The sequence below is a fragment of the Mus musculus genome, chromosome 11 (genome assembly GCF_000001635.26).
Source record: "Mus musculus strain C57BL/6J chromosome 11, GRCm38.p6 C57BL/6J".
Classification (NCBI taxonomy): domain Eukaryota; kingdom Metazoa; phylum Chordata; class Mammalia; order Rodentia; family Muridae; genus Mus; species Mus musculus.
Genome location: NC_000077.6, coordinates 51,937,442 through 52,193,885, shown reverse-complemented (window position 1 = coordinate 52,193,885; position 256,444 = coordinate 51,937,442). Strand labels below are relative to the sequence as shown.

Sequence of the window (256,444 nt, the reverse complement as noted above, 5' to 3'; positions counted from 1 at the left end):
GTCACAGTTCAGTGGCTTCGACAATGATCTTAACAGTAGATGTGGGAAGGAGTAGATATGTGTTGTGACAACAGAGGGGGGGGGGGCGGGGATATTTATTGTGTGTTTTGGTTGGTTGGTTGGGTTGGTCTTTCAAGACAGTTTCTCTGTGTAGCCCTGGCTATCCTGGGACTCGCTCATTAGATCAGATTAGCCTGGAACTGATCTGCCAGCCTCTACCTCTCTGCTGGAACTAAAGGCACATGCCACCATCACCTGTTTGTTTTCATTTGCTTTGGTTTTTGTTTTCCCCTTTAACTGGAACAGGAAGTGATAATACATGCCTTCAATCTCAGCACTCTGGAGGCTAAACAGGCAGCTATCTGTGAGATCAAGACCAGCCTTGTCAGGCCTGGTGTAGCACACCTTTAGTCCCAGCAACTGTGTATATCAACCACTCCAGGACAGGCCTCATGTTCACGAGTAGTCAACCAACACATGATGGTCTCAACAGTTTTGAGTGTGTGCTTTCATTTGTTAAACTTTGGTGTTTGCTGTTTGTTTTTTCTTTTGGGGCATGGTTTTATTGTTTTCTTGGTTTTGGGGGTGTTGTTTTTTTGTTTTTTGAGAAAGAACTTAATTTGGGGGGCTAGGGAAGGGGAAGGGCATCTAGGACAACTTATTGCTAAAATTGTTTTAGCAATAAGAACTATAATAAAAGGCCAGCCTGATCTACATAGCAAGTTCCAGGCCAGCCAGAGCTGCAACAGTGAGACTCCTCCAACTGTGTGGCAAGCTCTCCCATCCAGGTGTTCACCATTGCTACAGTTTGGCTGAGTGTGTCCTCCAAGTCTACATTTGTTAGAAGTTAGTTGCATGGTGTGCTAATAGTGAGGTGGTAAGGCCTTATGTAGTAGGAGACTGTTAGATCACAGGCGTGTGCTTCTGGGGGAATGAGGTTCTTTCTTTCAAGGGTAGCTATAAAAGAGCCAGGGTGGCCTCCTCCTATCTTCTTCAATCACAGCCAGATCTTACGGGATCATTTTCTCAACTGAGGCTCTCTCCTTTAGCATGACTCTAGTTTGTTCAAGTCGAGAGACTAGCCAGCACATAGTTTATTTCATTGAGTGAAGGCAAAGTTACCAATGAGTAGTGCTTCATTGCCTGAATGTCTACAAATCAAGGTTCAGAAGAGCTATGCTTTCGCTGAGGGTGTCTTCTCCAGCTTCTAGAGACCTCGTTAGTTGACTCCTGGCTCTCTGCAACTTCACAGCCATTATGTATTGCTTCCATCACTACAACTCTCTAACTCTGACCTTGACATTGCTGCTTCTCTTTTTCATTAAGTAGGATCCTTGTCACTTCATTGGCCCCATCTAGACAACCTGAAACTATGTACTAACAATATCAGTTATTTCCCCATCTCCCCAGTTTTGTAGCATATTACCAATATTAGCCATGATTTTGCTTATGTGGGTGACCTATATGAATGTTGTCTGGATCAAATGGAGTTGTCCTATACTCAAAGAAATACATTTAAGTTATCAAGAAAGGGATCTCATGTATATGTGCCTAATAAAAAAGGCCAATATAAAAGCTTGCCAGACCATAACCTTGTGTGGAGCCAAGTAACCTTACACAGAAAATATTCTACAACTATATATGGTTCTCACCAAACCTTGTCTGTCTAGTTTAACCTTGGGCCATTTGGGGCCACTGTTATTGATACCTGTAGCCAAAAGGTAGTGTTTTAAAATAAATTACAGGCCAGGCATGGTGGTGCACACCTTTAATCTCAGCACTCAGGAGACAGAGACAGGCTGATCTCTGGGTTCAAGGCCAGCCTGGTCTACAGACTGAGTTCCAGAACAGCCAGGACCACACAGAGGAACCCTGTCTCAAACAAACAAACAAACAAACAATCCTCTTTGTCTTCACCTCCTTGAATATATGCAAAGATTACCATGATACACACGTTCCTTCTGCAATGTCCATTCCTGGGTAAATTTACTAATCTTTGGGAACTCTGTTATTTAAGTTGATATCTGGGGGTTGAGAAGAATTCTAAACTGAGACATAAAATCTCTATTTATCAACCATATATTTCACATTTAAAAATCACAGAATGCCTGGGGGTACATGCCTTTTATCCTAGCACTCTGAGACAGAAGTAGGTGGATCTCTGAGTTCGAAGCCAGAATGGTCTATAGAGTGAGTTCCAGGATTGCCAGGGCTACACAGAGAAATCCTGTTTCAAACGAACAAAAACAAACAAATCAAAGAAGTGTAAAAAGCAAAAGATGTTTAAAAAAAACAATATGGAAAAATGCACTAGGGGATAATGAATTTGTAATTCATCTGGATTGCCGACCTGAATACCTAGGAATCAGAGATGAGAGACCATGATGCCACTCAAAGGAGAGTCATCTTGCTCTGGACAGAGAGATTGTTGCTTTGGTGGCTAGAGACGGAGTGTACAGTGCTTAGTTTTAATTGTCAACTTAACAGAGCCCAGTATCATCTGGGAAGAGGCTCTCAGTTTGTCTGGACCTGGTTGACTTTAGGCATGTCTGTGGGGGATTATCTTAATTGCTTTAAGATGGGAGGACTTGTCCACTACAGGTGGCGCCACTCACTCCCTGGGTTTGGGTCTTGTGTTTTCTAAGGGTAGGCACGGAGCTGAACACAAGCAAGCACGTAGGCACTTATTCTCTCTGCTCTAAACTGGAAAAGTGACCATCTGCTTCAAGTTCCTACTTTGATTTTCCTGCAGTGGTGGACTATAACCTGGACTTGTATCCCACATAAACCCTGACTTCCTTAACTTGCTTTTTGTCAGAGTATTTTATCATAGCAGGAGAAGTAGAAATGAGACAGGTTGGTTCCAAGAAGAGAGGGTAACTTTCACCAAGGCTCTAAATAGAAATGGGTACCACTGCAGTGTCCCGAGGACTAAAGGGTCAAAGAATATCCTGAGTCAGAACCCTCAGCAACAAATGACCATCCTCAGGATAGACATGGGATGTTGGGAAGACTTCTTAGGCTTCCGGGGAAGTGGGGGAGTCACAGCTGTGACCAACAAAAGGGACATAATATTAAGAGATTACATGTATCTCACACCATTATAAATCAGAAACTGCAACAAGCATACTGGATAACAATTTTATTTAAGTGTCAAAATGACTCTAACATAGAATGTGATATTATACTAAATTTATAGAGTACAAAAACTGGATGCTCAGAATTGAAGATCAGCATTAAGTGCTTAGTGACATGTGGCTATGCACAGGTCATTTAATGACCCCAGGCCTTGGCACCTGTAAAAGACACAAATAAGAGTATGTGAAGAGAAATAAAGGGAGGTTAATAACTACAGAGTATTTGATATCATAGAGGCCATATGAAGATTAATCTAGACTAGCAGTCCTCAATCTGTGGGTCACGAACCCTTTGGGAACCAAATGACCCTTTCACAGGTGTCACCTAAGACCATTGAAAGTATCAGATATTTATATTACAATTCATAACAGTAGCAAAACTATAGTTACAAAGTAGCATTGAAAGAACACAAGGTGAAGAACTGTGCTAAAGAGTGGTGGCATTAGGAAGGTTGAGAACTGCTGATCTAGACCATCTTGGTTTGTGTATGTGTGTTTCGTGAGGACAGATAACTCATTTTTTTTTACATCAAGCAGTTGTGTGTGTATGTGTTTGTGTGTCTGTGTGTCTGTGTATATGTGTGTGTGTGAGTGTGTCTGTGTGTGTGCATTTATTTTGCTCAAATAAGCACCAGATGAGGCAGAAGTAGCATCTCCATCAGCAGTAGCCACCCTGATTGACACCTAGAGGAAAATCAACCTGAAGCTCCCCTTTATGTTCCAGGATCCACGGGGTTAGACCAACATACACCAATCACTCAACTTTGCCTTACTGTAGCATGAAGTGGGTGAGATTAGAATACTGTCTCTCTGGGTAGAGTTATCAAGCTTAGTGGATCTACCACATTTTCCATAGACCAGATGAGTTTCTTGGGCTGACCGAAGAGCAAAGCTAGAGTAAATTACTTGCAAAGACCAAGCAGGCAGGTACTTGGGGGACATAAATCTGTTTCTTTATATTCGGACAAAGCAAAGTGGGATTTAGGGGGAACCAAGAAAAATGGCCCCCAGAGGCAGCCATTGGAGCATATTATGAGAACCAGGCTTAGGGATCTTAATCTTCCTACTTCTCTCTTCCCTCTGAATGAGTGATGGGACCGAAGGGAAAGGTGCTGAAGAAGGTTCCTGCAGCAGACACAGCAGAAAACAGGAAAGCTGTGTGGTATTGCTGTCTACACAGCCTTCCACTTACCCTTCAAGGTGCAGTTTCCTTCTTTGGGCCACAGTTGTGTACAGTGATATGAAACCATTGTTTTGGGGGTTGGGGCAGAACACCTCGACTATGGGGTGGTAGCAACACAGGGATCTTACGTCTCACAGGCCTTGGAATATCAGGTTTGGGGAAGCCATTCCATGGGTATCCTTGCTGAACTTGAGGAGCATTTGTGACACTGTATGACACCCATTTGTGCTCTGCTTCACTGGGTCTCTTTTTCTTTCTTTCCGGACTACCTGAAGATCTAAGTTTATAGCTTTTTTCCTTGCGTTTCTTGGGAAGCACCTGCAACTGGGATAAAGCCCAACCTGGTTGTGGCACGGCATATGCAGGAGCACCTTTGGCAGCATCTCGAATAACACATTCACCAACACCTTTCAGAGCACCTTCCGTAGCAGGTGCAGCAGCACCCCTGGAAGCACCTTGGGTAGCAGGTGCTGCAGCACCACTTAAAACCTTTCGGATGGCACGTGCAGCAGCACCTCTTGAAGCACCTCGGGTAGCATGTGCAATAGTGGCTCTCAGAGGATCTTGGGTGGCATGTGCAGCCGTTTCTTTCAAAGCACCTCCGATAGCACATGCAGCAGCAGTTCTCAAAGAACCTCGGGTAACATGTGCTGCAGTGCCTCTTAAAACAGCTCGAGGAGCATGTGCATCGGTACCTGCAGCAGGTCCTGAAGCATCACCTGGGTCAGCCCACGCAGCAGCCCCTGAGGTAACAGCACCTGGAGCAGCACTTGTAGCAGCACCTAATGTAACAGCTGCAGCAGCGCCTGGGGCAGCACCTGGGGGGACAAGTGCAGCAACACCAAAAGCGGCACCTTGAGTAATGCCTGCAGCAACGCCTGAAGTAGCATCATCGGGAACAGCACCTCGGGTATCACGTACAGCAGCACCTGGAGCAACACCTGCAGCATTACTAGAAGCAGCTCCTGGGTCATCACCCCCTGTGGCAGCCCCTGAAGCGTCACCTGTGGCAGCACGTGCAGCAGCACCAGAAGCAGCGGCTGGAGCAACACCTGCAGCAGTGCCTGGAGCAGCTCCTGGGACAGCACCTCTGGTATCAGGTGCAGCAGCACCTGGGGCAACACCTGCAGCAATACTAGAAGCAGCTCCTGGGGCAGCACCTGTGGTAGCACACCCCACACCCCCCATGGCAGCCCCTGAAGCATCACCTGGGGCAGCACGTGCAGCATCACCTGTGGCAGCACCTGGAGCAGCACCTGAGACAGCACCTGGTGTAGCACCTGCAGCAGAGTCTTTGAAAACACCTTGGGCTCCTGAAGGAGCACCAGGTGCAGCCCTTCCGGTTGCATCCACACAAATTCTCTCTGGTGGCCACTGTGCTAGAGAGGAATTGTAAGAGCTAGAGATGGCATTTCGTTTGTACGAGCTCTTGAAGGCAATCTGGTTTTCCTTAATCCAGCTCTTTGCTGAGTTCTTGAAAAGGATAAGTTTACCCAGAGGACCTGGCTTGGGTATAAACGAAGAGAGCACACCATTGATAAACAAACGTGTAAAAGCCGACGAGGCACTCACACTGAGATCAGAGTCCTTTCCCTGATCATAAGGTGTCTCTGTGGCCGGGGAGTCTTCCTCCTGATTGGCAAATCCTTCTCCACCTTCTCCCACGGTGGTGACATCTTTCTTTTCCTTGATTTGAACTTGACTGCTCTCCTGGAGAGCACTAATCTGTGTCTCCTTCCTAGATTGACTCACGAATTGGCCAGTAAGAAAAGACCATATAATTGGGACCAGCTGTCCCAGAACAAAACGGAGTGTGTCTCTGGCCATACTAGAGAACGCATTCAGGATCACCGAGCTTCGGGACATCCTGGATCTAGACAGCACTGACTTGTGCTGGCTACCTAAAAATGTAGAGGAAAACTCCTCCACAGGATATTGCTGCGTGTGAACGACCACAAAGCGCTCAGGGTGCTGAGGATGGGCTAAAGCTGCATCATCTTCAAAAGGCCGACTATCAGCCGAGTTCAGACACCCATTTGTTGAATTAACCCAGAGAGACCGGGAAACACGGTGGACCGGTGGTGAGGGCCTCTTCTGCAGGTTCCTAGTGGACACAGTCGGGGGCGGAGGGCGAGGCGGAGGAGGGCAAGGCCGAGGAGGGCGAGGCGTAGGGCAAGCCAGAGGACGAGACGGAGGGCGAGGCAGAGGGTGAGGAGGAGGGCGAGGCAGAGGGCGAGCCCGGCTCAGGTATCCACCCATCCGGACAGCTCTGAACAACTGGAGACTTCAAATAGTCAATGGCTCAGAAGCGCTTCCCTAGCCTTGAAGAAACCCACACAGTAAGGCACGCACTGTGAGGTGTATCGCCTATGACGGGGCAGTGGAACGTATGAACGAAGAATGGGCACGAGAGCAACAACCACGCGGGGGAAGGGCACACACCAGGACCTTCTAGGACGAACCGCTCTCCTGTCTAAAAGCCAGGAGACACCCCTGCCCCCACTGTTGGAGCCATTCAACACTGAGGTCCCCTAGCTAAAGAACTATGGGGCTAAGGGACTCCGACCTCAGCAACATGCCCTGGAGACCGCAGCATACTTTCTCCGAAATAGTGGAACGCCTGCTCAGAAGCAGAGCTCACCTGTGCCATCCAGACCTGGAGTGAGATAGCAAGGCTGGAGCGAGCTCTAGGTATATAGTAGAAGTGGGCGGATACAGGAGTCTAAGTGGACACTGCCACACTCTCCCTTTAATCAACAGCCAGAAGATTGTACTTCATGAAATGTTCAAAAAGAGTTCTATCATTTTAAAAGTTCAAGGTTAAACAACTTCTACATCAAAATCTGGTTGTTTCAAAGAACATACATGATCTAGACCTAGGCCTCTCCCCACCCCCCACCCCACCCCCCACCCCCGCCCATGTTTAGCAGATATGCAGCTTGGTCTTCATGTGGGTCCCAAAGAACTGGAGCGGGGACTATCCCAAAAGCTGTTGCCTGTTTGTAGGATATGTTCTTCTAGCTCGGCTGCCTTGTCTGGCCTTAGAGGGAGTCACAGAAAATTGATGTGCCAGGGGATGGGGGAGAATTGTGGGAGGGGATGACTGGAAGGGGGCAGTGATCAGGATGTAAAATGAATAAGTAAATAAAATAAAATTTTTTTTAATTTTAAAAAAATATTTGGTTATTGACAAATACCCTAGCTTAGATGAATCTTTAAAAAAAAAAAAAAGTGCATTTTGCTAAGTCAATGAACCACATCCACAAAGGTATGTGCTTACCTCATGACTCCATATATATGGCATTTTTGGAAAGATGAGTTCTCAGGGATGGAGAATAAATCAGTGGTTCCCAGGAGTTAGAGCTTGAGGGAGGATTGAAATTTGACATAGAGGAATGGGGGGGGGGGACAGAGATCATCGTATATGCTGATCACAGCAGCTGGTACAGCCACCTACACATTTAACAATAATTACGACACATCACATAGACCTTTACTATAGATAACTTTAAAAGTTAGCATCTTAACTTTTATTTACTTGATAACAATCACTTAGAACCAGTATTTTTCCTTCTCTTATGTAGCTCTGTCTGTCCTGAAACGCACTATATATATATATACATACATACATACATATATACATATATATATATATATATATATATACATATATATATATATATATACACACATATATATAACCAGTCTGGCCTCCCACTCCCAGGGATTCACCTGTCTCTGCCTCCTCAGTGCTGAGATTAAAGGTGTGCACCACCATATATGACTAAACAAAAATACCTTTTGTTTGTTTCTCAAGACGGGGTTTCTCTGTGTAGCCCTGGCTGTCCTGGAACTTACTCTGTAGACCAGGCTGGCCTCAAACTCAGAGATCTGCCTGCCTCTACCTTCCAAGTGCTAAGATCACAGGCACTCGGCACCACTGCCTGGCTAAAAGTCCTTTTTAAAGGCATTATTCTTCATTTGGACCTAGAAGGTAACCAAGGCAGGATGAATGAAGGCAAGATGAATGAAGGATGGCCTGACATCTACCTGTAGTTTGCATACCCCATTTACTTTGGCTCAGTCACCCACTAACTCTACACATAAGCTTGTTCATATCTCCAGGAATGTCTGTCTGAAGGGCCAAGGTCGAAAATGGCTGACCAACCTCATCTCTCTTCGTGGCTGGAGGCATAAAAAGGATAAGAACCAAATTATCTTCCTACCCAAAAAAGATAGGGACTAAGTCATCTTCCTACCTGCTTTTACAACGTCCTGCTCCAGACACCCAAAAGTCACTGTCCTAAACCTTCAGACCCCTTGGATTCCAAGAATGGTGCACACACACACACACACACACACACACCCTGAGTCACCCTATTTTGTACACTTGATGCTTAAAGATGCTATTTAATCTATATGGCCCATACAGATAATACTGAAAAGTAAGACACACTATGATATAACAGATGGCAGACAATCATGAGAACCTCATCAGGCAGAAGCAGTCATCTCATAACAAGCTAGTTCTTTTGGATTCTTCAGAATGCCTTGCAGAAAGAGACCTGAGACCATGAAAAGCCAGACAGCGAGCACTCTGACCAGGGCATACCTCACTCACTGCTTCAACTCTTCCTCTGTTTAAACCTGAAGCTCCTGTCACTGCCCAGAGTCTATTTTTCCTAGTGTGCCACATGGATTAAATCTTTCTCTGCTTTTCATTGTCTCTTGCCTCTCTAACACATTTAAATGGACTGCCCAGGGCTGGAGAGATGGCTCAGAGATGGGATCAGATGCCCTCTTCAGGTATGTCTGAAGAGAGCAACAGTGTACTCACATGCACACAAAATAAACAAACAAACAAACAAACAAACTGGCCAGCCTAATCCCTGGAGACTCCCTGAGTCAGGATATTAGCTCTAAAACCCACTAACAGCTTTATCATTTCTCCATCATAATGAGCAAAACTGATATAATTCAGGCTGTGTTCTAGTCCAGTTAGTCCAACAATGGCTGTCTCCCCCACGGAGTTGTTTAGTCCACGAAGCTGGATGTCTTCAGTATATGTCGGAATCTCAGAGAAGTTGTCTCTAATGCCCATGAGGGAAGGCTCAGCAGCAAGATCTGTGAACTTGTGTGTGGGAATGAGGCCAGGAGGACAAAAGTGAAAGCCTTTTTCTTCCACTAGCTTTATATAGGCTGCCATGATAAGGTGTGACCCAGATGTAAGGTCTATCTTCCTACCTCAAATGATCCAGTTGATACCTAGATTAGATTGGTGTTGTGTCCCATTGACCTTAATCACAGAACTTTATAACACCAATACACTCCCTAAAGGACTCCTACTGTATTCGACATCATCATCTTTACCACCATTATGGAAAGGCAACCCACTTTTCCTTTGGTAATTCAGATCAATTGCTCCTCCTAACACTGTTATTCCTTTCTTAGCTGGTAGCCAGCGAGAAGTAATATTTACTGAATCCCCAGGAAAGTGTGCTCCCCTACCCAGAACTACAATTTTAAGAGGAATATAAGATCACAGGAACAGGAAGCAAAAATTTTCCTATTGGAACTATATATATACACACATATATATATACACACATATATATACATACATATATATACATATATGTATAAATATATAAAATATATATAATATTTTAATTTAAATATATTTTATCATATTCTTCCCCTCCCCCAAATTTATCCAGATCTTCTCCTCTTCCTTACCCACCCAATTTTAAGTGTTGTCTCAAAAAAAACCCCCAAAATCTAATACAATAACAAAATACCCAAAACTTAGAAAAATACATCACCCAAAAAGAAAGAAAAAAACTAACCAAAATGAGCACATGCACACACACACAAAAAGTTGCATAGTCCATTGCATGTTAGTCAGCTATTCCTGAACATGAGCCCTGTCCTGGAGTGGTTGATATACCCAGTGTCACTCCACTGGAGAAAACTGATTTTCCCCTCTCCCGGAAGATATAAATGACAGTTCCATTGTTAATCTTTACCCTAGTGGCTAGGTTTACATTCACTCATCCATTCAGTTTTAAGAACATAGCAAATTAAAACAAAAACTATCACATCAAAGACAGGCCAATGGAAGAAAAAGAGCCCAAGAAAGGGCCCAAGGGTCAGAGACCCACTTGCTCACATGCTCAAGGATCACATAAAAACACTAAACTAGAAGCCGTCATGTAAGCTCAGAGGACCTGGTGCAAAGCCACGGAGGCCCTGTGCAGGCCGCTTCAGACTCTGTGAATTCATAAATGCTGTGTTCATGTTGATTTAGAGGTCCTTGTTTTCTTGTGCTCTCTATACCTTCTGGCTCTCACGTTCTTTCTGTCTCCTCTTCTGTGGAGTTCCCTGAGCCCTGAGGAAGGGCTTTTATAGACATCCATTTAGGGCTGAGTGTTTCACTCTATGTGTAAGGCCAGCCTGTGGGTCTCTATATTTCCTCTCCTCTGCAGCAGGGGGAAGCTTCTCTGATGATGGCTGAGCAAGGCACTGATCTATGAGCATAGCAGAATATCATTAGGAGTTATTTGATCACTACATTTTCTTTTCTTTTTAAGACCAGTATTATTTGCCCTAGGTCCACAGGTTACCAGGTCTCACACTTAGTTATCCAAGTGGTGTCAGAAATGGGTTCCATCTTTAGAAATGGGCCTTAAGTCAGGTCGGGTATTGGTTGGTACGAGCCAACAGGTACGAGCTCTGTGCCACCATTGCTCTAGCATATCTTTCAGGTGGTACACCATGATAGAGAAAGGAAAACCACTCCCTTTTAATGTGGTGGTTTGAGTGAGAATTGCCCCCAACAGGCTTGTATGTTTGAATGCTTAGTCATCAGTTAATGGAACTGTTTGGATGGAATTAGGAGGTGTACCCTTGCTGGTGTATGTGTGGCCTTGTTGGAGGAGGTGTGTCACTAGGAGTGGGCTTTGAGGTTTGTAAAAGCCCATGCCAGGTGTTCTCTCTCTCTCTCTCTCTCTCTCTCTCTCTCTCTCTCTCTGCCTGAAACTTATAAACTCTCAGTTACTTCTCCAGCACTCCTCCCCCTACTGCCACACTCCTTGGCATGATGACAATAAAACTGACCCACTGAAACCAAAGGTGTTTTTCTATAAGTTTCTTTGCTCCTCACAGCAAGAGAACAGTAACTAATTTGCTATTTAAGGTCTAGCTAACCCTACATAGACCGGCTCTCCAGGGGCTAGCCCAAGCCTAGAGAGAGTAAACAATTCACTCAAGAGAAAATGCATGGACTCTACCTTTAGCACCAGGGGAGGAAATAAAAGCATAAATATAAACCAACTGATCCTACAGCCACCTCCCTCACCTATCAGGACCTCTTCCCTAGACCACTATTCCCCTGATTTCAGCACTCTAACACCAGCTATCAGACAAATGGGGATAGCCTAGTCCCCAAGAATCTACCTACAATCATTCAAACTGGCCAATCCCAAGACTGTTTACTGTGTCTCATCTTTCCCTCCCCATGGAGACAAGGATCATAATAACTAACTGCTTTTTTAATACAAATGCTTTATTTAACTTGTGCAGGACATCCAATGGGCTAAGTGGTGGATATCCAGGACCCAGCAGCAAGGTGAGCACTACCTCTGAGCTTCTCTTTCTGACTCCAATAGGGTGAGCACATCACCCTCTCAAACGGGGCCTTAGATGTTGAGATGATAGAGCATCTGATGTCATCCATAAATTCCACATGCACCTGTGTGCACTGACCCTGTGAACCAGTCCTGCCCAGCTTAGCCAGCTTGATGGGCTGCATGTGACTCGTATCTATGACAGTGGCAATCTGGCAGAGGGCTAACAGTTTTTACACACAGTATCCTTCTTCTGACTAGCCCTGGAGATTTTCCTTGCATTTCTGCTGTCCACCACCACCACCAAGTTACATGTTCCCTCCTTGAATCCGTGAGTGACCGTCTTTGACTTCCAATGACAGCCACCATGAATAATAAAACATATATTTAAACCAACACATAATTTATGTGGAGTCACTAAGACACTTCAAGAGAGAATAAAGAGCTACAGCTTGCTGGAGCAAATGGAAGATTTGTTCCAGACCCATAAGCTTTTAAGGTGGCTCTGTATTGGCACAGAGACAGGTGACTAAACCTTAGACTAGGCCAAAGAACTCAGAGACAGATTTAGCTCATAGACAACTTTAAAACACAACTTGCAATGTTATTCATATGTGATTCTTCTGGTTATATGATCCATTCCTTCAAGAGATGTTTTCAGCTGGGAACCACTGGAGGCATAAACACCTCCAAACCATGAGCCCTGGAGTCCTCCTGGAGTCCTGCTCTAAGGGCAACTGTGCTGGCCTCTGCACACTTCACTTTCTCGATACTCAGATCTTTTTTTTTTTTAAAGATTTATTTTATTAATATATGTAAGTACACTGTAGCTGTCTTCAGACACTCCAGAAGAGGGAGTCAGATCTTGTTGCGGATGGTTGTGAGCCACCATGTGGTTGCTGGGATTTGAACTTTGGACCTTCGGAAGAGCAGTCGGGTGCTCTTACCCACTGAGCCATCTCACCAGCCCCGATACTCAGATCTTAATCTGAGATAGACATTATGAGTACATGGTAGTGGTTTCATGTATTATTTTGTCCCTGTGATAAAACACCATGACCAAATGCAACTTAGGGAAGAGAGACTTTATTTTGGCTCACAGCTCCATAGTGACGTGGTAAGCATAGCAGAAAACAACAGGGACAGGAAGTTGAGAGATCTCATCTTCACCACAAACAAGAAACTGGGTGAATCAGAAATAGGGAGATGCTATGAGCTCTCAGAACCCACCTCCAGGGACATACTTCCTCTAGGAAGGCTCTACCTCCTAAAATGTCCTCCAAGCAGTGTCCCCAACTGGACCCAAGTGTTAAATCCATGAGCCTGTGAGGGACATATCACACATGGACAGTTGATTCAACAAAACCGAGAACCTCCTGCTTGCTCATATCTATATCCTGAGTGTCTGCCACATAACAGGATGAATGTGATTGACAGCTGAGAAGCAAGCACATGTGCTGTAGATACTTAGCCCAGAGGCTGGGAGCATCTGACTAGTGTGACTACCTACTGGCATCCAAGCACAGATGAAAGAAAGGAAGAAAGGAAGGGAGGGAGGGCTGGAGGAAAGGAGGGAAGAATTGGTCTTTGAATCTCACAGGTGTCTGAATAGCTTGACTGCTGATTAGTCAGCTCAGTTGTCCCAGGGCACCGTAGTCTCGACAGGACAAATGATGAATGCTAAATACTATTGCTAAAGCCTCACGAAATGCAGTGTGGAAATATAACATGAATCACTCCAATTTCTTGGAAAAATAAATTGGAGGAGTAATTTTAAAGATGACCCATCTAAGGTGCATGGTGCCCCATGACAAAATATGGCCACATGGTGGCACCATGTAAGTTGGCAACAGATTGCTGCCATCATTGATAAGTGTCCTACAAGCCAGACTGTTACATACCAGTGTCTCAGCCTTGAATGTGAATATTCTCAGCCAGTGAATGCCCTGTTTTAAAGTTCTCATCCCTGAGATAGTTCTTTACTAGGGTCCAGAGCTGAGAGATACAGGAAAGTTGATATGTGAGAGTCTATGAGGTAGAAGACACAAGTCGTGGATATGCAAGGTCAACAGCCATAAATATATGGGCACCAAGAACAGACACAGACAGGCACAACAGCACGTGCTTGTGATCCCAGCTCTTGGAAGGCTGAGTATTTCTGTGAGTTTGGGACCAAATTAGACTATATAGGGGGTTTCATGCCAGCCTAGATTACAGAGCAAGACTCTGTCTCAGAAAGGAAAAAAAAAAGAGTACACACACACACACATATATAAGACTTTCTTCCTATTTTATCTGCCTACAGTACAGGTACACATACAAACCAGAAGGGGGGAGGGAGGGAGAGAGGGGGAGAAGGAGAGAGAGTCAGAGAGAGTCAGAGAGAGTCAGAGAGAGACAGAGAGAGACAGAGAGAGAGGGGGAGAGAGAGAGACAGAAAGAGATAGAGACAGAGAGGGAGAGGGAGAGAGAGACAGACAGAGAGAAAGAGAAAAAGTGACAGACAGGAGAGGGAGAGGGAGGAGGAGGAAGAGGAGGAAAAGGAGGAAAAGGAAAAGGAGAGGGAGAAGAAGAAGACAGACAGACAGACAGACAGACAGACAGGAGAAGGAGGGAGAGGAGAGGCTAGTCTTGATGTCTGTTCTGATATATATGTACTCTTTAGAAATATATTACTTCAAATAAAATAGAGCCTCTTTAAATGTTTGAGACATCATTCTTAGACCTGCCTCTCAGAGCCTGGTGAAGGAATCAAGTTCCATTTCCCAACATCCTTTTAGATATTTAGAGATGGAGTACTGTCTTCATGTGGGACAATTTCAATGCCAGCCCTATTACAGGTGAAGGGACTCTAGCCAGGCCAAGCACAGTAAACATGGCCCTGGCAGGCCTTTACCTTCTCCCTCTCTGCCTTGCTAAAAACTGTTAGATGACATTCCTAAAGCTAATCATCAAGTTCTAGTCCCTTATTTGGCCAGTTCCTCCTGAGGCTGACTACCAAGATTTGGCTCTCAGAGTATTGAAGTCCAACAATGAAAAGTCCCCTTTGGTTCACCTAATTAACATGCCCAATTAAAATCAAGCACCACGTTCTAACCCACGGTTTCCCCCTTTACCTTCACAAACCACCATTTTCCTATGTGCCACATTGGTCTTCTCTCTATCCAGAAGCAGTCCTTTGTCCCCACCAGGACAAATAAATGCCCATCCCCTCTCCTTGGCCCCTTGGCCCGCATCCCATATCTTCTGTCTCTTATTTCCTGCTTTCTGTCCCTCTGGAGCAAAAGCATCTCATTGTGCTGAGAACTTGGTCTTGGGAGTCCTGAGTCAATTCTGAGGTTCCCTACAACAAATATGCCTCCACACTGTGCATAATGAATGAACAAGAGCAGGCAAGTGACCTGGTCAGGGGATCAGGAGGCTGGGTGGCAGAGTTCCACGGGAGAAGGTCTTCTCCCTTCTTTGTGGAGAAAAGCTCCCGCCTGCCTATCTATCCCCCTTCCTTCTTTCCTTCTATTTGTAATTTGAATTTATCCTTCAAATATTCACATATTGAGGGGCTGGGGATGCATATCAGTTGGTAGAGCAGGCATGAAACTCTAGATACCATCCCTAGCACTATGTAAATCAGGTATGGTGTCTCATACCTGAAATCTCAGCACTCAAGAGGTAAAGTCAAGAGAATCATAAATTCAAGGTCATCCTTGGCTAACTAATGAGTTCAAGTCCATCCTGGACTACATGAGACCCAGTCTCATATGTGTGTGTATGTATATGTGTATGTATGTATATATGTGTGTGTGTGCGCACATGTATATATGTGTATTGAATATATGTATTTACATATGTGTGTATATATTATATACACAATTTAATCCTTAAATCAATGTGATAGTGTTAAGTGTGGGAGGATTAGACAACATCTTCAAGGCAGGGCCTCTGCCCAGGTCTGGTTTCTCTAGAAAAAGACAAGATGCACAAATCAGCACACTTATTCTTTTGTATCACAGGATGGTGCCCTGTTCCATGAGATGAAACAGGAAAAAAATTAAAAAAAAAAAAAAACAACTTACCAAGCCCCTGGACTTGCTAGGAAAATAAGCTTCTCTTCTTTATAAATTACCCAGCCTTGTGGTGGGGATTAGTAATAGAAAATACACTAAAAGTTGCCTCCTTTTTCTTCACCTAAAATAAATTACACTGAACATTTCCACTTACCTTTTTTCATGGATATCTCATGTCATTGGTACATAAAAGTCTAATCCTATTACCTGGCTCTCTGGTTCTCCACTCTGGATGGCTGTTTTAACTCCCTTTCTATTGCTGTAATAAAATTCCCCAATAGAAAGCAACATAGAAAAGAAAGTCTTTAATCACCTTACCATTCTAGGTTAAAGTTCACCATGACAGGAAGTCAAGGCAACTGGAACCTAAAACAGCTAATCACATCCACAGACAAAAGCTGAGAGAGATGAATGTGTGCATGCTTGTTACTCAGCTAGATTTCTCTGCTCCTACACAGTTCAGGGGCCCCAAACCAGGAAATGGAACTGCCCACGTTCAGGCTGGGTCTTCCCACACCAGTTAAGACGATCAAGACAATCCCTCACAGACATACTCACTGGCCAACCTAATCCAGACAATCCTCAGTTGTCAAACTGACAATTAGGACTAACCATTACAGGGGATTTATTAGGTTATCCAAATAAATCCTGTTTTAGGGATTCCCTCACATGCAAATGTAGAAGTTTTGATATCCACACACTACAACTCACAGACACAGAATTACATTTTTTTATTCATAACTGAATGAAATTACAGCCAAGAACCATTCTCCCGTTTATGAAGACTGGTGTTTTAGGCATTTATAGATTAAATCTGGACCTCCCTGGCTGACCCTGGCTACCTTTGGTAAGTGCTGGGTCTTCCAAATGCCACCCCCACATCCATCCATCGCATGTGGGTGTTGTAAAGGCTACACAAAGTCCCTCCTCCAACCTCAACAGTACCCCCACAGCCTGGGCTCTCCTCTACTTTTGACCACTGGTATGTGCCTGACTGATTGGAGCTACCCTCTGCTGAGGCCTCCCATGATGACTGTAGCTCCTCCAAGCCATATCTGCTGGGAATACTGTGGGAACTGGTCCAGGGACTTCTCCTCAGCCTTCCTAACTTGTATTGAGCAGAGCCCTCTCTGCAGAGCTGTTCTGAGCCTGTCACTCGGATTATCTCTGTGAACCCATTCCACAGGCTAGCTGGCCCTGTGATCTTTTCTACACAGCCCACAGTATTTCTGGCAGCTCCCTCAGAAATAAGGTGTTGCCTCCATACCTTGGGGTATCCTCCCATGACCACTCCTGGTCTGTCTCTTCATGAGCCAGGGTCTAAGCACTGGGGATTCCCAGTCTCTTTGAGATATAAACCTCATCTGACTCCTACTCTTGCCTCATTCCCTTCCTACTTGCCTGTGACATGCACAGCTCTCAGCGGGGGAGACAGGGAAGGCAGCTCTTAGGTAGTTGCTGCTTCCTTCCCTACCTACTTTCGTGGCTTCATTTTATAAACTCTGTGGTCTAGTCCTTTCAAGCTTGGCTTTTCCCAAAGTTCAAACCCAAACCATATAGCACCCCCTAGCAAGCTCTAATCAAAATGGTCTGTGTTCTAAAACATTTGATCTGAAGTTCTTGGCTGGATGATTTCTTCTTAAAGATCAACATCTCCCTTCCAAACTTCCACCATGCTGCCGTAGGTGTATGTCTCTCATGTTGGCTGCTGAGTTGCAAGAGTGACAGGGGAAAGTGTTCTTGATGCCACTTGTAATGAATTGGCTCAGCTAAAACAAGGCAGCAGTCCACTTCATCCTAAAAGGAAAGGGAAATCACCTTCCACACTTGACAGGAGATACTGTAAAAATCCTATCATATCAGTGAGTAACCATGGGAGAAGTAAGGAGTGGTGGTAGAGGTCATCTTTGAAATCTACCTAATGAACAGAAGAGAAAAAATATAGTAAATCCCCTATTAGTATATATATATATATATATATATATATATATATATATATATATACATACATATATATATGTGTGTGTTATATTTCATTTAATTCAAATATGCATTTAAAAATATATTTACTTAATTAATATACTTAATTAATATATTCATTTTAATCAGGTCTGTTCTTTTAGAGAAAGTGAATTAACCCATTTTCAATTAATATTTGTAGATTATGTGAGATAAAGGTCCAACTTAACTGCACATGATTATCCATTGGCACCAATCCCATTCATTGAAGAGGTTATTTCTTCCCCCCAGTTAAGGACCTTGGAAGTCTTGTCAAAAAGTTAACCGATTCAGGACAAGGTTTTAGGAAGATGAATTATAGAGAACCATCAGAAATCTGTCCCCCTGCCTAGGTGATTTCACTGGCGGAGCTCAGCTAATGTCACTATTTTGGAACTTGAGAGTCTATTGATGGCAACATCTGACAGAAGACCTGAAAGGCAAACGGCAGGCAATTCAGCTCCTAGCTCAACCATGAGGTAGGCAGCTATGCACACATTCCTGAAGCAGCAGTTCTTAGATCCAAGGCGGGCACAGATATATAAGAAGAGTGTCTGAGGAGACTGCTGAAAATCCCATTCAGTCAGGGAAACAGACAGAGCATTGGTGATCATCTCTTTCATCCATGGCTGCAAACCCCAGCCCTTGCTCGACTTCTAGGGTGTTTAAAGACAGATGGTATGTTCCCTCTTTCATTTTCCTGAAGTGGAAACTTAAGATTTCTTTGGAAAGTCAGTTGTGTTGGATGGTGTTTTGCTGGGGCAAAACCATGAAGGAACAGTTTGCTGAAGTGGTGAAAGGCTAAGGCAGACTAATAAATAAATAAATAGATAAATAAATGAATAAATAAACATTTTGCTGAAGCAGACACAGGTGAAAGGCTGTTCTGCTAAAGCAAGCAAGTAAAAGGACACATGATGAAGGGTTCCTCCCTATCAGTGTGTATGTATTGGTCTGCCTTAAATGACATAGTTGAGCTCCTTTTGTCAGGACTCCATAGAGAGAAACACACCAAAAAGACTTGTGATGGTACGCTGTGGTTTCTTGCTACTTCCGTGGACTCAGGCCAATGGGCGAGTGATATCAGCTGAGACAGAAGTATGTGCTGAGGCAAGGCACATGGTGAGGCACGACCCGTGGAGAACAGTGATGTTTGGAGGGAGGGAGTATAAACAGAACTCAACAGACAGTGCCAAAGGCTGAGCTTGGTGGTAGCGCTAGCTGTGCAAGGTTTGTTGGTTTAAAGTCTGTGCTGATCTTTGCTTTGCTGAGAGAGCCACAGCCGGGAGTCACTCCTGGTCCCTCCTGCTGACTGTTCCTGCTGGGTCATGCCACCACTGCGGCTATCCCTACACTACCGAACTGGACTGCCGGTAGATCCATGAAGTATTTGTGAGTGGATCAGGCTGCCACTGCTGACCAGTAAACTTAACTGCTGATTTCCTGACAACACAGATGGTACTTACTACAAAGAACAACTTCTGAACAGGTCCACTTCCCCTGCATCCTTTCTTTTCCACTACCTCTGGTAGGTGGTGGGCTAGAGGGAGGTTAAATTGTTTAAAAACCATCATTTAAAATAGGCTTTAAAAAATAAAGCTACACTTTCCTATTTCCATCTTTTTAAAGCCAATTGTTAAAGACTAGAACATCCAAAAGCAATTGTTTATATGGACACCCCTCCATGGCCTCTGCATAACCGCTGAGTTTCTACCCTGCTTGAATTGTCCTGACTTCTTTTGATGAAGAACTGTGATATGGAAGCATAAGCCAAATAAATTATAAATCCCCCACCCCCAGTCTGCTTTAGTTATAGTGTTTCATCATAGCAATAGAAACCCTAAAATCTGTAAAAAGCATTACTATGAAACCGAGTTAAACCAGCAGCCACATAATTTCCTATTTCTTGCATGAGTTTCTTTTATTGTTTTGGTATTGTGACCAAGGGAGAAATACTGTGTTCTGTATATCATAAATCCTAGATGTGTAGGTCTGTGCACATCTACGCTATGATATCTGAACAACAAGTCACCTGACACCATGCTGCTCAGAGCACCCTTCGTCATTAAGTAGTGTATCACTGTGTGAGGATTCACAGCAGAGCCACAAAAGTAGAGAATGGTCACAAGAATTGAGAAGGCATCTCAACAGGCAGATTTCTGAGTTTGAGGCTAGCCTGGTCTATAGAGTGAGTTCCAGGACAGCCAGGGCTACACAGAGAAACCCTGTCTCGAAAAACAAAAACAAAAGAAGAAGAAAGAAGAAAGAAGGAGAAGGAGAAGGAGAAGGAGAAGGAAGGAGAAGGAGAAGGAGAAGGAGAAGGAGAAGGAGAAGGAGAAGGAGAAGGAGAAGGAGAAGGAGAAGGAGAAGGAGAAGGAGAAGGAGAAGGAGAAGGAAGGAGGAGGAGGAGGAGGAGGAGGAGGAGGAGGAGGAGGAGGAGGAGGAGAAGGAGAAGGAGAAGGAGAAGGAGAAGGAGAAGGAGAAGGAGAAGGAGAAGGAGAAGGAGAAGGAGAAGGAGAAGAAGAAGAAGAAGAAGAAGAAGAAGAAGTCACCTCAAAGCAGAGCACACCAATAACTACCACATCGCCAATACAAATTAAAGCTGATGCTCACCTTAACCAGAATACATTTTCCTTTCTGCCATGAACAACTAAAAAGCAAGCCCTTCTACATGCTGTGTAGCAAGTCAGGTAAGGCCGATAGATGTTTCAGCTTTCTGAATAAGGGGACTCTCTCTGGATCAAGAAGATGAACCCTGTGTGAAGTTAAGTTCCAGAACATAACAAATCAATGAGCTGAACTTCATCAAAGCCAAAAACAAACAAACAAACAAAACCAAAACCAAACAAAAACAGAAAGCTTTCTGCTATGCAAAACGCATTCTTTTTTAATTCTTATTTGTATTTGAGAGAGATTGCTCAGTGGTAAGAGCACTAGGTGTTCTTCTGGAAGACCCCAATTCCATTCCCAGCACTCACGTGGCAGCTCACAACTGTCTAACTCTAGTCCCAGGGTGTCTAACACCTGGCCTCCCCTGCACCTCATGCAGATGGTACACAGACGTACATGAAAGGAAACGTTCATTTACATAAAATAAAAACAAAGATTTAAAAAGTTTGACATTTACTTATTTTCATCTTATATGTATGAGGTTTTGGTTAGGTGTGTATGCATATATGTGCATAACAGCATACAGTGCCAAGGAGGCCAGAAGATGGTGTCAGGCCTCCTGGGACTGGCGTTAGAGGTGGTTGTGAGCTAATGTGTATACTGAGCATTGAACCCTGGTCCTCTGCAAGAGCAGCAAGTGCTTTTAACCACTGAGCCATGGCTCTGGCTCCCCAGAAAGATACTCTTAAGAGACTGGCAGGACAAAGTGCAGATAACATTTACAAATCATATTTCTGATAAACTATATTTCTGGTCTAACTATTCAAAGAGCTCTAAAATATCCTTAGCAAGAACAACCACTTTGAAAAACATGTGTGTGTGCCTGTGTATGTATATGTGTGTGTGTGTGTGTGTGTATATATATATATATATATATATATATGTATATATATATATATATATATATATATATTTGGGAAATGAAATGTCCATATATGGTTATCTTTGCAACTGTACTAGAATATTAACTATCTGGGGCCAAGTACAACTGTTTAAAAGCTTGACACAGAAAACTATGAAAAGTTACTGGGAGAACTTTAAATCTTAAAATGGAGCAATACTCAATGTTTGTGGGTTGAAAGGAAATAGCTTTCCCAAAGTAGTAATAAACTAATTACTCAAGTCAGAGTGATATCAAGAGTATCTAGAAACTGATAGAAATGAGTCTGAACGGAGACGTAACTAGTAGAGAACAGCAGTCACTTTTGAAGAGTAAGTTAGAAGGATTATATACTTTCAGATAGGAATCAAAGGTTCAACATGGGAGATCAGCACAAAACTGGGTAATGAGACAAAGCCCAAAAAGCAGTCTGTTCCAACCAGATGCTTTATTTACGGCCACAGACAGAAAAACCGCGCAGAAAGAATGATCTCTTCACAGGTTATTATGGAGAAAGAGAAGGTAAGCTGGACTCCTCTCCTTCACCATTACAGGTGCCTGGGGTCTAAATGTAAAAGAGAAACTGAGAATTTGTCAATGACAAAGGTAGCAGATGTCTTTGTGATATCAAGCAGAAAAATATTTCTTTGATGAATATAAATGACACTAGCCAGAAGGAAAGTGGCTCACTCTTCTAAACCAATACATCTTTCCCTCCCCAGTGCAAAGATACTATTAGAGTGGGGCTGGAGGCATAGGGTGCACCTGCGGTCCCAGCTACTCTATTCAGGAGGCTGAGATAGGAGGACTGTTTGAGCCCAAGAGTTCGAGGGGAGCCTAGGCAACAGAGCAAGATTCTGTAGAAAAAAAAAGAGAGAGAGAGAATGATTGGGAGGGGGAATTTGGTAGCTCAGTGGCCATATGTATTTCCCAAAGATGGCATCTACAATACCCCTTACCCTACACATTTTTGCTTTGCCCTACCAAGAAGTAGGGGGATCTTCCTGTGCATGGGCTCTGTTTCTTCGAGACCATGCAATTCATTTAGGAGCAACCATTGTATTAGATTGTCACGGGGAAAGGTTCTGGGTGGATGTACCAACTAACAGCCTCAGCTGAGCTCCCAGGTGATCATCAGCTATCCCTGTAGCCTTCCCACCAGTGGTACCTTCAGACTACTGACAGCAACCCTGAAAATGTCCAATCAAACGTGACACAGAGATGCTTCTCGAAGCCTCCTGACTTACCAAACAAGAATAAAGTTAAGAGTTGCCATTTCACAGCTGGGTGTTAGCATGTGCCTTTAATCCCAGAATTCCGGAGGCAGAGTTAAGCTGATCTCTAATCTTGAGGCTAACTTGGTCTAGAAGGCTAGTTCCAGGACAAGCAGGGCTACACAAAGACACCCTGTCTCAAAAAACCAAGGAAAAAAAAGAAGAGTTGTCACTTCATGCCTCAAATTTTGGAGTAAATTATTACACAGCCACAGAAAACAACTGACCAAGGACTTACATACAGAATTTATTTTAAAAAAGAAAAGAAGGAAGAACCTCCTTGCAGATGGGGGGGGGAACACACAAGCACTAGAGCAAAAGACTTGAAATCCAAATGCCCAGTTATGTGCTCAGTTCAGCCATCAGAAGGGCCAAGATCAAAGACGCAAGTGATGGCACAAGCTGGCAAGGATGTGGAGCAAGGAAACCCTCCTCCATTGCTGGTGGGAGAGCAAACTTGTACATCCACTTTTGAAATCAATTTAGCAGTTTCTCAGAAAACTGGGAATAGTTCTACCTCAAGACATTCCTGGGCATAGACCCAAAAGATGCCCCACTATACCACAGAGACACTTGCTCAATTATATTCATAGTAGCTTTATTCGTAATAACCAGAAACCAGGAACAATCTAGATGTCCTTCAACTAAAGATAGATAAAATGTGGTACATCTACACAATGGAATACTATTCAGCTATTAAAAATCAAGGACATCATTAATTTTGCAGGCAAATATATGGAACTAGAGAATATCATCCTGAGTGAGGTAACCCAGAGACAGAAAGACATGTATGGTATGTACACACGTATAAGTGGACATTAGCCATAAAGTATAGGACAACCATGCTACAATCCACAGACCCAAAGAAACTGGGTAATAAGGAGGTCCCACAGGGGAATACACGAATCTCACCCAAAAGAGGAGACTAGTTATCAGAGGTGGGTGGAGAGAGGGAACTGGGTAGGACAGGAGGTGAGGAGGGGAACAGCAGTGTTAGTCAGGTGTGAGGGAGGGGTGGTCTGAGAGGGCTGGGAGTGGGATGGAAATCGGCAGAGGGAGGGGTATCTCTGGTGACCAGCTGGAGGCCAGGGATGGGAGAGGAGTCAGGGAGTCTATGGAGGTAACTCTAGCTGAAATCTCTACCAGAGGGGGCTATAGAGATTGAGGTGGCTACCTCCTATAGCCAGACAGGACTTCTAGAGGAGGGAGACAGACATCAATTCACCCACAAAATCTTCAATCCCAAATTTGTCTTGTCTACAAGATGTACAGAAATAAAAATGGAATAGAGACTGGGGGAGCAGCCAACCAATGACTACCCTAACTTGAGACCCATCCCATGTGAGAGAGCCAACCACTGACACTATTAATGATATTGTTACTCTTGCAAACAGGAACCTAGCATAACTGTCTCCTGAGAGGCTTCATCAAGCATCGGGCGGAGTCAGGTGCAGACACCCACAACCAAACATCAGGTGTAGCCTGGGGAGTCTTATGGAAGAGTCTGAAGATAGAAATGAGCAAGTCAGGGGGGTCAAGGACACCACAAGAAGACCCATAGAGTCAAGGGACATGGAAGCGCATAGAGCCTGGGCCACCAACTAGGGAGCATGTAGGAGCTCCCCCTACATATCTGTAGCAAATGTTCGGCTTGGTCTTCATGTGGGTCCCCTAACAAGTAGAACAGGGTCTGTCTCAAGTCTCTGTTTCCTGCCATTGGATCCCCTTCACCCTACCTGGACTTCCTGGTTGGGCCTCAGTGGAAGAGAATGTGCCTAGTCCTGCTGGAACTCGATGTCCCAGGGTGGGTGGTACCCAAGATGGGGGGGGGGGGAATCCCCCTTCTCTGAGAAGAAGGGGAGAAGACAATGGGAGGAGGGATTTGGAAGATGGGACTAGGAAGAGGGGAGGGGAGTGTTATAGGGATGCAAAGTGAATTAAAGATAAATATAAATAAATAGATAAATAAATAAGTAAAATATTCTTAGCCTCAGTGGCAGTTAGGGAAAAGCCAATTAACAACACCATAATGTGATTTCAGTACAAGCTAAAATGAAAAACTAGTTAGCGCTGTCTACAGATGTTAAAGACACGCATACCTAGGAGTTTCATTCCTGTTCTGTGGTTGAGAGGGTTGGCGACTATTTAAAAGGTCATCATCAACAACAGTCTGGCCTTGACTTTTGACAAGGATGAGTCCGGGCTGGTAGGTGGGGATCGTGGGAACAGTGGAAACGCAGTACATAAAAGCAGAAAAAGGTTGAAATCGTCACTGTCATTTGGGATATATTTTGAAATAGGAAAATTCTAGCAAAGGAACCACAAAGAGAAAGGAAGTCTGTGCGAGAGTGTTTACAAAAGTGTCACCTGATAAAAAAGACTTATGAATGAGCTCAGAGCAAAAGTATTTGGTGGGGAAGCTAAAGCGAAAGCCTTTCATGGTCGGAGGATGGTGAGAGGACATTGTTAATCCAAGTGCCGGCTCCATTCACACTATAGAGAGATCTGGCTTCTGCAGGGCGCTTGCTAAGATTTAATGTACTGCCGTTTTAATATTCGTTGCCGCTTTGCTTATGGATGGAAGGGAAATGCAGAAAACGATACTATGCGGTTTTGTTCATTCTCTGGCGCCACAACGCGCACGGGGGACAGTGCAGTCACCTGCACTCCTCGCCCACCCGCAGTGGCCCTGGAGTTTGTGCTTGTTGATGGCTGCTTTGGAACTGGAAGCCTTTAACGTACGCAAAGTGGGCGCTCTCCCTACCCAGGCTGGATTCTCCTGGGACAAGCTGGAAGGGACAGAGAGGGGCGAGGGGCGGGCTGAGGCTACGGTGACCCTCCTCCCCCGGAGCTCCGCCCCGGGCCGCCTCGGCTCCGCCCCCGGGCCGCTGACCGGTCCGCGCCCCGCCGGCGCCTCTGCGCGCGCTCTCACTCCCAGCCGGGAGCTGTGGCCGCGCAGGTCCCACCCGCGCCCAGGGGCCGGAGATGCAGCCGGGCGCTGCGCTGAACCTGCGCCTGTGGCTCTGCCTTGGACTCCTCCACAGCCCAACCTCCGCTCCCGGTTAACCACCCGGGGCCCGCTGCGCACCAGGGGCCTGTGGTGAGACCGCACCGACGGGGCGGGCGGAGGGACGGGGCAGTTTGGGAACCTAGGTGTGAGGACGCCCGCTGGAACCAGGGAAGTCATGGGAGCCGGGGGCTAGGGGCCCGGACCGCGGGGAGCAGGAAAGAATGGGTGAGGACTGCAGCCGGGTCACGAACAGTGTGGCGGAGCTATGACCAGGTTCCAGTCTTTTTGTTTTGTTTTGTTTTGTTTTGTTTTGTTTTGTTTTGTTTTGTTTTTCGAGACAGGGTTTCTCTGTGTAGCCCTGGCTGTCCTGGAACTCACTTTGTAGACCAGGCTGGCCTCGAACTCAGAAATCCGCCTGCCTCTGCTTCCCGAGTGCTGGGATTAAAGGCGTGCGCCACCACGCCCGGCTCAGGTCCCAGTCTTAAGTCTACGGTCCGGTCCGTAGTGAAATGCATCCTTAGCCTGGATTCTTCAGGTCCTTACTCAGTCCCCAGGAAGTCCAGGGCTCACTGCGTCTGGGTCCCGATCCTCCAACGTGAATCATTTCCCCATTGATCCACACCCGACCCCGCACTTGGGTGCGCACTTCCCGACGCCTTGTGTCTACACTGGAGATCGGTAACCTGAGGTCCCCCAGAGGGCGCTCCGGACGGGCGTCTACCTTCTCCTGGGCTAGGACTGAGGACTTGGGACACCCCACCCCGCACCCCACTGCAGGAACCTTACAAATGATCCTAGATTCAGGTTGAAACCTAAGCCGAATCTTGAGTCCCTAGTTTCAGACCGATCCACGTCGAGGTGAAGGGCCAGGGCGTCCCGGGATGAGGGGATCTCCGGATTAGAAAGGATAGAAGATTTGAATCATAAAGCAGAGGCTGCAAGGAGAGCCTTGGGAACAGGGAACGGAAGGTTCAAGTTTGTGTTGAGAGCTTGGCTCTGCGGTGCTAAAGAGTCTCTGGAAGCAGAGGAGCTGTGTGGAGGGGCCGGGAAGGAAGCACTGGGGATTAGGCGGGGGATGAGCCCGGCATCCGCTCAGGAGCCGCTGTCCCTGGAAACCCAAGGTGACTGGGTCATCACAGAGCCCCTGATGCTTGACGGAGACGTGCAGAAAGACCTCGGAGAGAGAAACCTGTATGTCTGTATGCCGTAGAAATTGACTTTGAATGTTTCATCTTTTATTCCCACAAGAGTATGAACTCTTTTTTATATAAGGGAGGACCTTTGGGACGTGTAACGGAGCCGGCAGGGAGGGAACTAATTAATGCAAGTTTTGATATTGGAGCCTCGCTCTCAGCTCGCACCCTGTAGCACCCTGTACGGTCAGACAGCGAAGCTGAGCGAGATGTGATTGAATCTGTGTAGACACTGAAGGATGACTGGCCCTTTGGCTGTTTCTTGCTCCACTGCCCCAACCCTGGATAACGCTTCTCGCCAGTGTTCAGGATATTTTTGTTAAGGGAGTGAATGTGTGGAAGAAGTAAACAGGGCTCTAGCTGGGCAAGATGGATGAGGAATGAGACTTCCTTGGGCCCAGGAGACCTCCCACATTCAGCCAAGAAAGGTATCTGAGGCTCCGGGAGGTTGCATTGGCTGGAATGTAAGCTGTGCAAATTCTTTCCCCTCCCCATTGCTAGAATCCTGGGGTGAGCGGTCTGAAAGGAAGACAGGTACATTGCAGAGATGCAAGGAGCAGCAGGCAGAGGTCCGTAGAAATGAAGGAAGGTGGGAGTGCTTCCTGAAGTAGGCACCCATGACCACATGGGCTGTGAAGAGGAGAGGAGATAGTTTGAAAGGGTGGCCTAGCATGGGTGGGGAATGTAGGGAGTGGGGCTGCCAATGTAAATAGACCAAGCCTCCCTGAGCCGTGTGCCTGGTCCCACTCACTCCTGGTGAAAACCGATCCAGGAGCTCCCAGCCTGGTGGGGGATGCTGTGGCAGGAACAAATCTCTAAGTGCAGAAGATGGGGTGAATAGCTCCGTGGTAGGGTATAGAAAGAAAAAAATCCCTAAGAGAAGGCAAACGGGAGTAGGAGACCTGTGTGAAGCCTGGGGACCCTAAATGAAGCCCTCAAGGGCAACAGACTCACACTTTAGTCTTAGCTGTGCCCCAAAGTCCTTAAGGTATGTCCTGAGATCTCCTTTCCCCACTGAGCACCAGTGTCCTGCGTGTGTTCAGGGGCAGGCAGGGAGGGAGGGGCTCCTTGGACTTGGGCTTGGCTTGGTGTCCTGATCTAGTTCTACAACCCAGCAGGATCCCTGTAGAAAAGGGCAGATGGCAGCTTTAATAAACTCTGTCTCAGGACTTTAGTCTGGAGGGAAGCTAGCAGGTGACACAGAGGGACTGCTGGCTTCATCTAATGATGGTCTGCCTTGCCATGGTCTACATCAAACGTGGCTGCCTATCTCTCTGATATTCCTGCTCTTAGGTATAATCCAGGTCCAAGACAGTGGGATCTACCTGTTTCTGTGGCCTTCTAGTCCTAGCTCAGAGCTCTGGGGACTGAAATGTAAATGTCTCTCAGAAGCAGTGTAGCAAAAGGGACCCTGATCCCTCATCAAAGCCAGGCCTGGAACAGTGTAGTGAAAAGTCTGGCAAACTTCCCAGCATGTCAGAGAAAGAGACTGTGACTCTGTGCAGCTACAGCCACACACACACATCACCTGCTCAGGATGGCAGGAAGGGCAGGGGCACAACCCCATCCTGCAGGGGTTTTCCAAGTGCCAGACTGAAGTGGCATTGGATTTCTGAAGCATGAGGATGAACGTGCTCAGAGACACCCAGCTACTGCCTGTAGGCTTCATAGGAAGCCAGTTGTCACCACCACGACCCTTTACTGCAGTTTCTCATGTTGTGGTGACCCCCCCACACACACCCCAACCATAAAATTATTTTAGTTGCTATTTCATAGCTGTAATTTGTTACTGTTGTGAATTGTAATGTAAATATCTGATATGCAGATGGTCTTAGGAGCCCCCCCCCCCAAGGGGTCACAACCCACAGGTTGAGAACCACTGGTATAGCGACTTCTGGAAGGAGACTGCAGAATGTCAGTGAAGGGTATTCTGAGCAGGGTGAGGAGCACTTCACATGATACCCAGAGACAGGAATGCCAGACAGAGACAGGTGAATGGTCAGATGAGGCTAGCTAGATCTTGGGGGTGGTTGGCTAGGGAGTGACGGAAGAGCTGGCAGGAATGACATAGATGACTGTCCAGGCGAAGCAGGGACCTACAAGTGAATTGGACATTGGGAAGTAGGAAGAGGGAGGCTGTGCCCCAGGACTCTGGCTGAAGCAAACGGGTGGGTGATAAGATCATCCGCCTGGGGAGGACCCCAGGAAGAGGAGCTAGTGTGGAGAAGCAAGGTCTCCAGGTGTTACTATCAAGTGGACTTTCTTGAAGATTCCAGTTCATGCAACCAGATCAGATAAGGAAGGAATGAAATGGGGAAACTGGAGGGCAACCACAGAGGAGGGAAGGAAGAAAGTTCTCTGCGTCTAGTTTAAGGTTTGGTGTTTTCCTCTGCCGCTCTGTTGTCTCTCCGCCGGGGCTTGGCTTTCACCCCACAGCTTTTGGGAAGTTCCTGGGAGTGAAAGGCAGTGGGGAGATGTCCCCAAAGATCCTCTTGCACTCTGTCCGGACATCTCTGATAGAGAATCAGCCAGCATGTCCCAGCCGGAGCCAGGGATTGCTGAGTTTCGGTCCCTTTCAGACACTGGCTTCCTCTGGGATCTCAGTTTTCTGGTCACACTAAGGGGACACGTCTGGGAACAGGAAGGTGCCTGTTTGGCATTCATTGCTGGAGGAGGTTCAGAGGCTCAGGCTTAGAGCTCATGCCCTGCCCCACTGGGCGGTGCCAATAGCAGTCACGCCCCCTGCCCTTGCGCCTCAGCCTGCCACCCTGTCCCTGGGCAAGCACAGGTCCTGGTGGCAAGTTGGGAAGCCCTCTGCCACGTGGACGGCAAGGTCAGCAGGGGTTCATGGGAAAGGACTTGTCGGCCACAAAAGAGACATCCTGCCTGCATTTCCCTCTTCCTGAGGCAGGAGCTGGTGGCCCCGATTTAGCAACACTGGGGGGCCACCTCTGAGCCAGCTGGACTGTGTGAGAAAGTGTCAGCTGATGAGCAGAGCCCTAGCCCCAGGGGTGTCCAGGGCAACTGACTGGGACAGCTGGTGAAACCACAGCCATCCCAGTGCTGGGAACTCAGCACGTGCCAAGGTCCCCTCCATCCTCTCCAGCACCCCCAAAAAGTACAGAAGCAGCCTGTACTCCCGACCCCATCCCTGACTCCTAATGTCCAGCACCTTCCAGATGTTTGTTCTGATACTTCCTCGAAGAACTTCTCTGAAACACAGATCTGAATCTCCCAGAAACCCTGAAACATAAGCTAGTGGAGCAGACTTGCCTTCTGGAATCCGAGGGCATCCGAGCCTAAGAGATACCCAGCCTGCACCCACCTAGCCCCACAAGTCCCAGTTTGCATCCACTCAGAATCACAGGCACCCAACCTACACCCATTGTATTCCTAACCCAGTACTGAGCCTTTCCTGCATCAGATAGGCCCCTGGAGGACTACTGGGGTCCACCAGGGTGTGTGGGGGGTCTTATTCCCATCCTCTGTGTGCCCAGGAGTATGAGTCCAGGCTTCCAGGAGGGCTTAGGAAGAGCCTGGCGTACCAAGTTCAAAGCTTTCCTATGTGAGGTTCATATATTTTAAGTCACATCCCCAAAAGCACACATAAGTGTGTGCACACATGCACGCACACATGCACTTGCGTGCGCGTGCGCACGCACACACACACATGCACACACACTTGATGTGTCTAGAAGTGAGCTATACAACTCAGTATAAAATTATTCATCAAATTGCTTCACATCAAAGCATATGGAGAGCTTACTCTTGTGATGTAGGCATCATTGTTCGCATTTTGGAGATTTGGAAATTAAGGCCAAAAGGGTGAATGGCTCACTAGATGTTAGATGCCAGGGTGATTTGGCTATAACAAGAAAATAACAGGTGTCTATTCCAAGGCAACATAGAGACCAAAGAGATAAAGGGCAAGTGGGGTGTGGGAAGCCACATGTGCAGTTGCAGAGTGGCACTGACTACTGCTGGCCACCACGCATAAGTTTGGACAAACAACCAATGTGTACATATGCAGTAAAGTTTTTTGCAAAGACACTGCCTGGCCCGGGCATGATAATGAGGCTTTGAGAATATAACCAATCAGATGTGAGACATGCAAATGAGGTATGATAATAAGGCTCTGTGAGGTACAGAGAGAGAGAGAGAGTAGCCAATCAGATGAGGAACATGCAAATGAGGCGTAGTGCATAACCAATCTGGGTGTGAGACACGCCTCTCCTAGGCCTATAAAAGCAGCACCAGTTCTGGGCTCGGGGTCTCTTTGCCTCTGCAATCAAGCTCTCCCAATAAATGTGTGCAGAAGGATCCTGTTGCAGCGTCTTTACTGCTGGCCAGTCCGGCGCGCGCAAGAAGTGGTGCCGAAAACCCGGGACAAGAAACATCTTCAGGCACAAGCGAAGACCCCCTGCTACAGGGAGGATTCAGAACTGCATCACGGGGAAGGAGCGATTAATAAAGGTTCCCGCAAAACAGACTGCTGAGAAGGATCCGGCGTGGATTCAGAACTCTTCAGCTGGGGAACGGTGATAATGAAGTGTTCCTGCAAAACAGACTGCTGAGAAGGATCCGACTGCGTGAATTCAGAACTCTTCAGCTGAGGAACGGTGGTACCGGTAAGTCTCCCAAATTGATCCCCAGGTTAAAGGGGGATATGTTTTTTAAGAAAAAAAAAAAAAAGGAGGAAAAATAAAAGGAATCAGTGATAAAGAAAAGGAAATAGTAAAGGGAAGGAAACGGGAAAGAAAAGGGAAAAAAAAGGAAAGAGAAAAGGAAAAGAGAGAAGAGAAGGAAAGAAAGGATTGAGACGATAAGGTTCCCGGCTTTGGGACAAGTTAAGGTTCATGAGTTATGCTTTTTTCTCCCATTGACCCTTTGTGGGTAGGTCTGATAGTTTTGGTCTTGTTTGTTCTGATATATGGACTCTGTTACTGTTTGAAACTGTGTGTAGAGGCAGTCAAGACAGGTCAGAAAATCCTTACAGAGCAACAAGAAAGTATGTCAGAAGAGGAGAAGGGCTTAAAAAGAAAAAGGAAAAAGAAAGGAGACACAGTGTTATCAGGTAGACCAGAAGAAGAAAGTATACAGCAAGCTTATGGCTTGCTTAATGAAACTTTAAAAAATAATGGTTTGAGTATTGCACCAGAAAAGGTACAGCAGTCTAATGTTAGTCATTTTCTAGGAGCCACTATTACTTTACGAGGTGTTACCCCACAAAAGATTAGTATAAGAAAAGATCATCTAAAGACACTAAATGATTTTCAAAAATTATTAGGAGATATAAATTGGATTAGACCTTATTTAAGGATCCCTACTTCGGAATTAAAACCTTTATTTCAAATTTTAGAAGGAGAATCACATATTACCTCATTGAGACAATTAACACCTGAGGCTTCTGATGTTCTTAGGAAGGTGGAAAGAGCTATCCAAAAAGCACAGTTAAATCGTATAAATGAGCAAGAACCTTTGTACCTATGCATATTAAGAACCATAAATTTGCCAACTGCTGTGTTATGGCAAGATGGTCCTTTAGTATGGATACATCCACATATATCCCCTAATAAGACTATAGAGCATTATCCCACCATGGTAGCAAATATGGCCCACAAAGGGATAAAAACTTCAATTACTCACTTTGGAAAAATGCCTGATAGCATAATTGTCCCTTATACTGTCGCACAAATGCAAATATTGTGTGCTACTATAGATGAATGGGCCATTCTTAGATGCAGTTATTCTGGCTTAATTGATAATCATTATCCTAAACATCCGTTATTACATTTTATGTTATTACATCCAGTAATATTTCCAAAGGTAACGGCTAATACCCCTATAAAGGGAGCCATTGATATTTATACAGATGGATCCAAAACAGGACTTGGAAGTTATGTAATCAATGAAAAGGCTGTAAGGTTGCAATTTACACCAGGAGCCCCTCAATTGGTAGAATGTTTGGTGGTTTTAGAAGTTTTTAAAAGATTTCCTATGCCCATAAATATTATCTCTGATTCTGTTTATGTAGTTAATGCGGTTCTAGCATTAGAGACTGCCGGAAATTTTAAGCAGTCTAGTCCAGTATCTGAAATTTTGATGAAAATACAAAATTGTATTTTGATGCGTGAACATCCCTTTTATATTCGACATATTAGAGCACATACATCATTACCTGGACCTATGGTTAAGGGAAATGCAATTGCTGATTCAGCCACCAGAGACATGGTTTTCCTATCACAAAGTTCTATAGAAAGTGCTAAGAATTTTCATCAGCTTTATCATGTCCCTGCTTCTACATTACGACAAAAGTTTAAGCTCACACGAACAGAAGCCCGAAATATTGTCCTACAGTGTGGTGAATGTGTAGAATTTATTAATGCACCTTCTGTGGGTGTTAATCCTCACGGATTGCGACCCCTAGATGTTTGTCAAATGGACGTCACGCATATCCCATCTTTTGGGAAATTACAATATGTACATGTATCCATCGATACCAGTTCTGGTGTCCTACATGCCTCTCCCTTGACAGGGGAAAAAGCAGTTCATGTCATATCTCACTGCTTAGAGGCTTGGGCTGCATGGGGCAAGCCCCTAGTGTTAAAGACAGATAATGGTCCTGCATATACTTCTTCTAAATTTAGCCAATTTTGCAAACAAATGCAAGTGAAATATATTACTGGATTGCCCTATAATCCACAGGGCCAAGGCATAATTGAGAGAGCCCATCGCACTCTGAAACAATATTTGCAAAAACAGAAAGGGGGAATAGAGGCTATGACGCCAAAGATGGCTCTATCCCTTACAATATTTACTCTTAATTTTTTAAAATTGGATGATGCTGGAAGATCACCAGCTGAAAGGCATGGACAATGGCCTCAATCGCCCAATGAAATGGTCAAATGGAAAAATGTCCTTGATAATAAATGGTATGGCCCAGATCCTATCTTAATCAGATCCCAGGGAGCTATGTGTGTTTTTCCACAGGGTGAAGAAAATCCACTTTGGGTCCCGACGCGACTGACAAGGACCGTGAAAGAGCAAGATGAACCCCAAGATGATTCTCCTGCTCCTGATGATTGAGACCAGGATAAGTATACCTTTGTGGGCCATAGTAAGATCATGGCCAGTACCTTTACTGGTACATTCCAATTCTTCTACCTTGCCTTTAATTTTTGCAACGGAATGTTATTTGGATGCGCCTTGTGCACAACAAACTCCTCAAGAGCCACAGGTGTATAATAGTACTAGTTTTCATTTGAATTATACACTATGCTTTGTGCATAATGTGGATAAACCTTTTACACCCTGTATATTTTTAAAGAAAAAGATTATCTTTAATTGGGCAGATCCCATTAGCCAAAATAAGGTGAGCTCTGGAGTGTTGTTTAATGCTTTAACGCAAGTTGCTCAAGGAGTGCAATCAGGCTCAGGTGATGTTGAAAATAATATAACTTCACCTATAAACATCACCACTATTATGATAAAGGGAAAGGTGACCATTCCCAAAAGATCGCGATGGCCTGTTGGCAATGCTACTGCTATACGCAGCATGCCTTGGTGTCATCCGGACCTCGCATTTCCTATAGTTTTTTCACCTTGTCAATCAAAAATTTTTCCTCGGAAAGAAATAGCAAAGGGTTTTGTTTTGTCACCCCCACTAGATTTTGCTGTAATGAACGATAAAGGAGATGCTACAGGGAAAGAAAATATTTGGCCATATTACCAATGGATTTTAAGCAATGAGGCAGGTGCTAGTACCAGTCTGTCAGCCTTTGCATTGCTGACTGGAACCTTTCATGAGATATTGAATGTTTCTGCCACTCTTTCCAATACCTCTACTCATTTAGATAATGTGACAACTAATAGAATTATCAGAAATATGACTACTTCTCCAGTAGAAGTTTGTATCAATCCTCCATTTTTCTTTATATTGGCTGAATTTCAAAATAATACAGAATGGTTAGATTGTACAAATGTCACTTGTTTTTTGACGCAATGCTGGAATGGAACCAAATTCTTAGCCTTAGTGGTTCATCTACCAATCTTTGTCCCTGTGCCTGTTGAGGCAGATCCAGAGAAGTTCCCAATAATGAGTCTTATTCGGCAAAAGAGAGGTTGTGGAATCACAGCTGCCATTGTTACAGCCATTGTGGTGTCCGCGGCATCAGCAGTTACCGCAGGAACTGCTATGGCCCATCAAATTAATACTGCTGACACCATAAGTCAGATAGCAGAAAAATTGTCTGAAGCATTGCTTACCCTGCAAAGGGTGGATTCTCATATCGCCTCAGGGTTAATGTTAGTGAATCAGAGAGTGGATATTTTACAACATGATATGGAACAGATGATGGATGTCATACAAATGAGTTGTGTGGCATCCACATCGCATGTATGCATTACTCCCAATAGGTATATTAATAATTCTTTTATTAAAAGTACAGACCTATCGAATTACCTGAAGGGGAACTGGTCGCAGGAGCTGGAGAGGTTGCAGACAAGGCTGCATATACAGATCCTGAACCTTAATGGGACCAGAGTGGAACCAGTGACCCTCGGAGACTTTACCTCTTGGCTTACCTCTGCTTTTTCTTACTTTAAGGAATGGGTGGGAGTGATGTTGTTTGGTGCTGCCATATGCTGTGGACTGGTGTTCATGCTCTGGTTGGTATACAAATTCAGAACCCAACAAAAACGTGACAAGGTGATTATAACTCAGGCACTTTTAGCTATTGAAAATGGCTCCTCCCCTGAAATTTGGTTATCCATGCTCAAGAATTAGTTGGCATCTGAGTTCTCTACTCTTGCACTCCACGGCACTGAGATGAGAGAGACTCAACGATCATTGATCAGCCCTTGCACATCACTGAGGTTTCCTCATTGCAAGCGATAGAGTGATCATGATTTCACCACTAATTCATTTTTTGGCTGGTCTCTTTTGCAGAGTTCGCCCTAGGTCATTTAGCAGTTATTGTCACACAGCACTGCGGTATCCAGAGATGGGCAACTTTCCTCGTGCTCAGTCCAACCTAAGACATGGGGCCCGGTGGCGATAGGGTTACCCTATGACGGGTAAGGCTGTGACATTAGAGGAACGACCTAAAACAGGAGCCACGGCGGATGGACATAATTGCACAGGCCATAATTGCACAGGCCTAGTCCAGCCTCATTTTATTAAAACAAAAAGGGGGAGATGTGGGAAGCCACATGTGCCGTTGCAGAGTAGCACTGACTACTGCTGGCCACCACGCATAAGTTTGGACAAACAACCAATGTGTACATATGCAGTAAAGTTTTTTGCAAAGACACTGCCTGGCCTGGGCATGATAATGAGGCTTTGAGAGTATAACCAATCAGATGTGAGACATGCAAATGAGGTATGATAATGAGGCTCTGTGAGGTACAGAGAGAGAGAGAGAGTAGCCAATCAGATGAGAAACATGCAAATGAGGCGTAGTGCATAACCAATCTGGGTGTGAGACACGCCTCTCCTAGGCCTATATAAGCAGCACCAGTTCTGAGCTCGGGGTCTCTTCGCCTCTGCAATCAAGTGCGCGCAAGAGTCAACCAACTTGTACAAAATCCAGTGTGCCAGATAGGAGTGTAGGTCCCAGTTTGATCTGAAGGAAGGAAGGAAGGAAGGAAGGAAGGAAGGAAGGAAGGAAGGAAAGAAGGAAGGAAGAAGGGATGGAGGAAAAGAGAGGGAGGAAGGAAGGTGGGTAGGCAGTGGAACATGGCAGGCAGGGCCAGATGACAACGAAGAGCCAATACTCCAGCTGCAGTACAGGAAGGAGAGAGCCATGCAAATTGTCATCTATAGAAAGAGCATCCCAACTAGGGTGACAGTAAGACAGTAAGCCCTGTGAGAAGGGTCCAGGTCTGGAGAATTCACTGGAGCTTCCCGAGGCAGGTGTCCGAGAAGCAAGCAATTAGCACTCCATGGGCTCAGCTGTTGCTATTCCTTCCCTCATCAGTATACACTGAGAAAGAAGACAGGGGCCCACCGAAGGTGGTGAAGTCAGTCTCTGATGCAAAAGCTCAGCCAGCAGGTGTGGAAGAACTTCATGGATGAACTGGGAAGCTGCCTTCCTAGTCCCTAGGCCAAGTTCATAGAAAAGAGTGGAGCTGCCCTAAGCAGAAACTGGTAGGGAGGGGAGTGTCAAAGGATTTAGGGGTAAGTCTGGAAGTGCCACTGAAGATCTCATGATGGGCCTGGAAAGCCAGTGACGTTGCTGAGCTGGCCACATAAGTCAGCCCAGTCCAGAGCTTTTGTCTGCATGACTGATGAGCTGCAGTCCTTTGTAGATAAGTTGGTGATAATCTCTCCTCCCTGTAGGTCCTGCTGTTCCTGGAATCCAAGCCGACTGCAGAGTTTTTAAAACAAGGACTCCTCATGCTTTCAAACTGTGACACCTAGCAGATTCAACATGAGATAGACCACAATTAAGGCAAATATGCCAGCGCTTCATAAAGCTTTGGGTTACTTTGTGGGCTCAAATGACTTCAAAGTGCATGCTCTGATTGGAAGCATTGAGCTGTCTTCTGTTTTGTGAGAGTGACAATCTATGAGCAGCTTCAACACCGCCTTAGAAGGTGGCTTCATTTTGATGGGCTTCTCAGACTGGCCTCATCTGGAACATATCTTTTTTGTCTTCATTTCAATGTTCTATTTCCTAACCATCTTTGGAAACTTCACCATCATCACAATTTCACGAATGGATCGTCGACTACAAACACCAATGTACTTCTTCCTTAACAACCTCTCTTTCCTGGACCTCTGCTACAACACCAGCATTGTACCTCAGCTTCTTGTCAATATTTCTGGAATTGACAAGACCATGAGCTATGCTGGGTGCATGACCCAGTTCTTCATAGTGCTCTTACTGGGTGGAACTGAGTGTATGCTCCTTGTGGTGATGGCTTTCGACCGCTATGTCGCTGTGTGTCATCCACTACACTACACCAGCATTATGCACCCCCTTCTCTGCCATGCATTGGCCATCTCCTCCTGGGTGGGAGGCCTTGTGAACTCTCTGACTCAGACAAGCCTCATCATGACCATACCTCTCTGTGGCCATCACCTGAACCACTTCTTCTGTGAGATGCTTGTTCTCCTGAAGCTGGCTTGTGAGGACACAGTGGGAACAGAGGCCAACTTGTTTGTGGCTGGAGCGATTATTTTGGTCTGTCCTGTAGCACTAATTCTAGGCACCTATGCACACATTGCTCATGCAGTGTTGAAGATCAAGTCAAGATCTGGGCGCAGAAAGGCTCTGGGGACTTGTGGGTCCCACCTTACTGTGGTTTTTCTTTTTTATGGCTCAGCCATGTACATGTATCTCCAACCTGTCCACGTGTATTCCGGGAGTGAAGGAAAGTTTGCTGCCCTCTTTTATACTATCATTACTCCAATGATGAACCCTGATTTATACCCTAAGAAACAAGAATGTGAAGGGGGCTTTGTGCAAGGTACTAGGGAGAGATACAAGCACAACATAGGAAGGGAACAGAACTTTATACAAATATTGTCTAATATTTCTCGTATGACAAAACTCATCTTTCCTATAGAGACCTATTATTCTCCAGAAGATATTCCTCAGTAGGCATCATAATTGTACTTCTTACTTATCTAAAAATTAAAACTGGTGGTCTAAAACACTTCTAGATCCTCACGAAATAGGTATTAAGGGTTGCTTTGTGTCATAACTTCTCCAAGGAATGAGTCTGGGAGAGAGGTATAGCGATTCTCCATAGGAGAATGGACATGGACTCTAAGTATAATTGAGAGTGAGAGAATGTAGGTGGTTGGTCTGGTGCTGCTTGTATTCAAATGTCAAATTCTGTATCGCAACACATGATTGCTCCAAGATGAGCAGATCTTCATGTATACCAGCTTTTGTTGTAAACCTTGCCCCCCAAGTTATCCATGATTGGTTAATAAAGATGCCTACAACCTGGAGTCGGCAGAAGAGAGAGGGCAGAGCAAACGTTCCTGGGCTTGGAATCTCAGGCAGAGATCATAAGAAGGAGAGAAGAGGAAGAAGAAGTTGCTTTGTGTAGGTAGATCATGAGTGTGTGGCCATTAGGGCCAGGCTATTGGAGTAGGAGCAGCACAGGTGGAACATGGCAAGTGATATCTCAAGGTTATTAACAGGGAAGTAGACAAAATAGCATAGAGGGTAGACATCTCCCCAGCTCTAGTGCTTTAAGGCTTATTATAAATATAAAGGTTTTGTGTCTTTTATTTGGGGAATTATGTGGTTATAGAGGCATTTTAAAAACCCAAATAATATTTACTACAAAAAGAGAAGGCTAAACTCAGAATAAAAACACCATACACAAGTCAATATTCACAATGTGGTGCCAGGTAGAAGGCATTGTTTCAAAGGCAAAAGCCAAGAGTTCATACATTTCTCCTAAGTAGTTCTGACCCTGGCCATGTATTCTCACATCTCTAAGCCCATTTCTGATACAGTGGTTGCATTTCTATGATGTGGGTGGCAATTAAGGCAACAGGAACAGAAATATTTCATGGAGCACATCAAATTTCAGATATGATCTATTTTTACAATGTGGAAATGAAGAGGAAATCATGAGGGCTTCCCTGGTTAAAGGATGATATTTACATGCAGCAAGATTTACGCTTGGGTCACTTTATAGGAGACTTCTTTTCTGATAACAGGAATTGTTGATGCCAGGCATTGTTCTAGGGACTGGAACTGTAAACTTGTGCAAGAGAAGGCAATTGGTTGATCTGGTTTTACACACAGAAGCTTGAGAATTGTCCTTTTTGACAAGAATGAATGCTGTGTGAAAGGTTAAAAAAATGATAATAAATCTGGCGTGGAGGTACGGATAGGATGTAAAATAAATAAATAAGTAATTAATGAGGGAAAGGTCCCCAGAAAGGTAGATATTGTGATCCTAAAGATGGAAGGAAAAAGCAAAGCTACACAGAACATATTTATCATCTATCTATCTATCTATCTATCTATCTATCTATCTATCTATCTATTTTACTTATCCACTTTACATCCTGCTCACTGCCCCACTCTTGGTCACCCCCTCCCACAATGCTTCCCCTATCCCTCAACCCCTTCTTTTCTGAGTGGGTGGGGGCCCTCTATGTGTCATCCCACCCTGGCATTTCAAGTCTCTGTGAGGCTAAGCGCTTCCTTTCCCACTGAGGCCAGACAATGCAGCCCAGCTAGAAGAACGTATCCCACAAACAAGGAGCAACTTTTGGGATGGCCCCCATTACATAGAACATCTTTAAACTCTCTATCTAGGTATGAGGAAATGAAACAGAATCAGATGTGAACCCCTGAGTATAGGCACTTGAAAAAAATATTTAAAGTGAGGTTGGCGGTAAACTTTTTATAATTAAAAGGTACTAGCTAAGACTTTATTAAATTGATTTTATGATACAGTCATCAACACAACTACAGTATAAACTATGACAATTTAACTGTACATATAATCTAATAAACATTCAATATCATTTTTGAAAATAAAAAAGTTGGAAGGAAGACAGAAAGAACATAGGTGAGAAAATGAGACAGAGACTTTCCTGAACGGTGTTTGACTCTATGCAGGAGAATCACTAGATGACAAAATTCCTAGAAGGAATGGTTTTCTTGTTTCATCTAACAATGTCCCCTGCTACAAGTTTCTCCTATGTTAATCTTGAATTTCCCTAAAATCAGCACAAGAAGACACTGCTGATCTGTGCTGAGGTCTGGGCAGTCTACATCAAAAACATTGGTAATAAACTTAAATAAGCAAGTAAAATACCTCTGTTCTGACAACCACAAAATATAATTTTCTTTAGACTTTAGCCCAGGAAACAGTCACCAAAGATAAGCAGCTCTGTGTAACCCATGGTTCTTTAGTATATTAAAAGATGTTTGTAATTTATCTTTTTATTTGTCGAGGAAAACAATGGATACAACTTAAAATCATCCTGTAAAGCACAACAAGCCAGATTCAGAAAGACACATTTAATATTTTACCTCATCTATAGAATCCAGATTTAAAATTACATGCATGTATGTGCAGTTCATAAAACTATAAGAAAGGGGGAAATATATTAATGGTAAAGGTTAGTTTTCCTATCCATTTGACACAAACTAGAGTCATCTACAAAGAGAAGATCCCATTTGAGAAAATACCTCTATTAGATTGTCTAGACAAGCCTAAGTTAATGATTGACATAGGTGATCAAGTCCACTGTAGGTGGTGCCACCCCTAGGTGGGTCTATATTGTATAAGAAAGCAAACTGAGCAAGCTAAGAGGAGCAAGCCAATAAGAAGCATTTCTCCATGGCCTCTGCTTCAGGTCCTGCCTCGAGTTCCTGCCCTGAATTCTCTGAATGATAGGCTATAAGCTATAAAATCAAATAAACTCTTTCCTGCCAAGTTAATTTTTGTCATGGCCATTATCACCGAAATAGAAAGCAAACTAGGATATTAATGGAGAAGGTAAAGGGATACATGCAGTCAGGAAATGGAAGGAAGGGCTAGAGGAAGAAAGTGAACTAGCTAGGGATGATTGAGGATTGAAAATAGCAATGGGAAGGGATAAAAATAAGAGCAAAGTATAAAGTACATATGTATGAAGATCTAATGATGAAACCTATTACTTTGTATTCTAATTTTAAAGTTAATAAATGTGGATAAAATCCAAAGGCAACAAGGGAAGAAAGGGAGGCAGAAAGGGAGGGAGGGAGGGAAATTAATGCATTCTAACTCATATAAAGGAAACTAAGATCAGTTGGATCAATGGAATAACTTCTGGGCATCATATGAAGACTCCATGTAAAGGAAGGCAGCTGTAGTTTGCTGAACAAGTCAGGCTTCATGTGCAACATGGAATTTGGTCTGTCTGGCAAAGGGTGAGTAGGGGTCAACGTAGAGAAGCAGATGGAATCTTGGACTGCAGAATCACATGAGCAAGTAAGCCGTTATCCTAAGAATACACACTGGGTCACACAGGCTTAACAGAGGCCAGGGGAATAGATAGTACTGAGGACTGAAAGTCATATCTTGGAGCCAGTCAAGTTCATTGTAATTGCCACAGTGGCCCTAGGTCTCCAAGGTCATGCCTTGTAAGCCACTGATTCTCCACAGTTTCTATGGGGTTGGGGCTATAACTCAGTGGTAGAGTGCCTACTTTAATATGTAGGCCATCGTGGGCTCAAAGCCCAAGAAGACTTGTGAGTTCCCTCAGGATACATATTGTGTCTGCAGCTTTAGTTTTGGGTGGGGAGTTGATAACATACCAGCTACTTCTTGGATTCAAAGGGTCAAGGTAAAAGGGGACAGTCTCACCTCCTAGGCTGGGAGACGCAATACTGTCCACTATATATGCTATCATGACTTCTAAGAGACAGGAGCACTGACCTGAGCCCTTCTCACTATAGAACCAAAGAGGGAAGTATCTTTCAGACATCACAAGTTGCCACCAGTCTCTAGTGAACCTCTCCTCTCCTTTGAAGCCAGTAAAACAGAGAGAGAGAAAGGCAGGAGATTTGTCCTTGAACTTCAGGTAAGTGGGGCTTGGGTGAGATACTCACATTCAAACTTAAAGGGGAAATATTCCACTAAGAACTAGCACTAGACTTTACTGTGTTGGACCATTATTCTGGTAGCAAAGAACATTAAATTAATGTAAAAATATTTTATCTCTCATGAACTCTTACATTCTCTGTCATCTAACCACACTGCTCTGTTACACAGCTGGTCTAAAAACTCTAGTCTGAATCTATATCTCTGCAATTTCATAAAATTAATTAACTACAATTTAAAACATAAACAGTAAGGCTCTTATATACATAGTAAGTTGCAAGCATCACTGAGGACCAAAGGATAGAAGCGCAGTCAGAGTTGTGGAAACAAACCAAGAATTTCTCGGAGATTAGGAGAAGGGGTTCAAAGCATAGCATATTGTTGACATTAGAAAAGTAAAGACCATGGCAGGGTGAGATGTCATACCCCCTACTAACACAAACCTTCACCTAATCAGAATTTTTTTTTTACAAATTCTGAAGGGCACTCCCAATGAGTGTGAAAATCTGAGTGTCGAGAACATGGCTCTCTTCCCAAGCAGTCTACTTTTAGAACCCTTTGTTTCTTTTCAGGTTTTCTTCTTTACCAGTCACAATCTTTCTTCCTGTAAATCTGACCCCTGGTCTGAATGTTGGCTTTAGCAAGATCCTCATCTCTAACCTAGGCCCTGTCTTTGGAAACAAACACAAGCCAGCATCTCTCTCTATTCTCTTTTCTGATCTAAAGCCTCATTAGGATGTTTACAGATGACTGACCAGTTCTGTTGTCTTCTGAATGTGTGCATACATTCAATGGTGTGATCCAAATCTATAGCCAGGAACATGTTATTAGTCTGTATTTCTTCTGACCAATGCAGATGCTCAAGGTCTCTCTATTTTGACAGTTTTCTAAATTTCAGTGCATGGTGGAGGGAGGAAACATAATTCATGTCATTAGGATCCAGGATGCCTGTCTCATCTCATTTTGTGCTTTCACTGAGATAACAAGTTTCACTAACAGGGCCAGGCTTGGTGGCACACCTTTAATACCAGCATTAGAAAGCCAGAGGCAGGCAGATCTCTTGAGTTGGAGGCCAGCTTGGTCCACATGGCAGTTTCCAGGACACCCAAGGCTACACAGCAAGACAATTTCATCAACAGGAAAGGAAGTCGATGTGGTTAAGCAGTTGAGTCTGGAGAAGCATGAATGTGGGTAAATGTCCACACCATAAACACTTTCCTTAGTGTCTGGAAGCTGATCGTTTGGAAGGGGTTGATCTACATGAACCTCCACAAACACCTTTAACCCACATGCCCTGGGCTCCCATGAGGACTCCATGCTGATCAGTTCCAGGAGTATGATGGGGGTCTACCTGGATTCTGAAACAAAGGAATAGAAATAATGCATGGGCCAAACCAGAGGTTTAGGCATGATCCATGAAAAGGGGGAGATACAAATGTTCTTAAACAACGGAACCAATTCCCAGGGATATTTTCTTCCTGTGATCAGCACATATGGTGGACACAAATCAGACCTTAGTACTGACCACAAGGAAAAGTGAAGAAAATAATCTACAAGGCATTAATTAGCAAGGAGTGCAAACCAGAGGAACTAGGTATCCTAAGTAATGGATCCATAGGCTGTGTAAGAGTTGCAAGGTGAGCAGTGTCAGACACAGGGGATCTCTGGTCTCAGTGTTCCCGGTGGGCATTGATGCTGTACTTCTGCAGACCAACCCAATCCTCACAGAGCCTTGGCAACTGGAAAACACAGTACATCTTCTCAAGCCACAAACCCAGAAATCAAAGTCTCATTAAGACAGGAAAAGGAGTCATTTGATGGGGCAGAGAAAGAAAACACCTTGACCTTGAGGTTGTGTAGCTTCAGGTTGTGTCTTTGCATATAGCATTCCAGAATAAGACACTAGATACCCAGGAAGCAGGACAATGCCTTTGTCCCACAAAGCAAGACGGAACCGGCTTCAAGGATTCATGCCTCTCTAAGAATCTGTCCAACAGTTGCTGCAGGATGATGCTGCAGGCTCAGTGACTTTATCCCTCTGTGATCTTCTGTGCCAGCTGTTGTTCTAGACAGAGAATGAAACTAATTCCGTGAAAGACGGGGCTACCACCATACCCATCTGATTAGTCAGGGAGTTGCATTTTGTGAGAAATGGGTTCAAGCAACATGCTGGAGCAAAGAAATAGGAAGAGCCCCATAAAAGAAGGACAAAGGGGCTAGAGATACAGAGGAAAGTCTTATGGGTGAGGAAACAAGGCAAATGACTCATTGAGCAAACTTTTGCAGGCAATGGTCTTCAGGATTCATTGTAAACTGGAAAGGCCAGATTCTCACAGGAGCACTGCCCTACCTAACTTTGAACTTAGCTATAGTCACTGCTATTCATTGAAAACACTGCTGACTCTTGTTAACTCTTCAGTTTTTACATCTTTACATCTTGTCTTATAATTCCTTATAGATGGTTGTCAGGGTTACAGGTTTCTCCCCCCTCCCCACTCTACATTTACCCAACTGGGGTTTTGAATCAAAGCTCAATTTTCCTTCATTCTGTTTTATCTATTACCTATTGATGACTATTGCAATCTAGTTTTCTCAAGGCCAAATTATTTGGATTATGATTCTAATATAAGCATGTCACATAATTAGAAGCCCAATTTACTTTTGTAAATGTAATATTTCTACATGTGGTTTTGAAAATTATGACTAAAACTATAATTCATGAATGTCTAAATTATTGTGTCACTAGCTGAGATATACTGTAATTTGTTAATTTCCCCTGAGAATATTCCTATATTCCTGAGATATTTATATGTACTATGTATTTTAGTATATTATTAAAACATGAAATACATACATTCATTTAACAACATTGGTGGGTTTTATTCGGAATTATTTTCTTGTTGCTATTGTTATTTTTACACATAGGGCAACAGAGTCTCACTGTGCAGCCCAGGGTGACATGATCTTCTTGTTTCAACCTTCGGAATTAGAGGATTTCATGCTGTGTCAACAACCTTTAATGCCAACCAAAAGCTTGTCAAATCCTGGGTATGATGATGGGCACCTTTAGTCCCAGCACTTGAGAGACAGAGGCAGATGGATTTCTGTAAGTTTAAAGCCAGCCTGATCTATATAGAAAGTTCTAGGCTAGCCAGGGCTACATAATGAAACTGTCTTGAAAAAGAAACATATCAAATGATTATTTCTTTGTTTTTCTCCTAAAAACATAAACCAGAAGCAAACTTTCAGAACAGGTGACAGATGAACAGCATAACTGCACTGATCTGGGAGGATTTATCTATAATGGGACAAGATCTGACTTGGATAAAACTTGCTATGATATGTACATAATTTATCTTATATAAGTATGTATATAACATAAGTCTCACAGTTGGCAATTTTACTCTTTTCCATGAGGAGAAATCAAACATCTTGTTGAAATAATTGATTCAGTTCTTGGGTGTCTGTCATTACATTCCAGTTCAGTAAACTCATCACAAAGCCACATACCAGTCATGGATCAGTGTGCCAAAAATTATTCACACTAAGCATAGATAGAAATCTCTTCATCCATACTCTACTTGTTTTCTTGGTTGTATGGGTGGTTGATTTAGGCATGCTTTTTTTTTTTTTTTTTTTTTAACCATGTTTTGAGACAAGGTCTCTGTCCTATTTAGATTCAGATGTCAAATTGGCACAGCCCAGCTTCATTTGAGGTAGTCTCAACTGGAGAATTGCCCAGGCCAGATTGGCATGTAACTATGTCTTTAAGAGATTAATTAATGTTTGATGTGGGAAGACACAGCCCACTATAGGCGGCACCATCCCTAGGCAGATGGGCCTTAGCAATATAAGAAAGGTAACTGAGCAAGCTAGAAAGAGCAAGATGATAAGCAGTGTCCCTCTGTAGTTTTACTTCAAGCTCTTGCCTTGAATTCCTGCCCTAGCTTCCCTTAATAATGAAGAGAAACCACAAAATTAACTAAGCCCTGTCCTCCCAAACTTGTATTTGGTCAGTGCTTTATCACACCAACAGAAAGCAAACTAATTGTCTTATGTAGCTCTGGATGGCCTTGAATTCACCTTACAGCTGGAAAGAGTTTTGAATTCCTGATCCCCCAGCCACTACCTCCCAAGCACTCATGGAGTAAGAAGAATAACTTTGTATACACATGTCTCATTTTCATTTTTTATCAATGACTACTTACAGCTCTCAGTGTTCTCTTCTGAACTTTTTAATTTTTTTTTTAGTTTTTAAAATACCACCTCAAGACATTGCCTTAGAGTTGACAAAATACATTTAAAATTAACACTCTACTTTAGCATAGCCATTTTCTCCTGCAAGGGCAATCTAAGCATCTCATACTGACAATCCCCCTTGTATGGTTACTGTTTATCAAGCTATAAACATAGAATATGTATTTGTTATAATAATTTTTCAGAATAGTGTCTGATGTGGCAAGGAAGAAGCGAACAGTCAGACTGATGAACTTAATCTGGTTCATCCTCGGTCTCAAACGACAGCGACAGCCCAGCTCAGAGACTGAGAAAAATAATAATAAAAACATACCAAACATCTGCATCGTCCACATTAGAATCTGAAAACAGGTTCCACATTACTGCTTTTACTTCCTATTATTAATGCCACGAGGATGGCACTGCATCCTTTCTATGTTCAGACAAGGAACCATCATTTCCAGAGAGTTGATTGGCCTGTCTAAAGTCACAGAACAAACGGGCTACAGGAATGGATTCAAGGCAGGGCCACACCTCTACACTCCAATGATCTATGTGCTAGTGAAGAGATGAATTGAGAAGATGTGGTAGCCTGCACAGGGTGTGGCCAGGATCAAGAAAGGCAACATGGCGCATGAAGGGTTCACAAGCCCCTACCCCTAGCTTAGGAAGGAGCAATTAAAAACTTATGACTGCTAATGGAGGGAGACTCAGTTTTCATTAACAGGATAGCCTCTAGTAGGTCAACCACGCTCCAGTAGTTAGCCCATACCCATGTACATATTGGTATCACAAATTGGACTTGGTGGGTTACTTTCTGTGAAAGAGAGAGAGGACATAAAGTTAGGAGAGGATGGGGAAAGGATGCATCTAGGGGGGAGTGGAAACAAACATACTCAAAATATGTTTCAGTTGTGTATGAAATTCCCTAAAACTAATAAACATATTTATAAAAGAAGATCAAACACAAGTGAAAAAGAATCAGCCACCAAACCCAGACACTATTGCATATGCCAGCAAGATTTCACTGAAAGGACCCTGATATAGCTGTCTCTTGTGAGGCTATGCCAGTGCCTGGCAAATACAGACGTGGATGCTCACAGTCATCTATAGGATGGAACACAGGGCCCCCAGTGGAGGAGCTAGAGAAAGTACCCAAGGAGCTGAAGGGGTCTGCAACCCTATAGGTGGAACAACAATATGAACTAACCAGAGCTCGTGTCTCTAGCTGCATATGTAGCAGAAGATGGCCTAGTCAGCCATCATTGAGAAGAGAGGCCCCTTGGTCTTGCAAACTTTATATGCCCCAGTACAGGGGAACACCAGGGCCAAGAAGTGGGAGTGGGTGGGTAGGGGAGCAGGGCGGGGGGAGGGTATAGGGAACTTTCAGGATAGCATTTGAAATGTAAATAAAGAAAAATCTAATAAAAAGGTGTAATTTATGAAGTATCTAAAAAATAGTTCATGTTTTTCATAGGAAGCATTCAGTTGACTTCTGTTTGTGCAGGTGGGAAAATATGGACTATTTGAACACCAGTTCAGAGGAGGGCTTCATTTTGGTGGGCTTCTCAGACTGGCCTCACCTAGAACCAACCCTTTTTGCTTTCATTTCTATTTTCTACTCTCTGACTCTCTTTGGCAACACCGTGATCATCATTCTGTCTCGACTGGACCTCCGCCTGCACACACTCATGTACTACTTCCTCTGCCACCTCTCCTTCCTGGACCTCTGCTACACCGCCAGCACTGTGCCCCAGCTTCTGGTCAACCTCTCTGGACTTGACAGGACCATCAGCTTTGGAAGGTGTGTGGCCCAGCTCTGCATAGTGCTCTCACTGGGGGGAACTGAGTGTGTGCTTTTGGTGACAATGGCTATAGATCGCTATGCTGCTGTGTGTCGCCCACTCCACTACACAACCATTATGCACCCTGTTCTCTGCAGAGCATTGGTTGTATTCTCCTGGGTGGGGGGCCTTGTGAACTCTCTGATCCAGACAAGCCTTGTGATGGCCATGCCTCTGTGTGGACACCAACTGAATCACTTCTTCTGTGAGCTACCTGTTCTCCTGAAGATGGCCTGTGAGGACACAGGAGGCACAGAGGTCAATTTGTTTGTGGCCCGGGTCATAATCTTAGTGTGTCCTTTACTGCTAATTCTAGGCTCCTATGCTCACATTGCCAGGGCAGTGCTGAACATCAGGTCAGTGGCTGGTCGCAGAAAGGCTTTTGGGACATGTGCATCTCATCTCATTGTGGTTGCCATGTTCTATGGCTCAGCCATCTCCACATACCTCCAACCTGTCCACAGGTATTCTGAGAAGGAGGGAAAATTTCTTGCCCTTTTTTATACTGTAATCACCCCCATGCTCAACCCTCTGATCTATACGCTGAGGAACAAGGATGTGAAAGGAGCGCTGTGGAAGGTGCTAGGGAGAGGCACAGACTCCAGGTAGGAGAGCAAACAAGAGCAGAAAATTATTTAGTATTAGGTTACTGTAAATTAATTGATGTTTACTATTGGAATACATTATTCATAAATGTGATTATAGAATCCATCCTTTTATTTTGGAATTTCCCACTTTTTGCTAATTCCATTACTAGTTTATTTTATACTATGGAAATAACATGGAACAAATTCAAGAAATTTTCTTATTTGTACATCCCAGGTAGGGTCAGACTAGGTGGCAAAAGCATTGATTCATCACAGTACCCAACTCCTCAGAGTCCGAGGTTTCAGTTTCTAGAGCAGAATCGTGCTGTAATCACAAGCCTTTACCTTGGAACTCAGGACAGCAGCTCACGCCAGTGTGTGCACTGGACTTATCTCGACCTCCAATGGTCTCAAGGGACCAGATTCAGTGTACGCTGTGCTTCAGTTGTGGTGTTTGTGGCCATCGGTGTCGCATATGACCAGAGCCTTGTCTTGCTATGGTTAGTCTACCTAGAGCCAGAGGAATTACTTGCTTCTCATCACAGACCCACTGGTTACAAATGAGGCACTTACTGGGATACGGAGAGGATTGTAGCATGAAAGCAACCTTCTTGGGACTCTACTCACACTTGCTGAACAACACAGCAGCTGAAGTTTGTAGATCTCTCTGGCCTTGTGTCACCCTCTGCCTCTGAAACACTGACACACACCAGTACTGTGCATGTGGCTAACCTGGGCTTAGCCTGCCATCTAGTGCTGAATAGGCAAAGGTGGCTCCGGACTCAGAGAATGCAAAGAATCCTGCTTTAAATGTCTGCAAGAACAATCACAAAGTGAGAGCTGAAAGGCTGGAATAAACACCTAGATCTTCAGTTCATAAATGATGTTGCCCAGCAATGCACACAAAGAGCGTTCATGGAAACTCGACTTCTCCTCCCCATGAAGGAATCGATGGAGCAAACACTTGGATGGAGAATTTTAAATGAATGTTTAAAAGAAATGAGTCAACAAATACAGACAGTACAGATATAATGCAGAAACCTAACCACCACCACCAACAACAACTTAGAGAGCCAGAAATAATTCAAAAGTCAAACGGAAGGGCTGGGTTGCAGTTCAGGGGCAGAGGATTTGCGGACTATGCGCAAAGCAAGCTCTGGATTTGCGCCCTAAATCCATAATAAAACAGAAAATCAAGCAGAAATCTTTGAGCAGAAAAGGAAACTAAAGAAGACTGACTCTCCGTCCTCAGCAGCTGTCAGTGATCACTGCCTTTCTGCTAGGGGTGGGAGCACACAAGGCTCTCCCTCTCGGGGCTGGACTGTTGTCTGGTTTAATCATGTGCAGTTCTTGTACTGACAACGTTTTTAATAGGCAGGAAAACCTATCATTTCATCTTATAAAGGAACTCAGATATCTGGAAACACTGATCCCCAAATGCTTCAGATGAAATTATCCCGGAGCTGAGCAGAGGCAACCCCCTAGAAAACACACATAATTCTTTCACTCACCCAACCCCCTTATTGTGTGTCATCCTCCCAGACTGGAGGCAGGGGCTTGTAGAATCTTGGAAGACAAAGGAGAAATATAAATCTCCCCTGGTCGGGACCTAACAACAAGCTTAGCTCCTATAGATTCTACTCATTTTGACTCATCAAAATTTCTGGCAAAATAATTGGAATAGCAGGTTACACAAACACCTTCCATGGTGGGCACTAGTGTGAAGAATTTGAATAGCAGATTTCTTTTCTTTTGTCATTTTCAGATTCTATGTATGTCCGTATCATTTATACAAAATGCCTGTGTATCCAGGTTTTTCAGGTATGTACTAAACATTATTGGCTTCATTAACATATCTTACCTACTTTTCCTTGAAATTACAGAAGTCAATATTCACATACCCAAGCTATCAATGGTTCAAGGCATCCTTACTCATAGCTGGCAAACTGTGGGGATAAGCCAAATGACCATCAGTAACTGCATGGATGCAGATTTGATCTATTCATGAAAGAGAACCTTGTCAATCATGTAAAAGAGCGGCAAGCTGAAGTATGCCACCAAGGACAAACCCTAGAAGAACTGAGCAAAGAAAAAGTAGCTCGCATGCAAAGGGTTGTGCCTGCTGTGGAGTGCCTTACTGTGAAGTGTCCAAAGAGACAAAATTACATCAATGGGTGTCTGAAAATGACAGTCAGGACGGTAACTGCAAATGGGCATGAAATGAAATGAGGTGAAAAAAAATGTTCTAAAGTGATAAATATACAAAATTGTGAATATACTGAAACATTACAGTGTAAATATTAAGCAAAACATTATGTATGGGAAATACATCTCAAAAAACCTGTTAAAATCAATGTTAGATGATTATACTGAAAACAAAGCCTATTAATCCAAAAATATTCCCATGCCCTTTCTATATGCAAAACCTTTAAACAGTATAATAATTGCATCTTTTGTACTTTTATTAATGAAATTTGACCTTAGCTGATATCATGTATGCAGTGTATTGTGATTACTCTCAAGCCCACACTCTCTCTTATCTTCTTCCCACTACCATATCCCCTCTCCTTACAGCCCCTTTTCCCATGTCGATGAGTGTGGGGATCTCTGAGGCCACTGGGGCCAGCAGAATTGATCTGCATGAGGCAAGAAGAAAATCCAGTTCAAAGTGACATAGTTAGCCAGTGTTGGTTCCAACTTCTAGAGTCTGACACCAAGCAGTTTATTTTAGCTGTACTTAAGCAGGGCACAATTTGGTGGGAAAAAATTTCTGATAATAGTTAACTCAATCATACATGTAAAAAAAGTTTAAGAACAATTTATATTGTAACTCTCTATAAAGAATACATGGTCTCTTCCATAAAGATGGGTTCTGTTGATTCAAAAACAATGTTCAAGATAGGGATCTAGAGAGGATGACTGAGGTAAAGGTAATAGCCTGTTGGAGTGAGGATTGGCCTGGCCCTACAGATAACACAGAAGTTACCTATACATATGCTGTTGAAAATTACAAGTGACATCTCTCATAAGGATGGATTTTATTGACTGAGAAGCAATATTCAAGGTCGATAGAGGAAGAGTCTGGAATAAACAGTTGCTTGGAGGAACGAATGAAACCTGGCCCTTGCAAAAGATCACCAGGTTATAAACTACATCTATTCCCAGCTTTCTGGATGGAAAACAGGCAAACATCTTCTTTCTGAAGAGATATGTCTGCATGTTTAGCCTTGTTGATTTCCCTGGTGACTATCTCTGAGTACTAGGACCTCAAACTCTCTACACGTTACTGATACCTAATATTTATTTTCAACTTGACACATCTGAGAATAGGGAACCTCAGCTGATGGACTTATCTATATCATGTCTGTGGGGCATTTTTCTTATTGCTCATTGATGTTGGGGTATCACCCCTGTAGGCAGTATCACCCCTGGGCACATGAGCCTGGGTATATAAGAAAGATGGCTAAAAGTGAGCCTGGAAGAAATCCAGTAAACAGCATTCTGCCATCGTGTCTGCTTTAAGCTCCAGCCTTGAGTTCCTACTTTGGTTTCCCTCCAGGATGGACTGTGACTATAAGGTGAAATTAACCAATTAACCTTTTATTTCCCAAGCAGGTTTTGTTCCGTGTTTTATCACATCAACAGACAGCAAATTAAAACAAGGTTGTTCTCCTCCTCCTCCTCCTCCTCCTCCTCCTCCTCCTCCTCCTCCTCTTTCTCCTTCTTTTGTAGCCTACTAAGTTGATCCAGAGTCCTCTGTGTGCATACGTGTTAGGAATTATTCAGTAGAGACTGGTGGGCTCACCAGTAAATATTGAGTTCATCAGCAGAGAGGTATAGCCCTGTGGGCCTCCTCACAAATGACTAGAGTTGACAAGGGTCCAGTCTTGCCAGTTCAGGCAATCACAGCTGCTATGAAGTCATGATCACAATAAATGTGGCATGTTCAAAGATAATTTCACAGACTTTCTCTCTATCTTCTGCCTCATATTTCTTCCTGCCCCCTTCTTCCTTGATATTCCTTGAGCCTTAATGGGAGTAGTAGAAATGTTCTGTTTAGGATTGAGTGCTCAACTATTCTGTTTTCTCAGCATCTTGAGCACTCAAAACTTTCTGTGTTCACCATCATTTTTTGTAAAGAGACATGTACTAATTAAGGTTAGCATTTGTATGTGGTTATAAGCATACATGTTTAGAAGGAAGTTTGATGCCATGTCAATTTAAATATACAAATACAAATTCCCCATCTATAGCCTACAATCTCCTCGCCCATTTTTAAAATCAGGTTTATAAAACTAGACCTAAAATCCCTCCAAAAGAACACACCTTGAAACCAATCAGAGTATACTTGGTTACCCCAATAACACTTGTGCCATATTGCAACATTGAGTGCATATTCCTAGCAGGCTGGCATTGTAGTTGGTAGATTCACAGTTATGTAAGATTATTAATGTCTTTTCTCCTCCAGCAGCCTCACTTTTCAGAATTATGAGTGCTGGTGGCAGGGAGGAAACTATTGCTTAATTCCAGCTTGCTTTCTCTATATCTTGCACCCTTCTTCTTCTTTTAACATTTTTGATTGTCAATTTGATTGGACTGAGAAGTACTCGGACAATTAGTAAAGCAACCTTCTGGCTATGTCTTTTCACATGTTTCCAGAAGTTAATTAGATAGGGGATTATTCACTCTGAATATAGGTAGCACCTGCCCTAAATTGGGTCCCAGTGGAATTCAGGGGAAGAGAATCATGAAGCCAACAGGCATAAGTATTTCCTCTCTGTTTCTGGTTGCCATGATTTGAATGGCTCTGGTCCACTATACTGTCTTAGTCACTGTCCTATTGAGGTGAAGAGATACCATGACCAAGGCAACTCTTATAATAGAAAGGACTTCATTGATGAATTGCTTACATTTTCAGAGGTTTACTCTGTTATCATCATTTTAGGAAGCATAGTAGTATGGCACAATTTTAGCAGAACTATTGGCTGTATTTGTCATGGATTCCATAGTGGCATCACTTAGGCTTTGAAGAAGCCTTTAGTAAATACTCAGTGATTTTTATCTAAGGTTTATAGGGTTGCTCTTCCAAAAAAAATTCACAGAGTCTTTGCATAACTTACTCCTGACACATACCTGGCAAACCAGGAAGTCTTCTGTGGCTGAGAACTGCTTACGCAATGGTTCCTTCAGATCACTCCTAGATCAGATAGGAGGTTTTAGAGTGCAGAAATTGATTTGCTAAAAGTGCCTTTTGTGTGACAACATGGGGGCTCTGCAAAACATGTTCAAAGTTCAGTCTTTGAGAGGCTGATCCACTTACTGCTGAGAAGCCTAAATTCATCCTGCAGTGTCTATATTTCTTCAGTCAATCCTTCCATACAGATCAGAACATTGACACCACAGCACACAGGCAGACATGGTGCTGGAGAAGTAGCTATGAGTTATTCATGGAGATCCACAGGCAGCAGGAAGAAAGACAAGCTGGACCTGGCTTAGACTTTTGAAACCTCAATGCCCATGACCAGTGACACACTTCCTTCAACAAGGCCGTGCCTCCTAATTCTTCTTAAGTAGTGTCATTTTCTGATGGCAACGCAGTCAATCATGTAAGCCTATGAGGACCATCCTCATTCACACCCCACATATTCCAACCATGAAGGTCTGGAAGAGTGAGCCAATATAACTCCTTCCACATTTAAGCTGTTCTGAAGGTGTTTCATCACTGTGATGAAAAGTCTATCTCAACTGTGTAATACATACCCATTCATATACTTCCTCTCTCTAGTTTAATCCAGAACTCTAGCAAAGTATTCCTGGGAACTTCATTTGTTCATTCACACCTAGCATCTTAGTTAGGGTTTCTAGCACTGTGATCAAACAACATGACCAAAAGCACCTTGGAGAGGAAAGGGTTTATTTGGCTTACACATCCTGAGCCACAGTACATTGAAGGAAGCAGGAACTCAAACTGTGTGGGAACAAGGAGGCAGACACTGATGCAGAAGCCAAGGAGGAGCGCTGCTCACTGGGTTGTTCCACATGGCTTTCTCAGCCTGATTTCTTATACAACCAAGGACAATCAGCCCAGGGATGGTCCCACCGACAGTGAGATGGGCCATCCCCCATCAATTACTGACTAATAAAATGCTCTACAGACTTGCCTATAACCCAGTGATAAGGAGGCATTTTCTCAAGCAAGGTGCCCTCCTCTCAGATGACTCTACCTTGTATCAAGTTGACATAAAACTAGCCAGCAGGCCAGCTTTAGAGAGAAAAATGGCACTGAGTAGCTATGTAAGTGACACTGAATAAAATGTGTGTCAGCACTGTCTTCTGTGAAACCAGCATGATATCGGGAATGAATACTCAACGTTATTGTGTACATTGCCTGGGGTGATATGTGCAGAGTTCCTGGGAGAATGTCTTCTACAACATAAGTACTGTGTGCCTTTGGCTGTTATTATCCATTAATTGGTCAAGTCATCCAAATTAACACTCTTCCACTTGCATATAATAAACTGTGCCATTTTCATTAATTGTGTATGAAGCTAATAGTGTTTGCAGTGTTTGTAATGTTTCTCTTGATTGTGTTACACTTCTTGTATGAAAAAGAAAAGACTTGCACTCCCAATATTGTTTAAAGTTATTACAAGTACAGTGTGTTTTTAAGACACTATTAATCCAAGAAAATGTGTGTGTACTGGATAAATTTTAGTATTATGTTGACAGAACACTCAATGAATATTTACCATACACCAGGCATCTGACCCATAGTGTGTTGTTAATCCACTAACAAAGGTTAGAGAGTTAGCTCATGATAAAATCTAATTGACAGGGAAATTGAGGCTCAGTCCTGTAAAGTCTCAAACATATTAAGGTATTAGCAAAGATTTTTCCTGAACTCACATTATAATTCCTTAAGTGGATATAGGTAACTTTGGATATTAATGATTTTCCCCATACCATAGGAAAAAGTGTTTGTGCTTGCATTGCTTTGAATAAATATGTGAATTTATAAGTATGTTGAAAATGAAAATGGAGTGCTGATCCATTAAATATTATAACAAAAATGAAAACTTCATACAACAAGCTTCAGTTGCATCAATGGAACAATTATTGGGAAATACATGACTGTCATGTGATGACTCCAAAAAAGAGAAACAGCTGTGGCATGAGAAACATGGTAGACTTCAAATGAGATGTGGAATTTAGACTGTCTAACAAGAGGCTGGTGGGACTGGAGTCAAAGTATGAAAGCAGAAGAAATCCTGGGCTACAGAGTCACTTGAACAAATGACAAGTTGTCCTGAGAATGCACAATAAGTCACAGAGGTTTCACAGACCTGGGAGAATAGAGAGTACTGAGGGCTTCAAGGCCGATCTTGGAGCCAGCCAAGTTCATTGTAATTGCCACAGTGCGGTCCCAGGTCTCGAAGGTCATGCTTTTTAAGCTGCTCATTCTCCACTGCTTTTGAAGAACGCTTCTATGTGACTGGGGACATTATTCAGTGGTAAAATACTTGCCTGGAATGGGCAAGACCTTGACATCAGTGCTATACAGGAACAGGACTCAAAAAAAATGCTTCTAAATGTCCTCAGGGCATAGCTGGTGTGCAGCCGTAAGACCAGAAGGAGGCTTGAAAATCTGCCAGCTGCGTCCTGACGTCAGTTGGTTGGTACAGCATGCACTTGGATACTGAGGTACTTCTACATCCAGAGTCACGCACGCCCTTCAATGTCTACAGGTAGACATGCTATGTTGACCTCTCATGGACAGGAGCTCTGACCTGAGTCTTTCCCACCACAAGTCAAATTAGGACTAAGAAGCAAAATGTCTTTCAGACATCACAAGTTTTCTCAGGTCTCCAGTGAGTCTCATCGCCCTTCAAGCCCAATACATTAGCAGAAAGTAAAAGTGGGAGATTTCTGACCTTGAACTCCAGGTATGTGCTGAATGCTTGAGATGTTTACATTCATGGTAAAAGAAATGCGTTAAAAAATATTGTGGTGGACAATCAGCAATGGGTTCCATTGTGTTCTGTCTCCAGTTTCAGGGCAAGGAAATGTTAAACTCATGGAAAAACCATTTACTCCATTAGAGTCTTTCATTTTCTATTTTGTATACACCTTGTACCTACTCCATATGCAGCATGTAGAAAATAATTCAAAAAATTTACTTGCTTCTTTTTCTCTCCAATTACTAAAATAAGGGAAATCATTTTTAAATATACATGGTGAAGGTAGACTTAAAACTAAGGTTCTTATATACACACTAGATAGTTGCAAGTTGATAGGAAATGAGCAGTCAGGGCTGTTGTAATAAATTAAGAAGAATTTCTTGGAGGGATACACACACAGGAAACTCATCACAAATGGAGACTGTGTTCTGTATGCAGAGTCACAGTGAAAGCAAGACTTTTATGAACTCACGTTTTGAATGCCAGCTTACTCTGGCACATCCCAGTTTGGAGCACTTGTACTGAAATTTTGGGGTGTGCTCTTACTGAATTGCTTGATAGAAAAGACTTTCAGATTATCTTAAAAACTTAAAGACTAAAGTGCAATGTGGTGTGGCTTGCAGTGTGAAAGACACTGGAGCCAGATCAAAGTATGGATCTGTATAAGAGCAAATGGGCCAGAGCACTGATGGGAAGGTGCTTTGGTGCCTAGGTAGTTTCAATAGTATCCTTAGTGACACAGCCCTCCTAGAGGAGCCATGTGCAGCAGCATCCTGATCTGTAGCCTCCTCTCCCCATCCTGAAACCTGTTTGCTCAGGTTTCAGTATTAGAGAGCATCAGGGCAGAGCTTGGCGCCCCATCGTCCTGCCACTCCCACTTCCTGCCTCCTAGCTGTTCCTGAGCCATCACGCGTTCACCTGCAACCTTACTCCAAGATGATTTGGCCGGAATCGGGTCCCTTCCCCTGCTTCATAACTGAGTGACATAATAGTAAAATTTGAACCTTGATCAGAATGACTGCCTTGGTTACATCTTTCTCTCGCGCCACCTAGCCTCCCCTCCCCCTTCTCTTCCAGGTTTCCAAGATGCCTTTCCAGACTAGAACCCAGATATGTGAGCCGCTGGCCAGACACAACATCTGGCGCCCACGTGGGACTGAGAAACGGCAGAGGACATTTGGAAGAAACACTGCTGGTTTGGAGCTCCATAGAAGAAGAAAATAATTAAAGGAAATTCATACCGGAGAAGGTCGGTATGAGCTAAGTTGAAACAGCGTTTAACCTGAGTGCTAATTCACTTAGGTTCAGCAGTAAGGCACATCAGGAGCTAGGAACGCAACAGACGGTTAGCCGTAGCTCCCAGAAGCTACATTTTTAGACGTGAGAAAAGAAAGGGTTTATTAAAAGGAAATTAATAATCAGGCAGATGGCCGCAGTAAAAAAACTGCATCATGCGGAAGGAAAATGTCCCAAAAAGCAGAGAGAAATTTCAGGAGTGCCATGCTTTGTTCTCTCTGGGCTTTACAGCAGAAGTACTTTGCCCCTTTTGTGTCTTGTCTAATGTTTGGTGCACCAATCTGTTCTCGTGTTCAATTCATGTATGTTCGTGTCCAGTCTGTATGAATGAATGTTCTATGTTTTATGTTGGGTAATAAAGATGGCCAAAAACAAAACAAAACAAAACAAAAAAACAAAAAAACAACTTTATCTGCAAAGCCGAGAGCTGCCACGTGCTTCAACCAGGAAACAGACACATGGCAGGAGGGCCCCTGCTGGAAAAACTAGGACAGCCAGGGCTATACAGAGAAACCCTGTCTCAAAAAAACAAAAAAACAAAAAAACAAAAACAAAAAAAAAAACAAAAAAAAGAAAGAAAGAAAAACTGTTCGTTACAGGAAAAAAGGGAGAGTCTACAGCCTCTTAGTTTCAGGGTAAAAAAAGCTGATGAATGGTTTTTTTCCTGGAGGGTTCTCTACAATCATGATTAATATGTTTGGCAAATGATAAAGTGCTTTTTATTCCATGATTGTAGCTAGAAAAATTAATATTCTCTGATTGGTCTAAATGTAACTGCTTCATTTGGTTCTTTTTTTATTGGTAATGTGCTCTGCGTGGTTTCACTATCAGCTCATAAGTTATGGATTAAGATTAATAATTGTTACATTGCTACGGATGGTTAGTCTTAAAATTGATAACTCAAGTTTAATGTCTTTCCAACACGTGGCATAAGGCAGGCCAAGAGGCTGGGTCTCTAAAGATATTTCTAGTTAAGCCAGATTCAAGGGAATTTCACCTGGCCAAACAAAGATGATTAGGAAGGAGTCCATCAACCCTCCTCTGCTGTTCCTAGAGGAAGTTTGGCTGTGTGGCTTGAATGTGACTCTGTTTGACCTGCCGGCTCATCAGAATAAGGCTCTCAACTTATTTATGAAGATATTCATAGACATAGAGACCCACAGCCAGATGAATAGATGAGAGCTGATTTTTGTAATAAACAGAACCAAGTATGGAAATCTCAAAGTTCTGTGCACCAGGGAAGGTAGAAGGAGGGATTCATTTTTTAATAGATTAGCATTAGGAAAGTCAAGATCAGGACAGGATGAGATGTCATAAGCCAGCTAACACTGCCTTCATCTACTACAGATATCCTTCTACAGAGTCTGAAGTTCACCTCCGAATCCGAGTAAAGATCTGAGTGTCAAAAATATGGCTTTATTTAAAAAGAAGAATAAGAATAAGAAGAATATGGCTTTATTTTTATACAGTCTTGTTTTAGAACCCTTCCTTTCTTTTTCAGATTTTCTTCTGAGACAGTCCCAACCTCCCCTCTTCTAAGACCTCCATCCAGTCTGAGTGTTGGATTTAAGGGAGTAAAAAAAAAAGTCTTTAACCTTTAACCTAAGGCAGGACTTGGAACACAGATTCAAACCAGGGTTTCTTTGTGTAATCTCTTTTCCAATATAAAACCTCATTATGGTGTTTAAAGATGTCTGATCCACAATTCTACGGATCTCCGAATCTGTATATTTAGCCAGTGTTGGGAACTGCAACATATTCAGTATTCTGTGACCAGTGAGGACTATGGAGTCCTTTGCTGCTCTTAGCATTCTAAATTTGCCAACATCCAGTAATGCCTGAAAAGAAAATGTGGGCCTTTGGGAAGCAAGTGTATGACCCAAATGTAATCCCATGCCTTTGATTGCTTCGTCATGAAGAGAGCAAATGGGCCCTTCACACTCAGGAAATTCTCATGCTGGACTTATTTTCCTCAGTGTCCAGGGGACAGTCAGTTGGAAGGAAGTCTGTGCTCACCTGTGTGCTCCCTAACGGGGCCTCCGGGCCTCTTACCCAACCTGCACTCCCATAGAAAGGCTTGAGGCTAACCAAACCCTGAGCCAGTGTGACCATAGACAAAGCCACACTGGAACACGCTATGGGATTAGAAGTAATGTGTGCTGCACAAGTGTTTGTTTGGGAAATGAGCTTAATTGCTCTTCTAGAATGAAAATATTGGGGCTGAGGAGATGAGTCAGCAGGGAAAGTCCATGCTTTGATAGCATAAAGAACTGAGTGTGGATCCCACAACCCATGTAAAAGCTGGGTCAGGTAGAGCACCCATCTATAATCCCAGCACTGCTACAGTGAGATAGAAGTGGATTGAGAACCCTTGGAAGTTCACAGCCAGTGAGACTGACAGGTACAGGCATGAACAACATGAGACTCAGTCTCTCAATCAAGGTAGAAAGTGAAAACTGACACCCAGAGGCTGCCCTCTGACCTCCACAAGCCATCTCTCTCCATCTCTCTCTCACACACACACACACACACACACACACACACTCACACACACATACATACACACAGAGAGACACTCACACACACTCACACACACACATACTCACACACAGACACAGACACACACACACATACATACACACACACACATACATACACACATACACACACAGAGACACTCACACACACACATACATACACACACAGAGACACACACAGAGACACTCATACACACACACCACTTGAATATGTTTCTCAAGGGTATCTTCCTTCCATGATTACCAAATATGGGAATGAGTGTTGCCACAGGAAGAGTGGAGGAAAATATCAATGAGGGATGAGCAGGTATCACAGCTGAAGCACCTGACCTTGGAATGACAGACACAGGTGCAGTGCAGGAAGAGTGGGGAGAGCTATGCTAAACACAGGGAGTCCCTGGCCTCAACATTGGGTGAGCATTAATGCGTCCTTTCAGGTGTTTGTGGTTGTTGTGATTCTGTAGATGAGTCAATTGCAGTAGGGCACTGGGGCTTAGAAAGCAACACTCATCCACCAAACAAGGGACTCACAAGCAGGCACCCAGGGGTCAAAGGCCTGCTTAGGCAGAAGAGTCAGCCTATCACTATGATGGGACAGAGAAGTAAAACACCTTGGCCTTGAGGTTGTATAGTTTGGGAGTGTGCCTTTGTACACCGTATTCTTGGATTTAAGAGTGTCTTTATTAATTCATTCAGCAACCCTTGTTGAATATTTCTGGAATTTTCTGAAGCACCTTTGTGATTTTTATTCTTGTATTTTTGCTATTTTGTTGTATTTTTCATTTTGGGAAAGAAACACTATGTAGTTTAGGCTGACTTCAACGCCATTCATTGCCTCAGCCTTCAGATGGCTAGGATTATAGTGTGCTATGCACAGGAGTAGGTTGAGAGCTTTTAATGTCAATCAAATCCTGTCAATCAAATCCTGTCCAACTGTCTTTTGGGTTTTACGGCTAAGTAAACTAAAACCCACACAGGGGAACTTTCAAAATCTGTAATAAAATCCATGATTGAACTCGTCTGCATGGATCTATCCATGAACTGACTATAGAGATCACACAAATCAAAACAGCTTTGTTACACTAATTAAATGACATAGATAGACTTTGTGTTTATAATTCATACTTTATCAAGTTTTTCAAAGTGTCAAGATATTATTTTGAAATTATTAAATCTGCATTGACAGATTGTTCATTGATGATCATCTCTCTCAGTAAACTTGACAAGACAAGGCAGAAATCAGTCCAGCAAAAACTATTCGTAGTAAACACAACAAAAAGCTCTCTCAAGAAAAGGGTTATTTCTGTTATTTCACATACTTTCCTGTAATCTTAATCTTAATTGTAGATTAATATGATTGATATGATGAGCTGATATGACCTCATAAGCCCAGCACCTGGGAGGCTAAGGTAGGAAAGAGGACCTGGAGTTGTAGACTGGCCTGGTGTAGAGCAAAACCCTGTCTTAGGAAGAAAGGAAGGAAGGAAGGAAGGAAGGAAGGAAGGAAGGAAGGAAGGAAGAAGGTACTGGCTGTTATTCCAGAGGACCTGACACCTACTCACAATTATCTTCAACTCCAGTTCCAGGGAATCTGATGCCATCTTCTGGCCTCTATGGGCAATTTAAGTGTATGTGTACACACCCACACGTACAAATCTGTATCACAGATAAACACAAACATAGATTTAAAAATAAAAATAAATCAAAAAGAACAAACAGAAGACAAGGTGGTCTGAGATTTGTTTTCCACGGAACTGGGGATGAAACCAAGGCCTTGCACACAGTGGGCAGGCGCCCTGCCACCAAGCCCCAGCTCCAGCCCCCAAGATGCTCTTTCAAGTTTTGCTTATGGGAGCACAGGAAGGGGCAGGCGCTTAAGGCGTTTGTTTCCAGGAGCATAGAGAGCTGTGTTTGCATGCTGGTAGGATAGTCCAGTGCAGGCCAAGGTTAGAGGTGCCGCTGCTGCAGGCTGGTAGCTGTGAATGCAGGATACAGAGAGGCGTTGGTCTGGCTGTGCTTTGCAATATTAATCAATGACCAGCTCCAAAATTAAGAGTACACGCTGCTCTTGTAGAGGACCCAAGGTCAGTCCCCACCATTCATATGGGACTACTCACAATCAGTAGCTCTAGTTCCAGGGGATACGACACCCTCTTGTGGATTCCTCAGGCACCTGCACTCCCATGTGCACATATGTGCATGTACTGTGTGGGTGCATGTGTGCACAAACACACACAAAGTCAATTGAGATAGGGGCTGGAGAGATGGCTCAGTGATTAAGAGCATTTGCTGCCCTTGTAGGGGACCTGAAATCAGTTTCCAGCACTCATACTAGGTGCCTCTGGAAAAATCAATAATGTCTTCTGGCCATTCTGGGCACCACAAGCACATGGTGTAGAGACAAGCAGGAGAAACTCACAGCCTGATGACCACCTGAACTTCCCTCACACTCATATGGTAGAAGGAATTACTACAGGTTGTCTCTGACCTCCATGCATGTGCACCACAAGTAGTATAAATAAAACCTAGTTCAAATAGGTGCCATTGAGACAGGGAGTTCTGGGCACAAACTCTGGAGCACAGGATCTGTGACTTGTGCCAATAGTCACAAGAGCCAGCCCGCAAAGCTTCCTTCATGTCTCCCTAAGGTCCAGTCACAAAACACAGGTCACTTTCTCTAAACTTGAAAGCTATGTGCCTGCCCTTCAAAGCCCACTAAATAATTCCAGCAAAGGTAGGGGCGCTTGAAAGCCAAGGTCTCCCTGAGAATGCTCTTGTAGCAGGCCCTTCACTGCTCTGAATCAAGCTGATTCGCAACTAAAGTATGCCACACAAAGTGTCTGGCACAGTGAAAGCTCGGGGCTATGCAACTCCTCTCTCAGCAGCAGCTTCGGTATCACTGCTCTTGACTCCTCTGCATTCACTTACCGTCTTCAGGGATTCTTCCTTCTGCATGGAGTACTGATGTAAGCTAGTTCATTATGCCAGCTGTGCCCCGGGATCCCAGCACCAAACTGAGCAATTGGTGGAAACGGCAAATCACTTTATGCTGTGCTTCTGACGCAGGGCCATCTGCCACTCAGGCCGAAGACAGAAATGTTCTAGTGTTTCTAGGTAGCTTAAGCAAATAATCTCATTTCAAAAGCCTCACATACCCACAGTCCTATTTTTAAAGTGCTGGTTTCTGATTTCTAGTGTTCTGCATACCTCCTCCTACCCTGAGATAAACTTGGAAACTCAAGTCCTACAAAGACAATCCTTAAGATTCTGTTTTAAGGAAACCTCTGAGACAGGCTGGAAGGATGGTGGCTCAGCAGCTAAGAGTGCTGACTGCTCTTACAGGGTCCTTCCCCGGTTCATTTCTCAGAAGCTCAGAGCTTGGAGGCTCACAACTACCTGTAACCCTAGCTCCAAGAGGATCCAACGCCCTCTTCTGGCCTCTATCGATACTGGCTTTCAGGAATGCATTGTACCTTTCCCTCATGCAACCCTCCAACCCCCAAAAGCCTGGGTGTATGGTGGTGAATGCCTTAATTACAGCTATTTGAATCTCTGTGCATTCAAGGCCAGCCTGTACTACATAACAATTTCCAGGGCTACACAGTGAATCTCTGTTGGTATACCACACACACACACACACACACACACACACACACACACACACACACACCACAAACACCTATCTGTACATCAATGTATGTAAGAGAGGTCAGTTGTAGTGGTGTGCATCATAATGCCAGCTGGTTGGAGGTGGAGGCAGGAATGGGAATTCAAAGCTTACCTCTGCCACATAGTGAGTCTCAGCACAGCTGGTATGACCATCCAAAAAGAACAACAGATGGGGATTCAAAGCAACCTTCCAGCTTCCAGCAGCTCAGACTGGAGACTGAGAACTACTACTTAATGAGGTTGGGGATGGGGAAACACACATTCATGACTGTGCATGAGAAGAGACACCCAGAGACTGACTGTCTTATGAAGACGGGTGAGAAAAGTACATCAGCCATGGGCCTACAGAGCCCACAGAGTCAGCGAAAGAGACACTGGAGACGAAACAAGCAGAGGATGCAGCAGCCAGGAGCAGCAGCAGCCGTCCATCTGGCTACACTGGGAGCTGTAGACTGTTGTTTCTTGGTGTAAAAGCAGAGTGCAGCAATGAGGATCACAAGGTCAATTCACTCTTGCTGCACACTGAGACGACAGAGACCCTGAATTCCATGCACAATCACAGAATACAGTGGGAGGGGCTGCAGAGATGGCTGAGCAGTTAAGAGTAACTGCTGCTCTTGTAGAGGAGCTGAATTTGGCTCATCACCCACATAGCAGCTCAACCCACTTAAAAAAAATTATCTCATGTATGACTACAATGTAGCTGTCTTCAGACATACAGAAGAGGATATCAGGTCCCATTATAGATGGTTGTGAGCCACCATGTGGCTGTGATTCCTGGGAACTGAACTCAGGACCTCTGGAAGAGGAAACAGTCCTCTTAACCAGAGCCATCTCTCCAGCCTGACTCTAGGAGATAAAACACCTATTTCTGAGCCAGGCAGTGGTGGCGCGCACCTTTATTCCCAGCACTTGGGAGGCAGAGGCAGGGGGATTTCTGAGTTCAAGGACAGCCAGGAACTGAGAAACCCTGTCTTGAACCCCCTCTGCCCCCCCCCCATTTCTGACCTCTGTGGCCACTACACTCCTGTGCACAAACAAACCCACCGACACACTGATAATTTGAAAAACCACCTACAGATGTGGGTAATGGAAGCACAAGGCCCTACTATGATACCCTTGGTCCTTTATCTCCCTTCCCAACATGCACTTCTCTAAGGGCACCTGTCACAAGGAACTTCAGTACTCTGAGAACAGGGACAGCCCTGGTTACACCACTTGTACTGATCAAATAAATGGCTACAACAGCAGGGTGAACGTTACCTAGCTTTTACTCTTGCCAGCAGCCCAAAGGATAAGGAGGGATCGTTAAGACTGGCAAGAGTTAACTCACCCGTGTTAGACCACCACAGAAGGGACTGTGCGACACATCAGGAGGTGGTATATTTGTTTACAGTTTATTGAGTACAGTATAGGAATGTAGCACGCTGGTCAGTAACTGGAGTACTGCCTGCAGCACATTGTTCTAAGAATTTCATACCGGAGTACAACCCACTAGGATATGCCCCCCACCCCCTTTCCGACTGGCTGTCTTAAATTCATTTCTCTTTTCACTCTGAATATTCTATTTATTTTTGCTTTCCATCTCTCATCTTCACTTGTAGCTCTCTGGCCATCTTCCTTCTGCTCCCACCATTCCTGTTGTCTCTGGTGGTCTCATGGTGGATGCTTTTCACTTCCTCTGCTTGTTTTTGAGGTTATCTTGGTGGTTTCCATCTTCCTGTGACACCTTTTGGTATGCTAGGAGCAGCTCTGCCACTTAGCCATGTTCCCAGTCCTCGCCTTATGGTACTTACCACCACCCATATGGACGTTATCCCCACGTCCATGGCTCAATAGGTGGTCCTAACTGGTGTTTTGAGAGGCAGTGAGACATGGCAGCTGGCAGTTGAATCACAGGGTCAGGCCTTTGATGCTTATATCTTCTTTGCTTCCTATCTCTCTCTGCTCCTCCTTCCTCCCAAGCCATTACTTGGTAATTAACTCCTCCTGCTGCCAAAACAGCCCTCACCTCTGTTCCTTTCTCACTCTGGCAGACCATAACCCTGAAACTGGGCCAAAATGAACCTCTCCTCCCCTAAGATGCTCCTGTCAGGCATCTATTGACAGTTACATAAAACATATACACTACTACACCACAATGACAAGCATTTTTAAAGACTAAAAGACATAAACATCCCAACCCAATGACTGGGATCCAAGTGGGAATGGCTAGAAAGTAGAAAGGGGCATGGGGCTCAAGACCCACTGCTTGGCATCCATCCTATAGCCACAACAGAAACTCCAGGACAGGGAGACCTACCGAAAAACACCAATGCATGCACCGTGGGGCAGTGGACTATCAAAGGTAGCCTTAGCTCAAAGGGGACCACCAGGCTACCTTTCACGGCCCACTGCCCCACAGTACACAATATATCAAGGTACACTCATCATTGAAGCAGCAAAGAGGGATCTAGGTACAAGATCCCTCAACGTAACCCAACACTTCATGACAACTTCGAGGTACGTCCTAAAAAGGTTGCACCTTGAACAGTCTCCAACATGTGACTGACCTATATACCCCAAAGGCGTGTAAAGCTCAACCAGAAGACAGAAATAAGAAAGAAAGCAAAACGAACCCTTTAAAAGTTCTACTCTGTCAAGTAAGATTGCTGGACGGTGGTGGCCCACACCTTTAATCCCAGCACTTGGACAGAGGCAAGTTTTCTCTTTCTCAAGTTTTGTTTTCTCTCATTATGTAGCTTGGCTGATTTGAACAGAGATCAGCCAAGCTACAAAAGATGATCCTGTCTCAAAACAAAAGCAATCCATACAATCAAGGTACAGAATGGAAATGAGAAAAATGGTGATGCATCACAGTATACCACACACACGTATGAAAATGTCACAATGACACGGTATCTTTACAGTTCTACCATATAGAGACTGGCAAGGGGCATGGTCAAACACATTTACAACCTTGCAGAGGTTATTTTTAACATAGACACAATTGTGGAAAAATTAACCCAAAAGATTTAAGTCTATAAAATGTAAAAGCAGTCAAAGAATTATGAGATTATAGGGAAAAAAAAAAAGGTTTAGGTCAGGAGAATAAAATCCACTTCAAAATTAAGCCTATAAATTATTGGCTGTTACGCTGGGTGTGGTGGTGCACGCCTTCAATCCCAGCACTCGGGAGGCAGAGACAGGCGGATTTCTGAGTTTGAGGCCAGCCTGGTCTACAAAGTGAGCTCCAGGACAGCCAGGGCTATACAGAGAAACCCTGTCTCAAAAAACAAACAAACAAAAAATTGGCTGTTTCCAGGAACACAGTAAAAGCCAGTTACCCCAGAAGATACCACCAGTACCACAAAATCCAGCTGTAGTTACAATGGTTATTTACTTTTAAGACAGGATTATGCTGGGCACGGTAATATATACCTTTAATTCCAGCAACTGGGAGGCAGAAGGAAGTTCAAGGCCAGCCTGGTCTATATTGTTTCAGGACAGCCAGAGCTACATTGTGAGACTCCGTCTCAAAAAGATAAAAGACTGCTTCACCATGTATCCTGGATTGGCCTGGAACTCAGAGATCCATTTACCTGCCTCTGCCTCCCAAGTGCTGATATCATAGATGTGAGTCACCATGCCCCACCCAGCAGTGTTCTTAACCCTAGACATACTATGCTCCTAATAATTCAAAGTAAAATATGTGGGCATCAAGATTGAATACCACAGAATTAACTGCGGCTCTTCCAGAGGTTGGATTTGGTCTTTAAGCACTCACACCAGCAGCTCACAACTCTGAAGCTCCAGAGGACCTAGAGGCCTCTGTTAGCACCACACACATAAACAAAACAGTAAGTCAAGAAAGGGAGACACTGTGCATTTGTAATGAAGAAAGGCAAACCGTCTCCCAATGGTCACTGAACATTTCAAGAGGCTCAGATGTGCCATTACACAGGCAGGTGGCAACCACACCACCACACTTTTGTTTCATTTCAAATAGCTACAAGGACCATTATGATAAATGCTTGAGGCATACATAGCCCGACTTGACACAATGTACAAATCTCAAAACATCACCTGGAAACCTTAGATAGTACATTGTTTTTGTTTTACTAAAACCATTATACATATCTTCTTCAAGTACTCAAACCCAACAGTAAGCTTTATAAATTGTTTCAAAGCAACCTTTTAATAAAAAAATAATAATTTATGTGCACATGAATACTGATGTCCAAGGAGACCAGAGGTGGATGTGGGTCCTCTTGAAGAGCAGTGTGTGTTCTTAACTCTGGCTCCACTCGCCAGCCCCTAAATTATCTTTTTTGAAACATCTGTGTGTGTGCATACATCACCATTTGTGCATGGAGGCCAGAGGACAACTTGCAGGAGTTGGTTTTCTCCTTCCACCACGTAGATCCCATGGACTGAGCTTGAGTCTTCAGGGTGGCTGCTAAGTGACTATGCCTTTACCAGCTGAGTCACCTTACCATATCCAAAGTACACTTCCCTGTTGAATACTCACTCTTAGGCACCGAGATCCACTATCTGCCTCCACAATGCTGGGTGACACATGTGTCATTATATACAACTTTTAGAGATGGAACCCAGGGCACAGTACATGTGCTAGGCAAGTGCTCTACCAATGAACTACATTTGTAGCCATTAACACGTCTTTTAAAAAGACTGATCTTTATTTTTTGTTTGAGTGGTTTGCCTGCAGGCATGTACACCACATGTGTGTCTGATGCCGTGGAGACCAGAAGAGAGTATCAGGGCCTCTGGAGTCGAAGTTATAGGCAGCTGGGGGCTACAAGATTGACTGCTAAGCACCTGTCCAGACTTCTTGACAACACCCATTTTTGATAATTCTTTGCTCTTAATCAAAAGACTTAAAAAATTATGGCAATCTCATTATAGTGCCCATTAAAATTCTCTCATTTGAGTGATTCCCTTCCAACTATCATTTGATTTTTTTGAAGAAATTATTAAACTCACACATTTTCACTAATTTTACATCAGGTTAAAGTATTAACATTTTCAAATTTCAAGAGAAGCCTAGTAATTGCCTCTGAATGCTTTTAAGACCACTCACTCTTTGACACAAGCCCCATTCTGAGAATCTGTATGTACATGACATGTGTCAACTATAGGAAAGACTCCATTAGAGCCCTCTTTATCGTCAGGATCCCCAGTGCAGCTGCTTGGTGTCTACCTCCCTCAAGTGTTGGATCAGAAGTGCTGTACATTAAGTCAGGCATGGTGGCATATATAGGCAGTATCATCCATGAGTTCTAGGACAGCTTGGCCTATATAGCAAGATCCCAGCCACTCAGGGCAACAGAAAGACTCTGTTGCCCTGCCCTTACCACAACCCACCCTAACAAAACAAAACAGTGCTGTATATAGATGTTACTTGTTTGGCCAGGAAGAAAAGACGAAGTAGCACAAATAACAGGCTGGAGAATGTGTTTCTTCGAACTCAGAATAAAAAGAAGACACCTAGAAAAACTAAGGTTTTTTGAGACAGGGTTTCTCTGTGTAGCCCTGGCTGTCCTGGAACTCACTCTGTAGACCAGGCTGGCCTCAAACTCAGAAATGCGCCTGCCTCTGCCTCCCAAGTGCTGGGATTAAAGGTGTGCGCCACCAGTACCTGGCCTAGGGTTTTTTTTGATTTAGAAAATTAACTCACAAACTGGCTTGTTTTTTTTTTTTTTTTTTTTTTTTTTATACAGGGCAATACTGTAACTTCACTGTTGGTTCCAAATTCAACACAGTACAAAGCAAGGAAACATTTATTTACTACACTCACACAGTAATGATCAAGCATCCTCATGTTTGCCCAGATAGCTTAAAATAGCAAATATTCAGTCCCCACAAGAAGAACTGTCTTCGGTTTTAAGCCAAGTCAAAGAATAGAAGGGAAACCCATTACTCGCTGAGCTTGGCACTCAGGCACCATTCTCGGACCTGGCGCAAACATCAGCCCACATCAGCATTGCTTCTACTCGGCTTCACTGCTTTACCAGGTAAGGAACACAAGCTAAGGTTCTAACACCTTATCCAGACAAGTTTAACTAACTCTAAGATCACATGACTTGACAAGAAATATACAAATGTTGGTTAAGAACTTACCGTTCTGTCAATCATTTTAAAGAGTCCATGAAATATACATAGCAATATATTTGTAACCAGAAACTACACTAATTAGACACATCATTTAGTTTGTTAAGTTCTACCTGAAAACATGCCATTTTAAGTAAAATCCTAAAAACATAACTCTCAAGTTCTATGGTTTAACAACCAAGTCCCACTAAAACAGCACAGATTTCCTTTCACAAGCGCAGGCCAGCAACAAGACAAACTGCGGTATGTCAGACAAACAGGTCCCCAAGTTCTTCTGAAGAACACCAAGGAGTTGCCAGAGAGGTTACACAGTGGCCTTGATCTTTATTTTTCTTTACCTGGGATTCTACAAATTCTGAAATTGATCAATAGATTTATCTTGTTAATAAACAGCACCAGTCGTGCCCACTGATACAATTCAAACCTGACTTTCTCAGTTCTCAAGTTTATTATGAAAACACTGCGGTGACTTGTGCAGTAACATCATCTTACAGGAGGGAAACAGTTCTGTTCAAAACAACTCACCAGGTTTTCTGACAGTAACAAAGAACAACGCGGGGCTGAGATTTGAGAAGGGGAGAAACTGAGTGCAGACAAATCATACAATTAAATTAATGGTATCCCTGAAAGAAACACAACAAGAGGGGAGGCCTTGGTACTTATTTAAAAATGTTCATTAAGCTCCAATGATTGTTTGCTATCCTCATCTACAGTCATGCTGAGTAAGCTACAGCTAAGTGAAGTCAACTGGACTCACGGGTGTTAATGTTTAATCCTATATCTGCAGTCTCTCAAGAAAGCAAAAGTAACTACAAATAGCGCTATGCCAGAAACTGGATTCTTGACCAACAATGTCGCGTCAGCATGCAATGAACTGGTTCATTCTAAAGTGGTCACGGCTGTTGATGACAAGAGGCTTTGTATTTTATATGGCACATCTTTTGGTCCGTGTGAAAACAAGTTTTTGAATGTTAACTATTTTCTGACACTTTGGAGTTACTGTTGCTCTTCCCATTTCCATTAGGTCAATATACGGTTCATGGCAATACTGTACAAGTTTACATTTTCATTACAGGAAGTAGTCTGGGGTACGACGAGTGACATGTGGCTCGCCTCTACGAGGTGCTGGGTCAAACTGCAAGCTGAAAAACAAGGAAGACTCAGTGTTACTACTCCAGAAGATACCATGTAGTTAACAAAACTAACATCTTCCAAATTTTCAAATTTTCTTCCCCATCCAACTTCAGTACATTTTAAAAGAATAGAACCCAACTTTAATAGACCTAGGTATATTGGGGCACAGCTCTAACATTACCACTTGGGAAACTGAGGCAAGAAAATCACAGTTCTAGACCAGCTTGGGCTACAAACACATGGTTAGTTTTAGCTGTTAACCAGACACAAGAGAACCATTACCTGGGAACAGTTCTAACTGAGGACTAGACTTATATAAATCAGGTTGACCTGTGAGCATGTCTGTGGAAGACCATCTTAATTGATGTAAGAACACCACGCCCACCGTGGCTGTTACCATTCCCTAGGCAGAGAGCCTTCATCTGTTTAAGAATGAAGAAAGCTAATTGAGCATAAGCAACAAGCAAGGGCCCACACACTTCTCTCTGCTTTGTTTTGTTTGAGTCATGGCTTCTTGATATAGCCCCTGAAACTCTGTATATAGACCAAGCTGGCCTCACTCACAGAGTTCCTCCTGCCTCTGGTGGAAGGTAACATTACATCTAGGCTGTAGATGTTATTTGAGGAGCTGCTTCTAGTTCCTGCCTCAGCTTCCCCTCAATGGTGGACTATAAATTAGGACTATAGGTTGAAGACCTAGTAACTCATACAAGTTATTCATACCAAATAAGAGACACTAGTGCTAGTTTCTATTATGTGTAGGTTCATTCCCACAAAAATTTAGTCAAAAGTCAACAACCTATGCTTTGGTTTAAGCAGGGCTGGACAACACAAAGCTAGCTCAGAGTAGATACTTACAAAGAATACTTAAGAGTGTCGTCAAGTTCCATGATTGCAGCTTGGTTACCACAACGATAGCAATAGTTTGGAGCACTGAAAATTGTTACTACGTTCCGGTCATGGCACCAGTTATATCCCTGTAAAAAAGAGGCAGGAAAAAAAAAAAAAACCAAACAAACCTTACTAACCTACATAAATATGAACCCATTAAAACAGAAAAATACATTAAGATAGAAAAACTCCAAAGGGGTTAATTTTCTGTATTTCTCATAACCTATAAAATGTACATTTAACAATGTGTTGCTAAAACAAACAAACAAAATACTTTTGTTTGTTTGTTTTTGGGGGTTTTTTGAGACAGGGTTTCTCTGTGTTGCCAAAAAAATACTTTTTTAGAAAAAGATTTATTTACTTGTTTTATGTAAGTACACTGTTGCAATCTTCAGACACACCAGCAGAGGGCATCAGATCCCATTACAGATGGTTGTGAGCCACCATGTGGTTGCTGGGAATTGAACTCAGGACCTCTGGAAGAGCAGTCAGTGATCTTAACTGCTGAGCCATCTCTCCAGCCCTGTTTTTGTTTTGTCTTAAGCATTGAAAAACAAGCCAGGCATGGTGGTACACATTTTCAATCCCAGGAGGCAGAGGCAGGTGAATCTACATGGAGCCTAATCTGCATGGAGAACAGCCTAATCTACATGGCGAACATATCCCGCAAAAACCAACAAACCAACCAACCAAATCAACTTAAATATTACCCATCACCAAATGTAGATACTGTCTTTCATTGACATGACCTTGTGATGGTTTGTGTATGCTTGGGCCAGGAAGTGGCACTATTATGTGTGGCCCTCTTGGAGTAGGTGTGAACTATAAGATCTCATCCTAGCTTCCTGGAAGCCAGTATTCTGCTAGCAGCCTTCAGATGAAGATGTAGAACTCTGAGCTCCTCCTGCCCCATGCCTGCCTGGATGTTGCCATGTTCCTGCCTTGATGATAACAGACTGAACCTCTGAATCTGTAATCCAGCCTCAATTAAATGTTGTCCTTATAAGAGTTGCCTTGGTCATGATGTCTGTTCATAGCAATAAAGCCCTAAGACAAACCTTAAACTTGATTTTAAAATGAACTATTTTTTGGGTCTCACTGTACAGTCTAGGCTAGTCTGGATTACAAGGCAGTTTAGCTGCCACCTAAATAACTAACCAACCAGCAAACTAGCTAACTAATGAACTAATGAGGCATGCACCACTATACTTGGCTGACCATCAGTACTGACAACAAACTCTTATAGAATAAGAGATTGCCCACTGCCATAGTTTGAATGCTCCATGTTCTCATCTCATTCTCAAAGTATGGCAGTCAATGTTTTAAGGTAAGACCCCTACCAGAGGAAAGGCTTCTTTCAAATCATCTACAAGCCAGTTATCTAAAGGGCATCAACATTTTGATGTTTCTTTCTTTTCCTATAAAGAAACAAACTAGATAATGTGAAATAAACCACTGCGATATATTATACCCTTCCTCATTCGCTCTGCATCTTCATCCTTTCATCATTAATCCCAAGTCCCTCCGAGTCATTAAGTGGATGCCCACTATCAGCCATGGATCTGACTTTCCTCTGACTGTCCATCTACTGAAGAGGGTTTAGCTCCCATGGCAGACTCTAGGAATAAAGGACATCTTGCTGACAGCATCAGTGTCAAACTCCTTTCCTTCAGTTACTACAGTTAATTTGACAGGTTTCAAGAAAAGAACATACCTCCATCACCAGCTGGTGAGCTCTGGACACCAACGTGAGGCCATTGGCATGATTAAATGTCTCAGAAATATCTTGGCCAAAGGTATAACCAGCTCCCCGAGGAGATATCCCCCAGCCACCACGGTCATCTGGATCTGACCACAGCAAGTCACACATTGGACCCTAAAAAGCAGGTATAAGTTATTAAACTGACTTCCAAATGTGGAATTCTTCATTTGATAATTCACCAGAAGCAACACTCTACAAAAATCACATTCTTAGTATGTGTGCTGAACTTTTGCAGTAAAGGTATCTCTGAAATGAAAATCAATTCCCACAAGGCACACTGCACTCAGTAACTTGCCCCATCTGCCCGTGTATCTGAGTTTTATTATTAGACAGATGGGCTAGTGGTGACGACCAGGAAGGCTTCTAAACGTCTAATGAGCAATGGTAAGGAGCTCATGTCATTTCATTTTGAAACCCGAGTGAACATATGATAAATTATGCTACAGCTAAACGATTTTTGTTTTTCCTAAGGAGTGTCTGAGAATTTGTCAGCCATACCTCATGAGGAACTTCCTGTAGGCGATCGAGTGCTCGGATGTGATCCAGTGTGTCTATGGATGGTGACAGACCACCGTGTAGACAGAAGATCTAAAAAGATTGATTACAAGTGCTAATTACACCTAAGAGAAACTGAACTCTTTGGACTACACATTAGACAGGAGCTGACACCATTTAGCTACATCAGTTCTAGGCTCTGTTTCGATGAGGATGGACCCTGAATAACTGGCTATTGTTCGACCTAATACCAACTACAGAGTACAGTATCTATTCCTGTTCCTGACCAACCACCATCCCTGAGGTTCCTTCTAAAGAGTGTTTTTCTAGCTTACCCACAGTCCCTCCAGAGCCTGACAGTCCCCCTCACACTGGTAAACAATGCCTTCCATCTCCCAGACCCCTCTACAAAGAGCCCCCAAAGCTGAATAGGTTACATTTTCCACCCCATGATCTTATCCTGACAGTTCAGCACCTAGAAAAGAACTTATCAGTATTTAGTAATGTATCCCCAAATGGAAAATCACTGCCTGCTAAACACCAAGAAAACAATTATTGGAAACAGGAAGAAACCCAGAAGTGAGTTTTATGGTACACACACCTGCCCATCCACCAAGGCAGTGAGAGGAAGATAGTCAAAAAGGTCTGTGAAGTATTTCCAAACATTTGCATTTCCGTATTTCCTTAAACACTCGTCGTAGAACCCATAAACCTGTGTGATCTGTCTGCTCTCGTGATTCCCTCGGAGTATGGTGATGCGCTCTCGGTAACGAACCTAAAGAAAACGACAACAGATGCCAGCTCTTTCCAAAAAAAACAAAAAGCAAGACACTTCATACAACTTTCTATAGGTAAATCCAGAGTTCCAACTGAGAGGAGGAGGGGCTGAGAGTGCACATCTCTAAACTTCAATGAACTGAAATTAGATGATAAACTTTTTAAAACTGCTGTTGCTGTTTCTCAAGGGTGGGTTTCTCTGTGTAGCCCTGGCTGTTCTTCAGCTCAAGGAGATCCACCTGCCTCTGCCTCTTGAGCTCTGAGATTAAAGGCATGGGCTACCACAGCCTGATGATTATAAGCATTTTTAATTAAAGGTTTATAAAATGCTTACCAATATCTCAATTAAGACCAAACCCCCTGCACCATCTTGTGTGAAATAAAAATCATACTTTTTTCTGACCTTTACTAAATTTAGTTATGCAACAATTACCATAACTCAGTTTTAGAGTCTTGCCAAGATTCCTTCCCGATCTGCAATGGCCCCACTCTTCCAGCCGGACAACCACTCATTTATTTCTGTCTTGAGAATGACTTTTCTAGAAATTTTAGTGTTTCTTGTGCTGCATATCCCACGGAGCGCGAGCTATCCTGAGTCACCATGCTACAGCACAGATGAGGGTGTGCTCCTTTCACAGCTGCACACTAGCATCGGGGGAGGGCAGGCCACAACCCATGGTTCCTGTATCTGCTCCAGTTTTCCTGTTTCTTAGTTACTGAGCTCATCTGCTCACATGCTTTCTTTTCTCTTGAACATATTCCTAGAGTGTAGCTATTGGGCTACATGATCGATTTATATGTAACTTCACCAATTCTTTAAAGTGGCAAACTCATTTCACATTCCTTTTTTTTTTAATGGTTTTAGAGCTTTATTGTAGAAAGGCAGAGAGAAAGAGAGAAGGTAGAAAGAAAGAGGCCGGCCGGCCATGGCCACGTGGAGAGAGGGGAGAAGGAAGAGAGAGAAGGAGGGCTAGAGATGAGAGTAAGGTGAGAGCTTAAAGCTCGTTTCACATTCCTGACAGGACACTTGGTATGGACTGCAGCCACTGTCTTAGTAACCGACGTGAAGTTGGCACTTGGGACTTTAACGTAAGATTTTTCTAATAACTAATGATGTTAACTAGCCATGTCCTTACTAATCATGTATCCTCTAGTATGAAGTAGCCATCATGTACCCTCTAGTATGAAGTAGCCCTTCAGTACTTTGCCCATTTAAAATCAGATTATCGGTAGGCAACAGGGCGGCTTCCCGCTTGCCTCCTGCGGCCCTGACGCTGAAGCAGTTCATGAGAAGGCAGCAAGTTCTCCTCCTCTACAGAAAGATTTTGCGAGCGATTAGGCAAGTTCCAAGTGATTCTGACTAAAAATACCTTTAGGACTGGGCCAGGAAAGAATTTAAAAGAAACAAAAGTGCCATAGAAGAGGATACAATGATGATTACCCAAGGCAATATGCAGCTAAAGGAACTAGAAAGGACGCTTGCTTTAGCCAACTTGTAACTGAAAGATTTTCAGACCTCCATGTGCTTTGCACAGGCTCCAAGCCACTGTCACAGAACACCCAAAAAGGTGATAATCACTCTAATCAAGAATGTAAATGAAGCCGGGCGTGGTGGCACAAGCCTTTAGTCCCAGCACTCGGGAGGCAGAGGCAGGTGGTTTTCTGAGTTCGAGGCCAGCCTGGTCTACAGAATGAGTTCCAGGACAGCCAGGGCTACACAGAGAAACCCTGTCTCGAAAAACCAAAAAGAATGTAAATGAAGGTGTGTTAATAGTCCACTACAGTCAGTGGCTGTAATAATTAAATGTGAACTAATGTCAAGAAATAAACAAACAAATAAAATTAGATTATCTAAGGTTAGGCATGCTGGTCCATGTCTATAATCCTAGTATTTGGGAGAAGCAGAAGGATCAGGGTTTGAGGTTTCTTACAGCCTGATCCTGTCTCAAGCCCCCTCCCCCAAAGACTGCAACCAACTTGAGGACTTGAGGGTAGCCTTGGCTTAGAGACTGTACAACGCAAACAACACTCCCCAGAACCACCACACAACAACAATAAAAATAAGACCTATCTTATGAGATGACTGACAGTAAAGGTGCCTGTCACCAAGTCTGATTTTAAAATTACATTTCATTTATTGTGAGTGCACGTATGTGTCCTCTCATTTCATCCATGTGGGTTCCAGTGCTCAAATTCGGGTCATCGGGTTTAGTGGTAACTGTCTTTTACTCACTATGTCATCTCACTGGCCCAAGATAGCCCAAGTCATAAGACACAATATGGCTACATTTTATCTGTTAGCTGCCAGTTTGATTTCTAGGACCCATATGGTGGAAGGAGATAACTAACTACAAGACATATTTAGTGGTATGTTTGTACCCACACAGTGTTACACAAAATTAACAAGCAACTGCAAAAATGTTTAAAATCTGAAGTAAGGCTATAGCTCAGTGATGAATCTGTGCTAGCATGCAAGAGGCTGAGTTCAATATGAAGCACCAAGAATACAACAATTTGAACAATTGTTTTTATAAACTTTGCTACATTTTTTAAAGAATAGAAAATCTTAGTTTTAATACATTAAATTTTCTTGGTTTTTATGAATTTTTGAGGCAAGGTTTTATACATCCAATGCTAACCTAGAACTGTCCCTCCATCTCCTGAATGTTAGAATTACAAGCCTGTATAATTCATCACGTACTTACACTGTGCTGGGATCAAATCCAGGGTGGTTTCTTGCATGCTAACCAAACACTCTATAGACACTAGGCTGCATTCCCTGGATCATCGTTCCCTGAACACAGCTAAGAAGTCTGAGCCTAACCAAGAGCATAGATATTCTTTTCTCCTAGATTTTTAACCTCTGCTATTCAGTGAAGCCATGAATCTATTTTGATACACTTGTTCAGACACCACTTGAGAAAGGACGACCTTTCCCACAGTATTCATTGGTAAGGTGCCATTAGTCTCGAGGTGGGCCCATACACTACAAGGGTGCTTGTCCTCCGTGGTGCCTGTCAGAAGAGCTGGGGTTTTCTTCATTTATAGACAGCTGTTTTCTCCATGTAGTCTCCCATCTTCTTCCCTATGTTCATGTATACCTGAAGGCCAGAGGACAAACTTGGGTGTCATCCTCAGAAATGGCCACCTACCTTCTTAAAGACAGTGTCTCATTGGCTAAGCTAGCTGAGCAGTGAGCATCAGGAATTCTTGTTTCTACCTCATTGGGGATGGAGTTATAGAGATGTACAATCACTCTGGTGGACAGGGAATTAGGATTTGGGCTTATGACATTTAGGAAAACACAGTGCAATCTTAGTCCTTGGTAATGAATTCTGTTGTTTTTTTGAGGCAGGGTCGCCATGGAGTCTTGGCTGGTGAGTGCTTTCTATCTTGGATTAGGCTATTGTTGAATTAAGAGATTAGCTAGCCTCTGCTTTGAAGTGCCCAGTAGTATTATAACCTCTTAAAAGCAGCCTGCTCCTTCCATGTGATGCCGAGCTACTAGCTTCTTTCAGGGTATCTGGAGTCACCACACAAACTGCCCACCATCTACTCTAAACTCTCCACTTGATAATTCTATGCAATGCAGATGCTAATTAAAGACAGCTCTGGCTGAAACTGCTTCTCTAATATTAGAAAATCACTAACAGCAAGTTTCTTGCTCAGAATATTTTGTGATAAAAATGAAAATGTTGTCTAGAAAAGGGGCAAAGCTTCCCCCTCCTGAGGTACAGTCAAGCAACATTTAAGGACGGATGCCTTAAAAAAAAAAAAAAAATCAATGCCATGGTGTGTCAGGGTGTACTCTTAACCTCTATATTTCAGACCTACAAATGACACCAAGGAATTCTAAAATTTGCTTCTTTTATTTGTTATGTTTAAAGAAAAGATTTTTACTGCATAAGCCAGGCTGGCCCCAACTCTCAAGCCTTTTTATCTCGGCCTTACCAGCATTGGGACTGCATCCTTCAGTTCTCATTTTAATCCTTACTAGGTGATGTGCGATGCCTGCAAGTTACTCCACGAGAATAAACTACTGTTTAGGTATTTGCTCACTCTTGGACATTTAGATCCAAGTCCTTTTCTAATATTTAAGAAAACATATTTTCTTCACAGAATCTGATCCTTTCCTCTTAATTCTTCTCCCTCAGTGAAATTCTCATAGAACTATCAAATGATATAAATAATTCAACATGGCTAGTTACATTCTCCTAATATGTCAAGGAAGCTATATTACTTCGATAGCCAATGTACTAAACCAAAACTTCTACTTGACTGGTTTGCTAACATTTAAAAAAAAAAAAAGCAGCTGGGCATAGTGATGCACACCTTTAATCACAGCGCTATGAACTCTGAGTGAGGCTAGCCTGATCTACATAGTGAGTTTCAGGACAGCCAGAGCTATGCATTGAGACTATGTCTCAAACAAAACAGAAGAGAACAAAAGCCCTGAGGTATCCCATTGCACTGTGTTCTCAATCATCTCCTAGCTCCAAATGCAGATGATGATTGACAGTCACATTATTTTGCATTCTTAACCGTGGAAGTCTGTTCTAAAATTCAACATTCAGATGAATGTACCAAATGGAAAAGAACCTTTCAGATAGCTCTTACCCAGTTCAAAAGGCCCAAACAAAAAAAAGTAAAATTACCTTAAGAGCTACAAGCAGTGTAACTGTTTCAACAGAGTAATATCCTCTGTCCACATAGTCTCCCATAAACAGGTAATTTGTATCTGGTGATTTACCACCAATTCTAAAGAGTTCCATGAGATCATGAAATTGCCCATGTACATCTCCACACACAGTGACTGGACATCGAACCTCTTGAACGTTGGATTCTTTTGTCAGGATTTCTTTAGCCTACAGATAAAGAAAAAAATAAAGCAATACATTCAGCATTAAACAGCACTAACAAAGATGCTTTTGTTCAAGAAACAGAACCTGTAAAATATGAAACCATAGGCATTTGCAACACAAGACTGATATTAACATTTTAAATTATATATATTTATGAGTATTTATTTAAAGGTTTATTTATTTTATCTATGAGTAAACTGTGGCTGTCTTCAGACACACCAGAAGAGGGCATGAGATCCCACTACAGATGGCTGTGAGCCACCAGATGGTTGCTGAGAATCGAACTTAGGACCTCTGGAAGAGCAGTTAGTGCTCTTAACTGTTGAGCTATCTCTCTAGGTCCAACATTTTTAACTGTAAAAATCACACTGTGTATTTTGTGTGCATGTGTGCACATTCTACCCATGTGGGTTCTGGTAATCAAATCCAGGTTCTCAGGTTTGCTGGCAAGGAGCTTACTCAGTCCTCAAGAGCCCACTGGTTCACACTCTACCCATTAGCTACCTGTGGTGGACATCTAGAGAATACGTACCAGGATGGCATTCAATGGCCAGCATCAATTTGTAAAGGCTATCAAATATCCACCTCACTAGAATACTGAAGACACTAGTAACATCCACACAAGGTCAGTGATAATGAACAAGACCTGGACCGAAGAGATGACTCAGTGGGTAAGAGCATCGGCTGCTCTTTCAGGGTCAATTCTCAGCACCCAAATGGTGGCTCACATCTATTTGTACTTCCAGGTGATCCAATACCTATTCTGGCCTCTAAGGGTACTACACAGCAATGGCACAGAGAATACAGACAGTAAATTAATAAATTAAGTAAATTAATTTAAGAGGGTGGAAAAAGAGCATCTAATGCTACCTCCTCAGGCTTTGAGGTTTCTTAGTCTTGATTTTCTTTGGAGGTTAAGACATTTACTCCCCTCGCCCCATTTCATCTATTTCTTTATAAAGAAATATCAAGTTCCTGAGCTGAAGAGATGGCTCAGCAGGATTAAGAGCACTGACTGCTCTGTTCCAGAGGTCCTGAGTTCAATTCCCAGCAACCACATGTTGGCTCACAACCATCTGTAATGGGATCGAATGCCCTCTTCTGGTGTGTCTAAAGACAGCTACAGTATACTCATACATTAAATAAATAAATCATATATATTTTTTTTTCTTAGAATGTAGCATACATGCATTCTAGGCTGCGTGTAGAAACTATCATTCAGTCAACAGGCAGCTATGTATGCTAAAAATGTATACTGGAAGACAATTATTTGCTATGCCATCTGAGTGACTCCACCCTGTGCTAGACACTGGACACTGGTGTGTGAAAACAGGTCATTCCCATGGCAAAGGAGAAGAGAAAGGCTGTAATTAAGTAAGGAGAAAAAGAGAACAGACTAAATGAACAAAGAAGACTTAAAGTAGGAGGAAGGAAAGGCAGACCATTTTAATTAGATACACGACCAATTGTCCACACTGAAATTCAACTAGCCTGTAATCCCAGCATTGAGGGCTAGTCTGGACAATTACATATGGAGATCCTCTCTCAAAAGAAACACCTGCCCCCACATAGAGAACAAAGATGATGCCTACTGGTAACAATGTAATATTACCACAATTTAAGATGAAGGCAACCTTAGCTACACATTTGAAATGACAGTCTCTATGCTTTAAAAAAGCTGGAATCTTTGAAAATAGAGTCTGTGTCAGTAACACTGAAGTACCCTCTCACATCTACCCATGCTGTCCTAAGTAAAACCATGTTGAACAATCACTATTTTTTATTCTCCAAAGACTTTGGGGAGCCTATTTCTAGACATCCTCCAAGATTAGAAGAATATTTTCAGTTTAAAGGGCTGGAAAGATGGCTCAATAATGGTTAAAGAGCACCGGCTGCTCTTCTAAGACCTGGATTTAATTCCCAGAATCCACATGGCAGCTTACAAGACATAGACACTTAGAGCTTAATCAGATACTCTGGAAGAGCAACAAGTGTGGTTGTTGTTGGGGTTTTTTTTGTTTGTTTGTTTTGTTTTTTGAGACAGGGTTTTTCTTTCTGTATAGCTCCAGCTGTCCTGGATCTCACTCTGTAGACCAGGCTGGCCTGGAACTCAGAAATCCGCCTGCCTCTGCCTCCCAAGTGCTGGGATTAAAGGTGTGTGCCACCAGCTGCTGCTGAGCCATCTCTTCAGTCCCAGGATACACAAAAACAACAAAAAAAGCAAGCTTACAAAGAACTGGTTTTGTATGTGCTTTATGATTTTTGTCTCAATGTATCAACACTAAGATAATTACTACACCAAAATAAATTACTGCAACCCTATAGGTGGAACAACATTATGAACTAACCAGTACCCCGGAGCTCTTGACTCTAGCTGCATATGTATAAGATGGCCTAGTCAGCCATCACTGGAAAGAGAGGCCCATTGGACACGCAAACTGTATATGCCCCAGTACAGGGGAACGCCAGAGCCAAAAAAAAAAAAAGGGAATGAGTGGGTAGGGAAGTGGGGGGGGGGGGGAGGGTATGGGGGACTTTTGGGATAGCATTGGAAATGTAATTGAGGAAAATATGTTATAAAAAAAATAAAAATAAATAAATTACTTTAAATGCCAAGACAATAAAGGCTGTAGATGTAGATTACTGTGCAACTAGGAAAACTAAGAGACAAGGCTGGCCTGAAGAACCTTCATGACCTTTTAAATCTTTACACTATTTATTTATTTTTATTTTTTGAGACATGGTTTCTCTGTGTAGCCCTTGGCTGTCCTGAAACTCCCTCTGTAGACTAACTAGGCTGGCTTTAAACTCAGAGATCCACCTGCTTCTGCCTCCTGAGTGGTGGGATTAAAGTATGTGTCATCACCTGGTAGTTTTGTTTTTTAAGTCAAGGTATCTCTCTCTCTCTCTCTCTCTCTCTCTCTCTCTCTCTGTATGTATGTATGTATATATACATATATATATACATATATATATACACACATACATACATACATACATACATACATACTAGGCTGGCCTCTCCTCCCCTCCTCCTCCTCCTTCTTTCTCTGTCTGTCGGTCTGTCTCTCTCTCTCTCTCTGTATGCTGATCTGGCCAATACAGCCTTTGCCCAGTACTGAGATTAAGAGTAAGCACTACCTCAGCCAACCTCTACAGACCTTTAATGGAACTGTATGTAGGCCTTCATCAATCTGCTTTCAAAGTTGGATATACTACAACTCTTTAATGTGATAGATCCATTTTCATACTCACATTTTTACTCTTGTACCCAAACAAAAGAAAACATTTTTAAAATTATCACATCTAAGTAGTGGGAGCAGAGGGGGGAGACACACCTGTGAACCATCGTATGCATGCATTCAACACTCAATTTATGGAAGTAAATCTCTCTTCCCATCATGTGGGGCCTGGAAATCAAACTTAGGCAGTCAGGTTTGGTAACTAACACCTTAACCACTGAGCCACCTCACTGACTCCCCTTTTGCTTACACCAAAACATTTTGCTCAGGCTGGTTGTGGTAATGCAGACCTTTGATCTCAGCACTGGAGGGACAGGCAGATGGATCTCTGTGATTCTGGTCTGCAGGATAGTCAGAGCTACACTGTAGAGACCCCATCTGGAAAAACAAAAGCCCAGCCTTCAAATTTCTCTGCTGATGCAACACTTACCAATGTTAATCCTAACATTTGGAAGGCAGGAACAGGCAAATTTCTGAGCTTCAGGACAGAGTTTCAGAACAGCTGGGGCTAGTTTTGCCATTTCTAGTTAACTTATACTATAGAAAAAAAAAGCTACACTCTTTGCTAAATACTTAGTTGAGGACTGGAAAGATGGCTCTGTGGTTTAGAAAAGTAGTGCTGAGATAGATATCCACAGCTATGCCTGTTTCTCACCTTCCCTATCTTCCAGCAATCCATGAAGATATAGTTTCTATAGGGAGCCAAACACCCTCAGATGGCCCCAAAGAAGCAAGCGTGCACAGTAGACCACCACCATCAAGTTCTCCTTAACCACGGAATCAGCCAAAAAGAGAGAAGACAACACTGTACTAGTTATGGATGATAAGGCCCAACTAAGCAGATCCGAAACCAGGAGGCAAAACCAGGCCAAGCCCCCACCAAGGGAAGGCTGTGCTCAGTTGCCTCCTGACCATATGCTCTGGTGTTGGACTGAGATCATCTCAATGGAGCTCAGTTGATTACGTTTAAGCAGACCCTGTTTTCCAACCATTAAAAACAACAAGAACAAAAAAAAGGTAGAGACTATGTGGTTGCGAATGTCTGGTATTTTGGAAATAGAGGCAGGAGGATGAGGAATTCAAGGCTGTCTTAGGTTTAACCCTAGCACTTGGGAAGAGGAGGTGGATCTGAGCTCCAGGACAGCCAGGAAGAAACCTTGTCTCAAAAATCAAACTAGACAAAAAAACTGTTTCAGAAACAAAAAACAAACCACTGCATCACATAGCAGGCATCTTGATACTTAAGGTGTGTGTGCCCAAGCAAAACAAATCCCTTGTTTCCAATACTGACTCAATCATTTAATGTTCATTTTTGGTTCTATTTAAATAAATCATAAAACCAGAGACACTGAACTCATAGAGGAGAAAGTGAGGAAAAGCCTCAAAGGCACAGGGGAAAATTCCTGAACAGAACTGCAATGGCTTGTGCTGTAAGATCGAGAATCGACAAATGGGACCTCATAAAATTGCAAAGCTTCTGTAAGGCAAAAGACACTGTCAATAAGACAAAAAGGCCACCAACAGATTGGGAAAGGATCTTTACTAATCCTAAATCAGATAGGGGACTAATATCCAATATATACAAAGAACTCAAGAAGCTGGACTCCAGAAAATCAAATAGCCCTATTAAAAAATGGGGAACAGAGCTAAACAAAGAATTCTCTACTGAGGAATACCAAGTGGCTGAGAAGCACCTGAAAAAATTTTCAGCATTCTTAATCATCAGGGAAATGCAAATCAAAACAACCCTGAGATTCCACCTCACACCAGTCAGAATGGCTAAGAGCAAAAACTCAGGTGACAGCAGACTCTGGCGAGGATGTGGAGAAAGAGGAACACTCCTCCATTGTTGGTGGGGTTGCAAGCTTGTACAACCACTCTTGAAATCAGTCTGGCGGTTCCTCAGAAAATTGGACATAGCACTCCCAGAGGATCCCGCAATACCTCTCCTGGGCATATATCCAGAAGATGTTCCAACTGGTAACATGCTCCACTATGTTCATAGCAGCCCTGCTTATAATAGCCAGACGATGGAAAGGACCCAGATGTCCCTCAACAGAGGAATGGATACAGAAAATGTGGTACATTTACACAATGGAGTACTAGTCAGCTATTAAAAATAATGAATTTATGAAATTCTTGGGCAAATGGATAGATCTGGAGGATATCATCCTGAGTGAGGTAACCTACTCAAAAGAACACACATGATATGCACTCACTGATAAGTGGATATTAGCCCAGAAACTTAGAATACCCAAGATAGAATTTGCAAAACACATGACGCTCAAAAAAAGGAAGACCAAAGTGTGGATACTTCATTCCTTCAATCAATCAATCAATCAATCAACCAACCAACCAACCAACCAATCAAACATGATGAATACAGAGTTTTCTTTCCTTCATAGTCTAGGGTCCTGCCACTTACCTACAGCCTTACCCCTTGACTTCTAACACAGGGCTTCCCTAACAGTACATGCAGGTCTTGACTTCATTATATAATCTAGGTTGGCCTATAACCCGGCCTCACATGTCTTAGATGGTCCCTCCACACATACCCTTTTCCCTTGAGACTAAGTGTTCATATAGCCTTGAGTCAGCTGGGCAAGCCTCTAGAGACCTACTCTCTTCTTCCACCCTCACCCCCAAGTTTTAGCCTACTGTATTTACTATATTAGTATTAGAGGCACTTTCTTATTTTTTTTAAAGATTTATTATTATATATAAGTACACTGTAGCTGTCTTTAGACGCACCAGAAGAAGGTGATCAGATCTCATTATGGGTGGTTGTGAGCCACCATGTGGTTGCTGGGATTTGAACTCAGGACCCCTGGAAGAGCAGTCAGTGCTCTTACCCACTGAGCCATCTATCTCATCAGCCCTAGAGGCACTTTCTTAAAGGTTTATGTTTATAGTGTCTTCCCTTCAAAATAATAATGTACTTTTGGCAAGGTGTAGGGGAACATACCTGATTTTGTAAATCCAACTCTCATAAGACAAAAACAGCGAACAGTAAGACCCTGTCTGCTAACAAACCCATTCAAAACAAACAAATAATATAAACAAAAAAGTGCTCCAAGCAGGTCTTTACTGAGGGAAATTCGATGCAGCACACTGGGTGATCAATGCTTTATTATAGACATACTGTATTTCACAAATTCTGCCCTTGGGTAGTCTCTGGAAGTAGACATTAACCATCAATCATCTTATATAAAAGCTAATGTTAGTTTTAATGTTTCTTGTCAGGGCAAGATGGCTCAGCAGGTAAAGGTTTTTGCTGCCAAGCCCAACAAACAATTCAATCTCTGGGCCCCACTTGGCAGTAACAGAAAACCAACTTCCATGGTCAGTGACCTATAAGCAAAATTTTCTTTCTTTCTTGGTTCCAAGTGCAGTGCATCACCACATGGCTGAAACTTTACTATTATTAATTAGAGTGAAAAGTTAAACTAATAAGTCTGTGTAGAGTTATGCCATGAAGACAAAATTCAGCAGTGAAGGCCTAAGGGGTTGGTCAAGGGACTATAAAACAGAAGCGTGGCCAGCTCTGCAAATCCTTTGTGAACTCAACTTCCCAAGTACCCTTATCCAGGTAAACTGCTGGCCAGTCTAGAGCCAAAGCCTTTTTGCTCTGCCCAAATACAAGGGTAAGAATTACCATCTGAAGGATAACCATTAACCAGAAAACATAAAAACATGGACTTAAAAATGCCATCTACACTAGAATTGACTGAAACAGGAAGGAGGGGATGGAGGAGGACCAGCCAGCTGGGCATCTAGTTCACAAATGCCCAGGACGCAGAAACATACTCTCTCTACTGTGTTCACCCTTCTAAATACACAGCCCCACTTTATAAACAGGTAAAACATGGCTGGAGAGATGGCTCAGCACTGACTGCTCTTTCAGAAGTCCTGAGTTCTATTCCTAACAAGCACATGGTTGTTCACAATCATCTGTAAAGGGATCCGATGCCCTCTTCTATTGTGTCTGAAGGCAACCACAGCATACTCACATACATAAAAGAAACAAATTTAAAAATAAATAAATAAATAAATAAATAAATGGAAAAAAAGCCTCTGTACTGTGAAGAAATGAAGCAGTTAATCCCAGATTGTTCAACAGTCACCTCTCACCCCCATAACTGGCAGCTAGAGAGCTCTCCCTTCTTTAGCCTACCCTGCTCCTATAAAGAAAGCTATTTAAAACAATGACACCACCAACAAAACATCCCCCTCCTAGCTTAGTTAGAGCACAGGAGTAAAAGGGATGGCTTTCCCAAAGATGAGTTTTTATTTTTTTAAAGAAGAAGAAGAAGGAGGAGGAGGAGGAGGAGGAGGAGGAAGAGGAGGAAGAGGAGGAAGAGGAGGAAGAAGAGGGGGGGAGGAGGAGGAAGAGGAGGGGGAGGGGGAGGAGGAGGAGGAGGAGGAGGAGGAGGAGGAGGAGAAGGAGGAGGAGGAGGAGGAGGAGGAGGAGGAGGAGGAGGAGGAGAAGAAGAAGAAGAAGAAGAAGAAGAAGAAGAAGAAGAAGAAGAAGAAGAAGAAGAAGAAGAAGAAGAAGAAGAAGAAGAAGAAATAATAAGAGAAAGTCACAGTAGCAACAAAGTGCTGGTCCCCTTAGCGCCCTTAAGACTCAACTCTCAACTTGGTGCTTATTTTCTACACACTAAAAAGACACTTCACTGTTAACTCTGACATGACAAATGTTGACTTACCAGACTGAATATAGAAATGAATGTTGTCTCACTCATTCCTACAGGATGGGTCACTCCCTCTTTCTGTGGCTGGGCTTTGTGCAAGCCAGGCAGGTGGTATATGGCTGAACTATACATCCCTAGCTTTCTATTCATTTATTTTGAGACAGAGTCTCAAAACTATGTGGCTAGTTTTGAACATGCAATCAATCCTTCTACCTCAACCTCTAAATAGCTGAGACTCCATACACTAGCAGGTCTGGTTTCCAGGGCCCATCATTCTTGCCACTACACAACATTCAGCTTTACTTAAGCAGAGAATTACAAGAACAAAAGGAGGACCTAGGAATCAGCACGAGAACATACTTCTCATTCAGTTAATCCAAGATGCAATCCCACTCTATGCCAGGCGCACACAGAACAAACTCATAGGTGTGTGGAGGCTTCAGAAATTAAAAGAACAGCATTTTATAAATACCTGGCAACAACAACAAAATCACCTACCTTTATTAGAATGTTTTATAATTTAGTCTCTCCTTATGATTTATACTATGTGACTGACAAAATGACCTGCCATTTTCATCACACCTGTCTTATTTGAGGGACAAATGAAGTTAGCCACATGAAAATGAAAGAATCACTGTTTCCAAGAGTGGGACAACTCCATCATCAGATGGATTGAATGGACCTGGCAGCAGCAGCAGGAAGACAATGCTTCAGGTTACAGAATCACCAAGAACACAGTCCATGCTGCCCAACCCACATGCGCTTTTCATCATTACTACCTCAACAGGGCTCTGAAAGCAAGACGGGGACGCTGGGATTAGAAGTCATTACCCCAAGCAACCTAACTCCAGCCCTCCATATCAGCCACTTAACCATTCCAAGCCCTTGCTTTGTATCTACAATCAACAACAGTGACTATGCCAAAGTATAATAAAAACATTCTAACATGTCCTTAATATTTTAACTACTGCTATGGAAACTGCCAAAGAGCCTTTTAAACTAATAAATATATTACTTTATATAAGAACTTAATCTTGGGGTTGGGGATTTAGCTCAGTGGTAAAGTGCTTGCCTAGCAAGCCCAAGGCCCTGGGTTCGGTCCTCAGCTCCGGAAAAAAGAAAAAAAAGAAAAAAAAAAAAGAACTTAATCTTGGGGGTGGGAGAGATGGCCCAGCAGTTCAGAGCACTCGTTCTTGCAAAGGACGCGGGTTTTATTTCAAGTACCCACTTGGTGGCTAACAACCACCCACAATTCCAATCAGGACTAGGCATGTACTTGGTGCACATAAATATACACAGGCAAACACCCATACACATAATAAAATAAATCTTAAAAAAAAAAAAGAATGTCATCTTGATCAAAAAGTTTAGCTTAACAACGCGGTGGTGATGACATATGTTCTTAATCCCAGCACTTGAAAAATCTCTTGAGTTTGAGGCCAGCCTGGTCTACAGACTGAGTTCTAGAACAGCCAGGGCTACACAGAGAAACCTTGTCTCAAGAAAACAAAAATACAAACAAAAAAATCAGCTTATCAAATCAATAACAAGCAGTTTCTTTTTTCCATTCTCAAGTAACAAATGTTTAAGCTAAATGACATCATAATGTCTCTATTTATTTGACATTATAATGTCTGTATTAGATAGAGACAGGACCTCTCTAATGTAATCCTGGCTGTCCTCAAACTCAAGGATCTGCCTAACTCCTTCCCAAGTCCTGGCTGACCCAGAGCTCACTATATAGATTAGACTGTCACAGAAGTCCATATGCCTTTGACTCTTGGCCATCCTCCTGCATGAGCTTCCAGAGTGCTGCGATTATAAGCATTTATAACCACACTCACCAAGTTGATAGTATTTACCTTTTTCCATCTGTGGATGGAACTGTGCCTAAGATGGAACTGCATGTGCTCACCCAAAACACCAAGGTCCCTAAACGGCAAGGTACATGTACACACAGTAAGCGGAGCTTGGGTAGAAACTTGGAGCCCATCTTTATTTTTAATGAGTCAGCAATAAAAAAAACCATGTCACCACTGTTATGATCCTTTCTGCTTGGAAGCCACACTGCTATTGTTGACAATGTACAGAACAGAGGTCTCAGCTATTTAACCACAGTGAGCTCGTGGGCTTATTTCTATCTTTACATAAGGGAAGCCTCTGATGCTATCATTCCTTCTTTTGAGAGCATCAGAAAGAAGTTATCTGTTTTTTAAAGATTTATTTATTTTATTATATTATATGTAAGTACACTGTAACTGTCTCAGACACTCCACAAGAGGGTGATAGACCTCATTACGGATGGCTGTGAGCCACCATGTGGTTGCTGGGAATTGAACTCAGGACCTTCAGAAGAGCAGTCAGTGCTCCTAACCACTGAGCCATCTCTCCAGCCCCCAGAAGTTATCTTTAATGGGTGTGGTTCTTTAACAAGTACTACTAAATTGGTGAAAAACTCAGATTGTTTTCAAATTTTTTGTTAAAGCTGGAAATGGTGGCATATATCTCCAGCATTCAGGACACTGAAGCAGGAGGATGGTGAGTTACAGAACACAGCTATCTCACAAATAAAATAAATGAAAAAATAAATGTTTAAAGGGCAATCTCACCAAAAGCAAATGTCGTTTTCATGTTGCCACTGAACTGGCAATAAAATATTACAAGTGGGAAGTGGCATACCTTGTACAGGTACAAGGCAACCAATTCACTGTCTAAACATTAGTATTGTTTGTAAAGTTTACATAGTTACAAAAGTTAAATACAATTAAAAGCAAGGAAGTTGGATAACAATGTTCACCAAAGCAATCTATTTCAAGGAAACTTTAAAACAGATTTTAAAACTATTTATTTACTTTTTTGGGGGGGGTGGAGATAAAGTCTCACCTTGTAATTCTGTCTAGCCCCTGCTTCCCTAATGTGGGATCAAAGGCATACACAACCATACCTGGCTTCAAGCACTACTGTTTATGTGGCTCTAAAATGAAAACTAGGCTACCAAAATGTCTCAGTGGGTAAGAGTCCATGCTGCTTTTACAGAGGATTAAAGCTGGGCCCCCAGCATCCAAGTCCAGTGGATTAAAACCACCAGGTTCCAGAAGATCCAGCACCCTCTCTGGCCTCCATGGCCACCTCTACATACATTTGCATACATAATACACACATACATACATTAAAATCCTAACATCTATACATATTGAGAAAAAGAGACCTAAGCTAAGTAGCCTCATATCTGAGTTTCTGGAAGATGTGAAAATTCCTGAATGCGTTAAGCGTCAGCCCTCATCCCATCTAGTATCTCTAGTCTTCCCAAAGCAAATCTACCTGATGATCCGTGTCCTACTCATTTCCATACATTAGTTTCTTGTTGGTAATAATAAAGACACTCCAAGAATAACTCTGGGAAGCTAGTTTTGTTTTTCCATCCTGAGACAGGTTTTTTCCGTGTACCCCTTGCTATCTATCCTTGAACTTGATCTGTAGATCAGCGATCCCCCTGAATGCTAGAATTAAAGGGGCATATCACTATGCCTGGCTTCAAGACACATTTATTTTGGTTCACACTCCTAGTTCATCCCAGTAGGGAAGTCACAGCTGCAGGAATCTGAGAGAGGTGCTCATATCACCTCATGAGAAACTCAGCAATGAATGCATGTTCACACTGTAACATTTACTTGTGTGTGTACCTCAGAGGACAGCTTGAAGGAGTATGTTCTTTCTACCATGTAGTCCTATAAGGAAGGGGCCAAACTCAGGTCATTTGGGGACCTTTGCATAGGGAGCTCCCCCCACCCTTACACAATTGAGAACCCCTCCCTCCCAATCTAGGGAATGGTGCCATCCACAGTGGGTGTGTCTTCCCATCTCAACATAAGGAAGATGCTCCTAAACATACTCACAAGCCAACCTGATCTGCTAGGTAGACAATTTCTGAGACTTCCTATCCAGGTAACTCTACAGCAGCAGTTCTTTTGGGGGACCAGAACGACCCTTTCACAGGGGTCACATATCAGGTATCCTGCACACTACTAGATATTTACAATTCAAAACAGCAGCAAAATTACAGTTATGAGGTAGCAACAAAATAGTTTTATGACTGGGATCACCACAACATGAGGAACTGTATTAAAGGGTCACAGCATTAGGAAGGCTGAGAACCACTGCTCTCGAGGGTCAAGTTAACAATGCCACCCTAGTCTTTCCAACTAGATTAAAAGTTCCTTGAAAATATGCATAACATATTCTTCATTGTGTTCTGGTTGCCTTCTTAAGAGCATGTAATCTTGGAGCATGTGTTAACTATTTTTAAGTACAGAAACAAGGACCAAATAAACCGTTTACCTGAAAAAGCCAGTTACAATCACTCAGTTGGGAAATGAAAAGTAATTGTGTCCAGGTCTACCGAACAGTCCAATGAGTGGTCACACAAATGACTAGTCATCCAATGTCCACATAAAGCCCTTCACTCCGAGTCAGCAATTAGAGACTGAGACCTGGCAAGATTTACTAAGTAATATTTAAAAGGCTTACTTCTAAACCTTAAAAATACCAACCTTGTTTGATGTGAGAGAAACAAAGATCAAAACACTAGAGATTCAAGTGGGGCGTGTTATAACACACAGACAGACACACATACACACACGTCATCCCAGCACCTGAGGAAGCAGAGACACAAGGAATGTCACAAGTTCAAAGTTACCCTGGCTCTACATAACCAGTACCAGGGCAGCCAGGGATACTTGGGATGGAAGGAAGGAGGGAAGGGATAAATCTACATTTGACTTAACCAAAATGGTTTTCAGCATTTTCTGAAAAATTGTGTCATCAGAAAATATTCAACCTCAAGAATCTCCTTTCTACACCAAGCCACAAAAGAATGAGCATCTTCTGTGCTCCAAAAGTTCTTCCTGCTAACACAAATTACTAACATAATCCATAATTCTGCACTAAAATTAAATGTTAAATTAACCCTGAAAAGAAAAGCTAAAATGAAGTGGAGACACATTTTTCTAATAGAAAATTGCATTAATTAAGACTTCAAGAATACAACATGAACAACTTGCTTCCCCAATTCTTGGAGAAAACCAATGGAATGAGATAACCTGAGATACCGAGTTATCACTTCAAGGAGTGGACTCAGTTCCATGTCTGAAATAGAGAAATCGGTCAACACGGGGATTTCTACTGCTGATTGTAGCCACAAAAATACAATCCAAGAAACTTTTGCAACCAGAGAGGATAAAAAATTTGACTCTCTTCCCGTTTATGTTGCTCATTCAAAAATAAATGGCTCCACGCCAAGTACGTTACACACAGAAGGGTTTCACACTACCCAATTTGAGTCAGCATATACATCATAAATTAATGTGACACTGTATTTCCAATCCCAAAGCTCTTCGTTGTAGTATGACTCACCAAATCCTCCATTTGTCCAACTAAGAAAACTTTATATTCCTCCCTTCAAACTACCACTATGACCTTCGTAGGAACTGGGTTAGCGACTCCCTTCATAATCGTTAAACACACACTTTAAACAGGGCTCCGGGGAAGCCGAGGCGTGGAGACCGACAGGAAAGCGAGGTGACCTTTCCATAGGCGCTGGGGTCTGGCCTACAAGCCCTGCTGTGGGGGACCCTGTGGGCAGCGCCCGCTCCACGAAGCAAGCCCGAGTGCAAGCGCAATGCTTTGACTCCATGAGTCCGGAACCCGTTCCCGGGCGCAAAGCCCAGCCAGTCCCTCGCCGGGCCACCGAGGGTCCCGGCCGCCCCACTTCCCAGGGTCGGGCCGGGTTCGGCCCGGAGGCTCCGAAGCCCGGAGTCCGGCGCGCGGCGCCATTTTAGGCCGCGGTGGCGGCGCCATCCAATCAGCGCGCGGGAGGCGGGGGGCGCCGGGTCCCTCGCGAGTCGCCGCAGGCAGCGCCGGGCGCCGGGCTGCTAGGTTCGGGGGTCTGGCCTCCGTGCCGCCATGTTGCACCGTCCCCGCGGCCTCCTGATAGGCGGGCCCGGGCAGAGGCCGCACCCGCGGCCGAGAGCAGCTCACCTTCTCGCAGAGGCTCTTGACCTGGGACTCGGAGAGCTGCTTGCACTCGTTCAGCTGCTCGATCCACTGGTCCAGCTCCTTGGTGAACAACTTCTCGTCCATGATGCCGCCCGCCCGAACCGGCTGCCGCTCCGCGCTGCTCCCGCGCCGCCGCCCGCACCCGGGCCACACGCACACGCCGCCGCCGCTCTCCCGGGGTGCTTTCTGCGGCCCCAGGCGGCTGCTGGGCGCTGGCGCCGGCCCGCTGGCTCGCTCCGCAGTGCTCGGCCGCCGGCCGCTGTGCCTCCTCCTCCGCTCGCCCTAGCTCGGGACTCGGCTTTCTGTAATGGCGGCCGCCCGGCGTGGTGACGTCACGCCAGCGTCAGGGAGCCGCGGGGAGGGCGACGGAGTGGGGCCGGGACCCAGAGCTGCGCACCGTGGAGCCGGGGCGCAAGCGCAGCGGAGTTGGCTGCCGAAGGAAGTGGCTTCGCTCTTGGGGCGTGGTCCTCCCGCTGGGAGGGCGGCGGGGGAAGGGAAGAAGCGAGTCCGAGCAAGCGCAGTGCTGGTTAATCCTGGCGTCCCAGGCTCCGCAGGGCGCCTGCGCGGTCTCGGCGCATGAGCAGTCCGTGTAGGCGAGGTTTTTATTCCTTGTGACCTGGTGTTTCTGGAAGGCCTCTGGGTGATACCTCTCAGATGTGGTCTGGGCTCTGCCAGCCTGATGACTAAAGGCAACCCTAAGGCGCTTAGTCCAGCAGCCCTGGGAACCACAAGGGAGTCACACACCTTTGGGGACAAGCCTAGTGGCAGGTTGCCTGGAGTGACCTTCCCCACCTCTGGCCGTTGCAGGCTCCTATAATTAGGTCATTCGTGGGCGAAGGAAGGTGTACCTGCTGGGATGTGTCGCCCGCGCACCTTACACCCCCAGCACACACCTGTCCCTGCACGAAGGCGGGGCCGAAGTGGGCCTTCGATCCTGGCCTCTTCCTAAGCCTTGCTTCCTCTCCTGTGGCCTTCAACACCTCTGGTGTGCACTTTTCTCCGAGACCTGTGCCCACTGGAAATAATCTTGTCCTACATTCTAGAGGAACAAGCCAGGGCTGTGTTCTGGTACTGGTAGAAGCAGCTACCGTGTGTTCTGTAAAGGAAGCTGATATTCTTAAGGATCAGCCTTCGACCTGGTTATAAATCTCTTCTGAGGCTTGTGAAACGTGTTCACATTGCACTGTCTGCATTCACAGAGATACTTGGCTCTACAGAGCATCAACTGTTGACCAGATCCCATGCTTAGGGGACAAAGGGGTCATGCAGACAGAAAGGGGCTACTGCCCTGGTGGAGCTTGAATGTTCCTGGCTGGAAATGAATGGAATGGATGGAAGTCATACACTGCTCCCCTCCAGAGTCTGGGAGAGAAGCCAAAGGATGGTTATCCATGAAGGTCAAGGCAAGAGCTGACCTAGCTATACTGTGGGGAACAGTCAAGCCTGTCACACACCGGAGAAGACACAGCTCAGAGCATCAGAAGACACCCTGACCCACAAGCTACAAGAGGACCTCAGTGGCCCCATCCACAAATGGCAGGGATGAAAATCCTCCTTTATCAAGGACAACCTGCTTGGCCAGGGGAACTGGCTTGACCAATTCTGCTTTCTCTAGTGGGTACCTCCCACTAGAGTTCCCGAAGAAAGTACCTGAGATCTACTCTTCTAGACGCCTCCATACATACTTGTTCTGCCAGTCCTTTCAGCTCAAATTCTGACTCTGGTTTGCAGTGAATAGCCCCCCAAAACAAACAGGAGTAAGAGTTAAGGCTACGTGAGATGACTAAATAAAGACTGTTTGGTGCCCATAGTTATAAAGCCATGTTCACTGTGCTGTCTTGTCTTATTCTTCTCCATTGCCCTGTACTCAGCAAGAACTGGTCCTGTCTTGAAGGGCAGGAAGTAGGCGGGCACACACAAAAGGGGAGGGGCTTCTTCAAGATAGTGGTCAAGACTGAGAACTTCATACTGCCAAGGTCTCAGCCAGAGTCATACAGCTACTAAACCACAGAAAGGACCAATACTCATCCCTTTGACTGCCTTTTTTCACCTGCAAAGACAATGATGATGCTAGTCTGGCAGATTGAAAAGTACTAAACGCCCACTATATATGCCAAGGTTATATAATGAAGGTTCTTCTAAAGTACTCTAGCTAGGCACTCCTTGCTGGTAGCGTTAATGTGTTATTTATTTTCTCCTGATGCAGGTTACTTGGCTCACCACCCTCACAAAATGGAGGAAAGATAGAATTACATGTACTTAAACATCCTGCCAAATAATTAGATGCTGCAACTTAACTTCTTAAGGAATGACTTCTAGGAAGCTCTCATTAGCATTCAGGCAGTGGAGTAAGGCATACCCGATCATAAACAATACAGAACTATGCTAATCAGAGTGTCTTTACCCTTACTGGAAACCAAGAATGCTCTCATACTCTGTAGAACTTCCAATATAATAAAAGGATCTGAAAGTTGGGCCTTAACTAATTTGACCCAGCTTACTCAATTTGACAGCTGATGAATACTGAGAACAAAAATTTTTAAATGGCTGGGAGTGATATCTCATGTTGGTAATGGCAGCACTAAGGTGAGGCAGGAGAATTGCTTCCATCTCAAGAGCAGCCTGGACCACAGAATGAGTCTAAGACAAAAGGAGTTAGGTTTAAAACCCTGTCTTGAAAGCCAAAAGATAACTTAAAGAGAAAAAGAATTATCCTTTTAACTTCTGGACAAACCCGAAAGGATCCTTAAGACAACTTTGAGTACCATTGCTTAGATGACGAATCTGGGTACAGTGAGTCTGTGTTGCCCAGGATGTTTAAACATAGCTATAAATAAAAACCATCTGACGATGGGGCGGGGTAGGAGGAGGGTAACCTGGAGCAAATAGCTTTATAATAGGCACTCTTAGCCAAGATATTAAATTGACATTAAACATGGAGAAGGAGTGAGCTGTACTTCGCCAGCATTCTAACTAAAATTAGTTTTGCTGTTGTTGATCCTTCTGGTTCTCTGACTTAAGCCAACTGTCACAGGAAGCAGAGGAATGTGAGAAACAGCTCTGGGGTCGATGGGCCTGGGTTTGAATCCCTGTTTTGCAGATGCCATCCTTCCTCCCCCTTTCTCCCTTTTCCTTCCTTCCTTCCTTCCTTCCTTTCTCTTTCTCTTTCTTTCAGCAAGATCTCACTGTGTAGATCAGGCTGGTCCAGAACTCACAGAGCTGTGCCTGCCTCTGCTTCTGAGGACTGGGATTAGAGGCATAGCTACCACACCCTGTGTCATATATATAAATAAATATGGCATATATAAAAATATATTATGTAATAATATATAAAATAGATTAGAATACATTATAATTAAACAAACACTAAATAGATAGTATATGAACATATTATTAAATAATTGTTAATAATATATAAATATATATGTATTTTGGTGTTTCAAGACAGGGTTTCTCTGTGTAGCCCTGGCTGTTCTAGAATTAGCTCTGAAGACCAGGTGTCCTGGAACTCCCAGAGGTCCACCTGCTTCTGTCTCCAGAGTACTGGGATCAAAGCTATGTACCATGACCACCCAGCTCCTGTAGATTTTCTAAGTCTGAGGTTTTTTTTATCTATAAAGTAAGGTAATTATAATAGACAAGTAAGTTTATTCTGAGGGTTTAATGAGATTATAAATTCACAGCATTGAGCAGCACAGAATGCATAGCCAATCAATGCTATGTATCATTTTTATTGTAAATCTGATTTTAAATATGCCCACTGCCCATTAAAGTCCCTCAGGTATAATCAAATCATAGAAGGAAATGAAGATGGAAGAGGAAATTCAAGCAAGGAAAGAGAGATAGAAATAGAACATAAGAGACTCCCTCTCTTCCCCCGTCATCAGGAGACCTGTTGTGCAGAGACAGTTACTTAGGAATAAATCTAAGAATTAATACATTTTGTCAGGCTCATGTTCCTGTTAGCTCCGAATCCTGTATCTAAAAAGAGCAACACACCTAAAAAGGATATGTACTGTGCACCTACGTCTCTTATGCCTCAGAAACCCCAGCCAACATCCTAGCTGGGCCTGCTCAGGAAAAAAGGCCTGTGGTGCTCTGGCCCCCTGGGCCTGCTTGCCTGCCCACCAGCTTTTTGCACTCCACATGCCCACGGCTCCCAGCCATGTCTAGCTCTCCCTTTCTGTACTTTTCAGGGGCAGGGTGGAGAAGCTCATGTGCCTTTTCCTTAGGCTTAGAACTTCATGGATAGGGCCACAGTTTTGTGGCCAGGAACTTTGTCACAGATACACTATCGACTGACCTTCCTCCCAGCTCCTGTCATTTGACTAAAGAGAGGAAGGATCACGTCCCCGCCTGATGTCCATGACGTCGAGGCTGTTCTCAGTTACAGAGGGAAATGGCACAGGAAAAGAAAGGCAAAGTTCACCATCCAGAAGGCAGGACTGCCACCAGCCCCACAGTTCCCAGGACTACTGTCTATTTATTGACACAGGTGACTATTTATAGTACAAAAAAATACATTATAAAACAATATGTGTATGTGGGTGTGGTGGAACACACCTGTTTACCAAGCACTCAGGAGGCTCAGTGGGACTGAGAGCTTGAGGCCAGCCTGGGCTGCCCAGTGAGACCCTATCTCAAAGCGAACAAACAAAACGACAGCCATTTGTATGATAGCTTTATGAAGCATCTTTTATAAATACATGCTCCCAAGAGACACCAGCAAGCTACAGAAGAGGGAGTAAGAGTTGAGTGACATCTTATTTTTAAGTCTCTACTGATTTGATTCTTCTGTAATGAATATATATTGCCCTTGAAAGAAAAGATCCAGAGGCTGGAGAGATGGCTCAGCGGTTAAGAGCACTGACTGCTCTTCCAAAGGTCCTGAGTTCAATTCCCAGCAACCACATGGTGGCTTACAACCATCTGTAATGATATCTAATGCCCTCTTCTAGAGTGTCTGAAAACAGCTACAGTGTACTTACATAAAAAATAAATAAATAAATAAATAAATAAATAAATAAATCTTTAAAAAAAAAAAGAAAAACGGAAAAGATCCAGATCTGAGTAAACGCAGCATCTCTTAGGAGAGCTATAGGTTCAAAGAACTCATAGCTAGGGGCCAGAGAGAAGGCACAAGAAGTTAAGTCACTTGCCACCAAGCCTGATAACTTGAATTTGATCCTGATGTCCAATGACAAAAGGAGAGAACTGATTTCCTGAAGGTTGTCCTCTGAGCAGGTGTGACGACACATGTGCATATACACACGTAGTCAAAAAGTAAAATGTAAAGAAGAAACCAGACCCCATAGCCCAAAGACCAGCTAACTATTCCACTGTGCCTGAGGATGTAGACACGTACAGCCCACGCTTCCTTGTAGAAAGGAGGCCCAGCTTTCTTGTGGTCTTCTCATTTGCCTCCTCACTGGGCATCCGAAATTCCAACGTGCTGCTGAGCACGGTGCTGAACACCTTTAATCTCAGCACCCACTCAGGAGGCAGAGGCAGGCATAGCTCTGATATCAAGGCCAGTGTGGGATACAGAGTGAGTTCTAGGACAGCCAGGGCTACACTGAGAAACCCTGTCTTGAAAACCAAAAGCAAACAGATGCCAGCTTGTCTTTTTTCCCGCCTTCCCTCTCACGCTCTTGGGCTCCGTTGTTCCCAGCCGCAAGCCGTTCTTGCCCATCATGTTCACACTCCGAGTCTTTACTGTAGATACCCCCTTGTGTCTATATGAGGCCTGTACGTCCACAGTCAGTTTGCACTTCTCTGTTCACTTTGTCTCTCTTCATTATTTTTCTTCTCTCTTGGTTCCTTTCCTCCTTCCTCCTTACTGCTTTTGTCCCCTCCACCCTTTCTCTCTACTTTCTTTTGCTTTTTTCTTCCTTTCTGTGGTGCTGGGCATCTACCTCAGTGCCTCTGCCATGCCAGGCAAATGCTCAGTCACTCATAGGTCCATAGAGCTCTCCTGTCTCCCTTCTCAGCAACGAGAAGTTTATTCTCTACATTGACAGGTGAACCAGCCAGCAAGATGGCCCTTTGATTACTTATGTATACTTTTTTATTATTTTACATTGTGTGTGAGAGGGTGAGCGAGAGGACAATTTGTAGGAGTTGGTTCTCTCATTCCACTTCGTGGGTCTCTGGGGTGGAGCTGAGGTTGTCAGGTTCCGTGCTCAAGTACCTTGACCCACTGAGTCACCTCTCTGGTCTCTCTGTGTTCATTGTTGCATTCTGATTTTGGAGGATAACAATGGAGTTAAGTCCCAAAACAAAAGAATGACAAGATAATGTGACCAGAAAAGAGTGATGGAGGAGTTGGTGACTTCAAGAAGATGGCCAGTTCTTAAAGATGCTAATCACTTGCCTCTTCTTTTAGGGAATAGACAAAAGGCTATGAGCCTCTGTCAGTAACTGACTGACCAATAAGAGACAGACTTTGAGGCTGATGTCATGCGGCTCACAGCCACTGAGCTCCTTCAGGGTCTGTCACCCTGGGCTTTGTGCTCATGTACATAAAACACATAAGAAATACATATTTAATAAAAACCAAAGATTACCTCCCCCCCCCCAGTACTCATTTTCCCACTGTGTAGGTTAAGGAAATAATAGATTGTTATTCTCTTCTTGATTACTGAGCCGTATAAATCATTCCAACCCTGCATAGAAAACTTGCATTACAAATACAGGCTTCTAGCATATGTTTACCTGTGAAAATTAGCTTATATAATATATAGATATATAGCAAATATATTTATTGCTGTTTTGTTTAGTGATTAGCCTGTAACATAGGATTTCTTTCCCTGTTGTTTTTTAGCTAGATTCTAGATAACGCAGGTATATTTGTAGATATGTTGTATTTCTGCTATGACCTTTGTTAATAAAGCTACCTTTTCCCTCCTTAGTACAGACAATATTTGTTTTCTAAAATCTGAAATGTATAATCTGAGTGTGTATTCTAGATGAGCTCTCAACAAAGTTTTGAGCCTAAATTTGTGCCTTTAGATTTAAAGTGAAATAAATTTCTAAGGAACTCTGTCCTTTCCTAGCATGGAGAAGCAGCCGTGACTCTTGGTGTGTAACTTCCAATGTATGTGGTAGTGGTAAAGGTGAGCTCCCAAACTGTATTCCAAGATCAGAAGTGAGGCCTTCGAGGACGTTATATGCATAGCTAATGCTTTCTCCAAATCTATGTACTCTGCTCCCATCAATCTGAATGATTCTACAGTCATCCTTGTCTGTCAGTTTTTCTGTCTAACAATGTGGAGACTGTATACATTAAATTCTCAGTCCTGAATTCATGGGTAATGTAGAGATAGCCTCTCAACCCCCAGAAGATGTTCGGTAATTTTTCTTTTCCCTTATCTCTTTTCTTTTTCTCCATGGGGTTTCACATGGCCCACATTGGCCTTGAACTCTTTATGTAGCCAAGGAAGGCCTTGGACTCCTGACCTTCCTGTCTCTACCTCCCAGTGTTGGGATTACAGGCATACACTACACGTGGTTAAGTATTTTTGTTGCTAGTTATAGTCATCTTTAATTGAGAAATTTTAGATTTATATGCAGCCGAAAAAAATAATATGGGGAGATCACCACTTCTCAGCACCGACATCTAGCAGTGCTATGATGAGATGCTACAACTCGGATACTGACGCTGACTCAGCCAGCCTTCGTGACTCACGTTTCCATAGTTTTAGATACACATTTGTGTGTTAGTCTGTATATAGTGTTCTACCAGCTGGCATTTTCTTTTGCATCTATTCTTCTTCTTTTTTTTTTTTTCCTCCTTTTTGTAGAAAGGCCCTTGATCTTCACAATTAGGATTTTCTCAAGTTCCTGATTTCTAAGAAGGAATTTGGTTCCGCGAAACTTCTATAGCTCTCAGTTTCTTTTTTTTTTTTTTTTTTTTTTTAATAAATCTTTTTTTTTTTAAGATTTATTTATTTATTATATGTAAGTACACTGTAGCTGTCTTCAGACACTCCAGAAGAGGGCGTCAGATCTTGTTACAGATGGTTGTGAGCCACCATGTGGTTGCTGGGATTTGAACTCCAGACCTTCGGAAGAGCAGTCGGGTGCTCTTACCCACTGAGCCATCTCACCAGCCCAGCTCTCAGTTTCAATAATCAACCCAAACCATTTTGAGACAATGTCCCACTATGCTGCCCAGATTAGCCTCAGACTTGCTCTGGAGCCCAGGGTGAACTCAAACTCGTGATTGCTCTTTCTCAGCCCTCTGAATCCTGGGGCTACAGGTGTGTACCACTATGACAGGCACAAGGGATAGAGGTGGGTACAAGGCGATGGGAAGAGAAGGGAAAGGGAAGGAAAATGCAAAGGCACAGTACATAGCTTGTCGTCTACGGCTTGAATGCAAAGTGGCCCTTCCAGGCTCATGCTTTATGTGCTTCTCTCCTGGCTGCCGTGCTGTTTGACAGGTGGTGGGACCTTTAGGAGGTGGGGCCAGCTGGCAGGGGTAACTTAGAGACAGGCCCTTGAAGATTCCAACCCAGACCCTGGTTCCAGCCCTTCTCTACTCCCTGGTCCACCACTGTGGTGGTTAAATGAGAAATGTCCCCCATAGGCTACTGGATCGGAACACTCCATCTCCAGCTGGTGTCACTGGGGCAGGACAAGCCAGCCTTAGGCCCTCAGGAAGCGGAGCCATGAAGCAGCAGGACTTGGATCCCCTGCTCACTTTGGTCTTGCTTTATTGCAGCACTGTGCTGAGTTCCTGTCCTGTTCTCTGGGGGCTGGGAATGGCTCTCTGTGCCACTGCATGTTGGAAATACACCACTTACTTTTGTATTCTACAAGGTCTCACAGATGAGAGGCTGCCTTGAGATTTCTGAGCAATGGTGGGTGGGGCTGTTATACCACATGGAATGTTCAGGTTGAACCAAATGTACTTTGTATTGGGAGATGCCCATAACCCTTTGTGAGGCCAAGACAGAATATTATGACTTAAGTCTGAGATGTGTCCACTGGCTCCTGAGATTTTTATTGTTGTTGTTTCCCAAAGTACTGGGATTACAGGCACATACCGTTAAGCCGGGCTAATCTTAGCTCTTGGTGCTATTCTGGAAGACTTTAGGACCCTTAGCAAGTGGGCCAGGCTAGTATAGCTCCCAGAGGGCAGGCCTTATACAGTAACAGCCTAGGCCTGGTTTCAGCTACTCCTTCCCTGCCACATGCCTTCCCTACCATAAGAGATGTGACTCTAAAGCCACGAGCTCAAATAAATATTTCCTCCCTTGAATTGTTTCTATCAGGTATTTTATTTTATTGCGTGGTAAGACACGCAATGACAGCACAGTCCATTGAGGCAACAAGGAGGCAGACAATACATCAGGTAAAACAAATAATTTATTAATCCTGCTCTCAAGAGTGAGGACGCTGCTTGGTGACATTTGGGAAGTCTTTCTGCAGAAGCTGATGCGTGAGCTCCATGGTGAAGGATAACCGGGACTTCTTTAGCCGAGAAGAAAAGAACTGTTAAAAATGCATTCTCTCTTAAGTCACACCTAGTCTCTTCTCACTGGTTGGAGAGAACACAGGAAACCATGTCTACATTTGTTTACAATGTTAAGGTGTCAAATTTCTCAACCCTTGTGTGCAAGTACTGAGGCCAAGACATTCCCAGCCCCTCCCCTCTGCCCCCAAGTTCATTTTCCACTATGTTGTCCAAAGTGGACACCAGATCCTGCCTGCTTAGTTTGAGAAAGGCATTTTATCTCCGGTGCCTCGATCACATCAGAGCTTATATTTAAAGCATGAGAGATGAGAAGAGACCGCAGCTACGCCCCTTGGCTCTGTCTCGTGGCTGTACCACCCTCCTCCTCTCGTCTGAAGACTTTGGAAGCCAGTCCTTCAACAGTTGGTGGGAGTCAGAGCTGGCCAAACCGTGAATAAAACATCTTAGCCCTCCAAGCCTAACCCTTTTCCTCACGGGCTCATCAGACCCCTCCAGAGGCAGGAGTGTTCTGACCTCTCACGTCTGTCCTTCCTGCTTTTGCTGGTTAGCTGCCTTGTGTGTACTCTCAGACACCCTAGGGATTTTTGTGCGGGCTTCAGGTTCCCCATAAGGCTGCTTAGCTCTCAGCTCTGTTCTCACAGAGACCACTCTGTGATGTAGCCATTTTTGGATCTTGGAGACTGAATCCTAGCAGACCTATACTTTGAAAGCCCCTATAAGCCATGTTCACGGCACTTTAAAAAAATGATCTCTATGTTCTGAAGGTTATTTAATTTATAAATTTCAACAGTTCCTCTGCAGCACCATCCTCACGGAGTTAGGCTACTTTGTAAATAAATGGCCTGGCTGGGTATAGTGGTGAACTCCTCTAATCCCAGCACGAGGAAGGTAGATCGCTGGGATTTTTGAGGACAGCCTGACTATATTATGAGTCCCAGGACAGCCAAAGTTACAACTAATAAATAAACAAATGGCCTAGGCTAGAGAGATGACTCAGGGGCTAAAAGCATATACTGCTCTTCCCAGAACCTGTACAAGACAGCACAAATTGACTGCAAGTCTAGCTCCAGGAGATTTGGACTCTAAGGGCACCTGCATGGGTGCGCGTGAATACGCGCACACAGGGAAACACGTATATGCATTAAATAAAGCTCCATGTGAAGCTCTTAGCATGTAGCTGGTACTCCATCTACATAAGCTGTTATTCACATTATTTTGAGACAAAGTCTCAAAAAAAACCCATACACATACACCAAACACACATTGCATATGCAAACACACACACACACATACACACACACACACACACACACACACACACGCACACACACACAGAGTAGTGTCTTTTTTTTTCTAGTTTTTATTTATTTGTCTGTTTGGGTTTTTCCTTGTTTTAAAGTGGGGTTTCTCTATATAGACCAGGCTTACCTCAAACATGTAATGGTCCCATCTCAGCCTCTCAGTGCCGGAATGACAGGGATGTGCCACTGTGGCCCCCTTCCCAGTATATGCATTTGTCTATATACTTGGGAAGTTGAAAGTTGAGTTCATATTGTAGAACCTGCTACATTAATGGGTCATTTATTCATTTCATGGATCATGGACTTCCTTGTGTACTTGGTTACAGTGTGACAATCATAATTCCAGCTACTACCTAGTTTTCTAACATGTTGATATTTATATAATTCATAATGCATTACATTGGCCCTTAAATTGTTTCCTATTTTGATTTCTGTATACAGTGACAAATGTCCTTGCTCATAAGTTTGTGTCTTTGGCACTATCTCTTCAAGACAGATACTTGGGAGTGGAACATCTCTGCCCTGCTGTTGCTTTGCTAATATTAGTTATGCAGAATTGCACCATAATCCTTGACTCATAACACATTCTCATGGTTGGCAAGCGGATGGTCCAGATCTTGTTGACTTAGGTAATACATTTATTAATTTAATAATGTAATCAGTAACCAATCTTTAACCATAGCCTGTCATCTCCCTCTCCTACTGACCCTAGAGTTTCATTTCCTTGCTTTAATTTTTATGTGGTTTCATTGTTTCTATATTATTTTAAAATTTTTATTTATTTACCTTTATTTTATGTGCATTGATGTTTTGCCTGCATGTATGTCTGTGCGAGAGTGTCAGATCTTGGAGTACAGATGGTTGTGAGTTGCCATATATGTGCTGGGATCTGCACCCTGGATGAGCTCTGGGAGAGCAGTCAGTGCCCTTGGCTGACTGCCATCCCAGCCCCTACACATATTCCTAAAGACTGATTTTGTTTAACCGTTGAGGACTTTTTCTGTGGTTATCATGAACTGACTAAAGTCCGTCCATATCACTACACACGGCTCCAGGTTATTCCTGTTGATGGATCCAAGGTGATCCAAATCATAAAGGCACCAAGGTTCATCCTCCCCTCGTGCTCCCATGAGTGAACAAACACCATATCCATGGCTTTGCACGTCTGTGATATCACCACATCTCCTGCACTTGCACTAGCTCTAGACTCAACCCTTGAGATGCTCTCCTCCGGTGTTCATGTTTCTCTGGCCTGACAGTCAGGTTGTTGGGCCACTCTCAGACAGAGAGAGCAGTTTGCACCTCCTCCAGTAAGAGGATATACACTTTCTCACACTCTTCCTCACAAAAGGATCATGGAAGCCATTTTGATCATCTCACCAACAAAAGGTAACCCTCTCCGGCTCTGTGGCCAGGTACTGATTTCCTCTCAAAGCTGGGAACAGGTTTGTGGTTCTGAGAATTGTTCCCAGTCTGATAGCGCCAGTGACTTCTGGAACCCATTTCACAGTGGCTCAGCTGCTTCCCCTTGTCCTGAAAGAAGTGATGTTGTCAGGGGAGGCTTCGAGGGGAGCAGGGTGGGAACTGTGCCCAGCTGACCACAGTGGAAGATTGTCTCCTGGTCCCAGCCCCTGCCAGTGTCAGATCACTCCTAGTGAAACAGGCATTCTCTCTCTCTACTCACTCTCCTAGAAAAGCCAGCATAATGCTACCCTTTGTTCTTGAATTGACAAATTTAAACCTCCTGCTTTGCTCTGCAGTAAAAGAACTTTCTATTTTGGGCTCGGTGACATAGCCAAAACCAAGCAAGAGCAGCCGGCTGCAGCATGAGTTAATAGCTTTCTTTAGGGGAGAAAGGATCCACAGGCAAAAGGAGAATCTTCCAAAGCGCGTCTTCTGCATAGCAACACGCAGCCCATTTGTCTATCTTTCTGCTGACAGATGTATTTCAAGACCGAAAACTAAACACTGTTTAACATTCAAAGCAAACTGGGGGATTAACCCTGAAATGACAGCTACTCACACCCACTCCCCTGACCCTCCAGCCTCTACCACCCTAGTGCTAGGATTTACAGGCGTGAGCCACTTTGTTCAGTTTAGATTTCTTAATCAAATGCAAACATTTGCTGATGGCCCCGGTATTCCTAGCACTCAATAGGCGCTGCCAAGGAAGACATTTCTGTCCTAGGGGATTTCTAGCCACCAAAACTTATGCTAATTTGAGGAGTATATTGAGCACTAGCCAAGAACACGTTTTCCTCTGCTAGTCTGCTTCCATATGAGAAAGCCTCCATACTAGAGTAGGGGGTATCAGGGAGCCTCGGGCTGGCAGAAGGGGCGTGTTCAGATCTATGAAGTAGGTACCAGTTAGCACAAACCCAGGTCTGGAAGAGAGGGGTAGCAAAGAGTGAGTCCTCCCACTTCTCTTATGGGAGTCCAAGGGCATAGAGTACAGATGGTAATGAGATCCACACTATGAGCCACTGTTGGGTTTCAGCAGTTATCGACACATGTCAATCTCATTCCACTCATACCCAACCCTCCCACATCTCTGTTTTAAAACAAATTAGAGTCCTTTTATCTTTGTGTGCTTTATATATACATATAATATAGGAAATACAGATTCCAATAATTACTGCACTGAGGCTGAAAAAACAGTGATGCAATAATGTCACCTAGGGTCAGAGGTCGAGCTCCCCTGGTGTTCCTTGTACTGCACTGACTTCTTGCAATAGTTTGGTCTGACTTGGAGCAAAACAATGGCATCTGAACAGGTAGAGTGGTATAGGCCTGTAATTGCAGCACTTTGGAGGTAGAGGCAAGGGGATTAGGAGTTCAAGGCCATCCTCTGCTATATACAACAAGTTCTAGACCAGATTTGTCTCAAACAAATAAATATAAAACAAAACAAAAACAAAAAATTAGGCCCATAGAAGGGCATACCTTGTGGACACTTGCTGCCAAGCAGAGGAACTCAGGATGGAAGGAGAGGCCTCTGACCTCCACACCCCAATACCAACCAACTATATAAATGTAGAAACATAATAATGTCACTTTCGTTCACTGATGTATCTCATTGCCAAAGCCAAGCAATGAGCAGGAGGTTGTATGAATTTCTAGTTTTTATTCATAGTTTTACTAACTTTCAGTTTATAGCTTTTTTAATTTTTATTTTGTAACAGTCTCTGCCACCCTTGCCTTTACTCATCTGTATGTATTTGTTGTTGTTGTTTTCCTTTTTGAGACTGTCTTACTCTGTGTCCCAAGGTGGCCTCAAACTCATGAATAAACTTCTTGCCTCCGCCTGAGTCCTGGGATCAGTGGCGTGAGGCACCATGCTTGTTCGTTTCTCGTCCTTACTGTGCACTTTCTGGTAGTACTGAAGACAATAGGGCTTTTACTTTGATAGCTATGTAACAGACTGCTCCAACCTACTGGTATAAAATAACTACCAGTTTATTGTGCACACTGGAGTCTATGGGCAGGAATTCACACGCAGCACTGTAGGGATGGCTTCTCCTGTTCCGTGTTTATTTGGGGCTTCCTTGGGAAGAGTTAAGCCTGCAATGATGTCACATCTGAGATCTATCAGCACTTGAGGCTTGATGACCCCCAAACAAGGGCTGCCAGTGCCCTGACACGACCACTCTCTATGGCTTAGTTTTCCAACAGCTGAGTGGTTTGAAAAGTCAGACTCTGTTTTATTTAATGGGATCTGGGATCAAAGATTTTCAGCTGACCAGCTGGAGGCTGTACTGTTTTCTCTGACCAAATCTCAGAACTCCCAGTGTCAGCGATCTCCCTGTGCTCTAGTGGGTGGAAGTCATGAGCCCTTTCAAGTGGGATGGGTCGGACTCTACCTTTAGAGAAGCAAGATCTCTGCAGAGTGTGGGGGTTGACCCAGTGGGAGGTCAGGATGGCCAGTTGAGGTTGCTTCTCTTGTACCAAACAGGAAAGATGTTGCAAACAGTGGAAACCTGCTGGAGGAGAGTACAGAAAGTTAGGGACATCTCCCAGCTGTGCACGCTGCACTCTGGACAACTGGGGGGCTGACTGAGCTAAACCTTGGTATGAACTGTGCCCACATCTCCAGAAGGAATGAGGGCTGTGGTGGTTTGAATAGGGATGGCCCCCTATAGAGAGTGGCACAATTAGGAGGTGTGGTCTTCTTGAAGGAAGTATGTCACCGTGGAAGTGGGCTTTGAGGTCTACTATGCTCAAGCTACACCCAGTGTGGCAAGTCTCCTTGCTGCCTGTGGATCAAGATGTAGAACTCTCAGCTCCTCTCCAGCACCATGTCTGCCTGTGTGCTGCCATGCTTCCCACCATGATGATAATGGACTGAACCTCTTAAACTTGAAACCAGCCCTACTAAATGTTGTCATTTATAAGAGTTACTGTGGTCATGGGGTCTCTTCACAGCAATAAAAAATCTAACTAAGACAACAGCTTTCCTGATTTCATATCAGACCCCAAAGAACAGCAGTTTCCTAACGACTGCAGCCATTAGATGCATGCAACTATTGAACACAGGCTGTTTTGGAGCACATTAAGTCTCATATACCTTGAGCTAGACCCATAAAGATTTAACCATAAAACTTGAAGCTGTATTACTGAAATAGCATTTTAAATGATATGTGCACGCTTGTGCATATGTGCAGATGTCCAAAGACCAGAAGGGAGTATCACATGCATGAGAACTAAAGTCACAGGAGATTTTAGACAGTGGCTCTCAACCTTCCTAATGCTAAGACCTTTAATACAGTTCCTTGTGTTGTGATGATCCCCAACCATAAAACTATTTTGTTGCTACTTCATAACTGTAATTTTGTTACTGTTATGAATTGTAATATAAATATCTGATATGCAAGATATCAGATATATGACCCCCAAAGGAGTAACGACCACAGGTTGAGAACCTGTAAATGTGAGCTATCCTATGTAAGTGCTGAGAACTGAACTCAGGTCCTCTACAAGAGCAACAAGTACTTTTAGCCTCTGAGCCATCTCTCCAGCCCTCAGATATTGTTTTTAAGTGACATGCACTTTTAGCTTGTAGGTAAAAGCATTGTTGTATTGTTGTATTGGTCTGGAATGTTACAGAACTATCTCAGATGCTGAGATACCAGGTCCTAACATTCAAGGACCCCAACCTGAGCCATCGACACTCAGGCTTATCTTGACACACACACAAAAATGGACATAGAATTTCTAGAAAACCAAGCCAAATAGAATTGAGGATTTCCCTTCCTTTCCTTTATTAAATTTGCTGTTTCTCCTTCATTGTTAGTATAGCTTTTATATTTGGGATAAATACAAGAGCAAATACTTAATTCTACTTCTGGGTGTCAGGAAACAAAGTATTTTCCTGGGGTCTGAGAGATGGCTTATTGCTTAAGAGAACTAGCCGCTTTGCCACAGGACCTGGGTCAGCACCCATACGGCAGCTCACACTGTCTGTAATTTCAGTTCCAGAGGACGCAACACCATCTTCTGGCCTTTGCATGTGGTGCACAAACATACATGCACACAAAATGCCTATACACATAATTTATATGACTTAAAAATACATAAATTTCTGGGCATTAAAAAACTTTATTTTGTGCTGGAGTGATGGCTCAGCTGTTAAGAGCACTGGCTGCTCTACCAGAGGTCCTGAGTTCAATTCCCAACACCCACATGGTGGCTCACAACCATCTGTAATGCAATCCAATGCCCTCTTCTGGTGTGCATGAAGACAGCTACACTGTATTATTCATGTACATAAAATAAAATAAATGAATCTTTTTAAAAGCCCTTTTATTTTTAATTATGTGACTATGGGAGGGGTGCATGTGCGAATGCAGATCCCTTAGAGTCCAGAGGAAGGCAAGGTATCAGATCCTCTGAAGCTGGAGAGGCTTCACAGGCTGTTGTGGACAGCCCAAAATGAATGCTGGAAATCAAACTCAGGGTCTCTGAAAGAGCTATACATGCTCCGAACCTCAAAGCCATTGCTGCAGCCCAATTTCTAAGCATTTTATAGAGCAGAATACCCTCATACAACCACACACCTAACCAGGGCAGTCAAGTTCCAGAACACACCACAGCATCCACATTTAAATTCCTCTCAAGGAGACTATCAAAGGCTACAGTGACACTCAGAAAGTCATGCTGGCAATAACATCTGGGCAAGAAAAGCAAAGCCTCAGATAGCATGGTCTGAGCACCTAATTTTTATTTTCTTTTAAATTTTAATGTTTTCTTACTTATTAAACCTCAGATAGAGAGCATTAATCACATTTTTTTTCAGTTCATAGCACATTATACCCTAATCAGTCCACCCAGGGTTCTTCTTTTGTTTTGCATATGTGTTAGTATATATGTATGCATGTATGTAGTAGTTTGTGCACATGCATGCATCAGTGTATGTATGTATTATGTGCATATGCACATATTTGTGTATGTATACATGCATGTGTGTACATATGTATGTAGTAGTACCTATGCATGCATCTGTGTATGCATGCATGCTTGTGCACATGTATGTAGTGTGAGCACATGATGTATCTGTGTATATATGTGTGCACAGGTGTATTTGCCCCATTCCTCTCTCCATTCTTCTCTTAGAAGCAATCATTCCAATATAGTTGCTGCCTCTGGCTTATGTGTTCATATCAGGTGTGTGCTATGTTTGCATGTATTTTCATTTATATGAATAATACTGTATTATATATCTTTCTGTCTTCCTGTTACTCACCCCTCAATATGCTTTCTAGACTTTTCCACATTGCCACCTGCACATTTCATATATCAGCTCCACTGATGAATAGCATACTGTAGAATGTACTCACGACAAATTGTCATCTGTTTCCCTAGTCATGGGTACACGTGTGCAACCTCCAACTTCTCTCCCCAAACCAGTAGGAGCCAGCTGAGTGACCCATATCTGACTCACATGGAAATCTCTCTCTTTTTTAATTAAAAATTTTTCTATCTTATCATCATTATCCTGTATATGTGCATGTCAGTGCATGCATGCAGATGTGCATGTGTGTGCATGTGCATTCAGCAGGCATGCCAATAGTGCGTGTGTGTGAGGGGGTTTCAGTTCACGCTCTCCTTCTACATGGTTGAGGCAGGGTCCATACTCAGGAAGCTACAAGTGAAGGCTTCTCCTGAATAGGCCCTTTTGCTCTCAGTCCCCTAGACTGAGGCAAGGGGCTTAGGTACAGCAATGGCTCATATTGTCTTGAAGACAGTGGAGAAACATGCTCGCCTTACACTGCTGCACACTCTATGTGCACAGGCAATATGGGGTCGTATCCCCTGAGCAGCATCTCCAAGTAGTTTTGCCAGAGTGTGGAGACCTGGTCCTGAGTCACCCCATGTTTGTCCCTGGGTGAATGTTTTGTGACAGAAACAAATAAGGGTGGTTTCCACCCAAGGACACCAATGGCTTGGCTACAGCCATCTAGGTGCGCTTTTAAAACTGGTCAGGATGAGGTCCAGCAAAAATTCTGCTGACTGTGCAGACAGACACACTTAAGCCCTCTTAAAGTGACTGTGTATGGAGGAGATGAAATACCTAACTATAAAGAAAACTTTCTAACTTGTTTGGCTTTCCAAGACAGAGTTTCACTGTGCAATAACTCTGGCTGTCCTGGAACTTGCTCTGTAGGCCAGGCTTGCCAGGAACTCAGGGATCTACCTGCCTCTGCCTCCCAAGAGCTGGGATGAAAGGCGTGTGCCACTATTGCCGGGCAAAAGTTGTTTTTGGTATATTTTTGCTAGTTTATTTTAGCTTTGTGAGGTAAGAGTTTACTATGTAGCCCATGTATGTAAGCACTATATAAGTGTGATCTGGCCTTCCTGTGGCTGTGGCCTAGCTTTTGTCCCCTCCTGGCCTGGCCCTGAGTTTGGGCAGATCACAGCAGCTTATGACTCCAGCCCCAGCTCACCACCTCCTTCTGGACAACATGGCCCCTGCACTCACACTGAGAAGTCCCACTGAGAGTCTCTCTAAAGCCAACATGCTGGAGAACTGAATAACACCAGCGAGAACACCTGACCTCCCTGCAGTTCCCTGAGCAACTCAGCATGCACAGATGAGTGGCCAACCGCACCAGCGCACCAGCCGTTCCCCTCCCCTTGGGTCAAGCTCTTGGATAAGAAAGTTTTGTGCTGTTGCCTTGGCAACAGCCAGGGACTCCTAGCTCCACATACCAGGCTTCTGAAATCTTAATGAGTCAGCTCTGCTTCCTCCTCTAGTTCCTTACCACAGACATAGCCCAGTTTCAGCCTCGAACCAGGAAGGGCCCACAGTATCACCCACTCCCCAGAGTGATTCATTTGGTTGTTTTAACAGCTTGCTTGAAACACAAGCAACCTCCCAAAACTATGTTTAAAGCCCACACTAGAGATCATAATTCTTTTTTTTTAAAGATTTATTTATTTATTATATATATGTATACTGTAGCTGTCTTCAGACACATCAGAAGAGGGCATCAGATCCCATTACAGGTGGTTGTGAGCCACCATGTGGTTGCTGGGATTTGAACTCAGGACCTCTGGAAGAGCAGTCAGTGCTCTAAACCGCTGAGCCATCTCTCCAGCTCTGAGATCTTAATTCTTAAGATGTGTCATTCTAGTAACCAATCACTTGATTCCCACATCCTCTGAGAAAGCCCCCAAGGTTGACCGGTGGTCCTAGAGTGTATAGGAAGGCAGGCTGAGTAAGGCATAAAAAGGAAATCAGCAAGCAGCACTCTTCATGGCCTCTGCCTTCAGTCCCTCCCTGAGTTTCCTGAGTGATGGACTACATAAATACTACAGCTGTAAGATGAAATAAGCCCTTTCTCCCAATTTGCTTTTGGTCGTGGTGTTTATCGTAGTGATAGAAACACTAATTAAGGCACTGTCTTTAGATTATTTCTATTTTTGCAGGAAGAAAAAGCATGCTGTGATCTCCTAGCTTCAGTGTGTGAGTGAGCTCAGATGGTTTGGACACTGATCCCAGCCCCAGGTAATCACCATTTTGAAAACATTAGTGTCTATTCTTTGATGTCTTATCTCCTCTTTAATATAACACTTTATAATCCCCGAGACACCATAACATCCATTGTCACAGGATGTCGGGCTGAGTAGGTGGAAAGCCCTGCAAAGAATGGAAGAAGCCAGACATGAAAGCTGAGGACACAGATAAAAGGTGCAGAGAAACGCACACACAGCTGGCCACTGCTCAGTCAAGTTAGCTTAGCCCACACTTGACTGAGGTGGCACAGGGGTGACGAGAATGCCATACGGGAAGACGAGGTGCTACTGGGCGAACGAGTCTCTGGAGAAGTCACCAGGAGTTCTCCTTTATCTCACAGAACTCGTGGGAGATCTAAGGATGATCCACCCTGCCCTCTACCTAAAGAGTGGTCATTGAAAACGTATGTCTGTTTCCAAGCATGTGTAATATATATACATATGCACAATAATTAAGCAAATGTAACATGTATAATCTCAAACATGTATAGAGGTCATAATTACTCACAAATTTATGTAATATAGTGAATAGTATAATGGCCCCACTTCCCCAGGCAAGGGAAGGCCCCATTATCTGTCTCCACAATCATCAGCTCAAAGCTATTATTACTTCTAGGTATCCTCCATGACACTTCCTGTGCTGTTCTGAGGTAAATCCCATGCATTAGAATCTCACTAGTAAATGTTTAATATCTGTCTCTAAAAGATAAAGTTCCAATCCAATCACTTCTATCGTTAAAATTAACACCTCCATAATATCTAGGTGATTTTACAGAAAAAAAAAAAAAAAAAAGAGCCTGGCAAAGGGAGCGCTAGAAAATGTGGGTCACACAGCCCTTATCCCATATGGACAAAATCTGACTACCTCAGATTTCAGAATTTGAAATTTTCAATTTGAAAAAGTTATATACACTTTTCAGACCGATCATCCCCAGTCTAAAAATGACAAATGCCCCAATTTTGCACTTTGGGGTGAGAGATGTCCAACTGTGCCGCAATCACCTTAGGCATTTATTTAAATGAAAGGTATGTCAAATTTGTTGCTAAGACCCCAGGGTGGCATTCAAGATTTCAGGAAATCTAATGTGTGTCACAATCTACACTTGGGGTGGGAAGCCATGGGAACATGCTTGCCATGAAAATATTAGTGTGTGTGTCTCTTCATGAGCACTCCCCTTTATGATATCATGCCCTGTTGGCACACATTACCTCAGAGTGACACACAGCTCAGGAATGTAAGCCAGCACAAAGGGCGAGGAAGTCACATGTGCATTCAGAAAACAGGCAAGAAGCATCCAGCGTCTGGTTTTGTTGGTCTCTGTCTCCTTGCAACTAGGAACTCACTCACTTATCACGTAATAACTGCCATTCGTGAGGATTACAAGACAGACAGTCACACACATCAACAGTTGTAGTTACAAGTGACACATGCGTGCACATTCTCCATATTCCTTGCAAGGATAGATGAGTGGGACTTTAAAAACATCACATAAATTCCAGGCCTGGTGGCGCACGCCTTTAATCCCAGCACTCAGGAGGCAGAGGCAGGCTGATTTCTGAGTTGGAGGCCAGCCTGCTCTACAGAGTGAGTTCCAGGACAGCCAGGGCTATACAGAGAAACCCTGTTTCGAAAAAACCCAAAAAAAACAAACCAAACCAAACCAAAACATAAACACAGGTCTGCTCATGGAGCTCCTAAGATCCAGATGCAAACATTTCCCTAGAAAATACTGTTTTGAGACAGGGTCTCACTGCAATCCAGGGCTCTATAGAACTCATTACATAACTCAGGCTGGCCTTGAACTCTTGACAATCCTTCTACCTCAGCCTTCTAAGTGCTGGGATTACAGGTAGAGGCCCCAGTCCCAGCCCAGATTCCTGTTTTAAGGTTGTACAGTAGAGCAGCCACCTGCTTTTCATGCTTCCTATTCCCGCCCTTCACGCCACAGCTGTCTTCCGGGACATAACTGGTTCTGTCACTTCGTTAATAGGCACCCATTGCCTTCTGAGACTACCTTACTTCCTTAGCACAGCACCCGAAGCTCTCTGTGATCCACTCCTGCCGTACAGAAGAGCCCGATGCTCCCTGCCCACTGCATACTCTAGCTGCCTGACAAGCAATGCTTTCACAACAGAGCCTGTTTTCCCAACCAAGTGAACCACTGAATTCACTCCTAGAACAAAGAACAGGACAGGCCGGTATTTAAAAGTTACCCTTCACGTCAGACTGGATTGAATCCTGCCTATGTCATTCACCAACTGCATGCCTCTGACACAAACTTCCCCAGCTCTAACCTGGGACTAAGGCAGCATCCACCCATGTCCTTGAGTTGCCAGGAGGGTGCAGGTACATGCTTAGCCCAATGTCCCCACACATAAACATCCAACCTACAATAACTCATCACCTGTATTTCAGTCTGTTAAGTCCCCCTGCTGGTCAAGCCCCAGGTCAGCTGCTCCGCCATGGAGCCTTCCCAGCACCCCAGTCTCATGGCTCCTCCATACCTCTTTCTCAGCCTACTTCCTGCCTCAAGCTATAATTGTTTATAGACACTACCTTCCTGAATTCCTGCCCTTTGTTACATCCTATAAGAATAAAAGTTGAGGAAACTTTGATCCTTAACTAAGGAGATCTAATTAGCAAACAGACACTAGCAACCAGGACGCGATTCACCAGTTTGCTGAGTGAGGCAATGCTCACTGTCATCTTTGTGGGTGATGCTTAGCTGTCCTGAGACTCTCTTTATGACACAGTTTCATTCTGAACTAGATTCAAAGGCGGCCATTTCTCCCTCTATTAGGCAGATGTTACCCCCTCCCCCCACCGAGCAACAACAGTGAGTTATAATTGACCGCAGAAAGGCCCCATGGGCTGTCAAGGGAAGAGCGACATCAGTGACGTCAGGTTCAAAGGAGGCCATCGACCATGACTTCCTCATCCCAGAAGCTTCACCAGAATAAATGCACCAAGTGTTGGACTTCCTACACAGCAGGCAGAGGGTAAAACGACTTACAGCCTCCCTTGCCTGTTGTACACGTGACACTGAGAACAGGTGGTGTCGTCTACACGACCATGCTGTATCTCACAGCCCAACATCCTGTCTGCAGACAAAGTTATGAGGTAAAGGGCTGCCTTGGGCTTCGGCTACAGCACAGCAGTATTCCTACTGCTACAGGAGTCATGCACCTTATGCTAGATGATCTCCTGTCACCGCCCGCTGCTCAGTGTCATCAAGCCTGCAAGCTCCTGCCTCACCCAAACACCAGGAGCTGACACCCACAACGCCTACCGCAGGAGGAAACAACGCACCTGGGCAGCATATTTTGACTGTGTGAACTGGGTACATGTCATTAAAGTGACTTCTCGTAAAGTTACGGCCCTGGGCTGGCAGTAAAGACGTGGCTTGTGTGCTGGGCACTGTGGCCTTGTGAGAGGGTCTGCCTAGTTGTCTCACTACTCCAGATTTATAGCTTTGCCAGGAACCATGGGAGAGGAAGCCTTAGCTAATTATGGCCAGTCCTGTTTCTGAGCATAGTGCATTTCTAAAACATAAAAGTCAAACAATAAGCTCTTATCAGGACAGGTCATTCTCAGAAGGCTGGAGTCACTGGGAAGCCTCACTACATCACATTGTAACCACAGTATCAAGCAGTAGCTTGCCTTCCTCCTGTCTTCCTTTTCCCTCTCCCTCCCTCCCTCCCTCCCTCCCTCCCTCCCTCCCTCCCTTCCCTTTCTTTTCCCTCCTTCCCCACCTGTATCCCTCTCTCCTTTCTTTCCCTCTGCTCCTCCTCCCTTCCCCCCCTGCCTCTCCTCCCTTCCCCTCTCTGCCCCTCCTCCCTTCCCCCCTCTGCCCCTCCACCCTTCCCCACTCTGCTCCTGTTGTCTAATTTGGCCTAGAACTAAGGAGCAAAGGATGAGCCTGATTCTCCTGCCAGAGCCAGGGTTACAGGTGACTGGCACCGTGCATGTACGGTACCAAGAAGCAAACCCAGGGCGTCCTGCATGCTGCCAAGCGCTCTGCAAACCGAGCCACCTGCAGCCTCAAACATGTACCATGAGTTTAGACTGCTTTCATTTTTCCATACTAGCAATGGAACACATAAGGACTAGCATGTGAGCAAGAGTTCTGCCACTACTCCTGCTCCTTGCTCTTGGGGCTTCCAAGGAGTGGGTCTCTGTGAACAGCATGCCATATCTGTGGGTGCTGTCCCTGTACTGGCCTTGCCACCCTCTCCTCCCCTTCTATTTGTTTCTGTTTTTATCAAACAAGAGGGAACAAACCAAACTGCCACAAAACATTGTAGTGCTTACAGTACGATCAAATTAGCAAGATTTGATTGTGGGGCTGCAGAGAAAACCCCACCGAAGCAACCCAGATGGTGGGTGAGAGCCTGAACAGAGAGGAGCTGGGGAAGTCTCCTCGCAGTTAGTATCAAATGTAAACGGGTGAGAGATGAAGCTGCCCGGCCTGTTAAAAAAAAAAAAAAAAAAAAAAACCTGCAAAGCGCTCACGGGCTGCAACTCACTTTCAGGATGTTATCTCATTTGGTCAGGGCATCCGTTTTTTACCTCACCCCACCCTGTTCCTAGTTTCATGGAAGAATAAGATGGCAAGTCTGTGCAAATCAGTATTTGCTTACCATGAATTATCAGTAAACAAGTACTATCCATCTTATTCGATACAGTAAATCCTGAGAAGCTGCACAGACATTTAATGGGATGGGAACAAGAAAAATATTAAAGGGACATGTATACAAGGGCCACAGAAGGAAAGATAAACCACAGTGTCTGATATGCATTACATCAGCACATACAAACCGGGCATCTGTGGAAATGGCTGTTGGCTTCCACAAGCCGAGTGAAGTCTAGAATCACAACCTACTCCCATTGGGTGAACAAGCTACCTTGTTGTGCTCATCCTGACATCTTCAGCCCCAGCGTATTCAACAGAATTTCATCCAGTGCCTTAGCAGGAGAGCCCACCACCAACTTAAGATGAAAACGCACTTGATTCAAATGGAATGTTAAACATACAAGAAACTTAGAAACCTTAATGTTGACTAGAGGTCTCGATGTTTTAAACAATTTGTAGCTGTGATAAGCAATTACATATTTTTAAAAGATGCACTTAACTTTTGGAGATAGGTTTTGAAATATTTAGGGAAGAATTCTATGATGCCAGGATGTGCCTCAAAATAATACAGTAGAGAAGGAAATGCCTGGGAGAACAGAGGGGACAAAAATTGGCCATGTGTTGAAAACTGTTACAGCCACATGGTACTTCCCTGTGAGTTATTAATCAGAAGATCCTCCCAGATTCCTAAAATAACACAGAACTTTGCTACAGCTGTTGACTGATCACCAGAACCAGGTGGTAAGAGTCTACTGCTGAAGACAGCGCATGCTTTGGTCACAGAACTTAAGAGAAATCAAATTGAAATGGGACGGGAGCGTCCTCCATGCTGGCTCACAGCACCAGAGTGCTCACAGTGCCGTGAATACGCTCTGCTGGGGTGAACTGCCTCCAGTGGTCTTCCTAAGTTACAGGCCCTGTGTGTAAAGTTAGCAGGCAGCCAGCAAGGCGAGTTCACCAGTGCGGTAGTGGCAGGTCTGTTATGAGGCAATCAAGTGCTTTCTGATTGGACCTGAGGCCCACTCCATAGGAGGGAATTCAGACCTAGTGTTGTGAGTCCAGTCAAACACTTGTACCTGGGAAGGTCTCAGGCCCTAGTGGAGAAGTCGCTATAATTGTTCTTTCTAAGTGGATATGATGTGCTGTCAATTGCCTTCTAAATAACCATGCTTGGGTCTGCAGAATAACGCTCCTGTTAACTTTGGTCAGAGAAGGGTTTTTTTTGTTTGGTTTTTTTGTTTTTGTTTTTTCAGTAGTCAGCAGTGTCTGCAGAGGCTCATAACTGGTCAAGAGAACTGAGAATAAGTAAATATTGAGTGGTCAGCCATCAGTGGGACATCTATATGACCTGTTTCTAGGCTAAGGCAACATTGTGGAAGGAGGAATAAAAAAGAATGTAAGAAACAAGGGAGCCTGGTGGTGGTAGAGCATGCTTATGGGATTCCAATACTCAGGAGGCAGAGGCAGGAGGATCTCTGTGAGTTCAAGGCTAGCCAGCCTGATCTACAAAGTGAGTTCCAGGATGGAAACCCCCTCTCAAAAAAAAAAAAACCCAAACTTTATTGAATTTTAGTATGTGTGCATGCATACATGAATGTGCCACAGTACACATGAGGAGCTCAGAGGGCAACTCAGAGTCCCTTCTCTCCTCCCATATGGGCCCCAGGGATTACCTAAGGTGGTCAGGGTTGGTGGCAACACCGTGCTGCTGCCAGGATGATTTTTTAAAAACTGTACGTATATGAATGAGTGTTTTGCTTGCGTGTATGTCTGTGCAGCATGTATGTGTCTTGTGCCCTCAGAGGTCAGAAGAGGGTGTTGGATCCTCTGGAGCCTTAGAGGGATACTTTCCTTTCTTTCTTTCTTCCTTTCTTTCTTTCTTCCTTTCTTTCTACCTACCTTCCTTTCTTTCTTTCTTTCTACCTACCTTCCTTCCTTCCTTTCTTTCTTTCTACCTACCTTCCTTCCTTTCTTTCTTCCTTTCTTTCTTTCTTTCTTTCTTTCTTTCTTCCTTCCTTCCTTCCTTTCTTTTTCTCTCTCTCTCTCTCTTTCTTTCTTTTTAATAAAATAAATGTGTGTGTGTGTGTGTACATGCATACATACATGGGAGAGATAGACAAAGACAGACAGACACACAGACACCATGTAAGCACCAGGAATTGAACCTGGTCCTCTGAAAGAGTGTTATCTGTTGAGCCATCTCTTCAGCTCCCTAGATTCAACCCCCGACACTCCCTCCTCCCTCCCTCACACTCTCTCTCTCTCTCTCTCTCTCTCTCTCTCTCTCTCTCTCTCTCACACACACACACACACACACACTTTCTCTCTGTAGACCTGGCTAGTCTTGAACTCAGCCACCTGTCGCAGCCACCCAGCCCCAGGTTGTCTTTACTGTATCCCATTGATTTGATTTACACAAGTCCATTTCTTTGCAAGTGTAAAACATTTTTGATGAGATACTATGCTACCTTGAACCTTCATAGCTCCCCTTCTCATAACTACATTTTTAAAATGAAAAAAAAAAAGTGAGCTTTAGCCATGTGGATGGCCGTAACTGCAGTTCATTTTCACTATGTAGAAATAACCATTCATTAATACAGTTACTGAGGAACTGTTGCAACATTTACGGGTGCTGCGGTAACAAACACAGATGGGATTCGTCTCACGTGCAAGGCTTCCTTTAACGTAGACATCAAGCTTCAGCACCCTGGGCCAGTGTGGTTAGAGAGAGGGGTGGAGTTCCCAGAATTCCAAATGTTACACAATCACAGAAGCTATCTGCAGCTGGCAAAGTCATGCCCCGTCAGAACACAGGCAAATCATAGCTGCGGTGGGCAGTCTGAGGCGGCCACATATCCCACGCCTGGGATTAAAATGAAAACATGTTCTTATCTGTGTTTTTTAAAGAAAACAAAATTCTCACTACAGAGGCAAGCCTCCACTCCATTTCCACAAGCACCCACTGGTCCCAGTTGCCTGTGTGCCCCTCATCAACAGTGTGTGCCAACCAACGATCAGTCCTTGCCAAGGGTAAGAATGAAAAGTGGGGGCTGCCACCCTCATTTCTACTTCTCTGCTTCCTTTCTAATAAAGTCTTTTCTTGTTATTGGTCATTTATTCACTTTCTTTCTCTTATTTTCTGTGGTTTTTGTTTTGTTTTGTTTTTTAAGGAAAGAGTCTCCTATGTAGCCCTTAACTGAACTTGCTATGTAGACCAGGCTGGCCTGGAACTTGGAGATCTGCCTGCTTATGCCACTGAGCACTGAGGAAGCCACCACGCCCAGCTGTCATTTTTTCCTTCTGTTTTACTAAAGAGATTTTAGTACTCTAGAGAGAAATGTGTTAACTCTAAGTTTAAAGTAGCAACTTTCCCATTCTTTGTATTGGTTTAGGAGTTTTGTTTTGTTTTGTTTTACTGTATAAAGATGTTTTGTCTTTAAATTGTCTGCACACCATTTTCCTGCAGATTCTCTGGCAGGAGTTACAGACAGCTGTGAGCTACCATGTTGGTGCTGGGAATAGAACGCCAGTCCTCTGCAAGAGCAGCCAGTGCTCTTAACAGCTGGGAACCACAGAGAACCATAAGTTGTTTTGTTTTGTTTTTTAATTTATTTAATGTATATGAGTACACTGTAGCTGTCTTCAGACACACCAGAAGAGGACATCAGATCCCATTACAGATGGTTGTGAGTCACCATGTGGTTGCTGGGAATTGAACTCATGACCTCTGGAAGAGCAGCCAGTGCTCTTAACACACACTTAGTATTCCTAATCAGGAAGAGCCCAATTCTTCTATCCTTTTACCATAGTCCAGTTCCACGTCTAAGGGTGTGGTGGACCCTCAGAGACTGGGCTTACCAGTGGTCACGTTTCTGGGCATGAATGGGCCTGTTTGTAGGCTCCACACCAGTTACACTGGCTTGTTTCCCACCCTTTTATCAGTTCAGCCGTCTTAATTACAACTTTAAAACCACCTGTGTTATAGTGAAACAAGTTCTTCTGCTCTGGGCTTTATGATGTGCTGGCAGCTCTCAGTCTTTGGCTGTCCTGGGTAAGTTTTACAGCTAAATCAGATCCCATACAAACTGTCAGGGTTTACTGACATGGCTGGTAAATGCTGACACCTTTCTGGCAGTGAGTTCCTATTGAAGAGAGGAAGACAATGAGGGAGTCCCTATCTTCTTGCTGGTCCCTTGATATATGAATGGTATTTCAGTGGATTTCTGCATAGGTCCCTTCTTCAGATGGTTGTTTCCTTCCATTTCTACTTAAAAGTGTTTTCTCCCCATTTAACAGGAATAGACTTTGAACTAAAGCTGTTTTCTGCAGTGACTAGTGTAAATGTGCTCTAAAGCCTCTTTCTCTCCCTCCCTGCATTTCTTCCTCTCTTGAGATAGGGTCTTTTGTAGCCCAGGCTGGTCTGGTAGTGGCCAAAGATGACTTTGAATTTCTGGTTCTTCTATCTTTACCTCCTGATTGCTTGGGTTATGGTATATTACCCAGTGTTGAGCATCCAACCACTAAGGCCTTGTGTGTGCTAAGCACTCCCTGAGTTATACCCCTAGTCCCGGCTTGACTGTCCTTCAATCTTTCCTTAATATTCATGGCCTTGACCCTTAGACTGTTACAGGCCACTCTCATTACAGCCTTCCCCTGATAACTTTCTCAGTTTTAGAATCAAGTCACTTACTTTGGGGCAGGAACACCAGAGAAATAATGACACAAGGCTGTTCTTGTTGCACCTTGTCCAATGTCATGTAATTTATTCAATGTTATATAATATAAAACATTATTTTCATTTATGTGTATGTCTGTTGTGCTCACATGCATGATGGTGCCCTTAGAGGCCATAAGAGGGGCCATGGTCTTCTGCAAGAGCAGGGAGCATTGCTTGAGCCCTTACTTTACCCTATTCTTAACCAGTGAGCATCACTAGAGCCCTTAGTTTATGCTATTCTAAGCATGCTCACTTTGATAAAGTTACAGAGGGCTTCTAATATTCTCTTTGCACAAATCACCCTTTTTCCCTTTTGTATCTGGTAAGACTCTGAGGAGGAGACAGTCTAAAACTAAGAAAACACACTCTTTTGTTTTATTGTCATCAATGATTCTTTTAGTGGTGGGGTCAGGGGTGGGCAAGAGGGTGGTTGCTCAGACAGGGGGTCTTGGTATGTTCATGATGGCAAAAGGCTGGCCTTGTAGGCAAAGATGAACTTGAACTCCTGAGATTCCTGCCTCTGCCTCCCAACCGCTGAAATTATAGACACTCACCACCATATCAGCCACATCTGATTTTTATTTGAATGTTTTTTATGATTACACTTTATTGATTTAGTGGCTGAGGAGAGTCACGGTCATGCCTATGGTGTGTGTGGAGGTCAAAGGACAACATTCAGAAGTCAGTTCTCTCTTTCCACCATTCGGGTTGCAGGGCTCAAACTCAGGTTGACAGGTTTTGTGTGACAGGGGACTTAACTGAGCCATTTGAAAGGCCCTGACTCACCTCTTAGTGTGTCATTTGTCATTTGCTGATGGCGGCTTCCTATCCTGTCGCCCCTTCTACACTAGCTGGAACCACTCTATAGGTAGAGCTGCGCATCCCCCTTTGCTCACACTTCTCAGGTTTATACAAACAAACATAAGACATATGGCATATGTGCTGTTTTTACATGTGTCTAGGGACCTAATGTCCATCCTCACATGGGTAGGGATCCATAGATACTTGTCACTATGTGCGTACATGTGTGTGCGAGGATGTGCATGTGTGAGCATGTGTGTGAGCATGTGCATGTGTATTCTTAGACACTGTTATGCAGGATCCAGTCTACTCCACTCTTGTACCTGTAATTATTTTAGTGCCCAGATTTGGCTACTAGAAGCTTCTTCCAATTGCCTTCTGTGTCTTTTTAATATGCCTGCATCACTTATTTAGTTATTCATGCTTTCTGGCACAGAACACTTCTACATCTAATAAAAACATGAGTGCACTCCACAGTGGATTTGCCCAACCCTTTCCTAGAATATACATGCAATTTCAGAATTATTAACACGTGCTGATGCGGAACAAACTTACAAACTAGCATGAAAGAATGGCACACTATTCTTTTTGGTTTTAGCCTTATAACATACAGGCAAAATTCCCTTTCCCAAACTCAGATTAGTCTCTTTTGGGCCAGCTGAATAGCTCAGTGGGAAAAGACACTGCCCAGCCTGATGACCTCAGTTCAATCCCCAGGACCCAAGTATGGTGGAAGGAAAACTAACTCCCTCAGGTTGTCCTCTGCTCAAATGTATATTGTGACATGGACATGCCCACAACACATACACAGGTGCACACACAAAATAAAATGTCCTCTGGGTTCAATTCACATTATCCACATGCAGCTCACAACTGTCTGTAACTTCAGTTCCAGGGATCTGACATCCTCACGCAGACAAAGCGGTACATACATGCAGTAAGACACCAATGCACAGAGATTAAGAATAAAATCATTTTTAAAAAGGTAGGGGGCTAGAGCAATGGCTCAGAGGTTTAGAGGTCCTGAGTTCAATTCCCAGCAAACACATGGTGGTGCACAACCATCTGTAATGGGATCTGATGCCCTCTTCTGGTGTGTCTGGAGACAGCGATGGTGTACCCATATACAATTGGTCTTTTTCTTCTCGGCATGGTTACTTTAGTCAACAACTTGGTTAACTTGTTAGTATTCTGCAAAGAGTTTATTCCAACCACACCAATACACATGCCTGCTATAAATCAGTTCAGCAGGAGAACAGGCTTTGTGTGTGTGTTGTGTGTTGTGTGTGTGTACTGTTTGTGTGTGTATGCACACATACAGATCCAGAGGGGCATGTCTGGGTGTCGTCCTCTTATCATTTTCTGCCCTAGTCTCTTGAATCTCCCTAGGTCCTAGATCCACACTTTTTAAAAATGACAGTTAAGCAGTGTAAGTGGCCATCAAGGTGTGACACCTGCACACCACCTCTGGCTGTTAGGAAGATGAAGAAATTTCAAAACCCCATTCATAACAGCCATCATCACAGGAGCAAAGCAGAGACACCAAGAAAGGCTCTAACAGAAAAATGGAACTTGAATGGACTTGTCATCAGAATTTGTGGTAAGGGAAATGTTAATACAAAGAGCAAAATGATTCCATACATGAGCCTGAAGATGCAGAGAGGAATACATTAAAAAAAAAAAAAAAAGGAAATGTCAACCACGTCAGACACAGGTAATGCAGGGCTGACACACACCTACATAAGGAAGACGCATGGCACCGTTAGCACGAGAGCGGGGAGAGCAGTGGGAGAGCATTCTGAGCTGTTTCACTGAGCCTCAAGAATAAAACACAAACTAGATTTGCTCTGGTAAGTCAAACACATGTGAAGAGGTGCAGTTCAACAAGAAAATATAGCAAATTCTACGAACCTAATATGAAATGCCTCGACGATGCTTTAAAAGAACCGGACAGCAGGATGGACCAGTGGATAAAGCCTGAGCCTAGTGACCTTAGTTCAAGCCCCAGGAGCCACATTGGGGAAGGAGACGAACAACGCCGAAAAGCTGTCTTGGGCCTCTATTTATATAGACACAACATTAAAACTTAAAAATGTGAAAAAATTAAACAGACAAATCCACAATTATTATATCTGGATTTAGCTACTTCATGGGTTCTTCTTTTTCCACTCTATTCCCCTGGTTTCATCCTTATCACTAGATAGAAGAGAAAGAATACAGGAGAGAGGGAGAGGGGAGGGGAGGGGAGAGGGAGAGAGGGAGGGGGAGGAGGGAGAGGGAGAGAGGGAGGGGGAGGGGGAGGGGGGAGGGGGAGATTGACTCCTGAATCTAGTTCTTCTTGTTTCTTCTTTGACTACTAACAAACTGCAATCTGAATGACCAACAACCTCCAATACTGCCTTGGGGGCCCTAGCATTTATGTAGCCTCTGAAAAGTTCCCAGAATTCCTTATGTCACACAATCGCAGAAACAACCTACAGCTGACTATCTGCTAGCGCATGAGGCAACTCCTAGTCAGCTGCTGTGGACAGTCTAAAGCAGCCCTACATCCCTACACCTGTGATTAGAATGAAAGCAGATTCTTATAGTACTGTGTTTAAAGAGACCAAAACTCCAGAGCTCTCACTACAAATCATACTTGGAAATTTTTAACAATTACCCCTCAAAACTGTTAGACTATGCACATGTCAAATGGTCAAAAAATGATATGCAGACCAGAAGGAGGCAAGTCCACTCTTGACCTAATGGATACTGCACACAGCAACTACAGAATGCATGTGTTTTTCAAGTTCAAACACTTACTGTATGCTGCTATTTAAACCAAATTAAATACATTTTAAAGGAGCAAAATACTACTGAGCAGAGTCTCTGACCATCCTCTAATTACACTATCAACTTCAAATGCTCCCGTGTGGCTATAAGTTAAGAAATGTGCATCTACAAATAACACACAGTGCAGAGAAGTCACTGGAGTAGAAACTACAATATACTCTCACCAATAATGAAAAGGATATGTATTAAACCTTGTCTGATAAAGCTAAAGTTGTTCCTAGAGGCAAATTTGTGGCATCAACATGCTTCTTATTAACAGAAATGCACATGAGCTGTTATTCAGTGAACTACGGTAGAAATAAGCAGAAGCGGTTAAGTGAGGCTCTGTGTACCTTTGATTTCCGCAGTTAGGCTCGGCAGCTTGAGGCTAGCCTGGTGGTGTGGGTTGCTCTGGTGCCGTTTGTATTCTGATGTTAATTCTGCTTCTTCAAGAGGGGCTCCCTGGAGGAGTGGATTACTGAGGTGACCCCACATAAGCATCTCCCCAGTCTAACTGGTCAAATAAAGGCTAGAGCCTGTGACTGGGCAGTAGAAGGGAAAGGTGGGGCTGGAGGTTTTAGAGAAGAGAGGAAGGGAAAAGAAACAGAAGAAAGATGGAGCAGAACCACATGGCCTAGAGAAGCTACAAATAACAAGGGATCTCATAGCTGCAAACAGATTAGTGTAATAGTAGATTTGCCCAACCTAGGCCTACAGGTTATACATATAATAACTGAGTTGTGTGGTTTTTGCATGGGCTTATTGGGGTTGGAAATTTACTACAACAACCTGGGCTACACACTGAATTAAAAGCCAGTCTAGGCTATAAAAGTAAGACTTTGCATGTGGTAGGGGAGAGGATATTAAAACAGAGTAGAAAAAAATAATAAAAGTAGGGCAGACATTAAGGTGTAGAGAACAGTAGAGACAGTCACTACTCAAAAGGTGACAAAGAAAAATTAGAAAACTTAGAAATTACAAAGCCGGGCAGTGGTGGCGCACACCTTTAATCCCAGCACTTGGGAGGCAGAGGCAGGTGGATTTCTGAGTTCGAGGCCAGCCTGGTCTACAAAGTAAGTTCCAGGACAGCCAGGGCTACACAGAGAAACCCTGTCTCAAAAAACCAAAAAAAAAAAAAAGAAAGAAAGAAAGAAAGAAAGAAAGAAAGAAAGAAAGAAAGAAAGAAAGAAATTACAAGATTTTGGGATTTTTGTTTTGGTTGTTGTTTGTTGGTGTTTTTTTTTTTTTTTTTTTTTGGTTGTTTTGTTTTTTTGAAACCATGGTTTCACTATGTAGCCCTGGCTGTCCTGGAACTCATTCTGTAAACCAAGCTGGCCTCTAACTTATAGAGATCTGCCTACCTCTGCCTACCAAGTGCTGGGATTAATGGTATGCACCAACCTGCTTGGCTCTGCTCCCTTCTCAGTATAATTCACAGTCCCTCTGATGCTCCAACACATGCAGAAAGCAGCAGAGCTGTGCTAGCCACATGGCTCCTGACACCCAAGTATTACACAGCAGCATTGAATTTTAGAAGTGTATGTGATATTAGCACAAGCTTTAGAAAAGCTTTGGGGTAGTTAAAACTCCACGAATGTGTTTAAAATCAAAAGAAAAGGAGGGAAAAGCAGCCGATGCTTCAGAGTCCAGACATAACCTGTTCTGGTAGATGGGTGCTTCACTATGAAAATAACCTGTAAAGGGCAGGAGAGGTCACTCAGCAGTTAGAGCACCGACTGCTTGTCCAGAGGACCCAGCACCCACATGGCTGTTCACTCCAGTTCCAGGGGACCTGATGCCCTCTTCTGGCCTCCAAGGGCACCAGGCATGCATGTGGTTCATGTATGTTCAGGCAAAATATCCACACACAGAAAACAAAAATTCTTTAGGAAAAGAAAGTAAAAGGAATGAATGAAAGAAAACAAGGGAGAGGGGGGAAGGGATGGGGGAGGAAAGGGGAAGGAAGGAGGGAGGGGGAGGAGGGGACGTGAGAGAAGGGGATGGGGAAGAGAAAATGGGGAGAAGTGGCTGGCAGAGACAAGGCAGGGGAGGGGAGGCAGGAGTTTTCATAGAGGGAATCTATTTCACTGATGGGTTTTTAGCATGGAAATGAGATGAAACCAGTTAAGCCAAATTTTCAGCTCATTGTTTTTAAAAGATTTATGTTTATTTTAGAGTATGTGTCTGTGTGTGCATGCACAGAAAGGTGCCCTTGGAGGCCAGAGGAGGGCAGGCTGCCTGCAGTGGGTGCCGGGAAACAGCCTTGCCCTCTGCAGGCACATAGTGTGCAGACCTGAGCTGCTTCTCCTCTCCAGACCCTGGCTGGTTGACTTTTTTTTTTTTTTAAAGGGGCACTTTATTTAATCCTGGGAATTGAACCTAGAGACTCCCACATGCTAGGCAAGCGCTCTGTCACTCAGACTCCCAACTGGAAGGAATATTTTCAGTATTAGGTGAACTTTGCAACTGGGTGTGGTAGCACAGACCAGTAACTGTAGCACTTGGGAGGCTGAGACAGGAGGAGCATAAATTCCAGGCTAGCCTGGGCTACATAGTGATACCTTGTCTTAAATATTATCAACACTTTGGCTATTTTGTGTTGTGGATGCAAATAATCCTCAAGTTGCAATAACTCAAGACCAGAGAGTTCTTTGTCATCTCACAGGTCAGCTGGGAATTTGCTACTGCTCTTTGGCTCTCGGCTGGGCCGAGGGCAGCTATGGCTTTGTCCCTGTGGCTTCTTTGTTCAGGGCCCAGCTTCTATCTGGGACTTGCTGATCTCCAGTTCTGCTATCAAAAGACAAAGAGCAAGAAGTGGGAAGAAGACACTATGAAGCTTCCCAGTGGCTGCTCACATGAAGTACATGTTGATCCATCCTCCTATCACTGCCTGGGTAAGTCAGTAGGACAAATCTCAGCCTGCTGGGATGGAGGTATTTTTTTCTTCCAGAAGCATCTCTGCTAATCACACAATACTAGGCAAGCATACACAATCTCTTTGGAGGGAGGAATGCTCTTGGCCCACTTTCCACATGGATGCAGATATTATCAAGTGGGATCAAGTTCATGCCAGCAATTTGTAAAATACACGGGAAGCAGTTTTGTTTGTTTTTGAGACAGGGTTTTTCTGTGTAGCCTTGGCTGTCCTGGAGCTCACTTTGTAGACCAGGCTGGCCTCGAAATCATTGAGATCCACTCGCCCCTGCCTCCTGAGTACTAGAATTAAAGGATTAAAAAAAGAAGAAGAAGAAAAGAAAAAAGAAAAGGAAGACTATCTAGAAATTTTGGTAGGAGGGTGGGTCTCTCTATTCATGTAGCCCTGGCTGGCCTGGAACTATGCAGACCAAGATTGGCCTCAAACTCATAGAGATCTGCCTGCTTCTGCTTCCCAATTGCTGGGATCAAAGGTGTGGGCCACCATGTCCGGCCTAAGAAATATTCTTTTTTTTGGGGGGGGGGCGGTTTCGAGACAGGGTTTCTCTGTGTAGCCCTGGCTGTCCTGGAACTCACTCTGTAGACCAGACTGGCCTCGAACTCAGAGATCCGCCTGCCTCTGCCTCCCAAGTGCTGGGATTAAGGCGTGTGCCACCAACACCCGGCTCAAGAAATATCCTTAGTTAAGTTAGTTTGGGGGCGGGTAGTATGCCAGAGCACACAAGCAGAGATCAGAGAACCACCTGCACAAGTCAGTCCTCTCTGTCTACCATGTGCTTTTTGGGGCCTGAACTGAGGCCATCTGGCCTAGTAGGAGAGCCTTTACCTGGCCAGGCTGAGGGAGAGCTTTCAGATGCTCTAGAGGAGGGCAAGGTTCATTGAACTTCCTCAATCTTCTGTCAGTGTTGGTTTTCACAGAATTTGTTCCTATTTGGGGTCAAATTTATCGGCACAGAGTTCGTTATTAGACACCTTTGTGATTTTAACATCACAATTTGTGTACAAAGGTTTGCTTTTGTTGAGTGTCTACACTACTGGTCCCTTCAGGTCCTCAGCTCTGTGGCATCTGCAGTGACAGCCCCTTCATCTCACACACTGCTGTATCTCTCACCATATCTTTTTTTTTTCTTCTTTTAGTATTTATTTTGCATTTATTTATTTATTTCTTGGATGTGTGTCTCTGTGTACTGCTTGTGTGCCTCACTCAGGCCCACAGAGTCCAGAAGAGGGCACCGGATCTCCTGGACTTGGACTTAAGAGAGGATTGTGAGCTACCATGGGGGCGCTGGGAGTCAAACATGGGTCCTCTGGAAGAGCATCCAGTATTCTTAAACAGTGAGCCATTTTCCTGCCTCCCCCATTTATTTCTTAAATTACATGTATTTATTTTGCATGCATGTGGGCATGTGCTCAGATGTGTTGTTCTGAGAGCAACCCTTCATGTGGGTGCCAGGGATTAAACTCAGATTGTCAGAAGGGCCAAAAAAGCCTTCACCTACTGAGCCGTCTGGCTGGTCCTTCCACTTTAACTTTGTTTGTTTGTTTGTTTGTTTTGTTTTGTTTTCGAGACAGGGTTTCTCTGTATTGCTCTGGCTGTCCTGGAACTCAGAAATCCACCTGCCTTTGCCTCCCAAGTGCTGGGATTCAAGGCGTGCGCCACCACGTTAACTTATTAATTCCTATAAAAGCATATGTATGGTAGCAATCTGTGGAAATGTATTGAGGTTTGCTTTATGGTTCCGTATATACTTGTCTCAGTTAGAGGTTTCTGTTACTGTGATAAACACCATTTCCAAAAGCAACTTGAGGAGGAACGGGTTTCTTCTGCTTACACTTCTAGGTAACAGTCCATCACTGAGGGAAGCTAGGCCAGGAACACGGAGGCAGGAGCGGATGCAGAGACCATGGAAGATTGCTTACTGGCTTACTTACTGGCTTGTTCTTCCTAGCTTGTTCCGCCTGCTTCCTAAAAGCACTAGGACTACAAACCCAGAGGTTTCTCCAGGCACACACACTGAGCTGGGCACCACCACATCAACCATCAATCAAGTAAAAGGCCCACAGACCAATGTGGTAGGGGCATTTTCTCAACCTAGAGTCCCTCTTCTAGATGACTCTAGCTGGTATCAACTTGGTATAAAATTAGCCAGCACAATGGTCCATGTAGTAAACGTTATATTTGTACTTTTAAAAATGTGTAGTCCTTGGGGCTGGAGAGGTGGCTCATCAGATAAGAGCACTTGCTACTCTTGCAGAGACCGGGGTTCCATTCCCAGCATTCGCATTAGTGCCTCTGTAACACCAGCTCCAGGGAATCTGATGCCCTCTTCTGGCTACCATGGGCATTCACATGCACAGATGCATCTACACAGGCACACAAAGTGCATATAAATAAAAGTTAAGAAATAAATATTTTCAGCTTTCTTGTGTGTAGTATTCTAGTGGCATCTGTCACTCAGGCTGGCTGGTGTTATTCAGGTCACATATGTCCCGACTAACTTTCCTTTTACTCATGCTGAAGGTAGTGGTGTGGCCTGCAGTCTTAGCTGCCTGGGAGGCTGAGGCAGGAGCATGAGTTCAAAGCCTGTCTAGGCGACAGAGTAAGTTCAAGGACAACTTTGGCAGTTAATGAGATTCTGTTTCAAAAGAAGAGTAAAAAAAGAGTCCCGAGTTATCACTACGTGGCAGTGTGTGCGCCTGGAGAAACCTCTGGGTTTGTAGTCCTAGTGCTTTTAGGAAGCAGACGGAACAAGCTAGGAAGAACAAGCCAGTAAGTAAGCCAGGAATGAGGCCGTGGGGTTCAATTGTCGAGCCACAGAAAAGGACTGAAGTATCTGCTATATTTATGAATTTGTCCACCAGCTGTTGCTTTATCATCCTAAGGCTCCTTTTTGATAGTACATCTAATCAGCACAGAATCTCTATCCTGTAACCTGTGTGCAGACTTGACTCTGTCTGATAAGACACTTCAGTTCTCTCCCAATGACTGACTGCGTGCTTCCCCTTCCCTCTACTGTAAAGCTGTCCAGGTTTTCAACTGGGTAATTTTCAGTTTTGTAACTGGAGTATCTGAACCATTTATATATTTAAGTGGCTCTTGTAACTTTCTTTTTTATTTCTTTTGTTTGTTTTTGTTTTTGTCTTCGAGACAGGGTTTCTCTGCGTAGCCCTGGCTGTCCTGGAACTTACTATGTAGACCAGGCTGGCCTCGAACTCAGAAATCTGCCTGCCTCTGCCTCCCAAGTGCTGGGATTAAAGGTGTGGGCCACCACTGCCCAGCTCTTTTTTTATTTCTTTTCGGTTTTTCTGAGACAAGGTCTCACTAAGTATCCTTGCCTGCCCTGTAACTATGTAGATCAGTCCAGCCTCAACTGGCTGCTTCTGCCTCCTGAGTGATGGGATTAAAGGCATGCACCACTAAGCCTGCCTTTCTATTTTTTTTCAAGGTTATTCCATGTTTTAGCGAGCGTCAGTACTTAACTCCTTCAAATGTTATCATCATTATGGGTGCATGCATGCACCCATGTATGATGTGGAGGGGTGCTGCATGTAGCACAGTATGTGTCTGGGGACCTGAAGATAGCTGTAAAGTTGATTCTTTCCCTCTGGGGCTGACACTCGGGTCCCAGGCTTGCACTGCATCGTTACCTGCTGAGCTGCCTTGCCAGCCACCCTTTTCCTTTCTATGAACAGATATTACTCTGCCCCATGGACATGACACAGTTCTGCTCACGTTTCTTTGTCGATGATTGCTTTCACTTCTATTGGACATACACAGGAGCAGAACTTTTGTGCAACCAGTTGAGGATTGACCAGACTTTTTTTTTTTTTTTCCAAAACACTCCCATTACTCTCTGCCCCAACTTCAGTGTGTAGGAAGATTCTAATTTCTCCAGGGTCTAACTGGTGTTTGTTATTACATGGTCTTCTGTCTATCCTAGGGATAGTAAAATTGCATCTAATTTGAAGTTTGATGTACAATTCTCTGAGAACTAAATACTTTCGAGCTTATTAAAGATACTAGCCACCTGTACATCTTCCTCAGAGAACTCTCTACTCAAATCCTGCCTTAATTAGTATGGCCTTCCACGAGCAAATGTCATCACAGAATCCCTCAGCAGACATTTATTTTCTGGTAACTCTAGAGGCTGCAAATGCAAGTTCACAGTGCCAGCCTGGGCAGGAGCTGCTGACAGCACTCCTGGCTCGCAGGTGTTCACTGTTCACTGCAAACAGCCCTGGCTCCGAGCCTGCTCAGCTGGTTTTTATTGTTAATCTACACCCTGAGTCTCTAGCATCTCTTCTTCCAAGGACACTGACCCTATCAGATCAAGGTCTATCCTTACGACTTCAGGTAGGCTTAATTACTTTAGCAAAAACCCGTCTTCAAAACTAGTACACATGTAGGGTTAGGGTTTCAACAAGTAAGACTGACAAAGATGGGCATGGTGGGTTACAATTCAGCCCATGCAAATTCCTTTGCTCACTTTAAGAATTGAGTAAATTCTCTGAGTTTGCTTTTTGAGCTGTGATAAACACTATGACAGAACACACCTTGAGAAAGAAAGGATCTATTTCAGCTAATACTTCTTGACAACAGCCCATCATTAGGGAAGTCAGTGCAGGAACCCAAGGGCAGGAGCCTGGAGCAGGAACTGTGGAGGAAGGCAGCTTACTGGCTTGTTCACATTCAGCTTTCTTAGCCCAAGTCCAATGGCCTAAGAATGGTGCCACCCATAACCGGTCAGTTAGGCCCCACATCAATCAACAGTCAAGACAGCTTCTCACAAATGTAGCCACAGGCCAATCTGATCTAGGGAATCCCTCCTGAAAATAAAAACCAGCTAACACAGTGATCATACTGAGTTATAGACTTCTTCACACGGGTCCCTTCCTATCCTCAAGGGACTATTGTCTGCCTCCCTCCCCGGCATGAGACAATTCTAGAGACAGTACAGCTCTCACTTGCCATTGTGCCATTCACAACTTACCCACAGCCCATCCTCCATGCACATTTTCTCCAACCCCATACACTCAGAGCACTTCCCATTGCTCTAACCACAGCGGCATCAGTCAGGAGACAATGCAGGAGAGCCCCTTCACCCCAAGACCTCCACCATGACTCATGCCAGCCCATTCTAGCCAACTAATAACACACTTCGGTATTCCCAACACTCAGGAGGCTGACACTGGAGGAACATGAGTTCAAGGTCAATGTGGGCTGTGTACTGAGTTCCCAACCAGCACAACAATAGCAATATCTAAACAAAACCAAACTCCCACCTTACAACTTCTTACCTTGTCTCTCCTGTTCTTTCCCAAGATGCCACAGTAAACAGTCTGGCCTGGTTTCCCTCCATGTACCAGCCTCTCCCCCCACCCCCACCCCCCATAAGCCCTGGTGCTTCACCACATGCCTCCTTGTGGATGGCACGTCCCTTTCACCTATCCAAGTATCACTGAGGGCCAATACTGCTCATCTTCTGAGATCAGGCACATTCAGAGTGACATGGTCATTGGTGAGTATCTATATATCTTGTGACTTAATGCTCTAATTCCTAGCAATTTAAATATCTCCAGATAGAGGACTTATAGTTTTCCTCACATTTAAAAATATCTCAGCTATTATTTCTTCTCCCCCTTCTCTTCCTTCTGGAGTACAAGAGCATGTTCCCTTAATATTGTCTCAACTTCACTTTTCCCCGTTTTGTTATTTTTTGTTTGTTTAATTTCATTTTGATCCTTATCATCTAATTTGAGTATTTTCTACTTGTCTTAAGGAGATGTATCATTTCTTTTGGCTTTAGAAAGCTCCATTTGGATTGTGGGGTATTCGGGGGGATGTCAGACCAGGGTATCATGCATGCAAGACAAGCATAGTCTTTGATTCTTTGGTTTTGTAAATTCCTCCCCTCAGCATAGTTTGTCAGCTTGACAGCACAAAAAGCCATATGGCAAGAAGGGGACTTGCCACAGAAGACATCTGTCCAAGGAACTGCAGTAAGAGTGAGAAAGGAGCCAGAGGCAGCTGGAAGGCCGGCTGCAATGCAGATCAGACCTGTGTGAAAGGGGAAAGACTCCAGTAGCATCCTGTGTTCTCCGGAGGAGGAGAACCTTCTGGTTCCTGAGGAGCCAGTCAGGGATGAATGCAGGAAGTGTGGCCTCAATGCAAACTCAGTATTGCACTGCAGGGTGCAACAGTGAGGCTATCAGGAAACAACTTCTCCCCAAGTCTAAGAGGTACGTTTTGGAGGCCCCCAAATATCCACCAAAATACATTTACTCCAAATTTGGAGAGAGGGTCATTTCCATGGTTCCCATTACTTTTTCTTCCTGGGGAGAATTCAGGAAACAGACAGCTGATCTCAGGCCAGCAGCTCAGACCCCAGCTGTCTCATGGTCCACTGAACTAACAACTGGGTCTTTACAAGCTCTCAGGGCAAATATGATGGTGCAGAAACCTCTGTTTCCAAGTCTCCTGACCCTCTTGGCAAGAGTATCTTCCCAGTTGGAGGCTGCCTTGTATGTCCATTCAGTTAACGGAACTGTGAAGTAACAGCAAGAGACACTGACATGGCTACTTTTTGTTCACACATACACCACTCTGTCCTCTTCATGTCACAGGAATGAAGTGGAATCATAAGGGTTCTAAGGAGGGTCAATTGTGCTGGCTGGTGTTTCGCTGGGGCAAGCACATGAAGGAGTGTTTTCCTAAGTGGCCTAAGACAGACTCGTGAAGGAACATTTCACTGAAGCAGACACAGGTGAAAAGGATCTTCTGCTAAAGCAAGCACGTGAAAGGACATGTGATGGGTTCTTTGCTAAGGACAAACATGTATTGGTCGGCCTTACACTGGAGTTGAGCTGCATTTCTTGGGATCCCATAGAAAGAAATGCACCAAAAAAACTTCTTGGTGTGCCATTATCTAATTTTTTTTCTTGTCGATTTCAAGGACTTGGGCTGATTGGCAGAGTGATGTCAGCTGAGACACACACATGTACTGAAGCAAGCAAGGCGAGTGCTGAGGCAAGACCCATGGAGGACACATGACGTTTGGAGGAAGTATAAATAGAACTTGATAGTGACAGAGGCTGAGCTAGGCTTGCTTATAGAGCAAGCTGTGAAATGCTGTAGGTCTCGAGTCTTTGCTGATCTCTGCTTCACTGAGAGAGACACAGCTGAGTACAACTCTTGGCATTCTGGGTCCCTCATGCTGCTGATTCGTGCTGAGGCTGAGGCTGAGGCCTGGCTGTCTCTGCTGGGTAGAGCCACCACTGCTGATTCATATTCGCTATCCTGACTCTACCGAACTGGACTGCTGATGTATCCCTGAAGTGTTTGTGAGTGGATCGAGCTGCTGCTGCTGACCTGTAGGAGCTGTTCCAAAGAACCTTTCTAAACAGGTCCACTTCCCCCATATCCTTTCTTTCCCACCACCTCTGGTGGGTGGTGGGCTAAAAGGGAGGTTAAAGCACTTAAGAACCATCATTAAAAGTAGACTTTGGGGCTGGTGAGATGGCTCAGGGGGTAAGAGCACCCGACTGCTCTTCCAAAGGTCCGAAGTTCAAATCCCAGCAACCACATGGTGGCTCACAACCACCTGTAACAGAGATCTGATGCCCTCTTCTGGTGCGTCTGAAGACAGCTACAGTGTACTTACATATAATAAATAAATAAATCTTTTTTTTTAAAAAGTAGACTTTGAAAAAATTAAAAGGTACACCGTAGTCCTGCCCAGTTCTGCTGACTACAGCAGCCTGTTCTTATTCTGTCAGAATGGTGACTTTCTTCCTGTCTGCTAGTCTCTGGACACAAGAAATGCCTTGGCAGTTATAACTTTTAACTGGGAATCTTGCTAGGACTTGACAGGAGCATGCCCTTTTTTTTTTTTTTTTTTTTTTTTTGAGATGAGGAATTCCATGTCTCCAAAGCTCAAGATTATAGGAATGGGAACACAACACACTCTAAGTGGTGTGTGAGCCCCTATGTTAGGAGCGATGGTCACTGGAACTACTTCTGGTCCCATGCCTGACTCCCACACTCAAGTATCTTGCCTGTTGGATAAGTACTCTAAAAGATCTCTGACTTAGTATACAGCCCACAGAATAGCCCATCATTCTTTGCATTTCCTCTGATGTACAAAGGCTGGTCCAGCATCTCACAAGGCTGGATGCCTTAGGATGGGACTCTGTGTGACAGTACCAGAAGAGCCCATGATCAGGAGCCACTCCCCATATCCCCATCTCCTTCACTGTGAAGAGGTTCAGTGTTGTAAGGTGTATGATTCCATGTCTAAGGATTAATTATAACCCCCAGGCAAGAATTCACGTGCAGTAGACACGGCTATACACAGGCTCTATATTATCACTGTGAGTATGAAATCTGAGTTCTCCCAGGACAGAGGAGGCTCACATGAAGGACTTGGTTGTTGTTCTCTGGGAAAGCATCAGTCTCTGTTGCCATGGTTTTCAGAGCTTACACTACTGTTCAGCGGGGCTTCCTTGTGGGCATGCTGGATGGGTACTGTCTTCTGTAGCCTCATGTGGAGCACAGTTCTCTGTTTGGGCATTTTTCCTAGCATGTCTGCTCAGAGTTGCTATGCCATCCTCTGTCATTATACATGCAGTACAGGCCTTCCCCTTTCCCTGAGATTTGAGATCCTTTTCCAAGTTTCTTAGAGCCATCTCAGTGGCAAGTCTGCCTTCTCATCTACATCCTGAGAAAACGTGTTAAAAACTCAAATTGTCTTTATCTTGCCATACATTCTCATCTCTGACTAAACACCCTAAACAACTAGTTCCAGGGTTCTTCCTTCCCTGGCTCCTGTCACATGCAAGCTACATCTCTGGATTCTTTTGTTGTTTCTTCTTTCCTCAATCAGGTCTGGGATGTTTTCACTGGAGCTACACTTGGATTCAACTTAAGTCCTTGACATAGCATAGCAGTAAGAAGTCAGGGCAACTGCTGAAGCAAAGAAAACTGGGCTCCTTCAAAAGCCCACAGAAACCAAGAGCTGCTGCATCAGCATCCTTGCATACATCCACCTAGATGTCCCCATTCTGTGTTTCTGAGTTCTGGGCTTTCCCTCCTCTGGTGTGCTGGGCATTCAGAGCCTCTGAAGTTCTACAACTCTAACAATTACACCTCCCACCCCGACCCCGAACACTGTACAGCTATTTGGTGTTCTGCTGAGATTCCATAAAACTCCAAGGCCACTGGCTTTGGCCTCAACTCCTTTGAGTCTGGAACTGGAGAGATGATTTGACACTTAAGGAAGCCTGCTACTCTTTGCAGGGACCCTGAATTTAGTTCCCAGCACCCATGTTGGATGGCTTAAAACTACCTGTAACTCCAGAACGAGGGGGTCTGACACCCTCTTCAGGCCTCCAATAACACCTGCATGCACAGACCCACACACATAAATCTTCAAAAGAGCTTTCAGTCACTTGTCCCTTGGCAAGGGCCAGCAGAATTCCGAGGGCGTCAGCTCTGTCTCTGTGGATCTTCTCTTTCTCCTTTCAGTCTTTCGCAGGCCTCTTGATCACACCCAACACAGAATTCCTCTCTAATACAACACCCTTCAGTCATCATTTATGAAATACTTTGTAAGCTCCAGTTTGTGCCAGGATCTATTTATGGCTCATGTGACAATCAGAATGATGTTCATTCTGTCCACCCCAAGGTGTGTCAGCCAGACTCAGATCCCAGCTTAACATTTATTTTTCTTGGCACCAATGTATTGGCCTCCATAGTCTGATAAACGGATCGAAAGTGAGAACCCGTAATTCAGGAGATTTGCCAAGGAAATCTGTAGGAAACCAAGGAAAGCTGTAAGGGAAACTGGGAAAGGAGCTAGGGTGCCAGGTCGAGGCAATGCATTGCGAAACACATCTGGCTTTGCAAGGGAAAGAAAAGTTGAAGGACAAAGACCTGGGCTGTGGGGCAGTTTGAAGGCAGGCTGGCAATGCTGATGACGATGACTGCAGTCAAGCTTCTGAAGTCCACCCAAGAACAAGCCTGCCTTGGTATCCCTGCAGAGCTCTCCCTTTATGAATGCTCTGTCTCCATTCACTGCTGTGGTTCAGCAGCTGCCTCTAGGCAGAAGCCCTCTATGACCATAAGGCTCACCCCTCCTGAGGCTGACTCTCCTCCACTCAGTGCCTGCGATACTCAGTTCAGATGTCTTGTTCTCTGTTACCAAGCAAGAGTGTCATGTAGTTGCTCTCTCATGGCAGAAACAAAGCTTCTTACTGTTCTCAGGAAAGTGTGTGTTTTCTTAATTTAGGAATACTTTTATCTTGTTTCCGTCATTCGGTGTTCTGGGAGTTCACTGTCTTTGACTGGCTTCTTAAAGTACAGAGTTAGGTCCCCAAACGCTGTGGATTCTGTAAGTATCCCCAAAGGCCTGTGTGCTTCAAGACTTGGTCTTGCCAGGTGTGCTTGGGGGTGTGTGGTTGTGGATTGCCACTAGGTAGAACCTGATGGGAGGAAATGAACCCATGGGGGTGCCTTTGAAAAGGATCCTGGGGTCTCCCACCCAGTTCCCTGCCTGCCAGGGGGGAAGCTTGAGCATGGCAGGCAGATGTCCCAAGAAATCCCTAAGTGCACCTGTTCACCCTGCCTTCACCCACCGAGCTGCAGGCACTTCCTCACTTCTCTTCTTTGAACATGTAGACTGTCAGTGCACTGGCCACGCCACTGTCTTCTAGCTAGTTATCAATTTCTATCTTAATCCTTGTGTGGCCAGAGGCAATATTCTGAATGTTTCAAGACTTTGGTGACGTTTGTTTTATTGTCATAAAGCAGTTTTTGATCAACTCACCACATACAGTTAAAAGTGCTGATGTTCTAATCTTGGTTAGACAGAGCTCTGCTGCATCCATTGGGGCTCCTTCATCAGCTGCTACTTTGGCCTTGCATGTCATTACTGGTTCGAGTTCACTTGTTTTACGGGCTGCTGGGAGAAGTGTGTTTACTGTAGACTGTTCTGTCTCCATCCAGTTCTGTTTCTGCATTTTGTGTTCTGAAACCATGTTATTCAGCAAACACTACTTTAGGATTTAAATCAATGTATTCTCTTTTGTTGTTGGTGGTTTTTTTGGGGGGGGGGTAGGTTTGTTTGTTTGTTTGTTTGTTTGTTTTTGATTTTTGAGACAGGGTTTCTCTGTGTAGCCCTGGCTGTCCTGGAACTCACTTTGTAGACCAGGTTGGCCTCAAACTCAGAAATCCACCTGCCTCTGCCTCCCAAGTGCTGGGATTAAAGGCATGTGCCACCACTGCCCGGCAGATTTCTTCCGTTTTAAAGTGTTCAACATTCCAGTGCTTTACATGGGAGGCTTTTTTGGAAGTAGCATGGGGTAAAAAGTTTTTATCTATCCTGATAGTTTACTGTCCTAGTATTTACATGGAGTATTTGTAATTACTAATATAGTTGCACTTATTCCTACTATCTTTGATTTGTCTACATTTAGTATAAATAAAATATGTTCAATCTAGAAGCTCAGAGCATATTATCTATGTTTACCTATTTATTTCCTCCTGGTTTTCCTGTGGTCAAGCATGTAACTCTGTTCTTTTATTGTCATATTCTTGCGTGGTGGAGACTGGATCCAGGGGTCGTGTGTGCCAGGCACACATTCTACCACCCAGGTACACCCCAGCTCTCCACACACAGTTAAAACCCTCATAACCCTCTTATTCATATGTAATATTTACCCACAATTTCCCCCTTTGTTCTTGATTCTTCCCTGAATTTTCCATTTCCATTTGGGACTATTTTTGTTTGATTTAAAGAGTCCCTTAAAGGGACTGGCAGTAAGGCTCAGTAGGCAGCATAAGTTTGATCCACAAACTCCACTGAGTGGAAGGAGAGAGCCAGCGTCTGCAGTTGTCCCTCTGATGAAGGAGCACTGTGGAACACACACACACACACACACACACACACACACACACGTAAAGGAGCATTGAGGAACACACACATATGTAAAGTTAGGGGGCTCAGTGATTAAGAACATTTGCTGCTCTTACCGAGGACTGGAGTTCAGTTCCCAGAGCCCACCCTGGGAAACTGTCAACCACCTAACTCCAGCTCCAGGGGACCTTCTTCTGGCCTTCATGGGCACCCCTAGCATGTGGCATATATTCACAATGCATACATAAACACAATTTAATTTTTTTTTGTTTTGTGAGACAGGGTTTCTCTGTGTAGCCTAAGCTGACTTGGAACTTGTTCTGTAGACCAGACTGGCCTCAAACTCAGTGATCAGCCTGCCTCTGCCTCCCGAGTGCTGGGATAAAAGGTGTGCGCCACTACTACCTGGCTTAATTTTTTTTTTTTAATTTTAAGTATCAAACATTAACAAAGTGAAAAATGAAAGAATTCCTTGAAGCTTTCGTCTTAGGGCCAGACTGCTAATACCATCTTCTCTCTGCTTCTGTTCTCTTCCCCTCATCTTTAAGTAGACCTCACTGGACAGAGGAATCTTGGCTGGCAGCTCTCTCCCACACTTTATGCCTGTCTCTGTTCTCTGACTGCGGCGTGGGCTTGTGTGTGTCAGGAATCACAGGCTGTTGTGGGCTTGCTCTCTTGCTTTCAGATCCTCTCTCTCTCAGGCTTTACACTTGCCCCACGGTCTCACCACAGTGCTCACATGGTACATTTCTGTTTATCTTCCCACTTGGGGTCACAGGTGTCTGTCATAGACTGCCTGTCCATGGTGAGTCCTTGTGCAGTCCTACCTAGATTTACACTAGGGGACAGTCTTGAAAGAGAACTGAGGGTGATGCTATTCTTCTAAGAAGCCTAAGCCACGCCACCAGACTCTCTGTACCCCAGCAGCATCCCTCTCTCAAGAGTTGAAAAATCTCAGCTGTGATGACAGCTTGGACTACACAGAGAAACCCTGTCCAACAAAACAAAGCAAAACATTTTAAATTGTGTTTATGTATGCATTGTGAATATATGCCACATGCTGGGGGCGGCTCGTGAAGGCCAGAAGAAGGTCCCCTGGAGCTGGAGTGGTTGACAGTTTCCCAGGGTGGGCTCTGGGAACTGAACTCCAGTCCTCAGTAAGAGCAGTAAATGTTCTTAATCACCGAGCCCCCTAACTTTACATGTGTGTGTGTTCCTCAAAGCTCCTTTACATGTGTGTGTGTGTGTGTTCCTCAATGCTCCTTTACATGTGGTGTGTTTGTGTGTGTGTGTGTGTGTTCCACAATGCTCCTTTACGTGTGTGTGTGTGTGTGTGTGTGTGTGTGTATGTGTGTGTGTGTGGTGTGTGTGTTCCACAGTGCTCCTTCGTCAAAGGTACAACTGCACATGCTGGCTCTCTCCTTCCGCTCAGTGGAGTTTGTGGATCAAGATTAGTATATATTCCTGAGGATTAGGAAATTTGGATCATCATACAAACTCTATAATAATCCCCTCAAACTACTGTTCACTGTCAGCTTTTTGTTTTGGGTTCTGGTCTGAGGCAGAGTCTCATGTATCCCATGTTGATCATAAACCTACCATACAGCAATGAAGGTGACCCTGAATTTCAGATGCTGCTGCCTCTGCCCCCCAAGTACTGAGGATATGGCACCAGCCACCAGGCCCCAGCTTACTTTTAGAGAACGTCTTGTGTTTTGTCCAGCTGGTTGTTAACTGTTTTAAATCACTGGGCTCTAACCTGGAGCATCAGTCTCCTGTTCTGTGTTGAGATTCTCCTTTCATTAACATCCTCTTTTACATTTCTTACTTTCATTATTATTTACTTCTTGACACATTTAGAAAATATATTTAAATTTTCATATGTATGGGTTATTTTTTTATTTCTGGATAAAATGTTTTCCTACATGTCTATTACAGCAGAGTTAAACACTGCATTACTCAAAGCCATAGCCATGTTTTGTTTGGTATTCATGGGTTTTTTGTTTGTTGTTTCATTTTGATTTGTTTGCTCTGACTGAGGCAGAGGGGCAAAGGGACTGAGGGACAGGGTATAGAGGGGCAGGGGCAGAGGGACAGAGGGACAGGGAATAGAGAGATAGGGGACAGAGGGACAAAGGGACAGAGTGACAGGGGACAGAGGGACAGAGGCAGATCTCTTGAGTTTGAGCTCCACTTGGGTTACGTAATGAGTTCCAGTTCCGCCAGAGTTATATAGAGACCCCCTCAATACCCAACAATCAAAGGACAAACAAACAAAGAAGCTCTTACTGCAACAACAGATTTCTCAAGTCCTCCTTGGACTCACTAAATTTGTCTGTTACACATTTTGAAAGTGTACTATTACATACAAGACCTTTTTGGGGGTGTTGAACACACAACTAGGGCCTGATACAGGTTGCAGGTGTGCGCTGCCACTGACCTAGATCCAGATTGTTGGCACAAAACTTTTTAGCATTTAAATGAATCATAGAAGGCCCATTTAATGTATACTGTTTGATTCAGTGCGTGCGTGTGCATGTGTCTGTAATAATGTGTGTGTGTGCATGTGTCTGTGGTAATGTGTGTGTGTGCATATGTCTGTGGTAATGTGTGTGTGTGTGCATGTGTCTGTGGTAATGTGTGGGGTCAGAGGACAGATGGCAGGGGTCTGCTCTCTTTCCACCGTCTGTTCCTAGTCAGCTAAGCAGGCTTGGTAGCAAGTGCCCTTACCTGCTTTCTGGCCTCAATTTTTTTCCTGATAATTAACATAGCTACAAAAAACTGCCTTTTTCGGTATTTGCCCTGTATCTTTTTAAACAGATGTTTTACTCTGTGGCAGCAGTTATCAATTCCTTACATTTTATATTTATACCTTAGCTAGTAGTAAAATTTTTATCCCTTTTATCTTTTTGTTATTTTGTGATTGTGTGTGTGTGTGTGTGTGTGTGTGTGTGTGTGTATGTGTGTATGCATGTGCACATGTCCCCCATATGTATGTGAAGGTCAGCAGACAACTTTTGGGAGTCCGTTCTCTCCTCCCACCAGATGGCTCCCAGGAATCAAACTCAGAATTTGAGTGCCTTTATCTGCTTAAACAACTTGTCAGCTCTGGGTAATTTTTAAAAACTTACTGACACACTGTTTTGTGTGGCCCATTCGCTTTCTATATCCTTTCTGTGGGAAGTGCTGATGGTGAATATGGCTGTCAATCTGACTTGTTGGAGAGGACTGGTGTGCAGCTGGTGCTATAAGAAGACCGACCATGAACTCAGGTGCTATCCAATAGGCAGGGGACAGACAAAGCAAAAAGGAGGCAGAAGTGGGAAGCAGGCAATTACATGCTTGACTCTTGCTGAGTGGAGGTGAATTTTGCCGTTTCTTTCTAATGTGAACATTGGATGCTTCAGCCTCTAAGGACAGATTTGCACCAGTGGCTCCTCAGGGACTGTCGGGCGTTTGCCCCAGACCGTGGCACACCGTGTCTCTTGTGCTGAGGTTTCCATCTTCTCAGACCGAGAGCCACCTTGGCTCTCTAGTGTGCAGATGGCCTCAGTGCACCCATCAGCCTCTGACGATGTTAGTGAACCTCATAAGCCTACTCTTGGATCATCCTATCATCCTATTTGTTCTGCTTATCTGCGGACCTCTGACTAATACAATAACTGATCATGATCATGTAGATGGTTATCTCACATAAACAACATTTAACAGAAGGCAATTCAAGGCTGGTTTGGTTGAGAACAAACATAAATTAAGAGGTATCTTGTGTCACAAAACAGGATGTGAAACAGTTAAAAACATTAAAAATGAGATCTGGAAGGGAAAAAGAAGACTAGGAGGGCTATACATTCTTAAATGTGAAAAGCTTAGTATCATTTTCAAGAACCAGAATGTTATAGCAAGAATAAATTAAGTAGGCCTGCTTTTTAAACGGTTATCAGACACAATACTCGGAGACTGAAAAGTATCAACTCCATGCCAAGTTTCCAGCTGGGAGAACCATGGGACTGAGATGAGAGGTGTCTTCAAAGGCGGGGCCACTGTGGACCCTGAGCTAGTCAAGCAGTTTGGAGACAACCTGATCACCTCTCACAGCCAGTCCCCTGACTGGACAAGCAGCAAATGATCACCTCTCTGTCTGACCAGAGGGAACACGCACAGGGGGAGAGGGAGCACGCACAGCGGGTATAGACTTCTCACAGGTACACCCATGATACAAATGACCAGGCAAAAACAGTCTCAAGAAAGATTCCCTAAGTCTTCACCCAGGTCCTGCCACACTACCTGCCCACAGCAGCGATCCTCCTTGGGCTGCTCCCCACCCATTCCCAGGAGTCAGTCTCGTTTTCCTTAATAATTCTATGTTCACTCTGTTCATTCTTGTTTGCTTTCCTTATTATTCTTGGGTACAACACAAAACACCCAGAAGACAGAAATGGGGGCCTCTTTGGTGACCAGTGCTTGCCCAGCATCCAAGCTCCGGGGTTAAGCTGACTAAACTGAGACAGGCCCTTTATTACACACAAGGGATCCACATCAGTTTCACTTTTAAAAACAGGAAGAGCTGGAGGGAAACCATGGTTAGGATAAAGCCGTCCTGTTTAGACCTGTATGTCTGCTCTCAGGAGGTCATCTGGGATGTGGGGACCATGCTAAGCTGCTTGCATGGGAACAGGAAGAACAAAGAACTGAAACCCTGTGCTCCAGGATGCGGACAGGGAAGCAGGTGGGAAGGTGATTTAGCAGAGGAGCAGAGGGGCACTTGGAGGTGAGAAAAGAAAGAAGACATGTGACAAAAAAAAAGATGAGAGTGGTTCCAGAAAGGGACGGTGATTCACAGTGTCAAACCTTACACAAAGGTCACAAAGGGAGGGGGGGAGACTGAAGAAAGCCACAGAGCTGACTGATTTAGGAGATGGGTGGAGCCCAGCCAGAGCAGGCTTTCAGGACTGCTGAATCAGGAGCCAGGCCTAGTTAGTTAACAGGCCAAATTTCACTTTACTAATTAATGCAGTAGGGCATGCCTTCTCCTCTCTACCACATCCTCTGTCTCCTTTTGAAAGGAAGTGGGTCCCACAGTTATACTCGTGCGCTACCAATTATCACCTTTTCTGTTTGTGACAACTGAGGGCAAAGGACTGTAGCCAGGACTTCTGCCTCATCCTATGAATATCTACAAGGCAGATTTCAAAACCCAGACCCCGATTACTGATTCATCTGCAGTGCACAGCATGCTTGAAGGAAAGAGATGGTGGCCAGACTCAGTGGCAGCAATCCGGTTAGCAGAGGCTGCCTGCTGAGAAGTTATGTGACCCATCCCTGGCTCATACTTCTTCCAAGGCCACAGTGGCAGCCTAGTGATCTTGCATTTGAAAGTCTCCTCAAAAAAAGAACTCTCATTTTAAAAGTGACAACCACTGAAAAGTCTGGAGATGCCCAAAGTAAGAGGTATGCTTTTAGATCACCTTAAGGACTCAATGAGCAGGGTGGTGGTGCACACCTTTAGTCCCAGTACTCTGGAGGCACAGGCAGGTGGACTCTGTGAGTTCTCGTGCATCTCAGTCTACAGAGTGAGGTTCAGGCCAGCTAGGGGAGACTCTGTAAAACAAGCAAAGAAACAAGAAAATAACAAGAACTCCATGAATGTGCAAAAATTCTGAAGAAAAGACCCAAAACATTGTAAACTCGGGGAAAAAAAGAAGGAAAAGAAAACCAAACCTCTGGCCTATGGTCTTAATGGATGACTGCAGCAGTAATACGGCTCTGTGAGAGGGGGAGCACTAGAGGGCCACTGTGTCTCTACACCGACTTTCTTCCCAAGAGCAGCAGCAGACACACATGTTTATCTTTAGGGTTATTTTATTTCTTATGAATATGTGTGTTTTACCTCTGTACCATGCCTATGCCTGGTGCTGGCAAAGAACAGGAGAGAGTGTTGGATCCCCTGAAACTGGAGTTACAGATGGTTGTGAGACACCGTGTCGGTTCTGGGAATCAAACACAGATCTTCTGAAAGAACAGTCAGTGCTCTTAATCTCCAAAATATCTCTCCAACCATGTCTTTTTTACATTCTAAATTCATACACTCATGGTAGCTCAGACCTTCCGGTGAGGTAGGGGGATAATGAGTTAGAGGCCAGCCTGGGCTACACAACAAGATTGAAGTCAGCCTGGGTTACATTACACAAGACTCTGAAAACAAAATTAACCAACGAAACAAACACACAAAGACCCTCTGAATACAAAGTCTCTTCTCATTTCTAGTAAAACATCTTGTGCACACAGAGCAGACACTGGGTTGTTATCACCTGTCCCAGCTTCATGTCTAAAGCAAATGCAACTCCTCAACACGCCACAGGGCAGAGGGCACGTCCATGCTGAATTTATTCCCAAAGTAAAGAAGTCACAATGTGCTCTGACAACTTACACATTAGAGCAAAACCAAGAAGCACAGCTCGCCTTCCCCAAAGGTATTCTACAGGCCTACAGATAACTGAACTTGATCAGGACAAAGCTACTACGTCTTTGGTCTGTTAAGCCTTATCTCAGGAATTCTCACAATATCTCCAAAAAAACGGAGCCCAGCGGTTAAGAGGACTCAGTCTCTGTTTCTAGCATTCACATGGCAGCTCACAATGTCTGAAACTCCAGTTCCAAGGAATTTGATGCCCTTTCTGGCTTGTGTATGAGGCCAGCACATACATGCAGCCAAAACAATTCATATACACTAAAACAACTTAATGTCTCTCAGGAAAAAAAATTTTTTTTCCGAGACAGCAGGGTTTCTCTGTATAGCCCTGGCTGTCCTAGAACTCACTCTGTAGACCAGGCTGGCCTTGAACTCAGAAATCCGCCTGCCTCTGCCTCCCAAGTGCTGGGGTCAAAGGTGTGCACCACCAAGCCCGGCTGCTAAATCTATTCTTTTTAATGTTAATTTACTTTGTGTGTGTGTGTGTGTGTGTGTGTGTGTGTGTGTGTGTGTGTGTGTGTAAGCTATTGTCCCATTTTCCAACTGAAAAACCTGAGGCAACATAACAATACACACACACACACACACACACACACACATGCACACACATGCAGACACACACACACACACACACACACACACACACACACACACACACACACAGCTACCCAGTTAAGAAATGGTAAAGGGGGTTGGAGAGATGACTCAGCAATTTGGCTGCTCTTCCTAAGAACTGGGGGCTCAATTCACAGCAGCCACATGGTGACCACCTGTAATTCCAATGCCCTCTTCTAGCTTTTGTGGGCACCAGGCACACATGTGGTACACAGACATACATGAAGCCAAACAATCATACATGTAAAATGTAAAGAAATGGTAAAGGTGAACCTAGAGAGATGGCTCAGAGGTTAAGAGCACTCATTGGCCGGGCGTGGTAGCACACGCCTTTGATACATACTATCTACATAAGTACATAAATAAATCTCTCTTAAGGGGAAAAGGCAGCGGCAGAGGTGCTGACCACTGAGTGTGCCTCTTCATTCAGGCACTCTGATGCTCATCTGGACTGATGTTACACTCTTTATGGCTTTTAATAAAAGAGGAGTGTTTGTTCAATACATTTTTTTTCAATGAAAGGATCTGCAGAATTGTAAAGGTATAAGAGTTTCGATGAATGTTCTGATCCTACTAGATGGATTTGGAGAAGAGAGAAAGACGAAAGGAAATGGCTTTCCAAATTAAAAAACAACCCAGGGGCTATTGATGGCAAAATTATTCCATAATAAACCGTGTTTTGTCACAAGGCATTTTAGCATGATAACACAATCCATTTCAGTGTAATAATTAGTACTGCAAAGAAATTACCCAAAGGAGCTGCTGAAGTGTAAATGTGTGGGGCCCACATGAAAGCTGCTCCAGGTTTGCTCTGAAATATCCCAAGATTAGGAATCATCCCGGAGGAGACCCATCCTCATTTAGGGGATTGTAAGCAAAAAGCACTGATGGATTCAGTACCCATCTTCAGAACCTAGTCCAGTCCAACAGGGGACCTACTGCTTGCCCTCCCTCCTACCAGGAGGCCTGAAAAGGCTAGACTTTGGGCTCCCTCTGGAGGAAACATAGAAATGAGGAAGTCATATGTAGCCCATCTGACAGCGTCTAAGGACCTACTATAATCTATCTTCTGGGATACAGAAAATGAAATTAATACTATCACACTGCATGTAGGCTCAGTAGCGTGTGCTTGTAGTCCAAGCTACAAGAAAGGGAGTCAGAAGAGTTACATGAGTTCAGAGCTCAGGACAAACCTGTGATACAGTGAGACCCTATGCCAAACAAAAAGCCAAACAACAGAAAGACATGTTGGCATGCTCCTTTTGCTTTCCTGAGGGCTTAGCATGTGTGGTGCTTAAATTTTATTCACCACAAATCAAATGTTCTTGAGCGCCAATGTATTCTGAGCCCTGCTCTAGGCATGGGGAATACGGCAGTGAATTATGCAGTAGACCCTGCTCGTCTGAAAGTAGATTTCAGTAGGCAAGATAAACAACAGAAAGGAGCTTACCAGACTGGCAAGTGCTATACAAAAGTCATACAAGATATGGGAGTGGGGTGGAAATGGAAGCAACATGTTGCTTATATAGAAGCACAGATGGACAGCAGCCTTCCCCGGACGAGTGGACAGTGAGGAGACCCTGAAGTCACCCGACTGGGGGTGGGATTTCTAAGCACAGAGACTCAGGGGAACAAGGGCACTGGACGACTGACCTTCTAGGTCAGGGTGGAATGACAGGAAAGCAGTAAATGAAACCAAAAGAGGGAGAAGGCAGACTTGTGGGGAGGCAGCCACCTAACCTCTGTGTGCTGACAAAGCAACATATCTGAGGACTTTTAGGAGCATTCTGGTAGAACTGGGAAGAAAGAATTGGAAAGAAACTGACAGTTGAAAAAGAGCAAGAGCATGAAGGCCTGCGAGGGCCTTCCTAGCGAGCCTGGCAAGGGATGTCATAAAAACAGCGAACAGTCAAGTGCTTACACCCTGGAACTGCTTCAAGACAGATCTGAAAGGTGGAGGTAAGAGAAGAGTAGAAGCTAACTCCACAAATTTTTTCCTGAGCAACAAATAGAAAGGAGTTGCTGTCACCTGCAATTGTGGAATGACTGAGGAAGAGGGGACATGGTCAGAGACCCTTGTCACCAGTGCACTGAGTTTGACACGCCTCTTACATGTCTCAGTGTCACTGGACACTTGAAAATCTGAATGTGGAGTTTCAGGACATCTAGGCTAGGGAGGAACAAATTTGTCCTTTTTATAATCTAAGACATTTAAAATGATATGAGTGATATGCTAGTTTGCCAGGCTGTCCGAATAAGAAATCAAACTATAGGAATACATGAGAGTCTCAAAAACAAAACAAGCCAATGCCAACACCACCACACAGAGAGGAGAGGAAACATAATCTATAACAACTACCTCTTACCAATTCTAAAATAAAAACTAACCTATTAGATGAGCCTAGTTTTAGCTCGAAGAGCTTGTTAACTACTTTCCTTGTCAGTGTGGCCTGAGTGCTACCCGTCACCTCAGGATTATGTTTTCAGAGAAAGAAGAATCGTTGTAGACCTGTCTCCATGGTCACAGTTTATCTGCTCTCCTACCTGTTAGGAGGTTGGGAACAGAGAATAGGTTCTTTTTTTTTTTTTTTTTTCTTTTTTTCATTTTTTATTAGGTATTTAGCTCATTTACATTTCCAATGCTATACCAAAAGTCCCCCATACCCATCCACCCCCACTCTCCTACCCGCCCACTCCCCCTTTTTGGCCCTGGCGTTCCCCTGTTCTGGGGCATATAAAGTTTGCGTGTCCAATGGGCCTCTCTTTCCAGTGATGGCCGACTAGGCCATCTTTTGATACATATGCAGCTAGAGCCAAGAGAATAGGTTCTTTCTGTGCCTTGCTTTCCATGAGAAGGCTGCTTTCTTGAAATCATATAGCCCAGCATTAATGTGTGTGTATCTTTACATGTAGTCTTTTTTAAAAAAAATAATTTATTTAAAACAATTTTTCTTAAAGATTTATTTATCTTATGTATGTGAGTACACCGATGCTCTCTTTGGACACACCAGAAGAGGAGATCAGATCCCATTACAGGTGGCTGTGATCCACCATGTGGTTGCTGGGATTTGAACTCAGGACCTCTGGAAGAGCAGTCAGTGCTCTAAACCGCTGAGCCATCTCTCCAACCCTTATTTAAAAAATTTAAAGAATGCTTTCTTGTTTATAATCACCTTGAACTGCAGCTCCTCATTCACCTAAGATTCCTCAATTATTTCTCTCTACAATTCTGTGGACCTTAGTAAGGTGGCCCAGTCCCCCTGGAGGGGCCTTTAGTTTGCCCTTCAGACAGCACGGTTGAGTTGGAGCAGCCTTCCTTCTCTTCAGAGTCCCTACACACTGGTGTAATGTGTTCCTATGTCTATGCACTGAATGACACAGGCCAGAAGAGAGGGTCAGATTTCCGGGCACTGTCATTATAGGCAGTTCTGAGCCTGTGTGGGTGCTGGGAACCAAACATAGCTCTTTCACAAGAACAGCAAGAGCTCTTACTCACTGAGCCATCTTCTGGCCCCCATATGCTTTTTGGGGGTGATAGGTGGGGTTTTCTTCTTTTTTTTTCTTTTGTTTTGTTTTATAGGTCCTCATGTGTGCCACATGTCTGGTTTATACAGTGCAAGAGACTGAACCCAGGGTTTCATGCATGCTAGGCAAACACTCGACCAACTATGCTACATTCATGACCCTGAATCAAAACTTTTTTAAGACTCCAAAAACCATATAGGCTACTGCCAGTGCACACTAGAACTTAATGGTGAGCCCCCCACTGTTAAAGACACCACATACTTTTGTCCCAAGTCATGGAGAAATCAAGTTGGTACTTACCAAGAACGTTTCTTCCCGGCTGGCTAGTTAGCACTGTCCTGGAAGGTGCCGTGCTGACTGCTGAGGGGGGGAAAAGACATCAGCAGGCTAACCTAGCTATAGACCTATGCACTACAATAATGACTGGCACAGCCAGAATGTTGTAGGGATAAATGATAAATGATAATTGCATTTAAGGTCTGCAAAGACAAAATGCATACCTGGTACTGTAAATCTAGCTAAGAACCCATGACTTGGGAGTTCACAGACCCCAGAGTCAAACCTATTATTCTACTAAGTGCACACACTACCAACCTGCCCTCTAAATTCATTCCTCTATACCCAAAGATTAGTGTGGTTCTCAGAACTCATTAGAGACGTTTCTTTATGCCATGGATGGTGGCTAATCCAGAAACTCACAACTGGTCAAAATGCAGTGAATTTAAGTGTCAGTGGAGTATTTGCTCACCTACAAATAGGACATCTGTACTATCCAGCCTCCCACGAGACTCGGAGAACAGCATGGGAGAAGGGGCAGAAAGACTGGAGGAGCAGAAGTCAGGGAGGACCAGAGTGAGACCGTGTATTCTAGATAAGCCAGAACCAGTGCACTCCCAGCAGCTGTGGCTGCTTGCACACGATCCAGCCAGTTACTCTAGCATGAGGGTGAAGGGCCCATGAGTCCTCAATTCTAACTGGGTAGCTTTGGACAACTGAGGCTTCTGGAGAAAAGGAGTCAGGTTTCCTTAAGGACGTGGCCCCTGGTGGGTGGCTCACACTCTAGTGGATGCTCTTATCCCCAGGAGAATATAGGTAACACAAATTGAACTTGATAGGTTATTAAAAATAAAAAATGCATAATATATTACATGAAATTGTGGGTATAGTAGGAAAATGGGATGAATCTTGAAAGAGTGAATAGGATCAAAACACAGTCTGTGATTCTCAGGAAATTAATAAAAGTAGTATATGAAAAGACTTTCCTATGTTAAAAACACAGCGCAGTATTGTACTAAGTAAATGGTGGTTTCTTGCTAGATGTGGTGGCACATGCCTTTAATCCAAGCACTCAGGAGGCAGAGGCAGGCAGATGTCCAGCTTTGTCTACAGATCGAGTTCCAGGACAGGCAGGGTGATACAGAGGAACCCTGTCTTAAAAAATAAACAAAATTTTGTTTTGTTTTCTTTTTCATGTTTATTTAGTAACTAGAAAACTGGACAGAAGCCGGTAAAACATCAAGTAAGACAATTTTTTATAGTTTTTATAGAGTGAAAAGCAATCTAGAATTTTGGTAGTACTTTGGTTTAAATATATCCTTCAAAGGTTCGTGTGTGGAGATGCCTATGCTTTGAGCAGCCAGGAGACTGATGCAGGAGGATTGCTCCAAGACTGAGGCTAGCCTGGACTAAATAGAGAGTACTAGGTTGGCTGAGATTATGTATAATAATATATATGTATATTATATATGTATATATAATATATTATGTATAATAATATATATGTATATTATATATATATAATAATTATGTATAATAAGAAAGTCTTAAAACAACAGAAGGCTTGTATCTTAGCTCAGTGGCAGAGAGCTTGCCTTGTATATGTGCATTCTGAATTCATTTCTCAGCATCCCCAGATTAAAAAGAAGTTAATGTGCTATAAGCTGGTGAAGTTTGGTCTGGTTCTACTTCCTATCCCCATGCTACCAAAAACAAGACTCAGATTCAAAATGTACTTACAAATACTTTGGCCATATAGCTAGGCTCTTCTCTGGCTAGAATCATAACAAGAGAATTCATTTACTTTACTCTACATTCTGCCACATGTCTGGTTACCTGTGCTCAGGTCCCATGCCTCTGTCTCCTCACATCTTTCCTGGCCAGATCTCCACTGAGCCTGGCTCTATCCCAGAATTCTTTTTGCCTCCCAGATGTCTCACCTCCTATTTCCTGCCTAAGCAATAAGCCATAGGCTTTCAGTTGACAGGTGATGCACCCATACAATATACAACATATTTTCTCTACAAAAAAAACTTAATCTGGGGCTGGAGAGATGGCTCAGGAGTTAAGAACACTGACTGCTCTTCTAAAGGTCCTGAGTTTAATTCCCAGCAACCACAACTACATGGTGACTCACAACCATCTGTAATGGGATCCCTGATGCCCTCTTCTGGTATGTCTGAAGGCAGCAACAGTGTACTAACATATATAAAATAAATCTTTTTTTTTTAAGCTTAATCTTCAAACTAATATGTCAATGGCATTAGACAGCTGGGGCCTTCAGGAGGTAATTCACAATGAACAAGGCCATGAAATGGCACCTCCATGGTGTATTAATGGCTTTTACTACCACCCCACGTGGTGCCCTCCACCCCTTGTCAACTGTAGCAAAGCCCTCCCAGGTACTGAACAGATTTCAGCCTGTGCCAGTGGACTTCCTAGCTTCCAGAACTATGAGCCAAATAATCTTTTTTTTTATGTTAACTAACTACCCAGTCTATATTATTTAGCAACAGAAAACAGCCCAGGATAGAAAGTAAACCTTTCCCAGGTTGTGCATCGCTTCTTCAGGAAATTCTTCTGGCTAAATGGAAGGAACTATTAGACTAGGGGAGTCAGAGAATGCAGGAAATAGTTTCATCTCAAGGAGTTTAACCTAGGAACATCATATCACTGTAACATGTTATGTAAGTACTATAAATGCTTCACTGGGGACAATAGAATGTCTTTCATCATGTGATGGCAACGAGTGGTTACTAAGACAACAGATAAGAAGGTTCATCGAGCATCCACTTGAAGAGGCCAGTGCTTCCCAGGAGACCCCTGGCTTATGAGGTTTGAGTCTCAGCAGTCTGAGAGCAGTGCGAGCAGGGCACATCATGTGACTACCCACTCAGTAATCATGGCAAGGAAGGAAGCAGACAGAGGAGGTGACTTTATAATTTCAAATCACAGCATCAAAATAACAGTTTTTGGAAGATAGAGAAAAATTGTGAAAATTTTGCTAGCAAAACCAAAAAAATAGATGATGTTGATGCAGATGGGATGGGTGGCTATCTTAGCAGCAACCTATGTACATTCTAGTGTATATAAAATAAAAAGGAAGGAATTGTCAAGCTTGTATTTTTAAGATTACTTAAAAGACAAAGCACTATCGGGAAAAAAAAAATCTGTTCCTCTTCAAATTCTTCCCCTCACAATCGCCATCTCCACCCTAAAATTAAAAACCAAGCCAGTAAGAACCAGGGATAAGAAATGTAAGTATCTGCTGTCAAAGCCATGACTGTACTAATTTTACACTATAGGTGATCTACTCAATGTCGCACTGCTCAGCCTAAGTCCCACCGTTAAACCACACTACACAGGACAAGACCCAGTGTCTGCCACATGTTTGACGTGGAGCCCAGCACCTGCTCATGCTTATCTTCTTTGCTTTCAGAATCTTTGGGTACCTAGACATTGGGACACTGTGTTACATATTTACATTGAGACTCTGTGTATTATATATTTACATTGGGACTCTCTATGTTACTATGTTATTTTTTAGTTTATTTTATGTATATGAGTACACTGTCACTGCCTTCAGACACACCAGAAAAGGACATCAGATCCCATTACAGATGGCTGTGAGCCACCATGTGGTTGCTGGGAATTGAACTCAGGACCTCTGGCAGAGCAGTCAGTGCTCTTAACCACTGAGCCATCTCTCTAGCCCCCTCTGTGCTACATACTTACATCAGGATGTTACGTACTACATATCTTCATTGGAACTCTCTGGATTACAGATTCACCTTGGGACTCTGTTATATGTTTAAATTTGGACTCTCTGTATTTCACACTTAGATTAGGATGCTCTTTATTACATATTTACATTGTGAGTCTCTGTATTACATATTTACACTGGAACTCTCTGTTACATATTTAGTAACTTTCCCTTCTATAATTATAAAGCTCTAAACCAAACTCAGGAACGAAGACTAATCAACATGCTGGAAATAACAGATGATTAAATAAAGTTGCATGACCTAATGTGAAATATAGGGTTTTTTTGTTTTTTGTTTTTTGTTTTGTTTTTGAGACAGGGTTTCTCTGCATTGCCCTGGCTGTCCTGGAACTCACTTTGTAGACCAGGCTGGCCTCGAACTCAGAAATCCGCCTGCCTCTGCCTCCCAAGTGCTGGGATTAAAGGTGTTCGTCACCACCACCGGCTGAAATATAGTTCTATTAACAGGCATTTGTGAACTTAATGTTCAAATTAAGAAAACAAGAGCAGTATTATAAATTTAAAAGCAAAACTAGGAGACTACACCCAGCTACCTAGGCTTCGCTGCTGGTCAGCATTTCTGTGCATGTAACATTGGCAAAAAGAAAGAGTTGTTTTAACCACACACGATTCTGGGATCCCCTGAATTTCCATCTGCCACATTTTCTAACCTACAGCTAACAGGTTCCTCTCTCTTTAGCTGAAGCATTTCTTGTGTTCTAAAAACAAACAGGAAGTGGTGAGTCACTGCTAAGGGAACTCGGGATGAGATGAAATACCTGTATTTTACTGCAGGGGTTGCTTCATAAAGGCACTGGGCGACTGGTGGCAGAGGACTCCTTATCAAACAAAGCTACTTACCTGTGGCCTCCTCTTCCTGTAGGCTCTCTCCTCTCTTGATCAGGCCACTCATTCACAGTCACACAGGGTTCTGTCTGGTCAAAGAGCCCCTTCAGTGTGTACCTTCATATGTCAATGTATTGCTAACAAAGACCCCAAAGAGTTGGATACATATCTAGGAAGTGCTTGGATTTGATGAAGTAATTTAAAAACCAAGCAACGGAAGAGCTAAAATGAGAACAAGTAAGTTGTTATTCCCTGTCTTCAGATTTTTGTTTGTCTTGGGGTGCTGGAGACCATACTAGGCAAGCACTAGGTGCTACACTCCTAGCTCCTACCCCATGTTTTGAAAAGTATGTTATATTTTCTCAAACTAAAAATAAACTACAGACTGAAAATTTAGAAGACTAGATTTTGAGATAAGGTCTCACGCTGAGGCTCTGGCTGGCCTGGGATTCACTATGTCAACCAGACTGTTCTTGAACTCACAGTGACTCACCTGCCTCTGCCCCTCAAGTGTGGGTGTTAAAAGCATGTGAAACTATACATGGCTAAGGAAATTTTGACATGGATTTAATTTGTGTGTGCATGATGTTTCTGTAAAGGTCGGGGCCAACTGGAGAGGCCGGGTTCATTCTTTCTTCCTGTTATGTGCGTTCTAGAGCTAGACCTTGGGTCTTCCACCTGGCAGCATCCTTATGCACTGAATCATCTCACCAGCTCAAGCATTTTCTTAATTCTGATGTTAACTCACCAAGATGTGTTCAGACTAGTGTTGTCTCAGTCTCAGCTATGCACGAGAGCTTCTGAATGGAGTACAGATAAGCTCTAAGCAACACTGACAGCTCCTGGTTGCTTCTAATAACTACAATTGGTTTCTGTTACTCTTTTCAAGGCTACCTTTTCAGGAATACCACATCACATAAGCATCTGAGAGAACTGCTTTGATTCATTTTCCCCCTGCACGCATATGTGGTTCGGGTTTCTGGGCTTCTCATGGAATAGCAGGATAAACAGTGGCACATCGAAGCTTTCTGCAAACCCAAGACCCCTATCTCACCCAATGAGCCAACAGATTTGCAAATGGTATGCTATGCAGATTTCCCAGACATGAGTATATCTCTTAAATGCACAAGCTTAAAGAATCTTTTGACTTAAAATGAACTAAAAGGCTTTCCTTAATGGCCTTCCTGGTCAATAACAGCTCTGGTTCTGCAAAGTAGATTGCGACACACACAAGTAGTCTTGGGACTGCCAAAACAAGACTATAGCTCTAAATGTCACAATGGAAATGCCTTATAGGTTTTCAGATAAATCTATACATACACACACACATACATACATACATATGTGTGTGCGTGCGTGCGTGTGTGCGTGCGTGCTTTTGTTTTCTCTGAGACCAAGTCTCATAGCCCAGGATGGTCTCAACATCACTGAAGATGACCTTTCACTTTTAACTCTTCTGCCTCTGCCTCTGCCTCCCAAGTGCTGGGATTAGAGATCTGTACACCTGGTTTACTGGAGCTAGGGCCTGTGTATGCTGAATCGGCACATTACCAACTGAGTTACACAACCTTCCACTGTTCCTTATTTTTAATTTACTCAATTTTCTTTAATAAAGCAGGAATAACTTTATCATGAATTAAAATATTCATTCGTAGTAGGAAATAATAAAATGTATAAGTTATGCACACAGATGACCTCATTAGGAAATCCGAGGCCACATGCATGCTGGGACTCAGTGAGTGTTGGTTTAGTCTCCTTCCCTTAAGAGAATGCATTCAAATGAATGTTGATGACAGCAAGATTTCTGAATAAAATCCAGGAACTGATGTGGTGAGTGGGGTTGGAACTGGCAGCAGACATTTTTGAAAACAGGCCAACAGTTAGGGAACAGTGACAGACAGTAATCTGGAAGAACACAGAAGGGAAAAGCCAGAGGCAAACACAGTGAGTGGTGCTATGCCCAGGGCAGTCAGCTACTACTTGTCCCATGGCATGGGTCACCTGAGCAACACTGGAAGGTGAACACACCACAGCTGCTCTCTGTCCTGGATGCTGTGTGTTCTAATCACTGAAAATTCAAAGGAGGGATGGTGTTTACTACTACACAAACTAACGTTTAGGATCTTTCAATACTTGGTTATAAGAACACAAATAACTGGATATAGTGTTATACGCCTTTAATCCCATCACTGGGGAGGCAGAAGCAGGCATATCTCTGTGAGTTCCAGACCAGTCAGAGGTACATAGTGAGACTCTGTATCAAAAGCCAAAAATATACATAAATAAAAATAAGATAAAACAGACCTGTTTCTAAAGTTTAAAGATTATAAAAGTTTTAATTTTTAAAAAATTTCTGCTAGTAACTAAATTTAAACACTCATTAAAAGACAAAACAACATTCTATAAAGATTATAAAGTGTTTACCTCTTGTTTTTCTTGATTTGGGTCCATACTAAGTAAAGTTGGTATTTTAGATGAATCTGTTTTCTTTGATTCTCTCTTCAGCACTTTTATCTGTTTAACTTTTGGGGGAAAAAAAAAACATGTAATTTGTTGGCCCTTCCTTGAAACTATATTTTCCTCTCCAGGTCTTCAGGTAGGTATCCCAGTAGCCCCTAAGCCCACTTTTGAACTCAAGCCTCCAAGGGACTGAGTAACTGTGAGTTGTAAGATACAGTATGATTTTATTTTGTGATCTCACAAGAGCTTGTCTCTATTTTCACTGAGGGACCCTCAAGTTGCACATTCTACATTTTACACCTTGCTATTGTATCACATTTTTATAAGGTGTCTGTTTTCCAAGGAAAGGAAAAAACTTTTGCTCACAACAATAAATTTTATTTTTAAGTATTTGCTTAATTTTATTTCAGTATCTTTATTATTTATTTGTTTACTGGTATGGGGCCAGTCCTCTCCTTCTACAATGTAAATCCCATGATCAAACTCAGGCCATCAAGGCATCAAGTGCCTTTACCTGCTAAGCCATCTCACTAGCCCTTAAGATATAATAAAGTTATGATAAATTCTACATTTAGAAAAAAAATCTATGAAATCCCTGCATGCCCAAATCATCTATAACACTTCCGGGAACTGAGCAGAAAAGCGCTTTCCCCACATTATGTATGGAACGTTATGTAAGTTTGTCTTCCTCAAATTCTGCTCCAACATCTCAACATTAAGCTAACAGAACATTTACCATTTCTGGTTGTCTTTACCTTTCTTTACAATTATCATTATTAAGTCTGACCCTTGTTGGGCACAGTAGACCTTTAGTCCCAGCACTCACTCTGAAGGAGGAAGCAGGCAGATATCTGAGAGTTCAGGCCAGCCTGGTTTATATAGTGAGCTCCAGGACAGCCGGAAACACACAGACCCTGCCTAAACAAAACAAAACAAAACAAGTCTGACTCTTTATTTCGCCTACTTTTTCAAAGCAACTGGTTACTTCTACAAAGATCTCCCGGTAAGTGTCCTCACAAACAGCCCCACCCCTTAGCGAGCATCTACATACCTTCCATCCCTTTCATCTCCTTCGCCTGCACTGTGAATGGCAGTTCAGGGAAATGGAATTCTTTCCTGTCGCATTTGGGAAAATTCAGCTTTCTTTTGTTCCCACTCGATATTTGGTCATTCTGACCTGTTCGCTCATTAAATGCACCTTTCTCTGTTTGGACCTAGACAAACAAGTACCAGTTAGTAAGAAGAACTGTGGGTGACACACAAATCAGCAGACCAGAGCAATACTAACACTGAAGCAGCCAGACTCCCAGGGACATTTTCCAAGTGAGGTTTTTAGTCCATTTACTGTTCTTGATTTAGAAAACCACAATCTTGACTTTGTTGTTGTTGTTGTTAAAGATAGGGTTTCTCTACGTAACCACCCTGATTGTTCCTAGAACTCACTTCTGTGGGCCAAGCTGACCTCAACCTAACAGAGAGAGGTCTTCCTGCCTCTGCCTCCTGCATGCTGGGATTAAATGTGTGCAGCACCCCTACCCGGATGTTTCAACTTTATGCTATTATAAATAATGCTGTGCCTTGAATGTTATAAACTGATTGTACTATGTAAAGAAATGATGGGCGAAAAAGAGAAAGATATGGCTAGTACTTCCAGAGTAAGGAAACTCCATCTATTAACTACCTAGAAACTCTATCTAAATCCAGGAAAATATTTTTGAAAGAGAAAAGCACGTCTTGTGATTTGTAAAGATGGAAGCCATACCTTAGTAAACAATTTAAGATAAAGAATAAGATGGTACAGATACAGCTCAGTGGTTAAGAGCAGTTATTGCTCTTGCAAAGGACCAGGGTTCAATTCTCAGCACCCACATGGTGGCTCACAGCCATGCACAACTCTTAGTTCCAGGGGAACCAATGCCCTCTTCTGGTCTACATGAGCACCAGTAGGTAATCACATATAAAATAAAATACATCTAAAAGAAAAATGCTCGCTTGGTCCCTGCAAAATCTTGGACTAGTTCCAACACAGGTAAGAAAGAAGGGAAAAATGGGAGAAAGGATAGGAGGGAGAGAATGTTTTTCAAAGATTTATTTTGCATACATTGGTGTTTTGCCTGCATGTATGTCTGTGTGAGATCCAGATCCTCTAGAACTGGGGTTACAGACAGCTGTGAGCTGCCATGTGGGTGCTGGGAACTGAACTCAGGTCCTCTGCAAGAGCTGCCCATGCTCTTAACTGCTGAGCCATCTCTCCAGCCCTGAAAGGGATTTTTTTTTTAATGTGAGAACTTACAGAAAAAAAGATAGATGTTTAAAGAGGCCATATTTTATTAACGTATTCATTGCATGTTTGTGTGTTCATGCTCTGACATGTGTACATGTGTGTGAGGGTGTACATGCACAAGCTTATGGAATCCAGAGGTTACAGTGGATGTCTTTCTGGATAGCTCTGACCTTATTTTTGAAGACAAGGTTTCTCAATCTACCGGGAGCTCATTGATTTGGCTGGATTGGACCCTCCTCTCTGACTCCTCAGCATTGGGCTCACAGGCATGGACTACAGGACCCTCCTCTCTGACTCCCCAGCGTTGGGCTCACAGGCATGGCCTACAGGACCCTCCTCTCTGACTCCCCAGTGTTGGGCTCACAGGCATGGCCTACAGGACCCTCCTCTCTGACTCCCCAGTGTTGGGCTCACAGGCATGGCCTACAGGACCCTCCTCTCTGACTCCCCAGTGTTGGGCTCACAGGCATGGACTACAGGACCCTCCTCTCTGACTCCCCAGTGTTGGGCTCACAGGCATGGACTACAGGACCCTCCTCTCTGACTCCCCAGCGTTGGGCTCACAGGCATGGACTACAGGACCCTCCTCTCTGACTCCCCAGCGTTGGGCTCACAGGCATGGACTACAGGACCCTCCTCTCTGACTCCCCAGCGTTGGGCTCACAGGCATGGCCTACAGGACCCTCCTCTCTGACTCATCAGCATTGGACTCACAGGCATGGCCTACAGGACCCTCCTCTCTGACTCCCCAGTGTTGGGCTCACAGGCATGGCCTACAGGACCCTCCTCTCTGACTCCCCAGCGTTGGGCTCACAGGCATGGCCTACAGGACCCTCCTCTCTGACTCCCCAGTGTTGGGCTCACAGGCATGGCCTACAGGACCCTCCTCTCTGACTCCTCAGCATTGGGCTCACAGGCATGGACTACAGGACCCTCCTCTCTGACTCCCCAGTGTTGGGCTCACAGGCATGGCCTACAGGACCCTCCTCTCTGACTCCCCAGTGTTGGGCTCACAGGCATGGACTACAGGACCCTCCTCTCTGACTCCCCAGTGTTGGGCTCACAGGCATGGCCTACAGGACCCTCCTCTCTGACTCCCCAGTGTTGGGCTCACAGGCATGGACTACAGGACCCTCCTCTCTGACTCCCCAGTGTTGGGCTCACAGGCATGGACTACAGGACCCTCCTCTCTGACTCCTCAGCATTGGGCTCACAGGCATGGACTGCCGTGCCCAGGTTTTCACAAGGTGTTGTGGATCCAGATTCCAAGCCTTGTGCTTGCTCGCCTAGCACTTTACACACCGAGACATTTCCCCAGCCCAAAGTTCGTATTTTAATACTAGTATCTTGTCTTACTTGTGTGGGACCTGTGTCCTCTTGTCTGCTATTAGACAAAGTCTGTCCAATAGTTTGTGAAGAAGTGCGTCTCTTTTTTGTTCTTTCAGTTAACCTATTAATTAAAAATAAATGAGAAGTGATTAGAACCTCCCAGAATTGTCCTTCTGTTAGTGTTAAGAACAAGTAAGTAAGTTATATACAGTGGGCCAGGCTATAAACACCAAGAACATTGGCACTCAAGTGGCTGGCTGAGGATATTTATTTATTTATTTAGAGACAGGGTTTCTCTGTGTAGCCCTAGCTGTCCTGAAGCTCACTTTGTAGACCAGGCTAGCCTCGATACTATTAGAACACTGAGTCTCAGAAAACACTTTTGAGTCTGAAGTTCTGAGAACTCTAGACCAGGACAAGCATTGCGTGACTAACTGCTGGTGAAGACGTCAGGAAATGACTCTTGGGGCCCATTTGTTCCCTGTACCTATTCTAAACTCGGACCATTTAACTTCTGGAGTTCTGCATTTTTAGACTTGTCTGAGACTGGCTTACAACCATGGTTTACTGGCAGTGCATCTCAGAGATCACCTCAAGAACACTTAGGTTACTGCAACCTGTGGTCCAATGTGCCTTTGGACTTACAGACAAGTCCACTGGCTGATCCAGACAGACTGCTCATCCTCACAGCCCATAGCCTAAGTCAGTCTGCCGGCCTCTGGTTGGGCCATTGGTACCTTCTAGTGTAAGTCTGCAAAAAGACCTGATGTCTACACTGTCTCTCACCAGTCCCCAACCCCAGCAACCTCACTATCAGTCTCTCAATCTGCAGCAGAGGCTCTAAACCTACAACTGGCCTGACACTGCTTTCCTACCAACAGCCTGACAACTGAAAGGCTATTTGCTATGAAGGCCTTATTCTGGACTATTCTTTCTCCATTGAGAGAATCTGCTATGAGGCAGAAATAAAGCTATCTTTGCAGTACTGAGTGCTATGGTTAGATATAGTTTGCCCTCCAATGGTCCGAATACTGGAATTTTGTTCCCAGTGTGCTGTGGTGAGAGGGGTGGAGCCTGCAAGTGGTGAGGACTCTCAAAAAGGAGGTGACTAAATCTCAAGATGGATTGATGATCTTTTCCTTAGGAGGCATTCTTGCACTTGAGGGATGCTCCATAAAAGAGGGTCTTGGGGCGGGAGAGATGGCTCAGATGGTTAAGAGCACTGACTGCTCTTCTGAAGGTCCTGAGTGCAAATCCCAGCAACCACATGGTGGCTTACAACCACCCATAATGAGAGTGTCTGAAGGCAGCTACAGTGTACTTACATATACATAATAAATAAATCTTAAAAAAAAAGAATATAATTTCTCTAGGCCGGGCGTGGTGACCCATGCCTTTAATCCCAGCACTTGGGAGGCAGAGGCAGGCGGATTTCTAAGTTCGAGGCCAGCCTGGTCTACAGAGTGAGTTCCAGGACAGCCAGGGCTACACAGAGAAACCCTGTCTCGAAAAACCAAAAAAAAAAAAAAAAAAAAAAAAAAAGAGTGTCTTTATAAAGGACCCTGGCACCTTCCCTGAAATCTTTCTCCTGTACTGGCACACACGTTATTCCTACATGTGGTCAGTTTCTTGCCTCCTCCTTTGCTATGATGTAAAACAGCCAAGGAGCCCTTGCCAGAGCAGTGGCATCACGCTGCTGGATGCTCCAGTCACTATAACCATGAGCCAGACAACGCTATGAAGCAGCCTATGTCCATACAGTATCAGTTATTGGCATAGCAATACTAAGTAGACTAACACACCAAGGCACATGGATGCCAAAAACTTAAGTGAAACCATCCCTTTTCTCTTCAAATAGAAGATATTTTTCTTTAAAAAAGATATTCCAGGCTCAGCCATTGAGAGTACTGTCCATGCACAGGACCTGGGTTCAGTTCCTAGCACCCATATTGGGTGGCTCACGATAGCCTGTAAGTGCAGCTCCAGGGGATGCCCCATGGCCTTCATAGACACTGAATGAATGTGGTGGTGCTCATACGAATACTTAGGGACACATACAGACATTTTTTTTTTTTTTTTGGTTTTTCGAGACAGGGTTTCTCTGTATAGCCCTGGCTGTCCTGGAACTCACTTTGTAGGCCAGGCTGGCCTCAAACTCAGAAATCCGCCTGCCTCTGCCTCCTGAGTACTGGGATTAAAGGCGTGCGCCACCATGCCCGGCAAAATAATTATTTTTAAGTCTATCCCAAAGATATCAGTGAGCAATTAAATATCTAAGTTGGTCATGATGGCATACATCTGCAATCCCATCTCTGAGGAGGCTGAGGCTGGGAGACCACTATCTGAGGCCAGTTTGGGTTACAAAGCAAGTTCTAGGATAGTCTGGACTCTGTGGCAATTTGTCTCAAAAAAAAAAAGTTTAATACCTATATAAATAAGAAAAAAACTTCTCATTTAACAACATTCCCAAGAACTCCTCAGTGAATGCCCTGCTACTACACGATTGCTACCCGAGAAGACCCTTTTCAGAGTTGGCCTACACTGTCACTGTCCAAGTGGCCTGCAATGCACCAGACAGGAGGACAGTTGACTTAATCAAGTCTCCTCTCACTCTAGCTCACCGTGAATTGGGGTGGGAAAGGTTTGAACTGAGATTTGCGGCCAACAAATTACTGCTTGTCAGGTTGATAGGTGGCATTATCATACAACCCCCAGCGTGTGGGTCTTCTTTGACACCGTCAGAATTCTCACTGGGATTGAGAGGGTTTGTCAGTTCCAAGACAGAAGGCTTCTTGTCCAGTGATGAGGGCTGTGTGTCATCAGCTGTGCCCTGCTGGCGGTGGTCGCCTTCATACTCTGGCTTCTTCTGGTCTGGGACATCTCCTTTGCCCCCTTTGGCCTTAATGACTCTGACTTTGAGCTCCTTGGCCCTTTTGTCTCTGTCCACTTCCTAGAAGAGGAGAGATGTAGAGAATCTGCTGTCATTAGCGTCCTAAGCCTGTGCAGCTACACAGGCTGAAACGAAAGGGCAAGGAGGAGCTCACCTTGCCATAAAGTGATGGATTTCCATAGAGCAGGGTGTTGGTAAAAACTGATTTCTTCTCATCTCTCACAGGTTCATTTTCTTTAAAATTCTCTTTTGGCTTTATAAATGAATTAACCTTTGCTTCCTGTAATAATTTAGCTCTCAGCTCTGGTATGAATCTGATGAATCAAGCAATATTAAGCAATCATCTTTTCTATATGGTTTATTTTAATAGAAGCATTCAATCAAGCATTAAGATGCTGTATAATAGTAACTGGTGCCAAGAGAAGGCACTGTTTTTATTTGTTTGTTTGTTTGTGACAGGATCTCATTGTGTGGCCTAAGTTGGTATCAAGCTTCATCTTCCTGAGTGCTAGGATGACAGGCGTCACCATATCCAGCCAAGATGGTGTAACTATTTACCTTATAATAAGTGTGTGCAGGCAGCAGATCTTACGGACATTTTGCTGGGGAAATCTACCACATAAAACTTATAAAACAGACTTACATCAGATTCCCTTTGAGACGTGGATCTATTGAAACGTCACTTTGAGTTTTGCTACAGAAACTCTTCACGTCTTTAGACTGACACAGAGTTCGAGTTGCAGCACTCGTGTTAGGGGGCTCACAGCGTCTCTAACTCCACCTCTGGGAGCTCTACTGTTCTTCTCATTTACACAGGCCTCCTTCCACACATGCACATGTGCGTACATAAAATAAACCCTTTAAAGGTAAATGACATCAACCCTTAAAAAGCTCTTGAATTAAACATGGTCTCTAGTCTGAGGTGAAACTGCAGCTGTAGCATGGGATCGTAGTACACTGCCAAATCCTGTAGCCCTGTGACAAAAGCTAGCTGCCTACCATGTACCTGGGCAGTACCTGACGTAGTAACCCCCTTAGGCTTCTGTTAAATTGAATATTTGTGTTTTGTAACATTGCTCTGTCTAGTGATTTCCCTTCTAGTAAGTCCCCTAATATAAAATACTAGAAAGACCCCAAATGCTTACTTCTCAATAAATCCATCTCTAGTAAAGTAATCGTGACGCAAAAGATCAGTAGATGATGTCCTCTCAGCAGGATCAATTTGTAAACAAGCCTAAAAAAGAAAAAAGTCTAATAAAAGATGAGGTTTTTGGTTCTGCCCCTAAAATCAAGTCTTTAACATTTGACATATGACAAAGTTATTACCCAGAGCTAACAGAGTCTGTAAACAAGCAGGTTTCTAACAGGAAATTCTGACCACTAAGTTATCTAGGAAATTTACTCTTGCACCTTTTATGTTTGTTTGTTTGTTTTTCGGAGACAGGGTTTTTCCGTGTAGCCCTGGCTGTCCTGGAACTCACTCTGTAGACCAGAGTGGCCTCAAACTCAGAAATCCGCCTGCCTCTGCCTCCCAAGTGCTGGGACTGAAGGTGTGCGCCACCATGCCCAGCTCTAGCAACTTTTAAAAGTTACTATTTTGTGTGAATGTCAGCATGTGCATCCCATGGTCACACAAGGAGGCCAGAAAACAGCTCTGTTGTGGGCTTTCTCTCGTCACCTTGTAGGATCTAGGGATTGAATTCAGGCCTTCCATAAAAATCCCCTTTCTGGTCTCTGCAGACACCAAACATACATGGTACACACACATGCAAGCAAGCAAACATCAATACACATAAAATAAAATAAAATAAAATAAAATAAAATAAAATAAAATAAAATAAAATAAAATAAAATCCATGAACAGTTCTTCTCTGTTTCTCTGCCCTGGGAATGGTTTAGCTGAGGAAACCATCAAGAACCAAAGTCAACTCCTGGGACAGGTTGTGAGCAGGAAGCTGCAGACAGTGATCCATCTGTAAGTGTCATTCCAGAGAACCCATTCTTCACAACAGTGAAGTCAGGATTTGAGTAAAAGGTGTCGGCTTGAATAAAGTACATTCTCCCAAGCGAAGACCTTTCCACAGTTCTTTACAGCTCACATCACAGGCATTGTTACCCTGAGATGTTAAACCATCTGTCTGACATCTTTCTAATGGTTAGTACTATTTGTCACTGGTGAGGAGGCCTGCCCCAGCACGTGTGTGGAATTTATAACGACAACACAGTGGGACTGGTTCTCTCTCTCCACCTTTATGTGGGCTCCTGGGAAGAAATTAACACTGCCAGGCTTGCAGCAAGCATTAAGACCTGTCCACCCATCTTGCTGGTTCCTACCTAAAAATGTATGTAGAAGGACCAGAATGAAGATATAAAAAGATGCTTCTGGTACCATGCAAATGCACAGTATAAACTAACAGCTCTACTGCTCTGCCGCACAGCAGTGCCCACAGCGTTAGAAGGCTGTCCGTACAAATGGTAAGACGGGAGGACTGCATGCCACCGTTTTTTGTTTGGTTGGCTTTGTTACCCCAACAGACATTCACAAAGTGAAACTAACTGTGTATGTTTGTGTGATGTATGTATGAGCTCACATGTGCAGCTGAGCATACACACGTGGAGACCAGAAGTTGATGTTGGAGTTTTTTCTCCATAACTTTCCATCTTAAGTTTTGAGATTATTTTTCACTGAACAAGGAGGAGCTCAAGCAATCCAGCCAGACTAGCTGGCAGGTAGCCGGGATCCTCCCCCTCCCCCTCCCCAACAGTAAGGTTACGGTGCTCACCATAGCCCCCCCCGCCCCCCCCCCGGCTTTTTACTTAGGTTCTGGGGGATGGAATTCAGTTCCATGTCTACCAGTATTTACAAGTAGAGATACTTCATTATATTTGTTCTGAAATTTCAGAAACCGTGTTTCTTTTTAGAAGTGTACTTTAGGACTGGAGAGACAGCTCAGTGATTAAGAGCCAAGAAGATGCTGATAGTGCAGTCTTTAATCCCAACACCCTGAGGCAGAGGCAGATGGATACTGTTAAAAACTTCAAGACCCAACACCCACTGCTGGTACCTGTGGTCGCTAGGCACACACATGGTGACAGACATACATGCAGGCAAAACAGCTATACAAATAAATCTAAAAATAAAACCCCCAAAAGAGCTGTATATTAGAAACAAGGACTTTACTACAGCCATACAACTCTCATCTAAAAATAAGTCTCTTCACTCTTCCTGATATAGGAAACCGCTAATTAGAGAAATAAATAAGATTTACTATTCATAATGAACCCACCTTGCATTATTTGAATTTTGTGCTGTGTTCATGCACTACCTACCATAAGCACAACGTAAAATGTAAAGTAATGATATAAGGGCTAGGAAGATGGCTCAGCTGGTTATGTGAGCTTGAGGACCCGAGCTCAGATGCCATGGTCACACGTATCTGTAACCAGTAAGGAGACAGGTGGATGAAGTTCACTGGCCAGGAGATTAAGGCTCACTGAAAGGGAGCTCTCCCGATCTTGTCCCCTCTATCTCCCTCCCCAACTGAACCCAGGACCTTGTGCCTATTCACCATGTACTATATCACGGAGCTATATCACAGAAAGAGGTTCTGCCTAAAAAAACAACAAAACATGAGAAATTCAAGTAAAGACAACTGACATAGGCTTCTGGCTTCTAGAAACACATGTATGCAAGATGCACCTATGTGCACACACACTCATATTATCAAGTATTATACTTACACAACACACAAACCAAAACACACACACACAACACCTCTCACTAAATGTTTTCCAACTTAAGGTGAATTTTGGTACATTCAAATAACAGCTGCCAACAGATGCCATAGAAAGTTAGGATGATACAGGACAAAGGTCAACCTGGTAGACCAGATGGCAAAAGTGTTGGGAAGGAAACACAGAAAGTCTTTCAAGTGTTCCCAGTTTATCCCACAGTATCTTAAATCTTAATTTCTCTCTATTAATTTCCAATAATTTGTAACAGGTTAACATCACTTTAGGGGTCTTTCTGGAATCTCTCCAAGTAACATTTTTAAACTGTATTATTGCTAGGAATGAGGCTCAGCGGTAATGCTTGCCCAACCGTGGGTTCCATCTCTAACACCAAAGAGAAGAAGAGACCCCATGGCATTATGATTTCTGCAAATTCTCAGCCAGCCTTAATGTCTTCACGTACATGAACTATATCTGCCAGCAATCCATTGAGCTTGGGGTATTTCTTTCTTGCGGTTTTTGGGTGTTGAACTTGAGGAAGAACCACCCCAGCAAAGATGGGACTCTTGGAAAAGATATTGTGCAGGTGCGGGGTCAGGTTGCCTGAAATGAGAACAAATATCTGAATCACAAAGTTGTTCTCAGACAAAATCCCATGTGGTTAGCTCTGTTATCACTGTGGAGACAAGGAAGAGCGCTAGTTTTTACCTTACAATTGAAATAAAATATCTAACTATGTCATAAAACTAGAGATTCTAGGCTAAGAACACAGCCCTGCTGTAGAGTACTTGTCTAGCAAGTGGGAAGCCCTAGGTTCAATGTCTGGCTCCATTAAAAATTAGTAACTCTTAAAACCTGAGGTTTCCTCCAGGAGCTGCTGACAGGCAGCAAATACACACAACCATATGGTCCCGCCCCGCCCCTCCCTCCCCCCAGACTCTAGGACATAATATATAATTACCAGCAAAAATACTAAAATTTGACTCTTTGAGGGGGGCTGAGACAGGGTTTCTCTATGTGGCCCTGGATGTCTTGGAACTTGCAGTATACCAGGCTGACCTCAAATTCAGAGATCTACCTGCCTCTGCCTCCCAAGTTCTGGGACTATTAACACATTTCTTTATTGGTATCTTAATGATTTAATTGTCAAGTAGCCATCAGTTTTCCAGACCAAAACCTTAATCAAAACAGCTACAACAGTAAAGTAATTTAGAACCATCCTAACACTGTGACTCTTTAATACAGTTCCTCATGTTGTGGTGACCCCCAACAATAACTATTTCCTTGCTGCTTCATAACCCTAATTTTGCTGATTTCTGATACATGGAATATCTGATATGCAACCCCCGAAGGGGTCATGACCCACAGGCTAAGAATGGCGGGTACAAGCCGGGGGTGGTGGCACATGCCTTTAATCCCAGCACTCGGGAGGCAGAAGCAGGCGGATTTCTGAGTTCGAGGCCAGCCTGGTCTACAAAGTGAGTTCCAGGACAGCCAGGGCTATACAGAGAAACCCTGTCTCGAAAAACCCAAAAAAAAAAAAAAAAAAAAAAAAAAAAAAAAAGAATGGCGGGAACAGAAGAAGAGACCAGAGAAGAGCCAGAGTGCAAAGAACTGTGCACACGGGTGACACGGCTCTAGCACCTTTCACCACAGCTAATGCTGTGCCATTGAATGTGTCTCCTCATTGCTTTATGGCTTGGTTTCCTCTGAAAAATGACAGGGTTAATGTCATCAGTTGTAAGCTCTCTTTCAACACAGGCTCAGAACAGGACTTTAAAAAGGCACATAAAGGGCTGGAGAGATGGCTCACAGGTTAAGAGCACTTGCAATTCTTGCAGAGGACCCAGGTTCAACTCACAGCACTCACATGATGGCTCACAACCATCTGTAACTCCAGTGCTTTGACACTGTCTTCTGGCAGGCACACTTGTGGTATGCAGACAACATGTCCTTCCAAGTAAGTTAGGATAAACATGAAAGAAAGGCACATAGAGTGCAACCCTTAGGTCATCTTCAATCAGAGCTAATCTGGGCTTTACTGCTTTAATGACTGTTCACAGCACCCACTTCATCAGAATTCTGCAATTACACACTTATGAAAAGTTTCCCCAGTACACTTGGGGCTCCTCAAGCCCCTCCTGCAGATTGAAATACCATTCACAAGGCTAACCACCAAAATGTTTAGGTAGTTGTGGTATTCAGTGTTAATTGTCAACCACTGGGAGGCAGGCCTCTGGGTATGCACTGGGGAATTATCTTGATTGTATTGAAAAACCAAAAAGGAGGAGAGGGAGGAGGAGGAAGAAGAGGGAGAAGAGGAGGAAGAGGAAGAGGAGAAGGAAAGGGAAGGGGAAGAGGAGGGAGAAGAGGAGGAAGAGGAAGAGGAGAAGGAAAAGGAAGGGGAAAAGGAGGGAGAGGAGGAGGGGGAAGAGGAGGGAGAGGAGAGTTATTTGAGTACTTTTTTTTTTTTTTTTTTTTTTTTCGAGACAGGGTTTCTCTGTGTAGCCCTGGCTGTCCTGGAACTCACTCTGTAGACCAGGCTGGTCTCGAACTCAGAAATCCGCCTGCCTCTGCCTCCCCAGTGCTGGGATTACTTACGGGTTTGTGCCACCACTGCCTGGCCTCTAATAGTTTCAAACGGCAACTTTATTATTAAAAGTCCTTATGAAAAAAAAAGTCTTTATGCGTAGCTTATAGCAAATGTGCAGCTTGGTCTTCACATGGGTCCCCTAACAACTGGAACAGGAGCTGTCTCTGACTCCGTCCTCCACCCCCATTGGAGTCCCTTCCTCTAGCTGGAATGCCTGGTTAAGCCTCAGTGCGAGAGGATGCACTTAGTCCTGCTGTGACTTGATATCCCAGGGTTGGGTGGTACCTGGGGGGGGGGGGGGCTTCCCCTTCTCCAAGGAGAAGAGTGGGGGAGGACTGCAATCAGGATGTAAAGTGAATAATTAATGGAAACTAAAAAGGAAGTAGAATTTCAGGACATTTAGTAACTAATGGGGATACTGCATTGCTTTCTGGTGTCTCTGGGCCTCTTATGTATGGAATATTACAAACTCCTGGGATAGCCCTCTTCCTAAATTATTTTTTTGTGTTCATGATACTGGAATCTGTTAATAAAAGATGTACTGAAGTTTCTTTTAGGGGAAAAAAAAGTCCTTGAATAGAAGTATAAGTAGAGGGCAACTTTTAGCTCTAAGACAGCAGCTTTTAGAAAGCCTGTGGTACTGCAGTTACAGATTTAACTCAGTGGCACATACCCTGTACTACTTTTCTTAGCATCAACAATTAACGTGGCATTGAGTTCCTGCAAAGAAAATACTATCGTCAAAACAGAACTTTCTACCACCTTCATCAGCACGGGCATCCATCTGCCATCACCTGTCTAGACAAGATCCTTCCTTCGTGCTCATTCACTGAGCATGGATATCAAGCACAACTCATCTGCAGTGGCTGCTTAGACATGTGGCAGAGGACTGCAGGAATACCTACCTACTTTTAAAACAATCTTGTGGAGCAAATCCAAATCGGAACTGCTAGGAAGGAAGGGATGGCCAGTGGCCATTTCAATGATCATACAGCCCAAAGCCCAGATGTCCACTGGCCTGGAAAAAACAAGCAAATAAACAAAAACACAGAGGAAATTACTTTGTCAGGCACACTGACAAACACAAATACGTATGATAAGTAGTCTAAAAACATTTTATGAAAGGTCAAAGCTAAAGAATAAGGTTGTTTGCCAGCAAAAGTGGGGAAGAGGGGAAACTAAGGGCAGATGAACATGATCAAAGTGTATAAGTGTAAGAAAATGACCCAATATATGTGTTATTCCCCAAAAGCGGGAACCCCGAGAGCATGGTGCACACTTTTAATCCCAGCACCAGCTAGACAGAAACAGGTATTCTCTGAGGTTTTTTTGAGGCCAGCTTGGTCTACATATTGACTTCCAGGCCAGACACAGCTAAACAGTAAGACAATCTCAAAACCAGGGGTCTAGAAGGGATAATGTTTAAGTGGTATTATTTACATATTTTCACTGTAGAGTAGTTGTTCATTGTGAGAATGACTCTTTATGAGCAATCTAGAACAGCACAATTTTAAAAAATCGTTACTTTCAGTCTTTATAAAGAAGGTGTCACTTTCCCCAACAAACAGGAAACTTGGTATATTTCTTCTTTTATTACATATTTATTTATTTTATATATGTGAGTTCACTGTCACTGTCTTCAGATACATCAAAAGCGGACATTAGGGATCCCATTACAGATGGTTGTGAGCCACCATATGGTTGCTGAGAATTGAACTTAGGACCTCTGGAAGAGCAGTCAATGCTCTTAACTGCTGAGCCATCTCTCTAGCCCCAGCAGATGCTATTTCAACACAGAATTATAGTAAATTATTCCAGAGTCTTTGGAGAGGCCAACACGATGGCTCAGCAGGTAAAGACACCTGCCACTGAGTCCGACAACCTGAGTTGGATCTCAGGGACACACAGAGTTGGAAAGAACTGATTTCTGCAAGTTGTTCTTAACCTCCACACTCACGCCTCGAGCAGCCCCCCCACACACACACACACATAAATAAACAAAATATAAGATCATTTAATCTTGGTAGAACACAGGAGCAGAACAACCACCGAGTGACAGCAGGGAGTAAGGCAAGCATGGATCCGGTGTAAGACATGAATGAGCATCCGCCTCCAGCAGCTGCAGCCGCTGGCACCACAGGTGTGGCAGCACAGGTGCCCACAGGGGCTTCTGGTACCTTTAAAGGTGTCCCTTTTCTTTGACCGGAGCCAGACACAGAGGGCAGAGTGTCAACAGTGGAGGGAGAATGACACACTTGGGATAAGCCAGACGGGTTCTCAGAGTATACATACTTTCCGTAGGAGGTGTCTTTCAACACCAGCTCTGGAGCTCTGTACCAGCGTGTGGCCACGTAGTCTGTGTAAACGTCTCCAGGAGCTGCTAGTGTCCTCGCAAACCCAAAATCACACAGCTTCGTAATTCCTGACTGGGAGACTAAAATATTCTCAGGCTTTATATCTCGATGGATAATCTTTAAAAACAAAACAAAATAAAATGTGGTATATTAAGATGGGTTTTCATTTTCTACAGTATCAAAAACTATTGAGAGAAAAATCTAACTCACAGTTGACAGTAATGGTATTTCCCTAAGCACGGGTAAAAAGTTATATTTTCCACCCATCACTTCAAAATGAAATGAAGCCAGAACAGACTCAGTGTAACACTGAAAGATCTAAGATCACACTCTAAGATCAAATGGACCTACTGACCCAGTTGGTACCCACTGTCTCCACAGCCAGCCCTCTGGGAGAACACTGTATTGTCCCCTGCTTCCCATAAACTGCCCACATCAAATGGACACCTCTCAAACCTCTCCTTACCGATTTCCTAGTGTGAGATATTACCATATCCTCCATTCTGCAGTCCTGAGACTGCACACTCTTCTTTGCTAGTGGCTCCTTTCTCTGTCCCTTAAACGTAGGATTGTCTTCCCTACATTTGTCATGCCCCCTCCTCTTCCCCACCCACTCTGGTTTTCTCTTAGTTTTTTTGAGACAGGGTCTCATGTCGTCCAGTCTAGCTTTCAACTCCCTATATATAGGCAAGGATACTCTTACAGTCTTGGTCTTACAGGATAGCAGGCACACATCCCCTACACACACACACACACACACACACACCGGCTCTGTCTCTCCCCATGACATTTTTTTTAAAGATTTATTATATGTAAGTACACTGTAGCTGTCTTCAGACACTCTGGAAGAGGGTGGTTGTGAGCCACCATGTGGTTGCTGGGATTTGAACTCCGCACCTTCAGAGGAGCAGTCAGTGCTCTTACCCACTGAGCCATCTCGACAGCCCTCCCCATGACATTTTATCACTTGGTTCTGGAAACCACAAACTCCTGCATTTCTTCTCTCCTACTAACTGCTCCATCTCAGTCTCAGCACCTCTTCTTTTTAGATATACTTTTTATTCTTGAAAAGATACTTATTTATTTATTTTATATATATGATGAGTACATTGTAGCTGTCTCTAGACACACCAGAAGAGGGCATCAGATCCTATTAGAGATGGTTGTAAGCCACATGTGGTTGCTGGGAATTGAACTCAGCACCTCTGGAAGAGCAGTCAGTGCTCTTAACTGCTGAGTCATCTCTCCAGCCCAAGATATTTTTTTTAAAGAATAGGAAAGTTTTTTGTTTGATTACTTGTGGGTTTTTTGTTTGTTTTTTGTTTTGTTTCAGACAGGGTTTCTCTGTATAGCCCTGGCTGTACTGGAACTCACTATGTACACAAGGCTGGCCTTGAACTCACAGAGATCTCTCTGCCTCCTGAGTATTGAGATTAAAGGCGCATACCATCACCAGCTGGCTAAAAAAATATTTTATTGACAAAAATTATATATATAATTATTAGCTGCACACATTACATTAAATGTTTTTATTAAAATATAGCAAGGCTGGGTGCGGTAGCACATGGCTTTAATCTCAGCACTTGGGAGGCTGAGATGGGAAAATGGCTGAGTTTGAGGCCAGCCTGGTCTCCATAGTGAATTCCAAGACACCCAGACAGAAAGATCCTGCCACACACACACACACACACACACACACACACACACACACACACACACACCAAAATAAAAGCAAAACAAAAAGCCCACCAAGGAATGACTCTCTTACCTCTTGTCATTTTTACAAAAAGGATTTAAAATGTACTCTTAGCAATTTTAAATAACACAATAGTCAGTAACTGTAGTTACAACACTGCAAAAATAATCTTTTGAGCCAGGTGCTGGTGGTATATGTTGCAGGATATTTGATCACACTTGGAGGAAGCACCCAAGTTTGAAAGTGCTGTCTAATTGAGTGGCAGCCAAAGTCAGGAACCAGAGAAAGCTTTGACAGAGCAGGATATGCCCAACTCTCAGGAGAACAGAGAATAAAGAGGCTTCTGAAGAGAGATGAGAAAGCAGTTTTATCGGGGAAGTTTCACAGAGATGGACTGGACAGAGAACAGGCTAGACACAGGTGAGACAGAACAAGCTAGGGAATGAGAAGGAGCTAGAAGATTAGAACAGATTACCAAAGTTAATATGAGGCCAAGCAGAGCAAAAAGTCAGAGCCAGAGAAAGAAGCCAGACCGAGTCAGTCAGCTTGGAGAGGAATTTGAGCCAGAAGAGCTGAGTTGAACCAGCCAGAGCTCAGAAAGAACTTGAAAGGGTGAGCAACAGCAAGTCTCAGAAGCTGAGGACCTTCTAGGTATATGTTAGCACACTCAGTCTGCAAGCCTCAGAGAGAACAAGTCTCAGAGGCTGAGGACCTTCTAGGTATATGTTAGCACACTCAGTCTGCAAGCCTCAGAGAGAACAAGTCTCAGAGGCTGAGGACATTCTAGGTATATGTTAGCACACTCAGTCTGCAAGCTCAGAGAGAACAAGTCTCAGAGGCTGAGGACATTCTAGGTATATGTTAGCACACTCAGTCTGCAAGCTCGGAGAGAACAAGTCTCAGAGGCTGAGGACATTCTAGGTATATGTTAGCACACTCAGTCTGCAAGCCTCAGAGAGAACAAGTCTCAGAGGCTGAGGACCTTCTAGGTATATGTTAGCACACTCAGTCTGCAAGCCTCAGAGAGAACAAGTCTCAGAGGCTGAGGACCTTCTAGGTATATGTTAGCACACTCAGTCTGCAAGCCTCAGAGAGAACAAGTCTCAGAGGCTGAGGACATTCTAGGTATATGTTAGCAGACTCAGTCTGCAAGCCTCAGAGAGAACAAGTCTCAGAGGCTGAGGACCTTCTAGGTATATGTTAGCACACTCAGTCTGCAAGCCTCAGAGAGAACAAGTCTCTGCAGGCGAATAGGAGAAAAGTAGCTTGTACAGATACACGGCTTTAATCCCCCAGCTCAGGATGCAGAGGCAGAACTCATCACTATGAGTCTGAAGCCAGCCTGGTCCATGGAGTGAGTTCCAGGACAGCAAGGGCTACACAGAAACCCTGTTTCAAAAAAACCAAAAATAGGTGAATTAATGAATTAAGAAAAAAAAAAATAAACAAAAAAAGTCTTTTGAATTTACTCCTAATCTGAAATTTGGTACCTTTTAACAGAAATTTCTCTCCCCTCACATCCTTTTTTTAGATTTTACAGGTGACATAATATCCTCAACTTGTCCACGTTGTCACAGATGATACCATGCCTTCTGTCAAGCCTCAGTATTGCACATACACGGCATTTTTCTTTTCACAGTATGTTCTGCGGTTGGATACTTAGATTAACGCTGTGCTTTGCCACTGTGAATGGTTGCTGCAGTGACTGTAAGCTTGAAGCTCTCTCAGCCAAACTCATTTTGTTTCCTTTTGATACCCACCTTCTCAGCTTTCTGTCACTGAGGACCCTGCATACTTCTGCCCATAAAATCCAGGTACTCCCACTCCCACCAGCAGTTGGCAAAGGTTTCCTTTCCTCTACTGTCTAAATCCTAGCTTTGAGGTGGTCATCTGAGCAGTGACTCGTTTTTAATTTAAATTTCTTTGATGGCAGATTTTGAGCATTTTTTCACATATCTGTCAACCTTCATTCACATATATAGTCTACTTCTTAAAAATACTATTTCCTTTGCTCATTTTACCCACATGGTTTGCTTACTGTTGAATTTTTTGAGTTCTTTCTTGGTTTTCATTTTTCTCCCGTTCTATAAAGCTGTTTCTTTTTTTTTTTTTTTTGAATTTCCTCCTATCTGAAATATGCTACCCATTCTCCCTTTGGCCATGCAGAAGCTTTCCAGCCTGGCCTCATCTTGTTTATTTTGCTTTTACTTTGGGTTCACCTCACACAAAACAAAGAAACAAGGAAGCAGCCGCCCACGCCTCTGTCCCACCTGTCAGGGACCTGCTGCCTGTGTCAGTCTTAGTCTATCTGGAGCTGACTTTCGAGTGTGGGTCATGGACTTTAGAAGCTTTGGCCTGTCATTGTCAATTGACACTCCATTAAAAACAGTATTTTATTATTAGTTATTAGTAGCATTAGTATACTCTCAGCAATATTTACTTTTCAGTTTATAGATCTTATAAAAACCTTTGTCAGGTTTTTCTTAAGTTATAGACTATTTTGATGTTATAAATGGCATTTTATTTTACTTTAGGCAGAGTGGCATGTATTACACCCACTATGTGGCTAAGGTTGATGCTGAGTTTCTGATTCTCCTGCCTCTACCTCCCAAGTGGGATTGCAGGGGTGGGCCACCACATTCAATTCTATGTGGTTCTGGGATCAAACCCAGAGCTACATGCAAGCACTCTACCAATTAAGCCGCATTACAAGCCCATAAATGTATATAAAGATTCTAGTTTCTTTTTTTAATACATTCATTTATTTTATTTTAAACTCCAGATTTTATTCTCCTCCTGGTCTACCCTCTGACTCTTCCACATACCACACCTCCTCTCCACCCCACTGTGTCCAAGAGGATGTCCCTGCCACCCTTCCCACCCTAACAGACCTTTATCTCCCTGGGACTCCAATCTCTTGAGGGTTAGGTGCATCTTTTCTGACTAAACCCAGACCCAGCAGTCCTCTGCTGTATATGTGTTGGGGGCCTCATATCAGCTGGTATATGTTGCCTGGTTGGTGTTCCAGTATCTGAGAGATCTCGGGGTCCAGGTTGAGACTGCTGGTCCTCCTACAGGGTCGCTGCCCTCCTCAGCTTCTTTCAGCTTTCCCCGAATTCAACCACAAGGGTCAGCAGCTTCTGTCCATTGGTTGGGTGCAAATATCTGCATCTGACTCTTTCAGCTGCTTGTTGAGTTGTCGGGAGGGCAGACATGATAGGTCCATTTTTATGAAAGCTCTATAGCTTCTGCAATAGTGTGTCAGGTCTTGGAGCCTCCCCTTGAGCTGGGTCCCACATTGGGCCTGTCGCTGGACCTTCTTTTCCTCAGGCTCTTCTCCATTTCCATTTTTATTTTCTGTGTATGAGTACACTGTTGCTGTCTTCAGACACACCAGAAGAGGGCATCAGATCCCATTACAGATGTTTGTGAGCCACCATGGGATTGCTGGGAATTGAACTCAGGACCTCTGGAAGAGCAGTCAGTGCTCTTAACTGCTGAGTCATCTCTCCAGCTCAAGATTCTAATTTCTGATAATGTGTTGCTAATGTATAGAAAAACAATAGATTTAGGGCTGTTCATCTTCTATCCTACAATTAGACTTATGCTGTGAGAATTTTCTGTGTAAATGAACAAGTTATCTGTGAATAAAGACAGTGTACTTCACCTACTCAACAAAGATGCCATGCCATTACTACAACAGCTACAATAAAAGTGACGGTCACAGGGTTGGGCATGCACCTCAGTGGTACAGCCCTCACTGAACACCACAAAACCTTGGGTCCCAGCTCTAGTGTGAAATAAAACAGCAGCAACCACCAAAGTAACTACAGAGCTGTTGCCAGCAGTGTTCATAAAGCCAGAACTAGAAATAAAGTAAGCACCCGCTAGCCAGTGTACGCAGTACCACACTACAAAGCAGCATTCAGCACTCAAGCACAGCAGCTCTCACTGGCTATCTGCTCTGAGAGACAGGAACAGAGAGAGACGGAAAACTCTGATTTCTATATTGCCACATTATTTTAAATGTCCCGTTTTCAATAAAAACTTAGGGGCAAAAAACCAAACCAAACCAAACCAAATAAAACCAAAACAAACCAAATGCACATCAAGAACCAGAGCACTCAGTAGCTCAGTGTGCATGTTCCCAAGACGCCTACACTGCGCTTGATGGACAGACAGCCTCTACATCATGTCTGTTAGTCCTTTTTTGTTACATATAGTACTAGTGTAAAAATAGTGAGTCTCATTATGACATTCTTTGGTTTTCTGAGACAGGGTCTCACTCTGAAGTGCTGGCGGTCCTGAAACTCGCTATACAGACCAGGCTGACGTCTGCCTGCTTTGCCTCCCAAGTGCAGGAATTAAAGGTGAGCCAATGACTTTGACCCTAATATTCGAAAGCAGAGGCAGGAGGAACTCTGTGAGTTCAAGGCCAGCCTGAACTACACAGGAGGTTTCAGAAGAGCCAAAAGTAGATAGAGGGTCGTCTTACAAAGCAAAACCAAATCTACAGAGCTGCGTTGATACTTAAATCTCACTGAAGTCAGTACAAAGAATCACAAGTTAGTTTTCCTCCTTGCCTTTTTTCAGGTTGAGTGATGGTCACTTTGCTCTGCCTTCTTCCCCTGAAGGCATGCACCGGTTCGCCATTCCCTGGCCTGATAGCCACCTCCTGACTCCAAGCCCCTCTTCACTTAAGGATGCTTCCATGAAAACACAGCTCTGACTTTCAACCTTGTCATGTATTTTCTCAGAGATGGTCCTTGGTTTACTGGCAATTCCTTTAAACCAAATCATTGGTACTACTTTCAGTCTCTGCCAGTGGTTCAATATGAAGTGTCCTCTAAAAAAAGCTCACTGGAGGGTACTGAAGTGGAAACTGCTGCTGCTGTCAGAGGAGGCTCGGGAAACTTTAGGCGGGTGGAAGTGGGGCATGTCCTTGAGGGAATATACCCTATCTGGGGCCCTTTCTCTTTCTGTTCCTTGTCCACCGTGAGACAAGCACACGGCTCTGTGTTCCTGCAGCCATGATGCTCCAAGAGAATTATGGGCCAAAACCTCTAAATTCACGAGACAAAACAAATAATTCTTCCCTTTATGTTATCCTCTCAGTATTCTGGTCACAGCTCATGTGAAACTAACCACACCCCAGACTCAATCTACTTATAAATGCAATTACCAAGTATTCAAAAAATGCTTTTATGTTCTGTAAATAAACTGAGAGGCAATACCCCACCCCTCCTTGTTTTTTTAGGATGTCTATTAGTATTATACATAGAAAAATGCTAACAGCCTTCTTAAAAATAGGACTATCCCCGCGGCTCTTGTGAGTCACCCCGGGCCCAGCGGGCTCACTCTGAAGCACTTACATTATTATTATGCAGGTACTCAATGGCGCGAAGGATCTGGAAGAGGTACTTTCTCAGCCGCTTACTCTCTAGTCCGTGACAGTAGTGCTGCAGCTCATCTAAGACCGTGTGGTCAATAAACTCAAATACCAAATGAATTTTCTTCTTTTGTCTAAAAACTTCAATCAAATTGACCAGGTTTTCATGCCGAAATTGCTATTGACAAAAGAAACAAGAATTTAAATAAAGTTGTAAATCAAACAAACACCTATATACTTTTGAAATGAAACAAACGTGGTTTCAGTTTCTTTTCTTTCAACAGAAGCTCTCAACTGGCTTGGCACATTCTTAATGTGTAAAAATGACTGTAAGTGATTTCTTGCTCTCTGTAGAAAAAGGTGAGACATGTTGCCATCTGGTTGCTTATTAAAATAATTTACAACTAGTGTACCACAATTCGGTAAGAAATGTCCTGCCATCTCTAATTTGGTTTGTACGTAACACATGACATTTAAAAGGAATTATTGAGTTGGGCACGGTGGCATAGGCTTTTAATCCCAGCACCTGAGAGGCAGAGGCAGGACAATCTCCATGAATCCAGCGCCAACCTGGTGGACATAGGAGTTTCAGGGTAGGCAGAGCTACACTGTGAGACTGTCTAAAACAAAACAAAACAAAACAAAACAAAACAAAAGAAAACAAAACAAAACAAAACAAAACAAGGAGTTGGGGATTTGGCTCAGTGGTAGAGTGCTTGCCTAGCAAGCCCAAGGCCCTGGGCTCAGTCCTCAGCTCTAGGGAATAAAAGAAAAAAGAAATAAACTCAAAACAAAACAAAAAACTAATAAATAAAATAAAATGCACCTTGTTTTATGTTGGTTATTTTTGTAGTTGTTTTTATTTTGATTTTTAGAGACAAGGGCTTGCTATGTATCCCACCTAGCCCAGAATTCACTACCTTTCTGTTTCAGCCTCTGGAGTGCTGGAGTTTCAAATATGAGCCACCACATTAATGTACAGTTGTTTGTTTTCTGGAAATTGAACATGGGATCTTCTCACATGCTGAGCTGAGCTAGACCTAGCCACTAAGGCCCTCATGTACTCACATGAGCATGGGCTTTCACATTCTTTTGTGTGAGTGTTGGTTTGCAGGTGTATACGCATACCATGTATATGCCTGACATCTCCAGAGATCAGAAGAGGGTGATGCTAGTTCTCCTGGAACTGGATTTAAGGATGGTTGTGAACCACCATGTGGGTGCTGGGAAACAAACCTGGAACTTCTGCAAGAACAAGGGCTCTAAGCACTGAACCATCTCTCCAAGCATGGACTTCAATATTGTTAAGATGTGCTTTAGTTTTACACAACTTATTCTCTAATTTTGGTCTTAAATCCTGAGGATAAACCATAAGTTCTAGGCATCATTTATGAATCTACTTGATAATAGAGTATCAAAATGTTTCAAATATCTGCAAATATGTGAAATGACATAGAAATGACATAAATATACAAGTATTTATGGTATTTTTATTCATTATCTATTCTACAATCTACTAAACAAAAAACACCCTTTGTTTCAGCTACTTGGGAAGCTAAAACAGGAAAATGAATCTGACGCCAGCCTGGGCAACACAGCGAGACCCTCATTTCATACAATCAAAAATTAATTTTAAAAACAAAAAAATCTGGGCTGGAGATATGGTTCAGTGATAAAGAACACTTGCTGCCCTTGTAGGGGACCTGAAATCAGTTTCCAGCACTCATACTAGGTGCCTCTGGGGAATTCAGTATTGTCTCCTGGCTTCCTGTCTGCTCTGCATGTATGTCTGTGCACATGTGCATTCCTGGTGCCCAGCCTTGGAACTGGAGTTACAAATGGTTGTGAGCTACCATTTGGGTGCTGGGAATAGCATCCAGGTCTCCTGCAAGAACACGTGTTCCTAACATGCAAGCCATAGCCAGGCATAAAGGCGGTGGTGGCGCACGCCTTTAATTCCAGCACTTGGGAGGCAGAGGCAGGCGGATATCTGAGTTCGAGCCAGCCTGGTCTACAGAGTGAGTTCCAGGACAGCCAGGGCTATACAGAGAAACCCTGTCTCAAAACAAAAACACAAACACAAACAAACAAACAACGCCCAAGCCATATCTCCAGCCCTTGGTCTTTAAAGACAAAACAGCTGAGGCAGTAGAGAGCCAGGGGTGGTAACACTCCAGTCCAGAGATTGTGAGGCGGAGCTCTGAGTTTGAGGCAAGCCTGGTCAACAAAATGAGTTTCCAGGACAGTCAGGGATACACAGAGAAACAGCAGAAACGTTCATTTTAAATGTACTAGATAAATCTTTAAAACAGTGTACTTCATTATCTTTTTTGCTATTACTAGACAACATTTCCATAAATATTCTCACTGCTCTATTGGTTGTTTAATGAGATTCTAAAATTTAGTTAAAATTGAGTTCTTTGGACAATCATTTTAGGTTAAGAATATTAACAAGTGTAAGAAACCTCTCACTAGACTATGTTAAATTGAATAGTAGTGGTGGCGGCACATGCCTGAACCCCAGAACTCCAGAAGCTGAGGCAGAATGAGGAAGAGTTTGATCTAGCCTGGGCTACACAGTGAGTTTAAGGCTAGTCTAGACTATGCAGTAACACTTTGTGTAAAGAAAAGGAAGGGGCCTGGAGAGACGAAGCAGCAGCTAAGAGCACTGGCTGCTCTTCCAGAGGACTCTGGCTTTTTTACATTTATTGGCTATTCTGTGTGTGAAATCCACTATTTTACTTGCATGGATGTCCATACACCAGGTTCATGTCTGATGCCCAGGGAAGTCGGAAGAGAAAATCAGATTTCACCCTATCTATGGGTTCTAGGAATCAAATCCAGGTGCAGACTAGCCTTAAACTCACTGTGTGTTGTGAAAGAGCAACAAATGCTCTTAACTCTAAGTCAATGCTCTAGTCCCTAGGGCTCTGGTCTAAACCAGGCTCACAGCCATCTGCAGCTCTAGTTCCAGGGAATGAGACATCTTCTGTCCTCTTCTGTCCTCCGTGGGCACTCATGAACATGGTACAAAGACATACATGCAGGCAAAGCACCCACACACATAAAGTGAAATTATTTTAAGTTTAAAACTCTTTTAAAGGAAGAAAGGTAGGGAGAGACGGGAAGCAGCTGAGCCAGGCCAGTCAGTCAGAGGAGTTTAAATTGTCTTGCTAATGGTGTCACATGGCTTTAATCCCAGCACTCAAGAGGCAGAGGCAGGTAGATTTCTCTCTGTAAATTAGTAGTCTGTTCTACAAAAGAAGTTCCAAGGCAGCTAGGGCTACATAGTGAGACTCTCTCTTATAAAACAAACAACAACAAAGGAAATAAAGTGTCTTAAAATAATTTGCATATGTCAGACATGGCAAATATGTGCATTTGAGGGCAGCCTAGTCTACATAGCAAATTCCAAAACATCCAGGGATACATAGTGAGACCCTGTCTCAAGTTATTTGTGTGCATTTATAACAATAAAATGTTTTCAGGCTTATCTCAGGGTTCCTGTCACTCTCGGTTACTTTTTTCTTTTTTTTAAAGATTTATTTATTATTATAACTAGTTGCACTGTAGCTGTCTTGAGATGCACCAGAAGAGGGCATCAGAACTCATTCCGGGTGGTTGTGAGCCACCATGTGGTTGCTGGAATTTGAACTCAGGACCTTCGGAAGAGCAGTCAGTGCTTTTACCCGCTGAGCCATCTCACCAGCCCCTCATGGTTACTTTTATAAACATTATTATGCAGGGGCTGGAACTGTTACTCAGCTGGTAGAGTGCTATCTAGCATGCACAAAGCATGGGGTTCGATCCCTAGCACCACATAAAACTGGGTGGCTCAAGGGGTACAGGCACTTGCTGTCAAGCCCGTCACCCTGAGTTCAGTCCGTGAGAGCCTTCCAATTTTAGCAAGCTACCCTTTGTCCTCTACCTGTGTGCTGTTGATGTGTATGAACACACACAATAAATGTATTTTAAAAATTAAGACATAGCAGGCATGGTGCTGCACGTAATCTCACTGCTAGAGAGGTGGAGGCAGGATACCCAGTTTACCTAGACTCTGGTCTCAAGGCAAGAAACCTTAATGCCCCTAGATTCCAGTGACTAGAAAATTTGTATTTGGAGGCTTCTTCCCCTTAGTTCCAGTCTCTAGCTATGGACTCCTCTAGGCTACTAATTATCTCCTAATTCTATTTCTCACTTAAGGAGCACAAATGACCCGACAGTGCTGATTCATTTCATAAGGCAGGGACTGATGTCTCTCATAGTACAAAATTACCTTTATTAGCTTTTAATCTTTCCTTCATACAGTCTAGAATAGAGCAGTTCTGACTGTCTACAGGTGCTAGTATAGTGTTCTAGTTAGAAGCAAATTGACTTATATTATCTAATAGAGATTAAAAAGGAAAATGCTTCTTTTGTACCAGATGAAGATGGCAGGAATAGCTATGATCTTCATCACATATAAAACACCTAGACTTCAGTCTCAAGGTAAGAAACTAATGTCCCTACATTCCAGGGACTAGAAAATTATATTTTATTAGCAGTGGTCTGTAGAATGTATTAGGTTGAAAACTAAGGGGGTCTGGTAAGAACCTAACTCAGGAATGCTGCTAGTATCATGAGGCCATTTTTTAGAATTCAGCAGTGTAAACAGATACAAAGTTAAAATGATAGACTGCAGATAACATAGGAGAGAGTGTAGAAGCAAATAGAAAAGAGTCGGGTTTTGTTTGGTTTGTTTCAGTCTCTAGCTCTGGACTCTCCTAGGAACGTGCATGTTCTTTTGACTGCCTCAGCTCTTTGGTCTGGTAGACCCAGCACCCCTGCAGTGCCTGGAGCTCCCCGATACGATACTGTTGCTGCTTGTAAAAGCTTAATAGCCTTCAGTTACAGATCCCTGTCACCTCCAAGTCAACATTTCCACAACTGAGCTAGTTCTCAACCTCTCTTCCAACTCACATCAACTGCAGTGTTCTCTGGACTTCAGGGCATCTCTGACTCTTTAACGGCCTCATGATACTAGCAAGCCCCCAAACCAAGTTTTGACTTCTTAGACTAAAACACTTTCTGTTTCCAATTTACTACACTTTAATCACACTTCTTTCTAATTCTATACAGGAAACTCATAGAGCAAGTATCTGCTCTTCTTCTTCCCATTCTTGCTGTCCTGTTTTAGTCTTTCTGACCTTACTGCTGTTCCCCTAACCTGGAAGTATCTCCATCCTATCCCACTGCTGTACATCATTCAAGGACAAGTACATACCCTATTTTCTGTTTAAAACAAAACAAAACAAACCAACCAAACAAACAAAATCCTTCCCCATCAAACGGGAATTGGTGGGATTTAATATTAACCATTAAATAAACAACAAATGAACAAAAAAGCCTGTGTGGGTATGTGATTGTATGCACATGCCTGCAGGTGTCTCTGGAAACCAGAAGTAGGTACAGGATCCCTGGGAGCTGGAGTTACAGGCAGTTGTGAACCTGCTGATGTGGGGTGCTAGGAAATGACTCTAGTCTAGGAAGTGCTTTTAACCACAGAGCCATCTCTCTGGCTCAGCGTGAACCACTCTTATTCAGGGTTATTTTACTATACCCTCCTGCATAGTTATGCCACTAAGGAACATTTTTTTTTTCTTCAAGACAGGTTTTCTTTGTTTAACAGCCTTGGCTGTCCTAGAACTCACTCTGCAGACCAAGCTGGCCTTAATCTCAGAGATCTACCTGTCTCTGACTCTCCAGTACTGGAATTAAAGGTTTGCACCCCAATACCTGGCAAAAAAAATTTTTTTTCCTTCTTCCTACTCTCATCGTTTTCCACAATCCCTTGTACAAAGCAGACATCCTTACTAAGTATTATACTTGAATAGTTTTGAATGATTTTACAATACTAGCATAATTGTTATACACAAGCACACAATCTTATATCAATAAAAAAGTACAGATTGTAGACAATGAGGGTTTCTCTATGACAGGTCTTAGTTTATCTGTTAATGGAAACATTCTTTCATATATTTTATTTTTATCCCATAACAATTTCTCTTTTGACTTAAATAATCAAGGAAAAAGAAGATGGGTGTTTCAATGTAGGCCTGTAAATCTTAGCCCTGGAAAAAAATAAAGCATTTCAAGACAGCCTGGGCTGCATAGCAAGATAGGTCCCAATGGGAAAACAAGAAAAAATATATATAATAAAAGGCAAAAGAAGCAAACCTTTAGAAACTTTATTTCTCTCGTTGCAATTTTGTTGACAGATTTTTCTGGTTTCTCATAGAAAATCTTAATGGCCACTATTCGCCCAGTGTCCTTATGTTTGCATTTCATGACCGTTCCATAACTTCCCTCTCCCACTTTTCCAAGGGTTTCATACATCTCCATTTTCAAGCCTGGCTTCTACTTCACAGAAATAAAGAAAGAAAACGTTAAACGTTCACACTTTCAATTATACAAGCTCTATAATGCTTAGAGATAATCCCCTACTTTCGGATATAAGAACAAAAACTAGGAGTGCCGGCTACAGCAGAGCCTGCTCGAGGGAACTCTTAAATTGTCTAAGAAGCTCCAACTTTCACCAGAACGCAGGATGTCCTTCATTAATCTAGCATTTTGTGTAGACCGGGATTGAGAAATAAAAGAGGTCTGATATGCGTTTAACTCAGGCATCCTTTTAGAATACGGGATTTACAATTTGAGGTCCCCTTTCAGGAACAATGGAAGCCAAACTAAAAAGTCCCGCTAACAACACTGCGGGTCCCTTGTTAGGAGCCACGGTCCACCAAGCGTGGGGACTCCCACCTCAGCACTAGTCACCCATACGTCCTGCCCTCTCCTCAAACACGCAGTCTGTGCAGCCCCAACCCGAGTGGCCCGTCTCGCCGCGCTGTCGACCTCGTCCTGAGAACCACCGCCGCCTCAGCCCATCCTGTAGTCCCGCCGGCCCGGCTGCGTGCAAGTCCCAGCCGGCCCGGGACACCACACCTCCTCTCCTGGCCGACCTTGCCGGCTCGGGGCAGCCGGACGCCCTGGCAACGGGGTGAGGGCGGGGCACTGCCGCGTTCCGAGCACAGTACGCAAGACTGGAAATTGCTGAGGTCCTGACCCGGAAGGGAAAGTGACACGAAGCGGAAGATAGACCCAAGGGGAAGGGGGAGGGACGTAGGAGGCCCGCGTGCTTGCAGGTGGGGGTGGGGGTGGGGGGTGGGGATGAGGGAGAGCGGGGCATTTTATAGCAGAATGAACGCCTGGAGGCTTTCGCCCGGCAAGAGAGCGTTTTGTCACCTGGGTGGTTACTGGTCCCTTACTTGTGCCCGGTTCTAGGAGGTTGACGGAGATAATTGGATCTACGGAACACTTATGGGGCTACAGTTTGCCAGTGCTTCGTTACTATTCCATGCAACCGATTTCGACCTCAAAGTCGACATAATCCTTAAACCGGGGACAAGATCGTTTTTGGATAGAGGGCTTAGCTCGGTAGTAAGCCACATACTCAGCGTTCACTACTCCTCTGACTTATTTCTAACACCATTTCTGTACACATTTTCAGTTTCCCAATTACTACTGCTTTCTACCTACTAGTGATCCCTTTTTGTTTTGAGACAAGGGCTACTATATAGCTCCGGGTAGCCTGGGACTCACAATGTATACTTCCAGGCTGGCCTCAAACTCCCAAGATTATCTGCCTGCTTAGAGTGCTGTGCTGAGTGCCATCATATCCAGCCCTAGCAGTACTTTTAAAGTTTTCTCATGACGTGTGAAACGCAAAACTTTTTAGGAAAACAAAATAATTCACCGGACTCTGCCACAGGCTGAGTAAGTACAAGGACGCCTAGGGATGTACTTTTAAATAGCCCGCAGAGCTTTTAAAAGGGCTCCATTTTTACAGATCTTGATTTAACTGTAATAGCAAAAGTAGGTCATCGAGATGGCTCAGTAGGAAAAGGCTACGAAGCCCAAAGTGTAGAGTTCAATTTCTTGGACCTACGTGGTGGAAAATGAACCAACTCCTCCAAGTTGTCTTGTGACCTATACACACAAATGAATGTGCACAACGAGTGTGCTGAGTAGTGTAAAAAAGAAACTAGTTTGCTTTTTTAAAAACAAAAACAAAAAACAGTTTAGGGCTGGAGAGATGGCTCAGCGGTTAGGATTACTGACTACTACTCCAGAGGTCCTGAATTCAGTTCCCAGCAACCACATGGTTACTCACAAGCATCTGTAATGGGATCTGATGCCCTCTTCTGGTGTGTCTGAAGACAGCTACAGTGTATTTGTAAAAAAAAAAAAAAAAAAAAAAAATCTTAAAAAACAACAAACAAACAAAAAACAGCCGGGCGTGGTAGCTCACGCCTTTAATCCCAGCACTTGGGAGGCAGAGGCAGGCGAGTTCCAGGACGGCCAGGGCTACACAGAGAAACAGTTTAGACGCATTTCCATTTTTGCAATTTTGCTACTAACTGCTAGAGCCTGGCTTTGGAGCTTGAGAGTTAGGAGGGCTGGGCACTTGGCTTGGATTTTTCTTTTTCCTATAAATAAGAATGTTGTGAGACCTGCTATATGTTTACTTAAGATTTGTTATGAACTAAATATTTGCAAGGAGCAAAGCATGAATTAGTGAGCCCCTGTCATCACAAACTAACTCCTAACCCCAGCACTCAGGAGAGAGGAAGTCAGAACTATGTGAGATTGGGGCCAGCCTGGTCTACATAGCAAGTTACCCTGTTTTAATAAGTGAAATTATAGTTCTAAGACTGCGGTTGTAGGTTTCCAGCAAGCCACCTGGCCATGAAATTGTGTGAATTTTGTTAACATTCTGCTCTCTATATTTTTGGGAAGCATTCAATTTATCAAAACATTTCATTTTGGATATTAAAAACTATCCCGTCCATTTTTTAAAGTAATAAATTGCTAGATAAGCAACAGAATGAGATTTTTAAAAAGCGTCTGCCATTTCACTCTATGTATTTCTTGATCATGAGGAAGATTAACATTGGTATGGCTGGACGGAAATTTAAAAAAGCCCAGGCACTTGTTACCGGCCCAGGGGATTTAAAAAGCCTGTTTTCCCCCAAGACAAGGTCTCTCCCAACTCTAGGTGCGGTGGAATTTGCAGACCTCTAGTCCCCTGTCTACCCAGTGCTGGAGTTGTGCTTGTGCGCTGCATCCTTTTCAATAACATTTTACAGGGCTACCTAAGGCCCTGGGGTTCTACGGAATAACTCAAAGAGAAGAAACGTAAAGGTAAGAATATTTAACTTTTAGCTTAGTCACATTGTGAGGACACAGCAGCGGCTATCAAGAGTAAGACATACCTGACAATCCTCAAGGTTACTTTTTGGCGGGGAGGGATGAGACGCTCAGGCTGCCTAGGGTGGCTACCATCCTGCTTCACTGAGGCTAGCCTTATACTCCTGATCCTTTCCACTCTCCGAATGGTGGGATTGGCAGGATGCACCAAGACGCTGGGTTCTCAAGGTCATTTTAAATCAAGAGAATTGTTTGAAGGAAGAAGGGATAAGGACAGTGAAAAAGGTTAACCCTTCCTGGTTTCATGGAACCATGTGAAAGAGTGAGCAGTGGAGTCTCATGCGCTTCCCCCTTCTTGAGTTAAAGAATTCCGCATCTACTACACTGTTCCGGTCCCTAGAACTAACAAATCCCCAATACAGGGCTAGAAGCTGAGCACGGAAATTCCAGGAGCCAGCTGGGGGCTGTGGTGGTCAATGCTTCGGGAATCGGCTATGAATCAACCCCCCACACCGCACTTCCGGTCCATTTGGTCCCTCTTTGCTATTGTATAAAGCTTGTAATGAGTTACCTCAGAGTCGAGCTCTAACTCCCACCCATGTCTGCAGGATCTCTCCCCTGATCTGAATCATTTTTGTAGGTTTCTTTGACAACCAGCAGCATTGATATGCTCTAAAATCACACCCACTCACTTCTTGAAAAACACAATTGTGCCCCACCGCAGGCAAATTCACAGATTCCAATTCAAAGACTCCATAGATGGAGTCTTTAAGGTTTGGGCAATCTATTCCACTCTCATTTCTGTATAAATTCTAAGTATGGAAATTCCATTAGCAGGAACAGGCTATTGATGCAAATGCCCTTAATCCCATCTCATTTGCACCGACCTAGCATTCAAAGCCGTTCATTACAAGGCTTTGCCACACTTTCAGTACCTGTCCCACGTACCAGAGTTGCTAAGCCACTTGAAACACAGAATTAAGTCCAGATTTTTTTTTTGTTGTTCCGTTTTAAAAGACTCAGAATGCAAGCGGCTCCTTCCACAATGTCTCCTTTTGCAAAGCCCCAGTACTTTGGGACCAAAAGAATAATGTATGACTAGAGGTGTCAACTCCTTATACTCAAGGACCTGCTTTGTTAGACCTGAAACCAGAGCCAGGCTAGGCCATCACGTGACCTGCTCTGATGGCGTCACAGGCACACGTGGTTCTAGATACTTCGCTCCCTCCCCCTCAGGGGTGGATTGTTGACAGCGGCGCTGGCGGTCACGTGACTTGACGTCACCCCCCCCCCCACCTCCTCTCCTCCGAAATCTCAGGCTCCGGATGCACCACTCTCTCCCCGTCCGGCCGAACTTGAAACTAGCGACGGGGGGAGCGAGGCGAGGTAGCGTGTGGGCTCCGAGGGCGTTGGGCCGGGCCGTGTTCAGCGTGAGCACGGAGCGGATCCTCCGTAGTTGCCCGCAAGCAACAAGCCCGGAAGGCCGCCTTCTGCCCCTCCGGTGCGGCGCGCGCGCCCGCTCGCCCCGCCCCCTCTCCCCCCTCCCGCGGTGGTACTGGCGGAGGGCGGAGGGATCTGGAGGCGGCGGAGGGAGACGTCATTGCAGGGTTGTTTGTGCAGTCTCGGTGGCGGCGGCGACCCACAGTGATTCGGCCGCTGCGCCGGGGGGTGGGGGGGCTGAACGGGACTCTTTTCTTTCAGACTGACCGCGGGGCAGCTGCGGAGCATGTCGACCCCGGCCCGTAGGAGGCTCATGCGGGATTTCAAGCGGTAAGGGCCCTCGTCTTAGCCCAATATGACGGCCTCTTCCCGAAGCCATGGACTGTAGGGCGGGGATTCCGGATATCTTCCTCCTGGTGACCCTGAGGAGGCGGGCAGTGGGCCTGCGGGACCCACGGCAGTCCCGGCTTCCCGGTGGCTCTTACTCCCTCGCTTCATACCTCCCTCTGTCTGGAGTAAAGATGGTCGGTACTACAGCCTCCTGCCCTTCCCCCCCAAAAGTAGGAAGGTGGCCATCGCTGGGCCTAGGTGTCCCAGAGGCCCACCTAGGGCAGATGCAGACGCTTCACCTCCCGCCTCTGCACCCTGCAGTGTCCCCTCCCCAGGTGGTGCGAGTGAGCTGCTCCTGAGGCTCCGGCCTCGCCTGGCGGACCAGTCCAGCTTTGTTACAGGGCCCCGTGATCTCCTGTTGGTAGTGAGAGGTTGGGGTGAATACTGCCCCAAATCTCTCCCTTTCTGCAGTGGTGAGGGTGGGGTCTGCTGCGCGAGGTCCGGAGGTGGTTAGCCCATCCCCCGAAACCCGATCTGCCCCCGCCCACCTGGAAGGACCTTGAGAACTGGCTCGGGAAACCTGGGCCTGGAGCTAGCCACTTGGCCTGCCAGTGCCTTCTGGAACTAAGATCTGGCCGCGGAATAAAAGCCTATCTATAGCCTCCCCAGCCTGGAAAAATGCCTTCCGTCAGACTGGAGCTAATCTGATACTCCACCTGGGCCTCCTTTTGGAAAATAGGGGTTTATAGGAAATGTGGGGCTTGAAGGAAGAAGATGACCTCTCCCAGTTGTTTACCTCTCCTTGGAAACGTACAAGTGCAGAAACAGTAGACTAGATACTAGTTTTCTTTCTGGGCAGACCCGCTGTGATTGAGACAAATCTGTAATATAAAAACTTAGATTTGCCTCTCAGGAAGCAACTGCTCAACTTTCCCATTATAAAGCCCTTTATGAGAGAGAGAGAAAAAAAAGCCCTTTATGAGGCATTTGGAAGCTATTGTCTTGGGACCTGGACAACTTCATCATTTAATTCGTTGCTGATTTTAGCCACACAATTGAGGAATGAAGCAGTAAATTCGTCCCTCTCAGTCCTGTTAGTGACCTAATCTGCTTGAGGTTGACCAGTTTGCCAAGTGTCCACTTAAAAATCACAACATACTTTGTGAGATGGACAGGTTTTTGTTGTTGTTTGTTTGCTTGCTTTTTTTTTGTTTGTTTTTTGTTTTTCAAGACAGGGTTTCTTTCTCTGTGTAGCCCTGGCTGTCCTGAAACTCACTCTGTAGACCAGGCTGGCTCGAACTCAGAAATCCCCTTGCCTCTGTCCCCTAAATGCTGGGATTAAAGGCGTGCGCCACTACTGCCAGGCTGTTTTTTTTTTTTTTTTTTTTTTATTAATGATCTGCCAGACAAAGAGATGTCCTTTTTGGTGCAAAAGTCACCCAATGCTTGAAGTCACTATATTTGATTAGCTCTGTAACTGATACACAAATAAAACTTTCCATTATGGATAATACATTATCTATTATTATTTATCTCTTGTTCATTTTTGCAATTTCTGTACTTGACTCCCAGTTGAGTACAAGGTGCCTTTGGTGGTTTTCCAAGGATCTTGAGGTTACATGAAATTGCTGATGATGTCTGTTGAAAGCATTGTATGGAGGCCTGAGGTATATTTGGCCTGAGAGCAGAGTTTTTAAAATAGAGCCTGCTGGAAAAGCTAGCTGGAGCTTCTGACTACTTTAGAAAGGCACTGTTTGAAGCACAGGCCATGAAGTAAGACTTGCTTTCTAGTTAAATTGAGGTTTTTTGTTTTTTTAAGTCATTTAGTGTATAGAGATTTCCTACATTTTTGTGTTGTGTAGTGTCTGTAGTTAGGACTGGAGATCCTTCCATGATTAAGGTACGAAAATTGTAAGTTTTTGTTGTGTTTGGTTTTTGTTTTTTGAGACAGGGTTTTTTTGTTTGTTTGTTTGTTTTTTGTGTGTGTAGCCCTGGCTGTTTTGGAACTCACTCTGTAGACCAGGCTGGCCTCCAACTCACTCACCTATGTCCCAAGTGTTGGGTCCAAAGGTGTGGACAACCACTACCACCTGGTAGTTGCAGGTTATCTAAAAGTATTTTTCATTGCTAAAATTGTAAACTTTGAGTGGGTTAAGAGGGTACTCTGAAAACGAGTTCCTCAAGAGACCATATCTTAAATCTTGCTGTTTGAAGAATTTACAGATCTGGTAGTATTAATACGAATATTAACCTGGTTGATTCATTTAGATCGTAACTCATTTCAGCTCCAACTATAACAAGTCAGTCTAGCTAGTCTGTCAGAGTAGCTTCAGGAGAGTCTGACCTCACTGGCCTATATGTTCAACTCTGAAAATGACTACTCTGGACTTCTAGATTGCAAGAGGACCCACCTGTGGGGGTCAGTGGCGCCCCATCTGAAAACAACATCATGCAGTGGAATGCAGTTATATTTGGGTGAGTTGAGCTAGGGATTGCTCAGAAAAGGTAAGTAAATAAGCACTGGGGAGAGAGGCTGAGGCCGATTCTGAAACTCACTTGTGTGGGGCGGGGACACATCTTTTGAGAACCCTGGGCCTCCTGTGCTAATTGTGCTCCCATCCCTAAGCTGTATATCCAGCTCTTGAAACATTTTATTGAGTCTGGGGCATTTATATAAAATTGGTCGGCTTGCTGTTATATTTAATTTGGCTTCTTTCCCTTGAGCCAAGGTGTGTTGCAGTGTTGCTCAGGGTGATTTTGAACTGGGCTGAAGTGATCCTCTTGCTTTAGGCCCTCTGGAGTAGCTGGGATTGTGGGCGTATGACACTGTACCTGGCTATGGTATGGTTTTATGGTTACTCGAGGTGACTGATCCTAGGGTGTGAAGGCTTTGAGTGAAGCTGAGTGGTAGACTGCTTGCCTGCTATGCATATGGCCCAGGGCTTGATCCCCACACTAATAAGTAAATGCTGGAAATTAAATGGGCTAATGAAGGAGATCAGGTAAATCACCTCATACAAAATGTGCCGTTCAAGTGTTTATGCCCCTACTGTTGGAGCTGTAAGGACACTTGGAACCAAAAGGACCGAAAACTTTGCTGTGACAAGAATTTTAGCTAAAAATGACATATGCACAGCCTACCGAGAAGCCACTGGATGACTTTGGGTAATACTGAGATTGAAACACCCTGTAGGCAAATGCTCCATCCATCACTGGGCTGCACTCCTAGCACCTTTGAGATTCTATTGAGATAGACTCTTGACAAGGGTGGGGTTCAGCCTTTTGATCTAGCACTTAGAGGCTAGGGTCCAGGCTGCCTACTGAGGTCCTGTCTCACAAAAAAACAACAACAAAAAGATCTCCATGCATTTCTCAGACTTGGGATCTTCTTCCTTCAACATCCTCAGTGCTGGGAACACAGGCATAGGCTACCATATAATACCTTTTTAATTTCTTGTTTATCATTTGTGCGCAAGTGTGCACGCCTGCATGCTGGCTGACTGACTGTGAGTAGGTATCTATAACCCATAACACTTGGTGTAGAGGTAAGATGACAATTGTGTAGTCATTTCTCTCCCTCCATCATGTGTTCAAGAGATAGTATGGCGAGTAGTTCTACTTGCTAAACTGTCTTGCTAGCCCTGCACATCCTTTTTGATTTAAAATGTAAAAAATTTTTGATTATGTGTGTTTGTCTATATATGGGATTATGGGAATTTACCACTACAGCTAGTTATGGTATGGTATGATTTTACAGTCAACCCAGGTAATTGATTAAAAACTAGGGTTTGAAGGATACGTGTATAAGAGAGCAGGTGCCCATTGGAAGCCAGAGGCCAATGTCTGATGTCCTGAAGTTGTAAGCTCCCTGACATGGGTACTGGAAATCAAATTCCTGTAAGAGGTTTTTTCAAATATTCTTCATCAGTAAGCTGTCTTACAAGGATCTACACTTAACTAGGATATAACTAGTGGGGGATCTACACTTAACTAGTAGATAACTAGTGGGGTACTAAGAATGTAGCTAGCTCAGTGGTGGAGTGCTTGCCTTAACATTCCTGAAGTCCTGGTCAGTCATCTATAATCATAGCCCCTGGAAGGCTGAGGCAGAAGGATCACAATGTAGAAGCCAACCTGGGCTATTTATTTAGTAAGACCTTATCTCAAGAAAATCAAAATAGGTATACTGACTTATCCTTAATAAATCCTAGCACTCAGAAGTCTGAGGCAGGACAATTGCTGCATGGTTGGGCAAGCCCGGGCTGGGAGACTCGCATCCCCCGCTTTTTTTTCCCCCTGTGTATGTGTTATACCATCCTTTTTAAAATCTTAGTTTGAGATGGCCTTGCCAAGTTAGTCAGGCTGTGTATCTTAGGCAGTCCTCAAACTCTGACATCCTCTGCTTCTGCCTCCTGAGTCTCTGGGAATACAAGTGTGTGGTACCAGGTTCACTTGTAGACTCTTGGGTTTTTGTTTGTTGGTTGGTTTTGGTTTTGAAAACAGGGTTTCTCTGTGTAGCCACTGGCTGTCCTGGAACTCACACTGTAGCCCAGGCTAGCCTCAAACTCAAGATATCTACCTGCCTTTTCCTTCCAGTGCTGGGAATAAGGCATGTGCCTTTATTTGGGTGTGCGCTGCCACACTCAGCTGTACAGTATTCTTTTGCAACAAAATCATAGACAAATTTCCTTTCAAAAAGAACTTGAGCATTGAAAGTCCTTTGTGCTGCCTGAGTTCAAGCCACGGCTGTGGCAGTCTGACAGGTAAAGTTTATGCAGCTCTCAGGAGCAGGGTGAGCGCCGTCCTCCTAGTTCCCAAGTTATCCTTCCCTCCCTGAAGACAGAGAAAGAAGAGTAAAAAACTAATTTTAATCAGAGATCTTTTTGTTTTCAGACCAGAAGGGACACCCTTTGAAGATGGTAAGTAATTCTTATTATCTACATATTAAAAGGGTGCCCTTTGGTCAGAGACTCTAACAGTATTTGAAGACAGGCTCTACTCTTAATAAGCTCTTGGCATACTAAGCAAGCAAATGAAAACTTAGAGCTCATGGGGATCTTTTTTTTTGCACATCACCTTGGTCACCTTTCACCAGTTTTCCGTGTGACATGGGTTACCTATACAGCTGTAGGTCTAAGTGGTCTGTGTTACAAAATGGTTGATGTTTGGGCGGCCTAATAGAGGTGCTCCCTGGGCACTGCTACCAAGTGGGTAACTGTTTCCTTGCTTTCTTGTCTGCATTCATAAGGGTGTTGTAAAATTTTCCATTTCTTTTCTCCCTATTACTAGGGAATAAATCCAGAGCTTGGTATGTTCTAGGGAGGCACTCCACTGCCAGGCATCCCTGAGTCCTGAATTCAGAGTTACCAGTAGCTTCACTACTCAGCATTTAGCACCCAGAAACGTTGTGCAGTCATTTGCAGCTCAATTTGGGTCTAACAGGAGCCAGGAAAATGGGAGAATGATTCTAATCTGTAATCACAATTAAGTTTGTTAAGTTGACTTTAAGCAGGTACTGAAAGATTTTCCTTAATTATAGTGGATTAAAAAAAAATTAAACAGCTTTGCTGTAATTATCAGAATGACTTCAGAATTCATCTGTTCAGCATGTTTGACAAGAATAGTTACTGTGGCCAGGCGTGGTGGCACACACCTTTTTTCCCAGCACTCGGGAGGCAGAGGCAGGCAGATTTCTGAGTTCGAGGCCAGCCTGGTCTGCAAAGTGAGTTCCAGGACAGCCAGGGCTACACAGAGAAACCCTGTCTTGAAAAACCAAAAAAAAAAAAAAAGAATAGTTACTATGAACTATTTGTGAGAGAACCACCTGAAAACCTGAGAAGTGAGTGGTGCCGTTCTTGGACGCTAGGATATTAAGTACCTGTCGAAGAAAAGGAGGCCGGTCTAGCTGTAGGTCTTAGACAAAGATGCTGTAGAATAACCTAGCATCTGTATATTTGAGATGGATCTCACTGTAGCCTCTTCTGTAGGTCTAGACTCACAAATCCTCCTGCCTCTGCCTTCCAAATGCTAGGACTATCCTCTCTCTCTCACTAAACATGTATGCCCGTGTAGGGATGCGTACCACACTGTCACTTACTTACTTGTGAGTAGGCATGAGGAATCCCAGGAGCTACTGAATGATTGTGGCACACTTCTTTAACTATGTCAGGACTTCTCAGTTGTCCATTCCCAAACTCTTCAAGATGTCTTGAGTCCGCCATACAGGAGACCCTGTGGTCATCTTTAACTGTGTTGACCTTTGCATTGCTGATACAAAGGCAGCCTCACTAAGCTAGATCTGTACCTAAGGAATTGAGCATCTAAGAACGAGCCGGGACTGTGGCCCACACTGTGCTAACAGTGACTGTGTTCTTTGCATGTTAAGAGGACTTGGTGGTAGTTGAAATTGCTCGTCCTTACATGTGGATGCTCCTTAATACTGTGCTTTATGAAGGACCTCAGAGGCCTTCCACAGCAGAGTGGGTGCAGCTGGAGCCTAGAGCAGGAGCTGGGTTACTGGGAGTGTGTGCCTGGCATGACCTTGGGTCTGTCTGTAGATTTAAAAAAAAAAAAGACAAGACTTTAAAGTATAGCAGTTTAATTCTGCTGTACTTTACATTTTTTAATTTCTGTATATATTTTTAAATTACATTAAACTTGTAATTGAGTAAAGAGATGGTTTTTTGTTTTTTGGATTCCCCCCCCCATGCTCCATTGCAACAAACCAAAAAAAAAAAAAAACACAAACAAACAAACTTGTACAATATCAGACCTGTCTAGTTATCTGAAAGGGCTATGAAAATCCTTTTCAGTTACATATTGTGTGAGGCCATATTTTCTTCATGTACTGTACGTCAACTAAACATATTGTAACAGGTTGCATGTAGATAAGAGAACCCAGCTGTCCTCTTTAAACCAAACATGAAGAACTGTACAAATGCAGAATAGTAGTGTGCTTGTCACTAGCAAGTCTTTAAGTATGCTATTTAGTATTTCTCTTAAGTATATTATTTAAGCCGGGCGTGGTGGCACACGTCTTTAATCCTAGCACTTAGGAGGCAGAGGCAGGCGGATTTCTGAGTTCAAGGACAGCCAGGGCTACACAGAGAAACCTTGTCTCAAAAATCCAAAAAAAAAAAAAAAAAGTAAATGATTTAGGTAGGTTAATGTTATAAGGCTCGATTACGTCTTGATGAATTGGCGGGTTTTCCCAGGGCCTCTGTTTTGGCAGCTGGAGAATGACCCCAGGGTGCAGGCCAGTGCTCTCCACTGAGCTCCCAACCCGATTTACTTTATTTTGAGACAAGGTCCTGCAGAGTTGCCAGGTTGGCCTGGAACTTGACATCTTGTCTTAGCTGCCTGACTAGCTGGGGTTACAATATTTCCTATGCATCCCACCCCAGGCTTTTTATCTGCCTGCTATGCAAGTGTTCTATAACTGAGCTATGTCCCCAGCTGTCAAGTTAACGATTTCTGGTACAAGTTCCAGTAGGTTATTGGAAGCAGTCTGTACAGAAACATGAGTGCCAGTAAATCTCAGCTATGTGAATCTCAGATTTTTTGCAACCATTATTTTAATTAAATGCTATTTTTAAAAAACCAATGTTTTGGAAATCAGAAAGTGGTAATATTCAGGCCACAACATTGTTTTGTAACTTTGCTGCTGCTTGGTGCTATCTGGTTCTTGGCGATCTTGTGTCTGTTGCCATGGTGAGTTAATCAACGTCCACGCTGTTCTCAGTGCCGCTCGGTTTCATGAATCCACTTCTTACCCATAGTGGTACTGATACTGCTGAGTGGGCCTGAGAGCAAGCAGCTCAACTACCTCACATGCTTACTTGAAACTGTATAGTCCAGCTGTTGGAGGTTTGCTTATTTTTTTTTAATATAGTCCAGCTGTTTTTTGGTTTTGTTTTTTGTTTTGTTTTTTTTTTGGTTCTTCGAGACAGGGTTTCTCTGTGTAGCCCTGGCTGTCTTGGAACTCACTCTGTAGACCAGGCTGGCCTCAAACTCAAAAATCCACCTGCCTCTGCCTCCCAAGTGCTGGGATTAAAGGCGTGCGCCACCACGCCCGGCTGAGTGTGTATTTTTAAAATATTAGTAGCTAGGGCCCAGTTGCCTTTCAAAAATCTGACAATTGGGAGTGCTGAGATGGCTCAGAGGGTGAAGGAGCTCGCCCACACCAACCCTCACAACCTGAGTTTGAGTCCTAGAGCTCAGGTGAAGGTGGGAGGAAAGAACTGACTTCAGAACAACTGACCGCTGACCTCCACACATCCCAGCTGTGCTGCCTACCTGCCTGCACAGATCATACAATCAGTTAATCAGATGTGACAGTTGCCGCTTTCCACATTTCTTCCAGTAGCCCATGAAAGGGCTTATCCTCAGCTTTTTTTTTTTTTTTTTTTAAAGATTTATTTATTTATTTATTATATGTAAGTACACTGTAGCTGTCTTCAGACACACCAGAAGAGGGAGTCAGATCTTGTTACGGATGGTTGTAAGCCACCATGTGGTTGCTGGGATTTGAACTCAGGACCTTCGGAAGAGCAGTCGGGTGCTCTTACCTGCTGAGCCATCTCACCAGCCCCTGCTGAGCCATCTCACCAGCCCCTATCCTCAGCTTTTGACAGCATTGCTTGTTCATAGTCTATAACAGAAGTATTTTAGATATTTTATATGCTAAATGAGAGTTCTCGGGCTAACGAGTGTGGTTGTGCAAAATTTGATATAGAATTAAGAATTATTTGATGAAGGCATTTAAAAGTAATGTTTGTCTTTATTGTACTTTGGTTTGTTTTCTATTTAGGTACTTTTAAACTAGTAATAGAATTTTCTGAAGAATATCCAAATAAACCACCAACCGTTAGGTTTTTATCCAAAATGTTTCATCCAAATGGTAAGTAGCAGCCTCCTAGACTGTGTCAGAGATGGGATGAGGGCTGGGAGGGTTTGTTCCTCCCCGTGGGTACAGCTTATTCTTACAGTTAGGGCTAGTCTTCAAATACTGTTTCCACACCTGTGTTAGCTACAGTTTCATTGCTAGAATCTTAACAGGGTTCCATGTGTGAATTAAAGTAATTTAATAACATCTGAATTAAAAGTAATAAACATTTATTTGCTTAAAGAACACAAATTTTACCTGAAACTTAGCTTTTAAAAACCACACATTCAAGCCAGGAAGTGGGTAATCAGGAATTCAAGGTTGTTCTTAGAGACTTAAAAGCCAGACTGGACTGAGACCCTATCTCCCAAAACAAAATAAAATGTCTCAGTAGGTAAAAAGGTACTTCCCTCTAAGTGTGACAGCCTGAGTTCGCTCTCCAGGATGCTCATGATAGAACCAATTCCTGCAGGTTGTCCTCTGATCTCCACATGTGTTACTAGAGCACACATGCACATGTGTGCACACTCAAATGAGTAAAACAGCTAAATGATGGGATCTCATAGCCAGGCTGGCCTTCAGGTTGATGGATCCAAGGCTGACCGAGCTCAGGATCAGCTGCAGGGGCTTATGGGCAGGTGCCACCATGCCCAAAATCTGTGGTGCTAGGAATCAAACTGGACATTTACACAGTAGGCAAGCACTCCACAACCTGAGCTGCATGCCCAGTCTCGGGTTGACACACTCACATATAGAACGTACGCACCGTTCTACTTGCCAATTCCTGTTTGTTGGTTGATTTTTCAAGGCAACCCCGGCTGTCCTGGAACTTGCTTTGTAGACAGGGCTGGCCATGAACTCAGAGCTCTATCTGCCTCCTGAGTACTGGGATTGAAGGTGTGCTCTAGCACTGCATTACACAATTACACTATATTACAAAAGTACAACACATTAAAATTACACAGTTCAGTAGAGTTTGGGTGTAGTCACAGACACAGCAAAACTATGAATGTGGCTGCCTTCCTTTTCTCTTGTGAGACACAACAAATAGTCTGGGCGCTTTGTTTTAATGGGTTCTTAGCGCACACTGCCCTGACTGACTTTTCACCTATATCTACGTCTGTCTGTGGAGATAATTGTAGCTGTACTCCGTCTCTACTGCTTGAATAATATTTTACTATTTGGATGGATTCTGTTTACCTGTGGATCAGTTGATGGACATTTAGATGCAAGTTTCTTTTTGGTATCTAAAAAAATCAAAACTAGTTCAAGATTTTATTATTATCAAATGCTTTTTTTTTTCTTCTGGCGTGTATGCCATTTCCTTCTATAGAAAAGATGAGAGGTGGCTGACTCACGCTCTCAGGCCAGAAGGTCTGAACTGAGGCTAACTGTTAGCACAGAGAAGTGAGGCCAGGAGGGTAGGCAAAATTGCCCAGAGGGGTCTAACAGGGATGGAGCGTGGAGACCCTAGGATTTACACCCGCACTCGCACTCACACACACGCTCTTTCTCCCTCGGTCCTGTTTTCCATGGAGAATATCCTGGTTCTGAGGCTTTTCAGTTTGGCAAGATTGCCAGAAGTGGAACATGCTTGTAATCCCAACACAATCTCTGGGAGGTAGAAAGAGGCAGGAGGGAGGGTTAGAGCTCAGAGCTGTGCTAGACTCAGCAGGCCTGGACTACACGACACTTCTAAAAGAACGAAGCCACACTCAACGGCAATGTCTGTAACATTGGCCTAAGGGTTTGAGTGTTGACTTCATTCATTCTTTTTCTTCTACTTGTGTGTAGCTAGGCGATTCAGGGATCGGATGCTCATTATAAGGGTAAATATCAGCTATCAGTCTTAGCTGTAAATATTTTGACATTAATTTTACAAATGTCTGTGTCCTCATTTAGTCAAAGTGAAGGTATTTATTTATATAATTTTTTAAAAAAAAATCAAAATATGGAACCTACTGGATAATTTTTAAGCATTTTTTTTTCAGGTAGAGGCAGGCCAATCTCTGTGAGTTCAAGTCCAGCCTGGTCTACATGGTGATTTTCAGCTCAGCCAGGGCTATAATAGTGAGAACCTGTCTATAGAATCAAAAACTCCTTAATTTTGTGGCAAACACAGGAGATAGGTGGCATTTTTGATGGCTATAAATAATGTTCCTTGAATGTGTTGTTATTTACTATTTTTGTGATGCTGGGAACCCAGGACTTTGTCCATGAGTATAATTAATTGCTCTACCACCAAGCTGCACCTCCAGTCGTGAGTGCCATAGTTTAACCAGACTTTTGGACCATAAGGGAGTTTGCTCTTTTTTCCTCATAGATTATGCCGTTGTGAAAGTCCTACAAGTAAATCTCTATATTCATGATAATCTGAGAATCATCTCTAGAAGTGGGTCTTTTTCAGGATCTCTATTTGAGGCTTAAGAAAGGTGGAGTAATCTTGGTTTGGGTGCTGGGGAGTGAGCCCAGGCCTGCACATGTGAAGCAGGCACGCTACCACTGAGCTACAACCTTGGACCCAAAATGTGGTAACGAATGTATGGCAGGCTTCAGAAAAATTTCCCTCAGCCTTCCAAAAATGCCACGGGTAGTGAGGCGGACGTTCCTTTCAGGACAAGCTTCCCTGTGAAACAGAGTTTAGTGTGTGCTGAAGAGCTCTCACTGTGGCACGAGAGTTGCTTGTAACTAACTGTGTTGTTTTGCAGTGTATGCTGATGGTAGCATATGTTTAGATATCCTGCAGAATCGATGGAGTCCCACATATGATGTCTCTTCCATCTTAACTTCCATTCAGGTAAGATTAAATGCATCACAACTTGATATTCTTTGGGATATAACCAGTTATTTAGAACCACCTGCCAGCACCAAGTAATTAATGCATGACTTCGACAACACCCTGACTGCTCCACACTTTATATTTTCTTGTTTTGTTTTTGAGGCAGGGTTTCTCTGTGTAGCCCTGGCTATCCTGGAACTCACTTTGTAGACCAGGCTGGCCTTGAACTCAGAAATCCGCCTGCCTCTGCCTCCCAAGTGCTGGGATCAAAGGCGTGCACCACCACACCCAGCTTGCTCCACACTTTAATTAGTTGACATATGAGATCTAATCCACAGCTTGCCTTTTTGGAGGGCAGAGGTCTCTTTTTGCTCAGGCTGATCCACAGAAGACTGTCTCTTCCCAAATGCTGCAGATCCAGGCATGTTCCACCATGCCTATTCACAACCTGTTTTCTTGTCATATGTCCACATTCTCACAAGTGAGACTTACTTGTGCCCATGTAGTATCTTGGGGAGAAGTAAAGTGATTGCTTAGAAAACCATAGGGACCTCCAGGAACTGCCAGGCAAAGACCCTGTACCTGTGTCGTTCCATTCAAGAAAGAGGTGCAGTAACTGTGGGTTCATGTGTCTAGGGAGGCTGACAGAGCTGTACTGATTTGAGAAGAGCAAAAAAAAAATGTTAATGTTGTCCATCTTTGTGAGTCTTTTTGCCTACTGCTCCACTCATCTCTGGGGAATGTCATACTACATCACTGAACCTTGTTCATATCTGATTCTCACTACTTCTCTGTCTATCCTGCTTTCCCTCTGTCCATCTGTCCAATCCCTGTGTGTCTCTAATCCCCACCCCTGTCATAGTCCACTTCTGATCCCATGTCTCATGTATTTAAGATAGGATCTACATATGAGAGTGAGGTTTTTATTTTATTTTATTTTTTAAACTTAGGAATTATTTTTTTTCCTTTTTAAGGTTTATTTATTTATTATATGTAAGTACACTGTAGCTGTCATCACACACTCCAGGCAGAAGAGGACGTCAGATCTCATTATGGATGGTTGTGAGCCACCATGTGGCTGCTGGGATTTGAACTCAGGACCTTTGGAAGAGCAGTCAGTGCTCTTGACCACTGAGCCATCTCTCCAGCCCCAGAAGAGTGACTGTTAACCCTTAGCTTGCTCATTACCCTGTATTTTCCTTCCCACCTCAGAACTTTACTCTTTTATTCCCTCCCTGCTAAGCGTATGTGAGTAACCACAGGAATAAGGTTTGGGCCTAGCGGCAGGGGACAGTGGTTAGTAGTAGAACACTTATCCAGCATGCCCAACTTCTGAGCACCACAAAAACCTGATGATAGTGGATCTGGGAGCTGGGAAGTGGTGGCGCACACTTTTAATCCTAGTTGTAGGAGAGCAGAGGCAGAGGGAGGCCAGGGCTACACAGAGAAAAATAGAGAGAGATACTACTAGCAGTACAAAATACATGAAATTAAATTTCTAAGGTATTTATAGGTGTTATAGTTCAACCAGATTAAGCTGTTACTTCAATGGTGAGGAAGTTCTTATATGCTAATGAATACTGTTTTTGGCTGATCTCCTTGAAATGGGAAATCTCAAGGCAACTGAGAACTATTTTGGAAGCTTATGTTTTTTAGCAACAGAAACCTGCTTCATGTAATTTCTGAAGGTTTTGTGACCCGAAAGATGACATTGGAACTTCCAAGTAATTCTGTTTTGTGTAATTTTCTGTCCTTATCTGAGTCCTGTTACTATAGCACACAGCTGAAGAGCATTTTCTTCTCTCCTTCTCTCTCCCAGTCTCTGCTGGATGAACCGAATCCAAACAGTCCAGCCAACAGCCAAGCAGCACAGCTTTATCAGGAAAACAAACGGGAGTATGAGAAGAGAGTTTCGGCCATTGTTGAGCAAAGCTGGAATGATTCATAATAGACACCTGGTCTGCTCATCCTTCATCGTTGTTGTGTATAATTTACCTCCCAGTAGAAAGGCTAGCAAGTTTTAAGTGCCACGGGTTTTAAGGATTCTGCAGAGAAAAAAAGAAAAAGTCCTTCAGTTTAGAACCTACAAAAGCTTGTGTATCTTGATTAATGTACTTTTTATTGCATGGTGTGAACTAAGTTATTGCTGCATAAATTTGTAATATATCCTGTTTGTATTTTTTTCCAAGTGTATAATGTTGGTGTGGAGTTTTCATGACAGAATATACACATTTTGTAAATCTGTACTTTTTTCAAATATTGAATGCCTTATTTTTGAATTCTTTAGATTTTTAAATTGGAGAAAAGCACTTAAAGTTTTTTATATATGAATATTACGTGTAAAGCTGTTAAAATACATAACTTCAGTGCAAGAGACTTTGTCACTTATTTCCTCACCTGTGCAAGAGGGACTGCGAAGTCTCTGCCAGGTGAGAGCCTCATTTCCAACTGCAGAAGGTCACTCTTCTGTTTATCAAGAAAGTCTGCAAATTCGATTCTAAAACCAATTCTGATCTCCGGCTTTATTTTGAATGTACTTCTGTAAGTTCAGTTGAGTAACTATAGACTTACTGGTCTGGTTCTGTCCAGCTCTGTATTTGGGCCACTTGTTAATGTGCGTTTCTCATGTAAACTGTACCTTTTGTGACTTCACAATTGGCACCTCCACCACGAGCAGAGCTGACTTCCTCTGCTGTGTGGCAGCACCTTCACAGGCTTTTGATTAAAAAGAAAGTAAAACCATCACCATTTACCAAACACCGTGCCGCAGTATTAGCAATGGCCGGTTGCGCTGGTTTGAGCAAGGCAGAGATTTGGAAGGAATCTTGGTGTAACTTGAATATTTGCAAACTACCTTTTAATGCAGCTGCGCGCTACCTGTTTATTCTGGAACTGTTGAGCACCAGGGCCTGCCGAGTTGCTTCTCACCTCCTCAGTTGTATCCAAGTTGTACTGCATCTTAGTTTACTGGATAGATTTAAAACACAGTATTGTAGAAAGCTAATACAAAGCTATCCTATGCCTTCAAATAGTATAGAAAATGGAAAATATACAAGTAAATTCTGTTGAACCACTTGTGCAGTCTCTCTAGTAGTTGAAACAGCAATTGCAGTGAGCCTGAGTTTCTTGTCATCCACACCAGCCTCCTAGAGATGTGCTCTGGTAGCCTCTCTGCTGGAACGTTGGGTTGCAGAGTGACCATGTCTTCTGTTTACAAGCAAAGTTGAAAACTGGGATGGATAAGAACTGATACTTCCCTTTAGAAGTCGTTACTCCAGAGGGCTGAAAAGATGGTTCAGTGGTTACTGCATGTACTGTTTCTGCAAGAACCCAGTCTCTGTTCCCAGCTCTCACTTCAGACAGTTCCCAGCTGCCTGTAACTTCAGCTCCTGGGGTTCCAAAGCTTCTGACTAAATCAGACACTGACAGTCACACAAACAGACGCTTACATAATTAAAATAAAAATACTAATTTATTAAGCTTAGCATGGTGGCACATAACCTATTTACATCCTTGGGAGGCTGGGGAGGGCCATGGTTTTGAGCCTGCTATTATATGGTGAGTTCCAGGCCACTTGGGTGAGACATGTGTGATGCTTCTGCCATGTATTTAGCTCCATTACTCTTTCCTTCGGTGACTTGGACAGTAAATAAGCAATTACTTGTGAGAGGGGCTCAACTATTTCACTAAACACTATCCTGGGTATGTCCGCACCATATTTATTCTTAGCTGTTTTCTTCATCCATTTGAAAACATTTCAAGTACTTACTTGGTAAACAGTTAAAGGGAGTGGTGTCAGGTGGTGAGCCAGCTGTTCAGTTTTTCTACCTATCTAGCCCATCTTGACTTTTGGAGAAAGTCCTTAGAAATGATCTATTAGTCACTCATTTTTTTGTCTTCAACAGAGTACCAGATCTGCATCTTTAACTCATACACTTTATCATGCACAAATGTTCGTTTTGGTCTAGCTACGTTTGTACAGCAAGAAGCTAGAGCTAAGCAGGGCACTGAGGCAGAGCTAGGTGTGCACAGGACTTAGATGTACATGCTGGAGATGCACTTCCTCCGCACAGGGCCTGGCAGGGAGCAGCCCACGGGGTACTGTTCCATTACAGATCAGGGAACTAGGGACAGAGAGCTGGTTGGTCCCAGGTCAACCAGCTAGGAAATGAGCTGGCTTTCGGAGCAGCATGAACTCTGAAGCACAAGGAATATTAAGGGGAGTTGTACTCTATTTGGTAGAGTTACACAGACTATCCAGTGGGCAAGTTTTCTTTGTAGTCATTTCCCACCTTCATACACATAGCCCATGTCAGAAAGTCTGGGGATAGAAACTTCCTGCTCTCTGATAGAAAGGACTGGTTTCTCAACAAACCATTTCCCTTTCCACCCAGGAAATGCCCCTGAATCTCTACCTCCCCAAGCCAAGCCCTCTTAACAGTAAAATAGGTCCATTAAGTCACTTTCAGGCTGGCTGTGACATGGCTTAACAGGTAAAGGTGCTTGCCACCAAGCCTGATGGCCAGTCAGATCCCTGCAACCCCATGGAAGGAGAGAGCTGACTTCCATAAGTTGTCCTGTCACCTCCAACCTCGACATGAGGCATGTACTCCCATCCCATACACATAACCTCAAAGCCAGTGTAACATGACGTCTCTGAGATCTCATCTAAACCTCATGTGTATGAAAAGCAATGAGGAGAACTAAGGGCTGCTGTGATTCCTGTCCTGTGCTCAGAAAACAAAGGCCCTGCCTGTACAGTGTGGTGTTTGCTAGTGGGAGGAGGATTGAACCAAGGGCCTTAGGAGTGTGAGAGATGCACATACTGAGAGCTCTTCTCCCAGTCACAGAAGGAACACTGGGGGCTGGAGAGATGGCTCGGTGTTAAGATCACATACTGTTCTTGACAGGACTTGAGTTCAGTTCCCAGCACCTGTGCCAGGTGCTCACCACTACCTGTAACTCCAGCTCCAGGGGACCTGACACTTCTGACCTGTGGGCACTAGTCCTCAGGGACACAGTCACACACACAAAAATGTCATAAGGACACAGGTATAATATGGGTGTGGTGTGGTCCATGCTTGCATCTCAGCATTTGGGAAGCCAAAACAGGAGGATTCCATGAGTTTGAGGCTGGTCATGCTCCATAGAATGAGACCCTGCCTCCAGAAAGAAACATTGGGGCTCAAATGGTAAGATTCAGAGCTTTGTCTGTTTTGAGTTGCTGGGAATGAAAATGGCTCCAGGCATGTTAGGTAAGTGTTGTCAGCGAGTTGTATTACCAAGCCTAGGAGTAGGCAGCGTGGATCACAGTTCTTTTCTATTGCGTCCAGCCATGGGATGTGGCATGTGCGTTAACTATGCAAGGAGAGATCCAGTAGTTGAAGCTCTTGAGGTGCAAAATTGTCAGGAGAGAGACTTTAACAGAGCTGTGGCTCCCATTAGTTCCCAGCTAGTGTGTGAGACAGTCGTCCAGTAGAGATCATTTGTCATCTAAGTATCTGACGCAACAAAGATACCAGAAGTCCTTTGAAAGCATGGGCCTTTCTTTCCTCTAGCCTTTGAGGAAAGAACAGAAGTTGAACACATGTACCATTTTTAGTAAATTTGTCCTATCACTGCTACAGCTTTTAAAAATAATCTTAGTAAAGTTTTGAGGTTTTAATGTTTCTGTTTTTGCTTTTTTTCTACTCAGTAGGATGGCTAGGGAATTAACTTTAGTTGGGTCAGAGAGTTGAATGACTTGTTTACCAGCCGTCCACACCCAGCTCAGCGTTAGCTCCAGCCATCCTCTGGTAAGTATGGAAGATTCAGACTCGGATGGGGAACTTGCCCGTGGAAGGATCTAACTGCTGTTGATTGAGGCACTAATGCTCTCTGGCTGCCGCGTGGCACTCATCTGAGTGTCTTGCTGAGAGCAGATAACCACGCTTCCTAGGGAGTGGATTTATATAGTGACAATTTTAAAAACAATGACACCTCTAGGCTGTATGTGTGTGGCTCAGTGGCAGAGCACCTGACTTTAGCAAGTATAAGGACCAGGATTTGAACCCAGCAAACACACACACACACACACACACACACAGAGTAAAATGCCGCTTAACTGTTTTGGAGACCTTAACTGATTTTGAAGACTCAGAAGGAAATGAATCCCTAAGATGTGTTTGGATTGGGAACTTGGAGATGATCAGAGTCTGACTGAATTCTTTAGTCTTCATTCTTAGACTCTGAGGATTTTACCATGTCTTGCAAGCTGTTGGAATGAAGGCCTTGCACTTCTGCTGTCCTCTTAGGAGCAGAGACTTAGCTGTGCTTGCTTCCTTTCTGAAGCTCAGAGGAGAAAGTTGCCCCCTTACAAATACGATCTTTTGCCAAGAATACCACTGCTCACCACATGAATTGGCCTAGTGACTCTTCTTAAGGGTGTTAGATAAAGAGCCTGCAGCTCCGGCTGGCCTGTATACATCCATTGTAGAAAATGTAATTGGGGGGCTGGAGAGATGGCTCAGTGGTTAAGAACACTGACTGCTCTCCGGAAGGTCCTGAGTTCAAATCCCAGCAACCACATGGTGGCTCACAACCATCCGTAATGAGATCTGACGCCCTCTTCTGGAGGTCTGAAGACAGCTACAGTGTACTTAGATATAATAATAACAATAATAATTAATAAATCTTTAAAAAAAGAAAATGGAATTGGAAATTTTATAACAGGGTTGGTTCAAAGAAAACAAGGAACCGGAAACCCTATATCACCTCATTCAAAGCCAGAGAGATACTCTCTCTCCCTGTTCATAGAAGATGTGTTTGCTGGCCCTGGTCACTGACCACACTGGCAGAGATGAGGGAGGGCTCGGGAGATGCTGGTCCGTCACCAGCTTCAGCTACATGCTTACATCAGGAAAGGTTGTCATCCTACTGCAGCTGGCTTTGGCCCTGGAAATGTTCTCATGGGTGCATACAAAGATGCTGTATGAGGCACAGTGGGGTGAAAGGTTTCCTTTAGAGAGCACTCTTCCTTGGGGTCCTCTGCAAGCCAGCAGCACAAGCAAGGCCAACACCAAGACTTGGAAAGTTTGGTATAAAATGTTTCCTTTCCTGGCTTTGGTTACCACACACACATGTATGCGTGTTTCATACGTGTGTGTGTGTGTGTGTGTGTGTGTGTGTGTGTGTGTGTGTGTGCTAGAAACAGTCTCCTACAGCCCAGGCAAACCTAAAACTCTGTGTGGTCCAGGGTAGCCTCAGACTTAGAATCCTTCGGCATCAAACTTCTAAGTGCTAGAATGGGTATTTTGTTTGCTCAGATGTCTTTGTAACCCTTGCATGTCTGATACCTGCAGAGGCCAAAGGAGGTCACCAGATCGCCATTGAACTGGAGTTACAGACAGTTGTTAGCCACCATGTGGGTGCTTAGAATTGAACCAGGTCCTCTGAAGAGCAGCTAGAGCTCTCAACCATTGAGTCATCCCTCCAGGCCCGTGTTTTGTTGTTTGAGACAGTCTATGTAGTCCAGGCTGAACTTAGTACATAGTCAAGGATGGCTTTCAATGTCTGATTCTTTGCTCTCCCTCTCCCAAGTGTGTAGCCAGTAGGTTTGTCTACTCTGATTTGTGCTCCTAGCTGGTCACACACACCTGCCCAGAAGCAATCTCAGATCTGTGAATAGAAAACACACACACATGCACACCAATTATTCTTGAAATATCTTTGTTAACTCAATGACTAGGCACTTCTAATTCTTCCCCTGCTACCCCAGGCCCTGTCGAGAAAATAGCCAAAACCCGCTTCCCAGAAAACTTACATTGCTGGTTGGCTTATTTCCTCAGCTACTGTGTCCCCTTCTCTCTCCCAGTCTTCCCAGTTCTGTGTCCTACCTGAAAATGTTTAAGATGATTGGGTAACACAAGTTAAGGGCCAGATAGCAAATTCATGGTGTTGTTAGATTCTGATTTAATTATAAAGTGTTTTCAGTTCGCTCAGATAGAAATGGCTAAGAGTAGTTGAGGTTTGACAGTTTAGAGATACTTTAGTCTTCAAAAACATCAGAAACCCATAGAATGTTACATTGAATGTTATTTCATTTTTAAGGATTATTTGACTAGATCCATGTCTGCTCCTTACAGTTCCTGCAGAACACTTCAAAGAAGATATGGAGCTACTTTACCTCCAGGCGAGGTAGCCACAGGGCAGAAATTGCCTGTTTCATCTACAGACAAAATACTGTCCAAAATGGGCACACTGTGCAGAATTGTCACTGATAGCTCTGCCAAGTCATGGTAAACAGTCCTTCATAATTCTGCTTAACAAAGGTCTGTTAGATGATCCTGGGCCAGAAGGCTGAAGTCTGATGCTCCAACATTTTGAGGAATGGGGGGAGTGTCCATGTAGTCTGCTGTCTCTACAATTATTTTCAGTTTGAGAAGCTATGTTTGGTGTTTTCTATACGCCCAGGTAATAGTTATTTCTATTCTTGGATTTCTGATGGGGTTGAAGACTAATTATAGTCCCACAAGCAAACTTAAATTGTTTAACATTAAAGTCATGATATAGAGTAGAAAGCATAGTTTTGAGATGGTGTTACAGGCTAAAACTAAAACATAATCCAGAGATAGAATTGTGACTTTATGTTAGAGATGATGATGGTAGAGTTACTTTATCTAATTGGCAAATATGGTGGACTGGATATTGATCATGTGCCATGCTTTGTAGTTTATGTGATTGTTACGGTTCTGCTCAATTTAGGTCTGAGAAAAGAACTTTTTTGTTTGTTTTTAAATTGGACAGAAAAGGTGAGCTATAGAGAGTGGTTCTGATGCTTTGGTTAATCGGGCATCTGTGTTTCCTGACGCTCAAGGTCCTTGCCCCCAGTTGGTTTTTGTTCTATCAATAATGATGCCAGTAGCCAATGGCTAGATGGAAAGAAAAAAGAGGAACTTCCAGGTTCCCACAGGCTTGGAGAGAAGAGAAGACAAGGGGAGGATACTTGGGGGAGAGAGACGAACAGACTCCTTCAGGGGGGATCTTCCAAAATGTAGGGGAAAAGGAAAGTGGCCCACTGAAGGGAAGCCTGAAAGTGTCTTGGGCAGCAAGACCAATGGGCTTCACAGATGGTAACCAGGCAACTAAGTCGAGGGCAGATGTAGAGATATTAAGCCTAGGTGTAAAGGTGAGGGCACAATAGCTGCAGAAGGCTAGAGCCCGGCAACAGAGCCAAGAAGTCAGTTTTAAAAATGAGCTAATATGTGTGTATCTTTCATCTGTGGATCCAACCAGCTGAGAGCACAAAGAAATCAGCCAAAACTCCGGCTACACAAGTGCTAGGGTTATAGGTATGCACCAACACACCTGGCTGATACATTGCTGGGGATAAACGTAGGCCTTCATGCACTTTAGGCAGGCACTCAACTCCAGCCCCACAAAGATGCTTTGGCAAACTGGATCTTCTGTGTGGAACAGCTTGTGAAGTAGCCATGATCTGCATCAAGGATCTAGTGATCAGAGCAGCAGGACACAATGCCAAAGGCAAATGAAGATTGCTCTCCTTGCATCTAGCCTGGGCAGGCAAAGGCCTAGACAGGAAGCCCAGAAGAGAGCAGAGGACCTATGGGGTCTACAGTGCACACCTTTCAACCCAGCATTCAGGAGGCAGAGGCAGGCAGATCTCTGTGAGGCCTTCCTGGTCTACATAGCAAATTCCAGGTTAGACTGAGCTATGTAGTGAGGCTCTGTCTCAGTACAAAAACAATAACAAAATTTAACAAGTTGTAAAGATAATTGAATACAAAAGGGGAGGGGAAGAGGAAATCATCGACTTAGCATCTGAGATGCTTAAAACCTACAGTTTAAGTGCAAGTAGGAACCGTAGTCTGCCGAGAACTCTAGCCAGAGTGAAGGGGAATCTAGTGTTTTGCAGGAAATGTGTGGGACAGGCCTGTCACAGGCTGTGTACCCAGGGCAGGACAGGAGCATACTGACACACTGAAGAGCTTCAGGACCCCAGACCCAGAGCTATTGATTCTCAAGATACCTAGAGTTTGGGGTTGGGGCTGCAAGTAGCCAATGAATGGAGCTTTAGGCAAGATCTGCCACTTTTCAAGGATTTGTATTTGGTTTGTAGCTTCCTGTTCAGTACCTCCTGATTGTTCTTTATCAGTCTCAACTCCCAAGTGTCTGAAGGCCACATGCTATACTGTTCCCCCTCTCTCTCTCTAGAAAGGTCATCTCCGTTGAAGCCCTGAGGTGGGGGTGGAAAAGCGGAGCACATACGGAAACTTGCTTGTCTTTTGTGGGAGTCCAAGTTTGTCAAAAGCTTTGGTTCCGACATGTTCCAGCTTCTCAGAGAGGAAACGCAGAACAAGACACAGGCACAGTCGTGCCAGGCATGTGCAGACACTGGCTTCCCACACAGTTCTCCAATAAGGGAAGCCCTGTTTGTCAGGACTCCAGCTTATATGCTCACCTCCAGGACAAAGGAGCCCACATCTAAGGCAGGCAACAGACCCATTATTAGTTTCTAGTCTTTGGTTTTGCGGGGCTTTGAGTATGTCTGGGCGATGCAGTGGGCTTCCTCAGCTGGCTTTCAGACTGTGGGTATCAAGCCCCCTCCATCAAGCACATGCTGCAGACTGCCCAGCTGCTGGCAGCCACCCTACCCTTCCCTCACCTGACCCAAGCGTGTGATCTTTCAGAAAGAATGAACTTGGAAGTTCATTTTACACATACACAGGTTTCTTTTTTTTTCAGTATTTGTTGAAGGAAGCAATTTCTCCATAACTGAAATGTGGTTTCTAAGGTCTGGAACTATTGTCTCTAAAGATCCATGTGTATTCTGAGCAGTTAACCTCTCAGGAATATTGCAGAGAGCAGCTCTCTGGGCAGAGCATCACCAGCATGAACACTTCGGCTCTGGACCTCGTGTACTCACTCCCCGTGGCCTGATACACGCTTTTCTAAGTCCTCTCCTGGACATGCCTTGGAGGTGCCTTCAAGTCCCTCTGATTGATCTCACTCTACTTCAGGCTAGGAAAGGGATACATAAAGACTACAATTCTAACTTCACAGCTGAGTCAGCTACTAGGCTATAAAAATGAGAAGGTAGGTAGGCAGCTTAGCTAAGGAAATGAAGAAAATGAAAAAACGAAGAGAAGGCTGAGGGGACAGAGAACAGAGCCACGCTGGGCCCATGATGCCATGACAGCGGGCAGCTTCACTTCCGGATTCCAGTTGTCCAAATACCAACATGAATAAGTAAACTGGAGGTTTACGGGAAGAAATCACACAACTTGAACCTAACTTCATTCAATGGAAAAGCTGTTTTATTGGGGGTTGTAGACAGAAAGTAAAATCAACAATCCATGCAAAGTGCATTTTGTTTTTAAGCCTCACGAGTCTGCAGATGATTAGAATGGATGAAGGCCAGGCCGCATCTGAGAAGACAAGGCTCTAGCTCACTGAGCCCAGAGCTCTGCCCTTCACCAGTCACCACCTTGCCACTTCCCTCTGACAGGCAGTCACTCATTGCCTGGAGAAGCTTGTCCAAGGTATCGAATCAATGGTCACTGGGGACTGGAACAGAATCCACATAAAAATGTGGCTTTTATTTCAAGCCACAAACAATGTGCCCCACTGCTCTGACGCCAAACACCAGTGGCCCCAGCTTCTGGGTGTCCTGTATCCAGTAGATGAAGCTAAGGCAGACCCCACTGTCTTTCTGGCCACAATGGGCCTGCCGTTGATGAGTCCTGCTGTGTACACTGCTCCACAGCTGCCCACTGCTCAGTTATCTTATGGTGACTAAATACAGGGAACCAGAAGCGGGGTCAGGTGGAATGCAGGACCGCACTGCAATCCAGACGCGGTATGCAAGGCAGTTAGTTCTTCAAGTGTGAAAGCCTTCTAGAAACAAAACAAACAAATAAACAATGCTGGCACATGGGCATCTAGTGCCTAGAAACCATCTGGTTGGTTGAACAAAACCATATATGCTTCCAGTGATTTTTAAATCTATTTTTTCCTCTCTTTGAAATACTAGGGACCCAACCCAGGACCTCGAGCACGCTAAGCACGCACTCTAGCACTGAGCTACATCTCTAGCCTCAGTGAGCTGTAAAATGAGGCTGGATGCTTTTTTGTACATTGCCTCCTACCTATGCGCTAGCTCTGCTACTTCAAGCCTGCGACATGATTACCATTTCCTACACAAAGGTCCCTGAGCCCAGCAGTGGGGGTGCTCCAGTGACACAGCTGGTTAGTGCACGGTCCTTTGGTGGCCATCAGTGGTGAGGTACAAGTGTACAGGGGGTTCAGGTAGAAATAAGGACACAGAGGATCTGCCTTGGCTCAGGACAAACATGGGTGGGGTACGGCAAAACAAGAACTGTATTTACAGGTACTCTGTTTTAAAAAGAATCAAATTATAAAATGTATCACCTGTCATTATTATATCAACATAAAAGGCATTTCAAACAAAGTTTGGCTTGGACAATCCTGATGAAATTTCTGAGAGTTCGCCATGTATAAATACATAAATATGCATTTGTATTTTACAGCAATCCTGGAAGAATGAAGATGTCTTTGAAGCTATGGGCCCCGTCCTCTTCCAGTCTAGCTGCCTCTATGCTGCAAATGCCAGGAATCTTGAGAGCTGCCAATGTTCAGTCATCTTCACCCTGGCCTCCTTTCTAAGTCTGTCCCCAGGGTGGAAATGTGGAGATCTGCCTTAGCTTTGATGCTGAAGAAAAAAAAAAAGAAAAGAAAAAGTTACACAGCCACCGAGTCCCATGAATCAAGTTTATCTTCACACATTCAAATAAAGCAGTGATGGAATATTTATGTGCGACCCAGATGGCAAGTCTACTCAGAAATTATTAATATTTTACTACATACAGAAAATGCAGCCACACACTGACCACATGATCCATTTGGAAGCCAGAGCCTTACTGCCCTGACTTGTGGCTTGCTGTCTATAAGTGTTCACAATTTAAAATGATAACGGAAATACTTAAGTGCTATCTAAGCCTGCCGCCCGCCAGCCTCTGCCCTCACAGACACTCACTGTTCTATATTCAACACGGCAAGATTCAGGTGGTACTGGGTCGTGCTCTGCACTGAGTCACAGTACTTAGGAAAAGTGAAGGTTACATAGTTCTGGAGTTCACACGATTATAAACTGTAAAAGCGAGTCTGCAAACAGTGGTGACCTGGAGATGACAATTCCTCCCAGGTGCTCTGGCACCTTTGGTAAATATAAATGGAGCTTTAGAAAACTTTTAAGGAGGGTGTGAAGAAATCACTGTCACCTTGTGTCTGGATGGATTCCCTTAACACTGAGCAGCGGGAGTGAATCAACTTGAAAGTCTTTTTAGTAATCAGGAGATTTCAAGGTATGACCTATTTCCTAGCTAAGCCAAAAACCCTCAGCAAAGATAAAATACAAGTCTGTTTATACTCGGGAGAATGCAGTGTGACCAAGAAACCACCTGAGTGTAGTCCAGGGAGACAGCCCCCTCACTTAGATTTTCTTTTTCTTTTCTTTTCTTTTCTTTTTTCTTTTTTTTTTTTTTTTTTTTTTTTTTTTTTTGAGACAGGGTTTCTCTGTATAGCTCTGGCTGTCCTGGATCTCACTTTATAGACCAGGCTGACCTCGAACTCAGAAATCCGCCTGCCTCTGCCTCCCGAGTGCTGGGACTAAAGGCCTGCACCACCACACCCAGCGATTTTTTTTCTTTTAAAAAATTACTTCTCTCATGTGTAAGAATTGGGGGCTGTCTAGGTAGTCAGCTGCCTCCATAATTGTTTAAGTTCTGGAAGCTATGTGTGGTGCTTCCTATACACTCAGGGAATATTTAATTCCTTCTTGGAGTTCTGATGGGGCTGAAGACTAGCTATAGTCTCACAATCAAACTCAAGTTGTTTAGCACTGAGAGAGAGGTTAGAGTAGAAGACACTTTTCAGATGGTGTTACAGGCTAAAATCTAAACATAATTCAGGGATAGAATTATAATTCTTCAAGTTAGAAATGATGGTAGAGTGTCTTATTGACAAATCTGATGGGCTGGATGTTAACTGTATACCATACTTTATAATGTACATGGTTGCTATGGTTTTGTTCAATTTATGTCTGAGAGAAGAGGTTTTTGTTTTCTTTAATTAGATAGGAAAGGTGAGATGTAGTGGGTGGTGCTGATGCTGATGCTAAGGTCCTGTTCCCCAGTTGGTTCTTGATTCATCACTAAAGATGGTGGAGGCCAATGAGCTGGGCAGAACAGGCAGGCAGGCAGGCTCGCAGATGCGGGAGAGGAGGAAGAGATTTGTCACGCTTTGGAAGGAGAAAAGGCCACCAGTCATGTGAGATCTAGGGTGGAGTGACAACTGGCCACTGCCCCAACTGGGCCTGGGGTGGCAGATGGGAGGTTAGAAACATAACTAAGCTGAGGGCAGATTTAGGGTGCTGAGCTGGGAGTGAAAAGAAGGGCGCGCTCAAAAGCCAAGGGTCTTAGAAGACCCTGGCCACTGAGCTAAAGCAATAGAAAAATAAACTAATGTGTATGTGTGTCTTTCATCCACGGATCGAGGAGAACCTGGGCGGGGCTGGTAGCACTGTCTGCTCAGAGCTTAAAGCAGGATAACAAAAACTATACACAACACTCATGTATATAGGTGTTTTGTCTGCATGTATGTCAGTGCACCAAGTGTATGCCTGGTGCCTGAGGAGGTCCCAAGAAAGGGAGTCAGATGCCCCAGGATTAAGGTTATAGATGGTGAGCCACCATGTGGGTGCTGAGAATTCAACCAGGATCCTCTGGAAGAGCAACGAGTGCTCTTAACCACTGAGCCACCTCTCCAGCCCCTCACGAGTTTCAACTGGACAGACTCAGGCCATTGTTAGATGGTCCACCTATCCTGGACTCTGGACTGCAAGACTGGACCATAGGACCAGGTCTACTTGTTTCTTCCCTCTCTCTCTCTCTCTCTCTCTTTTTTTAAAGATTTTATTTATTTTATATATGTGAGTGCACTGTTTCTATATTCAGACACACCAGAAGAGGGCATCAGATCCCGTTACAGATGGTTGTGAGCTGTCATGTGGTTGCTGGGAACTGAACTCAGGTCCTCTTTCAACAGGATGTCCACAGTCCTGTTATGTCCAGCTGTCCAGGCAGCCAAGGATGACCTTGAGCTCCTGGTCTTCCTGCCTCCACCTCTGGAATGCTGGGATTAAAGGTGTGGCCCCCATGTCTGGTTAAGGCTTTCATGAAAACATGGCCTCAGAGCTGGCTGAAGTTGCAAAAAAAGCACAGAACCCCTTGTGGTGTGTGGGCACACCTGCTCTTCTGATTTTTACAATTCCTTGGGGTCAATTTCACTGATGTCTTTCCTTGTGGGATACAGATGTTCTCAGGAGGAGCAGCAAACTATGATGTTAATAACTTCTTTGAATCAACAATAACAGCTTCTTTGTCAATTATTGCTCATTTTCCATTTTTATTTTTGTTTTTTTTTTTTTTTTTTTTGAGAGACGGTCTCTATGTTTCCCTATCTGTTCTGAAATTAAGTATGTAGAATAGCCTCATTCAAACTCACAAAAATCCATCTGCCTCTGTCTCCAGAGTGCTGGGATTAAAGGCGTGGCCACCACACCCCACTATTCTCTGACTCAGTGGTGGCTGATGCTGTCACTGCTCCTGCAGCAGCCACACCGGCTGCAGGCGAGCACTGGGTGTCACTTAGATTGCCAAGGCTGCTTGCTCAATATGCTGTGCCGAATTCTCCTTTTCAGAAGAGAGCACATACTCCTCCCAACTGCTGACCAAATCCCACCTGTCACCACTCATTCCTCAGACCAAAGAGGAAGAACTGGACAGAGATACACCGGCCCAAAAACTGCAGGAGGGCAGCGTATATTTTTAACACTTGACTCGAGAGAGCTTATGTCTAAGTTATCATCGTTGTCTGGTCTCCAGGTGCCAACAATGCTGAGCGACTCCTTTCCATATTCCTGCTAACTCTAAAACCCAATACACTCTAATATACAGGATCCGTTCTGGCTGGCATGATAACAGGGCTTTTAGATTTCTGGCCTAGTACACTTCAGTTTCACCTGACATGAAAGGAAGGACAACCTATCTCAAAGACAGACTCTGTACAGTGGACTCACAAACCATCCAGTGCGTGAGTGACTGTTCTCATGAACGGCTTTCTTACAGGAATTTGTTGAGGTATTAGGGGATAGAAGACCGAGATTAGCACTGTCATGGAGATACATTTCCAGCCTCCTGGAAGAATCTCTTGTTGCTTACACTTTTATTTATTTCTGTGTCTGTGCTCATGTATGTGAGGACCACAGAACATGTGTAGAGGTTAGCAGACAACTTTAGGGAGTTAACTTTTAGGAGTTGGTTCTCTTCCCACCGTGGGTTCCAAGGCTCGCTCTCAGGTCTTAAAGCTCGCCAGCAAACACCTCTCTCTGGCTGAGCCATCTCACTGGCCCAAGACCAACACCTGTGACTTGGGGCAGAAGAGGAAAGTGGAAGAATTCCTACTTTGTTTCCACAGGCTGGTTCTTTCAAAGCCTGGAGTGTAAGTGTCAAGTCCATTTGGGCAAGTATGGCTTCCCTATTTGAGCATAACTCTGCCCTTTCCATATCACCCATATCAAGATGTCCTATTGGTCTGTGTTACGGCTTACAGGCTCCAGACAGATATTTGAGATGTCTCTGGGAAGCTTCAGGACATGGTGGCCTGGGTTTACACTGGCTAGGTCATCATGTCCATCTGTAAGAAGCTAAGAATAAGACGCATGTGATGGATCCCTTGCCTAAGATCAAGCTGAAGTTCACGAGCTGCCAGAAAGCCACATCCACAGATGGGGGCGGTACCAAGTTGAATACAAGTAAGTTTGAGAAGTAGGTGAGCTGCTCTGTGGTGTCAGAGCAGGCCCCGCACTCTCGGCTTCCACATGCCTACACTACCTCCTGAGTCACACTCAGCAGTAAATCTTAAATTCTATCCAAATAAAGAACTTGAAATTTTATCTAAAAGGCTGGATAGACATCAAACAAACTTTAGGGAGCAAGTCTGCTGGCTAGGAGAGACCAGGACACATGTGAGAAAAACACTTGTAGGGGTTGGAGGAGGCGTGTAGCTAAGACTCACAGCCTTATTTTCCAAAGTTTCCCCTGCTTCTCCCTGGCCCCAGGGATCAGGATCCACACATAAGACTCTAGGGCAAAGCTCACCGTGTACAAGGCCACAGCCGGAAGACTAAGTCCTGGAGACTAGAACTCAGCTGTGGTGTCTGGACATTTCTCGACCACATTCCTTATCATAGTCAGAGTGCACACAAGTCTGGTCCAGCCCTGACCTGCTGAGGCAGAGATACCCTGTAATGACCTACTCTAAAATGATGTACTTCTAACTTTAGCACCCTAACCAAAATGTTTCTTTTTTTAAATAGGCAAAACAAGCCAAGTCTGGGGGTTTATGCCTATAATCCCAGAACTCAGGAGGAAAAAGAACAAAAAACAAACAAACCAAACCTTAAATAAATAAACGAATAAATAAGCAAAACAGCTGTGGCTAGAGACAGATGTGTCATCTAGGCCACCAGAGAGCAGAGGCACGACTGTGATCCCAAGGCCTACGGGGCTCAAGATCAAGGTGAAGCCCGGGAAAGACTCTAAAAAAGGTAAAGAAAAAGTGGATACACAGCTCGGGGAGAGCCCTGGCCTGGCACATACAGGGCCCTAGGTTCAACTCTTATTAATGCACAAATGATACAACACTCCCCTATTCTTCACCTGGGAACGAAAACATGGTGTTTGTTTTTCCTCCTTCTAGCCTTTTTTTGTTCAAAATAAAGATCTCCGTTTCTATCCATTTCTTGTGGACACTCAATTTCATCTTTCGTTACAGCTGAACAAGCTTTCGTGGTGTATCTGGACTGCATTTCCATCATCCACACCTACTGATGGGTATCGAGGCTGCTTACTGTGAACGGTGCAGCAGGAAGCATGGATGTGTGAAATGTCTGCCACGTTCACTCAGAGCCCTGCAGGAGCAGTCTAACTGGAAAATGCTTTCAGTTGGTTTTTAGGACCCTCTGTACTGGTTCCTAGTTCTTCTAGCATAAGGAGAATGGTTCAGTCCCTGGCACCAAGAAAAAAGAGTGTTGTAGACAAATCAAAGAGATTGAGCCCACTTGTTACTCCACAGACAGTGCATAATTTATCACACTGACCTGTTATCTAGTTAAGAAAAGGTTTACACCAACTGTGAAGAAATAAGGAAAGGCCTTAAGACTGTGCTGCAGGAAAGGAGAATACGCACACCAACACAATGCAGTGTAAGCTGGGCCCTTGGTATCTACACTTGCAAATGCCTCTCACCTTTCTCATTAGTTCGCTTCTGGTTGTAAACTGTGGCAGGTCTTCCACTTCAATCCCATCAGCCATTTCCATCACCTTGTCCAGAAGGTCTTTATTATAACTGCACAATAAAAAGCAGTAAGGTAAAAACCTGGGAAGACTCACCTGTCACTACGGGTTAGTAAGAAAGTGTAGTTATTAGACTGTAAATGCTACCCCTAGAATACAGAACCGCTTGGTCACTGGTAAGGTCACACTATGCCATCTGAGGTTTGCCTCAGCCTTCGCTGTAGCTGGAATACAGATGCGTATATATCAAGCTTTGTAAAGACTGATTTGATACTGCAGGGGAGACCATAGGTGCTTAGCATACAAGTTAACAAATAGTTCTTCCTGCCTGTGAGGACAAACTAGGCTTGAGAACAATGCCAATACAGCAGATGTTCCAAGAATTACAAAAACAGAGGCAAGAGACATGGCTCAGCAGCTAAGACAGCACCTGAGACTCTTATAAAGGACCTGGGTTCAGTTTCTACATGGCTGTTAATTTCAGGTCTCAGATATCTGACGCCCTCTTCTGGCCTTGGAGGATACTAGGTACATATTTGTACATAGTCATACACATAAAATAAAAATCTTTTTAAAAATTACAAAAACAGGAGTTTGGAGAGATAATTTAGCAGTTGAGAGCACTTGCTCTCAGAGGACCCAGTTTCAATTCCCAGCATCCACGTCAGGTGGCTCACAACCACCTGCACTTCCATCCCAGGGAATCCAAAGCTGTCTTCTGGCCTCCAACGGCATGAGGCACTCTTACAGTGCAGGCATGTAGACAAAATGCCCATAGGTATAAAATTTAAAATAGGTATAAACAAGCAAACAAAAAGTTAAATTAAAATTACAGAAACAGGAGCACCATATACCTGGTGGTACATATTCATGGATGAGATTTGAGGGCCTAAAAATTGGATTATTTTTAAAACACACAGAACGTTGGTCTCATGAAAATAACACCATTTATCCCTTTTGTTCAGTTCTCCGTCACGTGTCTGAGTTTGGATTCTGTAATCTCAGATTTTAAAGGGCACCGCAGGAAGGAGGATGGGCCTGTGTGTGTGATGGGTGTGTCTAGCTCAGCGTCCCCACATCCGGTTCTGACAAATCATCCCAACATCTGAAACCAAGCCGCTTCAGCACTGGTGATGAGGCTCGTGACTGAGTGCTTATTTTGGATGTGTAAGGGCCTGGGTTTCATCCCTAACACAAAACCCAAAAAGTAAACCAAGCAGTTTGGCCTGGAGGGGGTCCTGTGACCACTACAAAATCAGGTATGAGTGAGGGTCTCCTGTTCTAACACAACCTCACGAAACTCTAGAAGCCTGGAAGAGCCTGGCCATGCATGCCTCTCAGGACGTGGTTGCCTAGGTGGATCAAGTTCTAGGATTGCCTGGGCTACACAGTAAACTGGAGGCCAGTCTCAGTTATAAGGGAAGACTGCCTCAAAAATTAAAAATCACGGGCTGGAGAGATGGCTCAGCGGGTAAGAGCACCCGACTGTTCTTCCGAAGGTCCGGAGTTCAAATCCCAGCAACCACATGGTGGCTCACAACCATCCGTAACAAGATCTGACTCCCTCTTCTGGAGTGTCTGAAGACAGCTACAGTGTACTTACATATAATAAATAAATAAATCTTTAAAAAAAAATTAAAAATCACAAGGGAGTATAAAAACCTGGTGTCATTTCCAGGTGGAATATCTCAAGGCCAGGCTCTTGCCTTCCAGGTGTGATCACAAAGACTGGGGAGGGCGGGGAGTTAGGACAGCAACAAGATAGCATGGGTTACTTTCCTAAGAGGGAAGCCAAGAAGAGAAAGGGGAGAAAAGATTACATCCTGCCTTAGCGTGAAACCCACCAATGGTGAGATACATCACATCCTCTTGCTAGGTGTCTTCATCTAGAGGAAGAGTCTGCACTTTTGTCACGTGGGCGACAGGAGCTAATAGACTTCAAACACACTCTGGAAAGGAAGTCCTCTGGGCTAATAAACAGTAATAACAATGACCATTGCAATTCGGCCGCCTTGGAGCACACCTGCACTGCACGCCCTATCATTCAGCTGCTGTAGTCATCCCAACCACTCATTCACAAGAGAAAAGCGAGGCTCAGAGGAGAGATTTTTTTCCCGAGGGAATGCTAAGAGGGGATCAGTAGGAGGCTGGCGCCAGGTTCAGCGTGGAGCAGTGTATATGCCCAAGCTGAGGATCGACTGATGGGGACAAGGTCAGCCAGCTGTCGGGGGTCCGCACCTGCAACCCAGGAAGAGGTGGTTGGCCCAGACCATGGATAAGGACAGCAGCTGGTCCAGGCGGCCGCCGCCGTCGGGTGGGTCTCGGTAGTCAGGCAGGTGGCGCAGGATGAACTCCATGCGCGCTTTCCATTGCTTCTCGCTCTCCGAGTAGGAACGAAACTGCTCGGCGAAGTCGGCGGCCTGCCGCACGCCGGAAACTAGCTTCTCCACCGCGGCGCTGGCCTCGCCACCCACCATGGCTCCCGCTGCCGCAGCCGCTGCCGCCGCTAAGGATCGCACCAGCCCGCCGCTTTCCCGACACGCCCCGCGCCGCCGCCGCACGGCTAGAGCGACCACGGCTGAGGGCGAGTGCTCTGGAGGACTTATCTGGAGCGCCCTCGCGGGGCACGGAGGTCTAGTGCAACCCAGCGTGTGTGGCAACTGCTGGGGAGCTTGAGGCCCGCCAGCATAGAGCTGGCAGCTAGGTGCCCATTGGGACTCTGCAGTGCCCTTTTTGCCCTGGGTCGTTCACCGGGCATCTGTCTATCCTCAGCCACACCTGAGGTTTGCCCTAAGTTCTGTGGCTGTCCCTTGGGAGTGAGGTCCTCTCTTTTATGGATCCACTGTTATCTCAACATCTTCACTGAGGTTGTGTTCTCCTATCTTGCTGTATTCATCATCCAATCAGTACATACAAGGCATTTTGTTTCGTGCCCAGGATGCCCCACTCTAAAGGACTTTGTGAGGGACCCTCATGGTGGAAGGAGAGAACCAACTCCTGAAAACTGTCCTCTGACTTCTACATGCAAGTTGTGGTACTTTGATGTACACACACACACACACACCAAGCAAGTAAATAAATGTAAAAATATAAAATGTAAGCTTGAGTCAGAAGAAAGCCTAGAACTCAGGACCTCCAGATCTAGTGAAGGTCTTAAGTGGTGAGTGGGCTTCAAGGAAGTTCATTATATACTGTTTACTATTGCAGATCCTTCCCTCCCGCTCCCCCAGGGTCATACACGGCCAAGCTGGCCTACAACTGCTTGCTTGCTCCCTTCTGTGGCTTCTGTGGCAGTGTTAGGATCCCAGCAGGCAGAAATACAATCCAGTCCGCAAATGCCAGAGCAGTGAGGACCAGCACCAAGCTGGGTGCTCTCACCTCAGGAAGACACAGTGCTGACACTACGGCTTGGAACATCTGAACCAAACATGAGAATCCAAAGACAGAAACAGCTTTCCCCCAGCAGTCAGCAAGTTAACTGGATAACAGCGACCAGAGCTGAGTCCCAGGATACAGATGCCATACCCTGACTGATACTGCAGTGGCAGGTTCCCAAGTGAAACCTCAGATACCCAGAGTCAAGGTCCCTGGTAATTCTGATTCTAGCTTCAGCTGATCAGACTCTGAGGACATTTGATGTGCCAGGCACAGTGACAGACACCTTTTGTCCCAGCTACTCCATATGTCAAGGCAGGAGAATTATTTGAGCCTGGAAATTTGCTGCCATCCTTATCACCAGAGAAAGATGCTTGACTCTTAAAAACACTGCGGAGGCTTCAGTGAGCTACATCCTTGGTTCCTTGGTTGTGTACTGCAGTGGTTGGTCTAGAAATGAGAGCATGGGGGCTAGAGAGATGGCTCGGGAGTTAAGATAACTGGCTGCTCTTCCAGAGGATATGGGTTCAGTTCCCAGCACCCTCATTGTGGCTTACAGCCACCCACAACTACAGTTGCTTTGTTTGTTTTGTTGTTGTTGTTTTGTTGTTTTTTAATAACATAGGCCATAAGCCTATGCCTGAGCCTCTCCAGAGCTGGTATTTTAAGTGTGTTCCACCATGCTATTGGATTTTGATATAAATTTTAGCATCTCTTTGTTGACTTCTAGAGAAGCAGACTGTTGATATTTCATACGGGATCATGTTGACTACATAGATTCATTGGAGAATTAACATATCACTAGCGAATCTTCTAGTTTACAAACATGGCAACGACACATCTTTCCATCTAGTCTGGCTTTTTGTGCATGTGCTTTTGTTTTGTTGTTTTATTTACTTAGTTTTTGAGATGGTGTCCCTTTCTGTGGTCCAGAGAGTTCTTGAAGTCTCAACCTTCCTGCCTTAGCTTCCTAAATGCTGTGGTTACAGGTGTGCTGCTGCTGTATGTATGGGAAGTGGTACTTGCTTTTTAAAAGCAGGTTCTTAGGTAACCCAGGATGGTCTCAAACTCCTTTGGTAGCTTAGGCTAGCTTTGAAATACTGATCCTTGGACTTCCATTTAGGATTGCAGGCATGAGCCAGTATATCTGCTTTGTGGTTTGCTGTTTCTGTTTCTTTGCTTGCTTGCTTATTTTGGATGTGAGTGAGTGGTATTAGTAAACATTGGCAGAATGTGGAAGTCAGCCTCAGGAGTGAAGGGCTGCCAGTGGGCTAGGAAATCACAAATGGTGATGTACTTGACCCCACAGACACCAAAGATAAGCTGATTTTCAGCGACTATAACTTCAAATTCATCTGCATTAAATCTGATGAATCTCGGTTCTTTGAGATGTAGATCTTCTGGTGACCAGTGAACTTTAACCTGGCCTTTCCCAGACCCTCAGACACATATTCCTTATTTTGCATCTTGAAGCAGATAGACATGATGACCTGATTTGTGTGGGCCTGACCACTGTGTTCTGGGGGGTTCCCAGAGGCGGTGAGCGGGTTTAGAGGCCTGCAGCCTAGAGTGTGGATGGCTGAGCTCAGAGACAAGTATATCCATCAGAAACTCTATCTTGAAGGCCCTCGGGGCAATTCAAACAAGGTATAGGCTACACCTTCCAAGGAGGCTGCTGCTTGCACCCACTGCATCTGTGAGGAAAGAGTCCTGGTCTTTTGGCACAGAGGTAGTGTGATGGGTTGTATAGGCTCAGCCCAGGGAGTGGCACTATTAGAAGGTGTGGCCCTGTTGGAGTAGGTTTGTCACTGCGGGTGTGGGCTTTAAGACCCTCAGCCTAGCTGTCTGGAAGCCAGTATCCTGCTAGCAGCCTTCAGATGACGATGTAGAACCCTCAGCTCCTCCTGCACCATGCCTGCTTGGATGTTGCCATGTTCCCACCTTGATGATAATGAACTGGACCTCTGAGCTGTCCTTATAAGAGTTGCCTTGGTCACGGTGTCTGTTTACAGCAGTAAAACCCTAACTAAGACAGGTAGTGTGTCTTTATGTCCCATGAGCCAGAAGACTTACACATTCATTTTCTACTTTATTCTTTTTTCTTTATTCCTTATATATCTCTTATTCTATGAGCTTCGTTGTCTTTTCTTTTTAATTCCAAACATCCATTTACTCACTGGAAGTGATCAAAGTGGGAAAGCAGTAATGTGGTTTTTTTTTTCTTATATGATCTTTTAAAGCTCCTTTACATAAGTGAACAAAGTAGACTTAAATGTCACTTAAGACAATGTAGCATTATCGGTTTTAGGAGAATCATCCTTAGTCACAAAAACAAAGTATGGAACCCTCTACAAGTCTGCATGTCAGTCATGCACAGGGGCTGGGCTAACCATCTCTGCATCGTTCTGACTTCAGCAAGTGTGCTGCCCAAGAAAGCACATGGTTTCATGTTCTTTATACTTGAAACTTTAATATTCAAGTATCCTTTTAATCTCATCACTTGGGGTAGAAGCAAGCAGGTCTCTGTGAGTTCGAGACCAGCTGATCTACATATGGAGTTCTAGGTCAAAAAGCAATTTCTAGTGAGATGATGTCTCAAAACCAAAACCCAAACCAAAGCCAAACAAAAGGAAACAGACAAACCCTTCACTTCCTTTACCTATTTACATTTTATTTTTATTTTAAGGCAGGGTCTTATGTAGCCCAAGATAGCATCTAACTCGCTGTGTAGTCAAGGATGGCCTTGAACTTCTGATCCTGCTGCCTCCACCTTCCACAAACAGGGACTTTAGATGTGTACCACGCCACTCGGCTATGTAGCGTTCCACTGAACTCTGGGCTTTATAGTTGTGGATTTTGCTTTTTGCTTTTGTTCTGTTTGTTTGTTTGTTTGTTTGGTTCGTTGGTTTTCTCTCTTTTCCTTTTCCTAGTCCTTCTCTTTTTCTTTTCCTCTTTCTCCCAAGATTATTTTCTGGAACAGTCTTACCAGTTCCTTGGATTGCAAGTCTAGAAACCCTGAGCTAATTCTAGGAGATCTATCAGAGCCTCATCTCTGTCTCAGTCATTCTGTGTATTGTAGGGTTTGCCATTTTGGTGGCATTTTGGTGGCATTTTGCACACCAGCTTCTTCAGAATACAAAGTTTTGGACTTCATTTTTTTTTTAATTTTAAAAGTGTTGTGTGTATGAGTGTTTGCTTGTATGCATGTCTGTGTACCTCATGCATGCCTGGGGCAGAAGAGGGGGTCATATCCCTGAAGCTGGAGTTATACACAGTTCTGAGCTGATATCCTGGGAATCAAAACAAGCACCTTTAACTGCTGAGCTACCTCTCCAGACCATGCAATTAAAAAAAAAAAAAGACTTACTGCAAAATGTGGTGAGTGGTATACACCATTAATCCCAGCACTCAGGAGGCAAAGGCACACACACCTCTGTGAGTTTTAAGCCAGCTTGCTCTACATAGTGACTTACATGACAGCCAAAGCTACATACTGAGACCCTGCCTTAAGATAAAATACACAAAAAACACATTTGTTTATTTTTATGTATGTGAGTGTTTTGTCTGCACAAATGGGAGTATAGGGCCTGCCAAGCCCAGTGCCTGTGGAAGCCAGATGTGGGCATCGCGTCCCCTGGAACTGGCGTTACAGGCCATCTGCGTCATCATGTGGGAGATGGAGACTGAACCTGGGTCCTTTTGGAGGGCAGTCAATGCCAAGCATTCTCTTCACTGCCCCCATATTATTTTGTTTTGTTTCTGGGAAAAGGTCTCAGTATATAATAACCTTGGCTACACTGGAATTTGCTGTGTGCTGTGTAGACCAGGCTGGCCTTGAACTTATTTCAGTCTTACTGTGTCTGCCTCCCCAGGTCTGTGATTGCAGGAAGGAAACTCCATGCCTGGCTCTTTGTTGTTACCGTCATTGTTTGAGGACAGCGTCTCCTATAACCTAGGTTGGTCTCAAACCTACTATGTACCTGGTGACCTTGAACTTCTAAATCCTCCTGCTTCTGCTTCCTAAGTACTATGATGACAGAAAAAGAAAAAAAAATTTTTTTGAGTTTTGTTAGACAAGGTCTTACTACATAGCTCTGGGTGACCTGGAACTCACTATGTAGATGAGTCTGCCCTTAAACTCATAGAGACCCTACTTCGGCCTCCTGAGAGCTGGGATTAACATCCATGTTGGTATACAGCTGTCACACTTGAAGGTACATTGACGGTATGGAACCTTTGGCCCACATTTTCCTTCCTGAGAATGTCTCGTAGGCGTTGGCCCTGGCAGGCATCGATGCTGGCTGCTGAGTCCCTTTCACTCTACTTGGATGGAAACTATTGAATAGGTGATATAAAGATCTCCTAATGTCTAAACTCCCATACCCTTGAATGCCCAAAGCCTGGGGACTGAAATAACAAGCCCAGAGGCTCACAGCTCCAAACCATGACGATCTGGGGCCTATTGCTCCAGGCTTCAGCAGCTGGAGAGTCTTCAGGTTGGAAGCTTACTGCGCTGGCTTTAACTACCAGTGGCACTGGCATATGGCTATCGTAACCCTTGACTGCCAACAGCGAGCAGGAGCAGCGGGCAGCAACGTTCAGCAGTGAGTGGCACCTGTTAGTGTGACAGCTCTGGTCCTGGAATCCTCGGCTTCCACTGTGTTTCCCAGTTCAAGCCTAGCGTGCAGACATTTTTGGGCCTTGAGGTTGAGCGGCTCTATGGAAGTTTTCCAGTGATGGGGCTTACAGTTACTGGCCTTCTGCCTTCCGGCCTTCATAGCCTCTGCCACCTCTGTAACTTCTGCTCCCCACCTAGCCAGCACTCTGCGCCACGACTGTGCTATCTTGTGGCTGTCTTCACAGCTGCTGCTGTCTTGTGGCTGTCTCCACAGTCTCCGCCCAGCTCAGCTTGCTCCACAGTAAGAAAAATCAAAAGTAAGCAAGGAAAGCCACAAGATGTCTCAACAGGTAAAGGGCTTGCCCGTAGGATCTGGCCCCTCGAGTTTGATCCCCAGAATTCATGTGGAAGTGGAAGCAAAGAGCCAGTTCTACAGCATTGTCCTCTGACTTCCACATGTGCACATTGGAACACACACACACACACACACACACACACACACATTAAATTTGTTTAAAGTTTAAAAAGAGAAGTAATAGACTAGGCAGGGTCGCACCGCACACACCTTTAATCCCAGCACTGGGAAGACAGAGGCAAGTGGATCTCTGTGAGTTTGAGGCTAGCCTGGTATACATAGTTAATTCTAGGACAGCCAGAGCTTTGTAGTGAGACCCTGTCTCAAAAAAAACAAAGAAACAAACAAGCAATGAGAGAGAGAGAGAGAGAGAGAGAGAGAGAGAGAGAGAGAGCCTTGTAATCGACCTAATGTCACAACACCAGGGGGCAGCACAGAAGGGCATCTTTTGACTTACTCAGAAGTACACTGAACAGCCTGTTTGCACTGCCAGAAGTGGGGAGACAAGAGTGTTTGCACTCGGGCATAACCCTTCATGCAAATGAAAGACTGTATTTGCACCAGTCACAGCACAGTCCATTCAGACGAAAGACCACATCTGTACCAATCACAGGCACTCTTCTGGGCCACTATGGAAAGCGGTGACCCTCAGCCTGGGTGAAAACAACTGAGAATTCACCAAGACTTGCCGTGGCAAGGAGTCTGGCGCAAGCATCTGAAACAGAAGTATCTGGAAGAGTGCCTTTTGGAGCTGGAGCAGTGCTTTGGCAGCAAGCAGCTGTGGTCGCAGCGTAGCTTTCTCAAGACATCCGTGAAGTGTTCAAAGCAGCCTGCTGGCACGAAGGTTGTCCAGCTGGCTGACAAATAGGGGCTGCTTGGCGATTGAGCCTGGACTTAGGGCAGCCTGGGCAGAAGGGAAGCTTCTAACAACTGTCAATTAGGGTCAAATTGCCCTGACCACAGACATCTTATTGAAACAAAGACAGACAGAGAGAGAGAGAGAGAGAGAGAGAGAGAGAGAGAAGGAAGGAAGGAAGGAAGGAGAAAGGAAGGAAGAGAGAAAGAAAAGAAAGAAGAGCGGGAAAGGCATTCAAAAGGGAGCTAACAACGAAGGCCTATCATTGCCATTAACAGTGCTTCAGTTAACAGTATGCAATGGGGGCTGGGGAGATGGCTCAGCAGTTAAGAGCACTGACTGCTCTTCCAGAGGTCCTGAGTTCAATTCCCAGCAACCACATGACGGCTCACAACCATCTGTAATTGGATCTGATGCCCTCTTCTGGTGTGTCTGAAGATAGCAGCAGTGTACTCACATACATAAAATAAATATCTAAAAAAAAAAAAAAACAAAAAAACCCAGTATGCAAATGGCCCTAGCAACATTCAACTCCTGCCCTGCTGTAGTGCCCCAGGAAGAGATCAGTTCCTCTGATCTCCCTGAATTGGCGAGAACCGTCCTCTGTTGTTGATGTAGGACATTGTTGGTTCATTTTCTTATCCTTATGGTCAAGATAGCCATCGGAACCAGCTTGGAAAGAAACGTTGATTTTGGCTTGTGGTTCCAGAGAGCCACAGATCATCCATTATGGCAGGGACAGCCAAGCATAACACATGGGTTTTTGGCATGCAGTGGCAGCTTGTGGTGGTGGTGGTGGTGGTAGCCTTTCACATCTTGAGCAATCAAGAAACAGAGAGCTCAGGGCAGAGCCAGAAGCTAATGAAACCTTCCAAGGTCTACCTCTAGTGATCTGCTTCTTTCAAAGAGACTCCATCTCTTCATCTTTCAAAATAGGGTCAGCAGCTGGAAACAGAGAAGCATAGGCTAGCCCAATACCCAACCCATAGGAAATAAATGATGATAGAATGATGATGATAACAGTAGTAATGGAAACTACCACTACCACCACCACCATCACCATCACCACCATCATCACCACTATTATCAAGGCCTCTATGGTTCATAGTTTCAACGATATTTCCACGGACATGTAGTGGGTATTTTCCTCCTGACAAAATTGGTTTCTCTCCAATTCAAGAGAAGGTGTACACTTTCAAAGGTTTTACTATGTTTTGACAAATCCCACATCAGAAACCTGATACCAACGTTTCCATATCTCTGGGCTACAGCTTCCCCTTTAATGCTGGTGAATGGCAACAGTCACTGGTCTTACATTCTTGACTGTCCGGGGACATCAAAGCTCTCCCGGGCAGCCTGTCTTCTTTTTTGTGGCTCAGAGTTCCCAACATGGAAATGTGAGCATAGCTCATTTTTATCTATCCCTAGAGCTTCCAACCCTTCTGTTTTCTGTTCTTTTGTTTGTGTGTCTTGGTTGTTTGGGGATGGCTTTCCTTTTAAATTTGTTGTTTTGACTCTTTTGAGACAGGGTCTGTTTTAGATAGGGTTACTGTTACTGTGATAAAACACCATGATCAAAGACAAACTGGGAGGAAAGGGCTTACTTGGCTCATACTTCCACAGCCCTGTTCATCACTGAGGAAAGTCAGGACAGGAACTCAAGTAGGACAGGAACCTGGAGGCAGGAGCTGATGCAGAGGTCATGGAGGCGTGCTGCTTACTTGCTTGCTCTCCATGGCTTGCTCAGCCTGTTTTCTTTCTTTCTTTCTTTCTTTCTTTCTTTCTTTCTTTCTTTCTTTCTTTCCTTCCTTCCTTCCTTCCTTCCTTCCTTCCTTCCAAGATTTATTTATTTTTATTTTATCTGCATTGGTGTTTTACCTGCATGTATGTCTGTGTGAGGATGTCAGGTCACCTGGAGCTGGAGTTATAGACAGTTGTGAGCTGTCATGTGGGTGCTGGGATTTGAACCCAAGTCCTCTGGAAAAGCAGCCAGTGTTCTTCGCTGCTGAGCCATCTCTCCAATCAGTGTGCTTTCTTATAGAACTCAGGACCTCCAGCTCAGGGGTGTAGCTCAGAATGACTTGAGCTCATGGTCCTTCTGCCTCCACCTCACACCCACTAGAATGAAGTCTGAGCCACTGTGACTGCTGGTTTGGGTTCTGAGACAAAGTTGACTAGGTAGCTGTCTCAGTCACTGTTCTATGCCATGAAGAGACACCATAACCAAGGACACTCTTCTAAAGGAAAGCATGGAATTGGGGCTGGCTTACAGTGTCACAGTATAGTCCATTATCATCATGGCAGGGGAATGGCAGCTCAGCACTTATAGCGTGGAGCAGTAGCTCTCACTATGTCTTGATCCACAATCAGAGAGAGAGAGAGAGAGAGAGAGAGAGAGAGAGAGAGACTGAAGGAGTTGACATGGGCTTTTGAAACCTTATATCCCACCCACATTGACACACTTTCTTCAACAAGGCCACATCTCCTAATCTTTTCTCTTCTTTTCTCTTCTTTTCTCTTCTCTTCTCTTCTCTTCTTTTCTTTTTTCTTTTTTCTTTACAATTTTTATTAGGTATTTTCTTCATTTACATTTCAAATGCTATCCCAAAATTCCCCTATCCCCTCCCCACTTCCTAATCTTTTCAAATGATGCCACTCGCCAGTGAATAAGAGTTCACATTTATGAGCCTATGGAAGCCATTCTTATTCAAACTACCATAGTAGCCCAGGTTGGCCTTGAATTTGCAATCCCGTATGTTAGGATTACAGGTATGTGCCATGTGAAGAGGAGGTAAACCAAACAAAAGGCCCTGGAAATGGCTCATGGAAACCTTCTGGTGAATGCTGAGAGCATGGACCCAACGGTTTCCAGACAAGCTCAGCAAGTAACTTTTATTTGCATGGACTGAGTCATGTGGTCATGTGTCAAGGAGGGGAAAGCCTACATAAAAGCTGAAAATAAATACACATTAAAAATACTAAGGGATGGGCCAGCAAGATGGCTGGGTGCCAAACTGCTTCCATGCATGCCTGATGACCTGAATTTGATCTAAACTCAAGTAACAAGCTGGATGCAGTGGTGGGCATCTATAATCTCAGTGCTCCCATGGTGAGATAGGAGCAGAGGCAGAGGGATTCCGCAGAAGCTACTGGGCTTGCTAACCCACAATATGCTGCACAATGGCAGAAGCAACGAGTGATCGGACCTCAACAAGGTAGAAAGCCAGAATGACTCCTGAAAGTTGTTTAATGACGTCAATATGAATGCCATGGCATTACCCATTACACACACACACACACACACACACACACACACACACACCACATACACAACAAATGAATAAAATTTTAAAATGAACTAAAACAAAAATCAATAAATAAACTAATTAATTAGTTAAAATTGCTATGTGAAGCTGCCTCCAGGATCTCTTTTTGTTCACCAGTTGGCTCATGGTTCCTTGAAATCTGTTAAAGCATTCAGATGAGACACGCAGAGAAAATAAGAGTACATTCCGGAGTAAAGTGGGGTCCTTGAGGGGCGAGAGTGAGCAATGACTAGTGGGACCACTGTAAAGCACAGTGCTCTCTCAGTGTGAGAGTGGACAATAGCTGAAGGGACCATTGAGGAGGAAAGCTTTTCACAGGATGAGAAACAAAGACAAGAGAGACCTTGTGCAACCAACACTTCAAGGTAGGTTTTATAATCTTTAAATCTGCCTTAAGATTTATTTTCAGGGCTGGAGAGGAGCTGGAGAGATGGCTTGGTGATTAAGAGCACCGACTACTCTTCTAATGGTCCTGAGTTCAATTCCCAGCAACCACATGGTGGCTCACAACCATCTGTAATGGAATCCGATGTCCTCTTCTGGTGTGTGTGAAGACAGGGACAGTGTATTCACAGACATAAAATAAGTAAGTAAGTGCTCTTAACCTCTGAGCCTCTCCAGCTGGGCTTTATTCCATTTCTTAAAGTTTCTGGAATAAGCAGCTTTTCTGAGGGGTGCTTGCCTGTCTGGGTGATTGACAGCCCCGTTTAAATGAACTTTAAAAAAACATATTTTAAAAAATAAATGTGCTCTATTTTATGTGTACGAGAATTTTACCTGCATGCATATGTATTTGTTCACTGTGCCTAGTGCCCATATAGACAACGAGAGAACATCAGATCCCTGGGACAAAGAGACAGCTGTGAGCTACCATGTAGCTAGAGAGAATTGAACCCAGGTCCTCTGGGAGAGCAGCATACCTTGGTAACCACTTAGTCATCCTCCAGTAGTAGACTATAGGATGTAGTGGTTAGAGTAGTGGTTAGAGCAAGGCACAGGTATGGAGGAGGGTTTACAACCTCTGGCCGCTTCTCCAGCAGCCAGACCCTCTACCACAGGATCCCCCAGGACAGGGAAAGCTGGTTTTTCACTAATGATGATAACTCTGCCTGCCACATTCTGTAAAACATTGTTTGCTTTCTTACAAGTTGCCGTTTTCGGTATTCCATCAGGTGGATATCTGCTTCAGCCTTTGCAAATACAAGCTGAACTGTCTTTCTGTTTCGTCAGCCGCGTCTCCCTCCAGCAGCACCTTACAAGGGTGTTCTTAGAAGACCAGTTGAGTGGCTGCTACTGCTTGCCTTGTTCGTCTTGAAGATCACAAAGAGTGAAGCCGCTTCACTGTTCTGCTGGCCTGGGGCCATACCCGGGGAACTTCAGACTGAGTGCCTTATTTTAAGCACAGCATTGATGAACTGAAGTACTCGGATGAAGGAGGAAAAGTGGAGCTGGCTTACAAAGGGGCAGAGGAGCCCAGGAGAGGAGCTTTGAAGGGCTGTTCTTTCTCTATTGCTTTTCAAGACAAGTGTAGGGCTAGCGCATGCTCTGTGAAGCCAGATTCTGTCTCTTTTTCTTCCTTCGTTTCTCTCTCTCTCTCTCTCTCTCTCTCTCTCTCTCTCTCTCTCTCTCTCCCCTCCCTCTCCCTCTCTCTCTTCTTTCTTTTGTTTGTTCTTTATTCCTCCCTATTCCTTCCTTTCTTCCTTTCTGGTCATGGTGTGGAAAAGGCCTTCAGTATACTAACTGGATATTCTGCCACCAGCCACTATCCCCACTCCCTGAGTAGTTTATGTCTCTATCTTTTTTTTTTTTCAGGGTGTGTGGTGGGGAAAGTTTGTTTGTTTGTTTGTTTGTTTGGTTGGTTGGTTGGTTGGTTTGGTTTGGTTTGGTTTTTAGAGACAAGCGTTCCTTTGTAGATGACCAGTTTGGTCTCACACTCAGAGAGATGCTGGCTTCTTTCTGAATGCTGGTATGTGTCACCTTGTCTGGCTTTTGTTTTGTAGCAAAGTCTCTCCCTGTACCAGTGGCTGCCCTTGAACTCACTATTATTAGAAATGGGTCAGGGTCCAGAGAAAAGGACAACATTATCCAAACTATTTCAGAAAGACAAAGTGTTCCTTCTGCAGGAGCCTGCAGGATGGCACTTAACCAAGCCCACCCAGAGAGGGCAGAGTGAGCAGGCACAGCTGGGGAGGGTCCCACTGGGTTTTATTCCTAAAGCAAAGAGCTCTGACTGGTCAGAGCTCTGCCTCATACCATGAGTTACTCATGGTTAGCTAAAGACAATACTTTTCACTTTACATTTCCCAAGCTATGTAGCCCAGGTTGATCTTGAACCAAAGGATAACCCCCTGTTTCAACATCTGTAATCGGTAGAACCACAGGTGAGCACCCACCCATACCTCGATCTCTCTTTAAACAGCACTCTAAGCAATTAGAGCTGTCTGAAAATACAAAAATAACACCTGCATTGAATTTACATCCCCCACACACACTCACCCTCAACACTCTCCTTCCCCATTCCCCTACTGCCCCACCCCTGGGAAGATTCAAATAAAGGGTTAACCTCTAGTTCTGTAATAAATTCATAATAGAAGTAGATATCTAGGGGACCGGGGAGAGGTAGCTGCATTGCCAGAGGACCTGGGTTTAGTTCCCAGCACCCCATGGCAGCCCACAACTGTCTGTAACTCCAGTTCCAGGAGATCTGACTCTCTCCAAGGTCACTACACACATGTGATCAGCATACATACATGTAGGCAATTATACACATAATTTTTTAAAAATTAGCTTGGCGGTGGTGGCACATGCATTTAATCTCAGCACTGGAGAAGCAGTGGCAGGGAGATCATTGAGTTCGAGGCCAGCCTGGTCTACAGAGTGAGTTCCAGGACAGCCAGGGCTACACAGAGACACCCTGTCTTGAAAAACAAACCAAAACCAAAACCAAAATCAAAACCAAGTAAACAAACAAACAAACAAACCCAGGGAGCTACACAAAGCGTAGTGTAGAAGACAAGCTCTCAGGTGAGGGTAGACAATGGTGAAGTGATTGTGCCAACCATACTTAGGTAGTATTTACACTCTTGTTAAAGTCTCTCAAATAGATAGCTTTCCTGGAAAATATTGTCTTCTTTTTCTTTTTCTTTTTCTTTTTCTTTTTCTTTTTCTTTTTCTTTTTCTTTTTCTTTTTCTTTTCCTTTTTCTTTTTCCTTTTCTTCTTCTTCTTCTTCTTCTTCTTCTTCTTCTTCTTCTTCTTCTTCTTCTTCTTCTTCTTCTTTTTCTTTTTCTCTTTCTTTTTCTCTTTCCTTCCTCTTCCTCTTTCTTTTCTTTTTCTTTTTCTTTTCTTTTTTTGGGGGTGTTTGGGTTTTTTTGTGTTTTTTCTTTTGTTGTTGTTGTTTTGAGACAGGGTTTCTCTGTGTACCTTTGACTATCCCAGAATTCACTCTGTAAACCAGGCAGGCCTCAAACTCACAGAGATCTGCCTGCTTCTGCCTCCTGAGTGCTGGGACTGCAGGTCTCTGCCACCACTGCTCAACAGGGAACATTTTTTTCTTCAGGAGATTGACAGGGCCATTTGCCTTAACTCCTTTTTAATTAATTAGTTAATTACTTAGGCGTGTGTGTGTGTGTGTGTGTGTGTGTGTGTGTGTGTGTGTGTGAGTGAGTGTTTGGCATGCATACAGAGTGTGAAATCCCCAGTGCACTTAAGGGAGGAGACAAAGGTATGCCTTTTTTCTAGTCTAGAAAGCCTCTTGCTAGATTTTGATCTCCAATCTTTAAGGCTATTCGGAATGTCACATCTCCACCAGAACCAGAGACAGTCCACATGCCCCTGTTTTGACCAGCAAGCAAGTCCTGCTGTTTCAGGCCTCGTGTTCACCAGCAACTGATTGCAAAGAAAGGCTCCATCCTAAGACCTCCACACTGCTGACATCTGACTTGCTACCTGGCTCCACACATTCACAGGGATCATCTGTCTGTAAATGGATCTGGACGTGTACACATGTCAGGCGAGTGCTCCAGCACTGACCTGAACGCCCAGCTCCTCGCTCTTGTTGATGGAATGTCAGCAGTGGCCCTTGTGGTAGGAGTTAATATTCCGGCCATGATCCCCAATCACCATCAGCAAGTGACCAGGAGATGTGGTCAGTTTCTGTATCAATCTCCCAGGCTGTGAGTATTTGCTATAGTGGAACTTTGCAGTTTGTCATTGTCTGTTTGGGCACAGTCCTAACTGTGGGGCTAGTGAGGCATAACCTGCATTTACAGCCCCTGGCCTGGCCTGGCCAGAGCAGATACAGGGTGAGCACAGGGTGAGCATTATGGATGCCTTTCAGCAGCAGACTGCTCTCTCCAAGTCCATCCCTAGCGCTGCCCGTGTCCCTCCCCAAAGACAACCGCTCGTTTCATCCTTCCTTCCTTCCTTCCTTCCTTCCTCCCTCCCTCCCTCCCTCCCTTTCTTCCTTCCTTCCATCCTTTCTTTCTTTCCTTCTTTCTTTTTCCTCTCCTTATGGAGACAAGGTCTTACCATGTTGTTCTTACCACATAGAACAGGCTGGTCTCAAACTCACAGATATCTGCCCGCCTCTGCCTCCTGAGTACTGGGATTAAAGTCATTCACCACCAAGCTTGGCTCAGTCACATTTAATTTAATTTAATTTACCTCCCCCCCCAAAAAAAAATAGGGTCTCACTGCATAGCTCTGACTGTCCTGGAACTCTCTATGTAGACCAGGCTTGCCTTAAACTCACATAGATCATCTTGCCTCTGCCTCCATAGTTCTGGGATTAGAGGCACGCTTGGCTCAGTTAATTTGAAATACAGAACACTTCACAGATCATTTCTCTGTATCATTTCAATTTAGGCCTACATGGTGCTGAAACACAGTTAAACTTGAATTTCAGATAAGCAGTGATAATTTTTTTTAGTGTAAGTACTATCCCAAGTGTATTTTATCTGGCAATGTTACCACATTTTCCAGTCAAGATTTAGGCTTTGAAAGAAAGAAAATAAACAGAGACAGAGATGTTGACGTAAAACAGTTCTCACCCCCAAAGGGAATATGAGAGCCAAAACTGAGTGTCTATGGCCCCTGAATGAAGACCCGGGTTTCTCTGAACAACACAGGCAACCTCAGAAGTAATTACAGGGACTTTTACATCACAGAACAAAAGAAGGCTGTACACAGAAGCGTTTATTAAATATCTTGATGGGGACATGGGGGTCAGGACATGGCTTGCAGATGCTACATTTTTTTTGTTGTTGTTTTGTCTTTTTGAGGCAGGGTCTCACTCTGTAGGCCAGGCTGGCCTTCAACTGACAAGCCTGACTCAGCCTCTCAAGGGCTGGGGTTACAGGCATGAGACACCACATCTGGCCACAGATGTTATCTTGAAGCTACTGGTCTGCTCAGAAAACATTCCAAACATTTTTACTGGATAGTCAAAAGGATATTAGGTTAGATGGAGATAGGGGCAGTAAAGGGCTGCTAGGACTTCAGATAGCACAAGATAAAGTTGGCTCCTCTTGTGTGACTTTCCAGCTCTTCCCACTCACACAGGTCTAACCCATCAATCTGCCTGCGAAAGTCCTCAGGTGGGCGTGGCTTCTCCAGGGAACACGCCTTCCTACCGATGAGGTCAGCAGCAGAAAACCAAACTAGAGATAATTCATTCACAACCATCGCTTCTTGCTCCTTTTCTTTTCCCCACAGGAAATTCACTAGAGTGAGGGGGAGGATGGGAATTGAACCCAGGACAAGTATTCAACCCCCAAGCTCCACCCCCAGGCCTTACTTATATTAATTTTTAGTATACAACTGACATTGTAGGCTACCTCTGTGGTAGAGTGTTTCCTTAGTGTACCCAAGGCCGGGCTTAATCTTGACCACTGGGTGGCAGGGAGTGAAGGAAGAAAGTTTATATATGTGTGTGTGTGTGTGTGTGTGTGTGTGTGTGTGTGTATGTATGTATATGTATGTATATGTGTATATATATGTGTATATATATATATATATATATATATATATATGAGAAAATATTGAATACTTGCACAAAACATAGAAAGTTGAACATCACTAAACAGAACACGATGGAACTGACTGCTGTTCCCTGTCCCCCAATTTTGTCCTCCCTCTGTTCCCCAGAGATACTGAAGTCAGTTCTCTCAACCATCTCAACTGTTTCCCTCCACTTCAGCCTCTTCTCATTTCTAAACTCTGTGCTCAAAAACAAAACAAAACAACACAGCACCAAGGCTCTCCCTTTGTGGTCCTAAAAACTTGTAGACCAGGCTGACCTCAAATTCCAGAGATTCTCTCACCTCCACCTCAGAATGCTGGGATCAGAGGTGCACCGACGCCTGGCTTTAGAATGCTGCTTGTGCGTGCACTGCTAGTTTGTTGGCCTGATAGTTTATAGGAGATGAGAATGTTCGTCCATTTATTCTGCTTTTAAGTTTTATTTTCCTGCTGGGCGTTGAACCCAGGACCGAATCAGCCTAACCATCAAGTTACAGTTGCAGCCCCAATCTGTGAGATCCGTTTCTTTTTCGCCAGCCTTCCTTCGGTCTTTGGTGAAGCCAATATTATGTTGTTGGCAGGGCTGACACGGTGACTAAGCCCAGGGACTTGTGTGTGCCAGTCTAGTATTATGTCACTAAGCTATGCCCCTAGTAATATCAGTTTTCTGTTAACACCATCGTGGTTGTGTAAAACATTTTTTGTTTTACTTTGTATATGTTTTGTTTGTTTTTGTTTTTTCGAGACAGGGTTTCTCTGTATAGCCCTGGAACTCACTTTGTAAACCAGGCTGGCCTCGAACTCAGAAATCTGCCTGCCTCTGCCTCCCAAGTGCTGTGATTAAAGGCGTGCGCCACCACTGCCTGGCTGTATATGTTTTTCTTTAGCGTTTAGATGTGTTGATGTTACTGGTAGGTAATATCGTTTTGGTTGTTTTTTGAGTTTTTGAGACAGTCTTGCTTTGTAGTCCTGGCCTTGAACTCTTTGTAATCCTCCTGCCCCAGCCTCCTAAGTGCAGGGATTACACGTATGTGCCACTAGGCCTGGCTCTTTTTATCTTCCTTTAAAAAAAAAATCTATTTACTTGTTTGTTTGTTTATCTTTTATTTGTGTGTATGTGTGTCCATGTGAGTGTACGTGTGTGCATATGAGTGTATGTGTGTGCACGTGAAGCTATGTGTGTGTGCACGTGAGGCTATGTGTGTGCACGTGAGGCTATGTGTGTGCACGTGAGGCTATGTGTGTGCACGTGAGGCTATGTGTGTGCACGTGAGGCTATGTGCCTCCTATGTATGTAGGATCCTGTGGAACAAACAAGGGCCCTCATCCTCTAGGACTACTACTACACTTCTTAACTGCTGTTAAGCTGCCTTGTGGGTTCTGGGAACTGGATCTGGGTCCTCAGGAAGAGTGTACAGTGTTCTAACCACTGAGCTGTATCTCCTTTGTTTCCTTCTTCCTTTGTCTTCTTCGCGTTGCTTCCTTCCTGTCCATGCCTTTGAATTTGGGGTGCAGGTGTGTGAGCCACAAAGCTCACATTCAGTTAGAGGACAGTTACACGTGCCGGTTCTCACCTCATGTCGTTTGAGACAAGATCTCTTCTTCACCGTTGAGTACACCAGGTTGGCTTCCAGGACGTTCTGTTTCCCGTCTCGCCATAGTTTTGGGATCAGAAAGATGCATGTCTGTCTTCATGTGGATTCTAGGGACCTCAGCACTCTATCCACCAGGTGGCCATCCTGGAACTCACTGTGTTAACCAGGGTCTATTCTTTATCCCTGCTGTTTTGTGATAATGAGCTTTGAAATGTCTGATTGTTTAATGTTAAAGTTTTCTTCCAGAATTGACGAGTTCTTCCGAGGCTGCCTCCCCTGTTCCACCCCCCCCCCCCCCGGGCATGCCCCTGACACTCATGACTGAGGCATTCCTGAATTGTCCGGGGATTCCAGCACTGGCCACATTATAGGACTATGTGGGGAAGAGATGACGCCTAACATGCCTGGGTGGAGCTTATCTGATGGGGACTTCCGGCAAGGGCGTTGATCCTCAGTTGGCTTTTCCTTTGGGGATTTCAAGTATCTGTTCCCATAGGTCTTTCCTGGAGCTTGCTTGGTTCTACAGAAAAGAGCTCTTGGGTCTGCAGCCTGGAGGAGGCATGAGCCTGGAAAGGAGGAGGCATGGGCCCAGTTGCCTAGGAGCAGGGTGAGGAAGAGGGGCTGGAAGCTGAGCCTTCAGTATCTCTACTGCTATCTACCACACCACCCACACTTCTACCCTCCTGCCCACACTCACCCTCACCCCTACCCTCACTACATAGCACCTGGTGTGCCCATCCAAGTTCCCTGGGGAGCAGGGAATTGTGTGTCCAGCACTGCCCCCCTGGTACTTGCACGTGGCCTTCCCAGCCTCCACCAGTCCTCTCATTTGTATCCTGTTCTCCGTCACCCTAGCAGCTTGGCCTGAGTCTTCCACAAACCCCACTGCAGGACACAGGCCTCTGCTCCATCCTGTGCTGCTATAGTAGTCACTACTGTGTCCCCTTCCTACATTCTAAGACTGGGCTGACATCTTTGCCTCCATCTCCTTGTCTATTCTCAAAAAATCATGTGATTTAGTCCTCATTTGATCCTCCATGATGGCTTTTTAGTATGGTTTGGGGCCAGAACAGTCAGAGTCACAGGGCACACTTGTGTTAAATTTAATTGAAAGCTTCTCCCTTCCTTCCTTCTTTCCTTCCTTCCTTCCTTCCTTCCTTCCTTCCTTCCTTTCTTTCTTTCTCTCTCTTTTTCTTTTTTTTTTTAACAAGGTTTCATGTAGCCCAAGATGACCTCAGACTACCTTAAGTAGCCCAGGATAACCTTGACCTTCCTGTCCTCTTGCATCCATCTCCAGAGTATCAGGATTACAGACCTGAACCGCTGCCTAGTTTATGAGGTGCTGGGAATGCAGCCCTGGGCTTCATGCTGAGGACCCGCTGAGCCATATCCCTGCTTCTCAGCCAGAACTTCTTCAACCTCAGTTTGCACTCACATCAAGGCCATCATTGCCAGGCCCTGCTGGGCAATAACTCTCCTTACAGTCAGCAAAGCTCTTCTTTTCTCTTCTCTCCTTTCCCTCTCCCTTTCCCTCTCCCTCTCCCTCTCCCTCTCCCTCTCCCTCCCCCTCCCCCCTCCCCTCCCCCTCCCCCTCCCTCTCTCTCTCTCTCCCCCCCCCAGGAGAGTCTCACTATGTAGCCCACTGTCCTGGAACTCACTCTGTAGACCAGGCTGGCCTCAATCTCACAGAGATCCACCTGCCTCTGCTTCCTGAGTGCTAGGATTAAATGCTCACACCACCACACCCATCCTGAGTGCTGGGATTAAGTGCTCACACCACCACATCTATCCTGTAGCAAAGCTTTCCTCTGATTCATCCGAGCAGATGTTTTCTTCTGGGCAGAGTGCAGACACTCACGGCATTACTGACAGCATTAGTAAAGCACACGGCCTTCTGGACAACAGCAACAAAGCCCAACAGCGGCTTCCACCTGGGAAGAGGAGGAACAGAAACCTTGAGAAGGGCTTGGGGATGGGAGTAAGGAGAAGACCCAGGTCCTGTAGAGTCCCTTCCAGGTCCCTGCTCCCATGCCTTGTCTGCCACCGGAGTCCCTTTGGTCACTTGACTCTAGAATTATATAGAACTTTTTTTTTTCTATTTTTGACGGGGTCTTGTTCTTCAGCTAGGTTGACTTTGAACTCTCTGTACGTGTAGGTAGGCCATACTGGCCTGGAATTCCAAGTCTTTCTACCTCAGGCTCCCCAGCGATGACATCATCCCAGGCACGCTGTGCTCAGCACAAGGGCGTTTCATCAGTTGTTCCTTACACCTTGTGCTGAGGGCTCAGAGTTTCAGGAACACCGTTGCCTTGTGTGCCATGGTGTCTACTGCAGTTTGGAGCCTAGAGAAGAAGAGGAGGGAGAGGAGCACTGGGAAAGGAGGCCAACATGCAGAGCCCAGCTCAGGGCACTTGCTGGAGAGCAAGCGAAGCCAATGTCAAGGCTACAACAATGGCTTCAGTTTCCTGCAGGCAACAGCGAGTGACCCAAGGCTTTTGACAAAGCAGTCTGTGCTTCAAGAAAGTTCTCCTGGGCCAGATGCTGGGTTCAGATGGCCGAGACTGAATTGGGTGGGGCAATTAGATAAAGGGGCTCCCTAACTAGGCAGTTCACAGGGCTACTTTTTTTGTCGTTTTGTTTTGTTTCTGAGACGGGGTTCCATGGAACTCTGGCTGTCATGGAACTTGCTCTGTAGACTAGGCTGGCCTTGAACTCAGAGATCTGACTGCTTCTACCTAGGATTAAAGGTATGCACCACCACCACCAGATGCTCACGGGGCTTTTAAAGATCCAGATCATGGGGCAGGGGAGAGGTAGCTCAGCTGGCAAAGTGTTTGCTGAGAGCAAGCATGGGGAGCCCTGGGGAGTCTGATTTCTAATATCCATGTGAGAAAAGCCAGGTGTGTTGGTTGGTGGATGCTTATAAAGCGTAGGGAGGTAGAGTTAAGAGGATCCCTGGGGCTCCTGGCCTAACCAGCGGACCCAGAGAGAGAAGCTATCACAAAAACACAAGGTGGGTGGTTCCTAAGAATGACACCCCCCCACACACACAGGTACACACATGCATGTGCACCTGCATGCACTAATGTGTGCCCTGATGTCAGTACATGCACACACACACACACACACTCACACGTTTGAGACAAGGTCTCACAATGTTGCCTTGGCTGACCTGGAACTTGCTTTGTGGTCTCTAACTCATGCAGACCAGGTTAGTCCTAACTAATAGAGCTCTGTCTGTGTCTCCCGAGGTGCATACCACCACATCTGCCTGGTGCTCCTTTGAGATTTTCTTACAGGTGGTCTGGAGGTGAGACTAGGAATCTGCATTTTTGAAACATCTCATTTCAAATACAGGGACTGACTCTGGAAGGGAAAACGGGTGCCTTTCCTGTGCGAGGAGGTAGGAGAAAATCATATGTGGGATAAGATGATGGGGAGAGACATTGAGGAGGGTGACAAAGGGGACCTCGAATCTGTGGGCACCTTTCCCACTCATTGTCAAGAGTGTCTAGAGCTGAAAAAGGAGCCTATAGTTCGGCTCTCTGGAGTTCCTTACACACAGTCCTCATCCCCAGGAGGTAGTGAGGGTGGAGGCTCACAGCTCACACTCTGCAGTGCAGCAGCTGGATTGCAATGCTTGTCTGTGTGTGAGCGAGCGAGTCACCTGTACCAACAGCAGACTCCTCCCCACACAATGCAAAGTCTCCAAGCTGTTAGCTTCATCTGGCTTTTGCGAGGATACCATGCAATGCCACACTGGAGGCTGGGCACTGTGCCTGACCCATCGAGCATCCTACATGGGAGTGCTAGGCGTAATTCTGAGAAATGTGTCATGGCAGAAGCCAGAGATCCATGTCTATGTTGTTCAGCACTAGGAGACAAGTCTCAGGAAAGCAGAAAGCACCAACCCTTTCACTTGTTCTCCACCTGTGCAGCTTTCCCTAGGTGTAAGTTTGGTGACTCCTCTGCCTTTGATTTCTAGGACTTGAAGAGAAATGACAATCCCTTGCTGCTGCATGTAATTGGTGAGAAGCACACAGACCTGGAATTATAATTATGACGTTTTAAATGCCAAGCTCTTCAGAAGTCTGACTTTGCCCTTGCTGTCACCCTGAACCCAAACCCTGCCTCCCACACCCTGAGCATGCCCCCGAGTCTCTCGGCCAAGCTTCACCTGGGAAATCTGAGTGACAGGTGACATGCAGGCAGCTGGAAGACGCACAGTAAACGGAGCCTACGATGAGCTCAGAAGAGGTGAGTTGATGATCTGCTATTTATAGCCCCACTAAGAGGCTCTGGCCGCCAGCTCCATGTGAGGCTGGGTGGAAATGATGCCTTAGCAGGCTGAGAGCACAAAATGAAATTGGTGATTCATGGGCAGCCGCCAGTTGAAATACAAACAGGCTCCTGCTTCTCCAGCTGCCCCCACCCCCACCCCCATTCTTTCACACCCATCGGGAGTTCTGAGAATGGTTGCAAGCCTGCTACAACCTAGGCTGCCTGTGTCAGCCTCTGCAGACAGTACTGGGATGGCTCTGCTGACCTCAGCCCCATCCCCTCCTAAGGCTGGGGCTAGAACCTGGATCTAAATTAAGAGGTCATCTGAGAAGGACAAGGCAAGGAAAACAGACAGAAAGGCTCCTGTCTGCTGTCCCCTCAGGTGACACAGACTACAGAGCAGCTTCTGTAGACCCCTGTAAATGTGGAATGTGCACACATGTTCTCCAGTTCCACAGCCCAGAGCCTGTCACCTGAAATAGCTGTTGTTTACTGCCCTTGGTGATATCTCCCTCCCAAGCCAATGTTCTCCAGGAGCCCCTCTCACTACTTCTCTTATCCAAGGTGAGGCTGCTTTGGAGGACTCTCCTTCCCCTGCAGCCAAGATAGCATTCAAAGGACCAGGATAAGGAGTCACAAACCAAACCCAGAAGGCAGATGGATCACCCCAGAGCTAGGAAAGGAAGGCTGGACTTGTGGAGTTCAGCTCTCTGGAGGCTGAAGCCAGAGAAGCACCATGCTTTCCAGGTCAACCTGGGCTGGAGTGAGACCATGCTTCAAAGAAAAGTTGGAGGGTTAGAGAGATGGATCAGCAGTTAAGAGCACTCGCTGTTCACCCAGGCGGTCTGATTTCAATTCCCAGAATCCACAGGGCAGCTCAGAACCATCCACAGTTCCAGGTGACTGCTGACCTCCACAGGCAGGAGGATCTCTGAATTCAAGGCCAGCCTGGACAATAAGCAACCCTCCCCCCCCCCCAAAAAAAAAACCCAAAAATTAAAAAGAAAGAAAAAATAAAAAATAGACTTGAACAACTAGACTTTTGAGTATTTATAATTTTTGTTGATTGTATCTACAAGGTGAAAGTAAATTCTTTTTTTTCCTTTTCACTCTTGTTGTTGTTGTTGTTCTCCTCCTCCTTTCTTTTCTTTTTTCTTTTTTTTTTTTTTTTTGTGATTTGAGACAGAATTTTCCTGTATATCTCTGGCTGTCCTGGAACTTGTTTTGTAAACCAGGCTGGCTGGCTTTGGACTCAGAGACCTGCCTGCCTGCCTGAGTATTATGACTAAAGACGTCACCATTGCTGAGCTCTAACTTTTCTTTAGAAAAAAAAAAAAAAAAAAAAAAACCCATTCTATTCCAACTACCCAGAAAGCTGAGGTTGGAAGATCACAAGTTCAAGGCCAGACTGGGCAAGTTAATGTGATTCTGTCAGTTTCTTCATGGAGACACTGGGAACCATGGGAAACCTATCGTATGGGGGTGTGATAAAGAGAAAACGAGGCAACATCTGGGGTTGGTGTGACAGCCCCATGGGAAGAGCACTGGCCATACAGACATGAGGCTCTGAGTGTGAATCCTCAGGACCCCGATTAAAAACTGGGGTGATTGCATGTGCCTGTAACCCAGAGCTATGAGGCGAGGGGGGGGGAGGGAGGGAGGAAGGGAGGGAGGGAGAGGTTTATGGGACCTGCTGGCTGTTGGTATTACTGAAAAGAATAAGCTACAGGTTCAGTGGGAGAGCCAGTCTCAAGCTAGAGAATGATCAAATAAGGTACCTGATGCTGTCCTGTGTGTCCTGTGCGCACGCGCACGCACACACGCACACACGCGCACACACACACACACACACATAAACACATACACACACACACTCATACAGACATCCACACAGAGACACATACATTAACATTTGTGAGCTGGGATTGTCTAGCACAGGGTCAGGCTTTGTCATGATGAAATCCTAAGGCTTCAGCAGAGACCTGAGCTCTATGCCAGGCTATCCGACATACTGGCCCTTTCTTGGTATGTCCTTGGCTTTGCATAGGAACCAAGTCCCTCAGGGCCGTTCTCTTATCTGGGGCTGGCAACCTGACTCTTCTGTTCCCCTGGGACCTGGGTAGCTTCTACTGTTCCCACGAGGCTTCCAGGGGCTCCCTGAGTTCTGTAGGCAACACAACAGCAGGCAGCAGAGGACCTGCAGAGTGGCAGGAGAAGTCCACCCCACCTCTAGCTGGGTACACAGCACGAACTGCTGATTCACGGACGCTCGTGAGGCCCGGGCTGCATGTACATCCTCTCATCTCCAGCTGTCGGCCGAAGCGTAATTGTAGCTGTCACTTTGGCAGCAAGATGCTGTGATGTGTCCTAATACAACTGCCTCTGCTCCACAGCTCCTGCGAGGTGGGAGGGATCTGCAGCTGCTCCCATGGAGAGCTGGAAATCAATCTGCATGAGATTTGTCCAGGTGCAGTCCCAGGGGCAGTGCGAGCCCCCAGGGAGAGGCCCTGTGCTTGAACCAGCTGGGCGCTGCCTGCGTCAGCATCTTCCGTAATGCGGTCCTGATGGCATCCATTAATGAGAGACAGGCTGCCATTGGAGGGAGGCATTTTTTGGCAACTCTGAGAAGCTGGAAAGCAGCCTTTAGACAATGCATGAGTTGGACTCCAGGGTGAATGGATAGTTAGACAGTGGTGGAGGGAGATAGCGCCAGAGACATAGCTGGGACCAAATTGAGAGGCAAGGAAGCTGAGGGCCAGACCTGCAGCTTGGACTGAATCCTGGAAGCAATTGAGAGTCTCTGGGGGCCTTATAGGAGGGAGTGAAGTGGTCAGATGATGTGGGGCGGGGGTGGGGGGAGGTCTGAGCATCTTTGGGAGTGTCTGTGAGTACAAGATTCACCCTCCACACACATTTGGCAGGAAAAAGCTCATTCCTCTCTGGAGCACCGTTCCCCGACTTAGGAGGTGATGGAGGCTCTGTGCTTGGTGGGCCATTGCAGCAGGGATCTGGCCTCATGCCAGCAGAGAGAACAGGCCAGCAAGGGGAAGCTCTGGGCCCATACCTTCTTTCTTTCCTGTCTGCTTTGACCAGGAGGAGTTTGGGAACAAAGTATCTACGTTCAGAGATTCCAAATGTGGGTAGGGGCTGCAAGACACAAAGGTGGAGAGAGGAGTCTGGGGCTGTGGATGGTCTCACTGCTGTGGGTAGAGCTAACTTCTCAAGTTGCTACCCACAAGGAAAACAGCGGAGGGGTTGGGGATATGGTTGGTAGGATTCTTAGCTATCATGAAGCCCCGCACAAAGTGGACATGGACATCAAGAAACAGGAGGATCAGAAGTTCAAAGATCACCCTTAACTAGGAGGCCAGCCTAGGCTACATGAGACCTAGTCATCAAAAACAGAGAGAGGGATGTCGCTAGGAGATAGTTCAGCTCTTAAGAATGTTTGCTGCCCTCTCAGAGGACCTGAGTTTGGTTCCCAGCACCCACATTGGCCGTTCACAACGGTGAGTCCAGCTCCAGAGAATCCCATGTCTGTTCTGGCCTCCTTGGGCACCTGCACACAGGTCGGCACCTGCACACAGGTGGGCACCTGCACACAGGTCGGCACCTGCACACAGGTGGGCACCTGCACACAGGTCGGCACCTGCACACAGGTCGGCACCTGCACACAGGTCGGCACCTGCACACAGGTGGGCACCTGCACACAGGTCGGCACCTGCACACAGGTCGGCACCTGCACACAGGTCGGCACCTGCACACAGGTCGGCACCTGCACACAGGTCGGCACCTGCACACAGGTGGGCACCTGCACACAGGTCGGCACCTGCACACAGGTCGGCACCTGCACACAAGTACACAAAACCACACACAGACAGATATATACTCATACCTAAAAACCAAATGAAAATCTCTTTTAAAAATTAATTTAAGGGACTAGAGAGATGGCTCAGCGGTTAAGAGCACTGACTGCTCTTCCAGAGGTCCTGAGTTCAATTCCCAGCAACCACATGGTAGCTCACGACCATCTGGGGCCTTCTTCTGGTGTGTCTGATGACAGCTACAGTGTACTCATATACATAAAATAAATAAATATGTTTTAAAATTAATTTAAAAATAAAACAAGGAGCTGGAGAGATGGCCTAGTGGCTAGGAGTACCAGCTGCTCTTCCAGAGGACCCAGATTTAACTCCCAGAATACACGTGGCAGCTCACACAATAGTCTGTAACTCTAGTTCCAGGGGAATCTCACACTCTCTTCTGATCTCTTGTAGTACTAGGCATACAAGTGGTATACAGACATACATGCAGGCAGAACACATAAAAATAAAATCTTTTAAAAATCAGCGGGGCATGGTGGCGCATGCCTTTAATCCCAGCACTTGGGAGGCAGAGGCAGGCAGATTTCTGAGTTCGAGGCCAGCCTGGTCTACAAAGTGAGTTCCAGGACAGCCAGGGCTATACAGAGAAACCCTGTCTCAAAAAACAAACAAACAAAAACAAAAAACAAAAAAAACTTTTAAAAATCAAAATATAAATAAATATAACAAGTCAAATCAAACAGCAGAGACAAAAAGCTTATCAGCTTGTCTAATGAAGAAAGTTCTCGAAGGAAGGTTTCAACTTTCTTTTTTTAAACTAGGTCTCTCTATCACCCTATGTCAGCCTAGCTGGCCTGGATCTTGTTATGTAGACCAGGCTGAAGTCACAGATATTCACCTGCCTCAGCTTCCTAAGTGCTAGGATGAAAAATGGCACCACCACCCGTGACTTAGTGTATCTCTATCCTTACAAACCAAAATAAACAACCTTGTAGGTTGGTTAAGGAAGACTGAGGAAAAGGAAGTGCTTGGAGCCATTCCCAGCCGATGACCCACCCGCGAGCGCAGATGCCAGCGCATATCTGGACTATCATGTAAGTCAGAAGGAAGACACAACTCAGTCAACAAATATTTGGTGTACCTCCTCGGAAGTGTGCTGTTGTGCAAGCAGTGGCTTGGCAGTGATTCTTCGGTTCAGCTGCAAGCTGTTCAGAGCAGGATGCCTTTCAAGAGGAGGAGGGGCAGGTGGAATCATATTCCCACTCCTGTGTGATCCTCCGTGGGGTGTTCCCCACGCTGGGCTGAGCTGCGGAGGCCAGTACTGAGCAGTGAGGAATTCCTGGCATCACGGTAGCTCATTCAGCAGGCTTACTGTCAGTGGACAGCTCCGGAACCTCTCCCCAGACGGCAAGCAGCCTCCTGGGACTGCCTTGGCTGAGTTGGAGCACATTATCAAGATGTAGTTTTGCCTATTTGGTACACTTTTCCCTTAAAAATTCACAAGATTTTAGACCTGGTTGTCGTGCCTTGAGACAGGGTCTCTCAGAATCAGTCTCTGCTTCCCTGTAGAGCCATAACCAGCTTTCTTCAAGGGTGCTGAAGAGTCAAACCCAGGTCCCCATGATTGAAGGGCACATCCTCTTACCCATAAAACCATCTCCTTAATCTCTTGTTCTTAGCTTTTAAGACAAGGTCTCATGTATCCTAGGATGGCCTGGAACTCACTCTATATCAGAAGATGGCCTTGGACTTCTGACACTCCTGCCTTTAAAGTGTTGGAAGTACAGGCACACTCTCCGTGCCCGGTTTTAGGCAGTGCTAGGGAATGGAGCCCAGGACTTTGTGTGCACTAGGCAAGCACTCTACCTAAGCTACACCCCAGTTGTTTTGGAGACAGGGCTTTACAACATAGTTTAGACTGGCCTCCGGCTCCTTACTCTCTTGTTTCTGCTGCCCAAGTACGAGGAATGCAGGCAGATGCAGGAATGTACACAGCTACAGATGTAAAAGTAAATAAATAAGTAAACTGGCCATCCTCTTAGAAACGCTGAGGGTTCCCCATGCCGTGGGCAGGAGGATAGCTGAGAAGACAACCTGTTAAAGGCACTTGCAGTTGTATACAGTTAGAAGTTTAGAGTGACGGTGATCCAATGTAAATAGGAAGCAGAGAGACAGAAAGGACATGCGCTTCGAGAGGCATGTGTGTAGGTACATGCATGAGTGCACAGGCACAGAACAAGTAAGTAAATACAAATGCAATTTTAAAAATCTGCTGGAGAGATGGCTCAGTGGATCAAACACTTGCTGTGCAAACATGAGGACTTGAGCTCGGATTCCTAGAATCTTCACCCCGCCCGCCCGCAGTTACAGTAGTAGCATGGCCATTTGATCCCAGTGCTCCTACAGTGAGATGTGAGGGAGCGACAGAGGATTCCCCAGACCAGGTGGCAAGGGCTGCACAGAGAAACCCTGTCTCAAGGGAGGAAAGAAGAGTCTGCACAGCTTCCCAGGCCAGCAAGGGTGAGTATGCAAAGGGGAACAAAAGACCCGCATGTCTCAAACACGGAAAGGAAGGGCTAACGAATACCCAAGACTGTGCTGGCACCTCCACAGGTGTGCCGTGGTATGCACGCGCCCAAATCCACACACGCATGCATGCATATGCATATATCACATGCAAACACACACACTCACTCACACATACACACTCACAAGCATACACACACACACACACAGTAGCCTATGCTTATGTTCCTAGTCAGGAGGATCTGAAACTCAAGGTAGGCCATTCTCAGTTAGAGAGTGAGCTCCAGGCCAGCCCAGGCTCCAGAGGCCTGGTCTCCTGGCTTGGGCTTGGGGGGAGGTTTAGTAGTAGAACATTTGCCTAAATTACCCAAGGCTCTGCTTCCATTCCTATCTGCAAAAGAAAAGAGCATTTCAGTAGCTCCAAACAGGACCAAACATCTCTGACCTCACACTTCCTGTAGCTCAAGAAGCGGAAGTGACTTAGCTACATGGTTCGAGAGGCTTCAGGCAGGATGTCAGTGGGGCTGTGGTCACCTGAAGGCTTGAGCAGGGTAGTTGTAACACGATGAGAAGTTGACCTTTGGTATTGGCAGGAAGCATGGGTTCCCTACTGTGACCTTAATCCATGCGTTCACTTCCGTGAATCCAAAGCAGGGCCCCTGGCCTTTCCTGACCTAGAGCTTGCAACCCTAGAGAAAGCAAAGCACAATTAATGTTCCTATGAGACACTGTGGCAGAAGTAACACGCCTCACTTTCTACGGCTGCATCTCTGTGATATCTCAGGTTGTAGGTTACACAGGCCAGTCCTACTTAATGGAAGGGAGAAAGGAACAAGAAAGAATATTGGAACTGGGCATTGAGGGTCGCTGGAAGCCATCTTAGAAAATGGCAACCATATTTGCTGTCCTTAAAAAAAGAAGCCTTGAGTTCCAAGATGGCTGCTCTAATTCCAGCTGTCAGTTAGAGACAATGCTTTGTGGTTAAGGTGAACAAAAAGAAAGGAGACAGGGCATACTTTTCTTCCCCTAAGGATGCTTTCTAGATGTTGGACACAACATTCCTCATGTATCTTATTAATCAGAACTTGTTCACATAGCTGCAAAGGAGGCTGGCAAATTTAGTATTTATTCTGGGAGTGTCTGTGTTTGCTCATGCATACACTGAAGGACAAGTGTCAGTCTCTGCCACATTGATAAGGTTGGTGTATGGGGGACATAGAGGACATCACAGACCTTGGGTTTCTGTCTAGATTAGAATTTATGAGCTATCTTGGCTGGTGTGTGTGTGTGTGTGTGTGTGTGTGTGTGTGTGTGTGTGTGTGTGTTATTGGGAAGTACATATTAATAACTCATGATTCAAAAATTCATAAATGTAAAAAGAAAATTGTTCTGAGAGGAGCTGAAGAGACAAATGAGCATTAAAAACAAAGTCAGGGGAGGGCAAGATGGCTCAGAGGATAAAGGTAATTACTGAAAAGTCTGAGGACCTGAGTTCAATCCCTGAGACCCACATGGTGGAAGGATAGAATTGACTTCTACAAATTATCCTTAGACTTCCAAATGGGTGTTATGGCATGTACACACACACACATGAGTGCGCGCACTAAATGAAAACATCAAGACACACCCACTTCTTGAAGCCCAGCCAAGGGTGGTCCTGAAAATGAAGCAGACTCCCTATCTGCACATCACGAGGCCTGGTGAGAGCAGCTTCCTTCTATATGCACAACTGCAGGTTTAAACAAATTGCTGCTGAGTAACGGTCTAAAGGCAGAGGCACAGATGGGCTATTCCACCAGCTGTGTTTTGAAAACGATCATATGATTCCTGATCAATGAACCGAAGAGACTGAATGCAGGCGAGCTCAGAGGAGCAGTGGTATTGCCCTGAGACCTCCTGGAGTCCGCAGCCAGGGTTCTAGCAGCCTGACTCAGCTGGAAAGGGTGTAATACACCAAGGCCTGACCACACAAAAGATGA

At 44.3% G+C, this 256,444-nt stretch overlaps 5 protein-coding genes, 2 non-coding genes and 3 pseudogenes across 67 annotated transcripts; 4 read left to right on the top strand and 6 right to left on the bottom strand.

The window, feature by feature from the left end:
- Positions 1-3,127: 3,127 nt before the first annotated feature.
- Positions 3,128-6,731, bottom strand: Gm12206 (annotated as a pseudogene).
- Positions 6,732-35,978: 29,247 nt separating this feature from the next.
- On the top strand, positions 35,979-39,010 carry Olfr1372-ps1 (olfactory receptor 1372, pseudogene 1; annotated as a pseudogene). The gene is made up of 2 exons (NR_034155.1): positions 35,979-36,109; positions 37,374-39,010. The product of NR_034155.1 is annotated as an olfactory receptor 1372, pseudogene 1 (transcript).
- A 5,745-nt stretch (positions 39,011-44,755) lies between these two features.
- On the top strand, positions 44,756-49,293 carry Olfr1373 (olfactory receptor 1373). 2 transcript variants are annotated; one of them, XM_017314417.1, is made up of 2 exons: positions 44,756-44,772; positions 48,378-49,293. In XM_017314417.1, the coding sequence occupies exons 1-2, from the start codon at positions 44,756-44,758 to the stop codon at positions 49,291-49,293; spliced, it is 933 nt and encodes a 310-aa protein (XP_017169906.1). The 2 variants fall into 2 exon arrangements, with proteins under 2 accessions (XP_017169906.1, NP_997110.1); NM_207227.1 differs by lacking the exon at positions 44,756-44,772 and having other exon boundaries at positions 48,358-49,293.
- Positions 49,294-67,049: 17,756 nt separating this feature from the next.
- On the bottom strand, positions 67,050-67,140 carry Mir3061 (microRNA 3061). The gene has a single exon (NR_037221.1). It is a non-coding gene; the product is annotated as a microRNA 3061 (primary transcript).
- Positions 67,141-71,136: 3,996 nt separating this feature from the next.
- Positions 71,137-95,062, bottom strand: Ppp2ca (protein phosphatase 2 (formerly 2A), catalytic subunit, alpha isoform). Its single transcript, NM_019411.4, has 7 exons — positions 94,736-95,062; positions 80,557-80,766; positions 75,726-75,899; positions 75,128-75,217; positions 74,582-74,743; positions 72,835-72,953; positions 71,137-71,984 (listed from the first exon to the last, which is right to left on the bottom strand). Exons 1-7 carry the CDS (start codon positions 94,835-94,837, stop codon positions 71,912-71,914), a joined length of 930 nt encoding a protein of 309 aa, NP_062284.1. The 5' UTR covers positions 94,838-95,062; the 3' UTR covers positions 71,137-71,911.
- Gm30631 lies at positions 76,878-77,400 on the top strand (annotated as a pseudogene).
- Positions 95,063-104,107: 9,045 nt separating the features above from the next.
- On the bottom strand, positions 104,108-193,044 carry Cdkl3 (cyclin-dependent kinase-like 3). Of its 54 annotated transcripts, none has more exons than XR_003949371.1 (16): positions 189,376-189,698; positions 188,794-188,976; positions 182,561-182,755; positions 175,431-175,609; positions 174,044-174,156; positions 171,009-171,148; positions 167,959-168,047; positions 166,968-167,127; positions 166,545-166,873; positions 163,951-164,044; positions 161,362-161,524; positions 160,275-160,372; positions 157,866-157,939; positions 153,266-153,325; positions 109,396-109,515; positions 104,108-104,297 (listed from the first exon to the last, which is right to left on the bottom strand). XR_003949371.1 is itself a non-coding variant. In XM_006532772.3 (16 exons), exons 3-15 carry the CDS (start codon positions 188,956-188,958, stop codon positions 109,398-109,400), a joined length of 1,917 nt encoding a protein of 638 aa, XP_006532835.1. In that variant the 5' UTR covers positions 188,959-188,976; positions 191,889-192,045; positions 192,772-193,044; the 3' UTR covers positions 104,108-104,297; positions 109,396-109,397. The 54 variants fall into 54 exon arrangements, 36 of the variants coding, with proteins under 36 accessions (XP_006532835.1, XP_006532836.1, XP_006532831.1 ...); XM_006532772.3 differs by lacking the exons at positions 153,266-153,325; positions 189,376-189,698 and adding exons at positions 191,889-192,045; positions 192,772-193,044; XR_003949370.1 differs by having other exon boundaries at positions 188,794-189,698.
- On the top strand, positions 189,741-208,748 carry Ube2b (ubiquitin-conjugating enzyme E2B). 6 transcript variants are annotated; one of them, XM_030245925.1, is made up of 8 exons: positions 189,741-189,758; positions 191,672-191,817; positions 193,525-193,593; positions 195,988-196,068; positions 198,487-198,512; positions 202,403-202,492; positions 205,186-205,274; positions 207,076-208,331. In XM_030245925.1, exons 3-8 carry the CDS (start codon positions 193,550-193,552, stop codon positions 207,202-207,204), a joined length of 459 nt encoding a protein of 152 aa, XP_030101785.1. In that variant the 5' UTR covers positions 189,741-189,758; positions 191,672-191,817; positions 193,525-193,549; the 3' UTR covers positions 207,205-208,331. The 6 variants fall into 6 exon arrangements, with proteins under 6 accessions (XP_030101785.1, XP_011247269.1, XP_030101786.1 ...); XM_011248967.2 differs by lacking the exon at positions 189,741-189,758 and adding an exon at positions 189,796-190,389; NM_001362685.1 differs by lacking the exons at positions 189,741-189,758; positions 191,672-191,817 and adding an exon at positions 193,100-193,209 and having other exon boundaries at positions 207,076-208,748.
- Positions 208,749-216,549: 7,801 nt separating this feature from the next.
- Positions 216,550-226,255, bottom strand: Cdkn2aipnl (CDKN2A interacting protein N-terminal like). Its single transcript, NM_029976.3, has 3 exons — positions 225,929-226,255; positions 223,643-223,742; positions 216,550-217,986 (listed from the first exon to the last, which is right to left on the bottom strand). Exons 1-3 carry the CDS (start codon positions 226,165-226,167, stop codon positions 217,975-217,977), a joined length of 351 nt encoding a protein of 116 aa, NP_084252.1. The 5' UTR covers positions 226,168-226,255; the 3' UTR covers positions 216,550-217,974.
- Positions 226,256-229,396: 3,141 nt separating this feature from the next.
- On the bottom strand, positions 229,397-229,504 carry Gm26061. Its single transcript, XR_003949895.1, has one exon. It is a non-coding gene; the product is annotated as a U6 spliceosomal RNA (small nuclear RNA).
- Between the last annotated feature and the right edge of the window lie 26,940 nt (positions 229,505-256,444).

Bases quoted from the DNA above. Each gene is read 5' to 3' on its own strand.
- Olfr1373 (NM_207227.1), top strand. From the start codon at position 48,358: ATGGACTATTTGAACACCAGTTCAGAGGAGGGCTTCATTTTGGTGGGC.
- Cdkl3 (XM_006532773.3), bottom strand. From the start codon at position 188,958: ATGGAGATGTATGAAACCCTTGGAAAAGTGGGAGAGGGAAGTTATGGA. The intron at 161,525-163,950 runs GTAAGACAAGAT...TTGTTTGTCTAG, and splicing joins AGGACACAGGTCCCACACAA to GTCCAAACAGAGAAAGGTGC. The intron at 160,373-161,361 runs GTATGTAGATGC...TTCCCCCAAAAG, and splicing joins GGAGATGAAAGGGATGGAAG to TTAAACAGATAAAAGTGCTG.
- Cdkn2aipnl (NM_029976.3), bottom strand. From the start codon at position 226,167: ATGGTGGGTGGCGAGGCCAGCGCCGCGGTGGAGAAGCTAGTTTCCGGC. The intron at 223,743-225,928 runs GTGCGGACCCCC...TTTATTGTGCAG, and splicing joins CACCTCTTCCTGGGTTGCAG to TTATAATAAAGACCTTCTGG.
- Ube2b (NM_001362685.1), top strand. From the start codon at position 193,550: ATGTCGACCCCGGCCCGTAGGAGGCTCATGCGGGATTTCAAGCG. The intron at 193,594-195,987 runs GTAAGGGCCCTC...CTGGACTTCTAG, and splicing joins CTCATGCGGGATTTCAAGCG to ATTGCAAGAGGACCCACCTG. The intron at 196,069-198,486 runs GTGAGTTGAGCT...TTTTGTTTTCAG, and splicing joins TGGAATGCAGTTATATTTGG to ACCAGAAGGGACACCCTTTG.
- Ppp2ca (NM_019411.4), bottom strand. From the start codon at position 94,837: ATGGACGAGAAGTTGTTCACCAAGGAGCTGGACCAGTGGATCGAGCAG. The intron at 80,767-94,735 runs GTGAGCTGCTCT...CTTTATCTGTAG, and splicing joins TCAAGAGCCTCTGCGAGAAG to GCTAAAGAAATCCTGACAAA. The intron at 75,900-80,556 runs GTAATTTTACTT...CGTTTTCTTTAG, and splicing joins CACTGCTTGTAGCTCTTAAG to GTTCGTTACCGAGAGCGCAT.